Here is a 261,880-nt window from a genome sequence, read left to right as displayed (position 1 = left end):
AAAGCACAAGGTACATTTTAAAAAGTGTGGAGTTCCGATTCAGAAGCAAAACAGAGTATCTCAAATATGTGTAGATGATGCAAGGGCAACCATGACCAACTTCATTTTTTACATTAGAAGAAAAGAAGAAAGTAGCAGAGCATGTGTCATTTTGATCTAGTGTTTGCCTGAAGAGCACAGAGAAGCCACAGCTGCTCATCTTTCAGCAAAGGAGCTTGCACCCACTTTGTACATATAAACAGTATCTCTGTTTCTGTAGGGAGCACAGGGCATTAATTTGTGATATGTGTGCAGCTCTATGCACTCAGTAATTACCAGTCAATGTGGCTGTTCATACTATAGAAATAATCTCCTTTCTGTTTTTAAAGGTGCATAAATTTGTGCACTGCAGTAGCAAAATTGTGCAATGCTGGCATAAATAATCTGTTCTGACAACCCCTGAGGGAGCAATTCCTGTAGATAGGGTGTGTGACATTATCCCAGGATGATCTGATGCATTGGTAGCTGCACTGTAACAATGGAAGCATGAGATGGGTCTCAAGTACTGTGGCTTTGGTGGGCAGGCTCAGCTGGGTTGGCAAGGTAAGACAGCTCAGCATCAAAAGGGAAGGCAAAGAAGCTAAGAGTCACTGTAGAGGGCCACCTGCTAGACAGACAGAATTCCCTATGTTGTATTAAGAAAACCTTTGGTAAGAGACATAGTGAACTTTATTTTTGTCATTTTTCATTTCTTACTTTGCTCTGCATGCTATTTGTAACAATAATCTGTTATCACACTATTGGTGCTATATGCATACATCAGTAAGAAATCACATTTCCCTGATGCTGACTCATAGCCATTTAGAAGGGAATACTCATTAAGGGAGTGCAAATAAGCCACGCTGTCCAAATGAGATTGTTCTTTATGTTTTGGAATCAGGATGTGAGCAGCTATCCTCTTTCCTGCTGCCCTTTGCAGCATCCTTCAGGAGGTGGACAGACAGAAGTTTACTTCAACAGCCCTGTAGGACAGAATTAAATTCTTGTTCTCCTGGCCTTTGTCTGCCCTAAGCACACACACATCAACTGGTGTACACATTCCTTACCTGTATTTACATATTGCAAGAAATTTGTTTGACTGTGCACCTGCTTCTGACACATGGTTGTGGCTGTTCACAAGAGCAAGAGCTTCTGAACATTCTGTATAGGCCTTTGGTTATTGCAGATCATCTTTACAGTTGGAATTATGTTAGGCAATACACAAGAATATTTTAGGGCACTGAATACTGCATCAAAACACTGCAGCCTTATGGTGCAAAATGCTGCAGGCGCATGATTTGAATGTGATAAAAAAGAGTTTCAGTTTTTATTGGTTTTGTGTATATTCATATCATACCATACCATACCATACCATACCATACCATACCATACCATACCATACCATACCATACCATACTATACCATATCATACCATACCACACCACACCATACAATATAAAGCCAATAATAATAAAAGACTCTGTAGTCTGGGTGGTTCACCAGAAGTGCCATCATGTGCTCCTACCTGGTAGGTGATCCAGTGTCACACAAATCAAATCTTAATGATCTTCTCAGCGTGTCCTTACTAAAGCTGTAATTCTTTAATTGTCTGAGCTTCACTTCTGTCTGACACACATATGAGCACAAAGAAAACTAATATTTACTACCACAGCTGTTTTCTACCTCCTTCTCCATCTGCAGCCCCCCAGGGACACCATTCTATTAATGTCTTGTGTAAACAGCAGTTGGCAAAAATCCTGAAGTCCCTTCTTCAGGATACGTCACTGTGACGTATCTTGAGTTTCTTAAAAAAATGCTTTCCTCCAGGGAATGTACACTGTTTTATAGCTAGTCTGCACAAGTAAGATGGTTTCTAGCATTGTCTTTCAATCTGTGTCTAAATCTAAACTTTCCTATACCACTTGAACAGGAAAATGCCATCCAACCAGCACTCTAGTCCTTATCGCAGCTGCTCTGTCTCAGTACCCAAAATTTAAGTTTCAATTAATTTAGTCTTGGATGCCTTTTCAACTTCAGATAAATCAGATCTTTGTGTACTTAACAGCTTTCAGAAAATATGTGCAATTAAATATGATACTTTGGATTGATTTCAAAATACCTGACTTGCTATGGTACACTTCCAAAGATAATTTCATTAGGGTTTTTCTTTCTGTGGCAGTATCTGGGAACAAAATGCTGAAGCTTTCTTTACCTGGGTGGCTCCCACTGAAATCAAGGAGCAAACTCAGAGGTACAGTCTGCTGAATGTATCCTTTTCCTTTCCACAGACCAAATCTAAATATAGGGCCATTGGCTGATCATCTCTGCCAAGAGATCTAGAAAGGAGTATGTCTTAAAATCTTTTATTTTCTAGTTAGTGGCTTGACCTGACCACATGAGTGGTGGTTTGATGTAATTCATGAGACTCATCAGTTGTCGGTTTTGGCAAAATCCTAATAAACTTTGTTGTTTTTTGATCTGGAATGGCAGCGAAAGATTTTGTGATTAAAATCTCCACCTGCCAATGTTCTGGGTGTCACCATCATTGGTTGCAATGAGCTATCAGAATCTAACCCTCCATAAGAATATCACATGAAGAGATAAAATTGAAACTACCATATCCTGAAAGTTCTGTTGATGTAAGGACCAACATTCCTGATGACCTCAAGAGAAGGAAAAAAATTATCTTGTTCTGAAGGAATGATGGTGAAAGCATTAACCTAGAGAACAATGTCACAGTGAATTAAAACCAACATGGTTTTAATGTCATGGTACTTAATTGTTTTTAAAGGTTAATTCAGGCAGGTGTTCCACTACTTCTACTATCATAGCCAAGTTGAAGTTCTCTCAGCAGACAAAGCAGTGCTTTATCTGTACCAAGATGTGAAGTTGCAGGAGACAAGCCATGTTAGTAGTAGGTAGGTTTGCAAATATCCCTTTTAAAATAGAAATAGGAAAAACTTGTTTATTTTGGCTGATGTGTGCTGCAAATTTCCATCTGGGTTTGGATTTGCATATACAAAGAAGTAGAGTTAACATTTTCAAAATATTCCAGTGGTCCTGATTTTTATATTTTTTTAAATGGGTAAATATTAAATATCTCTCTGATTACACAGTGCCAAATGTAGCAGCATGGTAAAGACAGGCTGTTTGTGACTAATTAACACCCATTTGTGGGACTTCTGGGTCCACTAAGGCAAGTAGAAAACCATATCCCAACTTACATTTGGATAAAAGGGTCTAAGGCAAGATTCCAATGTGGCACTAACTTCTCACAGAGTATTTTCTCTAGTGGAAAATATCTGGATGTTAAATATTTCATATGCAATCACCTGATGACAAGCAAACCTAAATTTTCAAATTGAAAAGTATCAAATTTTCCAAATATTTTACATTTTTGTTGAAAATAAAAAACCAGACCAAAACCAGGAGAGTTTCAGTCTGCTCTGGTCTTATCAGAAATTAAACTTTGTAAAAATAATACCAGGAGGATGTCTGAGTATCATTTAGCTTGTTAGTTGAACACTACCAACAGGATCCAAGAAGTCAATCCAGCTTGACTGCATTACCACAACTGATACATTATTCTTAGGTTATAAAATGGTATTTTTGGGGGTTTTCTCCATTTTTCAGCCTATCCTTTAGGTGTAGGTCATGCTGGCAGCCTCTATGAAGTCGTTGCCTTTTCAAACATAGAAAAATTATTTGAGATTTAATGTTTGATTTTTTCCTTCTACTGCCTCCCAGACATAGTCATCCTCAAATAAACAATTTGCTGTTAAAGAAGGTATTACATTGGTTTCTGTCATAACATGCTGCATCTATCCTGACTACAACTTTAAAACATAATTCTAATGCAGAAGCTCTTTCAGATGATTTTCCTCCTAATTTACATCTGCGTTTTTTGCTCCACCCCCAGTGCTCACTGAACACTGAAAGCATTGTATTAAGAAAGCTTAAATAAGACATATTTATCACATTTTTTCTGTCTACAAAATATTTAATCTTCAGCAAACGTTGCTTTTCTAATCCATTTCTTATATTCCTTAAGATGCATGCTCATCTCTCCAACATGGTTCTCATTGTGTTTTGAATTGGATTATTGAAGGAGCACCGATTTAATCCCTAAAAAGCCTTTATTGGCACACTATAATTTCTGCTACATTCAGAAGTTTTCTTCCTGGGTACTTTGGGTAATCCCAGTGGCAGAAAGGCTTCTTGGAAGAAGGATGCATGGCTGAAAACAGGACCAGGGATCACACATCACACTGACAGCAGGACTATCTACTGAGGTTCCAGAGTAAAGGTTACATATTAGCAAGAGGTTTTATCAATATTTCTTATCAGAAGAACTCATAGATGATCCACTATTATTTTAAAGCTAATCTAACAGTTTCCAGAAAAGAGTGGCTGAAGTGCCACATTTTTCCATGCTCCTGGGAAGTAAAGCAATTCAGGATTTCAGATTTCTTTCTGCCTCTTCAATAGGGCAAGTCAAATCTTTGATCTCTGAGTGGGAAGGATGCAGATTTTATGGTGTGACAGTTTCTCTAAAGATTTGTGTGCTTTCTTTTCAGTATTGGCCTGAATCCATTAAATCATACATGAATGCACAATACTAGAAAATTTCCACTGCAGTCTGTTCCGTGGCTCAATCAGTGCAGAAAGATTGAAGTCAACAATTTCTTCTGTTGTGTTTTGGTCAATAAATCTGCTGCTCCAGATTCATTCCTGGTACAACTCCAACGCTGCAATGTGGATAGATGCTGTATTTTTTTTCTTTTTCCCTGAATTAAGTTGTCTAATCAAAAAGATGAGAAATCTTCATAAGTACTTTGCTTAAGCAAGGCTGAAAATGTCAGTGAACAAGGACAAATTGAAGAATTTTGATTAAAAATATACTGCAGGTTTTCTGACACTGATTGTTACATCTATCCATTCCCGGGTAAAGACAATAATCACAAATCAAAGTGAAAGACAAGATCAGCTAAATAAAGCTACTTAGAAACATTTATTTTTTCAGATACACCTTCCAGGGCTCCTAGGCAATGCATGGACTGTTGACAACTGCATGATGATGTGGGCAGATAAAGGAATGGCAATGAGTGAGCCTAGCCCGAGTGAAGTGCTGCTCTATTCTTCTGTTTTATTACTACGTTGCCTCTGGCTTCAAGAGCCAGGCAGAGCCAGCTGGAGCGGGCAGGCAGATGTGCAGATGTTAACACATGCCCCTGGCATTTTCTTTCACCGATGTCAAAGATATCATCTGCAGTCTTCTAAGGGCTGATGTGCGGCTTGGAGATGAAAGACAAAACTTACCGGAGCATCCAGTGTACTGATTAAAAACCTAAGACACTGTGCTTTAGAAAGTATACTCTGAATGTTTTTTTGTTTTCATTAAAGATGTAAAAACCGCTGTCTGCGTTGCGCAGGGACTGTCACCACTAGGTGGCAGGAACCTGATGCAGCAGAAAGCATCTCCAGAAGTGCTGGGCACTCGGTGCTCTGCTGCCATGCGGTCGGTGAAAGGACTAGCACCCCCAGCCCACGCTGGCCACCAGCACAGGGCTCGTCTGGAGAGCCCACTGCGTTCTGGTTTGCACAACAGGCTTCTGAATGGTGGGGAGAGGAGGACGTGCTTGGAACAGAACCTCAGTGTTGCCTCTTCCCCCCAAGCAAAATGAAAATCCATTGCTAATAAGTGGTTTTTTCTCCATTTCTGCAGCATTTAAAATGTTTAAGGCAGCCTTTTTTTTTTTTTTTTTTTTTTTCCGCTCTTGGAGCTGCAGTGATGTGGACAGCTAGGACCACATCATAAAATAAAGTTAGCTGGCTGCCATTGTGGTCCCATTCCCTTTGGCTGTGGCCACACAACTCACCCAGTGCAACTTTGTGTTTGGGCCCCAGGGTTTAAAGTGAGGTATCTCAGCAGCACTTTGCCCCCAGGTCAGCACTGACCCTGCACTGCAGCTCTGGAGACAGCTGCTCTCATGGTGCCCTCTGAGCACTGTCAACCTGGAAGACTCCACATTATGGCCCTCCAAATAGGTATAAGAGATCCCAAGATAATTCAAGTAAAAACAAGTGATCCTCAAGATTTCTTTAGGGATATGCACTCGACTATACTACTGATTTCTTACTCAGATTTGCTAGTATCTAATCCATTCCTTTAAGCACCATTTCTAGATAAATATGGTGATTGATCTCTCCTAAAGTACAGCAAAGCTGGTCTTGCTATTTACAACAAAGGAGACTAAGAGCCACAGAAATACATTTTGGTTAGGTTTTCAAGTCTTGATTAAGCTTTGTAACAATTTATTTCTGTGGCACTACAAATGTAGAAAGCACTTTAAAGAGAGAGAATATCTGCTTTAAATGTGGTATCATATATGCAGAGGGCACTCAAAATAAAGAAAATAGAAGGTCCTTGCACTAAAGCACCTATGCTTTAAATGAGATTAAGTGCAGGATAAGATGACAATAAACAAAGGGCTGGATGAAAAGCTGGCAGTGGTGAACAGTCAGACTTAATAATATCACCATATCTTATTTCCTCCTCAGATATTTTTTAATACAGTAAATTTATTGTAATAGGATTTCTGGACAGCATCCACTTGAAAGCCTGCGCAGAGGTTAGCAACAGAAGATTGAAAAAAAATTGAGGCATGTCAAAAGATTTTAAGGAAGTCTGAGGCTGCAGGAAGAAAAAAGATCAGAGACTTTTCCTTTAAAAATAGGTTTAACAATTCCCATTTCTTACACAGACAGCATACTTTAATATATTATTGTAAGTTCCTGAGTCATTTGTGTCAAATATGAATTTGGATCAGTTTCCTGGAAGTGTGATGCTACACCCAGACATTACAGTCACGGAGGTTATGCACAAGAAGCCAGTCAGAAACTGCAGGGGTAAGAAAGAATGAGTTCCTTACAGGAAACTTGATTTTTTTTGGCAGAAAACAAAGTAAGTTCTTAATTTTGGCCAATGAGGTAAGAAAGGGGGGAAATACTCCTTTATATATTACATAAAGGAAAGCAAACCTTTTCTGAGAAAAAACTTCATTTTGCTAAAAGCTGACTTTTCATTAGTACAAACTTCAGTCATCAATTCTCAAATATTTCTAAGGCATTTTGTATCTTTTCATACTGCATGTCCCTTACCTGAGAAGGATTGCAATTTGCATGCAGTTGTCAATTATATGCCATTTAGCAACAGATATGTCCTGGACACTTAGAAACCCTGAAGTTTGAAGCTTGCACAGGGCAGGGGCTTGCACAAGAACCTTTGCTTCTGACAGGCTTTCAGCTCAAGCAGAGATGTTTCACCATCCTATTCCCCTGTCTGTGGAGCAGAGCTTGGTCTCACCCCGTTTCCCATTGGAAGTGCCCTTTGTGAGACACCTGGCTTCCCTGGTCCCACAGCAGTGACAGGGGCAGGAAACAGCCCAGAGAGCAGACCTTGAAACAGTACCTGCAGAGTGAATTCCTGGAACTCAGTATCTGCCAAATAAATAAAATCAAATTAAAAAAAAAAAAAAATCTATATATATATAAAGAGAGAGAGAGAGCCTTCCAGTTCACAATCAAAACTCTGTAAATTCAAAACATCCAATATTCACCCTCTTCCTTTCTAAAGAGGGGTGGGGATTTGGGTTGTTTCACAGACAATTGGTGTGTGCTATTTTTGAGATCAAAAGAAAGAGAGAGGCACTCGTTGCATCCAGACCCTTGAAAGTGCAGCCCTGGACTTCCTCATAAAAATCTGCTTTCCCCTTTCCAGCCCCACCCTTCACATGCCCCAACTCAGAGAGCACAAAGATACAGCATTTCTTTTTTGCTCAGCTTTCCTGAGCAAAATGGCATGTTTGTTAGTGTTGGTCCTATTACATTTGGGTCTGTGTTACAATCAAAGGAACTCATTTTGACCAATCTTCCCAGGAAAATCTCTGTGCTTATTAGATCTTTTTGTCCATTACAGCTAAAAATCTATCTAGAGATCAGCAACTGGCAGTCTGCTGTCCTAGAAGAAGCAGTAGGATCATTAGTGTTTTATATTCCTGAAGGAAAGTGTTTTCTTAGGTCGAAACATTGGATGATAGTGCTGTTTAAGGTGCTACTCCAAACATCTGTACTCATTTCCATTAACTGCCAGTGTGCTGGATCAATATTCAAACACGGTAATTTGTTCTCTGTGATACCACCAAGCATCTAAAAACTGTCTCTAAAACCTGGGTGGTTAATGTGAACCATTTTTAAATAGATCAGATGGCCCACCCATGATTATAAGCCTGAACATAAGGCAGCATGTTTTACAAGGTCAATTCCAATTAAAGCTCCTCTCCCAACCCAAATATCTTTAATCTCCAAAGACTACTTGTATGCATCATTTCACTTATGCAAGTCTGTTTTGTGATTACTTCCAATTACTTCCCTGCCCACGTAGCTTTCTAGCCCTCATCTGTCACAGTTACAAGCACGCACGTAGGGATGTGAGTGGCCCTAGTGTACTACAGCTGCTTTCCTCAGGTGCTCCTTTGTAGGGCAGCCTTCACAATGTGATTTAATGCTTAAGAACAGGCTGGCATGTGGGGGAAGGGGAAAGAACTGCTCAGACGGTGATGCCTAGTAGATCATGTTCCTGCTATTTTAGTTACTAGTTTCAATTTTTCTCTCTACAGTATATTCACAAGCATAAAGTTGCAGAGTTACTAAAAAGAGCATAGGAGAGGGGTTTTTAATAGTAAAAATAGAATGAGATTTTAGTCTTAAACATGGATTAGTGTCAAAACTCCTGATCTATACTGGAGGGAGGCTCAGATGTCAAGGGTAGATCTTGATCTTAATTTCCCTGCATGGAAATATGAAGTAACTCCACAGTGTTAAATGTTTTGTTGGAAACTTCACTGAGAGTACAGTGTGAATCAAAGTGCTCAATCCAGGACCAAGAATGGAAATTTGTTCCAGCCCATTTTAATTAAAAAATATGTTTTACAAATGTTAATACTGCAAAGGTCAATCAGGACACAGACCACTGTAGTATTTGAACAGAGAAGAAAGGCATCTGTCTCCAAAGTCTACCACAATATACTGATTTCTTTCTTACTTTTCAACAGGCTTGAGAAACTATGGGTTTCTGCAATTGTTCTGTGCCAGGAAGGGGAGTGATTGTGTCTGATTCAATATTTGAATGGTTTGCACCAGCCCCATAGGACAGGGAAGGTGGGAAACAGCCAGTCCCTGACCTGACTGCCCTCTCTCTGGGGAGCTCTCATCCAGCACCAAGCTGCCACGTACCCTTGGTGCATCAGAACAGGAAGGGCAGGGAGGGAGATGGCCAAGCCTGTGGTGCTTCCATGCCATCTGTCATCCAGCCCAGTGGGACACTCACTCCTCAGGAGAGCAGAGCAGCCTTGGGGCTATAGCTGGCTTTTCTGACACATCCCTGCTCAGCTCGGGTGTGCCCAAAAATCAGACCCAGTGGAGTTACACAGTATGCGTGAGAGCAAATTATGGCCCTGGCTCTTCAGTTTCATTGTTTTGTGTTGGTGATGCAATATGACTAATTTCTTAGGAATAATAGTGCTGCACTCAAATATGTCCCTCTCAGAAATAGATTCCTCACAGGCTTATTAAGGGTAACTGTTATAGAAAAACAAATGAAATTTGCCTTAGTTCCTGAGAGCAAAATTACTTTAAAGCAACAGATACTCCATTCAAGCTATACCATTATTATATGAAAGTATTAGGTGGCTTTGTGCCATGTTTCAATGGTACTTTTGGACAGGCTATTTAACTACCTAAAACAAAATCTAAAAAACATATTTTATAACAACATGGTCTCCTTTAAACAGACATTCCCTACTGAAGCCTACAGTTTGCTGATATGGGATTGTCAATGCAGTACTATAGAAATAATTGGGGTCTGTGCGCTTCCAGTTGAGACTGGGGGTGAGTTATGAAATTTCTATTCTATTTTTCTCTGATTGTTGTGTCGAGTATGTGAATTACTGGCAATTTTTTCTTCCATTGGTGTAGAAAAGGACAATATCTATATTAGTTCATCTCACCTGAAACACAAGAGGCCAGAAAGGTTTTATGGGTGTGTGTCCTTCTACAAGTTCAGCCTCCATGATTTCTACAGGTATACAAATCTAGCCTTATGTGTTAAGCATGGGTTTCCTAGGAAAGCTGGTGATTGGAAAACCGTGAATGAGAGTGTCATAAAATGGCAAATGTTCTGGAACAATATTCACTTCAAGATAGAAGGAATTCCTTTGAATATGGAAATATTTTGCGAATGCCTGAGAAATTTTCCATTGGCCTTATAACAGTTGCCTCACTGCTTCTCATCATTTTTCAATTTGATACTTTTGTGAGGTCATGTTAAAAAACAAGAGGTACTATGAAAGATACCTTGCTAATTTGGTATATTTATTTCATATGCCTGCACAATTAATTTAGATTTTGAGAAGAAAAAGAACCAGTGTATACATTTGAATGAAACAGTACAGCATATATTTATCAGCAAAATTTGCTGCATTGAGTGTATTTTTTCTACTTCTTGCAGAGCACCTCCAAAGCATGTCTGATCTCTGCTGGAATTCCCATAATGAGTAAATTAGCAGGCAAACTGTTCCTGAAATGTGATCCCCAAAAAACACACGTTTGGAGACTGAGTCTATGCTTAGTTTCTGCAGGAGCTGCCCATGTCCTGAGGAGTCAGTAGTTGTACTTGCTATGGCTAAGGTAGACCTTTGCAGCAGATGTTTGTATTGATCTGATTTCGAGGACACACATCACTGTAGTGTCCAAGTCACCTTAGGCAGCGTATTTCAGGACTATGTATAAAGAATATTGATTTTTGGATGCCTGTTTCTAAATGGAGAAAATGCAACATCTGCATCTTTCTTCTCCCTGAACTTGCACCTGGTATTTGTAATTCCTTCCATGCAGACTGGCTATAAAGCACTTTCTTATATCATCCCCTCTGCGTGTTTCTAGTTCTTTATCCCACAGAAGTCAACAGCACGATCTTCATGTGCACAAGATCAATCCTTGAAGATACAGATTAAAACCAAGGTGAAGGAGATAATCATATACTACTTCTGCTTCACACTTTCATACTGAAAGCCCCTTTCTGCTAGTAAACTGTGTATAGTGCTTTGTCCAAATGCAAATACTTTGGAAGAAGCCATGGTGTTACAAAGGATCAGACAGAAAATATCTGTCTCTCACACATTACCCCTACAAACTCATTCCTGATTCCCTGATAAGAAAGTGGGGCATCATCACAGAAACAGAAAATAGAGTGAAAAAAAAGAAAATGTATCACAGCCTAATCACTTAGATCTCAAGGCAGAAACAAAGACTTATACTGTTCTTGCTACCCTTGCCACCTTGGACACTGCTATGCAAGAAGGTCTACCTGAAAATTATTTTCTTCACACATTTTTGCAAATGCAGCTTGCAAACCTGACCACAGTATAAGCTCAGGTTTAAATTAGCAGTGAGTTGTGGTGGCGAGGCTGTTGTGTGGTGGTGACACTTGTGAATTAAGAAGGCCCCTGCAAGAAGTGAATGCTGCACATGGCTTCATGGGACACACTGCTCTGCTTCTTTGAGCAGCATAGGAAAGGCCAGACTAAATAAAGTTCAAAGAGTGGGCCCAGCTCACCATTCAGAGGCATATAGCATATTTAAATTTATGCCTCAAATTTTTATCCAAATTTCTCATCTAAGCCACACTGATGGATACAGGGTACTTGGATTAAGGTCTTTACTTTGTTGACAAATAATGGGCTATTTTAAAAGTCTTGCAATTGTAGCACTTCAGTTAGATGACGTATGACTAAGGTGATTATGGAGAGAGAGTCTTTATAATAGTTGATTTTGCTCTCTATTAGTGTAGGAAACCCATCCACTATGCTTTAGGTAGACATATGGAAGGTTTTAAAAATGCCTTTGGCATTGGGACCTAATGTGAAATATATTGCAACATAAATTCTTTCATAAAATCTAGCCCAGTTTATCACAGCAACATTAGGAAATCAGCAGGGATTATTTTTGTGAGCAAAAGGTGCAGAATTTGGCCCAGCTTTTGATCTATTGCCTGAATGCATAATGTAATTTCTGCTGCACTTATTTCTGTTTGTGAAGTTGCTTTCTGTAGGAATTTGAATTGTGTATTATTTACATGTGCTAAAAGAAGCATTGATGTATGATAGGAATCAGTATAAAACTACCAGGGGAAGGCTATTAAGACATATGCACGCTGAACTCATTAGGTAAATTTATCTTGTATTATTTTTTATAGAAGTCCATATGACTATGTATTCCCATTACATCTCCCTGAGCTTTCAAAAAATACTTAAATTATCAAACACCTTACATACTTTAATTGTCATATTACTTGTCTTTCAAAACCAAAATAAGTTTCATTGACAGTCTAACACAGCTCTGAGGGCCATGGAGGCTGCCTCTGTAGCTCAGTGGCTGCAGCAGCAGGAAGGGCCACACCAAATCACACCTTCAGGCTGCAAATCCTGCCTTCCCAGCTGAGTGCCCTTAATTAAGGCAGAGTTACTCTGTGTGTAAGGAAACCTCTGCAGCAGAAGAGGCAGTGCAGTAAAAGAAGTTGAAACCTGGTGAGTTGCTGGTCTCCAGCAGAGGATGTGTCAAGCATCCTCAGGCAGCAGAAGAAATCCAGTCTGGGTTCACCACATCTTAGGAATGTTTCTCTTCAGGAAAAAGAAAGGAAGCAGAGATGTGGCTGCAAGAATTCCTGATCAGAGATGTATGTACCACAGCATCCCCTGGGAGAACAGCCTCCCTAATTGCAGTAGCTTTTATAGCTCTCCTGGCCAGGTACCTTGTTGTCCCTCATCTCCATGAACTGCCATGGCTCAGAGCTGTGACTCCAGCAGGTGACAGCTGATAATTTATGAAGCATTTCATCTTGGCCTGTAGCAAGGATTTTTCTATACTGCAGTGAAAGTCAAGACTCAGTTCTAATGAGAACACCATTTTTAACTGCACAGAGCTCCCAGCTGAATGAAGTCCTCTGCACTAGTGCTTGGTCCACTCTGGCATCACACTTCCACAGTCATCTTCCCCACCACTTGAGTGTGAAGCACCCTCAGGGTGCCAGCTAACCATCATCTTCTTACAGCACCCTTTCCTCTTCTCAAATGCTGTTTGCTACCTGACATTCAAAGCAAAACAGCAAGAGCACCCTGGCTGATTATGCCCTATCCCACTGGCTCCTGACATCTTTTCACTTGGAAAACAAGATACTGGCTGTGGCTGGGGAAAGTGGGGCCTGCTGGGTGAGTTACACAGCAATTATATCTATTTCAGGATAATTCAGGTACACCTCATTACTCCTGGTGTGCCATTGATTTTACTGCAATTAAATCCTGGAGGTTTCAGGCCTGGTAAAATGTCAAATATCAATTAAAACAAAACAAAAAAAAATCTCAGATATTCACAAAATGGATGCTTCCTGAAGATGCTTTAGCAGCACTTCTGCCCTTCCCTGCTTTTTCATCACAAGCTCAAATTAACATCAAACTGAAATCTGCCTTCCATAGTACAAAATGTCATTCAAAATGGCTGCAAATCACTAGTATTTCAACCTTACCAGCTAAATTTACACACATTAGCTATACACAAGGAGAGATAGATGTGCTGTGCCAGCACAGGTCAAAGACAACATGCTAGGTAAAATTATAGTACATAATGAGAGGTGCTTCTCAGGAGTCAGACAAGTTTTGACATAGAGGAAAAAATAAAGTAGTGCAGCTGGTGCATTTCTGTCCCTTCTTACTAGAGCTGGTGTCTGAGCTCTGTGAACCAGTTGTGTTGACTGGGTATTGTTTGTGGACTTAATGCTGGCTGATGCTAAAAGCCAGGCTCTGGGCTGGAAGATCCCATAATCTTGTTCTTACCTCCCTGACTTTCCTGTGTTGGGTGAGTATGATACCCAGACCCTTCACTGGGAATTAGATCCATTTGTTGTGTTAACTTACCCAAGAAGAGCTCATTACACCATTACCACTGTCATGCTCACACAGGAGGATCTGTGTTTGTCCAGGTCCTAGGAGCAGCTTCTATCCCTTCTTCTGCTCCAGCACAAGAGAAAAAAACAGTGTTTTCATAAAGGACATGTTAAACATCATGATTAGGGTTGAGAGATCTAGAGGGTGAACATTTAAAATATGGTGCTCATTTTGTTAGACACTGTTTGAAAAGCAATAGTTTACTAGCTGTGTTTGTTGTTTTCTCGTTTAATTAGGGACTTAGCTCAACATTCCTGTATCAACAGAGCCAGCAAATATTTAAGTGAGATTGGCATGCTTATTTCTTCATTGCTTTGCTAGAAGGGGAGAAGACAATTTAGGGTCTGTCTTTCCATTTAATATTTTATAACAAGCAAAAGAGTCAAGTTACTTGAATTGTCTATATGTGTGTTGAAAAGAGGGATGGCAGAAAGCAAGGCAACAGGAAGCTAAAACACCTGGTCTCTAGCTAAAACACACATTACAGCTGGATTATAGCAAACTGATGTCCTAGACAAAACACAACATAGAGTTCCCTGAGGCTTCCTCTGCTCCCCCAAGGACATGCAGTGTCTCCACTGCTACACAGAGCAGCACTGACAGGGCAGTTTTCCCCTCTGGCAGGCAGGGACTTACCTACCACACACTTCTGGCACCAAGCTAGCACCCATGAGGATATCCAACAGCGTTTTCTTGGGCTGGGTAGGATGGCCTGAGATGTCCTACTCCTCCAGCAACACCCTCCAGCAGCAGTGCAGTTACTCTTGTCTTTCAGAGTTTGCACTCTAATTTGCCTTCAGCAAGTCCTCTGGGTGCCAGCAGGCATTATTGCATCCATTATGCACTCATTGCCCTTCAAAGACTTTCCTTCTGACCATGAGATCTAGAGATATATATGAGCTTCTGTTCAGATGCAATCGTGCAGCTCCAAGACAGAGAGACTGAGATTTGGACCCAGTAGAGCCACCACATCTAGCATGGGGGCAGCTGGGAGCATTTGCTTGTATCCATTTCACAGAGGGTGGGATGTACCTCAGCTATGAACAGAAAGTACAGGCAGCAGCCCTGGCACATCCTTGCAAGGCTGGGCTTCCTTCTTTCATTCCAGCATCCCCCTGGCACACTGAAAGACTGGGAATGGAAGACTGCTTCAGATGTAAAGCATCCATTTGTATTTAATAGCTAGCATTGATTTCCAATTTCACATCTGCTGAACAATAGCCACTGGCCACATTAAAATTCATCATCATCTTCACTGCACCTTCCAATTCAGGCTCTACCATCACCCTTAATGAATTAATCCATGTCAGCGTACAATGCATATTTTTAACTATTCTTAGTGACTTTATTAAGTTAAATCAGCTGGACTCTGTACAGCCTAATTTTAGTTTGTAGGGCTAGGAAGATTTTAATATAGAACAAACAGTTTAATGACATGTTCAACCTGTATTGAAAAACTTGGTATTGGACTACTCTCTGTCCTTAAACCACACATGTTTAATGCATGATAATAGTATTTATCCATCATCATGAAGCTCTACTGCTCCTTAAAGCAACATGGATGACACCAATCATCTGTTATTCTTTGCCAGAGTTTAGGTGCAGCTCTCTGCATGGGTCACCCTTTACCCACACCATGAGCAAAGCACCAGCACGATCTGCCCAAGAGCTGGGTATTTTGGGAGGATGAAGAGATCCCAGAAAAGAAAGCAAATATTTTATTTCCTGGCTCTGTGGCTTTGTAGCCAGCATTAGGGTTTGTTTCTGTGTCAGAGGGCTGCAGACCTTGCTATCCAGTGGCCTTGCTGGTAGCACCAGCAGAAACACTGGAAATGTCAGTGATGCAGAAGAAAGGGACCTGGGGCTTTTCCAGCCTGCAAAAGGAAATGTGGCATCTTCAGCCCAGGGATCAATAGAGGCTGCTGCTGGCTTTGTTTCACATGACCTGGAACCACCCTGCTTTTTTCACCTTGTTACAGGGCAGCACTGACAGCGTGTCAGTGTGTGGCGTCCTCAAATGCTTGTGTAGCCCTGAGTAAGGAAAAGGTACAACTCTTTGTTGCAAGGGCTTGTGAAAGAGTCTGACAACTGACAGCAGCAAACTCACTTGGTTGCTTCGTGCCAGGTGTAAATGAGGTTTTTTTGTTTGCAGAAGGGCAGCTCTGCTTGTATCATGCTCTCCTTCAAGAGATTAATTCTCCCTAGACTTAATGTTAGCACAGTGAGCCCAGAGATACTACTCATCAATTAAAAATTCAATAAAAATAAGCTGCCATTACCATAATCCTTCAGACTGGGAAACATGGAGTTGAGAGCTGTACCATCCTGGCCTGTGACAAAAGCCCCAAAGACTGCTGGCTGTGGTGTTAATTGATTGGTGTCATTTATAAGTAATCTAACAATCCTGAATAATTTATTTTGCAGTGGCATGTGCTGAAAATATACAGCTGCACAGATATTTGCACAGCTTCAGAAGAAATAGTGCTAAACAGGGTGAAAGGCAAAGATTAAGATTCAGTGATCTGCTCAGGAGCACTTTATCATATGCTCTGTTCTCCAGTGCTTATATTGCAGCAGAAGTGTATAGATCTGACAAAAGAAATGTACAGACCTGGGTGGTGAACACATACAGGCTCGATATTGTTTCACAGCAAATTACCAATAATGAACTTTAAAAGCCAGGAAGGTGGGTGCCAAGCAGGAAATACACAGTGCTGAGGACAGCCCTGCTGAACCACAGTAAAAATTGACCACTCTGTTTCCACAACAAGGATGCTGATGATGGGAAAAAGTCTAACAATTTAATCTCTCTCCAGCCAAAATGGGATAAAAATTCTTGCCATTGACTGAGCAGGTTTTCCAGGGGTCACCTCGTGGGGAGTGACTCTCATCAACCCACATTGTTTTTACAACTGCATGAAAAGCCCCAGCTGACTTTGAAATCAAGAGGAACCACCCCAGAGAGCCCAAAGGACTGAAGAGGCTGGCAGCCAAAGCCAAATCTCCTCCCTTATGGATACACAAATGGAAAGTTTATGTGAGCTCTTGCTTGCTAAGAGCTACCACTACAGCCAAAGGCTGACTACCTGGGCCTGTTTCAAGCCCACATCACACCTCACCCACGATGAATCCCACCCCCATGGGCCAAACCCTGCTCCTCTTCATTTATCTTAAGGGCAGAAGGCTTGTCCCTAAATTCCATTCTGCTGGAATGATTTACTGCATTTCTGGGAGTTGCTTTGAAAAATTGTGTGTGTGCATTGTAACTGAACCCTTTTGCATGTTTGCAAAAGAACGTGGAGCTCAACCCCAAAACACTCATGATGAAAGGATGGGCTCCTCACAATGTCATTTCTGTGCTGTTGTTTCAAATTTTGAAAGGAGAGAATTATATTCTTGAAACCAGATTCATGTGGCTAGCTTAAAATTGCATTTGTACAAAACATTTGTATTTTAACAAGTGTGGCAGGGCGGGGAATTTCTTTCTGAACATAAGCTTTTGAAGTGAAGTGATCATGCAGAAATCCTAACTTTCGTTTCACAAAGTTTTTGGTTCTTCAATCTGCTCTTGGAACAGAGCCTAAAAATACAACCAAATATAGCTAAATGCCTCGGAAACTAGAATGGCAGGGGGAAAAGCATGCAAACTTTTATTTTTAAACTCCATTTTTCCCTTCCTCCTGACTTTGACCCTGTTTTGGGGCCCAGAGGGTGAACCTACTAACCCTGAGTACGATGAGCTCTGCCATCTCCATGGGACTTTTTCATCTGCACTGCATTTTGAGAGCTCTGCTTGTTTGAGGGGAATGCTGACTGCAGGCAGCAAATCCCATCTTGCTCCAGAGAACTCAACAGAGAGCACTCCCTGACTTCAGTCAATGCTGGATAGCATCCAAAGAGAGTGAGGGCAGCAGGGAATATACTTGTTATCATTATTCATGTTGGTTGTGTACACAGTGCTCACTTGTGACTGAGAAATATGTGATTTTTGTCCTATAATTTTAAGGAAAAAAAAATTACCGAGAAAATAATCATTACTACACACTGCTCATTTTTTCCATTGCTCTGCATGTAAGAGCATGCATTGGTAAAAATATAACTGATCTGGTTAAGTGTTTTAATACACCAGGGAGTAAATTGTTTGGGATGAAAGAAATTCATTATCCACAGTTTGCAGGGCTGAAAGTCTGGCTGTTTTAATGTTACTGCCGAGTAAAACATTCAAAAGTGCATGCTGTGGCAAGCTGAATATGCCTTTAGATTCTAGTCTAGTACACTAAGCATATTAATTAGATTACTGTTCAGTCTTTCAGTAGTGCTGAACCCCAACATGGCTAGGAGGATAACTAAAGGTAATCAGCCAAAGAACAGCCAATTTTCCCTAGATTATTTTTCCATTAACTTAATTCACAATGGGAAACTCATGGTTTCCGCCTAGGATAGGGATGTGCAAAGCATAAGTGGTAAGGACAGAATGTCTCAGGAGGTCACAGATGAGCCCAAGAGCTAATGTGTTTGCACAGGAGGCAGGGGAGTGTGTCAGGCTGTGGCTGCAGCAGTGTGTGAGCTCCCACTCCAGGCAGTGCAGGTGAGACCCTCTCCTCCCCCTGCAAACAGAGAGCTCCTGTGCACAGCAAACACAGCCAGGCCTTACACAGTGTTTGGACAAGAGATTCTACAGTAAAACTGAAGCATCTTCTCAACTAGGCTTTCACATAGCTTTTTTTCTATAGGGCCTTTATTTTTGTCCATACTACCCTCCTAGTAGTGCATAATAAAGGAGAGAGAGATATATTTATTTATTTACTTATTCGTTTGTATCTTCTCCCTACTTTGGCAAAGCTTCACGATTCAAAAATCTCATCTTGCAATATCTGAAGCAATTCCTCTTCATGAATACCATGGGAGAAACATCTCGGGAAATTAAATGTTTCCCACCTGGGCTTTTGTATGCTGCTGCTGCCAGATGCCCCTTTGAGCCCTGAGGTCAAGACATTGAAGAGAAATCATTCCAGTTCATTTAAAAGCTTTGTGGGGTGGGATGTCCCACGGTTAAGTATACAGCTCTTTTTATAAAGTTAGGTTTGCAAGTGCTCAGTTAGTTGGCTTCAAAAGAAATTAACTTCCAAGATTTTTTTTTTTCAAATACTCTCAGTCTGCCTGTTTAGAAAATACTGCTAGATTATATGGTTGTAAAGCTATGGCATTGCTGTCCACAGCTTGCTCTAGAGATGAGCTAGAACTCTAGAATTCCAGTATAAGCTTTTTGACTGCCTTGGACAAATTGTATCCCCATCAATAAGACCCCTACATAAAAGCTCCCTCCAGCTTTCTGCCTTGTCCTCTGCCAAAATTTGCCACCTCTGCGGCAGAGGGGGTCAGGAGCCCGTTCCTGCCCTGCAGGCAGCAGGGAGGGAGGGAGCTCACCCAGAGCTGGCTGCAGCTGACAGCACCCTGGGGGACCCAGGGTGGCTGTGAGGAGTGGGAGAAGCCCAGGGGAGCTGAGCCAGGAGCAGGACCCCACTGCAGGGCAGGGCTGCTCAAGCAGCACAGTCACCACTCCCAGCTGCCAGCAGCAGCTCTGGCTGGAGGGAACTGCTCCCACAGCTGAGAGGGTCTGCCTGCACCTCAGCTGCCCCAGTCTGCTGGCTCTGTGTGACACAAACCACAGATGAAGATAAATTAGCAGCATCTCATCCACAGAAATACCCACACACCAGGACACCTTTCTCTCCTTCCCAGGATGCTGTCCTGCCTGTTCCCCAGGCTCACCCAGGAGCAAAACTAAAATTAAGCACCCTGGAGACATTCCCAGGCAGCCCCAGGTACAATTTTCTGTTTAGGAAAACCCTGCATTTCATAATGAACTCAGTGATGCTGCCGGGGCTCAGCATGTCCCTGAGTCAATCCTTTTGCTGCCCCAGAGCAGAGCTCACTCAGGTTTGTTCTCCCAGGGGCTAAAGGCACCTTGGCAAAGGTGCTGCAGGGACCTGAGGTCACTATCCATTTGTGACACAACATTGTACAGCTTTAGAGTTACTGCCTGGCCCTGTCCTGGGCTGCACATTCACGTGGGGGGTTCACACTTCGTGGCTGGGATAGAGAGTGTCTCTCATCAGTATTTGAGCCTCACAGCCCTTTCATCCCTTTTAACTGGAGGGGCTGTTTTGCACTTGCACAGAAAATGATAAAACCGATGAAGTGAAAAGCCATTAATTTGGATGTATCGTGTCTCAGTTTTTGGGTACCTACAAAGAGGTGCTGGACTGTGACTGATACTCATAGCCAGCCATTCCAATGAGCATCAGTGGAAAATTGGTGCCTCACAAGCCCTCTCTGGGAAAACAGGCAAGCAACCCCAAATTTAGTAACAAAAAGGAGGGGCACACAAAGCTAGTGGTGAGGGTAAAATGAAGGAGGCTGTGTCTGCTAAGGGCTTACAGACACGAAAATGTTGTCATTGTCTGTTTCACTAATCCTTGTTTGGGGTGTCCTTGGTAAAATCAAGTGGGAAGTCTGAAAATAAACAGGTTCAGAAGTGCTTCACGTATGTGCCTCAGATTTTTTTTCACACCCATCCTGAGAAACTGAGTTTGAGTTTAGGCAAGTAGGGGGTAGAGGAGGAAGGGTGTCCTTTCTCTACTCATGCAGTATGTTCTTTAAGCTCTGCTCTTCTGTCTGCTTCCCTGAGTATACTGAGAAGTGCAGGAACCTCAGTAATTTTGGTGTCTGACCTGGTATCACTGCCAGTTTTATCTCCATCCCCTTGCTCCAAAGGCTTTGACATTTGCTATTGCCAAGGCTCACTGTCCTGTCCTCCTCCCCTGGTCTGTCCATCTGGACAGAAAGCTGCAGAATTTTCTCCTTCATAAAGAAAACAATAAGGAGTAGAGAAGGCAGTGCCTGGTTGCTCTGTGAGTGCCAGCAGTGCCCCAGTGATGCCATTTCACTCAGGAGAGCTGCATGGCCCTGCTTCAGCTGCAGCTGCAGCCCTGGCCCTTATCAGGCACTGACTGCCTATGAGGGCAACAGCACAAGGAATTTTGTTTGCTCAGGTAATGACAGACTTTATTATAGAGCAACTGTATCATACGAAACACGTTTAATAATTAAGCAGTGAGATATGACAAGAGGCAAATTCCAGCACAATTTTTACGTGCCTCATATTGTACGATAAGGCCGAAGGCCAAAGCATTTTAAACAGATGCTCAAACTATTTTGCATTTGAATCACCTATTCTGTCTACTTTTCCACACTCTTTAGCACAATGGTGTTATTCTGTCATAAATATTGCAAGCATTAAATTTGTTATAGTTGAGACCTTGGAATATATTTTCCAAGTGATATATGTGTATCGCTGGCCTGAAGAACACGGAATGCACCCCTTTGTCCATGATTAAGTCTGGAATTGATTTTCAGACCACAGTTAACAGGTCTGAAAAATAGGTTTGCTGATGGAATTGCTGATAGATTAACTACGTCAATGCAAGGGAACATCAACTCAGTGCCATGGTTGCTAACTCTCAAATATTTTTCCTTATGCCTTAGAAAAGGAGAGAAGAACTTGAGATTTTGAGACAATGATTGTTCTCATGTGCTGGAAATTTGATAAGAGTTCTGTTTACTTCACACTTGTCTCTCTCCTTTAGAACTTGAACACGTAATTATGAAATGCAATAATTTCCACAGAAACACCACACTAACGCAGCATCAATTCTGAGACTTTAATGCTATAAAATCAGGTAAAGACAGACTGAAGATTTGCACAATAGATTTGAAACAAGGTCTTTGTGGCGTGTTTTGTAAGGACTTTCTTTATGCAGAGAACATAATACTGGGTAGTGTGACGTGCTGTACAGCAAATATTTGGTTTTGAGATAAGCATAGAGGCTTGAAACGTCTAATGAGCTAATAGAAATAAATAAGGCTGAGCTGGAATTCAGGGCCAGATGTGTGTGGCAGCAATGGAGAAGCTGCCCAGCTGCTTTGGCACTCCTTCTCTAAAGATCAAACTTCTGGTGGGCAAGATACTGTGGGAAAGCTTTGGGCTGCTGACCCCTCCCCACCTCTGCTTTGGGTAATCCATATCTGCAGGAATAATATAGCCATTCCTGGCATTAATAGGTTTTCTAATATTTAAGACAGTGTGTACTTCATCAGTACAGTTAAAAGCAGAATCATGCTCTTTGGAATGGCCAGAACATGTTGTTCAGAGGAAAAAGTGCAAACTGAAGAACTAAACGTTGAATATTCTGTAATGTAGTCATATATGTCTGTAATGTTCATTAGAGACACCAAAATGTAATTGTGATTCTTGCCCTCAAAAGCCTCCACTTCAGGAGAAACCTGAATTTTGGGGTGCACTGGAAACTCACTGGAGGCAACCTCATCTAGGGGCAGAGAGCCATCATGCAAAGACTGGCTGTGGCCATGTGGGAGGGTGGGTGGACACAGACCAAGCTGCATGGCCACCTCAGGGCTGCTTTTAGCTCAGCATAGAAGATCTGATTGCAGTGCAGAGGGGCAAGGGTGAGGAAAGAAGGCACCAATTAAGATGTGATCATCTGTGTGGTTAGGTATTTGCACATCTTCCTGTGTGCCCAGCCAGCTGTGTGTGTAACATCTGGAGTTGGGAGGGGGAGTACAGCTGGGACATGGTCCTTTGCTGATTCCTGAAGATAATCCACTCTTGCCCTGAGGCACTACACCTCACTAAAATCTTCCTCAAATCCAATTTAAAGCAGAATGTGAGATCATACTGTAACAGAGCCTGGCCAGGACAGCATTACCTCCAGGTATGATATGCACCTTGCAATGCATTTCACTGGGATAGTGAAGAGAGGAGTCAGTTATATTATAAACAATAACAGCCATGTCCTTCTATGTGGCTATTCTTTATATCATACTTAGATATCTAGACTTCTACAATTTTCTTGAATAAGTAAGGGCTGTTTCACAGCCCTTCAGGAAAATGGTTGCATTTTAATAGAGTCTAATTGACTTTTATGGTTATCTCTGAGGATTCCTGGTCATAAAAGCTAATTAAATTATACTAATCTCCATATTCAAGAATCATGCTACTTCTTCCCCTTGAAAGAAAAAAAAAAAGAAAGCCAACCAAATTGGAGGTTTTACTCATTATTAGAACACCTCAGTTTGATTTGCTCACTATTACAAGATATATTTAACTTTCTTGAACAAGTAACTGTCCTTACCAGTTTGAAGGATGTTGGTTATGTGATTTCAGATCTCTCATTCTGCAAATATAGAAAGAACTGTATATGCAATTTACAATTCTACATTTGTCTAATAATTCCCAAGACAAAAGGTGGGAAAAAAAGGCAAAAGTAAATCATCTGAATCTGCATGTTAGGGTCTTTATAAAGTAGACTTTTTGCATTTGATCCGTTTTCTTAATTATCTTTTTTTTAGGTGTCCTTTTTTTTTTTTACCTTTTAGTTCCATGCACCTTGTAAGAGATCCTGACCTATTTGTGTTAACAGTTGAACAGTGTACCAAGCCTAATACTATTTAAAAATTGCTATTTATAAAATCTAAACTCCCATTATTTTTCTCCATTTATTACCTGCACATTGCCAGATTTCCAAGATATTTAGGTACCAAACAAACCAGATGAGTGCCAAGTAAGATTTTATGAAGCAGGCAATATTTCTGAAAGTCTTAGTAGAAATATAAAACTATCTTTCAGCACCTAAATACCTTTCAAAACACAGCCCAAGGCAGTAAGCAAAATTCTCCCTTAGAATTATGGACATTTGTCCTGACAAAAATTGCAGAAACTAGTTCCTCTAGAGTTAGTATCCACATATTTAAAGCCTTTTATTTAGAGGCCTTCTGACAAAAGGCACCATACTGTTCTCTGTCTAAATGCCTTAATCCAGCTAAAAGCAACACAGTGCACACTGAAGAATTTTCAAGAATTCAAGTCCCAGCAGCAGCTCGGACTCCAGCAGCTTGTACCCACCATGTCAGGGGACATGAAATGCTCCAGACACCAGCAGTCAACTGGCAACATCCTCATTTAACTTTTCTGTTATGAATTCACTGAACAGCTCTGACCATCTCTTTCACCTTCTGCTCCCTGTTCCCCCTTCCCTCAATTTCCATGGCTCCAAGTATTTCAAGGACTGCTGTTACCATTTTTTTTTAATCTGAAAATTTCCCAGCAATGCAAGCATTGTCATTTCCACCACTTCTTTTTACTGTTGACCCACTCTTTTTTCGCAGCTAGTCTAAAGGCCAGGGTCCATGAAGGTCAAGAGGGTTCATGACCAGGCATGGCTGTAGAGCAGCATCACAGCTCAGATGGAAGTCTCAAAGCACAGGCTAAATGGGGCCCATGGGTACAGGTCTGGTCCCTGGAGAGGCAGGGCAGGGACAGTAAGGCTGTGTGTGCATCCATGATGCTTATCAGCCAGGAAACCTTGATTACTCTGCTCTCCTTAAGGATCTGGGGCTTTTCCTGTGCTCTTCATGCCCTTCCTGTCTTTCCAGGATTTCTACAATCTTTCTTGCTGAAGTCCTTGTGGCACATAGATGCACAACAGAGGTTATCTCCTGCACTGTCCTCTTGCATCAAGCATCCTCAAGCTCACCCTTGAGCATTCCCACTCCAGCTCCACTGTGACTTTAGTAGGGTTGAAAGTCTCTTCCTTTCCAGATGAGCTGGTGGCTTTTTTTTTTAGTTTTATCCTGGAGGAAAAGCAGTTGATTATGCTCACAAAGTTTAACTCAACCCATAAAAATATTAGCAGGGGCCATTAACAGTCTCAGATACAAATGTCTTAGTTGTATTTACCTAACAGCAATCCCTTCAGGTTCTAATAAGCAGTAACATTGCAAGGGTCGGGTTTCAGTGGTGCATTTGTGCACATAAAAAGAAGGCGTATCAGCTCTGCAAGGGGTTGGTAATCCAGAAGGTCTTTGTTTTAACCTGAGAAATCTGACCCCCAGGTTTGAGCTCAGCAGGGCTGGGCTGCAGGCGCTGCTGACAGCTGCAGCAGTGTGCACTGTGCCTCTCAAGCGAATCTGGGATCTGATCAGGCAGGTCAATAAATATGGCTGATACATTGCAATTGGCTGGTTTCACACACACATTGTATCCTTGTGCATAGATGGATGGCTAGGGAAGAGATTCACAACTTTTCTTATTAAAAATGTTTGGAGCTCTTCGCCACCGCTTTGCCATAATTCAGAAGGAAACTGCTCCAGCAGGACCTATTTCTTTTTAGCAAAGATGCTCATCTGTGTCTGCTTGATCTAAGGAAAGTTATCTTGCATTAGCATGCAGGATCTGGTAAACAAGGGTGCACAATAAGATTAGAGCCTGTGGTGTTGACAGTAACATGGTCCATCCACAAAAACTCCCTCATTGCTTCGTGAGGACCCAGAGTCCATTTCCCACTGATCCCATTTCCATTTCCCACTGATTGTATTCTGCTTCTAACCTCCCACCACCCTCACCCACAATACTGTTTCACTGCTGTGTCCTTCCCACAAGGCACCACAGTTTCTGTAACAATTGATTTTTGTGACTCAAATGCGTTTCTGAATGCAAAACCAGATTGCAAAAGAACTGCTGAGGCAGTGACAGTGGCTGCTTTGGATTCTTCCACAGATAGCTTCTAATGCACCCCTGAGAAGGGGAAAGGTGCCCTTTTAGCACAAGGGCTGTAAGGTAAGTAGAAAATTTTGTCATCTTTTAGGAAAATTACTGTTTTGCAAGTCTTCAATTTACTCTCTGACTGTACAATGTCTGAGTGACAAGATACTACCAGTTTTTAAAACAACTCATATTTGGAAACCTCCCTTCCTGCTGGAATTGGGGTATATTGGTCACAGCCAGGTATGAGCGTGGTGGGGAGGATTCTCTGCAGGACAGGCATGCCTCCTGCATCATCCAGGTGTTACAAGTACATCAAACCATGATTCATCTCTCAGGACCTCAATGCCCTTACTAAACTCTGATACGGATCATAAACATGTTTCTATGGGGAGATCTAAATCCAGAAAAAAATTAATTTTATATATTGACCACTACCACAACTGATCCTCAGTATGCCAGAGAGACAAGAGGTGTTCATGCCAGGAATGACAGTCTTTGTACCAGATCTTCCTTAAGTAGAACATGAGAAAACAGGTCTGACTCTCAACATCCTACAGTTTAAAGGTAGGAAGAGACACAGTAGATAGGCAGAAAAGAAGATAAGAACAAGTTTAAGGAAGTGATAAAAGAAGTATTTGTCAGTCTAGTCAGTTTAACGCAAACTCATGGAGATAATATGAAAAAACCGAGAGTTTTAAAGGAGAACTGAAGAGACATTATGAGGCAGCTGTACAGCTGTTTAGGGAGAGCTTCTCTTGAGTGTTTGGGACAGCATGGGAGCCAGCATGGAGGCATGTGTTAGGAAAGCTACCATGGGTTTGGCACAGCCACAGACACAGATGGGCTTCTCAGCCCTGAAGGAGGTGGCAGGTGGGCTGAGGATAAGCCCTGCTATCCCTGACCCCCAGGCAGGCACAGAGGGGAGGTACTGACAGACACTCCCTCAGAGCATTACAAACACTGTCTGATAACAATGACACAGCCCCCCTTAGTTTTGACCTGCTGTGAGTCAAAAATAGCGGTAAAACTGAAATGGAAACAGATGGACAAATAACTGTTGAGGAAAAGGACTCCATAAAAGCAGTATAAACACAGAGTCTTCCCATGTTTCTAAACCAGCTTTTTCTCTGCCTATGATTCAATAAGAAGGTACTGGATGTACTTTCTGATTTTTGTAAAGATTTAACTACAACTGGAGAATGTTATTTCTCCATTTATCCTTTTGTTGTTTGTTGCTACTTATTTTCATAGATCTTTCTTACCACACTGGATTTTCTAACATTCAACAACCATTTCTTGCTCCAGCTGCACTTTTTTTTTGTATCAGTATAACCACTTTTTGCATGGTCCCTTGGTGTTTGTTCTCTGCTTTGTTTGGATTAAAAAAGAAGGACTTGCTCTTGCAATCCTACCAATTGCTACTTGAATATTCACCAGTACCTACTTGTAAATTCCTGAAAGTTTTAGTGAGTTTTGCATAATTGTTCTGATTATTATCTCTATTGTCCTTTATAAGGGAAAACTTGTGTCAGAGTCATCACTATTCCACATTCTTCCAGCTCCAGAAACAACCCTGAAGTCAGGCCAGATAGATGCCTGGATTTGACCCTGTTAGTCTGATTATCCATGTGTTTGCCAGATGTCCAGGTCAAAGCATAGCCCAGATCACTGAAAGTGCAAGTAGGAGGGAACTAGAGTTGCAAGGAAGAGACAACCTCACCGTGTCACACTAGGGACACCACATTCAGTATGTATTTTCACCCCTCTTGCAGAAACAGAGGTAATCTAAAAGGTCTGTGTTTCCTCTAAGGAGCTGCTGTTCAGGGCTGATGTGCTGGCAGGATGCTGTCCTGAAAAAGTTCTCTTAAAGTTCAGGCACAGATGGATCAAAAAAAAATTGACAGCTGTCCTGACTCAAGCATTACCATACACACAAAGATTATCAGCACTTTTTTCCTCCTAATTCTCTTTGTTATAGTCACCTTATGAACCTATTGGAAATACAAGTAAAAAATAATCCCATATTATCATTAAACTTGTTTCTTCATTACTCTTTTGGACTAAATGATGTCTACCATCTGTGCAGTGCAGGGATATTTTTAGCAATTGTAAACTGTAGTGATGGGCCAGAAACATGCAGTTTAGTACATTTCAGTCAGAATCTGTATTTGTGCTCTTTGGGTCAATCACATGCAATGTGAGTGTTTGTAATAAGTCACCTATATCAACAATGTGTCCTCTGCTAAAAATCATATTATTTAGATTAAAGTACCACAGTTCCTTTAAAAAAAAAAAAAAGAATCCTGATATGTAATTGTGTGGGGCAGGGGTAGTATGGCAGGTCAGGAGGCTGGGCACCACAACCTCTGTTCCATTAGTTCACCATTAGAGGGTTGCATGAACTCTCTGGGAAGTGTACATACAAAGGCTCAAAAAAGAAGCCCACTCTCATCATTATGTGTCTAAGTGCTAATAGTTAACCAGCATTGCTCCAACTACAGGAGACATTTCAAAGGGTAGTATTTAAAAATGGCTTAGTCACCTCATGGGGTTTTTTACCTATTTACTCTAATGTATAAGCTACAAATATTCAGAGGAAAAAACACATGAGTCAAAAGTAGGTGGTGGTAAGACCCTTTACCATGTTTCAGTCCCTTTATGAAGTGTTGACAACACAGAGGAAACTCCACAAAACTGGCAGCAGCAAATACTCCTTTGGGTAAAGCACTGCTGAAGACAGTAGTAAAACCTGAACACTTGTGCCAATACTGTCCTAGAAAAATACTAGGAAGGGGACTGGTGAGGGGATGAAAAGCTAATGTGGCTTTCAGTTGTGTGGCTAATGTGGCTTAAGTTGCACCTTAAGCTGCAGTACCTTTGAAAATCCAGCACATGCCACTGAAGGTTTACAAAAAGGTGAGTGCTCCCAGGCCTATGGCATTATGTCCTATTTCCTGGAGATCCAGCACAGTATTTTATCCACAAATTTTGGAAACAACTGCCATGCAATATTGACAAACTGCTGAATTATTTATTACAAAGAATAAAGAAGAAAAATATCCAGATGGTATTGAAAGGAGACTGAGAGTAAGGAAGGCTGGGTTATGTCCTGGTTCTGTCTTTAAATGGCTGTTTAATTGTATAATTCTCTTAGCATACATGCACATTTCCATGTCCATCTTTTAAATTATAGTGCTTGTCTGCTGATGTAGCTTATTTAGTTTCTAAGAAAGTAATTTTGATACCTGGATGACAGGAGCTCTGAGCATGCATTGCATTATTGCTGGCCCATGTGGTCTGAGGAGATCTTCACTGAAATATTAAGCAATAATCTGATGGATTCTGCTTATGACTTCTTGAACTCAGCCATTACCCAAAGTAAGATGTCTTTGCTGATTTGATAAGAAGCCTTGGAGAAGGTCCTAGGTCTTTCTTTACTTCCAATCATCTTTAAAAGACAGATGTTTATACTTAGGGATTTTCCAAACAAATCATCATTCTGCTGCCTGTGAGTCAAAGAATAGATCTTTTGTTAGGCTCTTCTCAGAGCTTGTTCAAGCACTGTCCTTTCAGTTGTGTTGTCACCATCTCTGTCCCTCTGTTGGCAGGCCAGGAGAAGGTCATGGTTACTTCCATCTCTAAAACATATTTCACTTCCAAAAGTGTTTTCCAGTAGGCTGTCAGAGACTTTATCTGGGCCTTTCTTACAGATGATGATCTCCTGGATTTTTTATAGGAGCTCTTATTCTTAAAGTTCTCTTTCATACACTCCAGGTTCAGTGGGGTGAAGCCTTGCACACAACATTTATTTACTAAAGTGAAAGACCTTTTTACCACCTGTAGTATTCCTTCTGACTTCAGCAGTAATTTTGCTGCAAACTAAAATCAAAATTTGCCCTGCATTTTGCAAGGCCTTGTCTTAGATGCTAGTAAAGGCACCATTTTTCAAACAAATATTTATATTTGTGTTTTATTTGTGGTTGATCCTATGGGAAAAAATTAAATGCGTTCTTTTCCCAATTAAATCTGAATTATTCATATTTGGGGTTAAAAGTTCATTCTGTGATTTTTACTTGCTTTGATATATTTTTATTGCTGAATTTGCTATGTTGAAGAATTGTGTGTGGCAGAAACAGTCAGCAGGCAACTTAATTCAGCAGGAGTATACATTTCTGAATGTCACATGGATGGTCCAGAAGTGTGCACAGACAACTTCAGAAGAAAGTCAACAGCATCTGAAAATGTTCCTCTACAACTGGGAACTTTAAGGACAGATAAAGGGGGTTTATATTTAAAAATAACCTCCTAGCTAATCATTCTACCCATATGTTGAAGAGCTACTGCTTTGTCATTTCCTGGTGTTGGTTTAGTTTATGTGGTAGTACATGCAATGTGTAGATAGACTGTGGATTGGTTTTCTGACTTCAAAACTCTGGAGTTTCATCTAGAATTTGAAAAGGGGATGTTGAAGTTACTGTAAATGGGCAATTCCACTGATTTTGAACAGTACAGGCTCCCACGCCTCTGGTTCCAAGTAAGATGATTAGACCAGACACCCTTGATGTTGAGAGCTTATTGATGCTCTCAGGGATCCCATGAAGGTGGAAAATCAAAGTGCATAATCCATTTATATAAAGTTACCTACAAGAAAGTGCAGTTCAGGGAACACACACAGTGTAGACACTTCAACCATAGTCCTCATGCCAAAATCCTGCTGGGACAGCAAGAAACTCCTGTGCAAAGAGAGCAAGTGTGGGCCTTACCTTTGTGCCTTCTGCACATCACCTCTGTTTTCCCACCTTCAGAGTCTTTTGCCTTCCTGACTGTCTCTATTTGAAAGTGTAACATTTTGTACTTTCATTTATTTATAGAATTCCTCACTCCTGCTACAATAAATGCAGTTGTAAATGGATATTCCATTGACTGCCTAAGAGATCAGGTCTTTAATTTTGCTTTCAGTGAAGTTACAGTTTTCCACAGATACAAGAACAGATCTGTATTCATGACTGCTTTTGATAATTAAACCAAAAAGAGAGTAGCTGCCATTAATGTAATGCAGTTTTCCAAATCAATATCGTGGCCTCTTCCTCCCTGTTATGCTGAAACACAATTTCAGAAATGCAGAACACATGGCTGTTCATGGGGAGGGAGGCACAGAGCTCCTAATGTTCCCCTCACTGTTTGGAAAAAGTAAAATCTAAGTTGGTGGGCCTTAAAGAAGAGAGGCTGAGGGGAGCTGGTAGAGTTAAGCAGTTTTATAAAGGAGAAGATATCAGCTAAGCCACAGTAGTGCCTGTTCTAGTTCCATGAACGGGGAAGGTATTATCAGCCTCCTCCTTGCTTCCTCATTAGTTATTTTTGGCTCCAGACTAGTCCTCTTTACCAAGAATGCTAAATTTCCATCACCAACACAAGAAGAATAATGTTTCTGGGAGTGCTCCGAGAAATGAAGCTCAAAGATAGAAATTTGTGCTATTTTAACAGAATAAAGAGGGTTTCAAATTTAGAGACTGAGTTTATGTCACAAAATGTGATACTGGCAAAGACATTCTTTGCAAATACATTTCCCAAGCTTTCCCAATGTCAGCTCATGCTACATATATTTCATCTTGTCATTAGGATATCTTGCAAAGTTCAAGGAGCAATATGAATGTTTCTGAAACAGTGAGGCTTTACATTGCAAGTAAAGTGTTAGAGATACACACAGGGCCTATATTCCATCAGAGCACCAAATTCTACTGTAAACACTGTAAAGCTGCATCAACTTCACCTAGTTCCTGGTTGTTTGGGTCTTTTTTTAAGAGAGACAATATTGATAAAAGAAAAAACTTCAGCAAATATTTTCAATGATCAGGGCATGTTTTTTCCCACAAGAATGATTCTTCCATGTTCTGTGGAAATCATACCATGCATCTACACTTTTGGACACTTTCAGAATCCTCTAGGTCCAGAAATCTCAAGCATTGGTGGGATTCTTCTGAACATTCATGTCTACTTTGGGGATGTTTTTATCTGAATTAGTGACCTAAGATTTCTGCACAGCCAGACCCAATGGGAGAAGAAAAAAATATCTTTAAACACTTTGTTTTTTAAAAAATAATAATTCTATCTTAACACAGATATCTAAAACAGAGATACATCAAGCCCTTTCAAAGTGCCTGTCTCTCTGGTGATAGTAAAGACTTAGCTCAGATATAGATCTTCCTATTGTAGATGACTCAAGCTGGGTGAGATGTATTCTGCCCCATATATCTTTTTGGTTCTACAGGCTATCTTGGAAGCTAGACTAGGCAGTAGACAGTAAAAATACTGAGACATTTTTGTTCTGTATACCAGAAAGTTTGGTATTCCCCCAGCAGGTCTACTCACCATATGTCTTTACATTTGTTCTGTATCACAAAATTGACTTCTTGTTGCTTGGTTAAATACAAGGTTTTTGAGAAACTGACATATGCTGGTACCACGCCAGTCTTCAGAACTGGGATTCTGTGGACAGCAATGGGGAATTCTGTTTAAAAACTGGTGTTCAAAGCTGTCCTCAAAAAAAAAATCTCTGCTAAATGGGGAAAAGAAGAAGGGTGTTTTTATCAAAAGCGCCTCTTCTTAAAATGTTGGTAAATTACTTAACTACTATGAGTTATTTGTATCAGAAAATGATTATAGCAGCTCTTGAGTATGGCACTGAAGTGGATTTGATTCTATGCATCCAAATGCTTGAAAATTCTTTACACATAGACAGATGTTTAAGATGCAAATGTGTTAGAGCTGAACCTGTCAGATCTAAAAAAAATCTTGTTTGCTTGCTGTTTTCTCCCTCTTTCAAGTAACATTCATTTCATTATTATTTTTATGTTCCAGGATAAGGAGTAAATAATGGAATGGCAACCAGCTGTCTCACTGGCAGCACTCTCCCTGCCCCCTGAGGCTTCCATACACTCAGTAGGTGTCCCTCACTCACACTGTGAGAGCCTACAGAAGAAAGATCTGGGGAGGGCACACTTGCACAGCCCCAAAAGGTTGAGATTATCTTATAAAAGCTTTCTGGGTGTCACCATTTCCCTCTGGACTAAGTAACACAGATCAAACCATACATTGTCCGGAGAAAATGTGATGAGAAATATTAACCGATTTTCTCATTCCTGTGAGAATACTCCCTACATCTTAATATTTCAGATAAGGAGTGTCATCTTCAGAGCCCTCCACCCACTGCCTTGGCCACCCTACATCTGAGCTGAGGAGGTCTCAGCTGCAGGATTCTCCATCTGCACCGATCACACCAGACCTCGGGTTCAGAGTATCCGATCTCGTTTCACACAAGCTCCCAAAGCTCTGCTGGCACGCCAGCATTGCTGCTGAATCACCAAAGTGTCTTAGTCAGCCTGCTTAAAATGGCACAGCTCTGAATTGTCTGACTGCCTCCTCCAAGCTGCCTCTGACTTTGTGTTGGCACCCCTTGCTCGTTTCTGGCTGCTGGGCTCATCTCTGGGTTGACACCCCCAGGTTCCTTCAAACATCTGTTCCAAATGCTGTGCCCCTTCCTCTGATCAGGGACCAGGGCTCTCCTGCCCTTGCATCATCACTGCAAACCCTTCAGGGCAAGGGCTTTCTCCATGTTAGGCTCTGTACCACATCATGTACATTTACAACACTATCAATTATTTAAAATAGCACTGCCTTCAGTTCAGCCACATGCTGAGTTAAGCTCCATAGCCTTTGGGTAGTTTGAGGCAATTTTATTTTTCCTCCTCAACGTTCAAAAATCTCTTGCTGCTCTGTAGCACTTGTTACTATTTGCTAAGGGAGATTATATGGTGTATTATCACTTGAGAGAAGTGTTTTGGGGGAGATAATGTAAGCTTTCTTCATAAAAATCCAGCTACACCTTCATAGCACTGGAAGCCCTGACCTCACCCCAGAGGGGCCTTGACTTAATTAGCACTTTCATTTAGTTCAGACAAGTAATTATTAATATCAACATCCAATTCTAGCAAATCTAGCTGGATGTGCCACAAGGTGACAAGATGTAATAAACATAAAACAAGATAGGTTTAGAAGAAGGGAAAATGTTCTTTTCACTTAACAAGGGAGAAAAGGCAGCAACAGCAACAAATAGCAATGCATGAGTAGGTGCTTTTTTTATGTAGTGTACACAAGATATTTTTAATGCTTTTTCTCTTGAAGTGTTTGGGACAATTTTAATTATTTACTTAGGTTAATTAAGAAATTAGGTTCTGCCTCCTGAAATATAAATACCTGGATGTTATATGACACAAATCTATTTTTATTTAGCTCAGAAATAGCCAGAGATAAATGCAATGCCTTTCCCCCTAAGGTCTGCCAGGAGCCAGGGCAGTCTCTTGGTGAACTATCAATTACCTCTTTCTACACATGGTAAACAATGAACTTGGCTAATCATGCTATATATCACATCCAAGGTCACCAAGAGCTTCACCAGCAGCCTGGGCAGGTGACCTCAAGTAAAGATTCACTGCCAGCCTCCAGAGTCACTGCTTCCTCACAAATTCCTCACACTTTTGTACCTTTCTACATATTCTCCCATCCATCACATCCCTGTTGGAGGCATCACAACCACAGGAGGATAGTTATTGCCAGTGCTGCTCTGAGGAGAACCTACCAGCACACACACAGAGGATCCTACAGCACTGGGTGTAGGGAGATGGGGAAAAACTTTCAGTCCTATATTTTTTCTAGGAACAAACCTTTAAGTCCTGGAGGAGAAATTACAAGTGAAGTAAACTTTTACACCTTCATCCCAGGAATCTGGCTCTGGAATGCTATGGTAAGAAGCCCAAAAGAATAACTAAACCAAAAACAGAGCAGAGACTGCAAATGCTGAATGAGAAGGAAATAATTCCTTGCTTGTCCACAAAGCATATTAAAAAGCCACAGAAACACAGACAAAATAAGGCCTGTAAAGGCAATCCTATAAAACTACTCTTTTTCTGACCCATGGCTCAGATAGGAAGCCTGAGGCTAGAAGTGCATTCTGCTCTTCTCTAAGTTTTGACGAATCATCATGATGCATTTGCCATTTGTCCTTTGGCTGATCAAAAAGATCCAGTAAAAACTGCCTACATATTTTAAATTTTTAAAAATGCTTTATTCACCAAAGCCAGTGTTTTACTCATGGTCCAGCAGCTCAAACAGCGGGAAGCAATAGAGGAAGAGAAGTATAAACTTCTGATTTATGGAAATTGCTGGTCTTCTACGCATTCTCCAAATCTCTTTTACTTGCCTATTATGCATAGTCTGGCTTCATACTGGCCTTCTAAAAGATGTACATTTCAACAGGGAATTTGAGCAAAGGGAACAGTGACCCTAGTGACTCCTTAAGGCAATAGCTGCAATAATCTTCTCAGATGAGTGAAATATACACGCATATAACTTGATTTATATCCTACTATAACATACTGCTTTCAGAATAACCTCTTACTTGAGCAGCTGAGCATCCTCTAAAATTCAAAGTGGTTTTATGTTAAAAGCAGCATGCAAGGCAAATAGCCTGACCTTGCAGAGGTGACAGGGCTACTGCTGTGGAACACATGCAATATCAACACCTGAGCAAGCCAGCCCCATGTGGGTAAAGCTGCATGCCTAAGGCATTTGCTGGGTATAGCCCCATAGCTGCAGCCACTGTGGAAGCTGTTTTATAACCTGTCTTTCCAACAGAGTTAATAAGCTTTTCCATTAATTAGATACTACAAACACTTTTGCCTTTGTTTGAGGTAACAAAGTAATGTTTCTCAGGGCAATAACGTGAGGTTAGCTGTGCACCGGGAGTGCTTTCCTTAAACACAAACTCATTCTTTGTCCTGATTTGGGGTCCATTAGGAAACAACTGGATTTCAGTGACTCCAAGAACGAGACAATTGCAACCCTCCTACCAAAACATTATCTTCAGGAGGGTTTCTATGTATCCCATTCCACTTCAGGCAAAGTGATTTTACAAGATCCAGACTAGTGTTAACATAGTTAACAAGTAAAGCAGAAAGTGGAGACACGGACAAGCAAGCAACTCCTATGTGTGCCCAGGATACTTGTACTCCAGTTGCCAGCCTGTGCTGTCATATCTTTACCACTGCAGGAAGTATTAAAATTAATGCAGGTAGCTCATAAGTATGCCATATCTGCCTTGAGCAAATATTTATAGTCTGTGTAGACATATCCAGTTCAAAGGCAAAAAAAAATGTGGAACAAATGTCTATATAGACACTCTTTTGCTACTCTTTTTTTCTGTTTTGCATATTAGCAAACTAAGCCTCCTTTGTGGAAACTCTTATTATAGTCTTGCTTAGAATAGACTGGCAAGTGATGGGCTGAGTCATATTGGGTCCAATCTCCCTTATATGGCAGCAAACTAGGAGTCACTCTGTTGAAGATCCCCGGCATAAAACTAGGCTAAGTGGGATCAGAACTGGGCTCACAAACTTGTGCAAGGGTGTTACAGGTGCTGCTGGTGATACTTGTGTTTTAGAGTTAACCCCCATCTAATTCTTCACCATCAGGGTGACAGAATTGAAGAGGAGCCCAAATCCACAAGGAAGAATATATAACAAAATTATCTACAGCCTGAGAAATGGGTTTTGCTTTAACATAGGATGTATGAGAGTCTCTCAAACACAATTAGTGTGTGTAACCCATAATGGCAATGAGACTAAAAGCACAAGGAAGTGTTACAAAATAAATCCCTGACATAACTTTGCTAATGCCTTACACTCTTTTTATTCTGACTCTCTAGGCTGTCATACAACTATTAAAAACTACTGGGGATTCCTTGTGATTTCTCTCTGAAGCTACTTCATGAATCTCATGATCTGACTGGCTTAAAAGGCCAGTTGCTCTCTGACATGTAAGCAACATTATAACAATATTAAGTAGCAAATCATCTCATCTTCAGACAATTCCTGAGCACTTATAATTGCTTAATTGCTGTGAGTTTTGTTGGCAAAGACTCTACAAACTACTTTCCAGGGTGTATTCATTTCCAACCATTTTTATTGCAATCCCTGCTGTTCTTCTTCATTATTTTTATCCTCTCTGGGCCATGCACCACTTTGCTGAATCCAATGTCTTTTCTTAAAAGCCAGTTTTCCTTGCTAAGCTGTTAATTTTTTTTTTTTCCTGCTGGCTTTGATGTCTTTCTTCAGTTTCTCAGTGCATCCTCAGAACTCAAATTCATTTCAGGCTTTTATTTATGTTGATGGCTGCTCTTTAATTTACTGCTACATATGCCAGCAATTTACAACTGTCTGATTTCCTTAATTTGAATTTTTCACGCAATAATAAGTAAGACACTAAGTCGATGTAGTGCTATCAACCTAAGGTGAAAAAACAAAAGGAAATGAAAAGAGAGGATACAAGCCAACATGTTCAGTTGTTTTATGATTCCAAGTCTTTGTGCCACTTTTGGTCTTCTAATCTAAAGGTAAGGACAAAGATATGCAAATTAGAAACAACAAAAATAACATTGAAGGGAAGCCCAGTGTACTTGAAAACATTAGTTGGTTTAGCAATAAAGCTAATATGCTCATATTTTTTCAAAAGTGATTTTAAATTTCAAGCCAAAATGCTCAAGACCAGTAGAAAATCACTTTCAAGAATTGTTTGAAGGTGAGCCCAGTCCAACCATGCAGCACTTGAACAGGGCAGTTGTGGAAAGACGTAAAATGGAGAGAAGGCATAGCAGGGAATGAGGAGAAAAGAACAGAAAGTGAGGAAGGGAAAAAAAACTTACAGAATTATCCCATGGCTTCTTAAGTGCCCCCAGAATATAGTGTAGATCTCACCTTTCCCCTTTAGCTCATGACACAAAAGCACTCTGTGCTTCGTAGTTTTCCTTTAAGAACTTGTTCCCCTAAAATTAAACTCCTTGTAAGACTCTGACATAGAGAATTGTTCTACTCAGAGCACAAGGATCAGGCTTATACTTAATGTTGATAGAAGCTCTAAAGGCACTGTTTTTAGTATGAGGTTAAAACAAAGAATGGTGAAATTTAGCATGACTAAATCCACAAAGAGAAAACCTGAACATACTTCTAGGGGAAAAACATATCGGACACCATTCTCCTTGTCATGTTCATAAGCTCATCATTTCTATGTAAGTCCTTTTAAGTTGAAAGCATGGAGTTTTTTTACTAAATGAGACAAAGGGGAAATGCTGAAAACAGTTTCCCTGAGGAGAGCTATTCCCCTGTTCTCAAAAAGTTTGAACATTTCAAAACCTTAGGGAGATGAAAGCATTTTTTATTACATTTGTGCTTTTCTTCCTGTTTTATGGTTTTGGTTTTTTTTATTATTCTTACTATTTTACATAATACAACAAGAAGGAAATGAAGAACTAATTCAGATCCATAACTGAGCTCTTGAGTTTACTGACACCAGTCTCCTCTCAAAGAGTTTTGAAAGGTTTCCATCGTTTTCAGTGGTGTGGCATCATACTTCCTGCTGTCCTCACATTGGGCCCCCATTCAGGTGTTTCAGGGTTTTGTAGGTGTTTTGTATCTGTTGTGTGGACTATGGAAGAAAATTCAGCACAAAAAAGAGCTAAGAAGAGTAGTTTCAGTTATGTCAGAGAGGTTTTTGAATATGTTTCCATCTGAAATATCCTGAAAATATTTATGTATAGTAATAGACTCACAAACAGCAGGCAGGAAGGGAGCTTGGGAGGTGCTCTAATCCATCCTGTTACCTACAGCAGGATAGACCATATCTATGCCACTTCCCACAGATGCCCCTCCAGCTTCCTCTTAGAGATCTATATCCTAGGACATGTACTCTAGTACTTCATTATCCTTACCATTAAAAACCTTCACTAATGTCCAAACCGTGTGATGCATGTGCTCTATCCCCCTTAGCATATTTTTTCTGGTCTTATCCAACATGTACATAGAGGACAGACAATTTCCTGTCCTCTCCCTGGCAGGCCTCAATGTGTCTGAAAAAAACACATTTGAAGGCTGACATCATGTCACTCCTCCCTCTTCATTTTTCCACAGAAAATAACCTGCCTTTCCTCAGAGTCTGTGCCCTCATTATTTCTTGAGCATTGATCACTCTTGTTGCTTGAGTCATGAAAATCTGTCATTAATTCTGCCTTTTCTGAAGTGGAATACCCCAACATGGATTTTGCATGGATGAGAAAAAGATCCCACCCTTGTCAACCCTTCCTCTCCAACTCAATATGGAATATCAATATGGAAAATCTTCATCAGCCATGGCAGAAACAAATAGTATTCAAAGATCTATTAAGCTCAGCTTTCAGGAAATTGCAATTTGGCCTCATTGTGCCATTTGTGAACATTAATAGGCATTAAGGCTAGTACCAGATGCATCAGCTTAAATGAATACCCACCCAGAGGAAAGAAAAATTAGAGGTGCTGTTGGATGCAGACATTCCCCTAACTGCCATGTAAGGGTCTTCACCATAGTGTCCCACCACTAAGGAGCATTTGCCTTCCTCACATCCACACCAAAAAAAAAAAAAGAGAGGCAGAAAATCTGAGATGAGAGGGAAAAAGTGCTGACCTGCTGTAACTCAGTCAGTGTTGGTACAAAATGATGTTTAGATAGCAGGATCCTATCTTCATTCTTTCCATCTTTTACAAACACCAATCCAGTTCACACACAATTAGTATAAAATTTTCTGGAGACTAACTTTCAGAGTTAATCTCCAGAGAGGCTGGTCAGTAGCTGTCTATAGCTTAGATTTCATTGTTATTTCATCTTTCCCTTACGGTACAGGGAGTCTTGTGCTGTGGGCTCCTCTTGTGCAGCATTTCGGATTCCATTCAAGAGCAGTTCCCCTTTGTCTGCTGCCTTCATAAATAATGGATGCATCTTGCATTAGAGATTAGCAAAAATTGTTAAGCTTCCTTTTTTGCATGTGCAAGATTTGGTAGCTTTTGAAATATTGATATAGTTGTGCAATTTGGTGTACCTATCATGTTTTTAAGAAAGAATAAAATAAAAAATAAAAAGACAATAGAGGAAAATTATGGTGGATCTAAAAAGCAGACACCTTGCTCTCATAAACATCAGAGAAAATGTGATCCTTCCATCTTTAAATCCATGAAAAAATAGTTGCATTTCTAACTTTTGTAATATTCTTTTAAGAAGACTCTACAGAGATTGCTGTAGGTTTCAAAGCAATTATGGTAGGAGGTCACGAAAAGCCTTCAGGAAATGCTGCCAAGGTACTGCACCATCTAAAAGGAAGAACACAGTGCTGGACACTTTTCAAATCTGAGAGTACATAAAGGAAGATAAATTTTTAAAGTAGTATTTACTCATTTCACTGATTTTACTTTTAATGTATTACTTTATGATTACATCTTTCATCTGAAAACACGTGTTTAGCCCTGATATTCCTTTCAGGTAAAAATCCCCACAGATAATTCACTGCATGTTTTGGTGGGAGCCATCTTTATCAAAACTGTTTTTCATTTTGTGTGTATGCTACAGAGTTTAACAGTCTAAGCAGCAACATTGTGCTTGTTGTTGTGGTTCTCTGTATGAAGTGAAGTCCTATTTCCAGCTCTCTAGCCCATCCCTTCCACATATTCCACAGACAGGACTTGTAACTAGAGCTTATTACAGGGACAAGTTAACCAGTAATTTCATTGTGCTCCATGGCTAGGATCCCAAAATGCAGTCTGCCTAGCCCAAAAGGGTGGACAAAAATTGAAAGACTGCATTAGATAGCCATAAAAGTTACAGGGTCTGATAATTCATACAGTTATGGCAAAATCATTGCTTTCATGCTGTGGCCAACTTGCCAGTATCCAGAGCTGCAGGAGAGAAGAACAGGAATAAAAGCCTGAAATAACCCAGCTAATGAAAATTGCAGGCAATATGGTACAGAGCAATTTGGTGCCAAGGCATTTGAATGGTTTGCTGTGAAGTCAGCCAGGATGGCTGGTGCCACATTAGTGCTAATGTGCCCTTCTGGAGCATGTTGATTCCTTCAGGACCACACAGCTGGGGCCTTTTGTCCGTGTTGCACATTGCAGGGGTGCTCAGAGCTGGCTGAGAGGCACAGTGCAGTACTCAGGGCTCTGCAGGAGTGAGCTCAGCTCCAGCTGGAATTACTACCTCAGACTTAGTGCCAGACTTGCTAAACTGAAGCTGGCTTTGTACAAAGCCACATTGGGCCATGGGGCGCTTGGACACCCAAGTTGCCTCTGTTCAGAGCAACCTTCATTCTGGTGGGATGAAGTAGTTCAGTGTACAGAATGAACAAAATTGGCTGAGCTTCTCCAGTGACAAACTTACTTTAGGTATGGTGTAGCTATCTAACTGATCAAACTACTTCTAACACTAAACAAACTACTTGTCAGACCCAAATTGCCTCTGCAATCATGATTTATCCTGCATGTCAGTATCAGTCAATAGCTGCCAACTAACTCAACTGCTTCCCAAACTTTAGTCTTAGTCCATGCTACTATGTGAAAACAGGGCTAGAGTTTCTGTCCTTACTTTCACTAATTGAGGGAACAGCAGGGTGAGGAACTCATGAAATAGAATTTTTAAAATTATTGTTTAGCAGACAAAGAGTGGAAACAACAGGGGGACAAAAATATTCAGCTTTCATGACCACACAGGGATACCACAAAAATGATCAAGGAAAGAAAGTTATTTGAAAGTTGGAAAGCAGGTGACAGGTACTCTATTCCTAAATTAATTAACTAAATATGACTGACTAGAATTACATGTGCCTTTTTAAATTACCCCTTTAGCAGCTCTAGGGAATGTAAAGAGAGCAAGGGAGACTGACCACATTGTTTTCTTTTGGCTCTGAGGCAGACTGTTTGGACTGGGAGAGGATTAGAAGTTGTAACAAGCTCTTCACTCCTCTAAGATTCATAGGGCTACACACAGTGTATCCAAAAGTGGCTTAGCCTCTCCCCACATCATAACTATGTTGTAGAAGGAGAGTTGAAAAGTACGACAATATTTATAACTTTGTTCTCTTACAATTTTGTGACCTCTATTCACCTTCCTATCTGAGTTATCATTTGATTCCTCTCTTCTTCACACTTTCCTGTGAAATAATCCATAGAAATACTTCAAAACATAGAAACAGGGACACCAATCCAAGAAACATCAGCACAGCCCAGGCTCTAGCAGCAGTAAATGCCTAGAAAAGAATTAGGAACAGAGCAAGTGCATCCTGTTGTTCCCAGAATATCTACTGAGCACACAGCAATTTGTGGTTCAGAGGACTCCTGAACCAGACATGGTGATTTTGTATTTAATAGCCCCCAATGGATTCATCTTTCATTAAGTTGTCTAGTCACTCTGGAACCCACGTAATTTTACTCATCTACAGCATTTTGTGGTGAGGGAGGTCACATCCTCAGCATTTTCTCCTCTATGTTGTTATTTATGGTTCTTGACTTTAACATACAAAGAATATATTTCAGGAAATATTTCAAGAATTGATGAATGAAGGTTGATCTTTGACCTTGAGGTGGAGGCAGATATGATTTTCCCTTCAGAAGATCAGACAAATGTACCTCTGCCTTTACAGAAACAAAAAAATTCCACTGTAGCTAAACCAAACAGTACCATATCTTTTAACAGTGAAAGTACTTGAATCTGGCTTCAGGTGCAAGCTTTTCATCATGCACAGTTGAATTAGAAAATTTATCAAATTAGAAAAGTTATCAAAAAGTAATCTACACTTGACTGCATATTGGGACTGTGCAGATATATTGCTTTTTGATAAGTATTGAGCTGAATTTATGCTGCAGTATAGACAGACTCCGTCCCATGGAGTTTCATAATCAGCATTTCCTGTTTTCCACCATTTTTTCTTTCCAAAGGAGACAGTTCCCTGTGCCATTCCTCATAATGTTCAAAGGAATTCACAACAGAAGCATGAATTCTATTGTATACTGAGAAAAACAAATCCTTTGTGCCATTAGGTAATGGAGCATATCTAAAATAATACACCACAAACTTTAAGCTCAGCAAGAAAAATTCTTTTACCACTAGTTTATTGACAGAAAATGAGGCTGAAAATTTTGGCCACGCATACATCTGTATTTTCTTTAGGCCTGATTGTTGTGTTCAAACAAAGGCCTTCTCTTTTCTACTTAATATAAATGCTCCTTGTTTAAATCCAAAAAGTTCATAACTTTAATTTTTTTCCTAGGGAAACTGTTCTATTGGTGTTACTAATGCTGCTGAGAAGACTGAAAGAAAAAAAAGTTTTCTAAAGCATTTAGGATTCTGTACTATGTTAATACAGAGTGAAACAGAGGAAACACTAAAGCACCAAGCTGGCTTTGGACAGCCCAGCTGGCAATAGGCACTGCACTCTGCTGGCATACCCAGTTTTACCTGACATCATCTGGGAATGGCTATGGAATGAGGTGCTGAAATTTGGGCAGAAAGCTCTGGCAAAGAGATGGAAATCCAAGATACCCACAGGGATGTCACCTGATTTTGTGTAGGTGGATGAGATTATGTTGGGTCAAAGGCAGACAGGAAGAAGGGAAGACTAGGGAGAATTTTACCATGAAATCTGTAGAGGAACCTGGAAGAGGAAAATGAGCTGGAAGGAGCAGAAAGAGAAATTAGTATGATGGCAGACATTCAATATGATATGATCCAGTGTGGGACTAACTAGGAACAGAAAGCGGATGGAAGCAATCCAAAATCCTTTATAAATTCCAAAATGGTTTCTCTGAAGATCTGGGTCAAGAAATACAATAATAAATGAAAGGGCCAAAGACTCATACTTTTGACTTTGCACTAATATGTACAAGTATCTTCCCCTTTACAGAAGTCCATCTCTCCAGTGTATTGCTGCTTGCTGCAGTGGTTAATAGATTCTGCTTTGCAGTTCAAGGAGTGTGAGGTCTGCTTTCTGTTCAAGGACAGCAGCAGTGGCACAGGGAACAGCACGGGTATAAGCAGGAGAGGGGACAGAATGACTCCATACATACAGCCCAGCCAGCAGGATTTTGCAGGGATAGAGTGGGCGACTAGACCATAGGGCTGTTGTTCTGTGTCTGACTGCTCAGCAAGACAAGAGGGGGGAGCTGGCAGCAGCACAGGGCCACAGCTGTCCAGAGGGAGAGCAGAACATCCCATGTGTCTGCAAAGACACACCCAAGTCAGTTGTCACACCCCCAAGTATCCCACCTGGGCTCCTGCAGCCTCAGGTTGAGTGATTTTGCACTGAGGTTAAAGATTTTGCACCGAGGAACAGATACAGATTGTTGTTCAGCCACTACGTTGTGCTGCGCTGTTTGCTCTAAACTTACATTCAAAACAGAGATGGACTTTTGAACTGCAGGTCCCTGGGGAGACAGAGCTATGCACCATTACTAAATTTAGACACTTCTGAATTGGAAAATATAAAATGTTTTGCAAATAGCAAACTTTTCAGGATGTAACACATAAGAGTTGTTCCACACAGCCTGGCTGTTACAAAGAAATTATTGGAAAATAGGCAATCATTAATCCCTTTCTGGAAAGACATATAGAGTCCTGAACTGTTCACAGATTACTTTAGATATATCCAGAAAGAAAGGCCTGATTTTCGTCCTGGCTCCAGTTGCACTGAGCATTTCACACTGGCACTTCTGCCTAGGAATTGCTGTTCCCTGAGGAGGTATTTCAACCCTCTGCAGAAACAGATGAGTCTGTGCTGCATTTCTTTACAATATTCCTGAAGGGGTTTCTTAAACTATACTGTGATCTTTTTTCTTTTTTAAAGCTATATAGGTACCATCAAAATTGATGATCTGCTATGTCAGATAATTATGTTATTTATGGTCTTTATCACCTTCAGTTCAGTTAAGAGCAATTAATTATATTTTGAATACGACTTTTCTGTACAATCTTCAATATCATCATTCCAACAGCCAAATAGTTATTATTTCTTAGTATTGAGATAGATAGGTTTAATAAGGATACCCTACTACTTTATGTGTCTTGTTGTGGCTTGTTTGTAAAGATAAGTAAGAAATTTGGCTTTGGATTTCTTGAGTATTCTGTGAGAGCTCATCCACCGCATTGCATCACAACATCTGCTTCATGTAAACTTCTTGAAGGTCACTGGGACTCAGCATAGCAAGTAGTAACTAGAGGTTAGCTTGGTGGGTGGAAGGAAGTGAAGATTCCTCTGCAGAACCTTTCTGACTGCAGTCACTGCAAGTGATCTGTGTATTACCATGGATATTCAAAACACTAAATCCAAATGACTCTTGGGATCTACAAACTGGAATACATAAAGAGGAACAGAAAAAGCCCAGAGCTATGCTTCCTGCTTTAGTGTTCTTTCATTAACAATGGAGAAGTCAGATGCAATGCAATGAAATAAAGTGTGTCTACTTAGACCAGATTGCTTTACTATATAGATAACAGAGTTATTTAATAACAAGAGGAAAAATCCTATTAAAAAATTAGCATTTTGGCTCTGTGATGCAGATTGATGGTTCTGAGTAAAACTTGGATAATATAGCTATATGAATTATGAGATAATTTAATTAGATAAAATGTAATTCTGTTGCAAGACCATCTCTTGGTTTAAGTTGCACAGCACGACAATGGTTTCCTAAGCCAAATTTGATAACCACCTGAGAGGTCTTCTTAGTTTTTTCAGTTGCCTATTGCAGAGTTTGTAAGTATCTATTACAAGTTTAGCCCATTTGTGAGGCATCTTAAATATGTTACATCTGAAACTAGTCTTGGCAATGTACCTGAGACCCAAAGTTTTCTTACAGTAGTCTCTGATATGCATCAGGTTCCAACAAAACCTACAGATTAAGATAATTTTTGGCATACAAAAAGGTCCAGGCTAGGCCCAGACAGACAAAGACCCAGTGTTTCTCCATGAGTTAGTCATTAAGTTTCTTTGTGATTTAATCCCCTTGATATCTGTAATATGCAAAACAAAATACATTTCCCTCATTTCTATAAAGCATTTTAAAATCTACAAATAAAAGAGTTGTATAGCAGAGTTAACTACTATTATCCAAAGTAAGTCAATTGCTGTATCTCAAATCTATCTATCCATCTATCTATCTATCTATCTATCTATCTATCTATCTATCTATCTATCTATCTATCTATCTATCTTCTATGATTCAAAGATTTTCTCTTTTTCTACTAATACTTTATACAGATTTTGTACTTTTTGAAAACATTTTCAATATTTTCTGCTGACATGCTCCAGAATTTGCAAGGATTCCCTTTTTGGGACTCTGGTTTAGAGTCTGAATTGCCCTGATACCTGCTCTCTCCTGATGGCCACAAAGGTAACCTTGAAGCTGATGGCATCATTGGCTGGTGTAGTAATGCCTTCTGTGGCTGCAAACAGACTTTGCTTAGCACAATGCCCTGCCTGAACATACTCCAGGTGACCAGAATGCCATATCTGCAGGAGGCAGAGCCAGGCAGACCAAGGGCCATCTGAGAAGCCGGGATCAGACCAGTTCCAGCATGCTGCTGTTGAAGCTGCCTAAAAGTGACCTCTGTCCTTTGAAAAATTGAAGGGAAAGAAGATGTTGAATAAACATTAGTCAAGCCAAGTCCTGAGAAGCAGGACCAAAGGAGAAGTGTAATGTAATGAACTCTTCCTCTAATATAACCTTTGTCGAAAAAAAACACCAGTTACTTTCACTGTAAACTTCAACAAGAGTCAGGTGTCAATCGGCCATCACTAATTATCATTATTCACCCTGCTCTTGGTAATTCATGAGACAGCTCTGCACAAGCCCAGGTCAGGACTAGAGGCAGTAGGGAAACTGTGCTCACCTGTAGGCATAATGCTGGCTCACAGTTTTCTCTTTTTGTATGCCTTTAAACCATAATTTAGGTACCACATTGCTCTTCTGTTTTTCCCTCAAGCCAAGCATTGACCTCTGTCTTCCCTGCCTGCATTTTGCTAGATAATTAGCAGCTGCATGAGCCATACTGATGGGATGAAGGTGGATATGGAGAACTGGGAGCAAAGATTAAGGCCTCATTCTTTCACCTTAGAAACAGCAGTTTGTTTCAGAAGAGCCCATAAGAGTTGCCATGGCACTCGGATTGTTTTTGTGCCTTGGGTTCCACTGTGTGAAGACTTACATAGAGCTTCTTTTAACTTCTGACATTTTCACTGATGGGGCTAAACTATAAATTCTTAGATCCCTGAACTTTGCTCCTATTTTGTGGTTTGAGCTCATTTTATTGACTGATAATGATTTTATAATAAGAGAATTGTTTCTCATTAGTGGTCCAGTGATTGCTGAAGGTCTGTGCCCAGCATAGATTACTTATTCCAGCATGGCCAGATACTTAAATCAACAGAGCATTTTAACTGTTTTAAATGAAGGCTGTTTTACTGAACTAGTTTCCATTAATTTTCACTTCTGTCTGACAGCTGCTGCATCAGAGTTTCCTTTCTGCAATTAGTTACTGCAAATTTGTATTTATGAGCAGTGTTTAAATATGAAAGGTAGCTGACACTGGTGGTCTTCATACTGGTGCTGCCAAAGTGATTAGCCCAGTAGGAAAATGAGCAGGGAGGAACATGGAAGACTAAAACAAGTGAATTCCTGCAATACAAAATGCCATGTGATTATTTTGATCAGAGCCATGCAGCAATCACACAGTGTGCAGCGCCCTCCCTGTGAGTAATGCCATGGTCCATCACAACCAGCCAACACTCCTTGGGAGCAGCTGCCTCACACTCTCCTGGTCCCCTCTGTCACAAGGCTAGCTCTGCTGCCATACACATAGCAGTCCAGATATACCATTATTGCAATGAGTAATTGACCTAAAGTGCCAGCTGCAGAGTAAGGCCATGCAGAAGTGAGGCAGCCAGGCCAGACTAGCCATTAGAGCTCTCCCAATTGACACACCTCCAGCAAGCAAGTCACCATTGTCAGCAAGTGGCCAGCTTTTCCACTGGCAGTGACACCTTAACCAGCTCTCAACCATTTCTTTTAGGCACTCATTTGTGGCTCCACACAACTCTTCCTGCAGTTCAGTGAAACTCCGTGTGGCTGCTCTGTGACCATCAGATTGAACAACCAACATGAGCTAACAAGAGTTCTCTTGATTTCCCAACATAATTCACTGTGTCCCTCAACAACAGCTTCACCAGCACCAGTCATACAACAGGGCAGATGAGAGAGAAGGCAGGAAGACAAAAGAGCTGCAATTTAATTAAAGCCATAACTGACAGCAAAGGAAACATCTGTGGAGCCACCATATCCACACTGTCTGCAGAATGACTGAACCTCCCCTGGTACTTGTTTCTCTCTGCTAACTACTTGACAGAGCCTAGGAAACCTCCTCAGGCTGAACATCTAACTTTGAGATGGCTAAAGTCACATTAAAAACCCCAATCCAAAACATCTCTGAGACTCTGATGTGAAGATACCACATCCTGGCATCTTGTTTGCGCACCATGTTATCAGATGCTTCACTTCTGATCACGTATCTCTCTTGGTGCCCTCACTACCTACTTTATTTTCCCCTATCCTTTCAAAATGTATTTTGACCTTTTCATTTGCTCTTGTTTCTATTGTACTTGTTCAGTCCTTTTTTTCATGTTTTTTTTGTCTTCTCTTTTTTCCCTCCCCTGGTTTCAGCTTTACATTTCAGTACTTTGTTTTCAGTGTGCTGCTGCCTCATGGGTTGTCACAGTAACACCTCATAATTAGCTGGTGTGCTCCTAATCATCCTGTGGGGTAGATATCTAATTGGAGTCTCAATTTCCCTGCTACACTTCCATGGCCAGACCAAGGACAAAGCCTTGGCTCTCCCTTCCCCTTCATACTAGCAGTCACCATTGTCCTCCTAAATGTTTCTTATCCCTTACATCCACATGTCTTCAGTGAGGCAGGCTGGAAAGCAGCTGATGTAGCCTTAGAGCCAGCCAGCTTCCTGCTTTGTAACTCATCAAAAATGTTGAATTCCTCAAAACCTAGTTTAGAGCTGGCAAGTCTGAAGCTGAGCTTCAGTAGTTCTGTGCACGTGTGATTTCAGGCTGGTGCTGCTGACTTCAGGGAGTTGCACACACCAGAACCACACTTGGGCCCACAGGACCAAAACCTGTGAGAGATGGAAATAGAAAGAATTCTGAGAAGTGAAACAAGGGATGGCTGGGAAGGAGGCAGGAGGAGAAACAGACATGTTCCTCTGTGCTTGCCAAGAGACAGCTTGCTGTTCAATCTGGTTTATAACCATTAGCCTATAAAGAGGTGCCTCCCAGCTCTGCTGTGCAGTAACACTGAGGATTCTCCAAGTTGCAAAGGGTCCATGCACAGCCTGTTGTAACCAAACAGTTGGTTGATGATATGTTTCCTCCAGGTACTACCACACATAAAAACTACCCCAGATTACTTAGCCCCATTAAAGAAAACAATTACTGTCTTCATTCAGCTGCACTGGCTGTCCAGAAAGGAAATTCATCTCCAGGACATCCAAATGACAGAGCTGGCCCCTGTGCAATGCAGCTTAGTACAGCAGCATTAGCTGCAGTACCTTTAGTTACATTCTGCTTACACCATACAATATTGGGTAACTTGATAATCCTCCAAGTGACATTTAAATTTAAGTCCAGAAGAAAGCTTTGATTGTCATCTTTTGTGAAAACATTACGTGAGAATTTTAGGCCCCTATGTCACTTGATGTAAATCAGCTTTGTCTATAAAAAGCTACTAAACTACCCTCAGACCTTATAAGGGCTATGATTTTTGCATCATTTTGGTGTGATTGTTGTTCAGCCATTTATGTGCGACTATGATAAACATACTTCTTTGGAATTAGTCCACTTAAAAACACATTGCCATGATCAGCTTGCCCTTTTTAGCCTTTCTCAACCCCCACTTGGTAATTTCTCCTAAGTTATTTTAATAATGTTTATCATTGTAAGGGGTCTTAATAAGACAGTCTAGCTTTCCCTTCTCACTGTATGAAACACTGCTGCTAGAGTTTGATTTGCATGGCCTAAATGATTTCTGCAATCACTGCTCTCCAGTTGTTTGTCCTGGAGGGACAGTGAAGGATTATACTCTTTTAAAAGCATTTCTATTTAGCAAATGCCTCATTTGCAATAAGACATCAGCATTTACTACATTCATAAAGCAGCTAATAATTTTCATTTCTGCTTCAATTTTCTTGCTTCACAGAAGACCAGAGAAAAAATTGCATAATTGAGATCCAAGAGCAGGTAATAATTCCTTACCATTAGCCCTCCAACTTCAGGCATATAAACCTGTTCAAAACAGTCAATCAGCAGCTTGCACTATCCATCCTATCACAAGGATCCCACATCAGGACCTTCATATCCCACTGCACAAAAATGAAGGGAGCACCACTCTACTGAAGCCTTGAACTTCTGTCCCTCATGCTACTGTTCCTTTCTGCCTCAGTTTCCCTTCACTTAAAAATAAAATAAAAATCAAACCCAGGGATTTAGCACTACAAATATCTTAAATCTGAGGATGATACTTCTTCTGTTTGAGAGACTGATCCAATCAATAGGAATCTCATTATGGAATTAAACTACTGCTAATTCAAGCCCATCTTCTGGGAATGGAGAACATAAAAACTGTGGGGTGAGGTGAAGGGGTGTTGTTCAAGCCTTTTCCAGTTGATGTCACAGATGGACAATTCTCAGTACCATTAACTAATGGAAGTAATACTCTCTGGGCCAGGAGCTACTAAGTCACTGAACAGACACATAGGAAGAGTTTGCTGAGAGAAAGAACAGTCTGAAGTTCCCCATCAAACTGCAGCTATTGCAATACAAGAGGCATAATTCTCCTTATAACAGTAAGCTAAATGAGACTTTTAGTTGATTAATGATCATGGCAGAAAAAGAACCAGCAGTGAAAGCATTTATAAGTTACTGTATACCTTCCAGTCTGCAAAGCATTCTGAAATAAACTACTTCTTGCAGTGGTTGCTGGTAAAGGGAGGCATTCACATTGCATTATTGACTGTTTATTCATATAGGTCTTCACAATAACCACTAATGTCACGTCAAAAGCAGCAGTAATGTATTTCCACATCTTCTTGAAACAGCCTGTGCTTTTCTTAAAACAGGTTATGTCTCTGTCATGTCTCTGTAATACCTAGGATATTGATATTGGACCTATTAGACCTCATTATAGTAGAAGGAGCATTTATTTTATAATGCTTATAAGTACAATGTAACTGCATAAAAATTATTTCCTTATCTCAGTTTCCATATCTGGTGATGCAACAGCATCCAGCTCCACAGTTCTTTCATTAAGCAGATCTGTTTCTGGCAAAGAGAAGGAACTTCTTTGGGAGAATATTTTAATTTTTTCTGTTTGTCATTGAATCCAAGAGAGCCTCTCCCTCAACACCACCAGCAGCCTAGAATATTGCTCCTTGGAGCACAGCACACTTTCCTCCACACTGCCAGCCTGCTTTTGCCGTGGATAAAAAAGCAGCTGAGCCAGCAGACACTTGTTGCATTCTAAGCATTCTCCATCACCCACCACAAGCACTGAGGGCAGCCTGGCTGCTGGCTGGAGCAACACAGAAGGCTATTAACAGAACAGACTTTAGGGCATCCTATCAGTTACACACACACACAAGTACACAGACTCTCACACACAAGTGCACACACACACAGGAAAAGTAGCAGAGGCCCAAGAGATATAAAAGTAATTTATAATATCCCCCTTTGCAGTGTCATAGCAAATTCAAAGACAGACAGCTTCCTAAAATGTGGCAAATGGCCATAATTGGAAGCCTCACTACTAGCAGACTGTTTCTTTGCTAAATTTGTATTAAAGAGGAAATCACAAAATCTGTTGTCAAAAATAGAAGAATCTCCTATAGAGCCAACACTCTCAGAGCAGGTGAGGTTCGCAGTAAATTGATACAGCTCATGCAACATCAGGCAATATGAGGTGTCATTTTACAAAAAAAAAAAAAAAAAAAAAATTTGGCAGATAACTTCGGGTCTGTTGGCTGAAGCAGAAAAAGCAATCAATACATGTTGGCAACATTTACCCACTTAGGGTGCTGCCAAATGTGAATTTGTGAGAATGTATCAGCTGCTTTGAACTGCTCTTTGACTTTGTCTCTTCATAGACAAATGTGAATTGAAATCAGAGTGATCCACATTACAGAGAAAGAGATATGGCAGGAATGCACAGGGTCACCCCTATTATTTGTTCTTGCCGTAAGAGTCACTGCAGAAAAAATTAGGTCAGATACAGTTTCCAAAGGGATTAAGTGAGGTAAATCAAATTGATAACAGAATATGAGTTTGAAAAAACTCAGTGTGTCAGACTAGATCACCCTCCACCTGGAATAAAACATAGATTTTCTGTTAATTGGAATAGAAATTTTGGATTTCACAAGAAAGAGCCTACATCTGGTACATTATCTCTCTCCTGCTCTCTCATTCTCCCTTCTTCTCCACCAAGACATGGCTTTTGGCCACTACCCCGCCCCTGAAATACGGACTGAGGCTTCTATAGTTGTCACATGATGTGCTGTAAATGAAGAGCAAAAAACACCTACAAGACAGAAACACATCCAGTGGCAATATAAACTAGGACAAGCACAACTTTTGGTTATTTAATTTGATTCCTGACAATCCAAATGCTATGAAAATTCCACTGAAAAACAATAATTATTTCAAATATCTGGTCCTAATTAAAAACACCAGAAATGTCCCACGAAGTCAAATTAATGACATATCCTATTCAGTATTTTGGCTCCAGTGGAAGATGCCTTCACTGGAAGATGTTCTTCATGGTGAGCATGTGAGTCTAGACATTTTCTGCCTTCCATTCTTTTATGTCTCCCAACAAGAGAATTGTTGTAGCACATCTGATGGTGCATTGCCTGGTGCTGTTAGCATGTTTTCTGACATTTTTATGTGCAAATCTGCCTCATCTCTTTTTGTCCTGCTGATATATTCCACCTTTCCAACCTCTCATATCCCTTGTGTAACACAACAGTGCCTTCTCATCTCCATCATCTTTGTGAGGAAGGCCAAGCTGACTCAGAGACTGACCTTAGGCCATAAGTGAGAGCATGTGGGTCCCTTCCCAGAACAATGTCTTCCTTCCTGTCCTGCAATATTTCTTCTTCTGAGAAACAGTTTGAAACTGAAGAACTGTTTTCTGTGGAAGAGCAAAGGCAGGAGAGGAAAATTAGCCATTTGCAAGTTCCCAACAGAAACAGGGCTCTCCTACTGTCATACAGAATTATTTAAAAATTAAGCAACAAGCTTGAGACATGGAATAAATCAAAGGAAAAACCAAGTTGTTCTAGGGCTTTTGCTAGCATTTCTAATTGTGGAAAGAAATGAGAAAACTGTCAAATGGAATCTCTTTGATATGACTGCATTAAAAGATAATTTTCATTCCCCAGATGCATGATCTAACTCCTAATGAAAGGTGTGTCCTGAAGAGCAGAATTTGGCCTTATGTGAATCTAATGAACCCAACATCTTTAGCAAGCCTCTCAAATACTCCTTTGTTCTGCAAAGTGTTTTACTGTACTGTTTACATTAAAGAAGCTGTAAAAAAAAAATTAGTCAGATTAAATGCTCTAGGGCCAGATTTCATCTGACCTTCCCATGATACCCTAGTAAAAAATTAAAGGAAGGTTTTGCACAGAGAGTGTTTCTTTTTACTGCATGAAGCAGCAGGTATGCTCCCTCACTGGGGAGGAAACAAGGACTCAAGTCTAACTTCCCTCTGCAGTGGAGGAGATACTGAAAAGCTGAGAGCATTGGCATTTTCCCACACACAGCAAAACTAGGAAGAACCCTGCTCATCTGCTCATGGTGTAGGTTTATCTTTCAATAATATATAGCTTATAAAAGGATTGTGGTTTCCCTGAAACTGCGCCTGCAGGGCAGAGCTGCATGCAGGGTGTGGGGCTGAAAGGCCTATAGGAGTGGTTGAAATAATTATTTAAGCTGGAAACAAAATTAAAAATAAAATTAACCTTTTAATAAGTCACAAAGTTTTACTGTCCAACACAGGCGATGAATTCTAAATAATTAACAGCTTCATTCTCCTACAATGTAGATTTAGTTCTAATTTTTCCTGCAGTTGCACTGATATCACCTTCTACTGCATTTTCTCTCAATGGTAAATCTGTTTATGTCCTGGAGCATTAAGTTCAAGACAAACAAAACAACAGGAGAACCTATAAGTGTCATGTAGCATCCTGAAAGAACTGCTTCTAGCTACCAGCTCTGTTCAACAGAAGTGCAAAATAGATTGGGAGAATGACAGTAAAAGAGACTTTGGAGGTGCTGTATAATCCCTAGGGAGTGGAAAGTATTCTGGATGTGATTTTTTATTTTTTGCCAGAATCCTTTAAATGTGCATGGTAGAGAAGGAGATATGTTTTCAGTAGCTCAGTTAATAAAATAAGTTTCCAATTTACATGAACATTCAGAGGAATCCTTTCAGCAGATTGACATCTCTGATTTCGAGAGAAAACCTTGTGAGCACAATATAGAACACAAGGATTGAAGAAATTCAGAAAAACTATTAGATTACTGTGATATGGGAGGAGAAAGGGATAAAGTTTTCACTACTTAAAATCCAACAGGCAGTTTCTTGCACCTGTTTTTACTATCAATATAAATATGAACTTTCCTGCTCTGCTCCAAAGAGTCGCTGGTTAACATAAATGCAGTTTTCATACAGGGCTTTTCCCTTAGCACTGCTGAGTATCTGGGATTCTCATACTTCACCAGCCGTAGGAATGGAGCCAGCACCATTTTACATTTGGCCCACAGGTTCCTGTGAGTAAAGAACACTCATCATCTTCTACCATTGCACCCAGTAATTATCTTCAGGGTAATTAGCATCTGTATCTTGGAGATCTCCATCAAGACTCCTATTTCTATTGTGGACCATAACTATTAGGTTGGATCTCAGTCTGGTACGAACTGGCATAGCACCCTTAATTAATATCTTTTCCTCTCCATCTGAGCAGGGAGGAAGCCTTAGGAATATATGTTGTTAAGGGATACTCAAGGCAGCTGTGAGCTGTGGAACTGAGTCTCCCAAAATCTGATTATACATTCCTTGTGTACTCTGAGCTCTGAAAGTTGTAGCTTGGTCGTAAATATGTGATCAGACCCTTGGTGTGTTTAAATAGAGAATTGTGTGTTGCATAGAATGAGGTATAAACTGCTAAACTTTGCACTGATAGAAACTCTTTTTTTAAGATAGAACAAATTCTTTTCAAACCTTAAAACTTCACAGACAATATCTGTGATGCAAGAGTGCATGGTCTGCATCCTTCCCATTTTAATCAATATAATTATAGGGGATTACTTTGTATCATTTTAACAAGTTCATGTATCATCGTCTTGCAACCAAACTACCAGCAGCACTTCATGGATCTATTTCAGCTTGAGAACAGCCAAGGTTGTTATTATTATTATTCCTCTTTCTCTGTTTGTTGTAGCTATGGCCTGTTTCATGCTTGCTGCTGAAACATGCCTACTGTAGCAGCAGATCTGTGTGCAACTGGGGAGCTGGCAGTGGGAACAGGGAAATCAAGTCCCCACTTCCTTTCAGCGATAAAAGCCTCAGGATAAAATGCCTGTAAAGCCAAGTGCTACTGAACGAGCCATACGGAGGAGGAAGCAGGCTAGGACTGAAGTCCAGTATTTATCTCTACTTACGGCAGATTTGTGAGTGTTTGCCCTGGAAAGAGGAGAGGCTTCAGAAGCCATCAGTGTTCACAAACCACAGTGTTAGAGCTGAAGTGTTAACGCCTTTTTGTGGTTCTGTGCTGTCTTTGTAAAAAGTACAGTAATTTCTGTCGGGAGAAAAAATGTTCACTGCATCCATTCCACGACTTGCGGGGAAGCCATTAGTAATAACAAGGAGGTTTCTGTACCTAGTAACATTTTTCTGGATTAAAGCAAGTTATGCAAATTCAAAACTACTTTTTCAGGCACATATAATCCACTTCAGCTATTTTAATCGATTTTCTCCTTGCAAATAAGTACCACTAGCAATAGCTAGGATGTTGATATGATCATTTTATGATCTTTCTCATCACATACAATTTATACACAATTGCAATTATTATTATTATTACATAGCCTTGTATAATAATTGCATATGGTATAGGTATATGTTAGTGTATGTATGATATTGTTACAATAATGTATTATGTAACGATGTATTAATGTATATAAAGTGTTGTACAAGTAAATGGTAAATATTAGTGTATATATATATTATTTTATACATATATGCACAAGGCAGTGATGGGTACTTTGACACAGAGTATCACAGTTTGATGCACATATGAATAAAAATTTGAGAAATAAGAAAAATAAGCTATGGTAAAGATATATCAATATCCAAATTGTTAATGATAAAGTATTTTTGATGACAAGTTAGGATAAAACTACACAAAAAAACCATAATCAACAATCAAGCTATATTTTCTTTTCTTTCCCCCTAAGAATAACTTTAGTTTTTACTGTATTCTGATAGATTCCAACCTATTTAGGAACTTGTCATTCATGATGAGATATAACAGAACTTATATATGTATATTCAGTAAATGAAACAGGACCATCTGATATTGCCAGTATAATATCAGCCTTCTATTTAATTTGGATGCAATTAATCTGGAAGGATGGCAAGGTCCCAAGAAACCGCATTTCCCTAGTTTTGCACAGCAGAAATAGATGCAATTTACTGGAATAGTGGCCTCATTTATGTCGGACAGACCTTCCAGTTGGAGTTTCCAAGCACCCCAACACTTTCATTTCACCAAGCTTCCTACAGGTATATACATCTATTTTCTGTGCTGGAGTTACATGAGCTATAAACTGCAGGTGTATTGACACAGGGTGCACAGCTTCTGCGCTTGAGCAAGAAGAATTGCAAGATATTTATGAAAAGTTTGAGGTGACATATGCAGGAGGACAAAATGGTGGATGTGTGAAAGGGAACAAACACACTGAAGATGCAAGAGGCAAAGAAGGTCACCTTCAAAAGAGTCCTTGCCAACAACACACAGAGAGGGCAACCACAAAGTCCCCAGCTCCAGTGGAGTTATTGTCCAGTTTGAGACCCGTGTGGTGGCTCTGAATGGCTTAGAAGTCCCCCACTCCCTGGATTTGTTCGCTGTAGTGACTGCAAGCACAGGGCTGTGTCTTTGAAAAGCTGCTCAGCTGGGCAATGACGATACTTACTGGGATGCCTCTGTTGAGTGTTGCAACTTCCTAGTGCCACCCTCCGCTGCTGGCAGCTGTTGCTGGCACTAGCCAGCATAAATGAATGTCTTTTACTGTCTCAGCATGAGGTATTCAAACAAAAAAGGGCAGGTAACTCCCAAGCCTATAAAGCTGCTAGGAATATATTGACATTTAACTATTCTGACTTAATCAAGATTTGTAAATACATTAGAATGAGCAAGTGATACACTCAGTGTCAATTAAAACAGGAGGATGACACAGCACTGAGCTGATACTAGCCAAAGATATTTCTTGATGATCTGAAAACCACACCTATCTACTGCTGATGCTTGGGGCACATCATTTCCATAGGCTCAAACAATTAGAGATACCCTTCTGAATGATGTTTATCTAACACTGCTTTCTTCACAGTAGAGACTGTTAATGTAGCAGTTGAGCAACTCCAGGAAGGCACAGTTATCCCGAGATAATCAGGAGCCTGAGGGCTCAGAGGCAGTCATCTGTGTTCTCTGCCCCAATTTCATCGGTATATTAAATTTAAAAAAACCCTCTATGTTAATACATCATGAAGGTCAAACATTGCATTGCAAAGAAGGGTGGAAATTCAAAAATAGGATTCCCAGAGCAATTGTAACTAAATGTTTACATTATATAGGTAGAATGCATTATCCCAAGTATTATTATGTCACTGAAAACCTATTAGACTGCAGACAAATTATTAGGAAACGGATGTATCAAAATTGTGCATTTATTCTTTTGCCTACATGTATATGTTTATGAAGTGTGTGGGTAAGCGAATAACCAAATCAATTTCATTTTGTAGATGTATTTAAAAATATCATTTTAATTTTGTAATTCACTTACATACTATGCTATTGTTTATATGGGAGGGCAGAACTGAAGTTCATCTGTTCATCTTACAAATGGAACCTCTTTTACGTGATACTGGTACCAAACCACAGGACACCGAGTATATAATATGTTTTTCATTGTCTTTTAGACAAATTGTAGCTTCTGTATGGGTTCAGCTGGCAAGTTTTTGTCACTGATATACTCTGAAAGAAAATGGAGCTGAGATTTATTAGCTGTGTTTAGGATTCCTAATTATGGACTAAGCTGCCTTGGACATATACTAGCAAACCTGGAACAAGCTGAAGCAAGCTGACAGGCATCTCTGTGACAGGATGGTTCATGACTCTGTTGTGCACAGGTAGCTTATTATAGAGCATTAAAAAATATATCCCCAGAGTGTAAATTGGGCAAGAAGACACTCAGCTTCTTATCATGGGTGGCACATATGTAGCAAGGAATTATGACTGAGTGCCCTCCCTACACCATCATCTGAGAGAGCCATCTAATCACACTTTGGCTAGATGAGCAAAAATCCTGTGTATGGAAAATTCTGAGAATTACTGGCCCTGTGACTTGTTGGCACTCAGTGCTCTCTGTACCTTAAATACTGTGGGCAATTGTGTTCACCTTCTGGAGTCCATGTGCCTTCATGAGCAGCCTAAACCAAGCACTGAATATTTCTGGGAACTAAAATACAATGTTATGCCTGAAACAGGGCAGGGAGAGTAGGAAATGGGCTAACTTGGGAAGGCCTGAAGCACCTCAGAATTTCTTTAATAAAAGGAAGGATTACCCCCTGAGGACTTTTCCTCCATTACTGAATGTCAGAGACAGAAAAAAAAATCACTTAAATGATAAAAAGCTATTCACAAGAACTGGCTATAAAATGACTGTTATCTACAAGGCACTGCTCTTTCTCTGAATCTACTGTTATGTACCAGAATTGTTAAATAACAAGGTACTAATCTAAGAGTGTTTTCAGGCAAAAAAAAAAAAAAAAAAAAAGCTACCCTCTTCTCTTTATAACATTGAATGAGCATTAAAAAATACAGTAAGAGTAAATGCTGACCTCTGAGCATAAATTTCAGTATTGTAGTGAAGGAAAGGAAATTTAAATACTATTTGGAAGTTGATTATATCACACAACTCCACCCTAGAACTAACTTAGAAGTCTTTAAACTACTGTGTTAAAGCAAAAAGGGAGACAAAAGATAAAGAGAAGAGGGAAAGGAAAACTTGCTATTTTATAAAATAATAGGATTCTGTAAAATAAAGGATAGACACAATTATAGGAGTTTGAGAAAGACAGCATGAAAACCATTACTTCAATTCATTGTGGCCTCACTGGGGTCTGAGACACATATAACTTGATGATTTTTTTAAAGAAAGAATAGAAAAGGAAAAACGTAGAAAACAACAAAAATTAGGAAAAGCAGGCAGGGTAACTGACAATTCAGGTGGCAATACCATTAAAACAAATTAGAATTTTTCTTTTGTCACATCATTAAAATCCTGGCCCTGTGTCTTCTTTAATTTGAATAGAATTTGGAAATGCCAGACAAACAGGCTGCACAACTAGCATAGCCCGTGGAGTATCACCTTAGCATGTGAAACACAGCACCAGGGCAACAGGAGTATCATTTTCAAAGAAGGAAATGCAACACCAGGGCAACAGCTTCCACTCTGCCCCTATCTTTGGTAGTGATTCACAGGCCTCCTCTTCACCAGCCTTCTCTGAATGTTAAAATCCTGTCTGGAGTTCAAATTTTATGCTGCTTGAGGTTGAAACAGAAGATTCTGTGTAGTGCAGAGGCAATAAAAAAAGTCTTGGGTGTCTGAATTTCTAAGAAAAGTAGAGGACAGCATTTTAATTTCACATGCATGTTTTTATTGATAAAAAGTGAATATAACAACAAAGATATCTCACGTGGATATGATATTATGAAATCTTCAATTTGAAGTTCAACAGAACTGCATAGAATAGCAGAAGTAAAATGAAAGTATTCATAAAATGTATCTATTGCACAGATCTTGTATTCAGCCTTTCAGGACAGTTAAGGAACAAGAAGGGATTTGAACCCCTGAGTCCTTCTAAAGGTGTCAAGGGAAAGGGACAGATAGTTTATAGACCTACTAGCTGATAAACCACCCTGAAAGTTGGGCTAAAGTGAAGCAAACAAGCTGCAGAGATTGATGAGAGGAGGCAGAGTGGGACATCCCCCATCTCTGCACAGGTCTGATGCCATTGATTATCATTGCACCTACTGCAGAGCTGGAAAAAACATCCAAACTTTTCCAGATGAGACTGTGAACCATGGCCTGTGCTGGATGTAACATCTTATCTGGAAATGGTTTGAATACATGCACTTACTCAAAATCAACATTTTTCTGTTTTTACACTGGTTATTTAGAGGATACGAAATTTCACTAAAATATTGTTTTCTACCTATAATAGATACCATTGGATTAGTGGTAAACACCTTAATGAAATGACTATTTCAGAGGTTTGCAATTTAGGGACATTTTAAGAAAGGAATAAAACAAATAAATTTTTATTAGCTAAAAACCCACAATGCATTCATAATGAAGAAAAAGAAAGGAAAAAAATTAACCTGCTTTTTGGCTAGCTTTAAAAGGCAAGGAATATGTTTATCCCTTGGTGTAGACTTTAACTATACTCATTAAGACCTCTCTCATGATTGTAGCTTCAGCAACAGTTTCCATGGCCAGAGGAAAGATATGGCAGAACAAGGCCACATATACAGAGAAAGCTAAAAAGAAAATGATCTGGCAGAGTTATGAAATAAATACTCTTTCTGTGCTGTACATTTTGTTTTTCTAACCAAATTGAGTACCAAAACTAATGAACTACTAATGTAAACAATTATTTTCCCATGAATGCTTTAGGCCCATTGTATTAATTAAGGCTTGATTCTGAAGTGGACAGAAACAAAAAAAGAAGCATGAAAACTCACTTCCATATCTATATATGAGTGTAAATTGCAGTATTGATTGGGGTATAATTCAGCTGCTAGGGAAAGCAGGACAAAAACATTGAGTATTTTTAGGCCTATCATTGTTAAATATATTTGCTCCTGTCTTAATATTGACACGAACCAGAAGTGAATATATATTTTAAATGCAAGTATTACTAAATGTTGCACATCCCTCAAGGGCTGGATTTAGGCCCTGGTATAAAGCTTATTAAAATCAACAGGAACCTTTCTTCCATTTCCAGCAGTCAGAATCTGGATATAAATGAGTATGCTAAAAACAAGTAGCAATGAAAAAGGAAAAAAGAATCAAAGAACAAAAGTTAAAATGTTGTTACTGACATTCAGTTATAATTATAAAAATATTTTTATCAAGTAAAAATTCTGTACTTTCATGTTCTCATAAAGCAGACTGAAAAGTACCAATTGCCCCTTCTTGACAGCACTACCACAACGGACCCAGTGCTATCTTTGATCAGGCTGTTCTATTTTGCTCAATGCATTATTCTAAAATATCTGGTAATGGGGTGAAGAAGGACATTCTCGGGAATAGTGTGGAATTATCAATGAGGAAACTGTTAGTTTACGACTTTATACTGACACATTGTGATCAGTCATCACAAAGCCATTGCACCCAGCCCTTTTACGGAAGACTTTGAAGAACTATCCAGGTATCAGAGCAGCTGGTGATTCAGAAGGTAGGAACCTCCTTTCTGCATCCTGCACTGCTAGAAGTGTTCTCCTGGAAAAGCACTGAAGTAAAGCTTCTGAAGTTTTGAAATTGTGAAAATGCATGCATGACTTTTGCCTTTTTTTGAGAGAAATAGTGTCCATATCCTGGACAGATTTTCCTCCAGGTAATTACATTCCTTCTCTAGTTTAAAGTACATACATTATTCCTCATTTACACTTTTAAACATTTATGTTGCTGTGACAATCTTGTTCCTTATCTGATGAGCTGGTTGTCCAAAGCCATTTGAAAGATCTTTTCCACAGAGGATAAAATAAAGTAGGCTTTTCCTGTTACCAAATGAATCCTTATTTTAAGAGGTTAAATTCCAGAGCTTGAGACATTTTCTTGAATCCCTCTGCAATTCAGAGGACTGTGCTTTCACAACAGCTATGTTGTGAAACAGCTATTCCTTGCTTTATCTGAAGTAACTGCAGGTGATATAAAAGTAGTGCCTCAAAGACAGAAGAAAATCGATTAAAAATTAGACCCCTGTAAATAAATGCTGACATTTACAATTTAAATTGCAGTAGCATGCATTGCCTGTTCTTTCCCAGCTCAAAAAAACAAAGGTAAATTTTGCTCCTCAAAGCAGTTATCACAGGGAAGGAGACAAATCACAAGATAAAGGGAGGGCTATATTGTATGAACAAATAGTAGGATTTTGGCCAAGGATAAGGGTTAGTTCAGTAAGAGATTTTGGCAGATAAATTGAGGACTCATGGAGCATCACTTAGAGATAAGAAAAAGCATTAACTAAAGATAGTTTAGAGGAGGAAGAGGAGCAAAGTGACAGAATTTTCCTCGACACTGAGGTAAATGTACAGGAAGTTAAAAAAAGTTGAGAAAAAAATCTTTATATTAAGTTTCAGTCAAGCTTGTGATTAAACCAATGTTTAAACAACTTTGATTAGCAAATTGCAATACATCAAGAAGATGTAATGAAGAGACACTAAGAAGAACTGCATAATGGAAGCCATGTCTGAAGGGAAGATGATGAAGGAGTAGAAGTGATAATTATCAGGTGAAAAACCTCAGGCTGAAGCTGTATCAACAAATACAAAGACACAGAGAAATTGCATAGAGTCTGGAAGGGAAGACACATCCCTGAAACATCTCAAGGTTCTATCCAGACAGACAGGTATTCCCACTCTGTGTGACTAAATCTTCTGAGTATGGAGATATAACAAATGAAAATCATGTTGAATAATACAAAATTTAAAAAAAAAAAAATCTCACATACCTATGTCTCAAAAATATGTTATTTTTCTTTAGTGTTGAGGAAGCTTTCTCTTTATTGTTCTCATAATCCAAAGAACATCCTGATCTAGTAACCATTCTCTTGCTGGAACAGCTGAGTTGTAGAGCTAAGAATTGACACCTTTCAGTGCATTCCCCTTAAAAGATGAGAAATTTGCTTCCCCTCTGAAAGCAAAGCATCCTCTTAGGATTTACCAAATGGTGCTTCTTTTCCCTTCAGGACAAATTTCTAGAAAAGCTCATTGCTAGCTGGAATGCAGGCAGCACTGTATTCCCTGGCACCACATACCCATTTAACTTGAGAGTTTGCTGGCACAAGCCAGCTCTGCATTCTGTCCCAGGGATGGCTGTGTTTCAGCAGTAATGAAACTGCAATACACATAGTGCCACATTCTTCACTCCAACACCCATGCAGTCCCAGTGAAAACAATGCAGGCAAAGTTAGGAAAATTACAGGGAGAAGACCAAAGGCTGTCCTGACAAGCAGGACATTGATTAAAGAGTAATTTTAAAAATATTACTTTGTTTCCCCTAAATAATTTATTGACCCCCACCTTAGTCCCCATGAAACTAATTCCATGAAACTGCCCATATTTTCCTCCTCATCTTCCTTTCGAGGGGGTCCTCTATCTTCTCTTGTTCCTCACAAGAGCCATGACATTATCAGATGGCTTACCATGTTAGTGATAAGCAGACTGAACTACCTCCAGCTAAGCACTGGTCATTGAAATAAAAGGGTTTTGAAGTACATGCAGGCAACTGGTAAATTGGGAGACAGAGATTACAGTACAAAGGACAAGTGCTACAGTGCTTTAGAAAGGTGAATAAGAAACATCTATTTGAAGTTAAGATTCCTGTGCATAAGCTGGTCTCTACTGCTTTTTGTTGAGTAAAAGGCTGAGTATTTGACATTCCTACTTTTAAAAATTCCAGATCAATGCTGGGCACAGGCAGGACCACTAAAGCAAGCTGTTGTATCTGTGTTGTTCCTATCCAACACAACAGCACTGCAGCCATGTCCCCCTCATTTCACCCACATTCCTGGTTCTCTCCTGAGTTGCTCTATCATAGGGAAACTTCAGCCCTTGTTCAGCTGCTTCAGTGACCGTCAGTGACTAGGCATGTAGAAACTCTGAGCAAGCTGAGCAGAACAAGCCCTGTGAAGTACCAGGTGAGTATACTTAAGCACACCAGTTGCTATTTGCCAGTCATACTGATATGAGTAAAGCTGGTTTAAGAATTGTGCTGAGGATTAGCTGCATGATTCATAGGAAAATCCAAAATTAAGGGCCCAATTTGCATTCAAACTGTGGCTTGGTCTCTTGCTTAGAATGAATCCTAATTCCCTATTTCTTCTGGTTACAGTGATCAATCTCCACGTCTATATTAAGCCAACCATATGTTTTTATATGTGTATACATACTTCTTGTAAAATACTAAGAACCAGATACCCCTACATGAAACTCAAAACATCAGGACCTGCTCACAGAGATTTACTCAAGACTCCCAAAGTGCACCTTCCTCCTTTCTTATGATACAGCAAAGAGGAGGATTTGCCTCAGAGCATATAAAACACACAGCAATTAAATGTACACTCTAAAATACTATAACATTAATGTCATGTTCCTGGAACACTGCAAGTTATTTGTGATTAACTTACTCCAATGAAGAAAGTTGTGGGGGGCTGAGGGTATATATCTTTATTCTTTTCCTCTGAATATTTCTGGGTTCTGATAATAATATCTAGTGACAGAAAAAATAAGAACACAAGTATTTTTCTGTCTGGTGAGCTAATATGCTACACAGCTAATAAGTGCTCTTCTGATTTTCACTTGAAAGGCTGTATTTCACCTATTCATCTCATTAATGATTTTTGTCCTGCATAGGATGCTTTGCTGAGAAAGGACTGGTTTCTATGGACTTGATTTCTCACAACCAGAGCTCCCTTGCTTTATTCATCATTTACAGGGATTCATTATCAAATGACTGCACACGGGTTTAAGCTGTAAAACACCAAGAGATTTATCTGGACTTTGGAAGAGATCTTATGACGTTCAGGATTTGGGAGCAACACTGTAAAAGGAAAACATTTTTGAAGTGCACCACTTTCTGGATGCCCTGTATCTCGATGAAGTCTTCCCTACCAAGGTCAGCTCATTTCACTTGTCATCCTTAGACCCTGCTCTGAGCTTTAGCATCTCCCACAGATTCGCTTGAAGTCAGATGTTCTCCCTTTTCTATCTCTGTCCCGCAGGCAGAAAGCCTCTGCTTCCTCCACACCCACTCTCCCTGCCAGAAGCCTCACTGCAACTTCCTGTCAGTTTTATACACTCTTGTGTAAGTGTGGAAGTGCCGTGCACTTCCTGAGCATAAGTTTTATCTGAAAGCGCCACGTTAACTATTTGATTACTAAGTGTTTCCTAGAAACACAAATGCTCATTTATTTTTAATCTTTATCAGCGAAACCCTTTGCAACTGGAAAATATGAGTGACACTCGGGCTGCGGGGGGAGGGGGGAGTGATTTACATATTTAAGGACTAAAATAGCAGAAAAGCGAATACAGTAATTTTTTGCAGGCGTTGGGACATCCTGCTTTGTATAGGCAAGACTAATGATAGATCGTTCACATCCAGAGGCACGATCCCCATAAAACCAGCAGTATGCGGCATCTCTGAAACACCCTTCACCAGCGGATCTCAACAAACACCCTTTTAGAAACGCAAGAAATACTGCTCTGGGATTTACTTTTCCAACTCTTTACTTGTTAATTAACAGCCTTAGCGTGCTTCTGGCGAACCTTTGAGCTGTAACTGAGGCACAGCCAGCGGCTGGAGAGCACAAGAACTCGGGGATACGCGAGGGTCCCCAGCGAGCCCCGGCCCCCCCGGCGCCCCTCACAGCGCCGCGGGCAGGCGGGGCGGGGCGGGGCGGGGCGGGGCGGCCGCGCGCGTGCGCAGGGGGCGGCGCGCGGGGTCAGCCCTCCCCGCGCCCGCCCCTCCCTCCGCCCCCGCCGCGCCAGAGCGAGGCTGGGCGTGCGGCGTCACGGCGACGGCCCCGAGCCGCGCCCCGGCACAGGCGGCGAGCGGAGCCGAGCGGAGCGCGGCGGGCGCGGCGCAGCGGGATCGGCCGGCGAGGCGGCGGCGCGCGGTCGGCGGGGAGCGGAGGCGCTGTCGCTGTCCGGTGGGTAGCGGCGGGCAGAGCGGACCGGGCCGCGCCGCACCGCACCGCTGTGGCGGGGAGCGGCGCGGCGTCTCCGGTACAGGTGGCGGGGCGGGGTGGGTGGGGGCGGCGGCGGAGAGAGGGAGGTGGTGGTGGTGGCGGCGGCGGCGACGGCGGGGAGCGGCGCGCTCTGAGGGAAGGGGCACCAGCCTGGAACATGGCGGAAGTGGAACCGGGAGCCGCCGCCTCGTCCGGCCTCAGGCGTGGTGGGACCCCGAGCGGCGGGGGGAGCGGGGCGCTGAGGGGCAGCCGTCGCCGCAGGGCCCGGGGCCCGGCCCTGCCGCTCGCCGCCGCCCCCCCGCCCGCCGGTGCTCGGAGCAGAAGTTGGAGCGGAAGCGGAAAGTTGTAACCCCGCGGGTCGGGGCCGCGACGTGGGGCCCGGACGGGCGCGGGGAGGGGCGGGTGACGCCCGGCTCGGCCCCGCCGCGGGCGGGGAAGGGGACGGTGCCCGGCGGCCGCCCGCCTTGTCAGCGGGAAGTCCGAGGCGAGCCCCACCTAGTCCGGCCGCGGGAGAGGAGCCGCTCGCTCTTTCCGGCCGGTGTGGGGGCGAGGCGGGGGGGTCAGGCCGGGCGCGGCCGGCCGGGGCTTGTGCCTGGGGTGGCCGCGAAGAGGGACAAGTAGACAGCGCCGTGGCCTGCGAGTTCTCTTCCTCTTTATCACAAAATGAAAAGGAAATTACAGGGGTATTCGCCTCGTCTGAACACCCCACCATCGCCCGTGTCAAAGCAAATGGAAGAATTTGACTGACACTTCCTGCGCCAAACCCGTCTAATGAGCCTGGGATCCTTGTACCCTTCTACGTGCGTTGATGAAGAAGTGGTGGAAGGAAAACAAAGTTTGCAGAGGGGAGAATAAAACCAAATCTGACTGCTCTCGCATTGGCCCTAGATTACAAAAGAGAATGAGAAAACAAGGTTTTTTATGAAAAAAAAATTGCATGCCTTTACTCCCATTTCTGTCTTGAAGTCGTGGGTTATGCTGCTTAGGGTAAACGAAACAAAAAAAGGAAAGACTTTCTCTATACTACTTTGGGGTACGATAGTGAGGTAGCACAGTTCCAAGAGAGAGGGTATGTCCGAGATGCCCAGCCTGAAAATCATAGATTGTGTATGAGTTCTTGCATTTAGATGTTTTGATTAGTATAATTGTAATTTTCTGCTTATAACAGCTACATCTTACCCCAGGATGAGGTGTGTAGACAGTGTATGACAAAGACTTTTCAGTACTCTTTCACAGTGTAGTATATGTTGAAATTACTGTTACAAGAAAAGGAGACAAATAACACTCTTCCTTTCTGTGAATTATAAGTAAAAGGCAATGAAGCAATCACGTTGCCTTTAAGAATAACCATTCAAAAACAGGTGTATTTCCCTTTGGAAAAAGTCTCTTAACTGTATGAAGAACTTTGGACATTATTTAAGTTATTACCTTTTGGATTACTTGCCTCTACATTAAAATCACAAGCTTTTGGGAGGGAAAAAACCCAACCAAACTTGGTAGAGTTGAGTCTTTTCATTTTTCTTATTCATTGCATCTTTTTTTACTCTTGCTCAAAATCTATCCTGTAGACTTCATTCTAGATAAAAATAAACTGTGAATAGTATGGGATACTTATACTATTCACATTAAAGGCTTTGCAGAAATTAACTAATTAGATGTGATGCTTATTCCTTTGGTACCTGTGTGTTTTCAGGGATGCTTTTAGTAGTGATATGAGCTACTTCAGTTTTGACTTAGAACTGTAGTGTAAAACCATATTATTATCTGTACCCAAGTAACTGAGTTTGGAATTACACTGCAATATAAGTGCCATGGATTATTTTTGCAGCAAAGATGATCATACTTAGAGCACCTGTCTCCCTGGGGGTGAAATAATCTGCAAAACAGAGTTGAAAGACCAAAAGAAAAGTAAAACCAGAACTTTTATATGGGGGGGAAAAGCCCAATTGTATTTTTACTGTCTGTACCTGTGCTTCTGTAACTACATAGGTGCACCAGATAAGTTTTCTGAGCGGAATTAAAATTGTGCTATTTTGTTCCAAAGCTCTCCTGTAGGACAGTTCATCAAAAATAAATCTAAAGTGAGCCATGACAGTTCTTTTTGTGCTGTGCCAGTTTTTGCAGAGTAAAGCTGACTGTCTTTTTAATTGAGAGCTTTTCTGGAGCAGAGGCAAACAGATGGGAATCTAGGTGAGGGCCTACAAAAGGAGAAAGAAATTGCTTTTGTGGCTGAGGAAGGAAGTGTGCTGAAGGCTACATTGTAGCTTGTGATCTCACAGTTAGTAACTGTGACAGGGAACTCAAATAAACAGTTGTCCACCTATCATCTGGGATGTGGGAAGTGCAAGAGTCACAGAAGTACTTGAGTACTTGATGCTTATTGCTACCGTGCCAATCCTGTCATCCATAGAGCTCTGCTAGCTGCTCAGGGTTAGGTACAGAGAGGTGCTCTTAAAGATAAGAATATCTTGCTGATAAAAACAGATCCTCTTGTCCTTGGATGTACGCTGAGGGGGTGGGCAGATCCTTTAAGAATTGGCCTTTCTAAGTAATGCTTAGATGACTTTCAGATACCTAGCTGACATTTGAAAGTGTTCATCAGGTTAGGCTCAAGTTGTGAGTTTTAATCAAAATTGCTCTCTTAGTAAAACAGATCCCTCAGCATAAGCTGTGTGACAGAAATCCATGTTTAGCTTGTGGTTGTGAGTGCTGCCACTTCTTTACCTCAGAACAAATCCAAAAGCAGACCAAAGTGCACTGTGTGGTGTCAGTGTGCTGAATCCCTGCTGAGTTGGGGCAGGTTTCTGCTGTGTTCTGTTGCATCTAGGTCAGGTAGAGGGATATTTTAGACAGCCTCCTTGTTCAGAGAGATTAAAGGAGTATCTACAGTAACTACACCTTCATATTTCAAGGCAAACTTTGTTTTCCTGCTCAGATGTGGTTAAGGTATTCTTCTTGCATAAAGCAGGAGAAAAAAATAAGTGCTTTTGTACTTGAACACCATTAATAGACCTGTTTTCAAAGTTGTTTAACAGTTGAGTGTAGTAGATCTTTAGTACCTTAGAGCATCTAATGTATGGCTTTTTCCTTAAGGCCTGTCATCCATGAGGCAACTGGGTGAGACAGGCATAGTAGAAGTAATGTTTTGATGAAGTTATAGCAGTTTGCTTGTAGTGGGCAAATGCTATTTGGAGAAAGTCAAAGACCTTGTCTTCTGATACAGACTATTTCTTCATGAAGCAGTTGAATGAGGTTACCTTCAAAAGTAGCAGTAGGTTGTGGCTTGAAACTCTCATCTCTTGAGTTTTAACATGTGTAAAGAAACACTAGACAGCTAAAAGTGAAAGTTTTTTATTTTTATGTGTGCCTGCTCATGCATGCTGCTGTGAGCTCCTGACATACTGCATGTTCCTCTCTTCTAGCAGCAAGGAAAGGGAGGAAGGCTATAAACACCAGGTTGGAAATCTGCCTGTTAGGCAACTTTTGAAATAAAAAAATTTTTTGGGGGCCCCCTACCTATTCAGGGTGCTTCTTTTTCAAGAACGGTGTTTTAATAGTGATTTTTACTGCTGAAGCAGTAGAGTGAAAATCACTATGACACCCTAGAGGAATGTATGTTACAGAATTACAGAAACTTTATAGAGGTGAACCAGGAAGAAGAGGCATTTGACAATATCTTGTACACTGTCCCAGGCGGAACTCTATAGTTATTAATCTAAGGATTTGATGTTATTTCAAGTAAATCCAACTACCAAAAAAAGACTGCCAAGTAAGTCCACATGGTTAGTTCATTCCTGAGCAAGGGAGAAAGGCTAGACCATAGGGAAGGAGTAGGACAGCCTAGCCCTTCTAGTGGATTGGTGTTTGCATCCTGTGGCAGACAAGCAACATCTCATGTTTCTCCCCAGCTTGAAATTCTCTTTAGGAAATCTGTACTTTCTTAGATCACTTGGTATCATTCCTGCAGCTGTTGCAACACAGGAAGCTGGCCTAAATCTGAATGACTTGACCAGGTCTTCTGCGAAAAAGATACTGTGTGCCACTGTTACTCATTCATGAAATAATTTTCAATCTAACTCTAATTGTAGAGCTGTGAGAAACCTTACATCATTAAATTTTGGACAATCTTGAACACCTGGAACAGAAGAAGAGTTTATTTTTGTGACTGATGACAAAGCAAGGCTCTGTAGTTAAATTTTTTTTCATGGAAACTCAGGAGATTGTGTTCTCTGCATCAAGATTTGTTGACATTGAAGTGACTCTTACTTGCTGTAATTATAGCAGTTATTATTACCTAATTTCAGTAGGTAATCTGGATTAAAGGAAAGTATGCAATTCAGCATTTCCATTAGTATGTCTTACTCTATAACTTTTTGTGACATTAGATGGCAAAAGTATTTTCTTAAATTAACTTAACTATTGCCCAGATAACGTATGTAGTCTAACCTCATCTTCAATTAATCTGAAATAATTTGTGAACACAGATAGTCCCTGTAACTGTTTCTTTTTTTTTCTCTCTGCATTAGTTGTCTTAGGGTTTGAAGTTTTGTCCTGTTTTTCCCACTCACAGTCTCTGTTTCTGAAACCTAACCACTTGTGCCTTTTCTTCATGTCTGCAGTGAAGAAAAGTTTCTTAAAAGCATGCTTTGTATATCAGAAGAAAGAAAAAAAACCCAAAAAAACAGTATCACCACATACATCTCTGTCAAGGATGAGCCACAGACACTTATGAGGTATCTATGTGGAGCTCCAGAGGGGAGGTACAGGACATAGTTACTAGGACCTGTTATTAGAAGTGGCACTTCAGCACTACAGAAGTGAGAGTGTTTTTTGGCAAGAAGTTTTTGCAGAGTCGGACCAACTACTTTTATTTTTTTGGTTTTTTAGAGGTTTCACATATGGTCAGTATTTTTTATTTGAGATGAAGGTAGCATGCTGAACAGTAGTTGGACTGCATCAGAACCCAGATAACAGTGATAGTTAAGTTGTAAAGCTGTACTATCCTTGTTTGCAGTTAATCAGACTTCTATGTTGTCTAATACCTCCCCTAGAAGTGATTTGTTAGAAGGCTAGTGGAAAGTTGCAAACTGTTTCAGAAGGGTAAACTGAAATGTGGACTAGATGTAATCTCCATTGAGGTGAAAGTTACCAAAAAATCTTACTCTCTGCAATACAGTGTTTAGGACTAGATTGATTGATTTATATGGGTGACATTTGCTGTTGATACTGAGTTGTGGATGCCTGGTCACTGGAAATGTTCAAAGTTAGGCTGCATGGGGCCCTGAGCCACCTCATCTGGGGGGTGGTGTCCCTGTCTATGGCTGATGGAATTACATCTTTTAGGTCCCTTTCTACTCAAGCCATTCAGTGTGTGTGGCCGTGTCCAGGTACGTATGGGGACAGCCCAACAATGTACAGCAACCTCTTTTATTAATCTTGTAGATGTGAGGCAGTTATGGAGGATTGTTAGAGTTTGTAAGATGTGGTCAGTAACCCTCCTGTCATCTTTCACTGTGCAGCTACCTACAAGGTAGCATTCTGAAAGCTTGATGTACAAGTTGACCCATAAATGTCACGTATTTGGCTTCATATGATTGCTTTTTGCATAAAATATTGCTGAAGGATTTTCTTTTAGTTGGGAGAGTGTATAAATTAATACAACTTGCAAAATCTTGACTCTTGCACTTCTGGAGTTATGTTTATATAGTTAGTATGAATAAGGATATATCATACTGGCTTTCTGTGACCCTTCTGACTTGTTTGAAATGGAGATCTGATGGGCAGTAGACATTCTGTGAGTGTGATTTTATTGCCATTCTGGGAATGGTCCTTTTGTTTTTTACTTGTTTTGCTGTTTATATTGGTAGAAGCATACAGAAAATGCAATGTGTTTTCATGGGTTTTATGATAAGGAGCATCGAAAATGAGTTTGTGGCAAGTGTGCACTCACCTTCAGAATTCTTACAAATATTTTAATAATCCATAGATTAATTTCCAAGGTGGTTTTATATCCACAAGTATACAGTTCGAGATGTCTTGGAATTGTGTTCTTTGCATGCTGTGAAATACTACGTTCAAAAATTTAACCTCTACCAAGATGGGTTATTTCAGAATGTGCCATGCTTAAACTGATGTCAGATTGTTACTTGGTGGCATCAAGGAGCACTGAAGAAGCAGGAATAACTGACCTTCATGCTGGAGAATATCACTCTTCCATTTTTCTGATAAATCTTTTTTGACTTAATAGCAGATTAGATGGGATTTCCAAAAAAAAGACACCCGTCACTTAATCTCTGGGGGCATTGAGTAAGATGATAGAGAGAAGCTTTAATACTATATAAGCAACTACTCATAACTATTTTCTTACATGGATGCTTGTCTTCAATGTTCTTACTTTTGTGTAAATTTTCTAGTTGGTTTTAAATCAGAATACTAGAGAGGGAAGCAACCATTTCTGAATCATAGTTATGTACACTCACTCACTTCCAGTCACTTCCAGTCACTTCCAGTCACTTCCAGTCACTTCCAGTCACTTCCAGTCACTTCCAGTCACTTCCAGTCACTTCCAGTCACTTCCAGTCACTTCCAGTCACTTCCAGTCACTTCCAGTCACTTCCACTCACTTCCAGTCACTTCCAGTCACTTCCACTCACTTCCACTCACTTCCACTCACTTCCACTCACTTCCACTCACTTCCACCTTCAGCCTTCCAGTCACTCTTCCTCACTTCCACACTTCCACTCACTTCCACTCCTTCCAGCTCATTCCATCACTTCCACTCACTTCCACTCACTTCCACTCACTTCCACTCACTTCCACTCACTTCCACTCACTTCCACTCACTTCCACTCACTTCCACTCACTTCCACTCACTTCCACTCACTTCCACTCACTTCCACTCACTTCCACTCACTTCACTCACTTCACTCACTTCCACTCACTTCCACTCACTTCCACTCACTTCCACTCACTATCCACTCACTTCCACTCACTTCACTTCCACTCACGTCCACTCACTTCCACTCACTTCCCACTCAACTTGCCACTCACTTCCACCTTCACTTCTCACTGCCACCCTTCCACTCACTTCCACTCACTTCCACTCACTTCACTCCACTCACTTCCACTCACTTCCACTCACTTCCCCTCACTTCCACTCACTTCCACTCACTTCCTCTCACTTCCACTCACTTCCACTCACTTCCACTCACTTCCACTCACTTCCACTCACTTCCACTCACTTCCACTCACTTCCACTCACTTCCACTCACTTCCACTCACTTCCACTCACTTCCACTCCCTTCCACTCACTTCCACTCACTTCCACTCACTTCCACTCACTTCCACTCACTTCCACTCACTTCCACTCACTTCCCCTCCCTTCCACTCCCTTCCACTCACTTCCACTCACTTCCACTCACTTCCACTCACTTCCACTCACTTCCACTCACTTCCACTCACTTCCACTCACTTCCACTCACTTCCACTCATTCCACTCACTTCCACTCACTTCCACTCACTTCCACTCACTTCCACTCACTTCCACTCACTTCCACTCACTTCCACTCACTTCCACTCACTTCCACTCACTTCCACTCACTTCCACTCACTTCCACTCACTTCCACTCACTTCCACTCACTTCCACTCACTTCCACTCACTTCCACTCACTTCCACTTCCCTTATTGTATGTCCTTATTTTATTGTTACATTTTCATTTTTCTTTAAATTTGAGCTTAAATTTTGTATTTGCTTATATTTTTAATGATCCTCTGGTTTTTGTCCTGATCTCCTTAAACCTTTTATTTCAGGAAATGCCCAGAGATAAATTGAGCTTCATCCAGAGATATTGCATAGAAAACTTAAGGGTGGTAGCTCCAATTCTGCAAAGACTGAGGAGTTGAAAATGAGGTCTTACAATTAAGTGCTTTAGGCCACTGTATGTGCTTGGTTTTGGTATCCTTTTGATCTGTGTGTTGCTTTTCATCAAACTCTTAAGAGTAATCTCAGAAGATGAGTGCTGTATCAATGTAAGTAAAAATCAGAGTGAGGAAATAAGAATATTTCTTATGGAGCCTGGAACAGGAAGATCTGGTAGGTTGTCCAGCTTTATGCTTGAAGAACAAAAAAGTCCTGACATTCTCTTTTTTTTTTTTCTGAAAATATGAGTCCTTTAGCCAAGAAACCAGTGAGGAAGCAACATTAAGTGCACATTAGTTTGAAAATAATTAAACTGCAGTAACCAATATTTCGAACAACATGCAGTCTTACTAACTAGTTCTGCTTCTAGCCATAGGCAAGATCTTAAGATGCAGTTTGCAAAACTGTATTTCAAAGAATAACATGTCAATTTAAAAATACTTGTATTTACAGGTAATGCAATTCTTATGTTACTTAATCTTATCATTAGACTACTTTTCAAATGAAATTTGGTACTCTAAGTTCGCAGAGGAAAGCTGAAGCCTCTCTTCTGAGGTGAATACTGAATCTGCTGTGGTGGAAGTGAAAATAAACTGTTCATAGACTTGCCTATTGAAGGTTGAAGTCATAGATCACAAGAACCTAAACAGAGTAAGCATTTGGTAAACTGCAAGTACCTTAAGCTATGTGGGAATGAGAGACTAGTTTCCTGAAGGATAAATTTGCTTCACTGGAACAGTCAGGGCAGTCAAGGTCTTCTGCTTGGACTTTGCCCAAAATACAGATTGTTTTGAGATGCTTGTATTTAATTTGCTGAAACTCTTCAGTGAAAGACTAAGGATGTAGTGGTGATGCTCATTCAAATGTTGTGGTGATTGTGATTGTCATAGCCTAAATAATAGATGACTCTTAGATTACAGACATGAGGATTTTATTTAGAGCAGTCTGCCCATCCAAAACCCTGGAGTCAATTTTACATTTCAGTAACCTTTGGACATCTTTTGTTACCTTATCAGTGTGTTTGATTTGTTGTGGATAGACCCTGGGTGGACATCAGGTGCCCACCAAAGCTGCTGTATTTACTTCCCTCCTCAGCTCTATGGGGTAGTGTATTGTGTTTGCACGGCCAAGGTTTGGTAGTGTGTAGCCTATAGGGCCTTATCTTCTGTGAGAAGCTGCAAGAAGATTATTCCATGTCTGGCAGAGCCAGTCCCTGGAAGCTCCAAAGATTAAATGCCACTAGTCAAAGCTTGGCCAATTAGAAATGGTGGTAATGCCTCTGTGATAACAGATTTTGGAAGAAGAAAGAAAAAAGAAGTTATTGCACAGTTGCAATTGCAGCCAGAGGAGAGCAGGGTGAGAATATGTGAGAGGAACAGCTCTGCAAACACCAATGTCAGTAGAGAAGGAGAGGCCAAATGTGCTCCAGGCACCAAAGCTGGGAATCCTTTGCAGCCTGTGGTGCAGCCCATGGTGATGCTGCTGTGCCCTGCAGCCCATGGAGGAGCATGAGGATGCAGAGATCCACCTGCAGCAGGTGGAGGAGACCCACACCAGAGCAGGTGGATTCCTGAGAGGAGACTGTGAACCCAAGGGATGCCCAACAGGGGCAGGCTCCTGCCAGGGACCTGCAGACTGATGGAGAGAGGAGCCCACAATGGAGAAATGTCCTGGGCCTTTGGCTCTGTGGGGGACCAGTGCTGGAGCAGCCTGTCCTTGAAAGACTGCACCCCTTGGAAGAGTGATACTTGCTGCAGCAGTTTGAGAGCATCTGTTGCCTATGGAATGGACTCATATTGCAGCTGTTTGTGGAGAACTGTTGTTTGTGAGATGGACTCATATTGGAGAAATTCATGGTAAACTATCTCCTGTGAGAGGGCCTCCACACTGGAGCTGGGGAAGGACTTCTCTCCCTGAGCAATGGGAGAAACAACCTGTGATGAACTGACAATAGCCCCCATTCCCCTGTGCTGCTGGGAAGGAGTTAGAATTTAGGAAGGAGGGAAGGGTATGGGAAAGGTGTTTTAAGGTCTTACTTGACTTCTTATTATCCTGTTCTGAATTTGTTAGTCAGAAATTCAGTTAATATCTCTAATTTCAGCCTGTTTTGCATCTGATTGGATTTGGGTGAGTGATCTCTTCTGGTCCTTACCTCAACTCATCAACCTTTCATTATATTTTCTCTCCCTTGTCCAGGCTAGAGGATAGTGATAAAGAACCTTTGGTGGGTGCCTGGTATCCAGCCAAGGTCAGCTCACTACAGATAGAAAAATTACAGAATACAGGATTGTGGGTCAAAATAAAGGACAGGGAAGACTGCTTGCCAGTTGTTGTGAGGAAAAAATAGACTCAACTTGGGGAAATCAGTTTAATTTATTGCAAATCATATCAGAGTAGTATATTGAGAAATAAACCCAAATCTTAATAACACTTTCTTCCCAGGCTTTGAGAACTTTGCACCTGTATTTTCTACCACATCTCTTTTAGAGGCATGGTGAGATAGGGAATGTGAACTACAATCAGTAATGTACATGTTGTCTCTGCTGTTCCTCCTTCCTCAGTAGGAGGACTCCACACACTCTTCCTCTGCACCAATGTGGGGTCTCTCCCATGGGAGATAGTCCTTCACAAACTTCTCCAGTGGCAGTCCCTTCTGGGGGCGCAGTCCTTTGGGAACAAACTGCACCAGCATGTCATTCCCATAGCGTTACAGCCTCCTTCAACCCTTTATCCACTCTGGCCTGGGCTGCCAGTGGATCTCTGCTGCACTGTGCACTTCCATGGACTGCAGTGGGACAGCCTGTCTCACCATGGGCTGCAGGGGAATGTGTGACTGGCACCTGCAGCAGCTCCTCCCCCTCCTTCACTTTGGGGTTTGCAGAATTGTTGCTCTTACATATTCTCACTCCTTTCTCTGCTGCTGTTTTTGCTCCAGCAGTTGAACCCTCCAACCTGCTTCTTAAGTATGTTGTTCCAGAAGTACTGCTGTTACTAATGGACTCAGCCTTGGCCTGCAGTGGGTCTGTCCTGGAGCCCATCTGGCATTGGACATGGGGGAAGCTTCTGGCAGCCTCTCACAGAAGCCACCTAGCTAACAAAGCATTGCCATGCAAACCAAATAAAATTTTACTTCTAGCAAAGTGAGTCTTGATGTTTGACAGGTTTCTCCAGAAAATGGCAAGCTTTGAAGATGCAGAGGAACCAAGAATTATGGTCTAAACATGAACTAGAGTGATCTTAAGAAGATTCAAATATAATCTTGTGGAGACTTGATTAAACAAGCTTAACCCTCATTAATTTGGTACCTTTGTACTACAGATCTAGTCCATGTAATTGAAAGTGGTGTAGGAATGAGTGTGATTCAAATTCATTTAGTTAAAATTATTCAGCTTTTTGTGTAGGTGTCTTCATGGGAGAGGACATGAGCTCAGGCTTGCAAGTGTGAATTGATTACCTTTGGGGTTATGCTCCTAACTTACAGATCTTTCACCTCTTGAAAATTTGTGACCCATTAAACGTGAGTTCTTGGGCGCTAAGGTGCATTGGCACTCACAGAGCAGATGCAGAGCTATGGCAGCTCACAGCCCCTTGCATTAGCTAGAATTTTGTTTTTTATGGGGCTGTTTGTTTGTGGTTTGGGTTGGGATTTTTTGTTTGTTTGGGGTTTTTTTGTTGTTTTGTTTTGTTTTTGTTGGGGTTTTTTGGGGTTTTGTTTGTTTGTTTGTTTTGTTTTTATTTGGGGTTTTTTGTTTTGGGGTTTTTTTTGTTGTTGTTGTTTGTTTTGTTTTTTTTTTTTCGGGGGGTGGGACATGGAGAGGGAGAATTATTCAAGTGGGTGAGATTTTTTTTCTGTGGGATTTAGTTTTAATTGGTTGAGGGTTTTTTGTGTTTGAGGTTTTTCTTAAATGCCCTGTTCTGAAGCTTGTGGCAGCTTATTTGCCTAAGGATCAACCAAGTTGTCTGTGCACCTCCATATGGGCAGAGGTGGGTGAAGGTCAACATCTGAAGTTGTCACCTTCCAGTTAAGGTTTGCTTGTGAGTTGGACATTGTCTGTGGAGCAACCATCCCTAGGTTCAAAGTGCTACTGCCTTGCTGCCAGAAACAGAACAGAATGTTTTGCCCAAATTTCACCCTCTTCAGTTAAGCATGTCAGACTCATGTATATCACCTAATGAAGTAAATTGTGAAAAGAAGCAGTTGTACCTCCATCATTGCACAAGTAGCAAAACCATGTGACAGAAACTAGTGGTTGTTCCTGGGTGTCAGTGTCTGCCTTTTTCAGGTTACCCTCAGGACAGATGTCTGAAGCTGTAACAACAGAACCGTTGGTGAAATTAGGTATAATTTGGGTGACTTTGATTGAGGTTTGTTGCTTATGTTCAAATACCATGTGTCTATTAGAGAAGTGTCAATTGAGAGTCAAAACAGAGTTTTAACATGAGTTGCAATTACTCGGGACTTTGCTGGTATCGTTCAGTTATCATGAAAGAGCTAATTTTATTCTTGTTAATGAATGCTAGTAGTGAGTAGTCTCAGTTTGCACAGAATCAGTGTCTTTTCAACAGATAAAACTAATCTTAGTTAAAATGATGTATGGGAATTTGTAAGACTTCTCTCTGACTACCAAGCTGATGGGTAATAGAATTACTGTAAATTGTACTGTGGATGGGTACTTTGTACATAAAGGGCCTAAACTAGCTGTATTTAAATGACCAGTAACAAAATATCATATAATGATGAAGGAAATATTTGTATCTGTGGCTTGATGATGTGTTAGTAATCTAAACCTGAATAAAACCCAAACTTTTTATAGTGAATACACTACAGGTGTACATTGATGTGCAAGCTCTGGCATTGCCAGGGATATGTATGATGTGTAGGTTATGGAGAAAAATAACCAGGAGAGACAAAAGGTGATCCTGGAATTGCAGTTAAACCCAGCATTGGCTTACATCTGTAGAAGGAAACCTGATACAAGGCTTTACTCGTTCAACAGCCAGTATCACAATCAAAGTAGAGCTAGGATTGGCAGATATTAAGCCAGATGGAATCTGAGACTAGGTCTTGCTTCTGAAAGAGAAATTAAGATGCCTTTTTCCAAAGAAGAGATATTAAGATATTAAGCCAGCTGGCAAGCTTAAAGTAACTTTCAAACTGCACTTACAGAAGAAATAACTTAATTCAGAAAACTTTCATGCCTTACTTGTAGTCCTGCTGGGTTTTACCTTGTTTTGAAGCTTGAAAGATAAAATTTAGTGTCGCAATTATGGAGCCAAGCAAATACTTGCATCTGCTTTTAGTCAGAAGGATGCATATCAGGTAAAGCATGTTGTGTATACCATGATGTGGCAATCCATTAACTTGGAAAAATTGTAGTGCTAAATACTGATCCTTCTCTGTAATGACAATAGAGCCAAATTCACAGCATCAAATTGCTGGCTCAGTTGTCAGAACATGCTTTTATAATTGAATATCTAGCTTATGCATAGCAAGGTATTGTAACATAGTAGTTATACATTCTCTGAATTTAATATACTTGTGGTAGTTTTTGAAATCTGTGTGTTGTTTCTGTTTATTGCCTGCCTGGATCTTCTTTGCAAGCATAAAAACTATTTGCAATTCAGTTTCTTCAGGAATTCTGAGGTCATAATTTTAACTGTAAGTCGGACTGGTAGGACAGTCACAAACAACTTTCCTGGAGATGGTGACTATTAGACAGGAATAGGGAGAAAATGAAAAATCATGGCAAACACAAAAATAAGAATATATCTGATAAATGTTACAAATTCCATTTGGAGCTTAAATAGATTCTATAGCATAGGCTTTATGAGGTACTCCACATTTGAATTGACACATTAGAATTTTTGCATGAAATTGAAACTTGAACTCTGTAAGTGTTCAAACATAGCATATTCTTAGTAGCATAAGAATGTTCATTACATCACTTGCTCTGAAGATGCTTTTTATATTTTCAAGTTGCACATGATTACTATTCACTCATATCAGGAAATTTCCATCTTGAGATATCAGTGACTTTAAGTAGGCAGTTTTTACCCTTACAAGATCATTACATTTGTTTAAATTTAAGATCTACCTGGGACTAAACTTTGGCTTAAGAAAAAGAAATCAGATTTTATAGAGCTATACTAATTATAGACAGTGGAACTAGTCTCTCAAGGTCAGATGCTGTTAGCTGCTTTGCAGAAATGGTCCCTGTGTGCAATATTAATCAAGGTAGCTCCCTTCAGTGGAAGGAGGAAAACTTAGTTAAGCTTTTTCTGTGTAAGTGTCCCTGTGGAGTGTTCAAAGAGCAGGTTAAACCTTGGTGCCATGTTTGTGCTGCAGCAGCTTGTTCACAGGTCTGTGACTATTTCTCAGGTGGTTAGTATGATTTCATGTCACTGAATAAGCTTAACCACCCAGACAGCTTTTTGAAAATCCTCTGAAGATCGTCTGACATCAGTTAAAATATTTTAACATAATTGAAGAGCTATTTTTGTCCAGGAAAAACTACAGTATCATTGCCCAGAAGAGCTAGCTGTTTAACTTATGAAATGCATGTTTGTGAAAATCAGAAACTATCAAAAGCAGGTAAAAACTAGAAATAAAAATTGCTTCTAGCTTTGTTTACTGAACAGTTGATTTGCTTCCAGAATATCTGCATTAGTAATGAAACAGCTGCACTTACAGGAATCTCGAGTATGAAAGTCTTTATTAGATCCCAATCAACTTTTCAGAATTGATTTCTGAATGTTTTTTATAAATTTTTATAAATGTGTCCAAGTCAGCTCTGGAGTATTTTAATTTCTCTTTTATAAGAGGTACACTTATTCTATTGAGTAAGGGTTATCTGAATTGCTTTAATTTCTAAAGCCTCTAAAAGTTGGTGAAAATGAACAGGCTTTCACTTTGGGTTTTGTTGTCAAAGTTTTGCTTAGGCACTGAAATTATTCGGGAGGCAGAACCCTCCTCAGAATTGAGAGATAAGAATTTAGGACATCTCACATGTAAGTATTTGGGGAATATTAAGAACAGCACACATCATCTCCTCATTAGTTGTTTACGTGAAGAGAAGGCTCTTAATTAAGAAATTCAAAGCATAGTGGAATCTGGCTGGTTTGGCCATCTAAGACTACTCCAGTATCAAAATAGGGAAACATCTCTGGAAAGACATAATCCTCTAAGCTTGGCTGGTCTCATGACTGAACTAGTGCTATTTTTCCAAATGTCTGACCATTATTATCTTGTTTCTTCTCAGGGCTAATATCCCCTTTCTGAGAAAAAGATTGTGGTTTTTTCCCACTGCTGCTATTTGTAAGCAGGAAAACCAGTCTGTTAGTTTGTTTCATCTGTCAATCTAGTGTTTGAATCTTCTTTTTCTCATGCAAATAGTTGGGATTAATTTAGGAGCACTGTTCTCAAGGTGTTTCTAACAAAGTCTTTTTTCCAGAGAGGTAAATGTTCTGAGGCAAAAGTATTTGGAAAATTTTAGTGAATACAGTACAACCAAAATGTCAGGGTCTGATCATGATGTCTATGAAGTGCTAAATAGTCATTATCCCTTCTGAAAATGATAAGGCTTCTGGGAGGGCCAGTTTGTTTGACTCCATCCCTGAACTGCTAGTTCATATAAGCAAGTCTTGGGGATACCTTCAAGTTAGTGACTGTACTTAGTTCATGTCTTTGTCCTGGGGCTGAGCTCCAGGTTACAGCTTCGAATGGCTTAATATCACTTGAAAAATAGGATTATTATCTTTCCCATTCCTTAGATAACAAATTTCAGTTAGAACACAAAATTTGAAACTTGAAGGAATTGAAAGAAAACTAAATAAAAAATTAAAAACCCACCCCACCTTCACTGTTATCACACCAAGCCCAATTACTAATAGTATATGAATTTCCTTGAATTCTTCATTGCATGGTTGCTTTTTAGAAAAGCTTTACAAGCAGTAAGTGCAGTTTTTTCCATTCACCTTTGTAGTAAGGTTACTTGTTCCTCTACTTCCTTAGCATCATCTTTGGTTTGTGTTTTTCTGGAGATGTGCTTCAAGAAACTATTGAAGAAAATGCCCAGGAGGCATATTTTCCTGGTTTGTCTGAGAAGGACAGAAGCAGAAAGCAAGTTCCACATTGACAGTCCTTGTCAGATGTGAAACTTTTGAAATGCTACATTTTTAGTGACTTGTCCTGGTCAGCCTTTCTTTTTTTTTGTTCTAATGGGTTTATTCAAAGATGTGCTGCTCATTCTTCAGAGAGTATCTTTACTGGGAAAAGTGTCCATGTGCATATCAAGAGTGCACATGTGCTCTTCTGGTTTATCAAGTACGTTAATTTTAAGCATGCCATGAAGAAGTAGAATTAAGCAGTTAGCTTAATACTCTGCACTAATGCACTAAGTACAGAAAGTAGTACAAACAGACCAGTGAGAGAGGCTGCACAGGCAATGATTTTATGGGTAGTTGCATCTCAGGAAGTGTGCAAGGCAGTTCCTAGGGCATCACTGCAGTTAATGTCATCAATCTAGAATTAGTCTCTGTAACTTTGGAGGGATTGCATACTTGAGACAGCATTAGAATCAAGTTTGTGATAGTGCCGTTTTTGAAAGAGTAGCTTCCCTCATTTTTTCTAGCTAAATCTTACATTAGGCATCTCTACAGTTCAGTTATGTCAGATATATCTGTGTGTATAAATGTTCAATTCAGCTGTTGAAAGGCAGTCCCTGCTCCAACTGAAATGGAAAAAAAAGGTCATATTTTTTTGCATGCTTCCTATCTTCTTGCTCTTTAATGTCTGAATAGGGGCCATAGTTGACAGCATTTTCCTGCCTAAAGATAGGGAAATGGAAAAATGAAAAAGCAAAGGAAAGTTGGCATTGCTCTCACTTTTTGTGTATCAGTCACCTTTATAGATAGCCTTTAAAGCAAAATTTTTCCTTAAAATAAACTCCATTAAATGATATGGGGCATTCAAACTAGTTACTTGGTGTATTTGCTAGGAATAAGTTTAAACTTACTTGTATCAAATTGTTGGGCAGTTAGGTAGATACTTCCCAAGTGCCCAATAATTCTGGGGACATCTTGCTTATCTGTTGCTCACATATCTTGGTATCTTTATTTCTGTTGTGCCTGTTTAAGTATACTCATTTAGTATCCCTGAAATGATCTGGGGACTACAGACAGATACTGTTGTTGGACTTGACCTAACTTATTCTGGAAATGCCAGCCAGATATGGTGTGTTATGGCTTAAGCCTCCTCTTAGACTTTGTCTTCTGCTTTTTCTCCCACTCACTTGTCATTAATGAGTCAAAAGGAAATAATTTTGGCACTAGATGAATGTGGGTACGTTGTTAGTTCCAGAGTCAAGCATTGTGTTAACTGAAAAATAAAGCAAGAGTGTGATTGAGATGTCAGCAGTTTCTACAAGATCTGATATGGAAAAATAGGTTTAATCAAGAGCAGAGCCAGGTCAGGTTATCTGGGAATCACTGGAAAGTCAAGCTCAGGAAGGATCAGAGCCAAAGCTCAGTCTGAGGTATGCTTGCAGCCATCAGTCATACTGGTAAGTGAAAAAGTGTGTCATAGGCTTTAGCAATGTCAAATAGTGTAGCAGACACTATTTGTGTCCTACATGATCCAGTGGTTTCCTGGATGAGGAGACAAAGATCTGCAAGCAGGAAAATTTTCTTAGGAAAGCTCTTTTAGCTAGGAGTTGAGGTTTTCTTTTGTTAGAAAACAGTAAGAGAAAGGTGAAGTGACATACGTACTGTTGCTCAAAGGCAGTGGGGTGGTAGGTGCAAGACTATAGATGGTGCTTCTTCTTCCTGCTTATGTTAGGGATGTCCAGGTTAGGTTTTTTAGAAGTGTTTTAGAGGATACATTTGTTTGTGTTCTATTCCAAGGTGTAATGCCAGATGATAACACCAGTGCAGGGATGCCAAGCTACCTCTATGCTATATAGGTGTGTGCATATATAAAGCATTACTGTGTGCTCTTGGTGAGTTAAATAGTAACTGTACAAGTGACAAAAAATTGTAATGGTGAAAGAAGTTAGTACTTGTATTGTCCATTGCCCAAGTTTGGAGGGAAGGTCAGAGAAATGTTTAACCTCTATTGCAATCTGGCTTTTTCTTCAAAGATCTTAAAAAGCTTTTTGCTTAGGTATTCACTGATTGAGAAGATTGCCAGCAAGCTGTAATACTGTATATATATGCTTTAATTGTGTGCCACCACCTAAAGCAGGAAAATCAGCTCCAGAATGTTGTACAGTGGTTGGATATTTAGGGTTGAACTTCTAAATCTGAATGCTGAAAGAAGCTTCAGCTTGCATTAAATTCCTGAATTGCTGTTTCAGAGCCAAAAATGAAATTGGCAGTCTCTCACTATAACCAAGTTAGTTTGTTTCAGGATTTAGAATTTTCTTTGGAATTGTAGATTATTGAGTAAGAAAGTCAGAAATAACCTAAAACAGATATGAGGTACCTGCTGCTGAAGTTCTGTTACTTTTAAATTACTGTCAGCCTTCATTATTGATATCTCCATACTTAGTTGCTAACTTCAGTCTGAGGGCTGAAAAATTCATAAACTTTTCTTTTAAAGACAGTGAAATTGCTGCAGTTCACCCACTTACTGTACTGGGATTTCCATTACATCCACTATGTCTATGTCATTCTAGTGATACCCTTCCAAAAATAAAAGGATAATTGAGTGTTTGTTTTAAAGAAGTGACAGTAATGTAGGTATAGGCTTAACTGATCATGAGTTTGAGAGGTGTCTTCCAAGGCAGTTAGAAACACTCCTGTTTATAGAAAGACTGGACAATTTACAGATTTGTGGACTTTATAGCATTTACAGTGGTGCCAGATAGATAAAACTTGTGGTGTTAATAGTTCTCGTGATCTGTGCTTGAAAAAAATCTTGTAGGGAGGGAAAGCATTTTTAAGTCAGGTGTGAGAAGATGTCCTATTAGGTGTGAAAATCACTGAGGAGACTCAAAATGTATTGGCAATGAAAGCCTGTGGAGGCATCTCTTTTGCCAGACATCAGGTTAATTATTTCCTTTGTGTTCCTCTTGTGAGGGACAGTTTAGATAAATTGAAAGATTATGCATTTGCAAGAAGAAACAGGACCTGGTCTCTTGATTTCTCAGTCTTCTGACAATCGGTAGATTTAATCAGTGATGGTAAAGGCAGTATTCTACCATGGTGGTTTAATTTCTGGGTAAATCATCTTAGCTTTTTGTGCTCAACACCTAACAGGTGGGGCTTCAGAGATTTCAGAGGTGCTGTCAAATTACTGCTGATAAGAAGTAGCTTACTTTCCTCAAGTGTTGGATCCTTGCACTTTCCCTTTTCTCTTGCCTGTAGATTATTCATTAGCTGGGGAGGGTTTCATCTTTCTTTGGGGGTGGAGAGGGAAGAAAACGGGTAACTCAATCTGGTAAGTGCTGGAGTCCCTGCAGGAAAGGAACTGAGACTTTTCTCTCAGGGAAGCAGTAACAGTCCTGCTAGCTCAGTTGCCAGCAGGACTGTGAGAGGTGGTGTGGGTTTTTGAGCTGTATGACCCAAAGACATGTCCCAAAATATGTGACCTTGTTTTGGTTTGATGGGTCAGTTTCCAACAAAGATGAGCAAGCAGATCTCATAGTTTACTGTTGGTATCCACCTTAGCTAGTGTGCAACAGAGAAGCAGATCTAGCTTGTAGAAGAGTTATAGTCTCAAAATACTATTTTAGTTGCTTCCACTTGCTCATGAAATGAGTCATTATACATCTAGTGGAACATTAAACAGTTTTCAGACTAGGAAAGGAATTTTTTTTTTAAATGCTTTCTGTGATCCTGCTGATCTTTTTAAGAAATATTTGTTTGCTGGGAAGGGGAGGCTTTAATTTTCTTGTAAAAGTCTCTGTGATTCTTTATTTAGTGCTTAAAGTGTTTCAGAATGATAAAATTCATGCTATCTCCTCTTGGATAATTATTTCTTATGAATAGTAACTGTTAGCTTTAGTATAGTAGGGTTTATTCAATATTTATGGGAAAACCAGTAATGAAGTAGAGCAAATAGTACATCTGATGGTTTGCAGCATTTTATTGTAGCTGCATTAAGATTTGATAGTTAGAAAATATCTGCTGTATTAAAGAAGTTAACTAGGGAATTTTTATCAAACCCTGCTTAGTGATCTGGATTGTGGTGTCATTAGTGTACTTCCTGCATATAGATTAAGTTTTAATCAGACTGTTGTTTCATGTGTTTTAGGTATTGAGGGTGATTTATCTCTTGCATCATGCGTGAATACAAGCTAGTGGTTCTTGGTTCTGGAGGTGTTGGAAAGTCTGCTCTGGTAAGTATGAGGCAGTTCAAGTTGTTTTTTATTTTTTAGGTTTATTGTATTTTTTTTCTCTAATACACTTTCTGTTAAAGTAGAGATTCTTTATGTAAGTGTGCGCAAATAAATATAAGTGTTAGTAATGCCCAGTGAGGCATCATGGTTAGTAGGTAGATCCTTTACTGGGTGCATCTGCATCCATTGGTGCATTCTCACATGCTGCTGTTTTCATATGAGTTTGGTTGATGGTGCTTGATCAGCCTCATGCAGTGAGGTGCAGAGCTGTAGCATTATGGGGGTGTCTGGCTTTGACAGATAAACCAGCTATCTGACAGTGGGAAATCAAGCTCCTTTGTGAATCTCTCAAAGGATATGAACTGGCTTGCCTCTAAATCCTGTCTCTAGAAAGGCCTTTAGGCTGCTGTTTGCTTAATGTTTGATAGCAGTGTCTTTAGCACTAACATTTTAATGTGGATAGAAATACAAATTTGCCTGTTGGTGGGAAGTTTAATGTGTTTGCTGCATCCTTTCTGTGAGAGTAGGTAAATAGCTGTTGCAGGTAGATGATTAAAATGCATTAGCTCTTTTATATACAATTAAATGATTACAGAGCAGTTTAATCTGACCTAGAATAGAATTGAAAAAAAATCACAAAGTATCATGTTCTCAACCCACCTAAGAATTTTGCATCTTTCCATTTAATTGTGCACCTTACCATAAAGTAAGCTCCAGAGATTACCTACTCCCTTGAGTAAGAGGCATTCTCTGACACAGCAGTTCATAACGAAAAACTTAAATGACAAATCATGTCAGATTGTGAAAGAACATTTTTGTTCATTTCTGAATTCTTTATCTCACTACAGCATTTCTGGATTTGAATGTGCCTGCTCTGACTTGACCATTGAGTCTTTAAGTTCCATTTGACTTGTGCTAAAAATGTCTTTCATACTAGGTGCACAGGAACAGCCCACTGAATGTAGTTAAGTCTGGCAGCTGTTTTTTGTCTAATTCCTGTGCTGGCAGATAGGTAGCAGAAGATGAAGTAGTTCTAAATACAAGTGTAAAAGCTGTGCAGCTGTATTGTATCCTGGTCAACTAGAAACTAATACTGGTTCTATGAGTTAGGCAAACCTTAAATTGATGCATGCTTTAATTCTTCCATGTGACAATGGATAAAGGAAAATGTAGTATTGCTTCTTCTAATGGTTAAATAGTTAAATAGGCATACACATGTAACTTTGTTGTTTCTTAAAATTATAGTTATGACAGTCATTTGATTTGCTTTAAAAATGTTATAACAGAGTATATACCTAGAATAGTGATTTGTGTACAGTGTTTGCAAAATGTCACTATGCAAGAGAATCTTACAAGAACTTTTGTGTTGCAGACTGTACAGTTTGTTCAAGGAATATTTGTTGAAAAATACGATCCTACGATAGAAGACTCCTACAGAAAGGTATATACAAAAGACCCTCTCTAGTATTACAGAAACTTAAAGCTGTAATACATATGGTCAAATATTTGAGTTAGTGCTTGAAAATAGATATGGCTTGTAATGCCATATTAAATTTAGATAACAAGTTTGAAATATAAATGTTCTCCTAAAGTTTGTTTAAAAGGAATAATTCAAGACTAGCTTTTTGACTTTTAAACATAATACCTTGCTGGCTAGTCATTAAAAAATGTTTATTTCATTGTCAGAGTTGGGAACAGGGATTGAAAAAAGAATGCAAAAAACATTACCACTTTTCAATTTTACAATATTTATTATTAGTTTGTTTGTGTGTTAGTATATGCAGGTGGATTTGGACTTGGAGCTACTAAGCTGTTTTGCTACTAGAAAAAAATAGCTAAAAACAACTTCACATCTTTTGAACACCAGAGGCATCTATTATACTGTACTCATAACAATTTAAATGATAGCTATATATGCTTCCATTAGATGGGTTGTTGTTTTATTAATAAGTTAACACAACCCTGTCATAAATGAACAAGCATTTACAGCAAGTGGCCTGTTAGTTTCTCTCTTCCTGTATTCAGCATGACAGGCTGAAAGGTCTGATTCTGCTTGCATCATCTTGAATCTCCATATTGCTCACTCTTCAGTTTCACCTGAGACCATGATTAAGATTCCAGACTGAGATAATTTATATCCTAACTGCTACCATTAACCATTTGGTGCAAGAGAGAAGTTCTTGGCTGTGTCAGTTTCTTAATCTGTCTTTTTTAGCTGAATTACTTTTCATATTCACTGATACTTTCATGTTGCTCATCATGTGGCCACAAAAATGTTGGTGTCTATACAAGAGAAGCAAGATGCACAAACCCTAGCTGGGAATGGGCAAACTGTAAGACCTTCCCTTTCAGCACTGAGCTACATATGTATTGGAACACAGGTGGTGCATTAAGAGCTGCTGCAGCCTACAGTCACCAGAATCTCTTCTGAACAGAGGAGAAAATAGTGAGAGCAAAATAATAATTTCATACCTCTTTTCTTTGACCTCATATAAACTGTATGTTGGAAAAATCCAAGTCTTCTTAAGTATGCAGGCTTTCAGCCAAAGCTAGAGCTCCTATTAAACACACAATAGCAGAACCAAATTCTATGTTGACGCTTCTTCTGTGTTAGAGAAGCAGGAATTTTTTACCATATCTCAGTGTTTGGTGCAGGACTTTACTGGTCAGGCCCAGTGAATGACTCCAAAAAACATTCACAGGATGATCTAAAGTTAAGTGTTTCCTTTGTTACATATTCTTTAGATTACAATAGAATCATGATGTTTGTGGGGTGATTTTTCCCAAAGACTGCTTCCATGGAGCCTAAAATAGTAATGACATCTCAAGAAATTTTGCCATTTGCTAATTACATTTTTTTGCTGTTGCTGCTAATAAATATTTACAATATTCCTTTCAGGTTTGTTCCTGAAATAACTAGTAATAACTCTGGGTATCATTCTATTCAAATCAGCCAGATTGTTGAAGTCTTGCAAAAGTCTGAACAACACTTCTTGTAGTCATTTTCACCTTCTCACTATTAGTTACAATTCTAACTTGCTTTCTGACTTCAAAATATATTGGTTTGGCAGTTGAAATTCTATGTTATTTATGTTAAATGTAATTTTATAATATTTAAAATTGAGAGGATGTGACTTGTTAATCTAAATAATTCAGTTTGAAGTCTTGAAACTTTATGCTTTGTTTTACTCTAAATATTTCTTCATAAAGTGAATAAATGCTGCTTAATTAGCTGAATAACTTCAGTAACAATACCTGTTAAAATAGTGATTATTTTTAAGGAATCACAATCCGTAGGAGACATGGGAAAGGTGTGAGAGGAGGGGAAATACTCTCCTTCTCTGTTCCCAGCTCAATTCTAGTTACAGAAGAAAAGCTGCAAATTAAACTAGTGACAGTGCATAAATGGAGAAGAGATAATCTGTTAACTAGGAATTTCACATGCAAATGGAAACAAGGGAAGCTTACCAATAGCTTGAAAGAAAAAAAAAAAAATTAAATGTGGGTAGTCAGCTTGAGGGCACTTCCATGTCTTTTGATGCCCTCAGGGCCCTTTCCTTGAAGTATTTCCACTAGATAGAGGAACTCTGAAATGAACACAGAAATTGTTCTTTCTTCTTAAACCTTCCATTTTTACATACTTTTTTTTAAGCTGGGTCAATTTTCTAATTAGTGTTCCTAAAGGCTTGTTTTGGGGACACCATTTTCAGTGGTGGCTGTTTAATCATTTGCTGTGTACTCCTTGCTCTCTTGTAGATGTAAATTACTAATAAGTGAGCCTCAGTTTGCCAATCCAGTTTTCTCCATTCCACTTGTACTTTTCTTTCAATCTGTGATGATCCCTGAAACAAGTGGAAATTAGTTGTGCTAGTTGCTGATAACCATCATTACAAATTTAGCAGCCTCCTTTTAAATAATCAAAAATCCCTAATCACTTTGCAAAGTGGTACTTGGCTGCTGACACTGCATTTGAAAATGTCACTGGGGCTCTTTGAAAGGCTTCTTCCTGCTGTTTTCAAAGTTTATATCCATACAATCTTCTTAAGCCATTATGTTGCTTTATGCATTATGAATTTGTTTATAAAAATCACACAATTTCTGATGTCTTTGGAGGGGTGAATTGCAAGGGGAAAAAATGATAACCATATCTTTCTCTCTTGACAGCAAGTTGAAGTAGATGCCCAACAGTGTATGCTTGAAATCTTAGATACTGCAGGAACGGTACGTAAAAAACTTACATACAGCATATTTTTTAAAAAACTTGAGTATTGCAGCAGAAAACTAATTGCAAGTTTCTCATGAGCTCATATTCTGTAATGGGAAAGAAATAGAGCATTTAAAAAGAGATTATGCTCTTGTTTTAAGTTTGTTGCCCAGAAAAAAATCAAGACCCACTGGCCACTGAGATCTGATTTTTGTTGCTGTATTGAATACGTGCTTTCTTCTGATGTCCTTTTTCTTTTGTGTGTGAGATGTACTGTGACATTGGGATAAAAATAGTGTTGCTTCTGTCAGCTTATAGGAGCTCAAAGCACAAGGGTTATGCTGACCCTTTGCATACTGGTCAGGTTTTTCTCTGACAAGTTCAAAAATTACTGAAACCAGTAATTTCCTTTATTGATTCCAGTGAGTTTAAAAGACTCTTGGATTTTAATATGTGTTCTCTGAAGTGTGGCAGTAATCTGGTCCAATAATAACTTATTTAAATTCCCTATTAGACTCATGCTCTGTAAATACACAGTAAGATAGAGTGGCTGTTTTCTAGAAATAAATTGCACTTTTCATCTGACATACAGCAAGGGACAGGGAGTGATTGATCAGGCACCAGATAGCCAAGTCACCAATGCGAAAGAGGCACATGCCATTCTACAGTTGTACTGGTAAGAGTGCACCAACAAGTCTTTATATGCAATATCAGTTGTCACTGAAGTCACAGAAATGTGACAAGTCTATTCCTCTAGTCCATCTCCTTGAAAATGAATGTAGAATTTAACACAGGAAATTGCTTAGACTACAAAATTGGGGTGAAAAGAGATGCATTTACTTTATGATCCATTTTAAGGAACTATCAGGATATGGAAAAGATGGTGTGTTAGGAGAGATTCAGGAGGAGTTTAGCTTATGTAATCTACAGATTACAGTGTACCTTCCACTGCACTTCCCTCCTGTGAAATTAATTTAGTTTCTCAAAAAGACTTAAAGTTTATAGCAGTTTGTGCAAGTAAAATGCAAATTGGATGCAACATCTGTATCTCTTTTTTTTAATTACAGGAACAGTTTACAGCAATGAGAGATCTGTACATGAAAAATGGACAAGGTTTTGCATTAGTATATTCCATCACAGCTCAGTCCACATTTAATGATTTACAGGATCTAAGAGAACAGATTCTTCGAGTCAAAGACACTGATGATGTAAGATCTCTAAAAATTCTTAATACTTCAAGTTCTCATTATCATGTTGTAGTGAACACACTGTGGTCAGGTGGTCTCCAAGTTTTAAGTTAAAATGTATGAACTAGTAGATACATAGTACAGAAATGCAACTCTTAAGGTAAACTGGAGAAATATAACTTGCTATGTGTTATATGGAGAATTGTTTAATCTCTTTCTTTAAAATACCTTAATTGAAACTGTGTGCAACCTTATTCATTACACTGCAGCAAATATTTCAAAAGCAACTATTGTTGCATTAATTACTATCAGTGAAATTTTCTGCTCAGTATCCCTACTGTTTATGGTATTTTAAAGTTTAAAATTTTAAGTTGTAGCATTTAAACTTGCGCATTATGTAGCCTTTACATTTTGTCTGCTTGTAATTAAGTTTGGTCATCATATTTCCATACAATTTCTGTTATGCATCTCTTTGCATTATTAAAGCTATAAAGTGAGGCTAAAACATTGTATTTTATAAATGATGAAAAGAATCTTAGCAATTGGAGGAAGTGAATGCTTGGTCCTGTAATAAAGGAAAGAAATATTTCAAATGTGAAATCAGCAGTAAGAATGTGTGTAGATTATAGCATTTTCTTGCTATATAAGGTCAATTCACCATTTTCTGTAGTTGGAATGCTGGTAAAATAGCATGTTCCTTTTCTCTCTTGCTTGCTAATAAGAACTGTGTGATATGCTGAGAGCAGAGGAATGGTGAAAGCTTTAGCATCCTTCATCATGGTACCCAGCACAGGACACTGTTTCCAGCATTTTGGAATTTGTAAGAATCATTTGGTAAATTCTTCAGTAGACTTCTTAATGCCTCAGACATCTAAAAATGAAATCTCATCAAGTCCTCTAAAAAAATATGAAATTGGCAGTATACTAAATCCTCAAACTATTATCGCCCTTCCAAAAGCCAGCCAAAATGCAGTCACTTTCACTTGAAGATGGAAATATCACACAGCTGTAAACTTAAGTTTCAGTTATACCAGAGGTTAATTATTCTGAAAATCAGGATCCTCTAAGGAATCAGATGCCTTTTAGGTGTGCATTTACTTTGTGCCATTATAAAATTTTAATTCTTTCTTTGCTGGCATTGAATTGTTCTTTAGGTGCCTATGATTCTGGTTGGCAATAAGTGTGACTTGGAAGATGAAAGAGTTGTGGGAAAGGAACAAGGTCAGAACCTAGCAAGGCAATGGAATAACTGTGCATTCTTAGAGTCTTCTGCAAAATCAAAGATAAATGTTAACGAGGTAAGGCATATTACCTGTGGTGGGGAGAGGTGTCAGGGTAGAAGAGTGGGACACTGTCCTGATAACCATTTACTTTTTGTCAAGGAAAAACTAAAAAAATCAAGAGTAATATTCACTTTAATGGACAAAACTGTACCCTGCTATTGTGAGATGTTTATGTTAAGGGATGTATTTAATTTTGATATGGAGTTTCTTTCTAATTATATTGATTTTAGTGTAATTAATGTACTTTTCAAATTATCTTTGTGTGAATTTGGGATGTTTCTCTTATATTCCATTCATTAGTTGATATTATCTCTATCAGTTGAGATTGTACTGCTAGACTTTTTTTTTTAAAAAAAGACCTTTAAGGGAGTTAAGTTACTAAAACTATTTGATTTAAGTTATTTGGTGTTAACACTATTTGCAATGGTAAGTACAAAAACTATTAAAAGTTTAGTTAAAATTAGCTGCTCTGTAAAGTAAAAGGGATACAAAAGCCTTTCTACTATGTTTATTTAACTCTCTACTTGTTTATTTAACTGGACATAATTAATCAAATGCATGCATTTTGGAGATTTGCCATAAAGCATGCCTCTTTATCCAGTGGGGTGTGCCAGCATAAAGAAAAGGATACAAACATTTTAGAAAAATAAGCTGTTAGTATTTACATTTCTGGAACAGCTTGAATTTTATGATAAATCCTACAGTTCATTAGGTCATCTGGAAAATATTGTTGGCAGCATCAGTCAAGTTGAAAGGGCCTCTGTACAAGACTTGCAAGTAATCAAAACAGTATGGTGGTTTTAACACAGCTGATTTTTAAAATGAGTAATCTGTGTTTAATTAGTTGGGAATTTCTGGAAGCTATTGACTTTTTTTAAAATCCGAATTAATCACCATAACTGTATAAAAGTCATACATTCAATAAACTAAACTTTCAACAAATACTATAAGCCCTTGTTGCTTTGCAGCCAGTGCTTAGAAAAGTGCCAAGATGGCTTTAGCATGAGGGCTTCCTTAGTTTTCAAGATGAAGTAGTAATTGGAGCAATGTCAATTATTAATGAAACAGATGCCTTTGAAATGTTTTATGTTGATTTGTTTTAAATCAGCCTTTCAAAAAAATTGTGTTCTCATTAGAATTCTAGGGGACTCAAAGTCTAAGAGTCCCATAAATTAGTTACTTTTCTAAGAAATTTTATGCTGTCATGCTGTTGGTCTAGAAAGGTGGAATTAGTTCTTTTGACTTCAGTATTTTTAAAGTATCTGAAAAAGTATGATCTAATTCAAATACAAGAGACTATTACTGAATATGTAGTGTGTGTGAGTCACCATGAAAAATGTGTAGTTAAAACTTACTAGAATTTTCTTTAAAAGAATATCCTAAGAGTGATTTGAGTTAGAAGAAAGCTGTGACCTGTTTCTTGACCTTACTGCTAACCTGCAAAGTAATACCATGGAGTAGTTGATCACTGTGGCATTTTTCATGTGAGTTCAGATGAGTTTGACCCAGAGATTAAATAGCTGTGGTTATAGATGCCTTTCCAGTTTGCTTCATTGAAACTGAACCCTTGGCAGACAGTGATCTTAAGCAAGAAAACAAACACAACCAGTTATTAAATAAGTATACAATTTAACTTTATAGCTTGTGGGAACTAAATATTTTCAGGACTTCTTGAGTATGTGAGTGTATTATGTATGAAGTTTCAAGGCTTAAGGTTATAAAAGAATATCCTCCTAATTTACATAAACATCTTACTTCTATTTTTTCAGATCTTTTATGACCTTGTGCGACAAATTAACAGAAAAACTCCGGTGCCTGGAAAAGCACGCAAAAAGTCATCATGCCAGCTACTTTAATGCATAGCTGTACTGTAGCTCTGAGCCAGGTAAACATTTTAGACTTTCCTGTGCATTATGGCTATTCAAAACAAAACAACAAGAAAAAAACCTTAGACAGTCGTAGTAGCTGTTGATGAAGGATAGCATTGAAAATTATTGATTTACATTATCACAGAAATGTTTATAATCTTTATTTTGCCATTTCGAAGTCAGAACTACAAATAATGTGCAAGATACACTATTCACACTAGTCTGGGGGGTTTTTTTCAAACTTTAATGTGTTGGTAGAGCTCAAATTAACAGTGTTTCCTCAGATACTTCAAAGCTTTAGGAAACAGAGTTTTAAAGCCTGATATAATATGCTGCAAGAGCTCAGTTATCTGGAATGCAGACAGTACAATATTGTAGTCTGCATGCTGGTGTCTCTTTCTGCTTTGAACTTCTGCATATGCTTGTGTGATTCCTTTCTTGAGATTGTGGATATTTTTTGGAGGCCAAATTGTAATTAGTATATATGGATGAGAAAGGTGAAGTGATCATTGTAACACTCCAAATATTTGACCTGAAGCTATTGGTTACTAGATCAATTTCTTACTTGTTTACAGTTGGCTAAATTTCTACATGCCCTACTATGTGCACAAAGAATGGTGCTGAAGGATAAAGCAAGCTCCAGCTTGCTCTTTAAGCAAGCCTTTCCAGAAGTTAGTTAGGAGGCATGGATTTTTTTTCTGCAAAATTTTTTTTTACATTTCTGGACAGGTTGTTTCCCTCTTTACATCTCCAAGCCTTAGTAGGGCATAAATCTGTCTTGATTGACCTGACATCATCAAAGTTGCCTGTTACCTCCCTTTCCTTCAGAGTTACTGAATGTACAGTGGTGCAGTTACTTCATTACTGTCATCCATTATTTTGTCTTCCAATAGACCTATTGGATATACTGAAGGATACTAGTATAGCATCTCACTGTCAGAAATCATAGGCTTTTATTAAAAATCAGGTAGTGCCATATGTAACTTTTTTTTGATATATTAAAACCTCCTCAGTTTGAACAACTTAAAAGTAAAACTAAGATGGTTTCAAAAGCTTTAGCTGAGGGCGGCAGAAATGGTTGCTCCATTTCCTTAATTGAACTTCTGATTCAGGAGCTTTGATCCTTCAATTGTGTTTGTTTTTAAAGCCATGGGAACTGTCATGCTGTAAGCAAAACTAGTCCTATTAATCAAATACTACTTCCACAGTGCAGCCTGAATTTCTCTATGTATTCTAATCCAGTTAGGGTAGTAATTGAGATAGAAATAACAGACTATGTGTGCAGTAGGAAGTGTATGATTAGAGAAGTGTTATGGTAGTTTTCTGGTTGTTGAGAACTTTGCTAGTTTCTGCTGTAGCTGTTCTAAGGAAAGAGCAAGGACAAATACTTGTTACTAATACTGATCCCTTGTTTTGTTGTTACAGGTCTGAAGAACTGTTGCCCAATTCAACAGTGCCAGCATTCCAACTTTATTAAACCTACCAACATCTTAAATGGACTTTCCTGTGGTGGTACCCTTTAAGAAACAGATGAAAGCTACATCAGTTTGCACATTCTATCACTTTCCAGTGTCATGAGAGATTTTTACTTCTAAATATTCTGTGTATGCAACTGGTAAAACCAGAGCCTACATCCAGTATTACTGATAAGAGACATTGTTCATCCACCAATGTTGTACATGTATGAAAACTGTGTACTGTATACTTCAACAATCCCCACTTTCTATTGGAGAGTACAATAATGTAAATCCTAAAAGCACCACTATTTTAGCATAATAAAAGAAAGTCCAAAGAGCTCCTATATAGACTACTCCAGATAACTTTGCTTCATCGGTATTTGTAGCTTATTGTAACTTTTTTAAAGAAGTACAGGATCATCATCATCATCGTATTGTACAAAAGCGCTTTGATTAACACAACGGCTATATAGTTTTTTAATTTTAGGAAAAACCTGTGGAGACAGTGACCTAGTCTTTAAGAGTCCTTTCAGTATAACGTCTGACTAAAGACATGGCCTTTAATATCTGTTGGGAAGGAAATGTCCAGACTTTTCAACCTTTTATTGTATGTTTCCTTTTCCTTGTTTACATAGGGAACAATGTTTATAGTTGTGTGTACAGTGGGGGTCTACAACAAGAAGTGTATATTTTAAAACAATTTTTTAATGATTTAACAATTTTTTGTAAATCATTTTTCGGGCTTCTGCAGCTGTAGATTCTCACTGTGAATTCCCTTGCTTGCTCATGCATAAGTGTATTTGCAATACCAAATATACAGGTTTAGTACTTTTGCCTGTTAGTGATTGTTTTACATGTGTAACGTTTTGGTTGAGATGTTAAATGGTGGAAGAGTACTGTGGATGTGAATGTGGGAAGTAATTTTAATCATGTGTAATTGGTCACAGGGCCTAAGTTGCAGTAATTAACTTTTGCTGATTTATTTAACAATGCCTTGTTGCTTTGTATGCATTAACGTTTGGGTGTAAAGATTGTGTGTATATCCAACAGGGAGCCACAGTATTTAAATTGACCAACCTAATGTTACAACTGCTTTGAGGTGGCCAAATGTAAACTAAAAGCCTTAATTAAAGTGGTGCAATTTTGTATGACTTAGCATCAGTAGTTCAATAAATTTGGATTGCCATGCAAGGGCTTGCATTACAGTTATACTACTTGAATGTTTTGTGTTTTAGTAGTGCTAGTAATATTGATTTTTAAATCTCTTGCACAGTGCAGATTCATACATCTTAGGATGAAGAGGAACCCCTATGTCTTTGTCTTCTGACAAATATATGCCATAGATATTTCTTCAAATAGAATCCCATGTGTTAGTGTGAATGAATTTCTGACTGAATGAAATTCCATTTATTTCTGGACTTGGAATATTCCGAGCTTTAGTAAAAGGAAAAGTCTAACAGAAAAATACCTGTCTTCAAAGGTTACACTATCAGTGGCTGTTTTGGAAACTTGAAAATACGTTGCCTGCTATTTTCCTTTCTTTCCAGGGAGAATTAACTGTTAAAATTTACTTAGTCTAGCAAAAAAAATTATCTTGGGAGACAGAATGGTTTTTGCATGAACCAAACTATTTGTTTGGTTTTAAGGAAATCTACAGAAGAGCATTCTTGCAGTATTGACTGTAGAATTTTGCAGACTTGAAATACTTATTAATAGTGTTGGACTGAGAAATGGAATGCATGGACTGTAGATAATTTCCTGATCTTGGCTGTGCTGCTGAAAATTAATGTCACACCCAAATACTTGGTACCTCCTGTTTCTCTGGCACAGAATTATCAGAGTTTGTTTAAATTCATTCCTGAAAATTCAATCAGATTAGGTTAGCTAATACTGATAAGCTTTGAGATAGTTTGTTGCCCACAGTGAATTAAGGAGTCCAGCTGATCCTTCCTGCTGGTAGTTTCATCAGTCATCACCATTGTTTAATGGAGGTAATACACTTCTACTGTGCAGAGCCAGATTTAAGATTGAAATTCCTTTTCATTTATCATTAAAAACTGTAAGATGTGATGATCCCCATCGTGCTTGGTCCCCAGAGTAGAGGAGATTGGAGCACTAGATGCCCTAGTTCTTTTTTCACTAGGTACCTGCCTTCTTTGGTGAACTAATCAGAATTTTTCTTCCCTTCATTTCCAACTTCTGCTTTTTCAGGTCTTGTAACACTTATATGTCCTAGCTGTCCTTTTATTGGTCTTTTTAATGTGTTTCTTTTCCAGGCAGCTGTACAGATGGCATTGGGTGGGAGTGAGAGAAAATTCTTTGAGAACATCGTAGAAAGGGCCTTGGTCTGGTCTTGGTGTCCAGCCAAAGAATACTATTAACAAGGAAGATCAGGTTTTGTCCTGAAAAGCTCTGTACTGAAGCATTCTTGGTGGTGCTGTTCCTCAGCATTAGAGGTATTCAGTTGGAATAAACCCTTAAGGAAGTAGAATTTTCAGAATCTCTAGGCTTTAGCATCTAAAGATTGTACTAAAGATGGGAAATATCTTTCCCCCTCCCCCATATTTAGAACTTATGTCAGATGTGTAAAGCCTGCACATTGTAACCCAGGTAACACCTAAACCCAAATATTCTTGAAAATTTAGGCAAGCTTGAAAGGAGCAGTGTCTTGATTGTTAAAGGGAAGATGCTGGACAAAATGTTGGACAAATGAAATGATGAAGTGTAAAAAAACCACAAAAGAATTCTCTTTATGTCTAAATGATTGTGGTGTAAAAAGCTGTTCCCACTGTGGAAGTGAGCACCCAGTTGCCCATAGGAATTGGAACTATGTAAGCAGTTACCAAATCTAGAAAAGAATCCTGTCTGCTGAGATTTTTTAACAAACTTGTATGTATCTTCAAGACAATGCCAGTATGTACCATTGCTTAAGAAGTTCACATTTTAAGTCCTTGTACAGAAACAGAACATTTCTCTTAGAGCTTTGGATGAAAACTTGCATAACTCACATTTTGAGAACTAATGCAGGCATTTTTGCAAATTTGGTGTTAATACATGGGTTACTGCTTATATAGTTATCTTATGCCTACAGTGCACACTGCTTAATTTCCTTTCTAATCTGAAACTGATATATGTCAGTATTTAAAGTCTGAGCCTTCTATTAAAAAAGTAGTATTTATGTCCTGAAATACAGAAGTATTATTTAATGGAATTGCACTCTTCCTGTTAAGACTCTTTCCTTGCAATGTAAATTTATCTTATATCTTACCTTATCCTAGTACCCTTTTTCATTCTCAAATTATTCTGTGAAATGAATGTTACTTGCCTAACTTAAACTATTTTGAGACATGGCAAGATGTTTTCAGATGTCCAAATAAACTATAAGCTCAAATTACTACTGCTGTCCTGCAAAAGGGACTTAAATTCTGGAAAAGTATTGTGGAGTTAGATATTACAGTTCTTTCATAAGGCATACTGATTCTGTGATACTAGAAATTAAAGGTGGCAAGAGTTTGAAACTGGGATTTAAATGTTAGTAGATTTGCAATTTTCTTACAGGTGAACAGTAAAGTTGAGAATTTTTCTTCTTTTAAAATGCTGTCCACAAACTGGATGAATCAAGCATCATGATTTTTTTTTCTGAAGTTTACTAAACTTTGCCAGTTTTGAAAATAGCTTATTTGGGAAGAAGTTTGGCCACAATACTGTACTAGTTCTAAATAGATTTCGGTTTAGATATACCAACAGTAGAAAGTTATACTAGATGTGAGTGGTCAAAAATAATCTATGTACAGCTATGTAGCACTTTTTAAATTGTAATCTGATGATGCAGCCAAGCGTAGACAAAAAGCTTTTTGTTCAATTTTAAACTGCTGTCCCAACAGCATTAGGCTATATTTCAGTTTATTGCTTTTATTTTGCCTGTGTGTGGGGAGGAGGGTAAAGAAATAAAAAGTTGATTAAATATATAACAAATGCAATTGTAAATTGTTCTCTAAGGTAGCATTAGAGTACCAGTTATTAAATTAGGCTTTTATTTCTGAATCTCAAGCATGTTATGCTTTTCTTTCACAGGCTTATGAACAACTTGATTTCTGAAACCACATCTACCTTTTCTATTTTATATAGTAAACTCTGGAATGACACTTGTACTTGTAGAAAACTACATTCTGAGTCTCAAACTGAAAGACAAGCAAAGTTGTTTCATAGTCTTGTTATTTTACAGTGTTTCAATATCTGGGCTTCAAACAACATATAAATGTGGATTTTGCTGTGTTTTCTGTATTTGGGATTTTTGGGGGTTGGTTGTTTATTTGTTTATTTTAAATAACCTCCACAGCCATTTATTTTCAGAAGTCTGAGTCATCAAGCAGAGTGTGACTTCCTGTTTTCAAAGAGTTGTCTTTAGGGAGAGATTTGTTAATGGATAAAAGAATGTCTTTGCAGTTCCACTGTACGCACTTCAGTCTCAAGAGATCTAGTTCTGCCAAACAACAAGCACTACAGCTTCATTGTTTTAAGAAAGTTTACTACCACCAGGCTTTGTTTTCTTTGAAGTTGTGACTGGAGTGAACTTCATTTTGAGTATCATTGTAATTTCCAATTAATTTTTGTGATGTCTTTTGTTTACCATGAACTTGGAGGCATGGGGCATTTCTGCAACCTTGAATACTGAGTGAAATCCTAGTGGGCGTTACAGTTCCCTCTTTTGTCAGTATACTCTACCTTTTCATACTATGTGCCATTCAAACCTTCCACATCTAGTAGGGAGGACTCAGTAGCTTCACTCCTATACTAAGTACAAAAAAATCTCTTCATGTGAAATCCCAGCTCTCATCAGCTGGGTTTACTGCTTGTAATGCACCCAATAGCAACAAAGACCCTTGGCAGTACTGTCATGATTTTCAGACACAAATAAAATGAGTTACAAATTTGTCTCTTTCTTTTTCCTGTTTAATTAAAAAAATGGTTTCAACTGAGATGCCTCAATAGAAAGAGCAAGAGAATCAATTTGTTTGGTAAGAACTTGAGTAAACATTGTGAGAGTCAACACGTATTTAAATACTAAGCAATCACATTAACACTTTACTTAAATTCTTGAGATGTTTTTAAAAAGTTTCCATGCATTTAAATAAAAAATGAAAATTTTCACACTTATGAAAAGGCAAGGTTATAATGTAGTTTCTTTCCAGTTTTCTTTGTACTGAGTACAGTTGTGACCCTGTCACACATTGCAAAAGCTTTTGCTTTCAGTAATTCCAAATTAACAATTTTGTATGTACAGATGGCATATATGCACCTTAGCAGGGCACTAAGAAAAACTATTTAATGTATGAGCTGTCTTTAAATGTATTTTGTAAAGGGTAATGGCGATTTTGAATTAGTTTACTTGTTTAAAGTTCAGGATATTCTAGATTGAAATCCTAGTACATCCTGTAAGCTCTGTTAACTTTGCAGAAAGGTAGTAGGGAGCAGGGGAACCTTAGGCACTGGCAATAAATATGCCAGGTTTCTGTGTTTGTTATGCTGGCTGCAGGGTCATCTTTGGGTGTCCTGCCTCTAAGCAAGGACCATTGCTACCTCCCTTGATACTATGGTAACAACGGGAGTTAAGATCAGTGTGTCTGATGCAAATATGCAAAAACTGTAAGATTCGGGAATTTTAATTATAAATTTGAATTTAGAGTCCTTTATATCACTGACTGGAAAAAAAAAATATTCCTTTCTGATTCTTGAAAGCATAAGATGCTTTAATGAGATTTTCAGTTAATTCTTTTCTTCATTTTTTTTTCCACCTATTTCTGTCTGGGTAGATGAATATGAAATGGGATGCCATTTCAAAAAAGTAATGAAACACACATCCGGGTTTTTACCCAGTTCCCCCTGCCTTGCCTCCTTTACTGGAGCCTCTAAGGTGCTCCCCCAGTCTGCACTTAAGAGAGGCTGTACATTCTAAGACAAGTTCTCTTCAAGGCCCCAGTCTTTCATATCTTTTACAGGCTTGTTGGGTTTGAGGGTTTTTTAAGAGTATGCATTCTGCCCTCTCAGTTTCTCTTCAGACTTATTTCCTTTGCTTTGTTCTCATCTGTCATTACTTTGAATAAACTTGAGACAGCATGCAAAGGAAGCATCTTCTCTGTCATGACATTTTTCACTTGTTTGCTTTCTGCCCTGAGGCACGACTAGCATAAGGGTGCGAGCTGCTAGCAAACGATTGAACCAGATACTGATTTGTGCATTACTCCGAATTTCCCACTGTACTAGAGAGCAATGCTACACTCTTTCAGTAGGATGTGTTGAGAGGTAAATTCTATTCAATATATAGTACTGAACTAGGCTGTAATAATTTATTTAACGCTCTTAGTTTTCTTACATGAAGGTTGTTCCCTTTGTGCTTTCTTGATAGTCTTCAAGATAGAAGGACAAGCTTTTTTTAGTTAGGTTTTTTGTTGTTGTTGTTTTCAGTGGTTGGTTGTTGGATTTGTTTTGTTTTGCTTGAAGTACCCCACTGTAACTGTAGCCCTAAAAATACCCGAGTACTTGCAAGTGTTTTTCAGAATTCGCCTGTCTACATGAAAAGAAACAGTTTAGACAGTTTTCCTTGTCCTAGAGCACAACTAAACGAACCAGGTGAGTTGTAGGTTTGTTCTTCTAAAGTAGTAACAAGGTTTTTCTGTAGTTAAAAAGTAGGCAGAATTCATTCGGGGAAGGAAAGAAATAGGGGATTTCATTATTCTGTTAAGTTAATCCAGCCTTGCAGGGTTGAATGATCCTGCGTTATGCTCAATTTAACCTTGGTGCCAGCAGACTGAGTTACAGAGGGAGAAACGGGGACGAAACAGACGCATGTTTGCAACGCGGCAATGACGAACTCGTCATTGCAAAGGCCGGGACGGCGGCTGCTCCGGCCGAATGTACGAGACATTTTTCGCATCTGACACTTTGACGCTACGGGTTTTTTTCAGCGGTGACTCAACGCCCGCCAGAGCAGAGCAGCCCGGAGCCGCTCCCCGGCGGCGGCAGCGCGGCCCCAGCGCGGCCGGGCGGGGCGCAGCGGAGAGCGGAAGCGCCCGTGTCCTTCCGGGCCGGGGCGGGCGCTGGCGGCGGCGGGAAGGCTGAGCCCGGGCCGGGCCATGGACAGGTGAGGGCCGGCGGCCGGAGCCCCCGGCGCGGGGCGGGGAGCGGGGGCACAGCGCGGGCTGCGAATCGCAGCGGGCCTGCCGCGCTTCTGAGCCTGCCGCAGGCTTTTTGTCAGCCGGAGCTTTAAGCCTGGCTGTTCTGGAGTGTGTGTTTGGATAGACCGGGAGCTGTGAGGGGCGCGGGGCCGGGCCTCGGCCGGGCCTGCTGAGGCCGAGCTGCCTCCGCAGCCCGCCGGGAGCGGCTCCTCTCTCCCAGTGACTGGGAATGGGCATTTTCCCTCCGGCAGGGCACGTGGCTCTCCAGTCTGTGGTCATTGCCTTGTCCGAAGGAAAAAATCATGTAGTGGTATCATGCTGTTCTTTCAATTTAATTTTTCCGTTCAAAATTGGATTTCCTACTGTTGCATCTTTTACTACTCTCTTTTTTTTTCCTTTTTAATAGTAAAATGTTAGTTACAGTGTAGGAGGAACAAAGTTTGGGTTTTTACCAACGCTCGTTTCCCTGAGCTAAGAAGCAGTTCTGGATTTCTGCAGAGGAAGCTGGAAATAAGTAATAAGATTGGAGATGACTTAACACTTTAAGTTTCCTGATTCTGGAGTTACTTTGACATGACAGTAAGATCTTGGATGCCCTGCTTGAATTCACTTGATTGTTTTCTGTCTGTGTTGCTGTTTTGTAGAAATGGTTTTGATGACATGTCATCCCCCCATGATCCAGAGCTAGTCAGACCTGGACGGAAGCAAGGCTCTCAGAAAAGAGTTTCTAGTATCCTTTCACTGTAAATAACTTGTGTCTTTAACTGCTGTGCTCACCAGCTGTGTGTATTTTTAATAGTGCTTTGATTTTCCTGAGTGTATGAACTCAAGTGGTTGTCCACCCAGAGAACTATGTGAGCCATAGCTGACTCCATTTCAGAGCTTTTGAAAAAGAAAAATAAGTTTTCTTCATTATATCTTAATTTTATGGGTCTGTGCTGATTTGCAGATATTGTAGTATCAGAGTAGTATGATGATCTAGTGTACCTTATCAACTGTATCCATCCATTGTAACAGCAAGAGTAGTGCACAGACAGATTTAAATTTCCATAGCAATTGCTAGTAACACAAGCTACTGAAACTTTTATACAACTTCTTAGTAAATCATACCTAGAGCACTGAACCTGGTTGCTGACAGAAAGAGGAAAAGTAGAGCAACAGAGCATCTGGAACTGAGAGAGAGGGAAGAGTTTAAAAAATGCATTCAGATTCAGACTTTCTTGTTGTGGTTGATGTAGCATGAAGCAGCTCCTCATGGGTCAGAAGAATTCTCTCTTTGATCTGAGCCACTGTGAGGAGTCCCAGATCTGTTGTGTTCTTATTTCTGAACTTCAATTTGTAGTGGTCCTTTTAACTCTCTAGCTTTTAAGGTTCTGATGAAACATTTCATGAAACTTTGTTTTACTGTGAAAGACAAGATGTGTAATGTTCATAACATTTGAGTTATAAAAAAATATTTTTCCTTTCCAAGTAGTCACAGTCATTTAGAATAGATCCAAAAGTGTGTTTAGAAGAGTGTTTCTTAACTTTTGTTAATCAGTTCTTACATCCCTGGATGACACTATTGGAAACATGACTCCCAAAAGCCATTTTCTCTCCCGAACTCCTAACTCATTACTTCACCAGCCAGGTAAGACTGCTTGCTTGTTTGCTTGCTACTTAATAATTAACAATCCACAAGAAGGATATGGATGTGCTGTAATCCAGTGAATACCCATGAAGTTGATTAGTGGGTTAAATATCTGACATATGTGGAGAGACTGAGCTGGGATTGTTTATCCTGGGAAGGGGGTTGGTGAATCTTGTAAATATGTGTAAGTATTTGCTGGGAGGGAGTGAAAAAGGAACCAATTTTTTCTTGCTGCCCTGAAAAGTCAAGAGGCAATAGGCACAACAGCATATACAAGGAATTCTGTTTAAACATAAAAATCTAACCCCTTTTTACACTTAACGGGGTTGAATGCTAGAACTGATTGCCCAGATAGTCCATGGAATCTCTATCCTTGGAGATAAATAAAAGGACAAGATCCTGAGCAATCTTCTCTAGTTAACACACCTTGGGCTACCTTTTACTTTAAGGATTTGGAAACCAGTTTTCAAGAAAGAATGAGTGGAGAGGTACTGTTCTTTATGCTCATGTGTGTTTACAATGAGCTCTAGTAACTGGAGGTATGTTGCCTATTTAGTGCATGTATACAACCTGCTTTCAGGCTTCTATCTGCACTTCATAAGTACTTCAGTCTCTGTTAAAAATTTCTTTTGTAATTTCTGGAAACAGCAGAGTAGTTTTAAATACTTTTTCTTTTCAGAAAAGCCTCTTTCTCTTTCAGGTGCTGCATTACATCGCAGCTCCATGAAGCCATCAGATATGTCTGCCATCCTGGGAACAGGAGGGAAATCTCCTCTCATTCTACCAACTTCTGGACTTCTTGGCAATCTGTCAATGGTAAGATGGTTAGAGCATCCTTTTCTCTTTTGCCCCTGTGAATCATAAGAAATAAGAATAAGAAACATAAGTTTAATGTTTCTGTGTTGTTTCCTCCAAAGACAAACTGTGAGTGGTACAAGCTTGCTAGTGCTGCTGTTGCTGTTTACTGCTGGTGTTATTTATTACTGTGTTGTTGTTTGAGATCATGCAGTGAGGGAAATAGAGGTTTAAAAGCACTTTCCAAATACACGATGCGTGTTAAGCTAGTCCTCCTAACATCAGTTTGTGACTACAGAAATCCTGACTATGCATGTTTACTAGTTCTTTAAAGATAATTGTTTTATGTCAGCAAGTTGAAACTTTGGGATTTTTGTTATTTTATCATTCTGCAGTATTAGGCTTCACTGGAGTGTTGAAGTTTAGACATCAAAGAACAAGCTCTTCTGATGACTTTTTAGATTACATTGATTATCTTCTACCAAAATGTCTTTGGAAAAACACTGACTGGAGAAGTCACCAGTAGGGAACTCTGAAGTATCTTATCTCCATTTGTTTTTAAATTAACTCAAAGTTGTTTTTATTATCTACATTTCAATCATTCTTCTTTTTAGTTATTTCTGTAGTTTGATAGAGGTCATTTGTTTCTTCATAAATTATCAGCTTCTAGGGCCTAGTTGATCAAGTTGCATACAGAACTCTTAGCACTGGTAACTTTTTAAGGTGTGATTGTACCTTATCTAAAGGCAGTTCATTCACTATTCGTTTTTTAAGATTCTCTGTTTATGTACCATTCATATAGAAGGAAAAAAGGTGCAGCTGGGCTTGTAATACCTGAGATTACAATTCATTTTCTTTATGTTCTTGTGGCTGTAGTTGGATGAAAGTAACTGGACAATGGCACTGTCGCCTCAGCAGACAGGAATGTTTGTAAATGCAGACATGTCCAATATGACAGAAGATGTCACTATGAGCGCTGTGTTGTTGCGTGAGGATGATCCTGGGGAAGCTGGTGAGACCAATAATTGATCAGTTCTGATTTGTGGGGTATAAATATATGTGTCCTTCTTAAAAAAATTTCTGTATTGTTTTGCTGGTATTTCTTGTCTAGTTTTAAAAGTTTGGAAGATTACACTGTTCCAGTTTATTGGAGTTTTGTGAGTTTGTGCATTCTATGGAACCTGTTCTGATGGAACAAATGTGGTGCTCTAGTGATGTGGGAAGCAAACTGGATGCATTTTGTGGAGATACACAAATGCTGTTGAAGTTCTTGCAGGTGGCATATTTACAACAATAGTTTTATAACTGACATAGCTCATATCTTCAGTATATCTTACTATCTTAGCTGATAAATACTTCTGACTTTGTGGGATAGTTCATATCATTGTTGTACTCATTTAAATTTGCAAAAATGAGATCTCTTGTAATGAGAAGGATGTTTTCATAGTCCAATGGCTTTTTTACTGAGTTATACCTCACTAATATGGCTATTTCTTCTTATTTCTGTCTTAGCTACTATGAGCATGTACTCAGACTTTCTGCATTCCTTTCTGAAGCATACATCAACTACCATTTTTGATCTTGTGGATGAGTATGAAAATATTTGTAACAGTCAGGTAAGTAGTTATTTGTTTTTTTATTTACTTTATTTTACATTATCTTTCCAAAGCAGTATTGCTTTGAAGTCACAGTGCTTAACATGTATACTTTAAATCTTCCATCTTATGTGTCATTGCACTCTAGCACTGAGTAATATCTCTCTTTCCTCAAACACTGCTTTGGCACAGGAATACCCATGGTGTAGCTTGCTGAATACTAGAATTGTCATCTGGCTGCTGTGCCACTGAAAGTGTCAAGTGGCAATAAACATTAGCAGATGTATAAATGTTTTTATTAATAAGATGGATTAAAATGTACTTATTTATCTCATATATAAATAAATTAAATTATATTATTTTATGAATAAAATAATCATTTTAAGATATGGTAATTAAACCCGTTTGTTGGAAACATTCAGGATAATAATGTGTAATGGCTTAGGAATAAAACACACTGGGCAGTATTAACTCTTTACAAAATTATTTCCCTCAGGTAAATATATTAGGGAAAATAGTTTATCGAGCAACTCCTGGACAGCAGAAGTTTTCCAGAACTGCCAGTGTCTTGTGGCTTCTCAAGCAGGAGATGGTAACTTGGAGACTGCTGTCTTCACTTTATAGGTAATTCCTTTGAAAAGCACATTGCTATATTTTTGTACTGAGAAGACTTTCTTCGATAAATTTTTTATGAGTTTATAAATAGGGAGGCAAGCAATTAAGTACCTATTAATAAGCTGTTTCTAGAAGTAGGTTCTGGTCTATACGTCTATTCATTATTTATTTACAAAAATGAAAGTTGTAAATGGGAGTGTTCTTATTACTTTTTCAGCTTCTAGTATTTTTAAGAACATTTTTTAAAAAAATTTTAAAGCATTTATACTTATATGTTTTGTTAAATTTCTCTTAAATTTCTCTGTTTTAATCTTTAGTGTTTTGCATTTTTATTTCTAGAGACAGAATACAGTCTGCACTGGAAGATGAAACTGCATTTGACATCCCTGTAAGCATGGACTCTTTCAGCTTTTTTAAAGTTATATAAGAAGCTAAATAAACAAAATATAGGCTAAATGCTTGTATTTTACTTCTACAAACTCAAAGTGGCAGTCACTCAAAATTCAAAAGTGAAAAATTAGTCTCATTTTTATCAAGACAATAAATTATTTCGTCTATTGTGAAGAGTAAATACAAATATACAGTTCTAAAGAGAGAATGTTAGTGTAAAATTATTGTAAACTGTTCTTTGTTTTGTTTCTGTAAATAGCCTGAGTTAGAAGGGATGCTAAGGGATCATTGAGTCCTCCCCCTGCTCTGCACAAGACAACCCTAAATTTACTAGAAATAACTTATTTATTTATTTTTAAAAGCTGCAGCAGTAGCTGTGATGTTCCCATAGGACGGAGATAATTTAGCTTTGCTTAAAAGAAGAACATGTGGTCTCAAACTGTCTAGCCTTTGTAGTCCTGATTCCAGTTTATCTCAAGAGAAATCCAAATTTTCTAGCATTCCTGTTACAGCTGTAGTCATCTTGTCTATGTCAATACAGTGCTTCCAGCCTTTGCTGCCAGAATATGCTTAGGAAAACAAAGCAATAGGTAAAGTGACTCTGCCTTTGTAAAATTTATGATTGCAGATCTTTCTTCTCAGTCATAAAATAGCTTCCTCTACAATTTCCACTGCTAGGTTGTCAGTGTTAAACACTGTTATGCCAAAAATACCCAGTTTCCTCCTACCATGTTTTTAGGGAAAATGCATCTTTTGTTCTGTTTTTATTGTAAGTCTAATGAAAGCTAAATTAATGCAGGGGATCAATTAGAAGAATCAGGGCTCTGGAACTGGTATTTTGTTTGTTTTTTTGCTTGTTTTTCACACTTCTTAATGTTAAATGTGTGTATGACTTTGAAAGATGTTATTTTTTTAAATTTAAAGTAACAAATGGGATTTAATATAATATGCAGGCAGTCAAGAAGTCAGTGTATCTACTGTGTGGAATCTTTCTGTATTCTATATTTGTGAATTATATTCTAAGTCTCATTTTCACAGTTTTTAGTGTAATGGGGTATAAAGTATCAAAGCAACATATAAGGCATGTATTTTTTAAAAAGAGGGAGGAGAAAGACAGCATACTGAACTTGTAGCAAATTTCTGAATTAGTATGTGTTTGATTTGGTATTTCTGGTTTTGTGGAAACTTTCTTTTCCCTGTAGTAATAATCAGCTTTTTCTTAAATAGGCTTTAACTGCTAGTGAAAAAACTACTGTGGACAACTTGTTTCAGAAAGATTCTCTTGTTCGACAGAGTCAGGTAAGATGGGAAGTTTTTAATATGAAAATGAAAATAGATTAAATGTTCATAGCACTAATGCTCTTTGCACTTTCTGGGGTTTTTTCTAATAATTTTTTTATATTCACTCAAGTGTGTATTAATTGTATGCATAAAAATTATGCTCCTTACTTGCTAAAGAGCAGAAAGATTTTTGCAGAGGATGAACGGATGAGAGCTGTTCCCATTTGCAGCATCTGTTGCTGTTGATGGTGATTGATAAGCTATTAAGTAGCAATGGATCAAACTGCAGTATCCAGTGAGAAGGAGAGATCAAATGCCAATCACCTTCATATTGGATACTTAAAATACAAGTGGAATAGTTTTCTGGATCTGTTGGCCTTTTGGTTGACACTTAGATAACAAGTGGATCCAGAAATGAGAGAAAGGCAGTAAAAGTATTATTTGCTACATATTTGTTTTAAAAATGCAATTTATTTTTATTCCAGCTGGTGGTGGATTGGCTAGAGAGCATTGCTAAGGATGAAATTGGGGACTTCTCTGATAATATTGAGTTTTATGCCAAAACAGTATATTGGTGAGTTCAGACTTTCTTTGATAATATGCATTTTCCCATCAAGTGTAAGATTCAGTCACAGAATCACTCTTGAAAAGAAGTGATCATTTTAGACTGTTCTCTTCATTCATTTTTTTCTTTAAATTCATACATGTAAAAATAGAGACTTCTTACCCATCCACTGAAGTAAATCTCAGAAGTCAGTTAGTGCCTTTTGGGAGACAAAGATGAAAGGAAAAAAAAATTTAATTTAATCTTTGTCTGGCTTTAGTTTTTACCTAAGTTCTTATCATTTGTGTCATTGACCCTTCACCAGAAGCTGATATTGTCACCTTTATTGTCACTGATGAGTTTTATGGCAGAATGGACTAACAAGTACCTTTCATGCTAGATGCCTAGAACAAAACCTGCTTTTGATGGCTGGTGAATACAGGCTTTTGGAATTATGTGTTTATTCTCAATTAGATTTCTGTCCTAGACTGACTTTACAGTGAATGCTAATGGGAAAATTTGCTTATGCAGAGAACAGTTAATAGTTGAATACATGAATGACTGAAATAACAGATTATTTTGAAAGAAATCAAATATATGTGCATTAATTCTAATATTTTACTTATTGTGAAATTTTACATTTTCACAATGCTAGCAGAGTTCGTTGTTATATTAACCAAACCAAACCTGTTCTATAAACATACCCCATGTAACAAAATACATCTTTCAATATTTGTCTCATTAAAAGATGCTTGCTAAAAAAGCCATTTTTCTATAAAACATTTCTCTGCTTTCAGGGATAACACACTACACGCCCTGAAGCAGCGACAGTCAAATTCATACATGGGAAGTTCTCGTCCTCTGGTAACAGAGTTGGTAAGTATCTTGTAAAAATAAGGCTTGGCTTCAAAGTGGGCTAGAGAGAGTGTATGTGCTATCTTCACAGATTCCCACAAATTCAAAGGTAGTTGTGCTATCTAAAAGTAGTTGTAGTATCTAAAAGTTGCTGCAGAAATTGTGAGGCAGAACACCTCAAAAATTCTTTTTGGGATCACCATGGACTTGTGTTTTCTTTCAGCAATCACTCCCATACTCCCGTTCACCCTCACAAGTACTTGTCATCTATTTGATGAAGTAATGGCTTTATTATGACTTTTTATGTCTGAAACAAACTAATGTTCCTAACCAGAAAAGCTTATAAAACTCTTTGGGAACCCTTGCAGATAAGGGAATGCTGTCTTTATGCAGTAATTAGTACAATGAAACCAAGTCCTAATGCAATACTTTGAGAGCTCTACAATAAAAACTAATAGGAGAGAAGTCAAGGAAAAAAGAACCTTGTCCATTAGAACGAGGTGATGAACTGCCTCAGTGACAGAAAAGCAGCTGTAGAAGATTGATTCAACTGGGGAGTGATCTGAGGTATTGATTTGCCTTAAAAAAATCTCTTTGGAGATTAAATAGAAGCAAGTGCAGCTATTGTGAAAAACCTTCTCAGATAGAAGGTGGAGGAGGAGAAACAGTCTGGTAGACTGAAGGGCAAAGGATGTTTGAAGGTGAGAAGAGCTGGAAGATAAGAAATTTGGAGCAAATAACAAGGCAGTGGAGTAAATTAATTGAACTGACTCCTGATAGGAACAGTGACAGAAGAGAAATAAAATAAATTAGGGGAAAAACAGAAGTACCATGCTCAATATTATATGGGTTGTACTGATTGTTGTGCCAACACAAAAAAGTGACTTCAAATGATAAAACAGGGCAGGACATTTTTGGAAGAAACTTATACTTATTGTGTTGACAAGTAATGGCATTTTCCTTGCAGGATCCAGATGCTCCTATTCGACAGAAACTGCCACTTGATGATTTGGACCAAGAAGATGATTCAAGGTTATTGAAGTATCTCTTCACTCTAATCAGAGCAGGAATGACAGATGAGGTACTGTTAGTTTTAATTAAGTGAACATAAATATCTTAATGTTAAAGGCAATAAGTTGTGTACTAAAATGTCTGTTTAAATTTGGTTTGGAGTGATTCAGTTTTCCATTTGTTGTCAATACTGACTGCCAAATTAGCATTTTAATCAAACTTGCTTTTAGTTAAGTAATTTTGGGTGTAAAATAGATGTTACAGAAGAGAAAGAATTTTGAGTGTATGGATTGTTTGACAATATTTTTTCACTGCTGTCTTTTGATGCTAAATACTGCCAAGACAAACACATGGAATACTTTAAAGAGCTTCCTAATTGTGTCTCTAATCATCAGTGGATTATCAACATGTATACATAATAACATTTTAGTAATGGGAGGAAAGGGGACTTGAGATTCTCCTGTCAAATACCTTAACTGAGGACTGTAGTTACTTGCTCATATTCTGTTCCAATATGGTGCACATCTATTCATTTTCTGATGGTACAGGAACGTGAGCATGTTGCTGCAGGGCAACGTGAATAGAAATGTGCAGCTTCAGTTGGGGTTGGGAAGGATAAGTGAACTGGGAAAATAGATGACTGCATGAAGGCAAGGATTAAACATCTAATCAAAAGGGTTACACTTTACACTAAACTTACCAGAATGATGCATTACAGCTGTTCAGCTAACAAAGATGAGGCTGTAGAACATTTCTTACATTTCTGTAAATACTGAGTGAAAAACCAAACATTTCTGTGAAAAAATGGTGTTTACTTTGAAATCTTTCAGTTGTTTTAAGATCCTCTGTGCTTATTTTTTGCATAGCAGAATCTCTACACAAATTAACTATTTTAATAGTATTCCCATTTTTGAAGAAGAAGCTGGAGGTGTTCTTGCCTTGAAGTGTGTTGCTGAGAAAATGCCTTGTTTTTCAGGCACAGCGCTTATGCAAACGATGTGGTCAGGCCTGGAGAGCTGCAACTTTGGAAGGCTGGAAATTGTATCATGATCCAAACATAAATGGAGGTATCTGCTCTAAAGTGCATTTGAGACAGATATAGAAATACTAAGATCTCATAGTATCTGTTTGTAGCAAAGATAAATAGCTCTTTCTTTTCACCTGATGAGCCTTTTTTGGTATCTGGAATATTTTACCATGTCTGTTGAACATGTAAAAACGAACATGAAATTATTTTAGTTGAAGGTAAGTTCATTGACTCCATCTGGATGTGCAAAACCTTCTTTCATAAAGTCAGACGTAATCACTAGGAAATAGTTGTCTCAGAGTCCTGTACAAATCATCCCCACTTTCATGTAATACTTGGGTCTGTATTTTCTTAACATCTGGCTTATGCCACACACACACATTATGTTGCTTACAGACTCAAATTTGACTATATATGCAGCTTCAAAAAGGTGTAGGACTAGAGTTCAGCAAATGTGAATGCAGGAGAAAGAGATGCTTTTAAAATATTTGAAAATTGTAAAGTAGCTTTCTCCTTGATTCCTTGCACATAATTCCACATTATAACACAGTACCTTGCTTCTCTCTGTTCAGTACATTGCAGAAGTTAGCAAGGAATTAAAGAATGGGTTTAAGTGTTGTTTATAGCTGGCTTTGGAAGGCTTAATGCTTTCCTTCTTTTCAAATCCTGATAGCCTGTTGCTTTTATCTGCATGCCACACCACTGTCCTAGCTTTTTTTTGTGTCTGCCTCCCTCAGCTGTTGTTACACAGGTATAATGCCCATGCAGATGCATGTAAAATAACAGCACTAAGCAGTGACATTTTTAAGAAGTTTTGATTAAGATATAAAAATTCCTTTTATCCCCTTAACTTTGGGGTTTTTTCCAAATGTTGACATTGTAGATGTGTTACAGTCAAAAGCATTTTTTTTAAAAGCTAGATAGCAGCCAAGATTTTAAATTACTGTAAATTACAGATGCAAATTCACCAAATAGCCAGAAAAGCCACCTTGCTGTCCAGTTAGAAGGATCAAAATGCTTTAGCAAGAGTTCCAAAGGAATTAAAATTGGGCTATGAAAAGAAAATAGACTTTACCATTTTTTAAATGTTACTAAATTCTCTCTTTTTAATAGCACTTTCTTTTTCCTTTCCCCCTCTTTTTTTATTTTATTTTATTATTCTTTGCATGTAGGAAAAGAGCTGGAGCCTGTTGAAGGCAATCCATACAGATGCATTTGGAAAATAAGTTGCTGGCGCATGGCTGAAGAGGTAAGACAGTGCTGCTTTTTTTTCTATTAATAAATAAATTTGAACTTTTCTGAAAATGGAATTTTAAGTAAACATACCCACTCTGTGTTTGCTGCTTAGAGGATTCACAATTAATGCTTCTAAGAGGACTTCTGAAATATCATATTATGTATTGTGAGAAATCTACATAATCAGCATCGCTTTTTCAGGAAACATCTGCTTTTTTTATATGGTTGAAAATAAAACCACTGATACTGACTTTCATCTTGACTTAATTGAATGGGAAAGAGAAAACATTGCTTTCTTTCCAGGTCAATGTAAATTTTTCAGTTGATTTACAAGGGGATGCTAGTGAAGGGAAAGTCACTCACTAATCTTATTTTGGCTCCTTGTATATCCTTTGATTTTCTGACTTTACTTGGAATCTGTAAGATGGAACACTTTGCAATGGATTAATCTCTAAGAAAATGTAAAGTGACTAGAAAACTTAAATGCTTTGTAATTTAAAGTTTGTGTGTTTTTACTGTTTATTTTAGGAGCAGTTTAATAGATATGAAAGAGCAATCTATGCAGCCCTGAGTGGAAACCTCAAACAGGTATGTCAAGCACCCTAATTTGGTAGTTGTGCATTTCCTTTCTTATATGTGACAATGGTATAATCAGAAATATTGCAGTTACTGATTTCTGTAATTTTAAAGATCTAGGAAACAGAACAATAGCAAACATTGCTGCTTTAGTAGACATGCTCTTTATAGTACTGACATGTCTTAAATATATGCTAGTCATTTCAGTCAATGAAAGGCTGCTGTTTAAGGTGGTTACTACACTGCTTTGGTGCCTGAAAGTCTAAATTATAGTTGCTGTATTTGGGTTCTGATGTTTCTCAATCTCTTGGTAATTTTTTCTCTTTTTTTTTTAATATGTAGCTTCTTCCAGTTTGTGATACCTGGGAAGATACTGTTTGGGCATATTTCAGGGTCATGGTGGACACTCTAGTCGAGCAGGAAATACGAACCTCAGTAGTAACTGCAGAGGAGATGGAAGAGCTCCCTAGAGATTATTTAGAAACAAAGTAAGTTTCAAGTCAAACTATGCCACTACTGCATTCAACACAGCATCCCATATGGAATCTGTGTGGAATATTGAAGATAACATTATTTGTCTTTTCTCTCTTGCTTTGAAGCTGGACTTCAGAAAAAGTTTTTGAAGAACTTCAGGCAACAGACAAAAGGGTATGTAATAATTGCAGTGTTTCTCCTCACTTCTCACCATTTTTAATTATTCACTAGGTTCTACTTTTTACTGCATTCTTTAATTAAATACTCAAATATGCACAATGACTAATTTGTTTCATATTTTCTATCCCCAAAAATGTGTAATTTCCCAATTCAGATAGATTTTTCATGCTACTACCTGTTAACAGTTAAAGTGATACAGGTTTTGTGCCCTGCCCTGTATCTGCCAAACTAGCTGGTGTGCTAAAGAAGCAGGTGACTGTCAAATGTTGTCAGACATACAAAGCAGACATAGTAAATCAACTATTCAACACTTCAATAAAATGTTCAAAATCAATTACATTTGATTTTTTTCATATGAGTTTTGTGTGCCTATTTCAGAGCAGGCCTTTCAAAACTTACAAGCATATTTGCTTTTTTTAATGTGATTATTTGTTACTTTTACCACCCAAAATACTCAGTTCATGTAAGATGGAGATACATAACTTAAGGTTAATTTTGCAGTGATTAAATTGAAACTACACTTACTTTTTGTTGATGGAATGAACACATAGCATTTATCATATTGCTAAAACAAAGACATGCAGTCAGCCACAGATACACCCAGCTGTATTTGCCATTGCAACATGGTGCAGGTCTTACCATAAAACAAATTTAGAAATGTGTTTGGATTGCATTTCATGCATTAATGCATTCATTCCTCTGGGGAGAGGGTGGAACTCCTTCTTGAAGTAACTTTCACCAGCCCTTTTTTAAGGATTTATACACATTATTGCTTCTCTGATTTTTTAAATCTTATCTGTAGCATCATTGTTTATTCTCCTCCTCAGAGCAAAAAGCAGAAAGTGTTGGATATTTTCCATGAAGGTATTAACTGGACAGATCTATATTCCAGTTCTTTCAGTTTGTCAATGTTCTTGTAATTTGATGTGGAGACAGGAAGTGCCTTTTCTCTTGCTCTTTATGAAGAATACCCTTTGAAATAGGATAGCTTTTTTCCCCTGAGGAACCTTTGCTTTATTTATAAGTTTATTTCCTTCAGACATTATGCTAGAAGATTTATTCGAAGTCTGAATTTTCTTTTTTTGTCTCCAGAGGGTTATAGAGGAGAATCAAGAGCATTATCATGTGATTCAGAAATTCATTATACTTGGAGATGTGGATGGTAAGCACTTCTCTAAGTGATTTTTTATTGTCAACTGACTACATTATTTTGAGGGGCCTTTCAAAAATCTTCTGTATGAACAGATTTTTAGAAGCACATAGTAGGCAAGCTCTGCATTAAAGCTATGCTCTAATCAAGAGCTGTAGGCTCAATTTGACCTAAAAGATAGTTTTCAAAGAAGTAATAAAATCATCTGAATGTGTCAGAATATATGTCAAACTATAGCTGTAACTTCTTCTGAGAAATGATGGAATACATAATTTTTAAGCCAAACAACTACATCTTTCTGAAATTGTTGTTATCCTGTTTTGTTGGACTTCTGTGACTAAATTACATTATTGAATAAATGCAAAATTCTGAAATATTTCTTAGGTGATTTTTTTCTTTTTCTCTGTGGTATGGCTAATGCAGACATTTCCTTGGTGGTTATAGGTTTGATGGAAGAAGTCAGCAGGTGGCTTTCCAAAGACAGAAGTGTGCTTCCAGGACACCTCCTTCGTTTCATGACCCATCTTATTCTGTTTTTCCGCACTTTGGGCATGCAGACTAAGGTCAGCTCACTTGTATTTGATTTGCTGTCATAGCAGTAGCCAGTCTTTGAAGTAGAAATGCTTGTGTGCAAATACATGGACAACATAGAGTATGGTAAATTACTACCAGGCTGAGGAGGAGCTGCGTGCTTAAAGAGTGTATTTATTGATTTTGGAGCTAAAGGAGAAAAAAATATCATCCTCCTTTCCAGCCAAGCTTAAAAATTGGGTTTTGAAGATGGTGGATTTTACTCAGAAGCCCTTTGTTGAGAAGGTCCTGAGTCAAACTGAGTCAAAGTGTTAGGCTTATTCATAGAAGCCAAGATGTCTTGAATATAACCAGTTCTTATGAACAATGCTGAAAGTGTACCTATTGCTGCTGTAAGCTCAGTAATGCTTTTGCTTGAGGTAATTAGTACTGGTTGAAACTTTCTTATTATCTCCAAGTATAAAGTAAGTATAGCCTACATTTTAATTCTCTATAATAAAATAGGGCATGTAGTACACTATACTAATCTGTGTACCTGATATTTTTGTTTATTAATTTAAAAGAAACATGATAAAATAGAAATACCTAAAAATCATGTAAAAAGTAACATTCCAGTTAAATCAAGAACTATATTATTCAGTTGCTGAAAAAGAAAATCCTTGGAACACTAAATCTTTGAATCAGAAGACATGCTTTTTTAATCATGCTCCAAGAGAAACAGTTCTTCCAGTTGAGCCCGTTTATGTAGATTACTGAAGCAGGAATAGGCAAATAACCTTGTATCTGTTTTAATAGTGATAGCCTCTCAAGTATATTTTATTTTCCACATTGTCTGATTTAAAATTGAATTTATATTTGTTTGCAATAAGGAGGAAGTTTCTGTTGAAGTCCTGAAGACCTACATTCAGGTAAGCTTTCAGAAACATTGTTTTCTCTAATGTGATTTAGATGTAAAGGAGGAAGAAAAGCAGACTTAAGGTTACAGGATGATAAGAGCTCTGATGCAGCTAATGCTCTTTTCTCAAGAGATACATGGAAGTTTGCCTAATATGCAAAGTCTCTGTCAGCAGTTATTAAATAAGAGACTGTGTTATTGATCCTTGTTTAGAAGCTGAGTGGAATCTTCCGGTATCAGAATAAATGAATCAGAAATTTGTTAACCTTTTGGGGTTTACCCAGCACATGTTTTTACTTAGGTGTTTACATTAAGGAATATGGTATGCATATCTGTTATATATATTTGTATATTAGTGGAAATCTTTTATATATTTGTTTCTTATATCTTTGCTTCTGATTCTGTATGTTTGCTTCGTACTGTGCAGCGTTTGGTGGCTGAGAAGCACACAGATTTAATAGCATTTTATGTCAGCCACCTGCCCCCAGAGCTGGCTGTGGCTCAGTATGCCTTATTTCTTGAAGATGTCACTGAGAGTGAGCAACGCCACCACTGCCTTCAATTAGCAAAAGAAGCAGGTGAGAGACCCTGATAGTCCAATTAGCGTTTTGTATCCTGGGTTATTTTGTCTTTCAGCAGTCTTTGCTCCAAAACCTACCTATGAATATGATACTTTTTCCCCTGTCTCTCTGTTTTTCAGTTAAATAAAATTTGCTGATCACTTCTTCAAGTAGGTGTATAGGTGTGTTTACATTAACCTGGAATTGTTTAAAGTAAATATCACTGCTTCTGGGTTATGTCCAAACACACCAGAAAGTAAATGCCAGCTGCCTGTCTTAAAATGAGTGTTCTGAAGCTTGATATGATCATATTATTTCAGAGAATATCTCTTTGTGGATTTAGTAAGGTTATGAGTATCTTAAATTTCTTGTCCTGTTTATAGTACTTTTGCTTAGCCTTGGTGGGTTGCTTGCATTAATTGCAAACTTCCTTCCAGGCCTGTACATGAAACTAGAAGAAATTACACTGAAGCAGCACACTGTCCATTGCTTGACAATGCCTCTGGGCCACTCAGAATACACAAAGAAACAGCTTTCCTGCAGATTTCAATATCTTAACTTCTCTTCAGTCATTTTTCAATCATTTTCTTTTAAACTCAGCTAAGGTTTCAAAAATAAAACATCCTGCTTAAGCATCTGTAAAAGAACTATTCTGAGCTTTTCCTGGTACATTCCTGTCAAATCATAGTCTTGCTGTCAGAACTGTAGGAATCGGTGATCATAGCAGATATATCTATACAATGTCTTCAGCACAGACTGAAAAACTTAGTACTTGTCTTATTCTGATATTTGATATTCTCTGTTATATCAAATTTCATTCTTGTAAAATACCTGCAATAAATTACATAGTGCAAAAGCTTATAATTTATTCTGAAAATGTGTGTTTGAACAGTCTGATAAGAATTACCAGTAGTAAGGAATAAGATCAATAACTGGAGTCTGAAATTCAATTTGTGTCAAGTTTGAATTCATGATAGTCCTTACACAGTTGTTTTTTAACCCAGGTCTGGACGTTGCAACCATAACAAAAACTGTTGTTGAAAACATCCGCAAGAAGGATGCTGGGGAGTTCAGCCACCATGACCACGTGCTGGACACAGGCACAACAGAGGTGAGTGCTTTGCAGAGCAGATAGTCCAGTTTTTAAACATGTATGAGCAATATTTTTCTTTCAACAATGGTGAAAATTGCCTTGAAAAAACCTATGAGGGAAATGTGTTGTTCATATGAGCAAGTGAGGGTATTGCACAAATCTCCTTGCTCTATGGTGTATGCTTATTAGCAGCCCTACCTGTATGCAAGCATTAAGTGAAGATAAAGCCCCTTGAAATGACTGCAGCAACCTATGTTGTAGCTGAGACTAGGATGTTGTTGTAGCCTCTATGATTTATGAGGATTAATACTTTGGATCTCAGATGTACCTTTTAAGATGCTGAAGTGGCATTTCTAGCTACAGCAGACACTGCTTTTGCTGACAGTTTCCTTGTCACTGCTATTGAGCATTGGTTGGATCCAACTCAGTGCTTTAGGGACAGCAAGGTAATGTTAATAGGCTCTATTCAAAGTACTGCTTAGAAAGCAACTGATCATTTTCAAATTTATGGTAATGTTTTTGCTGTTCATTACAAAATTTAACCTCCCTACGACAAAAAAGGTAATTTATCCACAAAAGTTGGAAAACTGGTTGCAGGCTGGTGGTGCCCCTGAAGATTATAGCAAAAGCTCCATAAAGCATGTTGCTACAGTGTATTCATATTAAAATTTGAGGAAAATGCATGATAATCCATAGAAAATGATGAGAGATGATGCTCTGAACATCTTGGCAAGACTTAGAAGTTAATTTTTTTAATATTCCAGATGGCAGAGATTTTCTGAGTTTTGACTAAAGTGATCCTTGTTACTATGTTGTAATGCTTTCCAAACTTGTGTATTTCCTTGACTAGATCTAATGTGTGTTGCATCAGCTGTGTGCTTGAAGTGGTGGTGAATCTCTGTGTTGGTTTTTACAGGCGGATCAGCTGAAAATAGATGTAATTGACTGGCTCGTATTCGATCCTGCACAGAGGGCAGAAGCACTTAAGCAAAGCAATGCAATCATGAGGAAGTTCTTGGGTACTAAGCTTCACAAATACTGTAGAATTATTTTTAAATGTTGGTTTTGTTCTCATTGGCTCTTGGCACTACATTTGATATAATTTTGGATCTAGTCTATTAAAAAGCATGGGTTTGCCAGCTTAAGAAGATAAGGTGTGGAAATTGCAAAGCTCTGATACCCAGTTCACATTCTCATAGCATCCAAGAAACATGAAGCTGCAAAAGATGTGTTTGTGAAGATTCCTCAAGACTCTATAGCAGAAATATATAACCAGTGGGAAGAACAGGGAATGGATACTCCACTTCCAGCTGAAGATGACAATGCTATCCGGGAACATTTATGTATTCGTGCATATTTGGTGAGTTTAAAATATGCAGTATTCCAAGTTACTGTTCAGAAACACTGATGGCATTGCCTTGGTGGTAAAACTTTAGCTTTGTCCATTTGTTTTAACTTCTGATTCTTTGATGCATTAAACCTGTGCATGTAATGACATTCTGGTTATTAGATGACTCAAAAATACCCAAACACTGTTTCCAATGCAATCCAGGAAGCCCATGAAACCTTTAATGAATGGTTTAAACACATGAACTCAGCTCCACAGAAGCCTTCTTTGTTACCACAAGCAAGCTTCACTGAAAAAGTGGCCCATGAACATAAAGAAAAGAAGTATGAGGTAGGTGGAAGTCCACTTTATTTACTGTAAACTTTTATGTTCTTGCTTTAGAGGCTGTCTAGTTTAATGAAACAGAATAGAAGACTGCTATTTCATACTATTTCAGGACTCTATTATAAATTATTTTTATGTTGAGAGAGTATGAGACAGTGGAATAATAATGCCAGTGCACAGTAAATTCTGTTTTTTAAATGACTCAGCTTTACATAAAATATTGTAATGTAGTAGTAATATTGTAATGTAAGATCATGTGTTGATTATCAGTATTATTAATAAATGTGAGCATTTGATTTTGCCATTAACTCCATTATCATCTTTTGTTTTCTAAAAGGTGCTGCAGTTTTGTTTTGACTGAAGTTGTTTTTGGAGGTCTGGCCAGTAAAAATATACCATAATCAACTAATATAAACATTTCTTTTATAAACATGGCAAAATAGATTATTTAAAATTATCTTGGCTTTGCTTCTGAACAATCTGTCTGACTCTTTGGACAGGACATTAAGCAAGGAGGGAAATAGCTGTTAGCAGCAGGCTTTTAAGTTTTAGCCACTGGCTGAAGATTCTGATTTGAATTGGAGCTGCACTGCCTGTTGCAGTCTGTTTTAAAATAGTCTTGGAAATTATCCTGTTCCGCAGTAGTTTATTTTCTGTTTCTTTGCCAGATGGATTATGGCATTTGGAAAGGCCTCTTGGATGCTCTTACAGCTGATGTGAAGGAGAAAATGTACAACGTGTTGCTGTTTGTTGATGGAGGATGGATGGTTGATGTCAGAGAGGTAAAATGAATTTTTATTTTTATGTCCTGATGCAGACCACAGAGCACAGATCATGTGTGGTTGTACCTTTGTGCTGTTTAGTTTCATGTGTTCCTGTTTAATTGGCTCTGGCCTTGCATTTGGAGCTTGCTCCCGTTAGTTACCGTACAGATCATATCTGACAGTCCACTCCAGGCTGCTTAGGCATTTTTCTGCCTCTGACAGCACTAACGGTGTGGTTATGCAGAGCTGCCTGTTCCAGGTAGATTTCCATAGCACTAATCCATTGTTTTGCTCTGATAAGGACGCGGAGGACGACCCAGAGCGAAGCCACCAGATGATCCTGCTGCGCAAGCTGTGTCTGCCCATGATGTGCTTTCTGCTGCACACGGTGCTGCACAGCACGGGGCAGCACCAGGAGTGCCTGCGCCTCGCTGACATGGTCGCCTCGGAGCGCCACAGGCTCTACACGGTGAGCTGGGCAGGGCTGCAGGAGCCTGGATGCATCCAAAGCTCTGTGGGCTGGCTGTGCAAACAGCTTCTATATAGGGAGGGAGATACCATATGTTCCTGAAGATCATAACTTTCTTTATCGCTTCCCATTCACTGCAGTTGTAAAAGGTTTCCTTGTGCTATGACTTAACTCTTCCATCTCCTTAACTTTGAGACATTGAGGATAATGACCAGTGTTCTGACAAGCAGTTCTGAGTGCTGCAGTTACAAGTTTTTGGATGGGGGCGATTGAATTTTAACTTCATAATCTTAAAGGTCTTTACCAGCCCAGATGATTCTATGACTCTAATTCAGCTGTAGAAATATAATCGATTTCTTTATTTCCATTATATTTCAGACATGATATAAGCAGGTTTTGGTTTAGAGCATTTGGTTTACCCATGACCATTTTTGCCTCCAAAAGCCTGAAAAACAACCCCAAAATGAGATAGAGCTATCTTGAGCCTACCTACAGGTTTTGGATGCTGCTACTAATCTCCTGTATCTTAATAAATGTCCTTCTGAAATGCCTGATGACCACACAATCTTAAATAGAAATAAATAATCAAATAGAAAAATAGGAACTTAATTAACCACCACTTACTTCTCTGTATCAGTGCTATTCATTGCAAATAAATATAACTTTATGTTTGTTTTTTTATTATTTATTCTTAGGTATTTTCAAAAGAAGAACTCCGAAAGCTTCTACAGAAGCTGAGGGAATCTTCTCTGATACTTCTGGACCAGGATCTTGATCCTTTGGGATATGAAATTCAGTCATAAGTTTTCATGTAGCTACTCGCAAAAACTTCTGAGCATGGACATTCTGGTTATTAACAAAACAAAAGACACCAACAGCATCATTACTTGGACACAGTGTTCTCTTTCTGTGGGCTAAAAAACCCCAACCTTCAGAGTTCAACTTAAACTTGAAAAACTATGACCAACTTCAGAGATGTTATTTGTTATACAACCTTTTCCATTTTTTTTTTCCTAATAAAAGTGCTTGAAAAAGAGAAAATGTTTGTTCATTCTAATACAAAATGTCATTATATAAATTTGGTGATTGTATGAAATTCCTTAATCTATTTGCTACATGCCAAAAAGAGCTTCCTGTAGACTGGAAACATTACATAGCAGTAAAATATGCATAGATACAGGGGGAAGAAAAGTGAGACTGCTGGAAGGTGTATGGGGAAAGTAGGGGAGAAGAAAACAGACACACTGAAGGAAAGGAAAACTAAAAAGCAAAAGTGAGGGGTTACTTCCAGCCCTTCAGAAGCGAAGGAAGCCTTGTTCCATGGCTTGTGCTGTTCTCCTGTACATGAAAGAGTTGCTAAAATGCTGATGAAATTCCCGAACCAGAGGAAAACTGATCATACATTGTTAACCCCCATCCCCCGTTTGAGGTTTTTGTAGTTTATTTCGAAAGCTTGTTCTGCTCTCATTGACATGTGTATACACACGTTTAGCTGCCTTTCCCTTAACGAGACGGAGTGCAGAGGGCACTAGTGCAGTCAGGCAAGGACTTTGGCTCCACCCGAGTCCGTATCTCTCGCCACCTGACAAAGAACGTACTTTGTGCTGTCCATCTGTACGAACGAGGTCGTGTTTGTGTTCGCGCCCAGCCCAGCTGTGGAGAGAGAAGCACCGAGGTGCGATTCTGCGGGCCGGAGGCACAGACACACACACACACACACACAGAGACATACAAACAAACACACAAATACAAGCACAGGCCGTGCCCCCGCCGCTCCGCGCCGCCGGGCGGAGCCGCTCGGGCGGGCGGCGCACCGGAAGGCGCGAGCCCACGTGTCGCGGCGGGGCGGGCGGCGGCGGGCCCGGCCGGGGGCGGGCTGGCGGCCGCCGGGCTGCCTCAGCCATGGGCTGGCTGCCGGCGCAGGGCCGCCTGGCCGCGGGGCTGTTGGTCAATCTGGCCGCCTCCATCTGCATCGTCTTCCTGAACAAATGGCTGTACGTGCGGCTGGGCTTCCCCAACCTCAGCCTGACCCTGGTCCATTTCGCCATCACCTGGCTCGGCCTCTACCTGTGCCAGGCGCTCGGCGCCTTCTCCCCCAAGAGCCTGCAGCCCGCGCAGGTGCTGCCGCTCGCCCTCAGCTTCTGCGGCTTCGTCGTCTTCACCAACCTCTCGCTGCAGAGCAACACCATCGGTACCTACCAGCTGGCCAAGGCCATGACCACGCCGGTCATCGTGGTCATCCAGAGCGTGGCTTACGGCAAGACTTTCCCTCTGCGCATCAAGCTGACCCTGGTGAGGAGGCGGCGGGGCCGCGGGGAGCGGGGAGGGGCGAGGCTGAGGGCAGCGACCCTGCCTAAATCCGCCGTGTGGCCCTCCACAGGTCCCCATCACGCTGGGTGTTTTCCTCAACTCCTACTACGACGTGAAGTTCAGCGTTCTGGGGATGGCGTTCGCCACGCTGGGCGTGCTGGTGACCTCGGTGTACCAGGTGGTGAGTAACGGCGCGCCGGGCTCCCGCTGCTGCCCCGGCTCGGATCGCAGCAGCAGCACCAGCCTCCCAGGAAACCTGCCCTGCTCCCTTATTTCTGTCTGTAAACCACCACCGAATTACCGTAATCCACCATAACCCCTGATAAATTAAGGAATTGAAAGTCCTTGCTGCTAAAACTTCGGGTGTCATCTTTAACGTGAGCGTTATTTTCAAGGGGCGAAGATCCCTATAGCGGTAAAACTCCTCTTTTTCTAGAGAGAGCAGATGTTCTCCTTGCTGAAACAAGTGCCTTGCGTTTGAGATTTTCCCTAGAAAGGATATTTTCCAGACCTTCAGTCCCATGGTTTATCCTTGAGCTGTTTACGTTTCATCAGTATCGTTCTTCAGTTTTGACTATTCACGTTCTAAGGTGATTTTTTAGAGGGTGAATTAATACATAAACACACAATACAACCTCCCTGGGTAATTATTATTTTAAAAATTCATATGTCCAAGGGTTGCCTCAGTCCTTTCTGCTGTAACATTGTATTAACAGCTCACCGGATTTGTTATTGACCATGACTGTAAGAGCCTCCTAAATTAGAAACTCCTGTCATGTTGATGTGATAGATTTAAATGTAAATTTCTTTGTATGTGGTGTACTGTGCCTCAAAAAAAAAAAAAAAGAAAAAAAAAACAAAAGTGAGGCCCTTTGGCCCATAGTGTGTAAGATGATAAGTATTGATCTCTTGACCTGCTTTGGGGGAAGGAGGAGGAAAGAGGTACTGTATAATAATGCCTATTGATGATGTATGTACTGAAAAAATAATGGTACATAGGTAAAATTATATAGATGAAAAAGCCCGAGCAAGTTTATATTCTGGAATCCATGTTACCAGTTAATGTGATTTAAGTAAGTATTAAATGTCAGTTTTCAGCACAACACAAAGACATGTCCTTTTGGCTATAACATCTATCTGCATAGCCATAGATAAGTAGTATTTGTGAAAACATGCAACCTTAAAAATTGAAGTTAGAGTCAACTATAATCAATATTGAAATTAAATCCATTAAATCTGGAATAAACTCACAAAAGACAAATGTGTACTGGTTTTGTTACTTGTATGTAGAGGAAAATGAGAATCTAGTCCCTGCTTAGGCAAGGATACTCAGCTCCAAGGCAGGCAGGATCTGGAATTTGTGTTGAAAATTAAGAGGAGCTGCTATTTTCTTCCCGGCTCCACAACCTATTTGTTCTTCCTCAAGCATGATACTTAACCCCCAGGCTATGGGAAAAGGAAAGTTTAGGCACTCTTTTCACTGCCCCTGCATACAATTTTATTTTCTCCTGTCGGCTTTTTCACTTGAAAGAGACAAACACATGGGGCCTCCAGTGAGGCTCAACAGCCTGCTCAAGTAGTATTGTCCACATGAGACTCTTTGTTAGTAGCCAGTTTGCTTTTGCTCAGGTTTTTCAATTTATGGGGTTTTTTTTCCTCACGTTTAACAGCTTTCTCTTTTGGTTTTAGTGGGTAGGTGCTAAGCAGCATGAGTTGCAGGTAAACTCCATGCAGCTGTTGTACTATCAGGCACCAATGTCCTCAGCTATGTTGTTGTTCATCATACCCTTCTTCGAGCCAGTCTTTGGAGAAGGGGGAATATTTGGGCCCTGGACGCTTTCTGCTGTGGTAAGGCTTTTATTGACTTTATTTGAATAATTATCACTGATGTAGTTAAATTTGATAGTAAGATCCCTCTCTGTGTGAAGCGGATTTTTGTACAGCTGTTGGCTAAGGGGAGATGAGAGGGGCACATGCAGGACAAAAAGCCCCTTGTTGAGTCTGGCCCATTTCTCTGAGAGGAGCGAGTCTGTCAGTTGATTTATCTCCTTATTCTTGTTTCTATTTAGAGGGCATCTGAGCAACAAGGAAATCTGTCAAAATCCAGAAGCTTCTCCTAGTGTATTAAGTGCTCTAGTTCTAGTTCTGCCTGTCCACTCAGAGAAAGAGACACTCTCTACTTCTGTTCTGTGGAAGGATGCCAACATTGGTTGTTCTCTAGAATTAGTAGTTTGTTTTCACCAAGAAGACTGTACTTTCTCTCTGTATCCATCTGTCTAATAAAGAGACAGTGGCATATTCTTACTACTGATTGTGTCCCTCAGTGATGGGTCATTTCTTGTAGCATTGCATTTTATGAACAGGATAGCAAGTATTCACAGTAATAAAATCAGATATTTTGCTAAAATAGTTTTTGTTGTGGCTGTAAATAAGGCTTTATCTCAAAGGTAAAGAATACAGCCTCTATGTGAATGAGTATCCAGATTTTCCAAATCACTCTTAAATGTTCACCAAGAGTAAAGGAGAAAAGGCCTGTAACTCTATCAATGTATATTTATGGATGTCATAGCCTGAGCTGTTTATACACATCACCAGTGTCTGTACTGATTTGAAACTGTTTCTATTTTTGTTCTCCATATGTTTTTCTTGCCTGATACTTTGCATTTAGAAGTAAATGAAACTAAATAAATAACCTGGACTGTATCTACAAATTGCCAAAAGCAAGTCAGATGACTGACTGTATCTATTAATCCACAGATAATGGTACTGCTGTCTGGAATCATAGCCTTTATGGTAAACTTGTCCATTTACTGGATCATTGGAAATACATCACCTGTCACGTATCCTTTGTAACATTGGTTGTTTCTCCTGTTTCCAGATTAATTATGTTGGGCTGAATTATGTGGGAAAATTGTTTGATAACCTTCCTGGTTTATTTAAAATGATGAAGCTGGAAAAGAATGTTCATGTTTTAGTGTACTTTGTTTCTTTGTTTGGGATTTGTATAGGTAATGGCTGTTCACTCACTGACCTTCATACCAGCAAGGAATGTTAATTCACGCTTTGACTGCCTTGAGGAAGTGTTGGCATGTCCATCAGACTGCAGTGAAAAGGGGTGAAAGGCTTTAGCTGGAGGTAACTGCAGCCTCTGGGATTAGGAACTGTATGAGTTGAGTCAACACAGTGTACCATTGCATGATTTGGGTAGAACTAATGAAAATTCCAAGTGTTTCTTTTTACAAAAAGTACTACTGGTATTGGCTATTATCCTTAACAGATGTCTAGGTATAACATGTTTGGTCATTTCAAGTTCTGCATCACCCTCCTGGGAGGGTGCCTCTTATTTAAGGATCCATTGTCTGTTAACCAAGGCCTTGGGATTCTGTGCACTCTGTTTGGCATTTTAGCCTACACCCACTTCAAGCTTAGTGAGCAGGAAAGCAATAAGAGTAAATTGGTCCAGCGTCCATAGAGCAAGAGCTTCGGAAGACTGTTGTGAAGGAAAACAAGTATTTAAATGTGCATTGATTTTAGAATGCACAAAATTGCCTCATCCACTTAGATTTATGGTTTTAGTTTAACTGCCAGGATTGTTATTCTGTAACTAAACCAAACAAACTGAAGGATGTAAAATGCTGGGGTTTTGCCATCTCAGTCTCTCCTATCGTTTTCATTAAATTAGAACATAAACTTTAAAGAGAAAAAGGCACACTTCAAATTGCTGTGAAAATTGTACTGAAGTAATTATATTTTTTTGCATACCAATTGAGATCATGATGGCTACAGTTATAATACAGAGAGAGAGAAAGAAAAAGAATCCTGTCTCTATGATCAAGTCAGTATTGCTGTTGTGAAGAAACTTGGAGGTGCTTTTATGCAGATGTTCTGGTATGTAGGGATTCTTCCTCATTTTTGTCTGATGAACAAAGAAGAGGGAAACATACTTTGTCCAGTCATTTTGAAAAAAGGCTGCCAGACTAATTCCTATTTCTTTTATATGCTTTCTTATTTATGGCTTCAACAGAGGGATAGATTTTTAGATGAAGAAAGTAGATAAAATTATAGGTGAAGAAGAAAGCAGAAAACTTGAAGCCACAGGCCAAGCTGTGGAAAAAATAGGAAATCAGATCTAAACAGTTCATCTTAATTTTTTCTTTTAATTTGTCAGGACATTAATGAAGTAATTGACATTTTGAAAAATCTTGTTACTGCTTTATAATTTTCTCTGTGCCAAAACCAATATTTTACACAAGATCTTGTAAATACCTGTGAGCCTAATAAAAGCTCTGGTTTTGTGGTAGTAATCAAAGGTTTTGCAACCTTTGCACACAGACACCCATGCTAAAAAATATTTTTGAGAAGGCTTTGGAAAGGTCACAGTCTTCAATGGGCGTGAAGGTTGCCCAGTTCTCTCTCTTGGCTTCAGCACCACCTCCCTTGCTCCCATGCCTTTCCCCAGGAGTCACCTTGGGTGGGATCTGCACATTTGTCTGTTGTCATCGTGTTAGGGGAGAGGCCCAGGGCTGTCTGGACATTGCTGGGTGTGAGGCAGCATTTCCTTAACAGACAGTCCTGGGAAATGTATCTGAGCAACTGAAGAGTGCAAGGAGGGATCTGCTGCTCTAATTAAAAGTGCTTTGAAAATTATTTTATGATCAGGCACTTGTTTTGACAACGTGGATAGAAGAAGTTCAGTGCTGTTCTAGTTTAAAAAAGGAAATAAAAAATAACCATAAATCTGGTGAGAACATATGTTCACTATATTTGCAGGGTTAGAATTTAATTGCAGTATCTTAATCCTTACATGTTGGGGTTTGTTTTGTCTTCATCTACCTCTATCAGATTTAAAGAGGGGAAGTGTGTGAACAAAACCAAGTATTTAAGTTGTGTGGCCACTGACAGAAATAATATTTGGTTCCTCTAAGTTTTTTCCAATAGAGGTAATAAGCCTTTGTGTTGGAAACAATGCAACTTTTCTCAACCTTGTAAAATATTTATTGTGTTACAGAGTTCTTGATTTAAGAAAAAGTTATTCCTCTGTGTAACCAAGGTTTATACAGTAACACTCTATCATTTCAGAGTTACAAATACCTAAATAATTTTACGTCTTTGCCAACTGTTTCTTGGACATTGTACTGGTCCAAGAAATTTTTTTTTTTAAATACGGTTTTGTAGATCTGTATAATTAGTTTAAAAATACAGCCTGGACTACTGAAAGATGTGTTCAGATGTCAAGCTCTGGATGCATATCCTTCAGTATGTACATTGAGAAGGCCATTTGCATTAATTTGTGCCATGCACAAATTCTTTTGAGATGTAGATAGACTGCAAAAAAACAGCTAGAAAACAACTGAATTACATGCCTGTATGACAAAAATATTTGAGATGACATGAATGTAAATATATATATAAAGTGATAGAATGAACTCTACAACCATGCCTGGAAATACAAAAGACTGTGTAAGGAGAGGAGCAAATCTGCAAGAGAAGGTTAACAGCATCATTAAAAAACTACATTATAAATATAATCTGGTGCTGGAAGGTGTGTGGGAGTCACTTAAGTGATGTGATTTTTTTTCATGAATTCAGGAATTCTCTTTTAAGATCTTCTTGTTGTATCTAATAAATAAAGTATATTGAACTTTGTCATATGGTTCAAAATATTAAATCCAGGATGCTTGTGCAATTGTGGGATAAATAGATCTTTGTATGTATTGTTTCTTTAGATACCATGTGTAGGGTGGGAATAAATTTTTAATCATTTGTCTGATACCTGCTTATTGCAGAAGAGAGGAGTTGTCATTTTTCATCTTCCTTTTGAATTACATCACTTTGGGGGTCTAAAAGTGCATAAGACAAAATGGTACCACGTGGATTTCTGTCCACATGAATATGGTGGGGAGTTTGAACTTTTTGGACTCGTGGCTCAAATGAGGGGAACTTTAAATCCTGAGGTAAAACTGGAGTCTTATAAAAATCACTTATACTTGCTTATTCTATTTTCCACTATTTCACTTGAGTGTGTTCTCCTGCTAGCTTTGTGTATTTCAATGAGTTTTGTCTTTCCTGAAAGAGAAACTGGAGACTTGCCTCCTTCAGCAATGTGTAGTCATCACCCTGTGTGAGCTGTTGCAATTGAAGCCATACCATACACACCCTGGTGTTTCCCTTCTGCTTTCATTTTACTTTATATTCATACTTTATATGACTAAACTGTGGTAATGGGGTAGGCTTTGGTCCTTTTCTGCTATGCAGTGCTTTGCTGCTGTATTAGCATTCTTTATTTTAAAAAGCTACCATTGATGTACTTCAAATGGAACTGTAGATACCAAGAGGGCATTTAAAAATGAGAGCAGATGATTCTGATTAAAAATGTGAGTGACAAGTGGTAAGTCATCTAGCCTTGTCCCCAAAAACACTTCAGAACAACATCCACAAGGTTTTTTCATTTCCCCCAAAGCAATAGAAAATATGACTTAATTTAAGAGATACTCAGTATAAAGCTTGGTGTTGCTTTTAACTTTAACTTGGTAGCTTGGTGCTTGTTTGATAGCTTTTACCTCAGGTTTTGTACAACTTGCTAAGTTCTTGCAGGCTCCAGGGCAGAGTGCCAGAGGAGTTTTCCTGTAGATGGGTGAACAGCTGCTCTCTCAGGCTTGAGGTTGAAGGAGCATGCTTTGCTGCTGTTACATGTATGAAAAGGAGGTTTGTCTTGCAGGAAGTCGCCAACATTCAGGACAGAACTGCAATTCAGCAGGACTATATCCTCTCTATGTCTCATTTCATTAAATGAATGCCCAGTGATGGCCTGGGACTAAAGCAACATTTAATGTTTGTTTAGGCTACCCATAGTTTTTTATTAAACTTTTTAAAAAATATTAGTGGTAGTCAATTCTGGTTAAATATTAAGATGAAATCTCATTTTTAATAATGTCTTATTATATAAGAGTTTCAGAAGAGTGTTTTTTAACATTTTGGAGTTGAGCTAATGTCTAACCCACATCTAGTTTGTCAAATCCTCAAAACATATCAAAAGATGCTGGATTTCCTAGCTGGCTTTATATATTGGTACAGTTGGGCTGCTGAGGAGAGGCCTGCTCTTGAGCAAAACTGGACACTGGCATAATGTTCAGATGTTTAGCAGTGACTAAGAAACATCTGGCCTGAAATTCATCAATGTACTTGGGGATGGAAAAGGGCTCACTGATTGGTGAGAGCTTTTTTTAATTCCTGCTTTTTATGTCCCTGCTTTTAACAATAGGCTTGCAGGTTAAGAGAATTCAGAGAGCAGTACTTAGTCCCTCATATCACCTTTCACATTAAGATTTTTCTTCCAAGATGGCAGTTTTGCTTCCAGTTAAATAGTTATGTCTTACCTAGACTATGAAAGAAATGGAGTTTGGATTAAGGACTTGCAGGTGTTTGTGTTATGGGGTTTTTTCCTCTTAAAATTTTATTTTAGCCTTTCAAAACCCAAATTCCCTTTTTAATAAGAAATAAAAAAAATTATTTTAATAAATGAAAGGTTACTGTGCATATTTAGTGAAAATATGTTGTTTTGGAAAAGAACTTCACTCTTCTAATTTTGAAGATGCAGCTCTTTGTTTTTTCACTGTTACAATCAGGCAGATGAAAAGAAGCACTGGCTTTTCTGCTTCATACAAATTCATTCTCTTCGTGTAGGTGCTCTCCCTCTGATTGCAGTCTCAGCCTTCCATTTGACAGCTCAGTTGTTGCAAATATGATTGGGATGTCAGCTGCAGAGGGTTACGAACACAAAGGAAAAAACTATCAGCAGGAGCTGATATAATCTTGGTGATGAGAAATCCTACTTTAAGACAGAGACATCTTACCTAACAGGCCTGTGCTAAGCAGCAGGCAGAGAGTGTGGGTATCATCTCCAAGCAGGTATTTCAAAGAATGCAAGAGCCTAATTGTTTGCATTCTTACTGTGCTGTAGTAGTTGACAAATTCACTATAAAGCAGTTTTTAATAATATAAAATTGAAAATATAAATGCCATTAAAAAAAAAAAAACAACAAACCAGCAAGCTGGGTTCAGACAGTGTAAGATCTTTGCCAAGCTTGTTCCATGGCAGTGATTAACCTTCTTTGAGAGAAGGGAGCTATTGTTGTTTCTCCCCTGCTCCAATGGTGCTGGGCTTGGTGAAGGAGGGTTTGTGTTCCTGAAAGCTGCTCTGCTTTTTTTTCAGCTGTATCAGTTGGTCCAATGAAAACACATCACCTCTCCCTGTGGGGCTTGTCTCACTGAAGTTGCTGTTTCTGCTTTCATCCGACTGACGTGGATCGTTCTCGTCTTCCTTATGTGTGTAAAATGACCCAAAAGGTCTAATGGGCCTAACGATTCTGTTGTGTGGTTCTGTGACCCTGGGGACTGCAGCATATTCCACTGCCTTGTGCAGCTGCAGTGTCCTGTCAGCAATAGGGAATCCAGCCCTGCACAAGAGGTCATAGTTACAATCTACAGTACAAGGGCTAAAGAAGGGGGAAATATGATCCCTTTTCATTGTTTTAGCTGCCTCACAGTTTCTAACACTTTCCAATTTTAGTCTTTGTCATTTCCCTTTTGTAAGTGCATAAGCTCCCTTTCCTGTTCCAGTCTGTCCTTTCTGTGTAGTTATGATACAGTTTATGGAATTCTGGAATTGAGACAGAATTTGTGTCATTGCTCACATAAATATGTTGATCTTGCCCACTGCTGCTGTTTTTTTTTTACATAGGGGGCCCTTGTCTGCTACCCAATCCAGAAAAAAATTATTTGTTTAAAATACAGGAGGAATCAAGTTGACCTGAATTAAGAGACAATTAGTCACTTCAGGAGTTGCACGTGCCTCCCCAGCTCCATTTGCTCAGCATCAAACAGGTACAATGTGCTGCCTTTATAATGGATAGGCAGAAACAGACATGGGCAGATTAAACATAATGTAAATAAAGTAAATTACTGATTTAGAAGCAAGTAGGGGCTAGAATCCAAAGGCTGCATAGAGGATTGGCATTGCAAAGATATTTTCTGATCTGTTTGTGGCTTCGCTAGAACATGAATACAAGCCATTCATTTGAAGGCAGTTATATTCAAGCTTATATTCAAGGAGCTCCAAGAAGTGCAGCATGGCTGTTGGCTGTGTGGGTAACATGCACATGCAGGATGCACGTGTAGGCCAAGTAGCGTGTCAGAAAAGGGTAGGATTATTTTAGAATCATAGATGGCTATGTCTCATCCAGGAAGTGCAGGGAGGAGATCTCTGGTTGAAGCACAGCAAAAGAATGTAATTTTTAATGACCTTGGCACAAAAAGCTTGTTTTACTTTCTTACTAAGCAGAGACTGAGAAGCAAACTCATTTAAAGGAGCTGTGTTCTGAAACACATGGATACTGAGGCCATAGAATAGAGGTGGTTGTGATTAAAGAAAGAAAAAGAAGTGAGACAATGGATTAAGAAACAACTGAGAAGAGTAAACAGCACATACACATCTAGGCAGGTTTTTATGTATAAGGTCTAAGTTTAGGTGCTTAACTCCACAATTAGGCAGCTCAATAAGAGTGCCAGATTTGTCAGTGTGAACTTCTTCCCTTTCAAGAGAGCTTGATAGAGAATGGCATTGGCTCAGCACTTCCGAAAAGGAAGCTGCATAATTGACAAGTTTGACATTTTTTTGTTTCCAACTAAATTAGGTATCCTACTCAACCAATAAATTGAGTCCTTTTTATGTTTTCTTACTCTGCCCACAATGTTTTTAATCCTCCTTATTCTCTGGGAAAAATAAACCATTTGTGCACTTTATTTTCTAGCTTGAGTGACTGAATGCATTTTGCTTTACAATACACCAAAGTTGTATATTAAAAATTTGGATTAAGATCTTCTTCATCAAGCTTCTGTCTTTGAGCTGAATGGAAAAAGTCTCTCCAGCTCCTATTATTCAGCATCAACGGCTGTGAAATAAATTCTCTCCAGAGTCCAAAGCAGCATTAAAGTCTGGGATCCAAAGTGCTTTACTTGTTAAGTGCATCTCTTGCGGTGGTTAGTCAGAAACTGGTTTCCTATTTGTTAATCCAGTTGGGAGAGGAAACCTACAGTGGTGATCATATGCCCTCCAGGAAATTATGATACATTCCTGAAAACATACAGTCTTGCTTTTCTGTTAAGGTGGTTCTTTTGATCAGGATTAACAATGTACCAATGTTTTTCAGCTAGAAACATTCCCCAGAGATGCGGTAGATTTTTTTTCTCAAACAAAGCCTAAGCAAAACTTTCCACGAAGCATTTTCCATTTCATTCATAGCTTTGTCTCTGTTGGGATGGATATGTAAACCTTCCTTCAATACCCCTAAACCTACAGTCTCAAAGAGTTCCAGCTGACAACAGTGTGAAGAGACATGTGGGAGGTTGGCACTGAGCTGGGATTGCTGAGCACCTGCACCAAGCTGTTTTTATAGAAATAGATGCAAGCTTACAGAACCAGACTGTCCAGTATTTGGATGTCATTCAAACCTCATCTTGGATGCTGAAGACAGAAATGTAAATTCAGAAACTCTGAGAAATTGGCAGATGCAGTTGAAGACACGCTCCTAGCACACAGGATATGAGAGGGCACTATCAGTGGAGTGTCATTTTCCTGCTTAAAGACACAAGTCCCATGTCTCCCTATGGACCTAGCTTGGCCTTTTGATTCTGCCCCTTGATCCGTCTGAAATGGGAAGTTTATATGGCGCTCTGCTAGGCAGAATGGCCACAAGCGGCTGCAGAGCCTTCCTGTGCCGGCAGACAAGGGACAAGGGGGAAGGGTGACACCACACGGCGAGAAACAGGATCGGGGGAAACGGGGCGGAGCGGGGTGCGCCTCTTGCCATGGTCCGGATGTACCGACCACACGCCCAGACTCAGAAGACAGGTTTTGAAGGAGGAAGTGTCACACATAAACGAAATGGTGAGAAAACACTATTCTCATGTACAGTTACCAGCCTCTCAGACAGAAGCCCTCAAAGAGCTTCTTAAGCACTCCAGATATTGATGAGCCTTTAAGTGGTCTGGAAGTCTTTGGGAGACTGGCTCTGAGCCTCAGTGGCTTGCTTCCAGCCTCTGCAGTCTCCTGTGGACTGATAGTTCCCTATTCCCCTTGTCCCCCGTATAAAGGGAAGATTTTTGGAATGTAAATCGTATGTTGATCCTATTTTTCAGCGTTCTTTATTTAGCTGAACCAGGCTGTGCTACATCATCTCTTTCTGCTTCCTTGACAGCCTATAGTAATTCACTGGATGTCACACAAATCACAGAGATATTATTTATAAAGGCTGGTTAATTTTCCAATCAGTTACTTGTCCCTAAGCAAGCCAGGATTTAAATTCCTTCAGGTTAAGTATTGTCAGTGTTTCGACTGAGTGTAAAAGTAAGATTAAAAAGTCCCCTCATCTTCAGAGCTTCACTTTAAAAATGAATTTAAATCAGCGTATGCAAAGATGTCTGAGGAAATTATTTTATGATGTGATGTCCTTATTGTCTAATGAGATTTAAATTTGGGGTGCTAAGAATGACTGAGATGAAGAAAAATTTATGTAAATAGTTTACTGCAAAAGTGGTTTGACAGGATTGGATTGTAGTAGAAGCTAGACACACTGAGCTCTAAAGAGGGATAGTTTGCATTGGAAACTGGAACCAGAATCTAGTAAAAATGGAGAGTTGGTATGCAATATATAAAACATAGATAAAACCATACCGTTTTCTTAGCTTTAGTGCACTCATTGTTTTACTGTTGCATAAAATAATTGTATGGCTGCACTAATCAAAAGGACCCAGTCCGTGTGCAGAGCTTGCCAGTGATGTGTATCAATACTGCTGCCCAGCTGCTTCAGGCTTCTGCTTTTCCAGAAACGATTGTCCTTTTCCTGTCAGCAAAGAGGAATGTGTGTCCATGCCGCGGTCTCCCGTGGATACAATCCTTGAAATACCAGTTTAACATGCCAGAGTGAGAACTGAGATATGGGTAGCGATCCTGTCACCGAAACTGCCCGAGTTGTGCAGTGAAAATCACTCCATCACAAATGGTTTTTCACCACACATTTCACGTATTTATACAGAATAATCCCAAAGAAATTCACGTTCATTGGTTTTAAATCATACAAATCGTAGTATTCTGTTTCCTACTGGTTATTGATCCCTTCACCTTCGATGCTAATTTGGTCCTCATTCTTCGGTTGTTTTAGCAATCTTTCCCCTGACCAGGTGTCTCCTACCGTACTGGGGCTGGTAATGTTCGTTCATGTTCGCTTTTCTCCTTTGTATCTTCTGGCTACTCCCAGTCTGTAGATGTTAAACTCAGTTGACCCCACCCAAACAGCGTCTTTTGAAGACAGACTTCAATTCCCCTTCCCCTGGGCAAAAACAAACCCCTGACATTAAAAATGTTAGAATTTATATAATTTTTAACAATCCCTTCATCTTAAATTGCGTTGCAAAGGCAGTAACTTTTGCCACAAAGTCCCAACAACAGCAGAAGGGAGTGATGTCTCTTATTTTTAAATCAGCTTTCACAGAAAAGGACACTTCCAGTTTGCAGTACAGAGCAAATGAGTTATAGAACATAACAGCGTGCAAACTACCAGAAGTGCGTCCTTTGGAATCATCAACACAACTCATCTTGCAAACCTCTCGGCTCCTTTGCAACACAGGAAAAGCCGGCTTTGGATAGCTAAAGTAATCATTCTTTGCTTCTCCCTGAGTGACACCTGAGGGAAACTTCTGGGACTATGGTCCCAGTTTTAACTGGTTTATTAACCCAGGTGAATGGTGCAGGAGATAACATTCAAGGTGTGGTTAGATGATAAGGAAAAGACCACCGAAGGGCTCAGTGCCTTCAGAAGGAGTTATTTCCCTATTTCCATCTCCAATTCTCTGCTTCCAGCTGTGTGTCCCTGCTGCTCTCTTTATGATGTTTTATGTGTTCTTGATAAAGCAAGCTGACATACTAGCAGCAAATACAAGTAAATATCCTGCTGTTGAATCAGATAAATCTGTGGTCAAAGGAGACAGAGCCAATTCAAAGAAATACTTTGCTAGGAATGCACAGCTCCTGGCGAGGCCATTGTTTCAATAGGGCATTAGATGAGCTTGGGACATTCTTTTGGTGAGGTATTTGATGGGCTCAGCTGCATCACCAAACAGTACAGGAGGGCTGAGGCAATCCAACACCACACCTCTTCCAAAAACATTCACACCATCAGCTTGCATCTGTGAGGAGACAAGGAGAAGAATGGAACACCTCTCTCACAGTGGTGTACCCTGAAATCAGCCAAGCTTAATGTAATCTTTCTCCTCAGTAATGCTGCTGTGTAAGACAGCTGAAGCAGATTCCACCTTTTCCCTGCCTACCTGTGTGCTGCCATTCCAGTGATTTCCTGGGCCAGCTGTTGTGTAGCTGCTCGGGACTACCTCAGGGAACTGATCTACAGGAAAAAAAATTATTTCTCAGGTTTGCTTGGTCACTTTATCCACTTTATACCATAGGTGCACAAATAACAGAGGGGGAAGCAAGAGAATGGAAAAAAATGGCTGAGAATAAATCTTTCTGAAGTAACATGCTACCAACCCTTTACAAAGGGATGCATGCTGATTCTTCATCATCATGCCATTAAACACAACCATTTTCATTTGGCTCTGCAGCTAAGTAAGCCCCACAGCTGTTGTATATCTTGAGCAGAGCACATAATATAGCTGATTAAGAATCATAGAGAGGGTAAGACAGGCCCAAGTCAATAACTCCCTGCAGCTCTACTTATACCCCATGCAATATGAAAGAGAAAATGAGATATTGTCATATTCTCCACATTGAATGAATTAAAGATCAGTATTAGCAATTATCTGCCAAAAAGTATAGTCTGTATTCTAACAGACTCTCTTCAATATATATGGGGGGGGGGGGGAACAAGTGTTTTTGAGAATCTTTTTGAAACTGTATTTTGGCATGGAAAACAGATCTGTGCTCTCAGATGATGTGTTCTCACTGTAGTGCATTTCAGGGTATGTTTGTGTGATGCTTGTTTTGCTTATGTGAGCAAATTGCAGCCTGTCCTCTGACAGCAAAGGCATGCTGCAGTAATATCTTACAGTCCCACAACAGTGGATTTGGGATTTTTTTTCCCTTGTGAGTTGCACTACATGGTATATTTCTTTCAAGGTGTCCTACCCTCTGGCCTTGGCTCATAGCTGAACAACATGTTGTTAAGATAAACAAGGGAGGTCAGAAGTCAAAGCTCAGTACCTGTATATCTCTCCAAGTACAAAAAAAATGTAGAAGAATTTGCCAAGTTATTTTTAAACTACAAAGGTGATTTAAACTGAGATGCTAGGGTGGATATTGCAAAACCAGCTCAACAAGGAATACCAAAAATCCGTGCATTTGCTTTTTGTGCAGGCAAGAAATAACTGAGATATTAATGCTTCAATGGAACCGAGCAAAGCACAGAATAGTATTTTGTATGGCTTCATCATCTGCACTCACAACTTAGTTTGTGTCCTGCTTTTCCAGTGGCATCAATGGGTTTGTGCAACTTTTATCCGAGAGCCTTTTTTGGGCGTTGTAGATGGAAAAACTCCTTTTCTGCACCAGATGGCGCAATCACCAGCGAGCCTCTGGCTCTGCGCCCCAAGGCTCCGAAACTGCAGCGGTGACTGTCGCAGCGGCTAATGGAAACAGGGCAGGAGGCACAAAAACAAGTTTAGTGGCACACACAACCTTCAGAACTTCATTTGGCTTAATACTTCCTCTCTTCAAATACTGCCTTCCTGATAATGACTGGATGTTACTCTGATCTGTACTGCCCACCGGTACTTAGAAAGAGGTTTCAATTCGTAAGGCAGATTTCCCTTAATTTTACTGTTTCATATTTAGTAAAAAAAAACAAAAAACCCTAAACAAACAAACAAACAAAACAAAACAAAACAAAAAACTCCACCACCACCACCAAAAAAATTCTGGTAACAAAACCAAGTCATGGACTTGGGCAAGAACCACCTGTTACTATTGGAAACTGCTACCAGGTGGGTTTCGGGAGGAAGCTATGAAAAGTTAAAACTCTACAATAAAAGAAGAAAAGCAGAGTGTGAAATACATGGATATCAAACCACTTTTTAAAAGGAGCAAACCCTCTCTTGCTATATGCTTCTTTGTTGATCCAATTCTACAAACATTTTCACATATAACTACCATGAATCAGGACACATAAGAGTAATTGCAGAATAGTTTGTGAGCTCTTTGTATGAAACTACTTTTTATATCTCTAGAGCGTGTATGTGTATATATAATATATAATATACTGTGAAAATACTAACAAAATACTAACAAAAATACTAACAAAAGCAGAAATGACATGGAGGAGAGAGGGATGTGCAAATCCCGGGAAGAAAACACTGTTAGAGGCAAAGTGGAGAAAATCAGAAATGAATGGGTAAAAGAAGCTCAAGACACTGCTGGTCATCCCAGCCAGTGACTGGCACCTGAACTGTTCCACTTCCTTAGTGTTTCTAACTGCAGATGTGAGAATGTAAAATGAGTGAGAGCCTTTTCTTTGACCCAGGGCAAAAACATTAAATTTTTCCTTGATTTCTGTGGCTGTTGTATTCCAGGGCCTTGGAATCCAGCTCAGAACAAGCAGGTAAACGGTCACTGCTTGTTGCAGTGGAGCTGTGCTGCATCTCTGTGGGTCACAAAACTCCTCCCAGGAACACCCAGTTCTACACCACCTCTCTCCTGAGTGTTGTGCTGAGGTTACTATTCCCTTGCTCCATGGAGACAACTGTTTCAGTTTCAGTCTCATGAATGTGCTCCTTACTTACATGTTGTACTGAAGAAGCTGTGCTATCAAATATAGAGAGCCAGCAGAAAGGTGACTTTGTAATTCATCAGTAAATCATATGTTTAGGAAAGGAAGAGGGCTGAGGCCTTTTTCAGGAATGGATGGTTCATCCTTTGTCAAGTGAAATCATACACCAGTCAGTAAGACTGCATCAACTAAACATTAAATTGTGGAGTGGACCACAAGAAGGTCTGCAAGCAAGAACATTGCAGATCCTGTAATCCAAAGCAAAGCACATATTCTTTATATAACAGGCAGCTAGAAAGCAAGTATGGAGCATGCAGAGGAGATGTGGGCAACTGGGGTCAGCAAGAGTGGGACAATTCTGGGAGATAAATGATCAGGTACATAGAATGGGTCTGAGTTAAGGAGCTGGTTGTGTAATAAAATCCCTTCTGGGTTTTGTTGTTACAAACAAACAGTCAAGTAACAGCCAGACACTTAAAATAATTTTTTGTCTTTTCTTCCTCTAACTAGATGGCAGCCTGACTTGAATAGTACTTCAGGCCTGATCTCATTATCAACTGTAATTGTCTCCATGCATAGCATTCCAAACAGACTGGATTTGGATTGCATGCTCTCAGCATGTATTTGCTCTCAGCTTCTCCTAGAGCTAGATTATCCCTGAATACATTTCAGTTTCAGACTGAAAGATACCTCAGTGTTTCTCATGAGTCCTCTTAGCCTGTGCACACCCCACGCACCTTTCTGGGCCACTCCCTTAAACAGAAATGGTTTGTTGTGCAGGACTGAACAGCACATTTGAATGACAAATGAGCACTGAATTAAAAGAACAATTCTAAACTGAATTGGTATAATCCTAGTTTGATTAAATAAGTCAGATGAGCATGGTTATACTTGGGCTTTTCTGATCTAATTACATACAATCAAGTACTTCTAGGAAAGATCACCAGATTGTTTAATTTTCACAGTTTAGTAAAGCAGGATATGGTCATTACCTAATCACATATTTCACCCCTGCTTAAGAAGAAAAGCATGTTTCTTCTCTTTTATTTGACAGTAAAAGGAGACTTTTGCTGAGATTTCTCCCTTTTACTTCTTTAGAATTGTTCCATGAGCGTCTTTAAAAGTGAGGACTAAACAGAAAACTAGAAGGCGGAAAACAAACCTTTCATTCTGTGTTAGATATTGAGCAGCAATGCAAAATACTTGGTTTCCATTTTTGCCAGTTGGCTTCCCTTCAGAAGGCATACACTGTTATGTTTAATTGTGCTTGTGGCTAACTGCACTACTACTAAATAGGAATCAGATTTGGGCAGACAGATTACCAATGTCTCCCAGATAGATGAAGGAATAAATATACCAAAACAAAAGCAGAAGAACTGCTCTTTTCTGATGTGGGATTATTCTACCTCCAGGTGGTTTTGAAGCAGCTGTAGTTAACGTGCTCAGGAGCAGACACACCTGGACTAAGTGCCCATGGGAGGGAGGTAAGAGCTCACAAACAAATGCTGGGAAAATATTTTTGAGACCCTCTTTTCCAATACACCTGAAGTAATTTTACAGTTTTCAAAATAAACATCTGAAGTTATGGACACGTAGGAAACTGACACATGGCACATGGTGTGATTCTCGGAGGTGTCCTGTGCAGGGCCAGGAGTTTTACTTTGATGATCCTTTTGGGTTCCCTTCCACATCAGAATATTCTGTGATTCTGTGGCAAGACACCAGAGTCCAGGGTGTGCACCCAGGTGAAGCTGTACAGCTCTGCCGTGGCACCCAGCCTGCAGAGTAACTGGGGTAGTTGGGAAGGGCAGTGCAGCCCTGGGAAGCTCAAACGTGCCTCCTGCACACCAGGAAAAAACAAGCTGGACAGCAAGGTGAGTTTAGTGTTCCTTGTTAAACTACTGCAGTAGCATTGCATGTGGTTTTTGGGTTCCCACTGCTGCTATGAGCCATACTCTTGACTCCTGCCTGTCTGTTCAAACTTGCTCCCAGGAAGGCTGCATCTGCTTTTCACTTAGTAAGACCTGACTGTCATTTCTAGTAAGAATTTCTGGTGGAGGTGCTGACATACCTCTCCATTGGGATAGGTGTTATATGGTGAAATATAATTTCCCTGAATCAGATATGCTACTACTGGCGTGAGGATTTCTTATCACTGTGCTTTTTCTTACACAACAGGAGTGTCAAAAAAACAACAAAACTCCTTCTCCTGTATTTGTACAGAATTGTGCTGACCCACTATCTGGCACGTGGGGTCACAGCTGCAGCAGGCAGCCCTGGCAGAAAGCCACATTAGGGAACACATGCCCCAGCATGGGGACATTTCAGCATCTTTCTTCCTTTGTCCTTTTTCCTAGAGGTGCCTGACAATCTGCAGCACACAACACAACCCCTTTATATCACAGTAATAGAGATGCACCCTAAGGCTTCAGAAAAGATACATCAGCACAGTGCAAAGCCCTGGAGAGTTGCTTTGTGAGAGGAATGTTACATTTGTCTTTACAAACAAACTGTAGATCTGTTGGTAGGTAAAGTTAGCACCTATAGATAAAAGAAACAATGAGAGGGATTACACTGATTGATGAATGGAAAAAGAGATTTGCCTTTACAAACAAACTGTAGGTTTGCTGGTAAATAAAATTGGGTAACAGAAGATGAAAGAAGCAACGGGGAGGGGGAAAACTGAATTCTACAAGAATTAAAAATTAAAAGGGAGGGTTATACATTAGAGGGGAATGTCAGGTGTCAGGCGTTCCGGGAAGTCTGTGCCTCTCGAGTACCTCAGCCAATGGGGAAAGAGAGAGGGAAAAGCGGCCGGGAAAATAGGATAAAAAGGGAGGCTGCGTCCTCCAAAAATTTGAGAGATCCCAGGGGAATGCCCCATGGCCTCTCCCTTTATTCGAATAAAGCAAAAAGGACTCCTCTGTCTCCTTTTTGGACATAAACCTCTGGTGTTTGTGGGTTAATTTCCCTTACAAATTGGGGGCCACCGTCCGGGGCGGCAGGCAGCGGTGGAGCTGAAGGCGCGCCTCACCCAGTTTCGGTGATCAGCTCCCCGGGTGCCGGCTGGCACCGGGCGATCGATTGGGTTCCCGAGACTGTCCAGGAGACAGACGAGTGGCGGACCAGGGGGGTCCGTGAAGAGTCCGCAGGGAAGGACCACTGAAAATCTCACCGGTGAGTAAAGTGGGATCCTCGGGGAAGAGGTACACCTGGGAGGGCGCCCATGGAGGGCAGCACAGGTGAAACGGGGAACCCATGGAAGGTAGCACAGGTACACCTGGGAGGGCGCCCATGGAGGGCAGCACAGGTGAAACGGGGAACCCATGGAAGGTAGCACAGGTACACCTGGGAGGGCGCCCATGGAGGGCAGCACAGGTGAAACGGGGAACCCATGGAGGGTTGGAAGGGTGAAGCCAGGAAAAATATTGTTATTTTGTGCGGCCAGAGTATAAGTTGTCAAAGGGGCTTATAAGGCCATGTTATATAGATGCCCTGGGGGGGCAATACGGGAAATCGAGAAGGGATCTCGATAGTCCATGCCCTGAGGGGCAAAAAGGGGAGTTGAGAGAGGGTCTCGACAGCGGCGGATGGATGGAGAGTGTTTGTGTGTTGGAAGAGAATTGAGGAGGAGTGTGTGATAGGTATGGGTGTGGCAATGAGCGGCAGGTCCGAGCACGGAGCTGTGGGACCAGGAACACGGGCTGGGGGCTGTGGGGCTTCCGGGGCTCAGCGCGGGGCTGTGCCTGACCCCGCCAGCCCCGGGCAGGGCCAGCAGTGTCCACTGGCCCCCGTGAGGCTCGGGGTGCCCCGGCCCCGTAAGGTTTGGGGTGCCCAGCCGCCTGCGATGCTGCGGGCCGTGCTCGCTGGGAGCATCGGTGGGGGAGGAGCTGTGTTTGCACTGTGACAGGACGCAAACTGACTCTGGTATACCGTGTGTGATAAAGAAAGGGAGAACGAGAATAAAGGAATATATGGGAAATGCAGATTGTACGTGAAGAGATTAGGATTCTGTTTTAAGGATTTTGTGAGTTTTGCTGGAAAATACAAGTAATACAGGGAAAGGCATGGGAATTTGCTAAATGTGTGGGAGGGGTTTAAAAAGCATGAGTTTCTGATTGCTCCTCATTGTGACTGTAATTTACTGGGAAGAGATTTGATGACTAGAATGGGAAAGCAAATTAGTTTTGTGAAAAGTAACAAGAGTAAAAAAAAAAAAAAAAAAAAAAAAAAAAAGATGTAACACAGAGTCTGTGTTACTGTCTGTAATATCTTTATGTTAAATGTCTGGTAAGATTTATGCTGAAATGCAGCTGCAGAGATATACGAAGTTTGTTTAGGCAAGCTTTGCAGAAAATATTAAGAGTTTACTCCACCCTCAGGAGTTAAGCTGTTGCAATATGTAGATGATTTGCTGTTATAGGGGGAGCAGAAAGAGGTGGTTGAGGAGAGAGTCAGATATTTGGGACACCTTCTGACTGAGGAGTTGCAGTGTGTTAGTCCAGAAGGAGTGCAGGGGATTTTTGCCCCAGACTGACAAGGAGTTGCGGAAATTTTTGGAGTTGGTGGGGGACGGCGGAGCTTGGATCGAGGATTTTTCTGTTGTGGCTAGACCTTTGTGTAACTTTTTAACCCAGAGCGGTCCTGGTGTTGTGATGTGGACACCAGAAGTGGAGCAGTGCTTTGGAAAATTGAGGGATGGATTAGTTGGTGCTCTGGTCTTGGCTCTTCTGGACGCAGAAAAGGAATTTCAACTACATGTGGGTGTTGAGCTGGGTCATGCTAAAGGAATTTTCGTGTAAGAGAATAAGGAACACAGAAGCCTGTCGCCTGTTTTTCTGAGTTGTTAACCCAGTGGCCAGAGGCTGGCTCCATTGTCTGCAGAAACTGTGACCACAGCTCTGATAGGGGCTGACAAGGGGAGGGTATGTGATTGTAAAAAGTTTAGCACCAGATTAAAGCTTTGTTAACTGAGAGAGTCTCTATGTGGATGACGAGTGTTCGATTATTACAATATGAATCTTGTTTAATGGAACAGGAGGATTTAGAATTTAAAAATGGGGAAAATTTTAATCCAGCCTCCTGTTTGAATGGCCCCGAAGAAAGGGGGAGACAGGAGGAAAGCCATGATTGTATCCAGGTTATAGATCTCCAGACTAGAGCTAGGGAAGATTTGAGAGATAATCCCTGGCCTGAGGGAGAGAATGTGTTCCTCGATGGGTCGTCAAGAGTAATAAACGGGAAGCGTTTTACAGGATACTCTATCGTGAATGGCAAACAATTAAAGGAAGGGGGGAGGTTACCGCCCACCTGGTCAGCCCAGACAGCTGAGCTGTATGCGCTGATCAGAGCCTGTGAGTTATACCGGGATAAGACAGTGAATGTTTTTACCGATTCTAAATATGCTTATGAGGTGATACATGCATTTGGGAAACTGTGGGAAGAACGAGGTTTATTAAATTCTAGGGGAGAGACGTTCGCCCATGAAAACTTGGTCTCTCGCCTATTGGAGGTGATGAGTTTGCCAAAGGGGGTGGCAGTGGTCCACATTGGGGGGCATCAGGCAGGGTGCTCAGGGGGGGGCAGTGGGAGGCCGATTGGCTGATGGGGAGGCTCGGAGAGCTGCGTTGTTGCCAGAGGTCTCTGGGATCCTCCCCTTGCTCCCAGTGGCTGCACCGCTGCCAGAGAGTCTGTCTTTCCCACCAGAGGAACTCGAGATAATTAGGGGGAGTGGGGCAGAAGAAATAGGAAACAATTGGTTTACAAGGGATGGGAGGCAGTGGATCCCAAAAGCTCTGGCCTTACAATTGTTAAAACAACTTCATGAAGGGAGTCACTGGGGCTCTCGAGGGTTGGCAGAAGCCTTCCTAAAAATGTATGCTGCTGTGGGTCTTTTTAGCTTGGCAAAACGAACTATTGAGGGTTGTTTGACTTGTGCTAAAACCAATAACAAGGTTACAAAGAAACTTGCCAGGGGAGGGAGGCCTTGGGCTGTACGTCCCTTCCAGAGATGTCAGGTGGATTTTACTGAAATGCCCCGAGTGGCAAGGTTTAAATATCTTCCGGTAATAGTATGTCAATTAACAGGCTGGCCAGAAGCATTCCCTACTGTTTCAGCAACTACAGGATTAGTTGTTAAAGTATTTCTGGAACAAATAATTCCAAAATATGGAATTGTGGAAGCAATAGACTCAGATAGGAGAACTCATATTACAGGAAAAATTCTTCAAGGAGTTATGGCTGCTTTAGGGATACAATGGAACCTGCACACCCCCTGGCACCCCCAAAGTTCGGGTCGGGTTGAAAGAATGAATGGAGAAATAAAGAAACACCTTCTGAAGCTGGTGATAGAAACCAAGATGCCGTGGGTATGGCTCCTGCCCCTGGCTTTGGAAGAATAAGGGCCAGATCCAGGGAAGATATTCAATTATCTCCCTTTGAGTTAATGTTTGGAATTCCTTATCCTTGCAACTCTCAGCCTAGTGGGGGGATAGAGATAAGTGATGTGTATTTGAAGCATTATGTGTCTCGGGTACTGTCTCTTGTGAAATCTCTTCGACAGGAGGCTCAGCTGGCACAGACCCTGCCTTTGGACTTTGCTGTTCACAACATCCAGCCAGGAGATTGGGTCCTAGTTAAGGAGTATAAAGAAGCACCACTGGTGGTGAAGTGGCGTGGACCTTTCCAGGTGTTGCTGACCACAGAAACAGCCGTCAAGACAGCTGAACACGGGTGGACCCATCACACTCGGGTCAAGGTCTCTAAGGCCCCAGAGATTTGGACATCTCAGCTGGAGGAGAAGGACGGGAAGCCGCAGGGGCGGACTGGAGCAGTAGCAAGTGCGTCGACATCGAGGGAAGCCTCGTGTGCCTACCCACAGACTGCCTGCTGAAATAAGTTTGTGTGGGCATCCCACCTCTCGGATCTCCAGTCACTGGGGGGCCAGCCCTTTGCTGTCACTGTTTTCCTTTATATTAAGCTGTTTCTGTGCCTTCACTCACCACAGGTGCAGAAGACAACGTGAAAGTAAAAATTAGGTTAGGGAATTACATAACCCAGTTAGAATGTTTCTCTTAATGATCTTACCTTTATACTGTCAGTTAGGATGGGGCCAGGAATGGGAAAATAAGTTTTTAACCTTAGAAGAAGAAGTAGCAAAAACCTTTAACCTTAGCAATTGCTGGGTCTGTGGGGGGGGGGCCAGGAGGATCTGAAAACTGGCCATGGGTGGCCAGCCCAGTCAAACCTAAATGGTGGGTTAGCACCCTGAGTGAAGTCCATAATGGAACAGGATTCTGGGATGAAGAAGGAAGTCCATGGCGGCTTCATTCTTCTGAAAGAGGCACTTATTGTCTAAATAGAACAGGAAGCATATACGTGGGGAAAAGTGTTTGTGACTGGACTTTATCTTTGGATTTAGATTGTTGGACCCCCAAATGCCTTCCTTATGATTGTTCCAGATATCAGGGCAGATGGAATCAAACTCATGTTAAGCTCTCAAATGGTAGCTGGGTAAAGTGTTCCTACCATTCTTACCAGAAAGATTTGGAAGGCTGTAAAGCAGTGGGGAGGGATAAGGTTTTTTTGACTCCTAACTTTAAAGCTGCCCCCGAGATAATTCCACAAGTAGGACACATGTTGTTCGTGACTATCAGTGGAAGTGGCAACACTGGAATGGAACTTGAACTCTTTTTAACAGGTTCTGGTCCCAATCTAATAAAACAGATCTGGGATGTAACTGCAGCTGGAAACCTCATGTGGGAGCATGGAAGTGCAAATACTGTGATTCTTATGGTGGTGCAACTATTCTTGCGGGACCACTAGGCCCAGGAAGCAAGCTGTATTTTGACCCCCCAGTAGATCATGAAAATTGGGAAGGTCCCTTTGCCAACGGGATGTGGGCTTTAAAGGGGCATTACTGGATTTGTGGCCAACATGCCTATCGCAGGTTACCCCCAAACTGGTCAGGAATATGTTATGTGGGGTATATCAGACCTCTGTTCTTTCTGCTACCACAAGTTCAGGGAAACCAGTTAGGAATCAAGGTATATGATGATCTAATCAGGGAAAAGAGGTCAATTGGTGTATTCTTGGCTGGGGGGAGCAGCCAAAAGTGGGGTAATGATGAGTGGCCAGCTGAACAAATCATACAACACTATGGCCCAGCCACTTGGAATCCTAGTGAATTAATACCAGGTGCCAGAGAACCCATTTATAATTTAAATCGGATAATTAGGTTACAAGCTGTCTTTGAAATAGTAAGTAACCAGACAGCTACAGCTCTTGACCTTCTTGCTGACCAATCTACTCAGATGAGAAATGCATTATTTCAACACCGGATGGTATTAGACTACTTATTAGCAAAAGAAAGGGGTGTGTGTGGCAAATTAAATGACTCAAACGGCTGTTTGCAAATAAATGACAATAGAAAAGTGGTGAAACAAATAGCAAAAGGAATAAGAAAGTTAGCTCATGTACCTGTCCAAACATAGAAAGGATGGGAATGGGACATGTTTTCATGGCTACCTGGTGGACTGTGGGTTAAACAACTGCTTTTTTTCCTCTTATGTGCTGTAGCAACTCTAGTCTTTTTACCATGCATGATCCCTTGCTTAATACAACTTATTCAACATGTGATCAAGGGGATGCAAGTTATAGCCATGCCTACTGACCCAGAGATGGCTACAAAAGGACAGAAATTGATGTCATTGCAAATAATTGCAAAACCAAAAAGGACACAAGAACAAGAAATTAAGACAATGATAGCTAAAGTTTGTAAAGACAATTACTAAAAATAAAAGAGGAGGGATTGAGAGGAATGTTACATTTGTCTTTACAAACAAACTGTAGATCTGTTGGTAGGTAAAGTTAGCACCTATAGATAAAAGAAACAATGAGAGGGATTACACTGATTGATGAATGGAAAAAGAGATTTGCCTTTACAAACAAACTGTAGGTTTGCTGGTAAATAAAATTGGGTAACAGAAGATGAAAGAAGCAACGGGGAGGGGGAAAACTGAATTCTACAAGAATTAAAAATTAAAAGGGAGGGTTATACATTAGAGGGGAATGTCAGGTGTCAGGCGTTCCGGGAAGTCTGTGCCTCTCGAGTACCTCAGCCAATGGGGAAAGAGAGAGGGAAAAGCGGCCGGGAAAATAGGATAAAAAGGGAGGCTGCGTCCTCCAAAAATTTGAGAGATCCCAGGGGAATGCCCCATGGCCTCTCCCTTTATTCGAATAAAGCAAAAAGGACTCCTCTGTCTCCTTTTTGGACATAAACCTCTGGTGTTTGTGGGTTAATTTCCCTTACATTTGCATTTATTTCTTCTGTCTGGGAGGAATTCATAGATGGCATGACATTATTCTATCTGATTAAGAGCAAATGGCTTGGAGATGGGACCTGACAAAGCCAGGCCACCTACGCCTCTGATCAGCATCTGGCAAGGACCATATTGTGCTGGATGCTGAATAGGCAGCTACCAGGAAAGGATAAGTAGGACATGTTGGGGGGAAAAAAATTACAGTAAGGAACAAAAATCAGAAATTGAAGTGTTTTAATGGTACATTCATTCACTTGAGTTGGGCACTCCTGCAGCACAGGGGCCTGCCTTTCCTCTGGCACATGTGCCTATAGGTAGACCAGATCCATCTCAGGACATAATTTAGCTTGTACACATTAAACAGTAAAATGTCTACAGCTAAAATCTGAATCTATATTAAAAAGGGTCTCATGCAATGTTAGTTAACCACAATGTAAAGTGAGTGTTATAAGTATTTACTTATAATGCTACAGATCTTTCTTATAGCATTATAAGTAAAATACATCGGTGTGAGGACATCTCCTTTTCTTTTTGCAAACCTCAAATAGTGGAGAAGTCAGCTCTCAAAACTGTACAAGTTTATTATTCATCCTTCAAGTAAACTTTTAAATTATATTTGTCCTGAATTATCAAGCACAAGAAAATAATTGATGACACAGCAACACCGTGTGACAAACAAGGATTGCAGCACTGCATATCAGAAAATATCCCCCTCTTTCCCTAAGATAGCACAGACAGCATATTTTACCTACTTGCAGTCTCCCTTGAGATTAGTCTGTCAGAAAAAAGAGATAAGATTGTCCTTGAAGACTGATAAAAATTCTAGACAGAAACTGTTGTGTTTTTTAATCCTTATCATTTAATGAATCGGTAATTTAAATCAATTATTTAAATAATCTCAGTCTCAAAGTCATTGGTCACAAGATGCTTATTGGTAGAGAAATGGAAAAAGAAAATCATAGTTATGAGTTTGGCAAGTCTTGGATGGCAGAAAATTTATTGCTAATTTTAAAAAGCTCTTTAATTTCCACACAGCCATAACAAAATGATATTGTGCTTAAGATGAGGATCAATAATGTGATAGCTTGGGAAGAACTACATAAAGAGTTTGGTTTGGTTTCAGTTCAGTAAAATACATTTTGCACTGGAATTAAATAGTTTTTGTGTCATCTGTATGAGGACAAGATTGAGCATCAATAGTAGAGCTGTTTAGTAGTCATTCACTTCCATCCTCTTGCATTTTTGTGTAGATGGAGTTTTTTCCTAACAATGAAATTAGCTAGCTAAGGATCTCAGGAATTAGGGTGCTGGGTAGAAATGAGTCTGACTGCTTACTGCAGGCATTCTTTACTCCACTTGAAAGAGATTTCTGTTTGCCTTGAAATCCCAGCACTAAAAAGAGGTGAGCAGACTTTGCAAAATTCTGGCAGCTTCTTGGTTGTCCCTCACTAGACTTTGAGCTTTACATTCTAGAGGGATAACAGGGTCATCTTGAAAATCCATCATCACACAAATATCTAGATTGAAACCGTTGCTGGAATTTTTACAGGGTGCCATGGTTGCTGAGAAGCTCTATTTGGCCAACAGACAAGTCCAGGCAGTTATCCACTGCTTGTTTGGACAAGTTAGTTGTCATGGAAAAGTAGCATTACGCTCCCTCTGCTCTAGCCTATCTTTAGACACTGACTGCAGCGCTCATGCTCTCTGACAAAGCTTTTATATATCATTCAAAAATAATTTCAAAATGTCATCATGAGCAAAGAAAAAGCCTGAGAATTAGAAAAGGCAGTCAGACTAAAAACTAAACAGTTCGAGCTGAAGTGTAGCAACCAATAACTAAGTGTGAAAGTAACATACTTCCCAACACCCTACAATTAAAAGATACAGAAAATTATAGAATGGGAGATAAGAACATTGGACGACAACCTCCAGGTTTTGGATGCAGAGTTTTCTCCTCGTTCCATCTCTTGAATATCTCTGAAAAAAAAAAATTTAGAAGGCACGAGCGACCACTGGAAAACCCACGTGGGTCTATTCCCGTGTCGGGATACCCCCTTGTCCGGGCATCCCTGTGTGGGGCTATTCCCGTGTCGGGATATCCCCGTGTCGGGATACCCCCTTGTCCGGGCATCCCTGTGTGGGGCTATTCCCGTGTCGGGATATCCCCGTGTCGGGATACCCCCGTGTCCGGGCAGCCCTGTGTGGGTCTATTCCCGTGTCGGGATATCCCCGTGTGGGGCTATTCCCGCCCCGGCCGGGCTGCCGGGGGAGCTTTTCCCTCAGGCCGTTCCCGCAGCTGTTCGGCGTTGGGCGCGCCAGGGGGCGCTGCGGGCTCCAAGATGGCGGCGGGCGGCGCGCGCGGCGCGGCGGGCCCGCGGTAGAGCCCCGGGCAGGGCCCCGCCGGTCCCGGCGCTCTGCCCGCCGCGGGCCGGGAGCGGAGCGGGCGTGGCAGGCGGTGCGTGGGGATCGATCGCGGCTCGCTCGGGGGCCCAGGGGCACCGGGGGTCCGGCTCGTCGTTCTGCGGCCTTCGGTGCTGGGGGAGGGGCTGCCGCTGGGGGAAGGAGGCCGGGCGGGCGGGGGCCGCGGGGAAGCCGCTGTTCCTCCCCGGCGCCGTCTCTCCGCGCCGCCTGAGCCCGCCGCGTTCGGCGGGCGCGGTGAGTCACGCCGCGCCGGGCCCGCCCGCCTGCCCCCCGCGGTGGCTCGGCGGCGGCGCTGCGGGTCATGCTCGGGCATGTCGGGCCGGGCCGCGCGGAGCTAAGCCCTGACTTGCCCTCCCGGCAGCGCTATATAAGGCCCGGCCCGGCCGGGTCGGCCCAGACGGCGGGTCCGGCGTGTGCGCTGGACGGGGCGCCCAGGTGAGTGGGCCCCGCCGGCCTGGCGGCTGCCGCCCGCCCGGGCTGTGTCGCCGAGTGCCGCGATCTGAGGTTTTTCTCCCTTAACTGCAGGCAAATGTGCAATACCAAGATGTCCTCCCTTACGGATGCCTCCTCTGTCCCCGCTTCGGAGCAAGAGGCGCTGGTCAGTAGCTCTATTGGGCGCGATTTTTTTGCATGCTTTTTGCAGAGTTTTAGCGGCTTTTTCAGAAGAATCACTGTGCTTAGGGAGCGATGGTTGGAGAAAAGCCAGGAAGTCCAGCCAGTAAAGGTGGTCTCTCTTTGGTTCTGTAGTAAATAAATCTTAATCGTAATTGAGAGTGCAGGGTGATGGTATAGGTCTAGACTGTTTCATGGAGACATCCTGGAGATGGTTTTTTACTTTCTTTTAATAAAAAGGATCCTGTGATCCAGTTTGATCGTGGTGAGTATGGGTGGAAATTTTTGACAGATGATAACTGAAGAGCTGTGGGAAAGCTCCATCGTACAAAACATACTGTTGATTAAATAATCTGATGATTTTCGACTTTCTGCTCTATTGGGATTCATAAGAAGGTTGTAAAAAGAGTCTTCATTTCTGTTCATGGCTTTACATTTCCAGGTTTTCCATGATAGAGTGATAGTTCTGCTGTTTCGTCTTTAGATTTCCTGAGGATGGAAGCCTTTTACACCTGAAATGCGAGTTTAAAAACTATATGTACAATGATGAATGAACTAGATTATCTTGTGTAGAAGGGTAAAGCTTAAACTTGACTTCAGAAAAACTTAAAAAATGTGAAGTTGCAGAACAGCAGACTGTTCAAAATTTTTTTTTTTAATTTGTGTCTTCCTTTTTTTTTTTTTTTTACATCATATTGTGTTATTACTGTCTGCTGTCAGATGTGCAAAGCTACAGAACTTCGTACTTGTAGGAGTCAGGAGGAGAAGGCTGGGGAGTAAAACTGGGCTTAGCTGTGGATTCGGGGTTCTGAAACTGTCTTGCTATGCTTAGCTGTCAGTACTACTTGAATAAATTATTGCTTGCTTCCTTTATGAAACTCTAATATATATGCCACATATTCTACATAATTCAGTTCTTAGGAGGGAGTGAATGAACAGCTAATGTTGTCCAGGAGCTTAGTTAATTTTTTCATGATGTGTAATTCTTACATTAATTTCTTGTTAGCTCACTAAAACTTAACATTGGTTTTAGCAGATCTTTGGAATGGAATGTAGGGGAGTTCCCTTCCTTCACCCTTCCCTCGAACATTTATTCCTTGTCTCATGGTATTTTATTCATACTTCCCTGTTTTGGTTTGGGGATTTTTTGTACTTTCTGTGGGTTTTTTTTAGCATTTTGTTTTATGCAATGTATCAGGATAGCTAAACATTAGCCTGGTTTTAGAACGGTTACACAGTTATTAAAGAGGTGACACTAGAATATACTGTGCTGGGAGCATCAGTGACTCCACAGGCGTTGCTGTTGTGGCATTCCCTGCAGCTTGTTCTTGTCTGCTGGCTCAGCTGTGTGGGACAGTGCAGTTTGTATCTATGGGGGAAGTGATTTTTCTTGTTTAATTTTTCCTCTGCCTTGGAAATTGTCATAGACTGACTGCAGATTAAACTGCTGGCACAGTCTGGGAGGCCATTGCAGAGGTAGGAGTGAGTGAAGTATGGTGGAAGGGACACGGTGTGCTTGTCCTAGCTAAGAAAAGTCTTCAGAGGTAAAGCAGCCCAGCTGGCAGATGCAAAACCAAAACCCCAGAAACTGTCACAGAAGGAGACTAAGAAAGAGGTGGACCAGTGTTTTCCTTTATCACTTGCACTCTGGACCTGACTCCCTATGGGAGTCATGGTCATGGTTAAAGGAGTGAAGCTGAACTCCCCAGGACCCAGCCCTGGCCTTGGAACTAATAAACAAGTCCTGTAGCTCCAGTTTAGGAATTTGTATTTACCAGTGTGTTGAGGCTTAACCCCAGCTGCCAGCTAAGTAGCATGCCTTGTTCCCTGCCCCCCAACTCCTTGGTGGGATGGGGGAATCAGGAAAAAAGGCAAAACCTGTGGGTTTAGTAATTGAAGTGAAGTATAAAAGTAATAGTAAAGAAAAGGAAGTTAAATCCAAGGAAGGCAAGTGTTGCACAATGCAGTTGCTCATCATGTGCTGATGGATGCCCAGCCTGTCCCCAGACATCAGTCAGCACCTCCTGGTCAACTCCCCTGTTCATAACACTAGGCCTGACATTCTGTGGTGTGGAATATCCCTTTGGCCAGGTGGGGTCAGCTGTGCTGGCCATGTTCCCTCTTGGCTTGTTGTGCACCTCCTCACTGGCAGAGTGTGGGACACTGAAAAGTCCTTGACTTAGTGCAGCTACTGAGCAACAACAGCATGTTCTGAACATTATTCTCCTGCTAAATCAAAAACACAGCACTGTACCAGCTACTTGGAAGAAAATGAGCTATCCCAGCTGAAATCAGGGGACAATTAAAGACTGGGGTTTGAGCTAAGATATACAGTGTATGAGAAGTTTAGTATGGTTTGGTTCATATTATTAGCTTTTAAGTTTGAACTTTGCAAAGTGAAAAAGTTGAGTGAAGATAGGTTTTAATGCTGTTGTATGTTTGCATATCAGATTAATACAGAAGGAGGAAGACAACCTGTATAAATAATGGGTTTTTTTGTGAATAATTACTGCATACTGTTTTTCTCTTTCCACACACAGGTTAAACCAAAGCCACTGTTGTTGAAACTGTTAAAGTTAGCTGGTGCTGAAAAGGATACTTTTACTATGAAGGAGGTAAGAACTTTTAATCATTAAAGGTAGACTACAGTCAGTACTGTTAGATTGTTTTGGGTTGGGTAAATGGAGGTGGGAGACAGTTCTTCATAGCTTGTCTAGAAATTGAGATAAGACACTGTGTTTATTCTCCTGCTGACTTATAACTGGATATTTAGCGAGTTTCTCAAAAATCTGAATAAAAGTTTCTAGTGGTCAGTAGAATAGCAGTGTTCTTTTGGAATGATAGATGAAAATCTGTCGGCTCAAAGAGAGTTGTAAGCAGAGTTTGAAGAGCAAATTTTAATGTATTTAATAAGCTTTGTCTTTTATACTTGAAGCAATAATCTGGGTATTTAACATCTGTATTTAATTTTTTTTCAGGTAATATTCTATATTGGACAATATATTATGTCTAAGCAATTATATGATGAAAAACAACAGCATATTGTACACTGTGCAAATGATCTCCTGGGGGATTTATTTGGAGTAACAAGCTTTTCAGTAAAAGAACACAGGTAAAATGGGATTCTTTTCGAGAGTCTGGTTGGGAAATGATGAAGAGCATAATGCCTATGTCCCTTTTTAAACTCTTCGAATCTTCAGAGGTGGTAAGAGCTCCTTTATGGTTACATGTAGCTAACTTGTATCATCTCTTTCTTTATCCCTGTTTAAGGAGACTATATTCAATGATTTCCAGAAATCTGATAGCAATCAATCAACAAGGTAAGCTAGTTTAGGAGGTTGATTTGTTTCAGTAGAGAGAATATAATTTACATAATGTATCTTGCAGGTAGTGATCAGATAACAAACAGCAAGCTTTCCAATGTTAGCTATTTGGCTTTGCTGACTATAGTCCAGAGCAATCACAAATAGTGAAACAAAGCAAACACTTGCCTCTTCAAGAGGAGAAAAATTTCCCATCAGAGCATTTGGGTAACTTTATGGACTAGAACCAGAAAAAGCACAGAGCTGAACAAAAAGGCTACTAAATTACAAACTCAAGTCATTTGCTTGTATTTGTTACTGATGAAGACCTCAACAACATATAAAGTTTCAATATGAAAAATTAACTTCTTAAACTTACGCCAGCAATGAAATCAGGGCAAAGGCTCCTGGTTTTTTTGGGTTTTTTTTTAAATGTTAGAGTTCTATTTTAATTTTTGAAACTGAATGTGAAAAACATTTAGAACTGGTCATTCTTAGTTATACTCAGCCCTGTTTTAAACAGGCTGTATTTTTTTAAAAACTAGCTTTGTGGTGATGCTGTCGATAGCCACTCCTTGAATGGAGAATTGTTATACACAGTCCTGCAGTATAAAAATGTTCAATATAGCTGTAATTTTTGCCTAATGTGGGGTATGATACAGAAGTTAAACAATGGAAGCCATTTTGTAAATTGGCTTCTAAATCTGTATAAAGGCACCCTTTGTTTCTAATTTTTCCTAAAGGCAAATGTTCAGCTGCTGAAGATGGGAAACTTGCTGTCTTTGTCATCGCCATTGTTAAGCTTGCAAACTCAAATTTATCTTTCAATTGTTTTTTCATGAAAGATTCTTTATTAATTCAGAATCTGTCTGTTAGTAAGCATATATCATTAACAGCAGCTGACTTTTCTTCTGTCGCACGTCTTTTTAATTCAGGGTTCCCATAAGATGATAAGTACTGAAAAATACTTTGGAGAGGAAAAAATAATTACTTTTCATGCCTATATTCTTTCATATCTGCAGAATCACCATTTATGCACAGACTTCATTTGAAGCCACTTATCATAGAATTCTGAGCTGCTTTCTGTTGACATTTCTTCTTTCTCCCCACATTTCCACTTCTGTAATGTTACAGGGAAGGTGCTGTACACACCTGAAAAACAAAGGAGCGTTGTGTTTTTTTCCATTGTTGCAAAATGTCTGGATTTTAGGTTTTACTTAGAATTTGCTTTTTGAGCCTGAAATTAACTTTTTTTGCTATATTGTATTACGGGTTTTATTTTGGTTTGGTTTCAGACTCTACCCCTGTTGACACACCTGAGGATGATGCCACATCTCAGCTTGAAGAAGAAAATGTTATTAAGGTGCTATTTTTATTTTATTTGGATAAATTTTCTGAGTTGTACATTCTGTTCAGTTTTGCATGATAGTGTTAATGGTTTTGTGTAGTCAGTTGATTCTAGCACTTTACCTCATATTCATGCTCAATCTTACTCAGTATTTCTATTATCAGGAGTCAGTGGAAGAGTTGGACGAGAAGCAGACTTCATCAAACATGACTTCCAGACCAACTACATCTTCTAGGAGGAGGACACACAGTGAATCTGGTATCTGCAGATTTATGATGTAGAGCTTTCAGTAGCATGGCCACTTAGGGGGGAAAAGCTACGTTCTCTTGTCTTGCTGACTTGAAAGATGCTGACAAATACTAGTCATGTTTTTCTGCTTATCTAAAACAAATTGTTCAGTCTGAAAGGAAAACACAATTCCTTGCATTGCTCCAGTGTCACATTGCAGTTTGGATCTCTAGAATTGTTAGTAAGATGATGGAATAACTTGCTCCACAGCTCTGTTAAACTTTTTCACATCAGCAAGACTTTATCAGTCATGTTATCTTCATGATGAGAACACTTCTGTTTGTAATCGACTGATATCATCAAATTAATTTCAATTATCTCTGTAGACAGCCACAAAATTTGACATTTTGTTTGTTCACTAAAGCTGGTTTTCATTGGATTTCAACTGGTGGGAGGCATCAAAGGTATGGTAGTAGCACAGGATAGTTTTGGATATATTCAGGTACCCCATCGTTCATTAAGCACTCGTTAAAACATTTGGTGACCTAAGCATCATATTTGCCTCCCCTTCGTCATTACTGTGGTCATTCAATAATCACTGGCAAATACATGTTCAAAATACAAAATTTTTCTTCTGATAAGTAGCAATGACAATCTGGTCAGCATAAACCTGAGTAAGTTTCTCAATGGAAGCATTCTCTACAGTTCTACAAAAATATTATTCTGTGGAATTTCTTGTATTATTTTGTTCCATCACTTACTGCCTCATGACTTGGTGGTTGTAATTACCTGGGCAGTGATAACCTCCTATCACTGCACTGTTCCTTTTCTTCACTTGCTCAGGAGCATTTTTCAGTTCCTCAGCTTTCAAGCAGTATTTTTTGTGTCCCTCATCGGCCCCTGTTACATTAAGTCAGTCCCAAACCAGTGCTGTGTTTCTGAGCGGTTTGCACTAAATTAAAAGAACACTTTAATGTTGTAACTAAAACTGATGAAAGGATGGAAAGTCTCAGTTAAACATCACAACCTGTAATATTTAGGCATAACACAGAGCACATGAGGTCCTGTGTTGTGCTTACTTATTGTAGGTTTGATTATTAACTCTTGGGTTTGCATCCATTTATTAGTTTGTTACAACCTTAAGAGTTCTTTTAATATAGTGTTTTTATATACACTTTTTTTCTAATTTGTAGGAAATCTTCCCTTTAAACTACTATTCTTGTTAAATTGGGATGGTAGCGGCTCCTTTGGAGCCACTAAATAGTGTATAGAGACCTTGTGGTGATCAGTATCAGTACAGCATGGAGCCATGACAACTAAATGAGGACAACGATGGACAGGAGCAGCCTTTGTGCCTGGGGGCACCAAGTTTGGTGGGGCTCTCAGGGCTGAAAAAAGAAAAGAAAGGGGCTGAGCCAAGAAGCACCAAGGGAAAGTAAGAGAAGTCTCAAAGTATGTACAAGTGTTTTGTTCTCCTTTTTTATTACTGATTTTTTACAATGAAAGATCCGAGACTTGAAGACTTGTGGATTGTCCCAGTGTGATTTGCAAGGCAAGGGAGAAGATGGGCAACAGAGGGTGGGTGCAAAAGGCACCTGTGGGGAGGCAGCAGGCTTGTACCAAAGCCTGTTGAACCAAAAGTTGTTGGCATCTTGGGAGATTTTCACTCCGCTGCACTGACATTCTGAATTTACAACACATTTTTACATAAAATTGTTTTTTACTAGATGCTCTAGAAGTCAATGGAGCTTACTTACCCCTAAAATGCTGTGCTCTTAGTCCTTATGCTGCTGTAGGTGGTTGTTCCAAAACACAATGCATTTATGAAGTGTTGTCTTTTTGCCTTCAAACCAAGCATGCTTAATAAGCATGCTTAAAGCAATGCTTTCAGAGTTCAGCTTTGACATGGTATGTCTTGAAGATTTTCTTGCTAGGGTGCAATGAAAGTTCTTACAGTTTTTTACAAGAATCTTCTTGAGTAAATACAATTACATACAGTGCAACAATTCACTGACAAATATGTTGAGGTGTCTGAAACTTGAACCTGAACTTACCTTGCTTAGCACAAGGTGTTCTCTGGGAACTAATTGCTCTATCTCCCTACAAATTCTGGAGTGGACTCAGAAGCCCTCTGAAAGTGCCTTTCTGTCTGTTGCCTGTAGAGGGAGTGAGGACAAGTAAGATTCTACCTGTATTTCTTAAAATTAGGAAGGGTTTAACATGTCATATGTGGAGTAAAAATTCCTTCAAATTTGCAATTGTTTTTCATGTGGAGTTTGCTATTCATAAGCTCTACTGTTGGGACAAGTGGGGAAAGCCAACCCCTGAAATACTGGTTGCAGAAACATTTCACGCTATATGGGTATAAGTGTTACTGTGTCTTTTTAAATAAGTCTTAGTGACTTTTTTGCCCCATAAAAAAGTTACTGCAATTATTATATTTCTTTATAGTAAATAGTATTTTAAGCTTCTGTTGAGAATGTTCAAAACTGCACATTGCATAGATGCTTTTGAGTAATAAAATAATTCTTGACTATGCCCAGAAGAAAACTCTTCAGATGATCTGCACAGTGACAGAAGAAAGCGACACAAGTCAGACAGCATTTCTTTGACGTTTGATGAAAGTCTCTCCTGGTGTGTAGTCAGTGGTCTGTGCCGTGAAAGAAGCAATAGCAGTGATTCAACAGATTCTCTTTCCATTCCTGTAAGTCAAAAGAGAAATGTAAAATATTTTTGTGGTAAACATTTTGCAGATGCCACAAGTGCAAACATGTATCTGAAAACACAATGTTCTTAATTAAAAGCAGCAATGCCTTCAGTGCTGTCTGAGGAAAGAAAAGAGGTTGAAAGAAAAGTAGGTGTGTGGGTGGAGTGGGGTTTTTCATAGATCTGCTGGCAAGCTGAAGTGAAATTTTTAAAAATACTAACATTGAATATTCTTTAAAAACCCAAGATCCTCACTGCTTGGTGCAGTGGGGAAAAAAATGTCAGATGTATTTTGTGTTTTAAAATAAGTATTTCTTACAATGCTAAGAGACAAAAAGAGTCACGGGCATTCCATAATTCAGAGTTAGGTGCTAGTTTTGGTGCAGCTTTGGTACTCAATGGAATGCATGCTGATGGTGCATTGTATTCATTTGCCATGCCACTACTTAGAAGTTTTATACTGTTTTTAGCAAACACCTAGGCAAATTATTTGTGGTTAGATTAAGTCATGAAGAGCTGAACTAACAGTATATGTGGTCATGTGTGAATTTTGAACATACTGTGTTCTAATTTGACAGAACTAGTACTCTATCTTCAGTCTAGCTGTTTTGTAATTGTTAAACCATGGTCTCAGACTAAACAAAGTTTATTAGAACAGAATTTAATGTCACACAGCCAAAAGATACCATCTTCTTGCGTCTGTTCTTTCACTTTTTTAAGAGGGACTTTCTGAAATAATAACTGCAACCTTTCAGCTGCCTGTAGGCTGAGTGCAGTTTCTTATTACAGAGCCAACAAAAGGCTTCCAGACCTAGCTTTATTTTTACCCACCTATGATTTGTTTAGTATTGTCTCTCACAACAGCTGGTCCTTTTTCTTTCATAGGTAATTATACTGAGTAGTACAGTATCCTGAGTTGTTTTAACAGTAATGTTGTGTATATGGACTGGTGAGGTTGAATATGTGCTTGCTTTTTTGTTTTTTTCCAGGATCTTGATGCTAGTTCATTAAGTGAAAACTCTGATTGGTTTGACCACAGTTCTGTATCAGACCAGTTTAGTGTTGAGTTTGAAGTTGAGTCTATTTATTCAGAAGATTATAGCCATAATGAAGAAGGGCAGGAGCTCACAGATGAAGATGATGAGGTACTATCTGCTATGCTTGTTTGACCCCTGGGGGAGGGGAGGGGATGAGAAGAGAAGATAATTTCAACATGAAAACTTCCTGTAAGTTTCCAAGGAGAACTCCTTAGATATAATTTCAGACTGCATATACTGGTGTTACAATCTGCACCCAGTTATTCATTAAATCAAATAACATATCAGTGCAGTTGGGTCACCCTTACACAACCCACTACCCAGTGACTGAAATGGTGCTGAGGCTTTCTGCAGGCTCTGAAAACAGACTGGATAGGAAGGTCTGGTGCTTAACTTCTCTCACCAGCTGTTGGAGTCTGTGGCAGCATGTGTACTTTAGTCTTTCTGCATTTTTAATTCTAGAAGTATGTATTGAGCTTTGACAACACTTGATACCAAAGGAAACATTTCTGATTAACTCTTTCCAGAGGGGTATGTCCAAGATTTTGCCTCGATAAATGTAAATGTTACATAGAGATGCTGAACCGAAGACTTAGAAATCTTTATTAGTAGGCAAGAAGACAGAAAAATTTGGATTACCACAATTTTCAAGAGATTTCTGGAATGTTGGGAATGAAGTGAGAATGTATGTGGGGTTTTCTTTCTGGGTTAGTTTTTTGTTACTTTAGGAGGTTAATCAGCTCATGGCAAGGTTGGGTAAGTACCAGAGGCAGAATTCACCGGGGGCATCCATGATTGTGGTACCTGAGAGGCTGAATGGGACTGACTGTACTGATGTACACCAAGCTGTAGTGTAGTGCAGAGCTGTAACCTGAGAGAGGATGGTAATTTGGAGGAAGAAAGAATTGAGGTGTGCCTCTGCTCCAGACAGTAGTTTTGGGAATTGCAGATGGCAGGTGTTCAGAGGGGCCTCTGGAGGTTTGTCTTACCCACCTGCCCTGGCTCAGGCACAGCTAATTGCCCAGGTCCATGTCCAGATGTCTTTTGAGTATCAGGGATGGTGGTTTCATAGATGCTCAGGGCAACCCATGCCTGTGCCCTTTCATCATCACAGTGAAAGGTGTCTCCTGATACTCAGAGGGAGCCTCCTGTGTTTAATTTGTGCTAATTTAATTTGCCTCTTGTCCTGCCACTGGACACCACTGAAAAGAATGTCTCTGTGTTCATGGTGTCATCCTCTCATGTATTTACCCACATGGATCAGGCATCTGCCCTGAGCCTTCTCCTGGCTGAACAGTCCCAGCTCTTTCAGCCTTTCCTTACATGAGAGCTCCTCTAATCCATTAATAATCTTAATAGCCCATCCCTGGAGGCTATTAGCTTGCTATCTGAAAATCGTATCAGGTTAAAAATATTTGGGGGTTTTAATTAAATGCCAAAACCCAGTTTTATATATATATAAATAAATATATATATATATATATATATATATAAAATATATATATAATTTTTTTTTTTTTTTTTAATTTAAACTAGGTTTATCAGCTGACTATTTACCAGGATGAAGATAGTGATGCTGATTCATTTGATGAAGATCCAGAGATTTCTCTAGCTGTGAGTAAAAACTTGTCTGGTGAAGCATCATAACTTGGGTAAACTGACATAGAATAAGTCAAGAAGTATAGATGAATTCTATTGCTACCAGTGATTTTTTTTAAGAATTAAATTGACTTTTTCTTCTATGTGTAAAGGTTCCAATACAGTATTTTAATTACTGAGCATGTGATTATTAAGGAATCTTGGGTTGTTTTTTCTTTAACGATTAATAAACTTCCTAGTCCATTATTAAAACCCCAATCCCACACTAATTTACTATTTCATTGACTTAAAGGAAGGAAATTATTTGGAGCCTAAATCTGACTTTGTCCACAAAATGGAAGAAAAATTAAAATCTTAGTCATGTGTATTTAAAAAATTGTTCCTATAAATCTGAATATCTACTTTTATTGTCCAGCTTGAATGAAGGTATCTGTAGCATACAAATAATGAAGGCAAGCCTTTTTTCAGAGCAGTACTGTAAAAGTAAAAGAGGCCTTGACTACATTCTTTGTGACAGTTCTTGAAGAGTGGAAAGAAATTTACAGTCTTGAGGCAAAGTATGGAGATGTTTGTGAAAAAACACTGCATTTTGACTCTAATGTGAGATCTCCTTATTTGTATTGGCTTTTCACATTTGTGGAATTGTGAAGTGTTCCAGTCCCTTGATAGTCTATAGGACTGAGGAACTTTGTTAAAGACAGGGCTGGCCACCTTCTGAAAACATAGCAGTGCTTATGTGTGGAAAAAAAGACCAGTACTTTATTTTTAGGATTTAAATTTTTAGGATTAAAATTGGTATTATAAGATTTTGATATTACTGATGTTGTTCAGGACTTGTGTAAGTAAGCTTCGGGTTGGTTTTTTGTTTTTTTTTTTTTAATTTCCCCTAGAGCTTGCATTACTTCTAAGAAGGGTCTCTGTCCTTAAAAACAAAAATGTATTTTTGAGGAAAGAGTGGTTTATTTTCATCGTAGCATATGGAGTAAGCTGATGCAGCCCTGTTTTTGCCCTAGTATTTTTTTCCTGTCCCCTCGTTGCGGTGTTTTTGCATTGGCCCGTTTGGTGTGCCGCGGCTGTGCCGGAGCGCCCTCGCGCGGCCGGTCCGTGCACCAGCAGCTCAGCACAGCGCAGGGGAGGAGGCAAGCAAGGAAGGAAAGAAGGAAGGAAAGAAGGAAGGAAGGGTCCCTCTGTCTTCAGTAGCTCCCGCTACAGAGGCCCATAGTCGAAAAGAAGGGAAATCACATTTTTCATAGGGGCCCCTGAAGAATTTTGTGGTCTGGTTTCTGCAGTTTTGCATAAGAAATAATAAATGGTTCTAATCACAAACCTGCTGCAAAACGAAGGAAAGACTTTTAAAATAAGAGGCATTTTAATCTAAAACTGTAAAATGGGGCCAAAACCCCTGAATGGAATTTTAAAATTGTAAACAAGTTGATAGCTCAACATAATAATTATTTTGGCAATAATAAATTGTTTATAGTCTCTGAATACTTCAGTTGTAAATGCTCCAAGTAGCTTATGCTGTTCCAACCTTTGATTCACTAAAGGATTATTGGAAGTGTCCCGAATGTAATGAGATGAATCCTCCACTTCCACGACATTGCCATAGATGCTGGGCTCTTCGTGAGGATTGGCTTCCAGATGAAAAGAGTGAGAAATTGGAAAAGAGCAAATTAGAAGCCTCCTTTCTTGCAGAGTCTGGAGAAGGTTTTGATGTTCCTGACTGCAAGAAAACCAAAATGACTGAAGATAAAGAACCAGCTGTTGATCAGAATGAGGATAAAGCATTACAGCTTTCTGAATCTCAGGAAAGTGAAGGTTATTCCCAGCCATCAACATCAAGCAGTATGTTCTGTAGCAGTCAGGAGGACTTTAAGGAACCTGAGAAGAGGGAAATGCAAGAAAAAGAGGAAAGTATGGAATCCAGTCTGCCTGTTACTAGCATAGAGCCGTGTGTCATATGTCAGAGCAGACCTAAAAATGGCTGCATAGTGCATGGCAAAACAGGACATCTCATGTCGTGTTTTACCTGTGCAAAAAAGCTCAAGAAGAGGAACAAACCCTGCCCAGTGTGCAGACAGCCCATACAAATGATTGTACTAACTTATTTTAGTTAGACACTTGTTGACTGGAAAGCTGCAGAAGAAACTTCATAAACTGGTTAAGAGAGTAAGAAATTATTTTTGTATGCTTATTGGAAAGTTAATATTTTGTGTCTCATGGTGTTCTGTGTGAAAAATAATTGCTGACATAAATGCACTGAAGTTATTAAGAGGTTTCTCTAATATTTGTAAGTCAACTTGGAGATTTTAAATCCTTCTCAGTAGAAGTAACCAGGTCCTCTAAACCATCTGTATCTCCAAGTGTTTAATGTTCCATGCAAGTCAGTGACATTTGTTTTATTGAATTAAATACACTCATTAAAATGCCACATTCAGTGATTGTTGGAGGAGAGACATGTTGAAGTGTTTATTTTTGCAAGTTGCTCATTTAAGAAATAAATGATTATCTAGGTTCCAGGTTTTGTTGCCTGGTGAAGATACAAGGCTCAATCAGACCCCTGTGAAAAAGTCAATAAAATGAATAAACAGAATCTTTTCTTAAATTCCTCCAAGTAACCAAATTCTGTGGGAGATCTTACCAGGAAGTAGGGAAAGATGCGGTAGAAAATAATTAATACTTTGGAAACAAAAGAGGGTATTGTGTGTCTTTTATTTTTATAGTGTGCATTGTAAACTTAAGGGCTGTGTGTCCCCTGAAAAGTCATTGATCCAAGCTCAGTCATACAGTTCTCTCTCAAATGGCTTGAGAAACTGGCATTTGTGGGTACTGATCATGATGATGATGATTATTAATTTAGCAGCATGAAATAAGTCTCAGGCAGACAAGATAAATGAAGGATATGCTACGAACTGTCATATCAGGCAGTATTAGGGGACAGTTTTCTTCTTCTCTTGTTTCTGACTTACCAGAATACATTCAGCTGCATTGCTACATTCACTGTAATAAAAATAGAAAAAAACCCACCTTCATCTGCAGAAACAATTAAGCTGTGCAGTTCCAGCTCACATTCTTTAACTGCAGTACTCTTTCCAACTCACTGTTATTACCTGTATCACAAGAATTCTGAAAATCTTTTGTAAGGTGTTTGGCCAACTCAAATTTGGTCTCACTGGATCTGTCCTTTGCTGCTTTTAGCTCTTGTCTCCTCACTGTACTTTGTCAAAAACTTTGTGAAAGTTACCAGTTCTGTGCCCAGGGAGTCTGCTGCCTGCCTCAGTTCTGGGGGCCTTCAGGCAAGGTACTGTGAGTGTGGGAGCCATGATGTGGTAAAGATCACTCAGCTGTTTTTCACATGGAGTTTCTGTACCCAGTGAGTGATACTTACTCCTTTGGAAAACTGTGTTACAAGAGGAGTTGTGTGTTTTCAGCACCTTTTGTTTTTACAGGCAGTTGCTAATTGTGTGCATATAGGGAATGGCATCTAAACAGTCAGGGGAGTGCCAAGAGAGGAGATGTAGTCCAAGTACAGGAGTTGTGCTGTGTTTCCATCTTACAGGCCAAGGCTCAACAGCTTCCCTAGCACCAGCAGTACAAGATTGCTGGTGCCTGTGTGCTGGCACAGAGACTTCCACTGCTCTCCTTAACTCCAGGGCTGCAAATACCTGGAAGTACCCAGGAAAAGGACATAAAGATGTACAGGACAGACTTAGTAAATCCTCAGTTGTGACTTGGTTGGAAAGTAATAACTTTATATGTAAAGACCAAATTATTTGGATTGTTCACATTTTGTTCATACATTTGAGCTATTTCTTTAAAAAAGCCACTAAAAGATACTGGTGTATCTGAAGTTCTAACATAGTTCATTTTAGCTAAGCAAAATATAAACCCCAGTTGTATACATCCAAGTTCTCACTTGCAAGTTTCTTTCCTCCTGCAATTTGTAAAGGGACAGCAGGTAGTAGCTGAAAGTTCTTTGAAGTTTTTTGATCAGCAGAAACTTTTAATGGGTTTTATAGGATTTGATAGTCCTTCAGCCTGAGATAGAGAAGGCCTTTGGGCAGACAGATAATTTTGTTCAAGTAGGGATACTAGCTACCTGCCTTACTTTGCACTTTCTATTAATGTTTTTTATTGATTTTTGATTTGATAAATTTAGTTGCAGTGAGGCTTGCAGAAGCTTTTCACTGCACTTGCAGGTGAGAGAGAACTGTAGATGTGTGTGTGCAGAAGCATCAATAACATGGGAACTGTACTTAAAAAGTTTCATCTTCTTATGAAGCTTTGTCCACTGCATTGTCTCCCATGTCTCCCCTGTCTCAGCTTGATGCCTTCTCTGCAGTTGCTGCCCTGGCTGTGTGACTGCAGTGCTGGGGGAGCAGCTGTCCTTATCTGGTTCCTGTTGGGACAGATTGTACCGTCCCACTCTTGGCATTCTTTTCCAGTCACATGCCTTCTGTTGCAGAGAATAGCCCTGGAAGTACCTCCTGCTTGCTACAGTGGTGAGGAAATGGGGAAATTTAATTTCTCCATCTGCAAATCAAGTGTTTTGGTTTGAGTTACATTTTATGCCTTAATAATATTCTAAATGGCTTTTAGTACAACTTTAATTGGTTTGGTGTGGGTGCATGCCTTCCAAATGGAAGTGATGGTATTGATGCCAGTTCCTGTTCCTGTTGGGCAGGTGAGTGCAAGTGCAGGCCTGGCTCCTGGGGGCAGTCACAGTGACTCCTGTGGTGACTCCTGGGAGTGGCCCGGAGCCTTTGGCTCTGCCTCCACCCCCTCCCAGCCTGGCCCTGCTCCGTGTGTGGGCATGAGCACTGAGCCCCCTGCTTGTCCTGGCCCTCGAGCACGCTCCTGGCCTTGGGTAGTGGCACAAAAATCACTGAAATTTTGGTACAAAAGTTGCTCCTTCTTGGTGCAGTATTTGAGATCCTTATTTAATATCACACACATTTTAATCTTTAATTTATTGCAGTTTGTAAATATCTTTGTGCTCACAGTTGATGTTTTGAGCTCTTATTTATTGAATTAGTCTACTGGTACATGTGTAGTTATATAAATATGCTTATTTTGTAAATCACAGGCACAAGAAAAATATTTTAAGAAATGTAGCATTAAAATACAGAGAAATACTTATATTGTATTCAGATTGAGAATGGCACAGAAAGATCTATGGCTATGTTTCCTTTTTCCCTTTCGTTACAATAACTTTTGCATTGAACCTGAACAAGATTTATTAAATAGGGATGGTGCTGGTGCAACATTAGCATAGTGAAAATGTTTGGATGGTGTTCTGCTTTCCTTTGGAGTGCTTTTGCATCCCTCAATACAGGCAAGGAGCTGACAGACTGCTTTTGGGGGTGATGGTGTGGGAGATACAGGACAGTGATGAGAGGCTTAAAGGTTAATTTGCAAAAGTGGTAATGGCTTTGCCTTTAGACAGGTGCCCAAGAAGCTGCAGGGGACACCAGATGCCCATAGGATGCAACTGTATCTGATTTTCAGTAATTTTCTTAGTCGCTTCCTTCTTGCTCATCAAGTAGACAATAGTTATGTATAAATGGTGCAAGAGCTTGCATTTATTCTTTTTTAGAAAGTACAATAAACCTACTTGTTTAAATACAAATCTTTAACTATTTACCTATTTGTTAGTATTGACATTATATTAGTATTGAAATTCACCCACACCATCAGGATTGTGGGCTGTGCCATATTGTGCCTCTTCCCTTAGAAGATGATTTAGAAAGGGTAAAGTGCTTTAGAATGCTCACTGGCAAAAAAGATTACATTTCTTCTAAGAGTCTGGTACGATTTTTATCACTGTACATTTGTTCAAATGTCACTGTCTCTGAAGTGTCTGTGCATATGAAGATGCTTGCAGGACTTCAGGCAGATTTTTTTTCTTTTACAACTAACATGAAGAGAAAATTCCTTGTTCTTACAGAAAGTGTCAATAAGAATAATTGTTTCAGAAAATTGTATTTTACAAAAGAAATTAGAAAATTATTAGCAGCCTAATGAAACTGAATAAATAGGATGAAAATAGGTTGACGATTTTTTTTTTCCGCGTCTTAATCTAAGGCTGCTGTTGTGTTAGGACATAACTTTACATAAAGTTCATCATTTTAAAGCAGGTAATTTATTCAGCATATTAACTTCTGCCCCACCATGTGTGTGGCAAGTTATCATTTATCCCAGGAAGATGTGGCATTTTGTTGTGCAACATTTGGCCTGAAAAGGGCCATTTGCTGTTGTGGGGCTGCCCTGTGGGCAGGAGCACATTGGAGATGTTGATGGGGCTGGTGGACAGGCAGCCTTGTGGAGGGACTGCAGGGTGGCCTTGGTCCCACAGCACTGCAGAGCCTTGCTGGAGCATCAGCCCTCCAGGGGATTCCCTGCCCTGCCTTTCCAGCTCCTCCACACCACAGTCCAAGGCATGTCTTGTTCTTTGAAGGTTGCACAAGCAAAGCGCAAAACCCAGCTTAAGGTTTAACAGAGGGTTGCACTTACTGAACGTGAAAAACTGTTGCTTTTAACTAAAGTGTGGGGGTTTTGTTAGGTTTTTTTTTTAACACAGATGCACTGAAAGCTTCAAGTGAATGCTTCTTTAGTGTATCTGTAGCTATATTATACATGTGAAATTTGTCAGGGATACTTAAAAAGGTGGTGGCTCCCCTTTTGAGTAGATGTTTTAGCTTCACACCTTGCTTTTAAAGGACAGTTCTTGCTCTTCAGCCACAATAGTGGCTGTCAGGATTGATGATTACTTAGCACCTAAAATACCAATAGCTTTTCTAAAACCAGAATACATGTTATCTAGCCAGAATGACTGTTGAATAGAGTAGCTCATAGTGATTTTAAATAACTATGCAACACGCTTTCTACTTTCCAGCTACCCACGGCGTGTATGACCACAGTCAGTAACCATTAAAATGCAAGTATCCATTCCAATTGCACACAGTATAGACCCATTTATGAGAAGTTTCACATGTGTTGCATTTATCTTTCAGTTTTCAGTTATTCTGATGAAATTTGAGAACTGTGTTCCATTTAAAAGCTTTAAATAAAGATTTGTTTATCTACTCCATGGTGCTCTTTTTTTAATGTCATTTACTTGATTGTTATGAGTTTTGGTACTTTGTTTTCACACAGATTCTTACTTTTGTGAGCCAGCTCACAAGCTCTTTCTGCCCCCACTCAGCTGCTGGACTGTTGACTTCTGTCAGATTTCTTTGTTTTGGGAAATTTTTAACGCCAGGAATCTCTTCCAAGTGGGAGGATCAGTGATGGGATTTAGTGGATAATTAATTCTCTATGTGCTAAACAACCCACAGCACATCAGAGGGTGAGAAAAGGTAGAAAATGCAAATTGATATGAGGAAGACATTCAAAAACAGGCTCTTGCACACACAGCCCTCATTGCTATCAGCATTGGTGTTTCAAGCCCTGAGGTGGATTTGCACACTGGATGTGGCGTCTGGCAGACAAGTGGCTGATGCCCAAACTCCACAGCCCAGCTGGTAGGGCTTGGTGTGACAGGCAGCAGTGCCTCAGGAAAGATTTTAAAAGGCATTAAAGGATTAACTGCATTCCTGCATTTTTTATTTACTGTATACAGGGAAAGATTGATGTTTCCAAAGATAATATTTGCTGGTTTACTTTTGAAATTGCTTAAGAAAATTACTGGCAGATAAAGCTTTAAAATAAACACAGGAGGTGGTACTAACTGGCTTTTCTTGATAAATTTTCTGTTTATTGAGCAGCTTCAAAGGGCCCTGAAAATGACTTGCAACTGGCCAGGCAAAAGGAATCTGCTAATCCTGCAGTACAACCCAGCCAGGGAACACTGAAACCACCCTCTGTAACTGGAGCTGGCTTTTGCCTTGCTGAGTGTGCCTGCCAGCTCCTGGCATGGGTGTTAAACAGTCCCAACAGTGGAGTAGCAGGGCAGCGAAGCTGTTGAAACAGTATAAAGCCATTGCTAAAATATTCAAAGAATTCTGAATTGTATGTGGTTCTGTGCCACAGCAAATTCAGTTAAACATGGACAAGGTATAAAGCTGTCTGTGATTCTTTCCAGATTGTTTTCAGCAACTCTGCCATAGGAGAACACTGTTTTGAGAGTCACAAATTCCTCCCTTTTCCCTGTTGGTGCAGATTATCATCCAGCTTCCACAGTATGGCCCTTCAGCAGATACTCACATTTCATTTTCATCTTCTTGTCTTAAAACATGTCTGTGTTACTGGTCTGTACCTGATTTGAGCCCTGAGCAGTCTCATCTGTCCAGGTTAAGAAAGAGCATATATAAAAATGCCATTCTTCATTTTTAACAGTGGCTTTATTATGAGACATTAGTATTGAGCTGATGACTTACAGTTGTGTGGCATCTGAGCTGTTGGCTCAGTGAGGAACCTGAGCTTGCATGAAACATTGCAGTACAATCCTCAATGTTTTTGAATTTAGGAAAAGTCTTCAAAATGTATTTGTACTTTTTTGCATCAAAATTCTACAGTTATTTCCCTAGGCTGTACAAAAATTGTTCAGAGTAAAATACATAGAAAAATAAGACTGTTACCATTGAAAATATGTCTACTATAACTAAAGTAAAACATTCAATTGTCAAGCCAGTATTTTACAAAATACAGTAAACATGATTGTCAGTCTGAGAATTTGGTTTACAAACATACATTCTTTTGCATATACAATTCCTTCTCTGAAAAGCCACATTTGTGCAGGAAAATTTTGCCTTTGCCTTTGTCATTCCTGACTTTATGTGAAAATTACAAACATAGCAGTCATTAAAGCCAAGATGTGCAGGGTTGGTTTTACTGCAGCTGAAGCCCGTGCAAGCTCTTGGTAAAGGGGAATTTTGGGACATGAAGCAACTTTTGATCTGATCTGATCTGAGACCTCTGGGAAAGAGAAGTCCTGTTTCAAAGCACTGAAGTTTCCAGTATTGTCAGGTATTTCCACTGTCTTCAGCATCGATTTAAATCCTGGTACAGTAGCCTAGGAGGAAACACAAAATTGTTCTTGCTTGGTTTGAAACATTGAGTTCAACTGTGAAACAATGATTGTTTACACTTTAAATGTACAGGGGAAAATGTTCCAAAGATACACTTGAGAACATGGAATGGGAAAAGAGTAAAGTTTTCATGTTATAGCAATAAGACTCTTGCTGTAAAAGAGTCAGAATCCTGCAGTGATGCTTAAGCATAAGCCTGTGGCAGCAGGCAGAGCTACAGGGCATGGATGTTCTTTGGACTTCCACAGAGAAACCTTTGACACAAGGAAATGGCAATCATGATGGTGGGTCCAGCCTGGTGCTGTGGATCCCAGGCTGCACCTCCTCACCCTGCAATTGCTCTGTGGTTTGTTTCAAACACCTCAAGCTCCTGTTGCTGTGCTCCAGCTGCTCATCCCAGCTGGCTCCACCATCAAGGTCCAAGGAGTGCATATCTCTGGACATTGAGGACTGTATAAAAAAATTTCCTTTCTGCTGACTAATACTTAAATATATAGTTTTCTAAAAGTCTGCTGAAGAGTCTTTACACCTCCTATCTATGACTTGAGCAGTTCAGCTCATGTACTTCTAAGGCTGCAGTCTCACTGTGCTCAGGAATTCAGTGCAATTAGAAACAACACTTCAGTAAGGCTGCATACTCACATTGATCACATAGGTCCCAGGCAAAAGGAGAAGAAAGTACTCCCCTTGTTCATTTGTTCTGTAGGGGCAGACATGTGGCCTTCCTTTGGCTTCCACGATGGCATTGGGAATAGGATTCCCATTCTTATCAGTAACTTGGCCTTTGACACCTATGGAAAAGGGAGAGGAGGGAAAGATCATGATCTGTAACTAGTGAGCCTCCTTCTCTGAGAAAGGCAGACTGTTCTCTTGCTGGATGCACTCAAAGGCTGTTTCAGCATGTTTCAGCACATCTAATATTATCACTAGTCACTTTGGCCTTGCTCAAGGGAATTAGACCAGAAAACCCTTGGCTGCTGTTGCCTATAGTTTACCTTCATGTTAAGTTAGAAAGCAGTATTGTAATCTCCTCTTGTAAATCTCATTTGCTGAAGGCATCATACACACTCACTCTATGTCCTTCAGTGAAGGGCTTCAATCTTCAGTACAGGTTTGGCAGTTTTTGCACACAAACACACCCACACCCACATACACACATACACCCTTCTTTTTTGTGATTTAAAATAAGTCAGCCTCTTGTCTAGTACTTTCCAAAGGGAGAATAGCAACAATATCTGCTTGTGAAGTAGTTTCCCTTAATTCCCACACACCATCTTCAAGGCAGCACAGGCAGAGATAAAATAGCAGTCAGATCTTTAGGGCAATAAAAGGCAAGATAAGCAACAGGTTTGTGCAAAGCCTTCAACTCATTGTAAAGCACCACAGCTTCACTAAGCAGCAGTTCTCTTCCAAATGTGAAGTCAGATCACACCTAGAAGCCTTTCAAATTCACAGAATTCAGAAACTCCCAAGCTAACACCAGACCTGTGAGCTGTGACACTGACCCAGGCTGCTGAGGAGTTCCCTCTAAGCTGGTCTCAGTTTTCACTCAGTTTTCATTTGCCACCCACCCATTTTCATACCCACCTAAGTGCACTTGTTTGATATATTCGATCAGAGCAACTTTGTTGTCTCTCCAGAACTTTTCCAGCTGGTCTGCTGGAGGATATTTACAGCATGACAGCTCCAATGTAATTTCAAAACACTGTCCCCAGACATAGTTGTAATCTTGCATTCCACCTTAAAAGTGAAATAAAAGGGTTTTCAGCTGCAAAGAAACACTAAGGCCAAACTAAAAGACAAATAGGAGAGTTAAAAGTTGGTACTTGCATCATACCTGTAAGAAAAGTAATTCAGATAAATTATTCCTCAATGCCACACTTGTATTTACTGCCTCCTGTGAAAAACCAACTTATTTATTTACTCTAGTTACTCATAGAGTATGTTTTCTAAAGCATATTTCATTTGGAAAGGATGATGATTGTGGCTGAGAAAGGGTGTGTCTTTGACTTAAATTCATTCAAGTTTTCCCAACTAAAAAGGGACAGATAGGCTGGCATAGGATTTGCCACTGCCAAAGCCATTCCAAGACTCTTTTAAGTCTTTGAATTAAGACAATGAAAACAACATACACAGTGCACAAACCCCACATTCTATTCAGCTACACATAAACAATAATGAAAGCATTTATTTCAGAAATTAAACATTAAGAAATGGACAACAAATGAATAGAAGACTGGTTTTCTTTCTGAAAGGAGAAGCTCTTGATGCCAAGCAGTGTGTGCTCATGTGTGTAATGTACACAGCTACTGCAGTCCTTAAGCAAGGGCACAGAAGCAGGCAAACAGCAGTGAGTGCCTCATTCACTTGTCTGGACAGCCTGAAAACACCCAGGTGCTGCTCACAGAATCTGCATGAATGAGCTGACTTGCAACCCTCATCAGCCCTCCCCTCTGACTAAAATCACTGCCCTTTCACCATCAGAGATGGCAGGAGAAAGTGAGAATATCATACCAGAAGCTGAAGAAATATCAGTGACATTCTTACCTTCCAGCTGGTACCAAGAGTACCCGTTGGTAATGCCTTCTGGGAAGGTCTGCCTGTTGTCACACCCTGTCCCTTTGTACATGCTGGCATGGTTGGAAGAATAGGTTTTTGCCAGGTGAATAAAGACATCATCATCTGGAGATCTGCTATAGCCATTCAAAGAGCCAGTAACTGCAGAGTGAAGACAGCCATTGTGCAACTCTCATTACTGGTAAAACACACAGTGTTGGCATACATGCAGCATAAACATCTCCCAAATGGCCATTTTCAGCAGTGAATTTGGATGGGGTTTATCAAATTCTGCCCATCCCAGCTCAAAAGCTAGAAGAACTTTGCAGGAATCCTTATAAATTTTGCTTTGATACAGCCAATGTTCCTTAACCCAGACAATTGAGAAGAGCAGTTTGCCACCAGCTTACCTGGGTTACCATTATCAAAGGTGTAACTGGCAACCAGGGCACCCCCATGCAAATTTGCTGAAAGAACAAAGGTTTCATTTTTTATCCAGTCCATTACTGCTCGAGTCTCTGGCTGAATGCTGGCACTGTTGTTTTCAAAGGCATCAGGAAAATTCCTGTTCAGATCTTCTCCATTCTTGTTGTACCTTAGAAACAGAGAAGACATTCCCATTAGTGTTTTGTCTTTCCACATCACCAGGCTCCCAGTACTCCAGATCTGTGGTGTGCTACTATCTTCAGGGAACAGTCAAGATGACCATTTTTAATTTCTCAAGCATTACAGTGATGGACTTCAGTTTGCTTTCTGGCAGAACTGGAATTTTCACAGGCCACAATAAATTCTAAGTGGAAACAGAGAACACTTAACATGCACATAGAATGTACATCTATTCATAAGTGAATTAAAAAAGACAGAGATGCATCAAAAGAACTCTGTCCTCCTGTGTCTGTTTTTCCTGCTTCTATAGAAGACCAAGGTAACTATTGAATGGCTATATCCCTTAGGCTGTTGTCACTCTCAAGAGACAGAAAAAATTTGAGTCAAACACAGGATACATTTTCTTCTCCCTGAGCTTTAACATCCAGCTCTGTTCAGACACTCTCACTTTTACACTCAGGTCAGTATAGGAATAAACACTTGACTGTGTTAATTTTTGAACTCAGTCTGTTAAACTGTCTATTTGACAGTAAAGGAATAAAAAATACCCCCCTCCATACAAGTCCCATCTATTTGCTGAGGAATAAATTTTTTCTCAATAAAAAGGATGGTCTACACTGGTCATCTAAAGAACTAAACTACTGAAACTTTCTTTTCACTTTCTTCTGATATTGCCAAGGCCAGTGATCCAAGAGAACTTCTATCTCATGGGTTTGCTTTTTCTGCACATTCCAAATTTGTCCTTTGGGCATTTCTTCCCATTCTCTCACTGTCTCTTTCCCTCTTCCAGCTTGTAAAGGTTTTCATCCCCTTTTTGGGCTCTGCAATAGTCACAATAAAGAGTGCAAAAGTAGCAAAGGATGCAATGACAGGTTATATTTTCTTCTGTGTAGGTTTCCTTTCCTACAATCACTATTAGCACAGAACCTATTATAGCCAGCTCTGCTTGTGTAACTCTTCCTTCTCACTAAATCCATTCAACATTATTTTTAAACACATTGCTAAAGTCAATTCAACGAGTTTAGACACACCTTTTCTCATTAAGAAGGGTTACAGACTTCTCAAATTGAAATAGATTCCTGTGGGTGGAATTTTCCTTCTTTTCTTGCAGCACTCTAAAGGTGCTACAAAACAGGGAATTGTGCTTGTTTTCACCATCTGGGTCTCCTGCCTAAAAGATGAGGTCATTACGCCATTCTGACCAATGTTTTATGGCCACAGCACATATAAACACCAGTCTGAATCAGTCTTTCAGAAACCCTGTGCCATAACAATGTGTCTTCAGAAGAGCACAGGCAGAAATTAGCCCTAGCACATCCTGTAGACTCTGCTCTCCACCAAGTATGATTCAGTCTTCTGGCTAGCTGGGATTATTACTCCCTACCCATTTATTTTACCTCTCCCACCCTTACCTTCCTCGTGTGTAATAGCAATCAGGCACTTTTGTAGCTTCAAAGCCATCGGGGTTCATCGTTGGCATGATGTGAATCCGGGTGTTGTTGAGTAACCGGGTAATAACCGGGTCACGTCCATAGCTGGTCACCAGCAAATCTATCAAATGGAGCAGCATCTCTCTCCCAACAGTCTGTGGAAAGAAGCACAGATTTTTATTTGAAGTCTGATGTGGAAGAAGATAAATAAATAAAGATCCACCACCTTGAACTTCAGGTTTTTCTCATGGACTACACAGACATACACTGATCAACATGACTTTGTTTTATATTCTCCTCTAAATATATTTAAAGCAATTGAATAGATTAAAGGAATCACTGGAGGGTTTTCACAAGGGTTTTAAACCCAGACCAACCAGACCTTTTTGTATGATGGGAAACTGACCGTGTCAGGTGCACTGCTTAAATCTTGCATGGACAAGGAACAGGTATAACAAAAATTAAAGCTGCCTGATAAGCATCATGTGGGCTTGGGAACCCCACTGTGTTTTCTCAGCCCCACTGCAGGGTCCCAGCTCTGTGCTGTGCCTCAGTGACCCTTCACGTGAGCACCACTGCTGTGCTGCACCACCTGGCAGTGCTGCTTCAGCAGGGAGGACAAGTCTGTCACATTTTCCAGGATGCCACAGAGCAGGATTTTTTCTTGTTGATCCTCTTTTATGGGAAGTCAATATTAATACAAGACCAAAGAGGCAACATAGATACTACTGTTACATTGTTTTATTTTAATGTCATGAATATGTGCATTGGGGAAACCAAATAAATCCTTAGAAAAAGACATGGAAAGACACTAGCATATAGACTTTAGATCAAGGAGAGGCAGTGGCAGAGAAAAAGCTAAACACATATTTTTGTTCATATAATTTGTGTAAGTCATGCACGAAAGCTGACATCTCCCTTTAGTCCATCCAGACCCAGAGTTAAGGACAATCCTATTCTACCCCAGAAACCACTGCTAGTGCTCAGGGCCACTTTCCACAGCACTGTGACCCATGCCTCAAGGGTGCTTCAGGTTCCTAAGCCCTGTCTGCAAAGGGAACAAACCAAGACTTGCAAGTAAATGAGTTCTAGAGATAACTTATCTCTAATTTATCTCCAAGAACAAAGCCTGGTATATCACAACATGATCTAAACCAGCATCTGAGAATGTGAGAACAGACTGCTCTGCAGGTTTGATAAATATACTCTGTGAAATGTGAAGGGATGCAACAGAACCTGTCTTGTACAGGCAGCTCTTGAAAAGGGTGATAGAAATCTTGGGAAATGGAGGAGAGGAGAGGAGAGGAGAGGAGAGGAGAGGAGAGGAGAGGAGAGGAGAGGAGAGGAGAGGAGAGGAGAGGAGAGAGAGGAGAGGAGAGGAGAGGAGAGGAGAGGAGAGGAGAGGAGAGGAGAGGAGAGGAGAGGAGAGGAGAGGAGAGGAGAGGAGAGGAGAGGAGAGGAGAGGAGAGGAGAGGAGAGGAGAGGAGAGGAGAGGAGAGGAGAGGAGAGGAGAGGAGAGGAGAGGAGAGGAGAGGAGAGGAGAGGAGAGGAGAGGAGAGGAGAGGATCAGCCAAATCATAGCCCTGGGCATGAGAGATGAAGTTACCAGACTCAGAATCACCAAGAATAGCTCTACCATAGAGACAGCTAAATACAAACAAGACTGGACTGCTGTTTGGAGAAACTGGGAAAGTGCTCTTCTCCTACTGTACTTCTCTTCAGTGCCTGACCAAAAAGAAATCCCAAAAACAAAGGGTAGAGAAGGAGGAGCAGAAAGGAAAAAAAGAGACGTAACAAAAGAATGTGGTAGAAATGAACAAGATTTACAAAGAATGAAAGATGACCAGATTCTCACACATGACATTCTTGGCACACAAAAGTTAATCACAGGCTTACTTGTATGTACAGTATTTTTAAGGATTCCTGGTACAGCTTGTTGTTGTATTAGGACATTAGGTGATTCAGATTATCAGAAGAGTGCTGGCATTTGTGTGATTGCACAGTGAGGAAAGAATATACTTATTATCAATGTTTTGGTGTGATAACAGAGGGGTAGTTTTGTTTTGGTCCAGAGCATCCCGCTTTGCTTGGAAAAATACATCTGCAAGTATCTGAGGGAAAGTTTCTGTTTCTGGGAAAGTTCAAGTTCAAGGTCAAGTTTTGACCAAGCCCTTGGAAAATATCTGCTGTTCAGTCAAGCTTTACCCTGTTACTATTGAGGTCAGGTGTGTCTGTGGATAAGAGTTGAGTCACCCAGTTTTATTTTAGAGCTTCAAATAAAGGATCTAGAGACACTGAAAGTAGGTTGCTGGCAGTAAAGCCAAGGACAGACACTTTTTAAACATACTAAACCTCAGGTTTAATAGGAGGATAGAGAGGAGAGCAGAGGACAGCATGTATGTGTTCTGGGGCTTTGAGAGGACACAAACATTTAGTTTTGATTGCAGTATCCCAAGGGAGAAGCCAAAGTGAATTGTACTACTCTATTTCACACCAAGGGTGACAGGAGAGCAAAGGAAATCCCTTTCTCCCAGCTCTAGGGATACAATTAGACATTAAGTTTGTGCACTTTCAGATGTCAGCTTCCTCCTGTGCCCCTAAGGGAGAAAGTGAGCAGGAAAGGCTTTTGGAGATCCTCAGGGGAAGCCTTGAAGGAAGAGGCGTGCGTGTGTCAGGACATGGATCAGCGCTGCAGAGAAGGCATGACTGCTGCTCCTGCACACAAACCCTTTAAAGTTCTGAGTGCCTGCTGCCAGGGCTGGGGCAGTGCCTGCTGCCAGGGCTGGGGCAGTGCCTGCTCAGACACCACTCATTGCTCAAGGAGCCTGAGCAGCAGCCAGCTGGGAGATTTGGGTTAGCTCCAACTGCACCTGCACTGTAACCCTTCACTGCATCAGCCCTGGCTTTAGAGCACTGCTGTTACCACATGATAGAGACCCAATAACTCCAGGGGACCATGGGTGGATGGACTCTGCCCATTTTTATTATTAAAATTCTTTCCTTACACATGGCCTGCTTTTAAAGTTGAACGATGTTGAAAGAAAGATCCAAACCATCAGGTAGGACCTGTTTCAGATCAACACAGCATTGCCCATCTCCTTGCCCCAGCCCCAGCTGCTCCACAGGCCAGGGTCAGGGAAACCAGCAGGCCATCCTGCTTTCCCACTGAAATGCCACACTTGCACGATGTTATTTTTAGCACTTGTACATGTTAATTATTATGCACCGCTAGGACACACCCCACTGGGGCTCTCCTTCTTGGCTAAAACACTCCAGTGCTGAAGTGGCTGTTTATGTGAATATTTGGCACACATCCCTTTATTTCTACAGCAGCAATCACTGCAGGCATCTGAGAAGTACCATGTGTGACAGGGGAGGGCAGTTCTCTGGTTTGTCACTGAAGGAAACAGCAGCATAAAACCTGCTTTTGAACTGGTAACTGGTGTAAATCATTAGCACCTGGGCAAACTCCACCAACTTTAGGATTTACCTGGCTGAGTGATGGACAGCTTTGTCTTTTCCCACTCAGAAGAGTGTGAAGAAAGATAAGGAAAGAAGTAACTGCAGCAAGGCAGTGTTAAATTGTGCTGAAAGATATCTCAACAACATCCAATTTTTTCAAAGTCTGTTGTTAGCACTGAGATTCAATTGGTTTGAATTTTGAAATCTCTGATGCTTCTGAGATTTTTCACATTAGATCAGCTAATACTGAAGCTAGGTGGAAAATAATTCACTATGCAATAAGTATTTTTTATTAATAGGGTTTTTTTTCCTAGAGCAAATATTGTTTCCTTGCATATCACTTCAATAATATATCACACAGGATTGAGGACATAGGAATATGGGTTTGCAATTTATTATAGCAAGCTGTGCAGTATATACATCATACTTTTTGTGCAAATGAATGATTAAAATCAGTATTTTTTCCACAGTGGTATTTTGATAGTGTAAATGCAGTTTCCATTATTTTCTTTAGGAATAAGAGTAAGAAATTCTACAAAAGACTCATTAGTTTATTGTTTGGTGCTTTTTAAGACCCCATTATATTGATCACAATAAAATCTACTCTAGTCCTTATTGATCTAAGCCCTAATATCTCAGGAAACCCTACTGTGGATATGACTATGGCTATGATGACATGGAAAATAGGGTAGAGTTGCTTTAACTTATTTCACAAGATAAGGCAGCAGATAAACACATCCTTTCATATATGCTAGTTCAGACCTATCAGTACAGGCTCAGTTTCACATAATGAATGAGAAAAAATACTACTATTTTTAATAATTTTTTTGCTACTATATTATTATTTATATTAGCGTTTTATTTGTACTATTATAAGTAAATTGTTGTTTATTTAAATAAGCTATTGCATTATTTAATATTATTTGCATTGCTGTCATTTTATATGAAAAAATAAAATGATCAGAAGTGGACACTTTAGGAGAAAAGCTGATATCAGCACTGCCATCCTGAGAAAGAGTTTATCTTGTGATGGTCCAGTTTCTTTCTACAGCTGCAGAAAGTTAAAGCCATATACTCAAAACATTAAAGAGGGAAAGCAGAAAAACACAGGAAGTTTATAGTTTGTTCAGATGTGCTTTTCCTTGAATGGTTTCCCTGCAGTGATATGCACAGTTTAGGAACAGCCTTCCAATTGGATCCTGTTTGTTCAGTTCTATAGAATGGATTTCAGTCACTGGCACAGAGGGTCCCAAGGTGAAAGTTCTGCTCCATTTATGACCTAGGAGCATTTAGGAGTTTGGCTGTGGTTGATATTAAGCAGGAGGAGTTCTTCCCCAGGGAGGAATGTGTGATTTAGAGAAGATCTTTCAAGTAAGAGCACAAGGCTGGGATAAGAGTGGCTGCTGTCTAATTCAGAGTGGGAGTTGTCCCAGGAGATCAGGCAACCTCTCCCTCACCTTCCCCCTACAGACTTATTAACATTTCACAGGCTTATGCATTTTGTGCAGTCAATTACTGCTTAAATCCATTTTAATTTGGCTCAGGTTAAACAAAAAGTACTGCTAAAAATGGTGTCCAGCTTCATACAGCCAACACAAAGAGTGGGAAAAGTCTTTTGTTGCCTCTCAGTGGATCTGGGGCAAAAGTTCACTCTGTCTGGCAACAGTGAACACAAATGAAAGCCTTTTAAATCTTGGCTGGTTATATCTCAGAGCATCAAGAAAAATTAACTTAAAAAAATAAATCTCTTCAGCTCTGAAAAGAAAGACTCCTTTCCTGATATTGTATACTCACTTTATTAGAACTTCCCTATTGGGCAGCTTTCCAAATAACCTAGATTTTCTTCCAGCAGCATGTGTGAACAGCCCACACACATGCAATTCAGGTTCCACCCCAGCTTTTATGCTTCTGGAGCAGTGGGCCAGCTGAGTCAAAGCTAAGTGTCATATGTGTGATCATAACAGGTTAGAAGGGCAGCATCACCAAACAACATTGAGAACAGAACTTCTCATTTTGTATCTTTTGTGGAAGAAGTCATTGAAGCACAAAAGACCTGACTGGATCAATGAAGCCATAATCCTGCAATTTCAATTTATGAAAGGCTCTGACACACAAGTTGAAGCTTGTTGTATAATTTGTGCAAAACTTATCTGTTTAATATATTGTAGGGGTAGCTAAATCTATCCCCAGTGACTAGCAGGATCTTACATTATGGGAAAAAAATATTCAAGTTCTCCAATGCTTCTCTATATGAGGAATTAATTTCCTGCCATTTGAAATACACTTATGATTGACGAAATAATAAACCCAAACAACTGTGTGTTACCTGTAAATACCAAAAAAATCCATACAGCAAAAATCATCATGAGGGCCTGAAAAGGAGGAATAGCTCTATTTCTGGAATGTTCCCTAGGTGTGAGTTTGGTCTGACAAACAACTGGAATGTAGGATGCCTTAGCTAGGATCAACCCTGCTCAGACTGTCTGGCACTGAGTCTCATTCTAAAAGAGAACCTTGCCTCATTTCCCCATGAAGTCAATAAAAACTTGGATCTAGGCAGTGATCTGAGCTCCAATCCCCATCAGCTCCCAGCCCTGTGGAGGTGCAAACACCATGTGTGTGTGTTTATGGCCAAAGCTCCTCGTGCATATCCAGCTGGGCAGGGATGTGGCAGGGATGCTTCCTTGTGGAGACCTCAGTATGTGTGGCCTTCTGCAGTCCAGCAACATTGGCTTTGCAAGCCAGCCATTCCAGTTGAGATCACATCCTGCCCTCCTCCCCTGCTCCCCATCAAAGCTGGGCTGCAATCCCCTGGAGCAGCCTGCAGGGACTGCCTGGGTTCCTATTGCCTGGGGGACACACATCAGCTCCAGGAGCTGCACACCCCATCTGGGGCACCCAGCTACAACTGTACCCATCTGACACCATGAATCAGCCTCCTCCCACACACAGTTAAATTCCCAAGCAGCCAAACACCCAGCAGCACTTTGAGCACGGCCAGCGTGGAACAAGGTGAAACCAGTCTAACTTGGGGAAAATTCTTGGCACACAATGTCACAAGTGCCTGTAGGCATCCAAGTGCTCACACACAGAATTGTTAATAGTAATAACTTGTGACACATTACCCTTTGCACAGGATACACTTTCCACTATATCTTTCTTAGTTTTGGGAATTCACAGTCTAGCACATATACACACATATATTTCTTGCTACTCCTGTTAAATTATTTAACCTTCACATGAAAGACTGCATAAAAACATATTGCACAGTTTAAACTTATCCTGAAGATGATTCATGTAATCAGGTAAAGCTAAAAGAAACATAAAGCAAAAAGTACTATAGAGGACAGTGAAGCTTTGATTCTTTCTGATTCAGATTCAAGTACTGCATCAGGCAGGCTCATAATCATAATTTCTCCTTGATCATTAATAAGTGGGCATTCTTCCCAGAGCAAGTTTATTGTTCTGGCATTACTTTTTCTTTTGTCCTCTGTTATCTCAGGTGTTCCTCATTACACTCATTCAGGTGTAATCTAGATGTTCCTAGTTTAAGGTTCCCAAAATAAATTTTCTTCCTACAATAAATGATCTGATGCATCACAGCAATTATTATTTAATCTCAGCATGTGTTTGAAGAGTTCCATCAGTCATATTTCACACCTAGGCAATAACAATGTACAAGCAAACTGCTGCATCTGACTCATTGCCAGGAAACTCAAAGCCCCTGGGTTTACTCACTTGGAGAAGACAAAGCTCTCTACTTAAGAGAGTGTAGGACTGTAGGATTCTTCACCATGATGTAAGGTCTCCTAAGGCCCTTCCACCAAAACAAGGGAACTTTATTCTGAAAATTCCTCAATAAATACACACATATTTTGCCTTCCTTGAGTTATGACATACCTCAATAATAAGAAGCACATGCCTGAGAGAAGCTCACTGCAAACCCCTGGTAAGTGTATTTGTATAAATGACATTGCGAAAATTGAAACGTACCTCATCCCCATGCATATTAGCAACATACTTGAACTCTGGAATGCCAATCTTATGATGGGTTGGAAACCTTCCCAGAACAAGAACCCACAGGTCTCTACCTTTAAGAGGGGAATGGGAAAAGACATTTTTTAAAACAAGTGTAAAATCATACAAGCCTTAGAAGAATAAAAAGAGTTGGTCATTAAGACCATTGTACAAATTCTCATATTTCATTGACACCCACTCAGTCTTATATATAACATATCAAAGTAGACTGTGGGGTTCTTTTATTCTATAAATATTTGCAATATTAGTTACAGGAATAAATACGCTTCTGCCCAAGTATGTAACAAACTCTGCAATTTCTAAAGCATTTAACCAGGACTAGAAAAGAAGGCTTTATTTTTTTTTTTTAAATAAAAAAACCACTTTTCAAATTAAATTTAGCAAATAAGATCACTCTTCCCCCCACCTTCCAAATTTTAAATCATAAGGCTTTTCTGAAATATACAGACGTTTTCATTATCACAAAGAAAGAACATCTGGTTTTGTACTAAAGACAACACAAAAAAGCTAAACACATCCATGCATTACTGCTCAGAAAACAGGAGGTACCAGAAAGAGTTGTATCAGAGACTTAATCCAAATACATCAGCAGGGAAAGAATTAATAGCTACAGAAAGAGCATTAGTTAGGACCACTGAAACTGAACTTTTAAGTAACAACATAAACATACAAACATTATGGAAGTCCACACTTAAGCAGGGGTGAGAGGGAGAGGGGAGGGCATTTTTTGTTATTCTTTTTAGTGATACTGTGGCATTTCAGACCTCATCTGCAAATCTGTGCTTCCCACTAGTCTGCTCAGTGAAGCAGAAAACTCAAGTTTCAGTAGATGGCAGCAATGAAACTGGAGCAGTTCCTTACAGTAGCAGTGACAGCTCAGGTTGCTCATGCCCAGACATCAGGAGTGTGTCGCTGTCCCCAGATCCACAGGGCTTGGTGGGACCCACGACCTGCCTGAGAGGAGCCCAGCCATCCTGCTACTTGCAGGAAAGATGCAGTACTATTAAAAGCTACATGCAGTACTAGAAAATGCCTTATTTCCTAAATCTTTGTGGGTCATCAAATGTGCAGTAAACAAACTCTGGAGCATATCAACGTCCCATTCGTGAAGGCATGACCCCTGTAGTCACACACATGCCACAGCATTTTTGTTTTCTTTTCTAGTTATGTGTCTCTCAGCAGCTATACCACAAGGGTCATGACTTTGGGAATGGGAGAAAAACTTGAAGAGGACTGAAGCAACACTGCAAGATGCACTGAAACAGTTGTAGAGATGAAAAGCTGAAGACAGTGGTTGCCAAACTAAATTCTCAGTTAACAGAATCATGGTCTTAGGCTTGGGATCAAGAAGCAGCGAGACAGTGCTGAGAGCTGACAGATTCAACAAAGAGTGACCTCAGTATCCCCTGGTTTTACAGTTGCTCTTGAAGACATTGGTGTTCAATCCCTGTAATCATGCTGTGCACAAAGCTGTGAGATGATACTACTGACTCTTTCATTAAAGGACAATATGAGCAAGCAATCCATACTTTTAAAAATAATTTTGTAGCAACTGATTTGGTAAGAAAACTAATTTCTTGGGCTTGTTGTATGGAGAGCCACTGTTTCACAAAAAAAGAAAAAGCTTGATTTCTCTAAGCCTGGATAAACTGCAGAGTGGACAACCCAAAGATACCAGCTTTTAATCAAAAGGGAAAGAAACACACAAATCATCTCACCCTAGCCCTTCTCCCCTCCAAAACCTCCAGAGGTCCCCTCTAATCTCAACCATCCTGTGGCTCTGTGCAAATAGATTACAAGTCTTGCTGCAGTAGCATATATTTGGAACTGAAAGCAATCCTAGCAGTGAAAAAACTGTCATTCATAATCAAGTGTGGACAACAACCTCAACTGACTGTCCAACCCTGCAATATGTCATTCTCCCTCTAGTCGTATCCTAGGGCAATTTCCAATGAATTACCAAGGAAGTCCTTACAGAATGCCCCTATGATTCTTTGTCCTTATGCCCTCTAAGCCCTGCTTCCCAGCTCTCATTCCCTCTGCTGGAAGGCAAGTTCACACATCCCTCCTTGGTGCCAGTTGCCATGTGGACTTCTGCACCAAGAGGAACACACCTGCTTACAGCCTTTCCACCACATAAACATAAAGGGGGCTACTGCAAGCTCACAATATATTACTCAAGCAAAGAGGCCAAGTAGAGCTAAAGTGCTCTAGATGTTTCCATCCTTTAAGATTTTTTACAAATAACAGTGTATTCTGATTTTAAATCTTGAAATAATACTTCCAGTGTCTTGCCATCAGCAGTTCTTATTCCTGCTGCTCTCTGTGTGAATTGCACTCATGGGAAACATAAGGAAGAGCTAAGTATAGACTAACATTAAATACTGATGTAAATTGGTCTTTCCTGCATTAGGGTTCAGACTGTTTAGAGTTTGTGTGAGGGCCATCTACACAATAAACACTCCCATGAACTGAGATACCAATTATTTCCTGGCATTTCCAGCTTGTAAGAAGACTAACCCTTCCATTAACAATTACAATACATTCCTGGGTCTGCTCAGCCTGCAGTACTGGATAGTGTGTCTATGATGGATGATGTAAGATTTCTTTCCATACGGCTGTAATTAACTGCTTATAAAAAGATTCAGCATATGGATGGTTTCCTTTAATCAGCAAAGCCTAGATAACTCTGGTTTGGTACCTGAAGGGAGCAGCCAAGCTTCCTCTCACGCTTTGAAAAGCCATTTCTCACTGCCAAATTACCAAACCAAAACTGACATCAACTAATTAGTGAACTATATTTCAAGTGATGAAGACAAACGTGTGGTTCTGTGTGTCTCAGGACAAGTAACAAGACTTGCACTGGAGCAGAGCCAGACCACACAGCTTCTAGTAGAATGAGAAGCCTTTTTAACTTTTTAAAAAGTTTTTTAGCACTGCCATAGTTCACAATGTTAGTGTCGGTATTCTAAACAGATGTACAAAAACTGGTAATTAAAATGAAAAATTGAAACTGATCTCCAGATCTAGTGGGAAAGAAACCAAATCAATCTGTAGATATTGAGAGTCTAGATTGTGCTCCCTGTTTTTGTTCTGAATTTTATTTCTGCTTTTCTTTACTTTGTTCTTTACAGCTTCATGTATAAAAAACTCATCATTTCAAATAAAGCTATGGCAGGGAAATAAAGTCAAATTATAGTCTGGCTGGGGAATGGCTCAGACCCACTGTCAGTACCAGTCAGACTAGGGTACTGATTCAAGAGTTTGCAGGGAGGACCACTTTGGCCAAGAAAAAGCAATAGACTGACTACAGTCTTCGTGGGCTGGCCATGAGCTACACACTGGCTTCATGGGTAGGAACTGCAGCAATGCTCATCTGTGCTAAGGCAGTCCCCACCTAGAAAGATGAAACACAGAGAAGAGAGGAAGAGAGATTAACTCTCATTAGAATGCAAGGTCCCAGAGCAATTGAATCGTAGAACCAATCTCAGAATCATTGAACAGCCAGGTTAGAAGGAACCTCAAGAGATCATCTGGTCTAGCCCTATATGGAAAGGGTAACCTAGATAAGATTATTTAGCACTTTGTTCAATTGCATCTTTAAAACCTACAGTTAGAAGGACTCTGCCTAATTTGTGGAAAGTCATTCCAGTGAATGATTCTCACTGTAAAAAATTTGATGAGAAGATGAAATTTCTCATTGTGCAACTTGAACCCACTGCCCCTTGTTTTTTTCCATGTGGCTCCTTGCAAAGAACAAGGATCCACCCTTTTTGTAGCCACTCTTCAATTACTAGAATTCTGTGCTAAAATTCCCCCCTAAGCATTCTCTTCTCCAGGCAGATGAGACTCCTTGGGGCAACATTGTCTTCCAGCAAAACACTACCACAGCTAATGGAGGACATAAAGAGTAATTCCTTTTGCTAAATTATCACCAGCAGCACCCTTGCCCTGAGGTACTCTGATTTGTCATCACCAATTGAAGCTGGAAAAATCTAAAGCCATTTTGGAACTTTTCTTCTGCAAGGGGACTGCCCAACAATACACATGGCTTGATTCAGATTCTAACAGAATTTGAAGTACCAGTACATTATTTGTATAACCAGAAATGGTTAATCAGAATGACTGATGTAGCAGTATTGCAGAGGTAGCCTTACAAGCATGAACAAATAAGTGATTTTAATCTAGCCAGACTGAGTAAAACATCCCCAAAATAAGCTACCTACCTGAAGCTGAGATCAGACTAGCATCTGTAAGAACAACTGTACATCACACTCTTTTGTGAGCATTTATCCTTACTTTCAGGTATACCATGATCCACTGAGACAGAAAGGATTGTCTAAAGACTTTGCCTGTAGTAGCACTGGAATTAGTAATGAACAAAGTTGATATGCCAAGAAGAGCTACTTTAAATATAAGAAAGTCTTCAAGGCATTTTAAAGAATAAAGAGATACAATCAATCACATACATCCACCAGGTCTATCTGGCAATATTCAGCATGGTGCTTAGGTAGGCAGAAAAAAAGCCAAAAGATTTGGCTGCAGGTCAAACACAGCCACTGAGTCACTATGTGGGGGCCACTGCTGAACTTAATACTTTGGGCCTCTTCCCACGGATCCCTTATTACAGGCATAAGGCACTCTCTCAGCAAAACATAAATAGAAGTATCAATTTCCCACTATTTAATCAGCTCCTTTCTATTCCAAGAGATTATACCAGTCACTCTGATTTAGAAGTCAGCTCCATATAAGTAGAACTGACGGAATAAACAACGACTCTAAAAAACAATAGATGCTGTTTATTTGTATCCAAAGCACTTGAGAAAGAAAGAGAATCAAAATAATTAATGGTTCACATGTTTGCTTATCTTCCTAAAGGTTTACAAATCTTTGGTTGATTGAGACATCCATAGCTGCTTTGGACACTCTCACAAGACTTGTATCTTATGAGAACAGCAACCCTTTCTTTCCTATGTACATGTGAGTCATCTCTGCACCATTTCCAGTTCTCGTGATCAAGTTGAACACGCTCTTTATACACAAGACCATGACAAATTGCCAATGCAGAGCACAGTCTCTACACTAGTACCTTTATAGGTTATTTCAACAAAAATCAAGAAATAAAAATAAATTTGTAAAAGCCAAAGAAAAACAACCCCGAGGGAATACTGGTTTTAAATTAAGATATACTAACTTTATTATTACTCACTAAGAAGATGAGAACACAGACACATGGAAATAGCCTGAGCAGGCTTTTTCTACTATTTACACTGACTGGTTTCATACTTACACCCAGAAACCAAATAGACTATTTTTCCCTTTTCACCAACTCTTATTTCTGTTAACAAAAGGTTTCTAAACCTAGTTCTAAAAAGGTGTACGTTATTTTCTGAGAAAGCTGTGAAACTGGTATGCATCTAGCAATTTTCAGGAAAGCTATTGTATACATGAAAGTAATTAATATTATCCATTCACAGCAGTACCATTGGACCATCATGAATAAAGTGATTGCTTGCAACCCAAGCCAGCCATAAGGGAGAGGGGTGGTTTGTTTTAAAGTGCAATTTATCCTGTTTTGTTTAGCCTGCACTTTTACCTCCAGAGGCAGAGGATGTCAGAACTATTTCTGCCACTTGAAGGTAACAGAGGGAGTGCACTAGAGGTTGTGGTTCATTCGTGGCTCAGAAGTTACTGCTGCACTTTGAGGATTTCAGTACACTGAAGTACCTAACCAAGATGCACCTATCCTGTAAAAATCCTTGTCAGATCTCAGACACTATGCTTGCTCCAAGAATAGGAAACTCAACACATCCCAACAGTGACAAGCAGGGTCCTATAAATCCAAATACTGAGTGGTCCCCGCCCCCCTATTTTTTCTTTTTTTTTTTTTTCTTTGTTTTTCTTTTAACTCAGTAAAGGGGAGAGGATATGGAGGCTAGATTAACTTTTTAAAAATAATCCAGTCTCTGTCCTGATCATCTGTTTCTGGTTTAGTTAAGAAACTACATTAGCCTGACCAGCTGTTTCCAGATTCTCTCCTAAAACAGGCAACAAGATGTGTCTGTAGAAACTTTAGCGACTGGCTTTCAGGAAAGGTAACAAAGACACAAGGCAACAACTAAGAATCAAGCTGTGTTACTACCTACGAGTACAGCAATTTCATCTCTAGTCTCTTGAGCAAACATGCTCTGGTGGCCTCTGTTTATTCCTGGGATTTTGAGAACAGCCCAATGCAATTGTGTACCAAAGCAAGTTTTTTAGGCACACCACAATCAGGAAATACACTTTATCAGAATCATCCTGGCTGTGTATTGCTTGAAGTGCATACCAGGGAAGGCATCTGTGCCTACCTTATTCCTGTAGTTTTCTCTAGATATTCTTTGGGAAACTGAATTATGGATCAGACTGAACTTTTGAACTGACAATAGGACTGCATTTCTTAAAGAGAAAAGAATTATTTTTTATTTTAGATTTAGGATAAGTGTTACTTTTTTTATGTGCTCAAGCTGTATTTAAATGCCCCAGGTAACTGCAAGACTATGGATGTAGGACACATTGGCTAGGGACAAACAGGAAATGTAACTCAACTGTCCTAAATCCACTGTGAGCTCAGCATGTTACATAGCAGCTACAGTAATTTAATTAACTAACTCTAACTGCCATGGTCTGACCTTTCCCATAACAACAAGTAAGTCCTAGATATCAAAGTGCAGAATCATCTGCTTAGAAACATCCTCTAACCTCTTTCTCATATCTGAGCCACTGCATAGCTTATAAGAGTGAACAGTTTTACAGGGAGGGTATTCTCTCAGCTGTGAGGGGAAGAGAACTACAGCCAGTCCTATGCATTTTCTTTTTCTGTGTCCACTTCATAAAATTAATCTTCTAATTAATAAAAAGTTCCAGGGTCAGAACTCGCAGAAAGTTTAGAAATCACATGCACATTCAGGTTTCATAAAATAAAAAAAATCATCCCAGCCCTTAAAACAATTTAGATGTCTCTTCTACACAAAACATGTACAGAACAACTGTCTAAGGAACAAATGCTTTGTTGTAAGAAGTCTTGCAAGCAATTAATTAATGTATTATAAGTAGGTCTCCATGTTCTTATGTGAACACAATACGTGATAGCTACACACAGCAAACCTTTAATTAGCTAGCCCTGAAAATAAGCAGGACTGTTTCCTTCAAGGATCTACAGCCAGAGGTACCAGGCAGAAAGGCTGGGCAGAAGGGATGCAGGGCACACTGCTCTTCTTTTGTGGGAAGTGAATGGAAAGCTACTAGAAACACTTTCCACTAAAAAGTCTCATTGTCTGGAGTGGGATAGGAGGAATGTGTTACTAAGCTTTTCTCAAGCTAAAAGGAGAATGCAGACAAATTGACCATCTGGGTAAAACTGAGGCACAATATAAGAGTTTTATTTTTTTAAGTAAGTTTGTGATGAGGATATTTTATTTACAAGGCTAAAAATGTATGCACAATGCTCCAAAATGCAGAATCCTACAAGGAGTGAGGGAGAAAAAACCAATAATTTATGTCCATTGTGCACCATTGTTACTATCCTGAACTCCCTATTTTAGTTAGTTTTAAAACAAACTAAAGCCCAAACAAAATCTCTTACATATTTACTTCCTCAGCACCAGGAAAGGATATGGATACTGCCCACCAGCTGCAATTGGTGATTCTATGTTACACTCCAGAGCATTGCTAGCCTCATTGGTGTGAATTACAAAATCCAGTGGTCAATTCTGCCTATTTCTAAACAAACACAGAAAGCTGCAAAGTCCTGCTGATGGAAAACAGGATGCCTGCAGCCTTCAGACCTTTATTGCTCTGAAAAGGAGATTAACAACTACAAAGCAAAAGATAGAGAGGAAGCAGGAGAACAGAGATTTTTCCCACAAAGCTGATTCTAAATAAATGCTACTCACATCAACAGTGTACTATTTCTAAACAGATTAGATCTTTCCATTTTGAATTTACAACATTAAAATTTCCCTACTATATAACAGTTTATATATGAGAAATGTTTGATCTACATTGCTAGGATAGGTTCCCCTCACACTTTTTTTTTTTTTTTAAATTTACTTATTTATTTAGGCAGAGACAGAAATCTCTAATACAGCATGTTCCACAGGAAAAACAAACAAGCAAACGAACAAACTTTCCCACAAAATTTTCTGCAAGAAGTGTATTTAAGTAGAAGAAATCATAGAAGGCAGGACAAAAATGATTGACCAATTCACAGCAAGTATAAAGAAGAGAAGACTTAAGCAAATAATTTTACTTTAATTGCAACAGAATAGGAATGTGTTCAGAGTCAGTGACTGCATCTCCAAGAGTTAATGTCTAAATTTATTAATCTTTTAAACATCTGACACTGACCAAATGACATGCTTTTTATAAATGATTCATGCAAAAAACATGGTTATACTGACAGGAAAGCAAAGTTAAGTCTTGTTATCATCAGATAAAATCTTAGTACTTGGCTGTTGGAGGACTGATTGCACACAAACTACTTGTGCCACATCACCAGAGTCAAATGCTAGAGGATGCAGACAGATAATATATGGATCTATATTTCAGCATTTAAAGAATTTTTAGCTTCATTTAGGGAAATAGACTTAGAATTTAGAGCCAATATAGTAATGGTGGCTTCTATTTCCACACATGATTTAGAGCAAAGCTCAGCTGGGAGCAGAAGACTTAAGAATACAAGCTAAAACTTCTTGTTTTGAAAGTCATGGTTTAGCTTTCTCTAGATAAAACATGAAGGAGCCAGTATTCCTTCTCTGTTTTATTTCCCCTTTCCAACACAGTGACTCACATAATGTGCTGCAAATAGAGTTTACAAGGCTGTTGATATCGAGCCCATCTGTGAACCCAAACACCTTTTCAATAATGAAATGAACATGTAAACCTTCTCAGAATCTTGTTAACATATGCCACACACACTGTCAATGATGAGAACAAAGATGTTTATGAGGAAAGACTCAAAAAAGAGCAAGTGAACACATAACAGGAAAAAAAAAATTCAGAAGTGGGCAAGCACGGATAAGAATTTAACTATCACAGTAAGTTTTAGAATGCCTATTTTTACATGGAACTCTGGACAGGAACCAAGAAACTTTATTAGGATTTGCATCATGGGGCCCTCAGGGTGGAAAATGTCTCATTCATTCTTATTTCTAAAAACAAACTTTGAAAAACCTCAAGCTTGTATTATCTATACACATCATACTTGCATGACAAGATGTAAGGAAGTTTGTGGGGTGGGGATAAGGAGGAAGGAAAGGAAAAAGAAATTATCAGGGATTGGAGACAGGAGGAAAGTCATCTACAGCAGTCAAATTGAACAAACCTAAGGTAAAAAATTTCTACACAAATATACCTCATGTAATGCAATCACAGAAAAATAACTGCAATATAATCTTAAAGACAACATATTTGCTATGGATTTTTGTCTAGGTAATTGGTTTATTTTAAAAGAAAAAGAATTCTCTCTATTACCTTTCATTTTCCTTCTTTCTTTTAAAAACACTGGCACTAGCATTTAGTAATGGATAACACCAAGGAACTTGCCTCGAAGTACAGTGTGCTGTATATAACCTTCTCATTCTATTTTTGTGCAAGAACCCCAGAGCCAACCCGATAATTCCAGTAGAACACAAACATTGTATGGATAACGTGTTTCAGCTTTGTTTTCTCCAACAGTAAAACATGTTCTCTAGTACTTTAAACAAAGTAAAACTATCCAGAACATAAAAGTTTGTAATGCAAATTCAATAAAATTTCCAATGCACTATTGATGGCAGTAACTCAGGCTTCCTTCCATATTGTGTCACAATAAATAACTTAAAATGAGTTCCTATTTTTCCCAGCTACATACTATTAATGTGTAGATGGGACAAGTACAATACTTGGGCTTTTGTTATTAAATATTTTCACTGAGGTGCAGTGACCCTTAAATCAGTACTCCCCTGTTCAATTACCACCCATAAGTGCCCAAAGGCATCACCTGCACTGTATTTACGTTGACCTCTGGCACACCTTGGGCACACATTCCATTGATGTTGGTGAGCAATGATGGATTAAGTGCCCAGGTTAATTGCCCAGGTTTTCTATTGACTGCATTACCAGGCACATGTTGCATGCAGCACTACCTGAGCCCTAATCCCTAGCACACCCTTTTGCTGAAGTCACAGCTGCTTATCAGATGGAAACCTGGGCACACTCATTCCCTCCTGTTTTACAAGGAGGAAAACACAGGAATGCAGGCAGGAAGGAGATGTAATATGCTCCTACAGGCTGGTCACTGAGCAGCCTGGCCTGCTGGAGCCCTGCTGAGCACACCTTCCCTACAGTCCATGGCACAACCCAGGGCGAGTCCTGCTCGAGCTATAAAACCCACACAAACACACACACCCCCCCTGCACACTTCAGCCTCTCTTTACAGAGCAGGGATAGCACAATGCTGATTAGCAACACTCACTGCTTAAAAACAAAACCAAAAAAATTCCCCCAAAGTTAGCAAAGTGTTTGATTAATGGATAGAATGTGTCCATCCAAGGGCAACAGAGAGAGCAACTGAATATGGTGTTCACTAAGCATCAGAATTGACTAAGCCACATAGTTCCCAACCAAAGAAGCTTTCAGGACAGCTCTTTTGCAAGGTATTTCTAAGAATTTATAGTGGAACCAGAACAAAATCTGGTCAGCTTGTTTTACCTTTTGTCTCTCTAGTGATAAAATCTGCCAAAGGGGTACTAATATATGAAGTCAATTTTGAAATGTCATTAGATAAAGACAGGGGTACTTTAACCACACACAACGTTTCCCTCAGTGAGCAGAATCTGGCCTGAGGATGTTTACAACTGCCCCAAGTTGACTGGAATTCTAAAAATGCAGACTGGCCTCCATAAAATCTAGACCTAAACCAAGCTGTAATTAGCATGCTATCACTTTATCTCAATCCAGAGTGTCTGAAAAGCCTTTCTATAGTGTGGATCTACTACAAAAGTTACTCCACTCTTCCAATACCTGGCTGTTTTTGTCCTCCTAAGGAGGTCATCAGGTCTATTAGAATCCTTAAATTGGCTTCCCATCACCTTTGTCTTCTTTTCAAAGAATAACAGCAGCATTGCATCTTGAACAATGAAAAGCCATAGATTATTTACATACATTGACTATTTTCTCTTTGGTAATGTACTCTAAGATTTGCTTGCTGAAGAGTGAGTCTGTTTTTCACTGGGGTGGCACTAGGCAGGATGGGTTAATATGATTACACCAGGTCCCATTCCCCCACCCTAGACTGATGCAGCTCTGCAGATTCCTCCATTAATATAGAGTGCAAACACTGTTCTAAGGTTGGATATTGGACATACTAGAAAACCGAACTCCTGACAAAAAGCTTTTATAATTTTATTCAACAACACACCTGAAAAAATATAAAAGAACTAAGGTATTTTCTGAGCCATCACAGATCTCTTCCTACCTGCTGCTAAGATTGTATCAGGTTTCTCACAGACAAATCACCTACAAATTTTGAGGTATATGAGGATACCTACTAAATTAGACCAAAAGGTAACATTCAGTTTTGTCAGCCAATGAGCTACATCTTTTAAGCTCCTTTCTCCCCTATTATTTAAGGATAAGAGCTTAGCAGATGAGATACATAATTAAATATCATAGCTTCCAAATCAGATCTGAAGACTGAACAGGCCATTGCCAGTCTAGAACACATTGTTCCCAGTAATTTGGCAGAGGTGCTCCTAGTAACCTGGCAGGGGAGAATTTCTATATGGTGATGTAAACCACCACAAAAACTGGGAGTCTTTTCATTTGTTTTCCACTGAGGATCTTGGTACAGATTCTGCTGTGTACATCACTATTACAGTCTACATGCATCAAATAAACACACTATGTAAATATCACCTCAGATTTATCCATGGCAAATCACACTTGACTGAGTTTTATGCAGAAATGACTGATTTAATGAGATGGAGCAAAGCACCCTGTTTCGTTAGTCTTGACCTTAGCAAGGCTTTCAAGAGAACACCAGATTCAGGAATTGCATGGAACCTCTGGAGGTCACCTGGTCCAACTCCTCTCCTTAAGCAGGGCCACCTACAGCCAGCTGCCCAGGACTGTGTTCAGACAGTTTCTGAATATCTCCAAGGATGCTCCCTGAGCAGCCTGTTCCAGTGTTTAGTCAATCTAATGGTGTCTTTGTGAACAAGCTGGGAACACATGGATTAGAGGAAGAGACTACAGTAAGGTCAGAAGCCGACTGGGCTGAACAACCGGTGGTTCCAGAGACAGCAAATTATTAGCAGCATTCCTCAAGGGTCAGTACTGGGGCTGATGCTGTTTGATACCCTCATCAGGGCCAGGACTGCCATTCAGAGGGTCCCAGACAAGCTGAAGGAATCTCTTGACAACAAACTCACAGAGTCTGACCAAGATGAATGCAGAATTCTGCAGCTGGAAAAAAATAAGAGCCACATATTTGGATTATCAGCTCGAGAAACTAACCCCATGCAGGTCCAGACTGCAGACTGGCTGAGTTGCAGCTGTGCAGCCCAAGGGCTGCAAGGTGGCTCAAGTACCCAGAGACTCTGCAGAACCTCCACCCTTGCAGATACTCAGAAGTAGAGTAGAGAGGGCCCTGAGCATCAACATTAACTTTCAAGTGAGCCTGGCTTTGAACAGGAACTAGATAGCCTCCAGACCTAAATCACTTTATGATCTGCCTGAAGCAGGCAAGGCTTCTGACATGAAGAGTGCTTAGATACTTTCTTAAAAGAACTACACACAATCACTATCTGAAGTGGTAATACACAGGTCCCTATCATCCTCCACAGCTTCTGAAAAACAGATTTTTATATCCTTGCAGAGCTCTGAATCTACTCACACCTACCAAAAGTCAAACCTTTACTCACATTCTTTATAATACAAGGCTACATGGCAGTATAAAATACTAGATTATTGGATAAAATGGAAGTAAAATGTAGATTAACAAATAGTATGGGAACAATAGCCATTCATGATAATAGTAAAATAATGTCTGTTTGCTTTATAGGCATTACTTTGATCCATGGGATACTTATTCATCATCAAGAATGCTCATATCTGAAGTATCAACTTGCTACCTCACATTGATCTCAGTTTTAGAGTACATAAATTAATTTCTGTTTCTCATCATCAAGAAGTACATTTTGCTATCATGGTTTAGCTAATTGGCAGGAAGACAACTCTAATAAACCCATACAAGTGTGTGCACGCACAGACAGTCATGCTTGCATCAGCTTAACTGGGAATAGAGGATCAGAACTCCAACTCACAGATCAAAATTGGAACTTCATTTTCACCAAAATTCTATAACCACAGTTGCCACAAAAATTCCTTCTAGTATGAGCAAAAAAAAACCCCAAAATTAGACCCTAATTCAGTACCATCACCTACCATATTCCAGGTGATTCTGAAGTTCATTTCTCAACAAAGGCAGAAATCTCCTAACATTTAGAAAAAAACTGAAACAATAGAGGAGCATTTAACATTTTTCACTGCCATTCTGCTTTACATGGCACTGAGAATAATAACAAAGAGAGCCCACACAGTTCTCTTCTCAGAGTCTGGCAAAGCAGAAGGCAATATATCAAAATCTGAATGATGTTTCGGTGCATTGCTCAATCAAGAGATGATGCTTTTCCAGTTTTCATGCTGATGGAACTCAGACAAGTCAAACACCTCATGTTATCAGCTTTCAGGAATCTAGATATGTAAAAGCCAAAGTTTCAATCTCTCAGGCTGGATGAAAGGTTTTTGCTTACCCCCACAAAGATAAGCCAGCTGAGTTCTTGGCAGAAAAGTCATAATCTAGCCCTATGATCAGAACCTTAGCTAAGTTCTCTAAAGGTATGAAAATGAGGATGTGGATAATTGCTAGTTTGTGCTGGAAGGAACTGTACTTACAGGAACTAATCTCCTGCATGGATGAATAACATAACCCAATCTAATTCTGCCTTTGATGAAACCAAAACCAACACTAACTTTACGATTCCTTGTCTACTTTGAGATACATGGTAAATCAAGGCAAAAAGCATTAAAATGTCTTCATCATCTACCAAGAAGAATATAGATTTTTGTCTTCTTAAACATAAGCGTGGATTTGATAATTGATGCTACAAATGGCTCCTTCCAGTGGTACAAAATGGGATTAGAGGAACAGACAATGTTTCTAAAGAATGAATTTTCTATCTAGTTTTAAAGCTCCTCTGTGATTTAGTTTTTGGAACTGACATTTAATAAAGTAGTTTGGTTGTTTATTTCCCCTAAAATTAAACAGATATATATTGAAGTCCATAAGCTAATAAACACTAATCTTTTAAACCTCTTTTTAAAAAGTAGCCACTCCCACAACCCCCCCAAATTTACAGTAAGAAAGTACCAATCATAAGATGATAAATTAAAACATCAATATAAGGTCAGAAATGTGATTATTTCAGTACACTTTCCTGTAAGGTTTGAGACTGAAATCCTATTCTTCATCTACAGCACAGGACCTTGTATCAGAAGGTATTCTTAATGCAACCACCAGCTAGAAAACAGCTTTAGTTATATCCACCCAGAACAGGCACTCAGCAAAGGGGTCCCACGTATTCTACGCTCCATAAAGACGGAACTCCTTCTGAAATTGCCACTCAGGACGTTTCCAATTCTCAGAAACATTAGTACTGGGAGAACTTTCACCCTGATGACACATACGATGCTTCAGCCAGAGTGTGTTATTCACGCTTAAGCAAGAGGAAGACGAAACTTCACAGAGGTTTGTTAGAGCAGCCCCGCAGCCAGCAAGCGCCCACGAAACGCCACCTTTCCCCGCACCTGACTGAAGGAGAGCAAAAAGGCTCCGTGCCCTCGTCCCCTTACCTTCCACCGAGCGCCCGATGCTGTGCAGGTGGGTGAGGGCGGGGTTGGCGGCATGGACCCCCTTCAGGTACTGCTCCAGCTCCTCGCTGTGGTGGTACCTAAAGTCCAGCGCGGCCGCAGAAGCCAGGCAGAGGATGAGGATGCCCACCGCGCCCTAGAAAGAAAGAGATGAAGCCAGCCCGCGGAGAGCCCCCTCCCTCCCTCGTTCCCCGTGTCGCTGCCGGAGCAGGTGCTGCCCGCCCTACCCGTGCGGCCCGCATGGTGATGGTGCCGGTGCCGGTGATGGTGCCGGTGCCGGTGCCGGTGCCGGTGATGGTGATGGTGCCGGTGCCACCGCCGCTCCGCCACTGCCGCGCCGGGCGGGGGCCGCCATCCCCATCCCGGCCCTGCCCTGCCCCTGACTGACGCGGGACACATCCACTCAGCTCCCCCGGCCCGCCCCGGGCTCGGGGCCCGAGGGGACAGCCCTCCCCTTGTCCCTGTCCCCTCCCTCCTGCCCGCTGGCCGCGCTTCTCACCTGCGCGGGGCGCGGCTCCCGTGCCGAGCGGCTCCCGTCGCTGCGCGCTGCTCATCGCCGCTGCTTTTCCTCCTTTTTCATACCGAGGGACGATGAACCATGTCTGTAGGGATTAAAAAGCCCCAAACAACAAACCAGGGAGGAGTGCGTCACGTTTTGACTTTCCGTGTTGTTTTGGCTTTTCTGGCGTTTTTGACACCCTTCACGAGAAGGGCTGCTCCATAAAACCCGAGCTCCTCCTCAGCCCCTGTGTGGTCCTGGCGTGTGATCAGGACGGCAACACCTGGTGCCCAGAGACAAAGCCTGCTGCATGAGCCGTGAGAGAATTTATCTGCAAATCCAACAATATCTCTACCTGCTGCTATTTTTGCTTTGGCTTGTTTTGTTTAAAGATGAGTTTTTAATAGGCTGGTATTCGCTTTCTAAAAGGACTGAATTCTATCTACAGAATTAAGTGCTTTTCTTGGTTCTGCACTAACCACATTGCCTTGGGGATATCTCCGTTTTGGGATTCACCACAAAGACTTTTTCATCACCTTTTGTTGTCTTGAAAATTGAAAAGAATGAAGAGAAAGAAAGTTAAGCTGGCTTCCAGCAACAAAAATTAGTCTGCTTTTTTTTTTTTTTTTTTTTTTTTTTTTTTTTTTTTTTTTTTTTTTTTTTAATTCAGGATGGTGTCTGCATTTTTTTAATCGTTTAAAATATGAATGTGGATATAGCTGAGTATTAGAATACAGCTATTTTTAAATTCTGTATAATTTTACTGAGCAAAATAAAAGTTATAAGCACCAGTGGGGTTTCATCTGCTTTCTTCTGAAATTTACTATGCTGGTTAATGTCAGAAAAGGATGTTAAAGGAAATGAACTTATGAGCCAATCTCAAATAACAAGTCCTGTATTTCAAATAGAAGACACTATATTCAGCACAAGTTCTTGTTAAACAAAAACTTGCTGTTAAATTTAAAAGTACCTTTTTTTTTAACAATGAAGTTTTAAGAAAAAAATGCTGAAACTAAATTTTAGTGCAGCTGTCTGTAGTATCCCAATGTACCAGAAGCATATGTATCTAAAGATGCAAGGTGTCCACATCCAGACTCTTCTTAGTTCATGGGAGGGACTTTCATATTATATATGATATACAACAAGGGATGTATGCAAATGATGAGGCTGCTTGATTAAATGAGATATGTAATGTTATATTTCTGTTTAATGGGGTTCCTTACAGTATGATAAGGGGACAGACCCAGAGCCTTTTTCCCATACAATGACTTCACCTAATTTTCACTCTTATAACTTGACAAGACCTTCTCTTTCTTATTCGCTAAACAAAATTCTTGTGAGACTTCAATGTGGATGTCTTTTACATTCTGTAAAAAAAATTAAAAAGTTGATTTTGATTGTAGTTACCTGCTGTGTGAAATGGGAGAGAAACTGTGTTGTTACACTGCAAACATGTCTCCAGAGAAGCAGGAGGAGGAAGTCGAATATGTGAGCTGCATAAATGAATTTATTTGGCTACAATATGCATACTTACAGGCTCCTTGAAAGATGATCTGGACACACCACTTGAGTAAGCAGGGAAGAAAATACACTCAGGTGGTAATCCCACATAAACATACCTGGAAACTTTCCCAAGATAATCACATGAAATCAGAGATCTTGACTTCAAGACAGAGTAGGGTGTTGGCAACATGGTAAAAATCACAAGGGGTGTGAAAACTTAATCTTAGTGAAATAACTAAAGTCACCTTGATACTGGGTGATTACCCAATATCAAAGGTGACTTTGATAATGCAGCATTATCTCACTTGGAAATTACACCACCCTCTAATGGAGCCAGCATAGTCATGGTTAAATGAGAGTATTACTGCATATAGGAGTGTTCAAAATGATAGATTGTTTCTGTGCCAGATGCTTGCAAGTTAAGACAAGCCAGCCTGTTTGGCAATATTTGAGTTACATGTGACAGAATCAAAAACCTTTTCCCCCCCCACCAGCCTGCAAAAAATTCAAAGATAAACTTGAATTGCTTTTCACAAGGTTAGTTTAATCCAGCCTGGGCTAGTAATATTCTGGTAAATACAAAAAAAGTACCAAAGATCAAATCCTGCATGAAACCAAACCAGCAGTGAGGAAGTGACACACACAGAAGAAGCCAACTCCCCTTGCTGTAAGAGGCATTATTCTCCTCTCAGCGTTATTCCGGATCGTCCATTCAAAAGCATTCAGCTGGTAATTACTTAGGTTAGCACTTGAGCGTGGGATGTGTGGAGAAAAACCCTCAGTGATGGGATTTTGGCACCCGTGATGTGAGCGGGGAGCTGGCTGGGCGCGCCGGAGGATGCTGCGAGCGGCTGCGTTGCCCTCTAGTGACAGGCACAGAAATTCTGCCACAGGCAGCAGGTACCTGCAGCTCTGCAGGCAATCATGGGTACCATCTGGAAAATTCTATGGCTTTGGAGAACCATTCATAGAGGAGGCCTTGGAGTTTGAAATCTTAATTAATGTTTTGTTATCTTTCATGCAGGATTCCTGCGCTTTCCAAAGATCAGTAAGAAAAAATAGGTACACCACATTATAACTGAAGTGTCAAAATATTTTTGGCTAGAAATTCAAAAAGAGGTCACTAACAAAGATTAAGTTTTTAAGAATCATTACTTCTATTGAAACTCTCATCTAAAATCATGTCCTAAGCATACAGAATACAGCTACATATTCCTTACTTTGATGTAACATTAAGGACCTGACAATCAGATCCCTCTGGGGGAAAATCACAAGATAAAGGCTTTCTCAAGTGAGATGGACCAGACATGTGAGTTCAGTACAAGTGATGACAGACACATGAACTTCATAGGATAGCACAGTTCTGGATTAGCATAAACCCAGATAAAAATCACCTGAATAAACATCCATGAAGCCGTTCTGGTGTATAATATCTGCACTGATGATTTAACAGGCTGATATCAGTATGGCAAAAGATAGATTCCCTGCAAGAAAGAGCACAAAAAATATTGAAATCTCTCAAACATTCACCAACTGATTAGTTGTCTCTACCATACTGACAGTTCTCAGCTATTCAGCTCATAAATCTCCTCCCCTCCATCCCAGCATAAGAATTACCCCTGGAGAAGAAAGGGATGCCCTGCTGGGTCTGGTAGTCTGCAATTAGAAAATGATCCCAAGGGGAGCTATTAGCAGCTGGTACTGTTTAGAGCTGTCCAGACAAGCACTGATTCAGCTGGAGGATCTGGAACCACAACCAGCCGCCTGACAATCCTCTCACTCATCCCATCTTGCAAACAGCAAGATCTGCATACAGCAGAGATTTTGAGCTACTGCATGACAACACGTTGGGATGTGCTATGGTAGAACAGGTCAGTTCTGCTCCACACAGGGTGGAAAAAATGGAAACATGACCTCATTCAAGACAGAGGTCTTGAGTGTTGTGCCTTGGGTATTGTAATACAATTGTAACATTTTTCAGCATTGTCTTTCTCCTCTTAAATTGGCTCATACTTGCCCTTTCAACAGTCCAGACAGAATCAGATGTAATTTGAAATAAATTATGTTTGGAATGGCAGAACTTAATTTTGCACCTGAGGCATTATGTGTCCCTGGGTAGGTAAGAGCCTGGGACTAAAAAGAGGGAAAACCAGAAAGGTTTGGTGGGAAGTTCAGTGGCCTAGGGACAGATGCATCTCAGAGAAGCAAACAAAAAGAAGGAAGGTGAGGAATATCCACAGAGATCTTTAGGAGGTGAGAGTGGCCTGGAAGGTGGAGGGGTTATAGATACTGTGGTTGAAAAAAGCAATTGAGAAGATTTGGCAGGTGAATTCATATGGAAAAGGACTGAGAGTAGTCTTTCTGTTGACTAACATCTTGCTAATCTGACCTCAGGGTAACAAAATGTGAGGGATTTAAGATGTTGACATAGCATCTTGTCAGGTCTGCTAATTTGTATATGAAATGCATTGCAGTTAATGCCATGGAATTTAAAGAGATTCCTCATAGCTGATTTTTTGTTGATATTAAGCAATACTTTTGAGCAATCTGAAAATTATCCCAGGAACTGGACTCATTTGATTTTTAGCCATTTGGAAAATTTGTCAAGCTTTGAAGAAGTGTTCTGCCATTTTTGCTAATTACCTTCAAATCAAAATTTGTTTTAATTGCCGTTTTCAAGAACAATGCAACACTCTTACTCACAATGATGGCAAGTCTTTCTCCTAAAAGCAAAATTCCTCCAGGCCACTTAGCATATCTGTTTCAAGTAAACAATGGTGCCATTTCTTGAACAGGAAATTAATATCCTTTTTGGAAAATTTCATTGTGTAATAAAACAATCCTTTATTTCTCTGCACTGATTTATGCATAGTGGGCCCCTACACAGACAACTGAATAAACAGTGTGCACTGAAATCTCCCATCAGTGAAAAGTACATATTCTGATGTTTTGCACTAATCTTTTTCTCCTGGGAAAGAAATAAAAAAGGAGCTTTCCAGATATACAATAGCTATGAATTTGCAGATTGGCAGTTTAAAAATGAATGTTTAGTGGTGCAATAAACAAAGATGCCACTTGTTTAACTGCAGTGAAAGCAGATGGGGCAAGACTTCTTGGGTTAGTCTGTACTGGCTAGACTGCCATTTATTAAACCATATGGCTTCATTTCTCTGAAGATATAGTTATGTTTTCTAACCAGCTTAAAGTAACCTAAAACTGAGCTGTCCCTGAGAGAGGCCACACTTGCTGCCTCCTTTTTGCCAGTGTGAGCACTTGAGAAGTTGTGTGGTCAGCTGGATTAGGGAACTGGTGCATCTGGAAGTTTACCCACACACAGCATCCAAAGAATCTGTTTTCACCTGGCTCAGCTCCCTAATCCATGTAGGCACTGGTCTTTGCAGGGGGAGCAGAAGAGCCACATGGTTCCTGGAGAGTGAGAGTGAACTGCTGGATAAGGGGAGGCAAATATGGGCTGCCACAGGTCGAAAGAGAATCTCTTTGGAAGAATAAACTGAACTTATAAGAGATTTTTGTGCTCTACCTCTCTTCTGGCAATGGCTTGTTCCCTAAACATGCACTACATCCTATTCCTCTCCTCCCCCAATAATGATATGCAAATACTAATGCTGAATTTAACTATAGGTTAATTAGTGCTTGCCAAACAGTCTTGTAATGCCAATTAAACAGAAATTTGACAAAGAGAACCTTCTTAAAGATATGGAAGCTTTTGCTACCCTTAGTCTGATACCATTGCTTGTTTGGTATAGAAAATGATGATAATATGTGAATAGTTCCTCCAGCCCCATGAGCCTTCCGAGACTACTGTCATGACAGAAACCATACTAAGGTTATCTTGACACAGCCAGTATTTACAAACACAACAGCCTGCATAAAAGAACATTGGAAATAATAACTTTTATTCACAAGTGCTTGTAAATGAAAGAAAAGCTGTTCCGTGGGGGCTATGGAGTCTGGCTAAAGAGAAGCTCTTATCAAGATACAACCTGTACAGAAAGAATCTTCCAATACTCAGATTTGAAAGCAGTTTATTTGGTGTCATTAATATCTTAATCAGAAAATTCAAAATCAGGATGAAAAAAGTTGTTTTTTTGACAGCAGAGAATTTTTCCCCTTTTGTTTATCTTTTACAGAGTTATTAGAAAACTGTAAAAGTAGGCAAGTTTTGATACGAAGCAAGAAAGACCAGGTAAGCTTTAATTTTGTCTTGGTTCACTGAATTTGTATACAATTAAACTTCCAATGTTATTTATTTACAAATACTTTTAAGTGCTTTCTTGCTTTGGAATGCTTTGTACTTAAACTAGATCTTGAAAAAATAAACATTTTTTTTACAACAACGCTTCCCATCAGCAATTTTTCCTGTCAAATCCACACGCAGCCAAGATATATAGGATAAGGGATGCTTTAGCATTCTTGGCACATCTTTGCTATGGATGTTTCAAAACAGCACACATTACAGCAGGCTTGAGCAGAGTCATCAGGCACCAATCTGACATCTGAGCAAGCCCCAGACTGGAACAATTTCCTGTACCAGATACAGAAGGAGACAAATCTTCAATGGGGTTCAATATCTTCATTTTTATTTTGCTAATATATGGCTGTGAAAATGTAATATAAAATTCTCCCCTGGGAATGAGGATTTCAAGTGTTTAAGAAAGAGTAGCCTCATCTCATTTGCATTAGTAATCCTTGTTGGCAGTCTGACACACAGGAAGCCTGAAAATACGCAAGAAAAACATTAATTCCCCAGAGAGCCTGTGGTAAGGAGATCTCTAAATTAAGATAACTTGAAAGATGTCCTCATTTCAAGGCATTCAAATCCCCATAACAGATAGCAAGGCTGAATATTGCATGAAAAGCATAGATTGCCAAAACTATTTTGGTAGTCGATTTTTTTTTTCATATAATTTAAATTATTGTTCATCCTACAGATATTTTAATGGATATCCATGGAGCCTTGGTCTGCTCTTTTCATTATACAGAGTAGCTTTTTTGAGCCTCTCCTTTGCATGACTGCTCCCATGCAAGCCTAACTTTGTGAGAGTCTGTCTTTGGTCAATGATTGAACTTTTGAGAGAAGTATTTGATATTTAAAAATACCTTGTTATGGGCTGATACTTCAAATTCTACTGTGTACTACAAACATTTACATAGATTGCCATGGATATAGATATTTGATCATTAAAAAATGTATATTTCCCATATTTGCCTTCTTTAATTATTTTACCTTGTCCTAATATTCATAGATCTCTTGTGCTCCAGGATTTGGCATTATTGTAAAGTAACTATCACAAAGACAAATGTCTTACAATATAAGCCTAATGTGATTGCTGGTTTATAGAGTCAGATCTTAGATTCATGGTGGCAGAATAGATGTTTTCAGGACTGGAATGTTAGCCAGTTCTCATGTGAACTGAAGAGAGTTCTTGTTTTAACTAGAATAATTTTAAAGACTGTAAAGGAGAATCTGAGTCAACAGAACTTGCTTCTTCTCCTGATGCTATGATGTAAGTTATATTAATGTAAACTCAGTTTATTTCTTTTTCTGGTTCCCTTAGATTAATGATTTTTGAGATTGGACGTTTAAATTTGGCCTTGTAGCCTAAATGTAACCAAAATGTGTGATCACTTAATCCAACTGCTGTCTTTGTCTTTAAACAAAGAATTATTTCTTTTCACTGCATGTGGAAACAAAAAATATATTATCCCTTGTGTAAGTTTATATCTAGGACATGATTCCTTATAAGAGGACCAAAATTTATGTCTTCCTCTCCAGACAGTTTTGTCCTAATTACTCTCAGTAATTTTGGTACTTTTGTCTAGATCTAGAATTACAAAAAAGATCTCTATCTCTGTCTCTATATGCTGTCCAGCCTTTACCCAGCTGTAAATAGAGACTCTGAGCCAGTAATCACACAACCATATGCTCAACAGCTTCAAACTTATGCCAAGGTTTTCTTGATTTCAATCACAGTTAAGATGATATGCACTATCATGTAGGAGATGGAATAGGCTTGGGAGTTTTCATAGCTGGGGCTTAATGATTTGGGCTCACAATTTTGATCATCATTATTTTCTCCCATACTCTTTTGAAACAAAATTTTATTGAGTTTCTAAGCCGGTAGAAATTTATGAACTTTTGCTGTCTCATAGGAACATTTTATCAGATTAAAATATGATATCATGTTTTAAGATTTTTTTCCTTTCTCTGTTTATGTTCTATTCAGAACTGATTAACATGCTTGATCCACTCTCTTTTGAGAATTAAAGAACTGGGATTCATCTCTAGTTAAAACACTTATGCTGTGCATGGTGTAAATTGACAGATTTTACAAATAGCAAAGGCAGAAGAAAAGAGCCTTTCATTAAAATTTCCTATAACAAACTCTCCTATCACAAAATAATACTGTCACTTGAGGAAAGACCTTAAATTGAATCATCCAATAAACTGCTTATCCTGCTAGTGTAAGATGGCTCTAGGGCACAGGATAGAGTTTGAAGCAGTCTTGTTTCACCTTCAGCTCTTTCAACTTGTAGATTTAAGCAAAGATCAAAATTTCTCTGTTTGCTTAAAATGCATGTTTTATAAACATTTCAAAATGATCTGCCCAATGCTTTGGCAAAATGAGACACTAAATTATATAAGAAGCATAGTGACTCTGGGGTTACATCCTGCAAACAAACCCAGAAAAAGAGAGTAAGTTTACTATAACCCTGCATGGAGTGCTGGAAATTCTGCTGTTTTGCCTAAACTGCTATGTATTAAATTTGGTCTTTTCTTACACACATGACAATTTATTCTGTAGTAAATGCTGCAGCTCTGCTGTTATTGTAGCCCCACAAATGGTAAGGTAAGGCAGAGAAAGAAAAATGCACACAGGGGATTTAAAATGTATGAAGATATTATCCAGGAGGATTCACTCATTTTAAAATATTGTTACATCTGCCAAAAATTGTTGTTACAATTGAGAAGACTATTTGCCCAGTGGTACAGGATAAGGCCCTGACACAGAAGTTTAAGGTGAGCCTTCAATTTTCCTGTGAAATAGATTGTTAGATCCACTGCTGGTCATGCTAAGACTGCTGAGGATAACTTGGGAACACCAGGCTCTTGAAAACTGTGGTGCAAATAATTCTGAGTAATGAACACATTGAGTGAAGAGTCACACAACAGTTGTCCCTCATAAAAAAATAATCATCTCTGTCTGTGGTGGCTTGTGGGCTGACTCCAGCTGATCCTAGGTATTGCACATCCTTGTAATGATGAGGACTCTCTAGACAGCTTTTTGAACAAATTTCCTGAGAAGACTGACACATCAGGCTCCCTTGCCCTTCACTAGCAGCCTTTTCAAAATCACCCTGCCTTGCAGGGGTATTTATCTATGTTCTGAAAGATTTAATATTGTCTCTAAGCCACTAGCACAGCACTATTGCCTTCTGGTACGGGCTGTTACTGTGTTAGTCCTCTGTACTCACAGAAATAAGCTACAGTAGGGCTTTTGTCCTGTCTTTCTGGGATGCACATCACTCCAAGCCAATCTTGTCCTTTCACTGATTCTATCTGGACTGCTCTGAGATCTGGGACACTGCAGTTTTGTTTCCATTTCTCTGACTATATGCTTTGTGACACTGTTTCCCACCATCACTGCCTTTCCATTCTGGTACACATGAATTTGGCCTTAGAATCTTCTTTTTCAGTTGAAGGAAAATTTCTACAGAATCTGTTCTGTTGCATCACAAACTTGCTGCTCTGAAAAGCAAGGATGAGCAGAGGTCTGTGACTCCAAGAGAAGCCACTGCAGGGACAGCCCATGACATCACTGTCCCCTGTCAGACAGCAGGCACTATTTCTAACATTACATGCACAGTGTTAGTAAGGGCAACAAAGCTTCCCCTCTGGTAGTCTGCAGAATGTAAGCTTTGTCACCCATGAGAACACAAAGGATATTGCAAACATCATTTTAGCTAAAAGCTTCTGATCAGGGCTGTGCAAAGGATCTCCTTATGTTATGTGTTATTTCCTACTTGGTCCTGTCTTGCAATGACAATTACTGACCTGCTGATGGCCTGTGATGCATCACAACTACTCCTTTTGCTAAGCATTTCATTGTTATCATCAAAACAACTTGCACAGTTAACAAAGTCATTATAACAAATAAAATGACAACTGCAAAAGAAAAAGCACCACTTGAAAACGCCTGCAGCTGTGGGAAGCCACCATTAGGAGAGATTCCAGGGATTCCATGGCTGCAATATGAGAAATCTGTAATTTCTGGAAAGCTTCCTAGCTGATGAATCCAGTAAAGGTAGGATGTTTTAGCATGTACCTCAGTAGTTTAGCAGGTGCCTAAAGGCATTAGATAACAAACAATTGTCTTTACCTGATGGAGTTTGATGGTAATTTCTATGCCTATTGTAACTGTAATCATGATCCTTCAAGGAGATTTTACTCCAAATACAGAAATTTTTGTCACTTTTTGTATTGCAAAGATTGACATACACTAGTCATCGATTTCTAAACAATCTATAAAGTCACATATGATAAATATTTATAGATAAATAATTATAAAGTCACATATAATTAAGTTAAAATACAAGCATTCATCTGACAGCTGTAGGTATGGGACTTGACAGATATTCTGCACTGATTTGCAATTTAAGACAGCAATATCTGGATAATACAACCATCCAGAAAGCTTTCTCTTGCTCTAATCTATCTTGGCAGATAAACAACAAGGCTAAAACAGCACATATTTTGGGTTACCATACCCTGAGCAAGCAAGTCAATTCTCAGTTGTGTGGACCACAATGGCAACATACTTTTAATATTGTTGTATATTTCTGTCAACAGTCAGGCTCTTTTAGCACAACCACCCCCTCCAAAGCAAAAACAAGCAACCAGCCAAAACAAAACAAAACAAAAACAAAACAAAGCAAAAAAAAAAAAAAAAAAAAAAAAAAAAAAAAAAAAAAAAAAAAAAAAAGAAAGAAAAAGAAAATAAAAGAAACCAAACCAAACCAATAAACTGGCCGAAACCCCAAAAAACACACAGCTTCTAGTTTTGATCATATATTTCCTTTCCATCAGTTTTCTCCCATAAACATTTTAAAACATTCTCAATATAGTCCTGTACAAAGTGACTTTCTTTTCCAACCTCAATGCTATAAGACTACACATGATGCTACACCAAGTACTTTTTACCATAATAAGCATGTCTATAATTTAGTTATTAATCTTTTCTTTTTCACAATGCTATGCCCACAGTTCTCTCAGCTCTTAATCACTTCACTGTCAACAGCACTTATTTGGGTTCTCAGTTTAAATGTCTCTCTTTTCTTTCCACTGGCTATTGTGCTGCTGAGGTACACACTCCTCTCACTTTTGCATGTATTCACATATTGATTTGAAAAAATATTACTAATTTTGATAATGCTATTGTCATTAAGCCTGAACATTTTTTTTTAATTGTGATAGTTCTCAGATTTGCTCATTTTGAACCCCTCATTTTAATTGCCTAAATTTACTAGCAAATGGGAACTTTTTTGCTCTTTTTCTTCCAAAACTTTTTGGAAGCCAGTTACAGATTCCATGAATGAAAAAATAAATCAGGAAATTAAAAGATAAAAAACCCAAAAATACTATAATAAAAGTAAATTGTTCTCTTTTTTTTATCTACCTCATTGGTGGTTTTTTGTTGTTTTTTGGGGTTTGTTTTGAGATCAGAATAGATGTATTGTATCCAGATTTCTTCATCATGCTGCTGGATAAGTCAATATCTGGCAGCTAATAAAAAAAAAGATCTTAATATGCAGCAGCTTTCAAGAACTTCTTGTTCATTTTTTACCCCAAAGTTTCACTAGAATGGTGAACACTTAACAGTGATTAAATTTTGACTATGAGGGCCCCAGGCAGACTCTTTGTATCAATTCTAGATAATTCCTTTCTCTGGAGGTTTTCTTTCACATGCTCACATTTCTCCAGACTGTATAGCTTTCTGTATTGCTGTTGATAGTTTCTCACATGGTTTCTCTCTTGTGCCTTTTACTCCAAGAATAGGGAGTAGAACATTTATTTTCTTGTCCTGAGAGGTCTGTGTGTTTAGTGGGAGACAGCAGCCTGGTCAGCTCAGGAGCAAACCTGATTTTTCATATGAACTACTTGCACTGATCACTGGGTGGTTGCTACCTAGCTGTTACCTGGGAACTCAGAGGTCTAGTTTATTACAGCAGCAGCAAGGGGATAAATGGGAAACAGATTTCTAAAACTCACAGTTTGGTAAATTATGAAAGACACATTTTTAATATAAAATTGGAACGCTGAAGATCTTTTAATGCCTATATTTATATAAGAGATGTGCTTTAATTTGACAAAAAAACCCCAGCTCTTATGTTTTGACTTTTGAAGCTAATTTTATCCCCATCCAATTAAGATATTTTATTAGACATTGTCTCCCTCTCAAACCTTCAAATACACATGAAGCATTAGTTCCAATGCCTGGATTTTACTGGCTTGGTAAAGAACAGGGACTCACCCAGTTCAGAGCTTTCTCTACTCTCTGGACAGCATCTGGCAATCTTCTTCCAGTAAATCTTCCTTTTCTATCTTTTTGTCACAACACACACAGTTATGAGGAACATATGATGTCATTTTAGTTGATACATCTCCAGTTTGAAAAATTCTGACAGCAGGCATAACTGTGAAACTGTTCCCTGGAAATAAATTTCACAGCATGAAACTGTTCCCTGGAGATAAATTATAACTGATAAATTAATTAAGATTTCCAGTCTTACTGGAATGATGAGCAGCATCCAGGGGAAAAAAATAAAGAAAGAGGATTTGTAATCAGGTTTGAAAACCAAGAACAAAGTCAGGGTCTGTTTTTGTTTAGTGAACAGTTCCAGGTCTGGATTACAGCAGTTCTACATGTTGATGTTGAAGTCATGAAAATGTTGCCCATGCAACATTATCCATCCAATCATGACCATAGGTATAAATCCTTCTTAATGAGATACAGATAACAGGCATTCTTAGAGAAACCAACTTGATGAGGAAGACATAAATAATTTAAATGCTCTAATGTGATGATTCTTCTGGTTTTATTTGGAAATATGCCATTAACTGTGCTTCTGTGATCTCACATCTCTCTGGTTTCCAGAACTCTTCATTCCAAAGTCATGGAGGTAAATCTGACACACAGAGACAGTGGAGGCTGTTTCTGCTCTGCCTTACCAGCAGTACCTGGGTGGGCTTGACTGGTTTTGGTTTGTACAGGTGATCCCCCTGTAGTGTGCATAGCTCCTTCTAACAGATGGTTGTGTTACAGATACAGTTCACAGTGATCTAGTTGATGGGGCTTTTCTCCCTGTAATGCCTGATGTGACTCTGGAGGTTCATCAGCAAAACTGAGGTCAAGAGAACCTCCTCTGAATGATAATGTATAGGAAATTATATGATCACATAGTAAAACCTACAGGTGGCAGCCAAAGCAGCTGGACACACAGCTGGAGGGACTCCAGGTGGGCTGTGTGGCCTTGAGAGACAAACCCTGCCAGGGTCAGATGTCCACGGATACCCATTTAACTCCAGAGATTGCATCTAAATCCTCCAAACTAGAGCAGCTGGTGCCTCAAGACTTAAAAATACCATCAACAAGAAGAATGGGGAGTCATCATTTCAAACAAGATGGCTGCCAACAAGAGCAGCAAGACCCAGCTGAAAAAAATTACTGTAGTCACTTTGGAAATTAAAATCACAGCATCCAACAATGCTGTGAGATGTTACTTCAATTAGTTCTTCTTGGCAACACTGCTGGGACAGATGAATGAACCTCAAGGGCGATATTTGTGGTGGAAAATGAAGTACAAGAGATCCCTGCCCAGATCCAGAAGAGTCTTCAGACAGATATATCCTCTGAACTAGCCAAATCCTGCAGCCCACAAGGAAAGAAAAACCCTTGAAGCCTGTCTTCCTGTTCCTTACAAAAGTGCTCAGATGCCTAGGATATGGTGAATTTAAATCAGGAAAAGCTCTGCACCTGGCTCCAATTGCAAATACCATGTACTGATATTTACACATCTCAAACTATGAGAGCAAAAAAAAATACAGCTCAGTCGAAAGAATTCTTTTGGGGATGCCACATTAAAAATAATAATTTCCTGCAATTTAGCAAAACACATTATGGGACTATAATCACCCTGTTAAAAAGTAGGAAATCTGCCAGGTGGCAAGGACATAAACTTCTTAATGAAGTTTCCAGTTCAGCTCTACTTTCAGATCAGTGAGGAGCAGCATCTCTTCCAAAAGCTACTGGTTTCTAGTCCTTAACTTTCAACAGTTCACTTCCTGGAAACAGGAGAGTTACTTCTATTTTCAGTAAGTTATCATGAAAAAATGTTAAATGATAGCTCCAGCAGTCAACAGAGCAGAAGAGATCAGCACATAATGATTCACACCATCTGTACAATCACCCACTAACCTATTTCTATTCTTCAACTGCCTGTACCTTCCTCTCTTCCCTTTCTTCCTTCCTTATTTCTTCCCACATGCTCTTCCTTCCCACGGTTTTCACCACCCTGCTCCCCCTTTGATTTAATCCCTTATTCTCCTTTGCTCAGTTTCATGCACCATATGAGTCCAGACCTCCCATGCGTGAACCTGGAGTGAAAAGTCTGTAATAAAGAATCAGTCACTGGACTTAATTGTCCGTGCTTTTTGCTGCAAAAGTTTACAATTTATCCCAGAAGTCAGATTTCTCCCCTGATAGCTGAACCCTTGCTTTGCATGGCAGAAGGAAAGAGGCTGCTTGCTTATGAAGAATGTGGAAGGAGGACTCCAATGAAACCTCCCACTCCCCCAGCATATAACATCTCACTGAGAACACAAGGATGTTGATGAGGGTATTCAGTCTGGAAAATGATAAATCACAGAGACAACATAATTGCCAGACACATCCTCAGTTAGGGAGCACGCCTGGCAAGTGTGGGTGTATTTGCACAGTGTGCTCACCACCCGTGTGCTCAGCACCAATGGTGCAGGAAACATCCAAGGCTAGCAAAAGGGCCAGTGGAAGGGGGAGGGCTGCCCAGGTTGGCATCCACCTGAGCTCCCAAAAAGCTGTTTGTGGTTTAATCAATGCCACAGCGAGTGGCTTCCACCAGTGCTGCCATCTTTGACATGCAAGACTCTGACACTCTCCCTCCCTAGCCAGCAGGTCCAGCCACAGTGCTGTTTGTCACCAAGATTGCAGGGAGCAGAGGATGGGGAGGGAGATGGGCACACTCATACCCCTGATACACTTTCTGTCTCCTCATAGCCCCTTCCAGCTGCTTCCAATTGCTGCTGGTGTCCACCTCCCACCCTCCCACACCCCCTCAGTATCCTGCTTCCTAGTTTTCTCCAGCTGTCCCACTGCTGCCAATGGCAAGTCTCAGCCACTGTCTGGAGAAACAGCAGCTGGTGAGAACTGGTCTCTCTCCAGTATCATAAGAGTTGCCTCCAGGGCAGGTTCCCTTCCCATACTGGCCCTTTTATGGCTCCTGCATTGCTCATGTACAGCCAACAGACAGACAAGTTGCATCCTGCCCACAAAGCCAGGCTCTGTCTGGGTATTCTCTTAGGCATCAGAAATGATTAATTCTTATATTCACAGGGACACAGACTCAGCTGGAAGGTGGAGTAAGTCACAGATTAGTGGTTAGGCAGTCTCTAAAAGAGATGTGAAATAGGAGTTTGTTAACGCTCCCAGGCAAAGGAGAGAAGTGCAACTCTGGGGCAGTCCTGTGAAAATGGGGTGATGGTGTCACCAAGATTTAAGTGGAAACAGTAGCCAGGACTGTGCCTACTGGTGCGTGAGAGAGGAGGCTTTGAGAGCAGACCACCAGACACAGCTCAGCACAGAAACTCCTGTTTCTGAATTCTGGTGAGGTACAAGCTGTTCATGCATGAGCCAGAAAACAAATTGCTGTCAAAATCAAAGTCTTTCTGCAAATGTCCAGAGGCTGAACCTTCAGAACTTTTGAAAAGCCAAGGATTTTAGAGGTCTCCCAGCTGAGGTCACATCAGAGCCCTTGTCTGAGGAGTAACAATTTTGGGTGCAGGTGATCCTGGTCCACTGTAAATATCAAAGTTCTTCACATGATATGGTCATTCAGACTTAGGAATAGATGAAAAATCTAGGGCAAAGTACAACACCACATCTGAACTCATCTCAATTACAATTGAAAGAATATGTTCCTGACAGAAAAATTAGGTACAATTTGGGGCATAGTTTGGGTTTGCTCCTGGGTTCAATCTTGAAACTCTGCTTCTGTGAAGAATAGTGGAATTGCTTCAGACTTTTGGACACTCTTTGGAGTGTATGGTATTTAGCAACACAGAGCTGAGTGAATTAAGAGGAAAACTTGTGTTGCCTAGAGTTGTCTAGGTCTGTAGTTAGGTTTAATATGCTTACAAGTAAATGTGGCTTTCTGATCTCTCACATGTACTCCTTACAAACATAGTGAATGTAGATGTGCAAGTGAAACACATATTTCTAGAAAAATAATTGTTTAAAATTTTAGTGTTTGGGTGTATTGGCACTTGATGATGAGCATTTCTCACAACTTTGGAGGTTACAAAATTAAACGACAATGTTGAATTTAGGGAGTTCCATTTTCAGCACAGACTTCCAAAATTGCTGCAGTTTCCAAGGTTTAAATTTACAACCTCTTTAAGAGCCTACCAAAAGTCATCAGTAACCAAATAATTTCATTCAGTTCTGAAAACCCAGTCAGTAGATGAAGAGCTAGAGTGCACGGGGGTTTGGTAAGGGATTGCAAGTTAAGGGGTGTGGAAATGGTGAACACTATTTTCCAAGGAGTGAGGTCGTGCACTTGGATTTTCTGATGATTTTCCTTTCCTCTCAGCTCCTCTTAGGAAGGACTGTGCCTCCTGAACCATTGAGATTGGCACCAACAGATCCACACATTTAAGCATGAGTTTCTTGACTCAGTTTTGCTCCCCTTTCACAAGGACAAAATAATTTGTAAGATCAAAACACAATCAAAATTCCAGTGCCAGTTGCTTTCTCTAAGCATAAGATGCTAAGCAATATAGCTGAAAACTGTGCTGAACTTTTGCTCTGCTCCAAAAAAATAAGATGCATGGATGGATGGATGGATGGATGGGTAGACAGATGCACTAAACATTTCACCCTGTACTTGAAAGCTAATGAAAACCACATTTTGTGGCTTTGACAAATTAACAGAGCAGAGCAACCTAGTTTTATATCTTATTTCCTGTTTTTCTAGTGAGTTTTGGCTTGGAAAGCAAACAGACTTGTGCACAGATGAAAAATGTGTTTAGATTTAGATTTGGCCAGAAAAGGAAGTCACGGAAGACCTTTTTACTTGGATGGAAATAATGTATGTTACTCTGATGTTACTCTATGGGATTCAGTTCTGTTGCTGCTTTCATAGCTGATTGCAATGTGCTAAAGTCCTAGAGACAAATCTCAAATGGCACAGTGAAGTCAGTGGGAGTTCTAAGTCAAATCTAAATCACATCTGAAGAAGGATGTTAGGATTTGCTTTGTCACAAGATCTTCCCTGGCACCTAAAACCTTTTCACCCTGAAAAAAAAAAAAAAGAAGTATTTTGGAAGAGTCCTAAACACCCTGTAACTGAGATGGTTTCTGGAGCACAGACAGGCACTCAGGAAAACAGCTTTATGACCATTTTCCAGTAACCCCACCAAATCACAGTGCAAAAGGCATTTCAAGGACAGGCTGGAGTTGTAGCACACAGCACTGATGTCAGGCAAACTCTCAGGGTGCACAGAGTAGCACGCAGAAGACTGTCCATGTCAGACCCAACCATCTTCTCATGATCCCCTTTACATGACCTAGGAAAGAGGGATGATCTGTACAGCAGGATCAGGAGTTCAGCGTTTCAGACAAAATCACCAGCTTTATTCTCAGCTGAGATTCCTGTTAATAAGAAGCAGAAACTTGTGCCTTAGCTTTTGTGGATTTAATTATCATCCTCCCGTAGAAGGCATTGATCTGGGTGGAAGAAAACTCCTGAGCCTGACTCTTATCAGGGCCCTTTTACCGTGTAAAAGCCCTCTTCATCAGTATAAAACCAAGTTCATAGTTTTATGGGATTATACAATGGTCTCAGTTGCTATTTATATGCTTTTTAAGTAGTGGCCTTTTCCAAAAGATTTCAGGCCTTTGTGGCCAGAAAATGTGAACTATATGGATTTAAACTAGCATACCAACAAAAAGAACTTTTGCTATTTTTAATCCCCCTATTTTTAAACTACTCTCATGAATCATCATGTTCTGGGGTCTCTGGGGTTTTGAAGGGTTGCAATTCACATCACTTTCCACCTCCAGAGAATAAGAACTGTTCAGTGTTCTCTTCTCCTTGAAATTTCCATTAAGTATAAAGATTAGCATTAGACTGCTATGACAGCTTTGTAATCAGAGCTTCCCTTCATGAGAAGCTGGCTGGAGCCACAGATGTTTCTTGTATTACATATAAAATACTCACCTGAATGTACAGATTATAGCCTTTTTTAGACATTAATCTGGTTTGGGTGCTAGCCAGATGGACATTTTTGAGGCACTCTGTTTAATCAGCAGTCCTCTGCCTTTTCTTCATCCTTCCACAAGTGTATATATTTATACACATACAGAACAGCAAAAAGACTTAACTCAGGAATTCTGGTATGTTTAAAGTATTGACATGAAACCTTGTATGCTTCAGACCTGTGTGTCTTCCTGAAACCAATACTGGCTCACTGGCATGCACCATGTGCTAGGTTGACCCTGGCTGGTGCCAGGTGCCCACTGAAGCTTCTCCATCACTCCCCTCCTCAGGCTCATGGGTAGAGATAAGGGAGAGATCATTCACTCATTACTGTCACAGGCAAAACAGGCTTGACTTTTGGAAATTTATTAAATTTATTACCAATCCAATCAGAGTAGGATAATGACAAACAAAATCTTAAAACACTTTTCCACAAATCCTCCTTTCTTCTAGGGCTCAGTTTCACTCCCAGTTTTTTATTTCTTCCACGCTGGCAGTGCAGGGAGATGGGGAATGGGGGCTGTGGTCAGTTCATCACATGCTGGTTGTGCTTTTCCTTACTCCTCAGGAGGACAATTGCTCACACTCTTCCCCTGCTCCAACATAGGGTCCCTCACACAGGAGACATTCCTGCATGAAATCCTCTACTGTTGGACCTTCCCACAGGCTGCAGTTCTTTGTGAGCAGCAGCGGGGTTGTTTTTCAGGAACAAACTACTTCAGCATGAGTCCCCCACAGGTGCTGCCAGGACCCTGCTCCAGCATGGGATCCCCATGTGTTCACAGAGCTGTTTCTCTCATGTGCTCTGACTCCTCTCTGCTCTGACTGTAATTGCTCCTGTGCAGTTTCTTCTTTCCCCTCCTTAAACACATTATGTCAAAGCTGCTTTCACTGATGGGCCCAGCCTTGGCCAGCAGTGAGTCCATCCTGGAGTGAGCTGACATTGACTCTGTGGGACATGGAGGAAGCTTCTGGCAGTTCCTTAAAGAAGACATCCCTGTAGCCCCCCTGTTACCAAAACATTGCCTTGCAAACTCAGCACACACCAGTATATGCACACATATTTTTCACATTGAGGGAAGCCAAACAACAGAACAGATTTTCCAGAAATGCTGGGCAGCCTCCATCTTTCGAAATTTTCGAGATCCAATGGAACAATCCATGAGTAACCTTTTATGAACTCGTGGCTCATGTTACTTGGAGCAGTCCCTGGGCTGCAGACTTCCTGACATGTCTTCCAATTTCAGTTATTGGGCAATCCTGGGTTTCTAGGACTATGTAGTGGATAGTTAGAGAGGTATTTTTTTTCCAATGGCTTTGGGGATATATATTAAATAATCTACACACTGCTATAAGTCCTGGTTGTGTAAACCAATGAAATCCATCCAATATCCTTGTTTTCCTTGAAATTACAGCTTTAATTTTAACTATCCCAACTAACAATACAGAGAGTTTAAATAATTTTGCAAAATATCTCTAAAAATACACATTAAAGTTATCTCTCCTCCCCATCCACCCTGAATTTACAGAGAAAACATTTCAGTCTCTCCAGTTATCATAATTCCAAGCTCCCAGTATATAGGAGTAAGAATGCATTTAGAGGTGTACCTGTTCACACAGAGAAGGGTCAAAGTACAGGCTATAAACCAAAGGGAAGCCAGAACAGACAAAAGAATGATGAATGCAAGAGAGGTGAAAAAACATTTCAATACTGTTCATTGCTGTCCTGAGAGTCTCTGTTGCCAGCCATAGGCACAGCATACAACTCCCACTGAGTCCCTTACAAAGTATTCCATGCCTCTTGAAACATGTTTGCTGTATTACCCATTGTTCTCAGGTTAATATTCCTTCCTTCTGTTCCCTTCCACTGCCCTACAAGGACAGGATTTTTCTAGCCCTTCAGTTTACAGCTATTCAGAGTTCACACCCTTTCCATCCTCTCTCATGAGCTTTTGCATGCCTTTTCCAGAAAAAATAAACTTTTAGATTGCACAGTGATTAGAGAGATTATCCACATTAAGCATTCCCCTTGTGAGTATGAACACAACAAAAGCTCATTTGAGAAACTCAAGCACTCTGCTGTGTCTGGGAGAGGTATTGCCTATCTCCTGCAGAAGTGGCCTTTTTACTCCTCTTAGATTTAATCAACCATTAGTGTCTGTCATCTCACCAATATGCTCTTCTGTTTCTTGAGGTTTGCATGGATTTCCAAAGCTGCTGTATTTAAATCACCAGAATGATTATATTAGTTTCTAGGGGTTTTTTAGATTTCCTGTCTGCTTATCTCATGCTTAGCCTATTCTGAGTCCAGCTAACTATTAAAAGCTCACACCTATTTTTCATGTTGGTAAAGCACTACCTAAAATATCTGAAAGGAAACAGACAGGTTTGCTGTTTCTTCAGATATTCCTCCCTGATGTTCCTCTCACATTCATCCACACAGACACTAAAATGGCACAATATAAGATAGAACCTGAAGAAATGTTCATTTACTTAGAGATTTGACTCCAGTGCAGAGAACTGTGTAAGTCATAAATCTTTTTTACATAATCACCTCCCTTTTCCAGCCAAGTTTCCTGTTGTCCCAACAAATTATCTACAGGACAGAGTTTGATCCAATATTTTGTCTCTAAGATAAATATTTTGATATTTTCTCTCATTTGAGAAAATACAGGCAATGAGTTGTTTTCAATTAAGGCTGAAGAGTTTGCTGAAGATTTGGGAGATGCTTTTGAAGTTGGGTAAAAAAAACAGTTGAAAACTCTGATAGCTTTGGCACAGCACCAAGCATTACAAAAGCAAAAACCCCATGTGATTGCCCATTTCTGCCATCTCTAAATGAAAGTGTCACATTGAAGTCTTCCCTCCTGCTTTCTTTTCCTTTAAGTGAATGTGCTTAATTTGGCTTATGGCTGTTAAATTCATCATAGCAGGTGTAATATCAACACGCCTACAAGAAAACAGTAAGCTAGTGAGTACTTAAATATTGAATTTCTTATAAAAATTAAAGAAAATTTAGCAAAAAATGCCAGTAATTCCCATGTCAGTCATGGTCAGCATGGCCACATATCAGGTAATATGTGAAATAAAAAAATTATTATAAAATTACTATTTATGGTAAGTGCACTAAATGCAATATAAAACATTTATAATTTCTTCTACTTTACCAAAAGAAAAAAAAAATCCTAGATTAAGAAACATCTTTGACTGTATATGAAAATGTGTTTGTTCTCCATAACAGAAAAGAGAAAAATTCTCATTTTGATCTCTAGGTCTCATTTCCCTGATCATATAGGTAAAAAATTTCACATATTACCAGATTAAAACTGAGCCAGAGTGTACAGTGCCTCAGTACACAAATTTAGCTCTCAGAAAACATTTTAAAACAGAAAGTTTCAATTTTAAATCAGTTTTGCATAGGTGTTCCATTCCCACAAAAGAAGTATAAAGGACAATTTTTTCTGCAGCTTGAAATGAAGAGAAAGCTGAAGATGTAAGTAAAGATCAGGGATAGGCATTCTCTTGATTAATCTATTTTTTAGGAAGAAAATTGTAATGCAAGTTTTGAGAGCCTAGAAAATATACATGCAAATAATATGTTTAAAAAGCAATATAAGCAATTTAAAATTAATTTTTCCATAAGCAGAATCGTTAGTCTGAGTCATCCCAAAATCTTCAAGGGGTGAAAAGCAGAAAGTTACACTGTCTACCCATATGGAGTAGGTACTGAAGAATTTTTTTTAAAGTCTCTTCATAATCTCATAGGACTTGTGGAAGAAATAAAAAACTTAATATAAGTTCTGGCACAGTAGAATCAAACAGAGATTCAGTACATACATGGCAAGCTTGTTTTAGTTTCTGTTATGGTCAGATTAAAAGAATAATTCAGGCTATAAAATTAATATAACCACTATTATAAAAATACATTTTCAAGATTATTCTTTCAATCATGTATATAAACAGCTTATGGTAAACTATAAACGTTCAGAGTTAAAGCAGTACTCTGGATCTAAGGATTTTTATACTTTTATTTAATATTTGCAGTTTAATAATTAACTGTATCATCTGATAAACAAGTTATATATGTAATGTTTCAGTGCAATATATTTTAAAAATTATAGCAGCCCAAGGAGAACATCTACACTGTTTGAATTAAGGCACCTATTTCAGGAGCCCCCTGTTAGTGAAGTAAGGTTTTTCTGAAGGTTAACCCAGGAAATCTTACCTAGAAGTAGAAGAATTCTTATTTATCTTATCCAGTTGTTTACTGTGTCAAATTATGTCTTGAATAGTTGCTTATTTAAGGTTTCCTATGTGATTGTTTATGTGTCAAGGTAAGAAAAAATAAATCAGTCTTAAGAAAAAAAATACATTATGAATAACTATTCTGAGGATTTTCCTTCTTCTCATGAAAGTGTGTTCTCTGCTTTCATTCTGGCAATCTAATATACCCCAGTGTAAATGAATCACAGAAGAGTTAGCTTCTGGAAAGGCTTTGTGAAGTCTTTGCCAAATTAATAGTATTCCTAGGACAGCAATATGTTGTTCTCCTCGAGTTTCAGATTTAGCTGTTGTTGTCTTAAAATTCTTTTTGCTATACTAGAAAAAACCATGTCCTTGCATTATAGAAAGTACTACCAGTAGCATAATTGGTTTGATGAACACAGACATAAAGACGCCAACAAAACATGGTAAAAAATCCTAGAGTCTTTTCTGGATTTCTTTTTGAACACTAGGAAAAAAACTTTACACCTCAAGATCTGGTTTCATCTTGGCTAAGTACTAGTGAAGAAACAAAGGTCCATACATAACTAAAATTATCTTGAAGAAAGTGATGACCCTGATGGAATGCAGTAGCTGACACAGCTGTACTTCAGTATACACTGGAACAATAAAATGATACAGCATGGGAAGATTTACATCTCTTATGCTTTCTTGTGGAATTCTTCCTCTGCCACTTGGAGAGATTCAGCTTGTCTTTTAAATATATTATCAAGCTAGAGAATTGATTTATTTACAGCTTTATGATTTTTCTCAGTACACCAGAAAGAGGTTTAGTAACAAGAAAGAGGTTACAAAAGCTACAAATACCTGAGGTCTAAGCACCTTTATTTTGGATATCAAACATTAAGGCCTTTTCCAAAGTATATATGGCTTAACAGCAACAACCACATTAGACAAGCCTTCATTCTGTAAAACACTTGAATAACCTAATAGTGCAGAGAAAAGTGCACTTTTCTTCAAATGAGATATGCAAAATCAAAACACTCTCTATGCACAGCTAAAGATATATTCCATATATAATGCAAGTCTCCACTCTAAGACAGTCCCTGTGTGAATGAGGTGAAGTTATTTGGTCTCTCTCCTCTTTGATTTTCTATTTAGAAACATGAATAACATTGCTGTCCTACCTCCAGGGATATTATGAGAGCCCAATCAGTGAACAGTTTTGTAGTGCTCCAATATTAGGGATATGGAGATAGATATACAATTCTACATCAGGTAAGTCCTATTAATGTGTAAATACCAAGTGCTTGCAGTATCTTTCCAGGATGTGATCCTCCCAATTTACAGCAAGAAATGATTATTTCAGTTAGTAATAACAAGATAGCAAGTTTGAATCATTATGTTGTACGTTGTTGATAGCAGCCCAAAATAATAGCAGAAATTACAAAGAAAACAAGATACATGTGTTTTCAGGTGAAATACTAAAAGTGACTATTTCTCTGAGTTGAGAAGTGCAAGCAGATGGAAAAGCTCTTATGAAAATGCATGATTCAGATTTTTCCTATGGAAACAATTAGACCTAAAAAATCTAAAACCAGAATTTGGCCATAACACAGATGCATGCCAAAAGCCTGATCCTTACTCCTTGTTGGAGTGTTCTTTAAAATTGCTTAAAGAATACTATTTAGAGGTTTGTGAGATCCTCAGTCCAGAGAACTTACCCAATTTGACTTAAGTTACAGTGCCATCTACTGTAGTAATAGACACAGAGAGATCAGGTCTATTCTAACATTTCCCTCTCCTGAGCTTATTTTTCATTTATATTCCACTGTAACTGTATTCAAATCAATCTATGAGTTTACAAGTACTCAAAGTCATATAATATATGAATATAAATGTAAGGACATTCAGAGCTAAAATAGCAAAGTTAGGATACAGTTTTAGGAAAACAGACAGACATACAAACCACAATGAAGAATTTTTGAGGGTGTATAAATCTTGCTTCAGAGTTCAAAACGGCCAAACAGAAGGCTTTTTTCTGTACTCTGCTCCATTGAATGTACTTTCTCCTAATCTTAAATACCTCTACAAAGTTGCATTTTGTGCCCATCTGCCAGAGCAGGGATGCAAAGTTGTAGATTTCCATACACAGAAATTCCAGTGCTCCAACACAATGAGCATACATGAAATATCCCAGTACATTAACATTACAATCTCAGAGGCAGAACTGGGCATGAAAACCTTGCCATTTTGTAGATAACTGCAACATGCTGAAAGGACAGATGTTAGAGAATTCCCCTGGTTCAAGCAAAGACAGACAGAATAGCCTTCAGAGATCTTTCAGGCACGTTGGTATCATGGCTGGGGCATAGCCAGCTCCTAGGATAGGTGCAGTTGACACACAGTTCACAATTTTGCTGCCCATGTTCATTGTGCTGCTGTAGTCTGGACAGCCCTGTAGAGTAATCAATGATATGCAATCATCTCATTTTCTAGATGTTTGTTAAACCAGAGGTTCCAGAGACTCTCATGCAAATGTGTAAATACATCACATACCAGAATGAAGTAAAAGGTGCTAGCACTGTTCCTGTATTGGGCTTTAGATTCCAAGAAAGAAACCACCCTGAAAAGTGAGGTTTTGTAGGATATAATTTTTATTTATACTCTAGTATATCACTGATTTACCACTATTACTATTATCCACTAATTTACTGAACCTCCTGCAAAAAGGCATTTCATATTTTCTCAACACTTTCACTTCCAAGTAAAGTCAGGAGAATTCACATCCAAAATGCACCTGGTTGCATCACCAAGCATCAAATTTAATACAACTTTGTGTCTTAGACTGATGGGGCTCCCTTCTCTTTGTTCTCTACTTCTTCAAACCAGCCTGCCCTTCCTGCTGATTCCTCAGACCTTTTGGCAGCTGATAGTTGCACTGCAAAGACCTGAGATTTACAGCTGGTTAATTCTCTTTCCAGTGAACTGCATTGTGCACACTGCTCCTTTTCACTTGTGTTATGAATGATTCCCCAGCTGAAAGTTTTACTGAGCAATGGAAAACAGACCTTAATAAAACACAATACCATAGTTCACTGAGAGGTTGTCTCATATAAAGACTGATGCAAGTTGGTTGTGTCTCGGGGGTTCCTAAGATTTAATTCCATATCAGCTGGTTTGGCTTTGGCTTTTTAGTAAGCTGGTTTGAAATATGTTACTGCTTGAAGGCACTCCTGCTTGAAACTCCTCTGTTGAACATGTTTATAGCACACATACCTGAAGAAAAAAGAAAAGTCATTTTTCACTGGCTATAGCACCCAAACTTCTGGGGCAAAAAAACCAACAAAACTTCAACAAAACAGACAAGCTAAGGTGCTAAGCAAGACCTTATTTTCACAGTTGTTTGGAACCATAAACCAGAATCACCACTGGAAGAAGTCACCCTGCCCTTCCCAGACCCTTGTGTGTGCAGCCTCCACCACTCCCACCTATTCACACAAAGGATCCTGAAAACTCATGTCAGCTTTATTCTTTTTACCATTTTGAGTCAGATCACTGCTGTGACCCAGTTCATCAATGGTCTACACAAGTTTGGACTTTACTGATAATTAAGAGAGTGTCAAGCAGTGCAGGGGGACTGGCAGATACTTTCTTTACACCTGGTCCACTCTGGACAATGTCTCCTTCCTCTCCACAAACCCCTGGTCCTTGGTGTTGAACAGTTCACACATAGTACCATCGGGGCCCCAAGTCATAATTGCTCTTTTGTCTGCTTTTCCTCAGTTCAAAGAGTCTGAAAGAATGGGATGGCCATGTTGCAGCTTACCAGGAGAGGTTTTTAATTGCATGAAACAGTGAGCATGTGTTGCATGCTCTTGTAATAAATGGGCAGGAAGAGCATTGATAATAGGATAGAGGGACCCAGAACTAACAAAGTCTTATTTGTCCTACCCAGGGGTATTCAGGATTAAATTGTATTGTGAACCAGCCAATGCACACAGGGAAGGTGTAGGCAGAGGAGGAGGGGTTGCAGAAGGACAGCTTCCCTTCCTCCAGTGGCAGAACTTCAGCTGCTCTTGGCAGGGTGCTATGAATCTTGCAGCAATGATGTGTAATAAACTTGTCTTAAAGAAAGGTATGTAATTCCAGGGAGTTAAAAACTGCTGAGTTGGCTTTGGCAAATGTAAAAGATGGGTGAGCACTGGGGGGCATCAGTCCACAAAATAAATCACTGAGTTTCAGTAAACCAGGACCCTGTAAACCAGGGCATAGCAATTGAGTCTCTATCATGGATGCAATCCTGTCAGCTAAAAGCTGTTGCAACTCATCTGTGTGAAATTATACGGTGGTGATACTGAATCTTTACATGTTCAACCTTGGGGCAGAGAATGTTATTTGTAGTGTGTGGCAGTAGACAGCAACCTTACTGCCTCCGCTAAAAAAAATATTGAGTTTATCTTCATTTTAGTTGTCATAGAAACAGCCATTAGAGCCATTTTATATCTGGCTGACAGACCCCACATTTTCTGATATGTCTTGCTTTTTTTCTTCTTTTTTTTTTTTTTTTGAAATTTTTTCATGTCTGATTTTTAATGCAATGCAAAATGTCTGACAGAGACATAACTCCTACCTGAAACACAGCTACAACTTCTTTTTTTTGGCTGTGAAATCCTCCATTGCTCCTAATATATATCTGCTCGATTAATAATAAAATCAGATATTTCTACATGAAAATAAAGAAAATTAATAAAGACACATATATCAGACAAAATTACAATTATAGGTACTGGTTTTTTTCTCTCGCAGTAAAGTATCAGATTAACATTAGGATGAGCTCTTTCTTCTAATAGACTCCCAACTGTTCTCCTAGTTTGCCCCTATTCAGTTATCCCAAATGGATTCCAGGCACAAACCAGGAGTTTATATTTAGTTACTTGCATTTTAAATTAGTCAAATTGCTTTTTTTTTTTTTTTTTTTGTGATTCTTTTCTTTGATTGAGGTGCTCTTCCATTAATTATGACATTTTCTAGGGTTTTTTAAAATTATATAATAAATTCATATTTAAAGAGTTGAAAAAATGCTAAGTATTTATGAGTATTTTGTGTATTTTCTGTAACTCAAAATTAATTTGAGCTAATTCAAAATGAGACCTTCTATCTCAGAAGTTAACTGCTACATATGCAATTTTTTTATTTCTGAGATACCCTTAAAATTGCTAAAGAAATAACCTAGTTGAGAATAAGGAATACCTTTCTGCCACTAAGCAGCTAATAGCAAAAGGATGTTCTATACAGACTCATGAAAACAATGCAGAAGCAGTCCTTGAGAATGGCCTGGGAAGCCATAACTTTGCTGTATGACATACAAGTATTCTGACAGCAAGCCTGGAGGTATCAGCTCAACAGTGCACATGGCTTTTGTCAATTCATATTCTGCTTATTTGCTTCCCCTTGTGGTGTTTAAATCTAAACCTCTGTCCTGTAACAGGTGTAATCAGTGCACACATTATTGTTTTATGGAGTGGGAAGCAGTTGATGGCTCCTCCTCTGGGGTGAGTCCCTGATTTGTAGGGCAGCAAGAAGCTGCCATGGGATTTACAATGGTTATTTATTCTGCAGTATCAAGACCAAACCCCCTGGCTATCTGTGCAGCCTCATGTCCCTGGCACTCTTAGGGACTGTTGGCAGGAAAACCTGACCCTTCATTCCTCTCTGCTGTCTCTGCAGGCAGGATGCTTCCCATAAAAGCTGCAGATGGGTGTGATCCCTGTTCTCTATAGCACTTCTGCAAAGGTACCTGGCACAGCCCATCCTGCCTGCCATACCCCAGCACTCCTGAAAATGTCAATGTATAAGTGGGACAGCCTCTCCTCAAAATCTTGGTGACACAAAAGAGACACTCAGCCTTTCTGGTGCAATCCCAGCTGTGGGATAGGGGTTGGGACCTGCTCTACAATCCCTACATCAGGAGCAGTGGGCTCAGAGGGGGCAGGCAGGAGCGTGTCCTCTCTGACCCTCGCTGACTGCCCACGGGAGCATCGCCCAGCAGAGCTGCAGAGATGGGAGCAGGGCCAGAGTGAGAAGGCTGGCCTGCTCTCTGAATAAGATACATTGCTTTCCAGTTCCAGACTCATTCTGCTTATTTATAACACTCTAATGATAGATACTGCCCCTCCTGAAATCTGGAAGTGTTCAAGTTTAAAAAAAACAATATTCTATTTGTTTTAATATTATGAATATTCTGAATATTATGGAGGAGGCTTTTTTTCTCTGAAATTCTATCTCTAAATAGCTGAGCTTGACAAAGAGGAAGCCTGGAGAACAGACTTGTGCCAGCCTGTGCACAAAACACTAAGGCACATACAATACATGAGTGAACAGTGATTTTATCCAAATTCGGAACGACTCCTGGTATCAGAAGAAAACAAAAACTATGTAACAAAGTTACCCTTGAGCTTAATTTCTTTGAAACATCAAATAATATCTTAAAGTGGTCTTCGTGGTGCTGTTCCTGTTTTGTATATGCATATAGCCAATTCAGAGAAAGAAAGATGTGTTTAATGAAGTTAACAAGTTTAGGAGATTTCAATCAATTTAGAAGAGGAGTTGAACTGCAGAAAGTTATTGCAAAAATAGATTAGTGACAATCTTAAGGGTAAAAATGAACTTTTGGAGACAGATTTTTAAATAAGGGAAACGGAAGCTATCAGAAAAAAAAAGTGATATTAGCTGGAAATTCAATTTCATACTTTTTCTGAAGGTAACTGAGCCCTCTGATTAGCAGCTCATATGAAAGTGGATTCAAATGAGGCAATTGAATTTATTATCACCTTTTGCATTATACTTACCTACTCTAGTACTTTTCTGCCTTGAGGGTTAGAATATGCATACCATTTGCAAATCATATCCTGATTAACCATAATTTTCAACCTGGCTCTCAGCAGAGAGTGAAGAGTTGAACCAAGAGAATCAGCAGGCTGACAGGCACTTAGAGAGGGGAGAAAAGCTGGAACACAATGCTCACATGTATGATCCCAAAACAATTGAATATCTATAAAAAGACAACTCTGAGCAAGCGATGAATAATGCCAGCTATTTTCCTACCATAGCTATGTCAGTAGGAGTTCTTGTAAATGCCCTTTGGATGCAGTTTTATATTACACTTAATCCAATCTAACTGTGAGCTGCAAGCAAAAGATGAGGTAATATTCCCTCTTTCCTAGCACAGGCTGTTGGTACCTTTGTTGGGAATACAGTTGTCGCTTTTCATGTCAGCCTGCAGTTACACAAGAGTTAACAAAACCTGAAATTTTGGCCTCTGAAAGCAAATACATATATTTGTGTCTATTTGCCATCTCATTTTGAATACAACATTTTTTTTTCTCACTTTTTGTCTGCGGAATTTTATAAACTAAGGCATTTCAGTGGAAAAAACCAGACTTTTACCACTTGGATTATTTTACTGGGAGAAAAACAATAAAAGCTCCTGTAGAGTGGCTTCAAGAGGATTCAGAAAGATCAAAGCCTTCAGGACTACAAGTAAAGAAACAAATATTCATTGCAGTTGGACTGACATAGCTAGGACATAAGTTTATATAACAAAACATACACTGCACTTTTCAACTAAGCTGAGGTATTTTATGATTTTGACTACTATCCTGATTAACACTTTTTATAGCTTATCTTTTCAGTTTTTTGCCTATAACATTAGTGCATGAACAGTTTATGCTGATATTGAAATAAAAGTCCATTTGAAAATTCTCCACCATTCTCAGTCTTGATTCCTCAGGCAAATTCTACATAAATTTATATTTTTAAATATAAATATGTATTTTTGCCATGTTGATATTGGCAAAAATAGGTTAATGTTAAAACTGGTTGTAAAACTAATATTGAAACTGGTGCTGCCACTCTTAACTAAAGCAATATATTTAAATATTTTTGAGACAATCCCATACAATAGAAAGGGGTGGAAAAATAGATTTCCAGCCCTTTGTCTTGCAGCAGCAACCTCCTAATACAAAATGGTCTGAAATGCTTTGAGGAGGAAGGTATGGAGAGTTCTGTTGGCTAACAAGATGTGTGTCACAATATCATTAGAGAACCAGCTGCTCCTTTTATGTTCAAAATGAGGAGTATATCTGAATTTGCATCATTAACATCACAAGAGGCCAAAGGAACAATATACAAATAAACAGGCATTTGTGTATCCACGAGAAACAGGCACTTGTAGGCTACCTTCTTATGTAGAACTGCTACAGTCCCTTTTCCCACTTCTTTTGCTATTAAGGGAGCTCCAGCTGTTGTCATCAAATGATAGCACACCTCACAGTGTGAAAGAACTGAAGGAAGGCACCAGTTCATCTGCTGCCATTTGCTCCAGTGTGGGCTAAGGGCTTGGGAGGTGTGTGATTACCTCACGGGTAGTGGCTCCTGCTGTCCCCAACAAAACTCATTAGGACACTTCTACAAGACTATGTTGTACTGCCAAGAATTCTTTCTCTCATTATCACATTTCTGTTTCAAGCCCAGCTTCACCTCAGCCTCCTGAATTTTACTGGGTGAAGGATGGCAACATTTTGTCTAAATGATTCTAATGTACAACACATAAAGCATTAACATTTTCACTGGAGTGGATAAACTCTGAAGTGGCTCCCTTGAGGCACAGTAATTCACAAAGAGGCTATTGATGACCACAGGAAAGAGGAAGATATATTTAGTAAGTCTATTCATGGAAGGAATGAAAACACAACAGAAAATAAATAGATCAGCTTGCCTAATATTTAGTCTCCTACACCGCCTGCAGAATTTGCTTAGTAACACACATACAAGAATAAAAATTCTCATAATCTATTCTGTAAATGACTGTGAACAGTAAATATAGCAAGTTAAACTATTAAAAAAGGCTCCAAAGTGGAAAAGCCACCTGAGCATGAAACACAGCATATGGGGGTCCAAAGGCTTCACCGATCACCCTTCATTATGGCAAAGAGCAAAGCAGAGGCTGATGTCTTTTCCTGCCTCTTCAAAGGCCCCAGATGAGATTGTTCAAATGTTAGTGGTAATCCCTGAGGTGGTTCTGAGACAATGATGATGGCTCCTTCATTCATGTTTCATTTCCTCGCCCTTCTAAATTATCTATAGGTAATACTCAGATGCATATAAAACATTTAATTGCACACGACCCCACTATCTGCTGTTATTTTTTAATCTGATCATTAGGATAGCAAAGTTTAGGCTTTATTGATTTCACACACTTTATTTAGCATGGCTAGAAGTGGTAACTGTCACAGTGCTTCACTTTATTCTCTAGACTAGCTACTAAATCAAATCACCATCAGGCATGTATCTGAGCCCCATTAGATCTTAATATTTTAACAGACCTGTATGGATTGTGAGAAATCCAGAAGAGTGAATTCTCCTTGCAAAACCAATCAATCATTTCATTCACCAGCAACTTCTGCATTCATAGATATGAACATGTACTTTTAACCTGTGATCAAATGTATAGTGTAAATCATAATTTCCACCAACACTACAATTATTTGTTTGTTCCTATCTACCACCTTTAAAATGTTTTTTTCAGGTGATGCTCTGAACTTTACCAAAGGACTCACAATCTGGTGGTTCATCTAACCAGGAAACTCCAATAAAAACCCTTAAATATAGTATATCTGTCTTCCACAATTGACAGCAGGAATGACACAAGACCTGCAGCTGATAAATTTATCATGTCACAAGTTGGATAAGAACACCATTAATAACCAAAACATCTCCGTACCTGAAATACATTCAGACATTTAGATAGCAGGTGAGCACCACAACATATTCCTTGTTTTGGATCTCTGATTTTTTAGCTATTTTTGGTCTATTCATGTTTTTTTTCCTAGGGCACTTCAGTGTGGGATTGCACGATAAACAGGGATGATCTGCACACAAGTCCAGGATCCAAGATGAAGTCAGGACACTTTGGATGCTGATCCACACACAGTGAAGGACTCCCAGTCATAAACAAGAAATTTGAGTCAAGCTAAAAATAACATTTTTATTCATCACAGTGATGTTTTTACATTATTTTAATTCAGTCTGAGAAGCAAAGGCTTCTTATTGTCAGCTTGTGATAAAGTAAAAAAAGCAGGTTTATTTTTGGATGTGGAACATAATGTACAAAGCAGAACATAATAGATTATGTAGAGCATTATGTGTGCTGCGCTTTATGTACCAGGAGATGTTGTTTCTAAAAATCACCTGGAGTTTAAACATGGATCTGGGCAACAGAACATTCATTCAAAATTAATTTGAAGCTGTCTTGCAACCCTAACAATTCTGAATGTACAACAAAACAAACGAAAACGTAACATGTAAAAAATAACCACGCTTGATTTGACAGTCATTATCTTCACTTCGTGATGTAAAAAGAGAGCTCCGCAGCAGCACAGCGGAGAGCCCTGGCTAAAAGCAGCTCGGAGTGTGCCTGTTTAGTCCTTCCGCACATTTGACTGCGTTCCCGAGCCCTGCTTTGAAGACGTGCTCATTTTTCAGCCGATAATTGCGGTCCTTGGCTGCTGAGCACCCAAGGCGCTTTGCCTGTGCTGGGGCTCCCTTTCTCGGAGCGAGGAGTGCGGCACCGAGCCCGCACGCCTGGCACGGCCCAGCCCCGCCGAGCAGGGCCGGGCGGGGCGGGGCGGGGCGGGGCGGGGCGGGGCGGGAGGAGCGGCCCGCCGCCCGCCGGCAGCGGAAGCCGCGCCGCGCCGCCGCGGAAGTGACGCCGCGCTCCGCCTCCCCGCTCCCTCCCCCTCCCGGCGGCGGCTCGGGAGCCGGGCGCGGCTGGCGGCGGCCCCGGGTAGGACCATGGCGGACGGCGTGGACCACATCGACATCTACGCCGATGTGGGCGAGGAGTTCAACCAGGTACGCGAGGCCCGCGGGCGCGGCCTCTCCGCTGCCCTCCCTCCCTCGCCCGCCCTCGTAGCCGCGCCGCCTGCAGGGCCCTCAGCGCGGCGGCCGCGCCGCCGCCATTGTTCGGGCGCTCCCGCCGCCGCCGCGCGCGGGGCTGCGCGGGGCCGGGCCGCGGGTGCGGGCGGGGGCCCGGCCGGGCGGAGAGCGCGCCTGGCGCTCGGAGCGGCTGCTGCCGGCGGGCTGGACGCGCCGCGGGCGAGCGCCTTCCGTCCTGCCCTCGCTTTTTCGCTTCTTTCCAGCCTTCCTCGCTCTCTGCCGTTCCTTCTGTGGGGCCGCTCCAGAGGGCTCTCCCGCGCCGGCTCGGCGGACGGGACCCTCCCGGATGCGGCGGGGAGAGCGGCCCCTTCCCGCCGGCGGCGCAGGGGAAGCGCTGCCATTGTTCGCAGATGAATCAAAAAGCCGCCGAGCGGTGGCTGTTTCTCGGCCGCGCTTCGCGGGGGAGGCGGAACTAGTGCGGCTTTATTCTGTAGCACTGGAGAAAGTATCCAGCTTTTTATATTTTCTTCTTTTTTTTTTTTTTTTTCGTTATTACCTTCCATTTTAAAAAGTGACGCAAGCCTTTTTTAGAGGACGAGTTCGTATTTTGTTGAGGAAATGTGGATGAAATAAGTAACTTCTCCGGATTATAAATAGTCCGCTTTTCTAGTAATTTATTTATTTATTTATTTTGCTCCTCGACTTTATCAAATAGCCGTGTGCCAGCTTTCCTACCAAACCGCGATGTTTGTATCAGTTTTGCATGCCATCTGTCCTGTTAGTGAGTCCTGCGCTGTTCCAGGTTGAGTTGCCCCAGATTGCTTTGTTCCTGCCCTAGAGCATAAATAACCAGGAACAACTGCACTTTCATGCACTTACGGGGCCCAGCTGTATACCAGCTTGTCCTACAGAGAACTGGAAAATAGGTAGTGGCTTTGGAATTCGCAGGTAGTTTGTAATTTTCTCAGCAACTTATATCTTTTTCAGAAGACTATTCTGATATGGATTAATACAGTCATTCTAAGTATTAATAATCTAGTAAAGATATGTTATGAAAGAATGCCATACTAAAAAGAGATGATGAGAAGCTGATTGTCTCTTAGTTTGCCTGCATATGAAGGTTTCTCCCTTACAGTTGAAGACCCACTATATGAATTTTAACAGGAATGAGCCTTAGGACAGACATCATTCAGCAGAAGAGTGCATTTTTTGAGATTCTATGATAACTTGAATTTGGTTTCTAGATAAAGCTGATAATAGATCAAAATTTTCAGGGAAAAAAACGTGGCTTGAATCTGGTAGTATTTATATAAATTCATGTGTGCAGAAACCCTCACAGTAGAATAGTTATGTGCTAGAAGTATAGTGTAAAGAGAGAGTGCCAGAACAAAAGTGATGGGGGTGGTCTGTTTTGATGCTCAGGTTATTGTTACTATTGATATTCTCTATAGCCATGGTGGTAGGAATGAAGAGAATCTTGTGGTAATTTAGTTTAGCTTAATCCAACAGGCAGGGACCCCTTTTGCTTTTTTCGCTGTATTCACCACAGTTGCTTCCCTGTTGGATTTGCATTTCTGCAGTATGTTGCTTCAGTTCATAAATCTTGAAAAATATAGGGCAGAAAGGTGAGAAGAGGCTAGTGCCCTTTTTCCATCAGCTTGAATTTGGTGGTTTTGTTTGTTTTAGGGGGTTTTCTTCTGTGTTTTTATCTGTGTCGCACACCCCCGAAAAGTTGCTGTTTGTTCTCATCCAGATTTAATTTCTGTGACTTTATGTTTGAAGTAATATTGTTGAATTGAGCAAGTCTTGGGACAATTTGAAAGTTTTAGTGTGAGAGATTGATGCCTCTGCACTTTCCCATTTCCTTCTGTCATATCTGAAGGAAGGCGAGTTGTATTAGTTACTACCTCTTATTTCTGACATGAGAAAAGTTATCTAGAAACTTTTTTTCATGAATTGCTGTTCCTGGTTTGAAGCTGACAGCTTAAATGGATAAGATGGAACATAGTTCTGTGGACATGTGAAGATGACAATTAAGAAAATGCTTTAGGGAGAAAGTGATTTGCATTATTAATTTGTTTGTGTAGAGAGCATTTTACAGAACACTGTATTTGTAAAATAGGTTAACAGATACAGACAATAAAAGATAAATGGACTTGTTTTTTTGGTTTTGTTGTTCTACATTAATGTGACTTACTAATTTTTTTTAAATTGGACTATAGAAACCCTTTCCACTGGTTTTGGCAGTAAAAGGGACTGAAAAGTATACTGTGGAGCTTGCTGTTCTGGGTGCAGTGAATAGCTGTATTTTATACCCAAGCTGGGACAAAACTTTTGTGTACATCTGGAGTTAATCCTCCATTTAAGACTTGTGATTGGATAAATTTCTCTTGGTTGTTTTGTCTTGTTCTGCACCTCAAGGTGCTCATCCTTGAGGCTGTTCTGGGATTTTTTAATGCCCTTTTTCCAAGTAGGAGGAGGATAGGGATGTTCAGCTTGATTAGTGCTAAATGAACCATAAGTTATAAAGGTGAAATAAAGACCACAGAGCCAGGGGTTTACAAGCTAGCTAAGATGGATGACAGCTGTAAACTGTCTTGTCTTATTTAGTATTGGCTGCTGACTAGCTTGATATCAGATCTTTTGAGTGAAAATTAATCTTTCTTATTCCATCTGAAGCTCATCATCTGTCAGTGTTGACTCTTACTCTTTTATTAACTTACTGTTCATCATAAAATATTTTTTGCCCTTGGGCTAATAGCTTCAGTCAATTTGTCTCTGACCAATTACATTTTCGTTTAAATTGTGGTTTGGGTTTTTCTTGGAGAACTTGGTTGTGTAATTTTTCATTTTTTTCTTCTACGCTGACTTCTCCATCCAGCAGTCTTTTTTATTTATCTAAAGTCTCATTTTGAGATGATAGCCTCATAAATATAGTACTTTCTGCATGCATTGCTTGTGCCCTCTTAGAAATAGGCATTGCATGGAATATTTTACTTTGAGCATCTCCCCATGTCACACATCTTGGTTCTCAAGAGAGGGAGATCTGTGATGCTTGTTAGGACTGTTACCTGTGTGCAAATAGCTGAGGATGGTATTGTCTCAAGGGCAGAAGACCCTCAGTAAGGTTGGGGTGCTTGGGCAAACATTGGGATGTGGTTTTATACACAAAACTCTAGAATATTGCTGTGTGGTAACAGAGATGATAGGGAGCTTGTGCAGGAGGCCAGTTTGGCCAAGCAAATTGGGTTGCTTTTTTATGGTTATGAAGATTTGACCATGCATTGTCAAGTTCCCTGATGCTCTGATCAGCTTTGCATTTTCAAGCTTGGGGTCTTTTTTTCCACATGTGCTCATGAATGCAGTTAAAACTTTTATTATACATATAACAATCTTTTTGATCAGAAAGAGGATGCAAGAGAATTTAAGGATATCCTATTTTAATGCTGTGGAAAAGGTGCTTGCTTTGTTTATACTCGCAATGAGTAAACTTGGATAGTTGCATTGTGGATATGTCTAAACATGCCTGTAGTGTTCTATTTTGATGTTTAAATGCTAACAAATTATAACAAATTAGGGATGAAAGACTTTTCACTTTTTATTTTGTAACTGGATAATAAAATGGGTTTAGATGGAATAAGAGTTAAGAGACTAATTATCTGAAAACTACAGTGTATCTTAGGAATGTGTTAGTTACTGTCTTGACTTCAGATCTGTAACACAAAGGAAATTTTTTGTGTGTGTGATAAGTAATAAAAGCTAGCATTTAGTGGCCAGTTAAAGCTAGCTATTAAAAACAGCCTTTACATTGGAAAGACTGGTGTCTTACCATGGGAGGGGATGGACACATTGTGGTATAATAAATTTCTACTTATTAGGGTTGTCTTGGTCAGAAAAAGCATGAGCTGGCAGACCTGCATGAGTTATAAAATATGTCCACAATAGGTGATATGGTGATAGGCCATATGCATTTTGTCAGTTCTGTTGAAAGGGAACACATAACTTCTATGTGTTGGTAAATACCAAACTCTGGAAAAACTTCAGACCTTCTTATCTGGCACCTCTTCCCTTTGTTTTAATATGAACAGTGATACTATGTATGTTCAGTTTGTCTTTTTAACTGCTTGTGAATTTTTAGTTGTTCTTTGTAACTCTGTAATTACTCTGTAATTTTTAGTTACAAGGGATCAGGTTGCTTAAATTTTAGTGCTGCTCTGGTTGTAGTGCCAAGAGCATTTGGGCCTGTAGAGTAAACATGAATCCTGTGGTCTAACAAACTTGTCCACTTCTGCCATAGGCAGTTTGCTATCTCAGAAGTATCAAAGGCTGCCTTTTTGGTTAATGTTCCAGTTTGTATGTTCAGACACTTAATCAAGACCAGAAATGTGTTTGTTTGTGTCTTTAACTTGTTATTCTTCAGGACCTACAAATTTATTTTTTTTAAGTGAGGATACTAACATGTATAGAGTTTTTGACCACAAATATGGTAACTTGAGTGAAAAAAAACAGTATGGGGAAAGCTGGATAGTTTAGTTTGTTTTGGTTTGGTTTTTTTTTTTTCCCCAGAAGCTACAGTAAATATTTTTCATTAAATTTTCTTCACTGGTATTTTTTTTATTTGTTTTTGGAGGTGTAAGGTAGTGTTTAACTCTTAAATTAGACAAAGTTCTGCAGTTTGTCCCTTCTGGATATGAAGTTCCTTGTGTTCATGGCTTTCATATGGGAATGTTTCACCCAATTCTGTCTATTAGCACAGAATGTGAAGTTTCAGTCCTGATTTTATGATCAAGTATTTCAGACTGTGGTCTAGTTAAAACATAGACTTTTGAAATGCATTGCTGTCTGCTTTGGTTTTAGAGGGGACTAGAACAGCAGTGCTCACTGTTTCTTAGCATGTTTATCTGCAAGATTGTGAGTTAGACTAATTGAGAAGAAATAATTTCTCTTTATGCTTGATGTCCGTCTTGTAACTAAGAAAGTTAGAAGAGGTCAAAACTGGTTCCTGATACAGACAGAGCATTTGTTTAAATAGCTGAGACTAGAGAAATAACATTTCCTGTACTTTTTTCCTCTTCTGCATCTGGGAAGGAAGGGTGTATTTAGGCAAGTTACCACAGAACACATATGAAGGAGAAAGGGTTGTTGGATCTTGTGCAACGTCCACCAGGACACCTCTCTTCTGTCTACACTTAAGAGTTGCTGGTTCAGATAATTTGTAATCATCTATGCACACACCTTGCTGGCAGATTGGTAACTGAATTAATTCCATGATGGATGCAAAACCAGCATGATGTGAGAAGAAATTCTAGTGAACAACATCAGGTTTTCTCCTGTGTCTTTATTTATTTGAATTAAGAAGTGACACTTATTGGGGCTGCCTTGTCCCCCTCTCAATTACATGCAGCCTCTGCTGCCTTCATAATTCTTTCTCTCCACTGATCCAGACCTGAAAGCCTGTGTGTTACAAACGATCTGTTTCAGAGGAGTTTGTCACTAGGGCAGTGCAGCAGAGCTGTGGACTGCTGCCTACTCTGGTGTTTTGGCAATGCTGACCTCAGCCAGATAGGTTAGTGTGCATACATCTGCTTTAAGTTTGGTGATTGTGTTTTTGCATGTGTCTAGTGAGACTAATTCCCTGAAGTCATCATATACATATATCATTCATATACACAGATGACTAGAGTTACTGCACGTTTAGCAGAGGACTTCCTTAACTGCCTTTTGACATCAACCTTAATCTACCTGTAAGATGTCATGTTTAGGCCTGTCTCAGGCAGTTCTGTGAACCTGATTTCGTTAGTTATGGTGATAGGAGGAATCAAACTGAGAACTGGATAGACTAGGTGAAATATGAAACCATTTAATTGTGATAAGCTTACCTTTGGAGACAGATTTTTTTATTGAAGTTTATTGGGACAATGCAGTTTACTGAGGACTAAATGTACTTGCCAAAATGCAGTTTACCTGTTTCTTGGGTTTTTCAAAAATTGATATTATTTGGTTTAGTTACACTTTTGTTGTATGAGCAGTAGTTGATAATATTTTTATATTTTCAAGACAGTGGATCTTTTGGTCATGGTTGTGGATATCTTATGTTTACAGCAAGGATTCCCTACTTTGTGCCCTGTATTTTATGGAGTCCAGCTTGGTTCTCTCTTGCTGCCGTATATGGTACCTTCAAGTATTCTATCTAGGATGCTTCTGTTAATTTCTGGATATAAATTCATAGTGGATACTGAAATATCTCTAATACCAAAACCTGGTGAGGCAGTTTCTATTCTGGAGCTGGTATGAGAATGCAGTAAACTGGGGGAAGTTGGCTCAGAGGGGCGATTGCTACTTGTGGATGGACTGGGCATTTGGTGAGCATCAGTGATTATGCATCACTTGACTTGCTTGTGCATCATTTCATCTCTTTTTGATGTCTTTTTTCATCATCACCATTATTTTTATATTTTACTGTATTTCAGTTTTTAAACTGTTTTAGTATCAACCCACCAGTTTTACCTTTTCACCGATTCCCTTCCCCTGTTCACAGGGTTTGGGCATGGAGTGAGCCTGTGTGGTACTTAGTTACCAGCTGTAGTTAAACCACATAGCCCTTTTTTTGTCACCCATCATGGGGCTTGACAGGTTGAGAAAACAACAAATCTGACTAGAACATGCTAGAACAAAATTTTTATATGCATTCATTATATTAGTTTAGTAGTTGGACACAGCATTGATTTTGTGCTCTCAGTTGTTATGCTTGTTCTCAGAGCTCCATCATTTAACTCCTTACTTCCAGCGTGTGCTCCCTGATGTGCTGTTTATTACCCGTGGAAACTGGTCTAAAGTTACTGTGTTGTGTTTTAACATAAGCAGTCTGGTCTAGTGGAATATTCCTGGCCACAGCAGGGGCATTGGAACTAGATGAACTTTAAGGTTTCTTTTAACCCAAAGCATTCAATGATCCTGTGAGCACTTGTGTATGATACAACAGAATTACTGGTTGTGAAAATAATCTGTTACTTGTACTCGGCTCTCCTGTCATCCTTGTACTTTGTGAGTGATCTGTTCAAAACTATTAATGATTACATCTTTTACCTTCAATCCTCTGAGAGTTCACCTGTGGAGGAGGCATGATCCTGCATCTTCCCTATCTCTGCCAGGCTAATGACAGTAGCTCTTGGAAATTTTGAATATTCTAGAGATGTTGAAACAAGCATGGCCCTATTGCCAGGAGCCATGATTGTATGCCAGGTCTTGTTTAGGGTTAGACAAATACTTGCAGCTACTCAAACCCTGTGACAGGCACTGTGGCTACTCAAACCTTGGTTGCAGGTGCTTGTTCCCTTGTGATGGGTGATGCAGCTGAACCAGAGTACCAACCCCTGCCAGTATCAGTCACCCCTTTTCATCAGAAAAAATGAACACAAGAGAGCTTATTTAGGAAAGGAGAACAAAGCAGGGCCATCACAAGAACAGGATGAAGAGCTGGAACAAGAGGGAACCACTCAATCCCTATCCCTGAGAGAGCTGTGGGATATGCAAAAGACATCAGCCATCACCCAGGTGAGCGGGTGATGACTGACTGCTCGGATGATGGGTAACAGGGATAGGAGCCTGGAATTAGAGGATGGGGAAACCAAGCAGCTGGGATCACCTGCTTAGGATTGGAGACATTGACAAGGCAGTTGGCAGAGGGCCACAAGTCCTAAGCCTCTGTGAGGTGACTCCTGTGGAGAGTGAAGGAAAGACATCCCTTCAAGGAAGATGTTCCATGTCACCCAGGGCCACTTGGGTATCCAGTACCTTTGTTATGATTCAGACAGTGTCCAGTCAGCCACAGACCCAGAAGAATTCCAGTGCATGTGACCCTTGTGGCAGAAACTTGTCCAGAGCATTCCATTTTCATATGCAGGAGTGTATGGATGTTGTGGTCTGGTGTGTCAGGCCCACAGGAGTGGAAGACTCTAGTGCACAGGGTAGCCTAATGCCATCAAGCTCTGCAGGAGCAGAACCTATTTCTATTTCTGGAGAGAGGGAGGGGGAACCCAGCAGCTGACAGAACTGGAGGCAGAAGTGTGTCTGACTAGAAATGTGTGGCAAAGGCACCCTCCTGTGTCTGGCCTGGAGGTTCTGTGCATCCCTGACATAGACTGTTTTGGAAGAGGATATTTCAAGGACCCAAAGGGGAACTGGTGGGTGTTGAGTACCACTGCCTTAGAGGCACAAGAAGTTAAGCAGCTGCCTGCCTCATCTGTCCTCTCTGAGGACCCTTCTGTTGGGTTTGCTGAAGGTCAGAGAACAGGTGCTGGTCACAGTGTTGCAATGGCAGCAGCATTGCACCAACTGAGACTCCATAATTCCCATTCACAAGCTGAGTTACCAGCTGGAGAGTGTGAAAATGTGCAACCACTATGGTGGCCTGAATGAAATCACACTGTGACTGGAGTGCTGCTGTACTGGACATGCTGGAACTCCCTATATGAGCTGCAGTCAAAAGCTGCCAAGTGGTTGGCCACAATTGACATTGCTAATGCCTTTCAATACCTTTGACAGGCCACAATTTTTTTCACTTAAAGGAATGTCCAGTAGGCCTCGAATCCAGTGCCCCAGGCATGGAAACCTAGCACTACCAATTTTATGAACTAAGCCAGAGTGAATTGGAACAGGTGAAGTTCTGAACACCTACAGTACATTGATAATATCATCATGTGAGGCCATACAGCAAGAGAAGCTTTTGAGAAAGTGAAGAAAACAGTCCAAGTTATTCCAAAAGCAGATTTTACTATAAAACATATGAAATGAGTTGATTACAGTGGCTGTGTAATGAGCTCAAATAGGAAATCCCAGTTGCCCAAGAATCGTGGAAATGATCTTGGACTGCCTGGAAGACAAAGATTTCAGAATGTCACCAGGGGAAGAGATACCATGTGCTGAAGGGGCCCCATTGTATAATGAGCTACCATGAGATGAGATGCAATATACCTAGTTTATTGATGGGTCCTGCTGTATTATAGGAAGGCATCAGATGGAAGAGCATCATGCCCAGTACATCAACGGGTAGGGGTTGGGTGGAAGGGGCTGATTATTGCTCAGGACTGGCGGTTTATTTTATTTCAGTTTTTAAACTGGTCTTAGCCCACTGGTTTTGCTTTTTTTCTGATTTTTCTCACCCATCCCATGCAGTGATTGGGGAGGGAGAAGTGAGTGAGCAACTGTGTGGTACTTAGTTGCAATCTGGGATTAAACCATCACACTTCTGCATTCTATTGTATACAATTCTGGGAGTAGGGTTTGTGGATTTTTTTATTTCTGCTTATATTACAGTGGCAAAAGTATTGGAATGGAAAGCAGGGGCCAGAAGTGTTTTTTTTCCACATTAGTTTAAAATATAATAGGAGTCATAAGAATTTATATATTTTGATATGGATGAAACTGGCCCTTAGCTTTACAGCAGGGATGTTGTGTAGGTGGTCAGTCAGACTCACTGTGTCTGTGGAGCATTGCAGTTATCACAACTTTTGCTTCAATACGTTTTGAGAGTAATATTAATTATAATCAAGATGTCTTTTTATTTCAGGAGGCTGAATATGGTGGGCATGATCAGATTGATTTATATGACGATGTAATTTCTCCATCTGCAAATAATGGAGATGCTCCAGAGGATCGTGATTACATGGATTCTCTTCCACCATCTGTTGGGGATGATGTAGGTAAAGGAGCTGCACCAAATGTTGTCTATACGTATACTGGAAAGAGAATTGCCTTGTACATTGGAAATCTCACTTGGGTAAGTATCTTACTGCTGTTTAGTTGTAGACAGGAATTTTAGTTATGAGTGTAACTATTTGTAAACTTTTTTGCTTTAAAATGTTTTATATCAAATATTATGAGTATCAAAAACAAGCTGTTATTGTTTTTTGTTTGATTTTCTTTAATTTTTATTTGTGGTTGTGGCGTCCTTTTTCCTTTCACCTGAAATTCAGAGAGCCGGTCTGGATCTATCGTGGTATCGGAAAAATCAAGAAAGTCTTCAGTAAATATAAACTTCAGAATTTCTGTCGTGTTTTGAGTGTTGTGAAAGGAGATTTCTGCTACTGTGCTCTTAACATTTTTCAGAGAACCAAATGAAGGAAGAGAACAAGTTTAAACTATTAAATACTTCGTGCCTGTAAATACTTCAAGGTTACTAAACAAACACAGCTTTTAGTAAACTCTTGCTGAAGGTTTTAGTTTAAAAGGCGGTTGAAGGTTCTCTGTGATTTTCTTGAAATTACTTTTCACATTTTTCCAGGGCCTTTTCCATGGGCAGTGACTCTTTCAACATAACTGTTTTCAGGTATTTGTCTTGAGGTTTATTTCTCTGTACAAGAAGAACAAGTTTATGATAAAACTCACTGAAATGCAGTCACCTTTAGGACAATTACCTTTATTAGAATCAAAGCATTTTTAGATCAATTACAGTTAAGCAAACAGTGCAAGAGCTGGTCAGTAGCTAAGTTAAGTGGAGCTTTTATGTGTTTACATGAAATCAAGTTCTTCAGGGGCCACATATGCCAAATTCTATTTTAAAGGATAAATAACAATATGAGGTTTTTTTGTTTCTGATAATTTTTTACTGTAGGTATTTCAGGAGCTAATAGGTAAGTAAAGGACCTGACTGTTGACTTAAGTTGTTCCATTTTGAGGTACATGATGAATGGAATCAGTAAAACGTGCATGAATTAGCTGAACTAATTGTTGAATTGTAAAATAAAAATGACTGCTCCAAAAGTCAGAATATATTGACAGCCTGAATAAAGTATGTCTCTGGATCAATTTCCTGCACACATACGCTCAAAAATCCATGGAAAATTTAGTTGCCATTTGCCTGGTGTTTTAGATAAGCTCTTATACTTGAATATTAAAAATATTTTTCAGTGGACAACAGATGAGGATTTAACTGAAGCAGTTCATTCACTGGGGGTAAATGACATTTTGGAGATAAAATTTTTCGAAAATCGTGCTAATGGCCAGTCTAAAGGGTAAGAACTTGTAATTTGTTTTTTCTATAGGGGGACTGAAGTTTGGGAGGGGGAGAAGTTCTCAATTTTCTTAATTGTCAATCTTTGAACTGCTCATCTTAGCTTATTGATACAGAAATTATTTGGCTGTAATGTCATACTAATGACGTAAATTTCAGGTATAAATTTTTGTGCTAGTATTGCATGTCTCATTATTTTGTGGGTTAAAGCTTGTTAGTCATCTTCATTTAAGACTGTTCCTAGATTTTTAGTTGGTGTGGTGGTGATGCTTGTTTTTCTTCAGTGTAAATGCTGTTCCCCCAATCTCCATTATTAAATCCTTCTTTACATCTTTATTTTCCATTAGCTGTTTAAAATAAGTACTTAAGCCCATTTTTCACTGACAACCTAAATTTCACTGCATGAATGTGCCTTTCTGTCTCTTTGGCAGCAACGAGCACACAGTTTATGCTTAATAACCTGGTCATATGCATTCATTATGTAGTCTGTTGATACTCTACCAAAAAGCTGCCTTTGTTGTGATAAATTTTGATGCATCTTGTACTTGCTCTTTTGTTTCCTTCTTTTATGGCCTAGGATAAATTATTTTATCTGTTCTGAAAACTGGACTAAGACCTGTGGGACATTTTCTGTGTCTCGTTGTCAAGTATTCTTTTGCTTACTGTGTGTAATCTTTTTCATGAGACATCAGGATGTCAGCAAATGAACAAATAGTGGTGTGACTTTTTGTTTCCTTTCAGATTTGCCCTTGTGGGTGTGGGATCGGAAGCATCCTCCAAAAAGTTGATGGATTTATTACCTAAAAGAGAATTGCATGGGCAGAATCCTGTTGTAACTCCATGTAATAAACAGTTTCTGAGTCAATTTGAAATGCAGTCAAGGAAAAGTAAGCTTTCCTTAAGTGCTGTCTTGGTAAAGCAGAAAAAGTAGAACGGCAGGTTTTTAGCACAGCATCTTATAATTTCTACACAGTTTAAAACAGCCATAGTACTTAAAGTCCAGGTGAATGAAGTTATATCTTTGTTTAAAGAAATCACTTCATACACTGAAGAGCTGCTGCATTCTGAAAGAAGGTTGCAGCTTCGTGCAGCTCTTGTCTTAACAGCTGGAGATGCTTTCTCAATTTCTTGTGGATGTAATTTTAAAAAAAATGGCACCAGAGCACTTAGAAATTTAACATTTGTAGACACACTGTACTAAATTCTAATGTGTGGACAGTCCGTATTTATGATAGCACAGGGAAGAGAGGGTCCATATTGTACTTTAGCACCATATCTTGTGTTTCCCAGTGTGGCCTTGGGCTTCATTGAAGGAAGAACTGGCAGTCTCTCCAGATCCTCTTCCTTTAGTATTAGGCATAGTATTTTAGCAAAGGATCCTCCCCAAATGCACTGGCATTGGATATGGGGAGCAAGTTGGTGCTCATAAGGTCATGCTTTAGCAGTGCATAAAGCTTTAGACCAAGTGTTGAAATACTTTTAACCTATTCTGATCTATGTAATGGCACTTTTTTGCTTTTCCATTGCAGCCACACAGTCTGGCCAGATGTCTGGGGAAGGTAAAGCTGGTCCCCCAGGAGGAAGCTCACGAGCAGCATTTCCACCTAGTAATAGAGGTCGGGGCCGTTTTCCAGGTGCCATTCCAGGTGGAGACAGATTCCCTGGACCGGCAGGGCCAGGAGGGCCACCACCACCTTTCCCAGGTAAAATTTTGCATATATGGAGTTTCAATCTTACTTGTGTTTCAATGTGGCATACTTGTTTGGCAAACGATAAGGATCAAGGCAATTCAGTAATGAGCTATAATTAGCATTCACAGCTAGACTGTAGAATTTGACTGTTCCTTTGTTGATATTCAACAGGACATTGTACCTAGTAAATTTAATAGGAAGACAGTAGTTGTTTTGGATATGTTCTTTATACTGTGTCAATATACATATTTATGAAAAAAAATATAATAGATTATGTTAGCAAGTAGATTTGGCTTTAGTGTAGTGTAGTTGAGATTTTCTGATTTGCTGTATGTGCTGAGATGCCTGTGTTGCAGACTGTAAAGTAGCTGATTTTCTTATTGTAGTACAAGTTTGCACATGATCAGAAATTCAGCTTTGATTCATGCCCACTGACAGGTCAGTTAGTAGGCACTTAAAACACCAGAAATTTGAAGAGGAGGTCTTCATGTTTAGTTAGGTATCAGATGTAGAAGAAATATATTAAACAGTAAGGTTTGCACTGTAGTGAACTTCTTCTTTCAGCTGACATATTTTTTAGTAAATGTAATTCAGTAATGGATTGTCCAACAGTCCAAGGGATGTAATGAAATTGAAAAAAACAGTAATGAGAATCCAAAAGAAGGTTTGGATACTGCGTTTACATTACTTTCTCCAATACAGCTTCTCTATGTATTTTTAATATATATCTTTTCTTAAGCCCCATATGGAAGAGTAGCTGCAGTAAAATGCAATGTTTTCTAGCTTTTGTAATATTCTTGTAGGTTTTGGAAATAACAGCAGGTAATGAAGTGATTTCAGGAGGGGAGTTGTGAATGTTCAAGATAATGTTGTTCTTTTAGGTATCTCTAGATATCTAGTATCAATAAATACAGATAAGTTAAAATTTTTCTGAGCTACTGGACCCAAAGCAGGAACATACAGGTCTTGTGCATGTTGCACAGTGTTCAGGGAGGGAGGGTTGGTTTCTTTTTTTGTCATTGTCTTTAATAATAGAAAAAGGAAGAATTTTTAAGAATTTTATTTCTTTGTATTTATTCACTCAATTTTGTTTGTTTGTTTTGTTTTTTTAATTTTAGCTGGACAAACTCCCCCACGTCCACCCTTAGGTCCTCCTGGCCCACCAGGCCCACCAGGCCCTCCACCTCCTGGTCAGGTCCTCCCACCTCCATTAGCTGGACCTCCTAATCGTGGTGATCGTCCACCACCACCAGTTCTGTTTCCAGGACAGCCTTTTGGTCAGCCTCCACTCGGGCCTCTTCCTCCAGGCCCTCCACCACCAGTTCCAGGCTATGGGCCACCACCAGGTCCACCACCACCTCAGCAGGGTCCACCTCCACCTCCGGGTCCATTTCCCCCTCGTCCGCCTGGCCCTCTTGGGCCGCCCCTGACTCTTGCTCCTCCTCCACATCTCCCTGGGCCACCACCAGGTGCTCCACCACCAGCACCACATGTGAATCCAGCTTTCTTCCCCCCACCTGCCAATAGTGGCATACCCACTTCAGACAGCCGTGGCCCACCTCCGACAGATCCGTATGGCCGGCCTCCGCCATATGACAGAGGTGACTATGGGCCACCTGGAAGGTGAGTTCTTTTCGTCTAATGTGTTTGGGTAGCAGATTTTACTCCTCTTGTTGGAAGCATTTGATTTTTTTCCTTTTAATGCAAGTGTTAGGAACAATTAGAAGTAGGGTCAGAAGGGATCCCACCGATCTTGTAGTTTGCCCCTTTTAATTTCTCCAGGGGAATAAATCTGAGAAACATGTTTGCAACAGGAGGAAAATCCTGAAATGCAACACCAGTAATCTCACTTCCCTTTTCAGCTCCGAACTGTTTGTCTTCACTGTATTTGACAGTGTCATCATTCCATGTGTTCTACATGCAAAGTTACATATCACTTCTTATGCAGCAGCTTCTGGTTGTGCTTCTGTCTTAACTTGGAATTCTGACTTTTACCTGTATCATCGTGCTTTGCAAGGTGCCTTTTAAGAATGCTCTGGAGTTTTCTTTGTCATATATGTGCATATGTTGAGGTCATACCAAGATCATACCATTTTCATCTTTCGGCAGCATTGCTTGTCCCTCTTTTTTCTTCAGGATTTAATTAAAACTTGGTGTTTGTCTTAAAAGCCAGGTGTGAATTTACTGCAGGACTTTTACCTTCCTTTCCTATCAAGATGTTTCAAGATGCTCATGTGGTGCAATCTTGCTGTGTTTGTAGCGGTGGCTTTTCCTGTGGTTAATCCTATCTGTGACAGAGTTCTTAAGTCCCTGACTTGACTTGCCAAGTTTTTCACATCTTGTTTGAAACATCTTTTTCATCTGTATTTCAAGCATCTCTGTCTTGCTGCTGTTTCTTGATTTTCACCATATTTATATTTGTCAAAAATATTGGCATAAATTGTAAGAGAGACAATTTTACATAGTTAGATTTGAATTTTTCAGTAGTAATTTTACTGCTAGCATGAGACACATTTTTCTGGCTTAAAATGTTTTCTGCAAAGATGTTGTGCTTTGATTATTTTTTTACCACAAAGTTTAACCCCCCCCCCCAAGCGTTTGTACATGTGATGTTCATACAAAAAAAAACCCTGTAGAGATTCAAGAGTTTGGCTTAATTGCCGGAAATATAAGACTATAAGGTGTTGGGTGTTTTTTTGATGGACAAAATCAAGGTTGTCTGCAGTTTATAGAATGTCTGGGGAGGGAAGGAGTGGGAATAGGACAGTATAACTTACTGTCCAGTATTTTCATTAATAATGTTGAAGCTATCATCCATAACTATTTAAATTGTCATTAATTATATATCATAGGCGTTTCACTGGAAATAACATGTCCATAAGAGAAAAATTACATATTCCATTCTATGGGAGGCACACGAAAAATAATACTCAAAACTCAGGGAGGTATGAATTTTTAGACATTTCCTCTTATGCTAAACTGGCTATAGGATCTTGTTCCACTTCTTGCAATTAAGAGGATAGCATTGCTTATTATTCTGCATTTTCTTTCTACCAGAAGAACTAACACTGTTCTAGAAATATCAAGCAGTGGGCCAGTTTGACAGTCTCAGCATTTATCTCTTAACACATTTCTCCAAATTTTCTATGTTACACAGAGACTGGCTAATAGGACACTGCAAAACCTTTGGGAAAATTTAGGTTTACTTCTGTTACTTTGCAAACCCTGTATAGGTAGCTGATAATTAAAGTGTAATGAGTATGAGGATTCTGCTTTATTGCTTCCTCCTTACTGTGACTAGTAGGGAGATTAAATTGGACTACCATGAACTTGACCAGAAATTTAAAAAAAAAAAAAAATGCTGTAAAATGCTGACAAATGCTGTAAAATATCATTAGAAAATTGAGTGTTTTAAAGATGATGACTATATTTGTTTTTCAAAAGTTGCAGCATTCTGGTCTTAGTTAAGATCTGGGAAACAGGATCATATAGTTCTGATTCCAGTACTGTTATGAAAATTTTCTCTAATTTTGCTGAAAGCTGCATTGCCTATGTACATGTATTTCCACATCCATTCAGTTGGGAATATCTATTTATGTTTCTTAAAGGATTTTATGAAAATTGTAAATATTTGTCAAGCACAATATTAAGTGCTGCTGAATGTTTGAAATAGATGGAATGAATAAAAAGAAATCTATTTATACAGCAGTGTCTTAATTGGGTTTTTTTGGGTTTTTTGGTTGGTTGGTTTGTTGGGGGTTTCTTGGGGTTTTTTTTTTAAGCTTTCAGGATTTTATACTGTAACGATGGTTCTTAACCAAAGCCAAAACCAAACCCAGATCCCGCTTTCTTTTCTGTTTGTCACTGCTTAAAGTTGCAAACTTGGATTGTTGAAATTGCAATGATAGCTTCTGAAGTTCTTCTTAACCTTTTAAATACTAGTTTTATTGCTTGCAGAGAAATGGATGCTGCGAGGACACCTCTAAGTGAAGCAGAATTTGAAGAAATCATGAATAGAAATAGGGCGATCTCAAGCAGTGCCATTTCAAGAGCTGTATCAGATGCCAGTGCTGGTTAGTAAAACTCAATGTGTTTGCTATTCCACTCAACTGAAAAGAGTTTATAGGGTTCTTTTCTTTTTAATTAGGAATCTGAAAGGCCACATTTTCTTGATAGGATGCTGAGTTTAGGTACAGCTTATGACTGATTTTGTACTGTGCTTCAGTTAGTTTCTAAGAAAACCTTCTTATTTTAATGTTTGGTGCTACTGTAAATTATCTAAATGGCTCTTTAAGAGAAGATACTCAAAATGGTAATACTGTTACAGATAAAAATATATCTTTGCATAATTTTTTGATCCTGATCTTACATCATTTTCAGGGGATTATGGAAGTGCTATAGAGACCTTGGTAACTGCAATTTCCTTAATCAAACAGTCCAAAGTATCTGCAGATGATCGCTGCAAAGTACTTATTAGCTCTCTTCAGGACTGCCTTCATGGAATTGAGTCCAAGTCTTATGGTTCTGGATCCAGGTAAAACTTTCCTCTTCCATCTGCTCTTACTTAAAAAACTGAAGGTGTAGTGCAGGACTAGTTTGCATAGAAGAAATTAAGGTGTGTAAGAAATTAATGATGTGCTGAGTTGCACAGGAAATACATGAAGGAACCAAATAAGGCTTTTTGGAACCTAAGAAAGCTGTCTTTTAATTAACCCTATTTTCAAAACTCATCTGACTAGCTTCAGTTTAACTCTTAGTTTTCATTTAGTGGTTTTGGCCCATATTTTCCATATGCAGATTAGTAGCCATCTTGTAGTGATTGTTTGAGATGAGGTGCATTTCCCTCATTTCAGTCATCCTCCATACTCTATATGTACTTTGACTTTACCTTGCTACATTAGAAAGTGGGTGCCCCTTACCACCTGTAGCTGAGTTCTTAGTCACCACTGTTTGTACCAGATATCTTTAATGCTATATATAAAAATACCCCTCCATCACGAACAGATCTTTCCCTCATATCTGTTTTTGATCAAATTCATACTCATAAGCAGAGTACAAAACTGGCATGGGGATGACAAGTATTCTGAAGAAAAAGTTAATGAAGTAATTTCTTTTAGAAGACGTGAGCGATCCAGAGAGAGGGACCACAGTAGGTCACGAGAAAAAAGCAGGCGCCACAAATCACGTAGCAGAGATCGTCACGATGACTATTACCGGGAAAGAAGCCGTGAGAGGGAGAGGCATCGCGATCGTGACCGGGATCGTGACAGAGAGCGAGACAGAGAGAGGGAATATCGTCACCGTTAAAGGTGAGCGTTTCTTTCATGTGCTTGAGCTTTACTGATTTACTAAAAGTAACCACCCTAGGCTTGAGATTATTTATGCCATTCATGTCTGTATTTAAATTATCCTGCAGTATGTACTGAATCACTTTCTTCTTGCAGCACCTGACATGAACGTAGGTAAGTAACAACAGGTAATTAACTGGTCTTGGGAGGGAACAAGTATTTGTGCAATTATCTTCTACATTCTGCATGCCATTTCTTTTATTTTGGCTGATAATAGTGTTCCCAGTTTTTATGAAATGTGATTTAACCACTTCTTAAAAAGGCAATAAGTCAGACTGTTCTTGTAATCTTAAAAGGTGAATTTTATAGTTTTATTTCTTAATTGTATATAAAAATACTAATTTTGTATTTTAAAATATACTTCTGTAAGGACTGCAGCATTTAGCCCTTCATAGATTGTGTGTGGATTATTTCAATGTCCATACAGTTATTGTCCTTGCACAGGTATGGTGGTGATTTTTGTGGGTTTTGGTATTTGTGGGTTTTGTTGTTTTGTTTTGTGTTGGTTTTGGTTGGTTCTTTTTTTTTTTTTTTTTTCCCTGGTGAATTTTAGTTAAATTCAGGAAATACAACCAGATTTTGCTCTTTATTTTATGAAATGTGACCTGTCAGTATCTTCTGCCTTCTAGCTAAATCCAGGTATCAACCTTAAGTAAAATTTATTACCAGCTGTTGCCCACCACTCTGATTTTTCAGTCTGTCCCCCTTCTGGTAGTAAAAATCATTTCTGAAGACTAGCAAACGAACATGTACCACTAGAATCGATTCTTTTCTGCTTGTTCACAAACTAATGCACTTTTTATTCCATGGATCTGAAGTCTTGTATGCATCAGATGTCTAAACAGCTAGAGTAGGATGCTAAATAATTATTTTTTCAATGTACTGCTTTAAAATATATAGAAATGTTTATATTATATAATGTACCTTTTTGTGGGTTGAGAATTAAAGCCACCCATGACTCCTTACCTTTGACAATTGAAAAAAAAAAGAATCCACCCTACCTAATAGTGGCTCTCTAGTGGTCTTTTACCTTTTGAAAGAACCTCCACTTCATCTAGACTGAAATTGAGGCTTGTAGATGTGCCTGTCTGCCTAGCTTCCATTTCTTACATTTAACCTCAGATTTAGTTTCCAGATTTACATTTGTTTTTTATTCATGGAAGTTCATTTATAGATGTTGCAGAGCAAAACTTACAAAAGTCAGATAAATGCAGTGTAGTCCTAAGAGAAAATACGGTTCCGTATGTGTTTAATGTCAGTTTTTCTGTCAGGATTTTTGTGTCACTGACACTCCTGGGAGAGAAGAAATTATGATAGTAAATGCTCTAGTGTGTTGAGAATCAAGGGGGATATTGTCTCAGGTTCATATACCAGCAGGAGACAAAAAGAAATAACTGACCTAGAAAGGGGGAGTCAAAGGCTTAAATAGGAAGTTGAAACGCGGCAGCTGAAATAAAGTTAGCAGTATATTTCTGTTAATTTTTTTGCCATTAAAAATTGATTGGTGGAAATATTTCTGAAATTTAGTAAAAATATGAACTCTGGTTCTTAATTGTAAAATAAGAGAATGTAAAAATATATAACAAAAGTAAATGTAATTTCTTTTGTTGAACTGGGTTTTTACCTCTGCGTATTTTTGATATTTGCAAATAGTTGTTACTAGTTGTTAATAGAGATAACCATTGAGCTGAGTAATGGCTGCACCTCCAGAGTGTTTTCCTTCTGGTGGAGATGAGCAAACCCTACTAAAAACTGGTAATAGCCTGGAATGAAAGATAATTTTTTTTAACCTTTTGGCATAGTTTACTAATCTAGCTTTAATTTTTGTGTATTTAGTGTTGTGCAAGTAGATATAGATTTACTGTGCCAAGTACAGATTTCCTTCTCTCTTACCCCAAGAATATATATCAGACAGCATTAGGTTGCATTTTATAATTTCCAAAGCACTGTTTACACTGAGGCTGTGATTTCAGTCTCAGTTCAGGTGGGATTTATATTTGCAACATCCTTCAGCTTTGTTGTGTGCTGGGCCTTCTCTTTTCTTTCAAAAGGGTGTCTTGGTAAGATTCCCTTGTGCAAAGAAAATAGGTCCTAAGAACTTGATTTAAATGGCAATTTAGTATACTACATGTAAATGAAAGCATTTGGTATTTTTTTTAAGTTGTAAGCATTTTGTCTTGTTGCTGTCGTTATGAAGAAGAGCTTTATTGTAGTTTTGTTTTTATATATTTATGCACACACACATATAAAAGAAATACAGTTATCTCCTGCTTTGTATGTTTCATTTTCACTAAGATGTATGTTCCCATACATTTTGTTTCATTTTTTACATTGGATAATATTCATAAAGTGATTTAACACTCAATCATCTAATAAATATCAACAGTGCTGAAATGAGTTATTCCCCATATTACTGTGTTTTGCCAGAAAATATGAGTTGCCTCTGTGCCTGCACCTTATGAATGGCACCTATATTTTTCCTTATTGTGTACCTATAGTCATGACTGTGATACTGTACTGGCATTTTTTCCAAAGTGTTACACGTCTAGTTCAGAAGGATTTTGAGGGTCCATTGTGAAAACTTTTGTAAACAGTGAAATTCAGTTTGTACTGTATTACATTTATAGAGATGGGTTAAATTGGAATAACTTACAAAATATGTTTCTAACAGTAAAACTCTAAAGTTTAGTTGTACCGTATCAGGTGTTTGCACTTCTGTTTGTACACTTCATGATTTAAAATTAAATTGTTCCAATATTTTTGTGCCTTCACTTAAAGGTGCATTGTTAATCCATTCTCCTGAATTACTATAAACTGAATGCTTCCTTGGAATATCTTGCCTTTGCTCATAGAAAGCCTGTAAATACAAAAGATAGCAATGGATTTAAGACAAGTGTCTAACCTGTATTAGTCAAAAAAACTGAGAACCCAATAGAATGACATTTAGAAGAATTAACAGCAAAATTAATGTGTACAAACAGAACAGTAATTTAACTTCATTGGCATGAGTCCTGACTTACTAGGCAGCATTTTTTTTAAACTGATAATCAGTAATGTATTTCTAGCTGATACATTGTCCCAATCTTAATTTGTCTGAATTTCTATAACTGCTGAATGTTAAATTTTTCATTTTATGTTTTTGTTACTGGGTTGATTGATTATTTCCTATTTAAACTGGATTTGGATTGAATTGCAAAGACAAAACCACTACATTGTAACAGGTGATATGTATGTAGACTTTGTACCCCATATTTCATGTTTATTCTCAGATTTTTCTGCTCTCAAACCACTGTAAGCAAAATAATTTGAAGTCTGAGGCTTATATGCTTCTTCAAAAACTGCTCTCAGATCACTCTGAAATTACTTTCAGCTTTTGAGTGATTCAAGAAGTAACATGGTTGGAATTATTTGTGTCATTAGGAGAGGAAATGTTACTGATGACTTACATAGTATTCATTATATTATTGCTTCTCTAAGTTGGAACATTCCTGTAAGTGTGCTGTTAATCACTTAAACATCAAGTGAAGTATGAAACTAGCCTTCTAAGAAACCATGTAATAAATTGGCAAATACCTGTTTTTAGTAGGCTATTTTAATAATGAGCTTCTAGTTAATAGTAAGTGAATCATATGGTAACATTGTTCAAGACCTGGGTATATATACCTGTCTAGAATTATATCTTAGTCTTAAACTATTATTATTTACCTAATCTTTTTTCTTTTTTCCAATTGTATATTTTATGTGGGGCTAGCACTATTCTGTATGTAGCATTCACCAGAGAAATAACGCTTTGTGCATCTGATTCAGTATTTGAAATCCAGCATAGCATGACAGAGACAAGCAGTGCCACTGGTTTATGTGCTTCTTAAAGTCTGTTTTACCATTACTCTGCTGTTTTGCAGAAACCTAGTTTATCTATTAATGTTCAGTGTCAAATCTGATTTTCTTGAGGGTGAAACACGGATTTAAAAAATGAACGGAATATCTTATGCCACTTATTTTCAAATGCGTAAGTTCTATTACTTTTTTCCCATGAAATGTTGCTGTAATTTTATTGACCTCTGAGGTGTCTTTAGACACACTTTATATTTTTTTGTTCCTCATATCCTAGGCTTTTCTATTTGTGAATTCATTAGTTTTTGCAAATTTGATCCGTGTGAAAAGTTCCCCAAGAAATTTTTAGGCGTATGAAACACAGAAGTAAAATTGTTGGTTTGATGCAATTGTTTTTCAAACAGTGAAAAAAAAGTAACTTTTTTTACTTTTGCTCATTGTGGTTTGAGAACTAAGACTTCTTTCTACCAAAAAAAAGAAAAGGAGACACATGAGAAATCTTCATTTTTATGTTTTCCTGTGGCAGCTTGATCTACCTTTTTGTCTCTTCCTCGTATATGAATGTGAAAAATACTTGCCAATGATCCATATCTTCTTAATTTGTAAACTAAAGATTGAATTTTCTGAACACACCTCTCTGTTCATCGGTTAGTTTTGGTCAATAGACAGGCTGGGATAAGAGAAGAAACATACCTAACCAATTTAATTAGTTTAGGAGGATTTTCCTCCACATAAAATTATTTATAGAGTCATGAAATTGTTGTCGTGTTGATCATAAATTATACACTAAGATTGAGCAAAGACAGCAGGTAAGTACACTCATAATAGGAGGGGGGAGCAGGCAGCAAATGTGAGAAGGTTCTAGTGCTGATAAAATATTCTGTACGTGGATGGTGAACAGAACAGAACCACACGTGTATCTCTGCTTACATGCTGAAAGACAAATAGGAAGTCAAGCTTGAAATTCCTCCTTTCTCACTATGTTATAGCTAAAGCATTAGAATATTTGGGGTATTTTGTGATGTTCTGAAATGTAGGTTAAATTAAAAAGAAGTTTTTGGCTTTTAAGCTGATACTTTCTGGGACTTTTGGTGTTTCTAGGATATAATAACAAATGTATATTGTGCATTTTACTGAAATGTGAACATGTGAGATTGAATTTCAATCTCTGAAGATAAACTACTATAATAAAACTTGATGGGTATATGTATATGCATATGCAGCTTTAAAATTGCTGTAGAATTTTCAAAACTTTAAAGGCTATTGAAAGCTTTTATGTGAATATTTGGATAATTGGAATTAAAGGGAAAAAATAAGAGCTGCTATTGCAAGATGCTTTTGATATATATAAATAAGAAATATATTGGGCTTTTGTTGTAAGAGTGTGTCTTTGTGGGTGAAAAAGTGCTCCAGTTGCATCTTGCATAAATACAGAAATGTTTGATCACTCAAGTTCTGGATTTCATATGTGAAGTGTTCTGGCATAAATCCCTAACTTTTATCCAGAAGGTTTCTATTCAACACCTAAGTCTGAAGTTTGGATAGATTTGGTAAATTTTGATAGAAATGCTGAGAAACTGATTGCTGTGTGGTGTTAAATTGTACAACTCTAACACATGCTTGGGACAGATAGCTTATGTATGAGCTCGAGGCAGATGGAAAGATGCCAAGAAATACTGACTAGAGATTTAATTTTTTTAAAACTTTTTTTGTTGCTTCAGTATTCTACTTGCTTGTAGAATACTGAAAAGGGCTGAGCACACAGGTATAATCCATACAGATATTTTCTTTTTTGAACCATAAGGGTTTCCAGTTTTGCCAAGATATAATGGCAGAATACTAGGAACCAAAATGTGCACCACTTTGGATTTTAGTTGGTCATGTTTTTAAAAATGAAGACTCAGTGTGATACTGACTATCTTAAGAGTCCTATACAAAAAGGCATTAATCCTAAATTCACTTTATTGTGCATTCTTTAGGGTTCCTGTAGTTTTATAAGTACCTTTATGGATATAACAAATTATTCCCAGGAACTGGAGCTTTTTTATGGTAATATTATAAACCGTATATAGGGTGCTTTGGATCTGTTAACTGTTGCCAAAGACATGATAAAGATCCATAATTCTGGCTGCAGCAATTGTATGATGAGAGCAGCAAATTCTGATGTGCAGTCTCACAGCTGTCAGGTACTGACTTCCTCTGCTAGAAAACTGAGATTCTCTCTTGACTGTCCAAACTTAGCTCACAACTCCAAACATATTTTTGTTGTGGGAGTTTGATACTAATTAATTTCAAAAGTACAAAACTCCTATGGAAGCATTGGCCTCTGGAGAAAGAACTTCCCCAAAAGTAGTTACTTGTTGGTGCATTCAGGACCTGGGGACAAAATCTGTGAATAAGAGAAGAAATTTCACTCATTCATTTGGATTAGTTTATGTGCATGCAGTAGTGTATAGGGTCTACTTGGTTATACTTTGGATTTTTTTTTTCAAGTTATTGCTAACAATCCCTTTTAGGAAGTGAAGAAGAAAAATTGCATATTTAGTTTTCCCAGCCTTGAAATTTTTGTACTAGTAGAATATTTGACAGCTGTGTACTAATGCACATTCATGAAATTGCTTCTCTAAATGTCTTGGTTTTCAAATGATTAATTTAATGTGTTGGGTTTTTAAAAGAATTTGATTGAAACTATTGAAATATTGAAACTATTTTGAAATTATTGAATGTTGAAATTGTGAATTATTAATGAAATTAAGATAGCCAATTGTTTTGTATTGGAATTCAACTGAAATCCAGTGTATGGAATTATACCATCCCAAGTATTTTGTGAACTCTTAATTAATTAACTTTGAATTGTGTGGTTCCTGATTTGCCAAAATAGATGAGGGTAGAAAGTAGAGCTTGGGGTTTTTTCAAGGGCAAGTAGGTGAGGAAACCTGCAAATCTACATTGTATTAATTGAAAAGTGGGTTCTTGTGCATAACTGCAAGTGTGTATTTTTGGATGTGAACCCCATCCAGCTTGCCACTAGTCTTTTGAAGTACTGGTGTCAGATTCTGTGTGCTTTTAAATGTTACTAAGCTATGAGCCATCCACTTCATTATACAATCAATTACTTAAATGTCAAACCAGCTTGAAACTTATGTAAGTGGGCAGGTAAAAATGTAAAAATCTAATTGTGGTTAAATTACTTCAAATTCTCTCAGTTATTCTCGCAGAATGCATACTTTAGGAAGTGCTATATACATAAAAATTTTGCAGGCAGTCACAGAAGTAGTAGTTACTTCTTTCTTTATCATCAATACTTTTAACTGTGAAGTTTATATTCTTTGAACTTTGTTGTACAACAACACTTATTTTGAATTACTGTATTAGAAAACTACTTCAAATGAGTAACTACTGCTTCTGGGAGTTTTTGGTGTTAGTTGACATCATGGTGAAGTAGATGCACGAGTTGTGTATGTATAGATAAGCCAACAGTTTTCTGTGTGTTTTGGGGACTAGCAAAATCTACATCACAAATTTTGACACATTACAGCTGAAGGAAGAGGAACAGCGTGCAAGACAAGATACATTCTTCAAGGAAAGATGCTTGTCCAGCAGTTTGCTTCATGTGATTGAACTGAGCCTGTAAGGATTCATGGATGATAATATGAACAGGAATAGATCTGAATAAAGCAAATCTGCATACATGGTAACCAGTAGCTCTTTTACTTTTTTATGTTGCTTAACTGTTTTATTTGAGGGAAACCTGTGTGATTTAAACCTTATAGCTTTTGCAACTTTATTACTGGTTATATACATTTGGCAATTATAATGTGCAAGCAATTGAAAAAAGTCAAGTAAATGCTTGTTTTTATAGTAGTTTGTTCATGTTAAACTGTTCATATAATGTCTGTATACAGCACCACTGATTACAGTAGATGTAGTGTTGTAATAAACTGTTTAATGGGGCTGATGTGTAAAGCTGTTCAAGTTATTTGATGTTTACACCTCAGGGAAAGTCATGTGTTCAGCAATATTTAAAGATAATGTTACAATGAAAACATTGATGCTGTCTTCAAAAACATCGCAATAGTTCTTGCATATGCCTCAACCTAATCTTGCATTCAGCGAGTTAAACGTACTAATGTTGCGCTCTCCCACTCAATTTTGATACAAAAATAGGTGGTTACGTAAAACATTTAATTCTGTTTTGCTTTTTAGCAGTGTTTACCTAGGTGGCTTGTGAATTTGCTAATTGACTTATAAAACTGTAAAAACTGCAGCTCTCTGTGGTCTGTTATTCCAAGAAGAGATAGACCCAGGTCTGTGATTTTTAGCACACTGAAAATTTTGTCTCTCGTACAGCCTTGATCCTGATTTACACTACAGTTAATGTAAACTTAAACTGTTCATATGAACTTAAACTGCCCATAACAAGGGGTAGAAAATCCTGCAGTTGTTTACAGTTTTATAGTAATAGTGCTTGTGTGTGTTCCATGTCCACCCCCAAGGCCGTAGCAGTCTGTACATAGTTGTATATTAGAAATGTGCCAGAAGAAACAAGATGTTACCATTTTTATGACTTCACGGGTTTGGTATTTTCTTAATACTTCGGGGTTTATTCACACATGCATATAAAAGAGAAGGTACATTTGTATGTCCTTGTACACCAGTGGGCAATATTTAAATGTCTTAGCAAAAAGTGGCGCTGATGAAATTTGTCAGATGAGGTTTTGTAAATTTACCTAAAAACGAATTAATGGAGCACTCAGTGAAAGTAGGCATCAAATTAAAGAATTTGTTTTAAATTTCATCAAGTGTGAAATGCAGGCTAATAGAAATTTCATCAAAGCTGCAAAAGCTTTGTTTCCGTCAGCCTTGCACAAAGGCTTGCTTTTAGTCTATTGTAGAGCATTGTGTGATAGACACGCTCTTGGAGTTGTCACTCGTTCAAATAGCTGCACTTAATGTTTTGAGTTAAGTTTCAAGACCTCAGATGGCTTTAAGAGGCAACTCTTAGAAGCCTCTTGATTTCTTTTTTACCAATTTTGAAGATTTTACAGCTGACTTAAAATGTTACCCTGTTCAGGAGAGCATTTAAATCCGTTTGGTTTTCCAGCACATAAAGCATTGCTTATATTTCATAGATTTCAAGGAATGTAAACATATGCTTTAAGTGTCCTATTTGCATACGTGAATGATTTTTATGCTTTACTGAGTTGGGACCAGTAGCTTGTGCAACTGCAAAAGTTTTGCATAAGCCTGAAATGCTCTAATATTTTTGGCACCTACTATTCAACCAGTTTTCCTGCAGCCAGGTTGTTGCTGTTGGACTTGGCTACAGCTTCAGACTTCCCCCTTTTTCCTTTTTTCTTAAATTGTGTACCTCAATTCCTCACGCATGGGATCACTGGTGTTTATTGAACTCTTTGCTACTGAGAAGATATTTCACGTGTTTGTTTAATCCTGTTTGATTATGAAAATTGCCTTTAAAAATTTTGTAAAACTGAAAGTTGTATCAAGCAAGTCATGAATCACTTCCTGCTTTTTTTGTGAATAGGTATTGGTTACAAACAGTACTGTTGTAACTTTTTTTTTTCTCTACTTAAAAACATTGTTTACTACTGTGTGTAATAAGTTTAAGGAAGAAATTACCTGCCTGTAGCAGTTAAATGGGGAATAGCTAATACTGGAAAAGCAGCAGGTAAGTAATGTTCCATTGCATAGATATATTAAATTTTAAAATAAAAAAGTAATGTTACAAGCATTTTATGTAGGATCTGATATTTTAGTCCACATTGAAATAGATTTGAAACTGTTGCTCTTTTTACATAGATTGTAATTTCTCACTCACATATTTCCATTGCTGGCAATGGGAATAGCAGGAGGTAAATAACATAAGTTAAACAGAATGACCATTGTGACCTGAGAGATGAGATCCCTGTATGAAGCCCATTATTTCTGCCTGTTCTGCAAATTCTTACTTTTAACTGATAAATGTACTGTGTTGCAATTTAGATAATACCCTCTTGTTGTTGTGAGCTTTCTTTGTTAGATTTTTTTTATAAAACTAAAAAATGTACAGAAAAAAATCCAAAGACCCTAATAGACACCAAAAAGGAATATACCTAATGTAAATCATGTATAACTGGATCTGTAGTAGAATTTTTACCAAGTCTTGGTTTACTAAAGGTTCCTGCAATTTCCTGTGCACACAGAGGAAATGGTAGTTTGGAAACTTGCTGACTGGTGGTGATGCCATGATGGCTACTGCTGTTTAATATTCATTCAGTTGTATTCCATTTCCTTTTGCTGATGAAAGGATGAAATAATCTGTGAGGAAAGACTTCATTTTTTTTTCAAATATTGAGTTTATAAGTAACATTGAAAATATTATCTTACGGCTATGTCCTTTATCGTGAAAGACAAAACTAACAAGTGGTGACTTAGATGTGGTAGTGTTTTACCAACAAAACTTGTTTTGGTGGTTTGTTTTTTAGAAGTAGAGGGTGGTTTTTTTAAAGTAAAATTTTTATAAGACTATATGTTTTGACAGGTCAAAGTACTTAAGAAGAACATAGCATTTTGGAAACTGTACAGTCTTTTTTTTTTTTTTTTCCTCATTCCCTTTTTGCTTTCTGTGCCAATAATTTTTGTTCTGATTGCATTTTGAGAAATGTTTGTCAGAACTTCAAATTTTTATTTACAGTGTGGCTTATAAG

The 261,880-nt window shown here is 39.5% G+C and overlaps 6 protein-coding genes and 1 long non-coding RNA gene across 18 annotated transcripts; 5 read left to right on the top strand and 2 right to left on the bottom strand.

The window, feature by feature from the left end:
* Positions 1 to 65,754: 65,754 nt before the first annotated feature.
* On the top strand, positions 65,755 to 97,430 carry RAP1B (RAP1B, member of RAS oncogene family). Its single transcript, XM_079303950.1, has 8 exons — positions 65,755 to 65,930; positions 86,142 to 86,226; positions 87,599 to 87,667; positions 90,391 to 90,447; positions 91,498 to 91,638; positions 92,772 to 92,915; positions 94,670 to 94,785; positions 96,194 to 97,430. The coding sequence occupies exons 2-7, from the start codon at positions 86,170 to 86,172 to the stop codon at positions 94,754 to 94,756; spliced, it is 555 nt and encodes a 184-aa protein (XP_079160076.1). The 5' UTR covers positions 65,755 to 65,930; positions 86,142 to 86,169; the 3' UTR covers positions 94,757 to 94,785; positions 96,194 to 97,430.
* Positions 97,431 to 103,210: 5,780 nt separating this feature from the next.
* On the top strand, positions 103,211 to 123,772 carry NUP107 (nucleoporin 107). Its single transcript, XM_079304689.1, has 28 exons — positions 103,211 to 103,366; positions 104,045 to 104,130; positions 104,941 to 105,030; positions 105,731 to 105,846; positions 106,702 to 106,837; positions 107,338 to 107,441; positions 107,917 to 108,044; positions 108,375 to 108,423; positions 109,653 to 109,724; positions 110,192 to 110,280; positions 111,048 to 111,126; positions 112,073 to 112,186; positions 113,093 to 113,183; positions 114,316 to 114,392; positions 114,908 to 114,967; positions 115,298 to 115,443; positions 115,555 to 115,603; positions 116,702 to 116,771; positions 117,204 to 117,322; positions 118,160 to 118,198; positions 118,613 to 118,763; positions 119,750 to 119,856; positions 120,755 to 120,857; positions 121,038 to 121,198; positions 121,391 to 121,516; positions 122,179 to 122,292; positions 122,576 to 122,743; positions 123,439 to 123,772. Exons 1-28 carry the CDS (start codon positions 103,359 to 103,361, stop codon positions 123,544 to 123,546), a joined length of 2,760 nt encoding a protein of 919 aa, XP_079160815.1. The 5' UTR covers positions 103,211 to 103,358; the 3' UTR covers positions 123,547 to 123,772.
* Positions 123,773 to 124,581: 809 nt separating this feature from the next.
* On the top strand, positions 124,582 to 130,841 carry SLC35E3 (solute carrier family 35 member E3). The gene is made up of 5 exons (XM_079303940.1): positions 124,582 to 125,035; positions 125,124 to 125,234; positions 126,743 to 126,901; positions 127,811 to 127,893; positions 128,339 to 130,841. The coding sequence occupies exons 1-5, from the start codon at positions 124,646 to 124,648 to the stop codon at positions 128,523 to 128,525; spliced, it is 930 nt and encodes a 309-aa protein (XP_079160066.1). The 5' UTR covers positions 124,582 to 124,645; the 3' UTR covers positions 128,526 to 130,841.
* Positions 129,859 to 138,510, bottom strand: LOC306801175. The gene is made up of 2 exons (XR_013774004.1): positions 138,437 to 138,510; positions 129,859 to 132,810 (listed from the first exon to the last, which is right to left on the bottom strand). It is a non-coding gene; the product is annotated as an uncharacterized lncRNA (long non-coding RNA).
* A 14,015-nt stretch (positions 138,511 to 152,525) lies between these two features.
* On the top strand, positions 152,526 to 170,545 carry MDM2 (MDM2 proto-oncogene). Of its 3 annotated transcripts, XM_079303934.1 has the most exons (12): positions 152,554 to 152,661; positions 152,989 to 153,062; positions 153,153 to 153,225; positions 155,780 to 155,854; positions 156,218 to 156,351; positions 156,510 to 156,559; positions 157,837 to 157,904; positions 158,054 to 158,147; positions 160,661 to 160,821; positions 161,813 to 161,968; positions 163,397 to 163,474; positions 165,007 to 170,545. In XM_079303934.1, exons 3-12 carry the CDS (start codon positions 153,157 to 153,159, stop codon positions 165,574 to 165,576), a joined length of 1,455 nt encoding a protein of 484 aa, XP_079160060.1. In that variant the 5' UTR covers positions 152,554 to 152,661; positions 152,989 to 153,062; positions 153,153 to 153,156; the 3' UTR covers positions 165,577 to 170,545. The 3 variants fall into 3 exon arrangements, with proteins under 3 accessions (XP_079160061.1, XP_079160059.1, XP_079160060.1); XM_079303935.1 differs by lacking the exon at positions 152,989 to 153,062 and having other exon boundaries at positions 152,526 to 152,661; positions 160,664 to 160,821; XM_079303933.1 differs by lacking the exon at positions 152,989 to 153,062 and having other exon boundaries at positions 152,526 to 152,661.
* On the bottom strand, positions 168,754 to 199,975 carry CPM (carboxypeptidase M). 4 transcript variants are annotated; one of them, XR_013773999.1, is made up of 10 exons: positions 199,760 to 199,975; positions 199,515 to 199,668; positions 184,536 to 184,633; positions 177,063 to 177,235; positions 175,455 to 175,639; positions 175,036 to 175,206; positions 174,076 to 174,228; positions 173,131 to 173,279; positions 171,838 to 172,472; positions 168,754 to 171,742 (listed from the first exon to the last, which is right to left on the bottom strand). XR_013773999.1 is itself a non-coding variant. In XM_079303936.1 (9 exons), exons 1-9 carry the CDS (start codon positions 199,772 to 199,774, stop codon positions 172,233 to 172,235), a joined length of 1,338 nt encoding a protein of 445 aa, XP_079160062.1. In that variant the 5' UTR covers positions 199,775 to 199,975; the 3' UTR covers positions 168,754 to 172,232. The 4 variants fall into 4 exon arrangements, 2 of the variants coding, with proteins under 2 accessions (XP_079160062.1, XP_079160063.1); XR_013774000.1 differs by lacking the exon at positions 184,536 to 184,633; XM_079303936.1 differs by having other exon boundaries at positions 168,754 to 172,472.
* A 33,130-nt stretch (positions 199,976 to 233,105) lies between these two features.
* CPSF6 (cleavage and polyadenylation specific factor 6) lies at positions 233,106 to 261,221 on the top strand. 7 transcript variants are annotated; one of them, XM_079304178.1, is made up of 11 exons: positions 233,106 to 233,265; positions 242,858 to 243,067; positions 244,198 to 244,301; positions 245,042 to 245,187; positions 245,830 to 246,003; positions 247,110 to 247,614; positions 248,844 to 248,936; positions 249,949 to 250,064; positions 250,372 to 250,525; positions 251,112 to 251,300; positions 251,436 to 251,650. In XM_079304178.1, the coding sequence occupies exons 1-10, from the start codon at positions 233,206 to 233,208 to the stop codon at positions 251,296 to 251,298; spliced, it is 1,749 nt and encodes a 582-aa protein (XP_079160304.1). In that variant the 5' UTR covers positions 233,106 to 233,205; the 3' UTR covers positions 251,299 to 251,300; positions 251,436 to 251,650. The 7 variants fall into 7 exon arrangements, with proteins under 7 accessions (XP_079160304.1, XP_079160303.1, XP_079160301.1 ...); XM_079304177.1 differs by lacking the exon at positions 251,436 to 251,650 and adding an exon at positions 258,712 to 259,127 and having other exon boundaries at positions 233,109 to 233,265; XM_079304175.1 differs by lacking the exon at positions 251,436 to 251,650 and adding an exon at positions 258,712 to 258,818 and having other exon boundaries at positions 233,109 to 233,265; positions 251,109 to 251,300.
* The last annotated feature ends 659 nt before the right edge of the window (positions 261,222 to 261,880 follow it).

This window comes from Erithacus rubecula (assembly GCF_903797595.1).
Source record: "Erithacus rubecula genome assembly, chromosome: 4".
NCBI lineage: Eukaryota > Metazoa > Chordata > Aves > Passeriformes > Muscicapidae > Erithacus > Erithacus rubecula.
This window is presented reverse-complemented; position numbering and strand designations above follow the sequence as displayed.

Bases quoted from the DNA above. Each gene is read 5' to 3' on its own strand.
- RAP1B (XM_079303950.1), top strand. From the start codon at position 86,170: ATGCGTGAATACAAGCTAGTGGTTCTTGGTTCTGGAGGTGTTGGAAAG. The intron at 86,227-87,598 runs GTAAGTATGAGG...TTTGTGTTGCAG, and splicing joins GTGTTGGAAAGTCTGCTCTG to ACTGTACAGTTTGTTCAAGG. The intron at 91,639-92,771 runs GTAAGATCTCTA...ATTGTTCTTTAG, and splicing joins GAGTCAAAGACACTGATGAT to GTGCCTATGATTCTGGTTGG.
- NUP107 (XM_079304689.1), top strand. The intron at 114,968-115,297 runs GTATGTCAAGCA...TTTAATATGTAG, and splicing joins TGAGTGGAAACCTCAAACAG to CTTCTTCCAGTTTGTGATAC. The intron at 121,199-121,390 runs GTGAGTTTAAAA...AATGCAATCCAG, and splicing joins TATGTATTCGTGCATATTTG to GAAGCCCATGAAACCTTTAA.
- SLC35E3 (XM_079303940.1), top strand. From the start codon at position 124,646: ATGGGCTGGCTGCCGGCGCAGGGCCGCCTGGCCGCGGGGCTGTTGGTC. The intron at 125,036-125,123 runs GTGAGGAGGCGG...GGCCCTCCACAG, and splicing joins TGCGCATCAAGCTGACCCTG to GTCCCCATCACGCTGGGTGT. The intron at 126,902-127,810 runs GTAAGGCTTTTA...ATTAATCCACAG, and splicing joins CCTGGACGCTTTCTGCTGTG to ATAATGGTACTGCTGTCTGG.
- MDM2 (XM_079303933.1), top strand. From the start codon at position 153,157: ATGTGCAATACCAAGATGTCCTCCCTTACGGATGCCTCCTCTGTCCCC. The intron at 161,969-163,396 runs GTACTATCTGCT...AATTTAAACTAG, and splicing joins TCACAGATGAAGATGATGAG to GTTTATCAGCTGACTATTTA. The intron at 163,475-165,006 runs GTGAGTAAAAAC...GATTCACTAAAG, and splicing joins ATCCAGAGATTTCTCTAGCT to GATTATTGGAAGTGTCCCGA.
- CPM (XM_079303936.1), bottom strand. The intron at 177,236-184,535 runs GTACGTTTCAAT...TTCTTTCCACAG, and splicing joins CTAATATGCATGGGGATGAG to ACTGTTGGGAGAGAGATGCT. The intron at 175,640-177,062 runs GTAAGGGTGGGA...TCTGTTTCTAAG, and splicing joins TGCTATTACACACGAGGAAG to GTACAACAAGAATGGAGAAG.
- CPSF6 (XM_079304175.1), top strand. From the start codon at position 233,206: ATGGCGGACGGCGTGGACCACATCGACATCTACGCCGATGTGGGCGAG. The intron at 246,004-247,109 runs GTAAAATTTTGC...TTTTAATTTTAG, and splicing joins GCCACCACCACCTTTCCCAG to CTGGACAAACTCCCCCACGT. The intron at 247,615-248,843 runs GTGAGTTCTTTT...TATATATCATAG, and splicing joins GACTATGGGCCACCTGGAAG to GCGTTTCACTGGAAATAACA.